General features: G+C 44.8%; 4 protein-coding genes, 1 non-coding gene and 1 pseudogene across 17 annotated transcripts; 5 read left to right on the plus strand and 1 right to left on the minus strand.

Annotated features, from left to right (window-relative positions):
- The first annotated feature begins 810 nt into the window (after window positions 1-810).
- Rnf4 (ring finger protein 4) lies at window positions 811-17,295 on the plus strand. 2 transcript variants are annotated; one of them, XM_057772926.1, is made up of 8 exons: window positions 818-937; window positions 4,931-5,103; window positions 8,348-8,474; window positions 10,491-10,570; window positions 13,602-13,611; window positions 13,942-14,101; window positions 14,591-14,639; window positions 14,976-17,295. In XM_057772926.1, the coding sequence occupies exons 2-8, from the start codon at window positions 5,095-5,097 to the stop codon at window positions 15,123-15,125; spliced, it is 585 nt and encodes a 194-aa protein (XP_057628909.1). In that variant the 5' UTR covers window positions 818-937; window positions 4,931-5,094; the 3' UTR covers window positions 15,126-17,295. The 2 variants fall into 2 exon arrangements, 1 of the variants encoding a protein (XP_057628909.1); XR_009057283.1 differs by lacking the exons at window positions 13,942-14,101; window positions 14,591-14,639; window positions 14,976-17,295 and having other exon boundaries at window positions 811-937; window positions 4,947-5,103; window positions 10,491-13,870.
- A 12,388-nt stretch (window positions 17,296-29,683) lies between these two features.
- Window positions 29,684-151,722, plus strand: Fam193a (family with sequence similarity 193 member A). Of its 5 annotated transcripts, none has more exons than XM_057772547.1 (21): window positions 29,684-29,987; window positions 69,375-69,617; window positions 86,020-86,177; window positions 86,839-87,006; window positions 90,939-91,173; window positions 93,919-94,043; window positions 98,627-98,774; window positions 102,111-102,188; window positions 102,987-103,102; window positions 103,217-103,459; window positions 106,458-106,611; window positions 106,735-106,914; window positions 111,585-111,836; window positions 125,126-125,324; window positions 126,203-126,493; window positions 128,365-128,647; window positions 129,358-129,541; window positions 131,065-131,295; window positions 133,020-133,890; window positions 143,397-143,478; window positions 150,939-151,722. In XM_057772547.1, exons 1-21 carry the CDS (start codon window positions 29,772-29,774, stop codon window positions 151,030-151,032), a joined length of 4,551 nt encoding a protein of 1,516 aa, XP_057628530.1. In that variant the 5' UTR covers window positions 29,684-29,771; the 3' UTR covers window positions 151,033-151,722. The 5 variants fall into 5 exon arrangements, with proteins under 5 accessions (XP_057628530.1, XP_057628532.1, XP_057628531.1 ...); XM_057772549.1 differs by having other exon boundaries at window positions 106,744-106,914; XM_057772548.1 differs by having other exon boundaries at window positions 86,023-86,177.
- Window positions 151,723-162,439: 10,717 nt separating this feature from the next.
- Window positions 162,440-180,535, minus strand: Tnip2 (TNFAIP3 interacting protein 2). 2 transcript variants are annotated; one of them, XM_057772545.1, is made up of 6 exons: window positions 180,267-180,535; window positions 169,660-169,950; window positions 166,911-167,000; window positions 165,627-165,875; window positions 165,335-165,454; window positions 162,440-163,228 (listed from the first exon to the last, which is right to left on the minus strand). In XM_057772545.1, the coding sequence occupies exons 1-6, from the start codon at window positions 180,522-180,524 to the stop codon at window positions 162,965-162,967; spliced, it is 1,272 nt and encodes a 423-aa protein (XP_057628528.1). In that variant the 5' UTR covers window positions 180,525-180,535; the 3' UTR covers window positions 162,440-162,964. The 2 variants fall into 2 exon arrangements, with proteins under 2 accessions (XP_057628528.1, XP_057628527.1); XM_057772544.1 differs by having other exon boundaries at window positions 162,440-163,231.
- An 11,460-nt stretch (window positions 180,536-191,995) lies between these two features.
- On the plus strand, window positions 191,996-192,109 carry LOC130876632 (small nucleolar RNA SNORA70; annotated as a pseudogene).
- A 4,541-nt stretch (window positions 192,110-196,650) lies between these two features.
- Window positions 196,651-232,984, plus strand: Sh3bp2 (SH3 domain binding protein 2). Of its 7 annotated transcripts, none has more exons than XM_057771818.1 (13): window positions 196,651-196,714; window positions 222,005-222,144; window positions 223,199-223,301; window positions 224,366-224,483; window positions 224,854-224,924; window positions 226,042-226,130; window positions 226,451-226,519; window positions 229,120-229,771; window positions 230,300-230,408; window positions 230,647-230,702; window positions 230,989-231,070; window positions 231,243-231,302; window positions 231,810-232,984. In XM_057771818.1, the coding sequence occupies exons 2-13, from the start codon at window positions 222,009-222,011 to the stop codon at window positions 231,945-231,947; spliced, it is 1,683 nt and encodes a 560-aa protein (XP_057627801.1). In that variant the 5' UTR covers window positions 196,651-196,714; window positions 222,005-222,008; the 3' UTR covers window positions 231,948-232,984. The 7 variants fall into 7 exon arrangements, with proteins under 7 accessions (XP_057627801.1, XP_057627800.1, XP_057627802.1 ...); XM_057771817.1 differs by lacking the exon at window positions 196,651-196,714 and adding an exon at window positions 203,648-203,739; XM_057771819.1 differs by lacking the exon at window positions 196,651-196,714 and adding an exon at window positions 203,648-203,730.
- LOC130876662 (U1 spliceosomal RNA) lies at window positions 202,079-202,237 on the plus strand. The gene has a single exon (XR_009057319.1). It is a non-coding gene; the product is annotated as a U1 spliceosomal RNA (small nuclear RNA).
- Window positions 232,985-233,385: the final 401 nt, after the last annotated feature.

The following is a 233,385-nucleotide window of genomic DNA, read 5'->3' on the forward strand; positions in this document are numbered from 1 at the left end:
ACAGGAGGGACTCTAGCATTGAGATGTGCTAAGACCTTTCCCGAGGCCGGTTCTTCTCAAGCCATTCTTCTGTAGGACAGACAGTACGGTCCCAGTGATTACGCTTGTTCTCTTTGGAGTTTTGCCTTCTGAGCTCACCCCTCGCCTCTGCTCCAGACACACTGGGCAGCTAGCCTGCAGTTTCCTGGGCATGTACGTCTCTCCTTTGCCCCGCCTCTGGCACACAAAATGTCTAATTTTTCCCTACCTAGCCTGCTGGTAGACCTTCCAGAAGCCCTGGCTGAGCCCCCGGGACTCCCGATGGGACCCGTGTGAACAGTCCCGGGCGGATACGCCCAGTCAAGAGCCTGGCATTTGGGGTACGGATCCCGACGAGGTTGGTTATGGATCACAAAGAAATTGGGCCCTTAGGCCAGTCTCCCGTGGGTCTCATCAACGACCGAGGAAACTGAGATGGGGATGGAATGAATGGTGGGGATTACTGTTTAGTGTTAGCCGTGGCAGAGAGCGCTTGTTAACCATATTAAAAGTCAAGGGTCGATACCTAGAAGCCAGTAGGCAGTCTCGCGCGACGCCCCAGCAACGACTCCGCCAAATTCTCGTGGGAGGAGCGCGACCGGCGGTGCTCTCGCGAGAAGTGGGAACAGGCGAGCAAGTGGGGGCGTGGCCGGAAGAAGGTTTATTTCAAAGCGGTAATAGATAGTTTTCTTACCCAATAGAATTGCAAACGAGCCTCCGAAACCGGTAGAGCTCGGGAGTAAGGGCGGTAGAAGCCAATAGGGACTGGGAAGGGCGGGCCAGGGCCGGCCGAGCGGAAGTGGGTCTCCGTGAGGCGGTGGAGTCCTGCCTGAGCGGGTCTCCTTAGCGGCTGGTGGCGGTGGTACGTCCTTGCTCGAGCGCTTCGACTGTGGCGTCTGCCTGATCGCACCAACTCCAGGTAAGACCAGGCTTCGCGGAATGGAGGCAGCAAGTCAGGGCAGTGTGGGATTGGGGCACGGGCGGCTTCTCGGCCTACAGCCGAGTTGGGGGCCGCCAGTCGCGGCTCATTCGGGCCGCACGGAACAGCGCCTCTCGGGGTCGGGTCCGCTCAGCCTCCTCGGCCCCGGAGAGCGCGCGGGTGTCGGAGCCCGACGCAGAGACTTCCCTCGCGTCGGATTTAGGGAAGTCTCTATCTACGGCGCCGCTCGCCCACTCGCGGCTTGGCTGGCTGAACCTTTTTTGCAAACTGGAAAGGGAAACTGAGATTCAAAGAGGGGAGGACCCCTTCCAAGGTCACTTTTTTTGACTGAGCGAGCCGATCGGAGAGGACTAGAGCAAGGTTTTTGTTCCTCGTTGACGACGCAGCCATTGTGTGCTGGCGCCGCCGCCGCCGCCCCGCCTTCTTGGGGCCTGCGAGTTTGCTGGGGCACCCAAGCCGCGTGGCGGGCCCTGTCTAAGCCGGGAGAGTGTTGAGGACGCTTGCGGGCCTTGGAACTGAATGGGTTTGACCTTCCAGGAGCCGTTTTCTGCCTTACCTATGGTTGGTGAAGCGTGCGATTGAGATTTGGTCCAGCCCTGCACCCTCTGGGGTCCTTCCCTCCCTGGCACATCTGTATACAGGAATAGGAAACCCAACCTGATCCTTAACCCTAAACACTGTTTCCGTGGACGCCATTAGACACCCTTTGCCTCGATAAGTACGTGTCCAGATCTGGGCGTTTCTGCTTTTGGTTTTTTTTTTTTTTTACTTGTCTGTGCCCTGGGGCGCTTCAGACTTTCATTTCTGCAGTCTGGTGCCTCAGTTTAGGTTGCCCAAGTGGTTGCGGGAGACAGGTTGGACGCAGATTGACTGTATTTCCTAACAGTGGTGAGAGGGAAAACACCCCACCCCACCCCGTACTTTTTTTCTTTTTTTTTTTTTAATGGATGGAGAAACAATTGGGTTCGGGTTTACCTGTGAGTTCGATATGAAATGATTGGGAAAATGTCTTGCTGGCCTTTCTGTTACCTAATGTGAAGCTTCCAACTATAATTTTCTGAAAAGCTTCCTTTTTTAACACAGTGTTCACCACCATTGGGGAGTGGCGGGATTGGTTTTTTTTTGTTTTGAGACAGGGTTTCTCTGTGTAGTCTTGGCTGTCCTGGAACTCGTTTTGTAGACCAGATTGTCCATGAACTCACAGAGATCTGCCTGCCTCTGCTTCTCGAATTCTGGGGTTAAAGATGTATCCTAGCAGCCGGGAGGCGGTAACTCTCATGCCTTTAGTCCCAGCACTCGAGAACAGAGGCAGGTGGATCTCGGATCTCTGTGAGTTTGAAGCGAACCTGGTGTACCAAGTGACTTCCAGGACAGGCTCCAAAGCTACAGAGATACCCTGTCTTTAAAAAAAAAAAAATACGTTGCCGGGCGGTGGTGGTGCACGCCTTTAATCCCAGCACAGGGAGCCTGTCCTGTAGACCAGGCTGGCCTTGAACTCACAGAGATCCTCCTGCCTTTGCCTCCTGAGTGCTGGGATTAAAGGCATGTGCCACTCCTGCCCTGGTATCACATTCTTAAAGTTACTTCCTGCTGTCTGGGGGTTGATGGTATCTTTAGAGTATCCTGAAAAGAAAAATTTGGGTTGATTGTCAAGTCCTGGGAGAGGTAACTATCATTTGTTGTCCAGTCTCTGCGTAATGGGAAAGTACAGGGCTTGTCTCAAAGTCTGGTTAGACTGGAAGAACCATTACAATAAAGGGATTTGGGTCTCTGATAATATGCTAGACATTTTGAAAATGGGATGATTAAATGAAGGGTATCTAATTTAGATGGGATTTATGTAATGTCAGTTGTAAACATCAGCTTTATCATTTTTGTCTTATTACTAAAAATGTAGGTTAAGCTGAGTGCTAAGATACAAGCCTTAGATAAGTCTTATAAAAACAGGTCAGAGATACTCAAATCCAATCAAAGGATATCATGGAGAACCAATTTTAGCATTGCATTATAAGAATAGAGAAGAATCTCCTAAGATTTTCAGACAACCAACTTAATATATCCAGTAACCTTACAAGAGAGACTAATAGAACCATCAAAATATGCCTGTCACATTTCTTAGCACTCAGCAGACAAGTCTTTCTCCCCTTTTTCACGTGTGGGGTATGTCTTTGCCCATGTAGAGGCCAGAGAAGGACATCAAGTGTCTTCCTATATTGCTATCTACCTTATTTTTTAAAACTGAGTCTAACTAAATCTAAAGCTGTCTCTAAGCTGAGCTGAGCCAGCCAGATGCTTAGGTTCCTGGCCTGCCTTGTCTGGCTTTTCTGTGGGTGCTGTCGAGGTTTAACTCAGGTCCTCTTGCTTTCACAACAGGCTCTAATCCAAAGATACATGTGGAGCTGGGTTTGTTTTTGTGGTTTTGTTTTGTTTTTTGAGACATGGTTTCTCTGTGTATGTATCCCTGACTCCTGAAACTTGCTCTATAGACCAGGCTGGCCTCAAACTCACAGAGGTCCACTTAACTTTGCCTCCTGAGTCCAGGATTAAAGGCATGTGCCACCACTGCCTGGCAAGATATTTTTGTTATATTCTTCTGAATTAAGATGTGCCCTTGAGGGATGGGGAGTGTCACACATTTCATAGATGTGTGCTCATATATAAGATACTAACTAGCTGGTTCTTAGTGGCGCAAGCCTTTAATTCCAACACTCGGGAAGCAGAGGCAGGCAGATCTCTGTGAGTTTGAGGCCAGCCTGGTCTTCAAGAGCTAGTTCCAGAACAGGCTCCAAAGCTACAGCAAAACCTTGTCTCAAAATACACACACACACACACACACACACACACACACACGAGACTTCCTAAAACCAGAAGTGTAAAGGCATGGGAATCCAGCAATTACAGTGGGTCTGGGACTCTTCTGTGGTTTAAACCGAATGTTGGGAAGCTTGCAAAAGATGGCTATCGCTGGGCGGTGGTGGCGCACGCCTTTAATCCCAGCACTCGGGAGGCAGAGGCAGGCGGATCTCTGTGAGTTCGAGACCAGCCTGGTCTACAAGAGCTAGTTCCAGGACAGGCTCCAAAACCACAGAGAAACCCTGTCTCGAAAAACAAAACAAAACAAAAAAGATGGCTATCATCTCCTTAGTCCCTCAGATCCTTGGAAGGGTAGTGAAGTAACAGGACAAGAAGAAAACTGCTTGGCTTAAGAAACGTTCCTTTTGCCGGGCGATGGTGGCGCACGCCTTTAATCCCAGCACTCGGGAGGCAGAGGCAGGCGGATCTCTGTGAGTTCGAGACCAGCCTGGTCTACAGAGCTAGTTCCAGGACAGGCTCCAAAGCCACAGAGAAACCCTGTCTCGAAAAACCAAAAAAAAAAAAAAAAGAAAAAGAAACGTTCCTTTCCTCCTGCTAAGGAGTGGTGTATGTATTCCAATTAAGCAACTAAAACTTGTCTTTCTCCTAGAGTTAATCACTTTTACTACTTTTGAAGCAACCAAAAAGGTCAGAGAGCCGGGCGGTGGTGACGCACGCCTTTAATCCCAGCACTCGGGAGACAGAGGCAGGCGGATCTCTGTAAGTTCGAGGCCAGCCTGGTCTACAAAGGGAGTTTCAGGACAGGCTCCAAAGCTACAGAGAAACCCTGTCTCGGGAAAAAAAAAAAAAAAGGTCAGAGAAAGCTGTAGTAGTATAGCCCACTCATAGATTATAGTAAGCCTTCCATTTGATCCCAAGCACCAAAAAGGAGCACGGGCAGAAGATGGTATAATAGTTTGGGTAGTAGATTTTGGAATTACATAGTCAGTTCTATATTCAACAAGATTCCTAAAATGAATGTAGGGTAAGGGTACAAATTACATAAAATATTCAGCAAAACATCCAGGTGACAGAAAAGACTGGTAAATTTTCTGTGTATGTGGTATATGTACATTTGTGAGTTTTGTCTTCAACAATGCAAATAGCAACGTTTATTAGTTTCTTTGTTTTTCAGGACTTGGAAATATTGGACATCTAATTGACTCCAGATTGTAAGCCACAGATGAGTACTCGGCGGGCGTGAGAGATTGAGAACATTCCACCTCCCCATAAACCTTGGTGTATATCACTTGATTTTCTGTGGATTGAAGCCAGAGAGCACAATGAGTACAGTAAGTTTTCTTAGCTTGTAAATTTTTTTACCAATATGAGTTAGCTACTCTTTCTCTTAGAGGACTGTAAGCCGCATGTTATATAGCACTGGGCTCTAATTCCAGATATTAGAAGTTAAAATACAAAGACTGAAAATTGAGGTTAGTCTGGGTTATACAGATACTGTCTCTAAAATAAATGGAAACAGCTGAGGATGTGCCTCTTGTTTATGCAAAAGACTATTTGTTACATTTCCAGCAGAACTGAAAAAAATCTGTGTTGTTGCATATGCCTACATATAATCCAAGTAAATAGTAAATGTATCTATAATCCATTGGTAAATGGAGGTAGGAAGATCAGAAATTTAAGTTCAGTGCCATACTCAACTATATAGTGAGATCAAATTCTAAGACTGGAGAGATGGCTCAGTTCTGTGGAATGGATTCAGTTGATAAAGGCCCTTTCTGACAAGTTTGAATCCCAGAACCACGTGGTAAAAGAGACCTCCACTCATGTTATGGCAAAAAGATTTAAACATAATTTTAAAACTAGATCTAGGGCTAGGTGGTGTTGGTGCATGCCTTTAATTCCAGCACTCAGAAGCAGAGGCAGATGGATCTCTTGAGTTTGAGGCTAGCCTGGTCTACAGAGTGAGTTCTACGATAGCCAGAGGTACACAGAGAAACCCTATTTCCAGAAAAACAACAACAACAAAAAAAAAAACGGGGTATAGTGAGGTGGCTCAGAAACAGCACTTGCTGTTCCTTCAGGGGACTGGGTTCCAATTCCCAGCACTTATTTGCAGCTCAGAATTGTTTGTGACTCCAATTTGGAAGAACTTGTGCCCTCTTCTGGTCTTCACAGGAAGTGGTACATAGACATACATGCTGGCAAACTATTTGTATATGTAAAATGTGCTGGCAAAATATTCCTATATGTAAAATGAAAAAAAATAACCATTTTCACTTTTGCTCTTGTCTGGGAGTCGGCTCTGGTTCAGTGCAAAACACGCAGGTTGGACTCTAGAGTAAGGTATCCTAAACTTTCTGCTTATAACTTTTCTGTGGGGAAATTTTTATGACCTTGGGTAGTAATGTAGATGTATGTGCAGATTAAGTATTTGTTGATAATTCATGTTTACTTTTTTTTTTTTTTTTTTTTTTTTTTTCTTTTTGGTTTTTCGAGACAGGGTTTCTCTGTGGTTTTGGAGCCTGTCCTGGAACTAGCTCTTGTAGACCAGGCTGGTCTCGAACTCACAGAGATCCGCCTGCCTCTGCCTCCCAAGTGCTGGGATTAAAGGCGTGCGCCACCACGCCCGGCTCATGTTTACTTTTAAAAGAATTATTTGGCATAGGAATGTAATTTTACTGTTTATGAAGATGAAAGTAAATTATGTTAATGAAATAGATACACTTTTTATGTAAAGAGTTAATCTTAGTCAGGTTAGGTGCTTACCAACAAGCCTAACAGCCCAAGCTAGATCCTGGGACCCTACAGGGTTGAAGGAGAGAATCAGTTGCCGAAAGCTGTCCTCTGACTTCATGTAAGCACAGAAGCACAAGTACATGCATGCACACAATAAATGTTTAAAGAAAAAAAATTAATGAATTAGCTGGGCATGTTGGTGCATATCTTTAGTCACAGAACTTGGTAGATAGACGCAGGCTTATCTCTGAGTTTGAAGCCAGCCTACTCTACAGAACAAATGACAAAATAGCTAGGGCTACACAGAAAAACCCTTTCTCAAAAACCAAAGAAAAAAAGTAAAAATTGACAGAATGATGTGTGTTTGTGAGTGTGTTATAACATCTTTGATATTCTTTTAGCTCTGCTTTCTCAGTACCTGTGATTAAAGGCATGTGTTAGCATGCCCAGCTAAGTATTTTGATTTTATGATCTTTTGCTAATAATGCCGCTTAAAATAAATGTGTAATATTTAAGGCCATTTCAGAAACATTGGAAATTCTATCCTAATCCCAAACCAAAATTGATTGTATCTTTTTTCTGAAACTCAGATTAATTTACACAGACTTTATTTTTTTTTTTAATTTTTTTATTTTTGAGGCAAGGTCTTCTGTGTATCCTTGGCTAGCCTGGAATTCAAAGATCCACCTGGCTCTGGAATTTTAAAGGTGTGTGCTACTATACCCGGAAAACAACAATTTTAAAAAATGAAACATGCTGGTGGTAGTGCACACCTTTTAGTCCCAGCACTCAGGAGGAAGAAGCAGGAGGATCTCTGAGTTCAAGGCCAACCTGGTCTACAAAGCAAGTTCCTGGGATGCTAGGACTGTAATCTAAGGATGTGCCAGTTTGATAATTATATGCTGAAGAATAATGGTAGGAAGATGCTACAAGTCTTGTTTATAATTAATGATTCTGTTTCTGTAAGAATAAAAAATACATGTGCAGTAAAAACACTAATTCTGCCGGGCTGTAGTGGCGCATGCCTTTAATCTCAGCAGATTAAAGGCAGAGGTAGGCAGATGTTTGTGAGTTCGAGGTCAGCCTGGTCTACAAGAGCTAGTTCCAGGACAGGCTCCAAAGCTACAGAGAAACCCTGCCTCAAAAAACAAAAACAACTCTGTGAGTTCGAGACCAGCCTGGTCTACAAGAGCTAGTTCCAGGATAGGCTCCAAAACCACAGAGAAACCCTGTCTCGAAAAACCAAAAAAAAAAAAAAAAAACAAAACACTAATTCCTATATAACAGTAATCTTGAATCTTAATGAAGGTATTGTAGACAGTGTTGGCATTGTGTGGTGTTACATCGTGTTGAGTGTTCAGAAGCAAAACTATTAATTTTTGGTCTTTGTAGGTTCAGAAAACATTTTGCTATTGCAAATATTTCTTGCACAGCCTACCCTCCCCCATTCAGTTATATGACCATGCATGGGATTGTAAACCATAGTTGGATTGTTTGGTGATACAAACAGCTGATATGGTGATAAAGATCTATATCCTAGCACCCTCATGGCGGATATAAGCAGATCTCTTGAGTTCTGGGATAGCCAAGGCTACACAGCAAAAGACCTTTTATCAGGTGAAACAACAAAAAGTACTGAATTTTTCACCCTATGCTTCATAGGTGCTACAAGTTTTATAGTGGGTGGGTGCACATGGTGTGTGTGGGTGTGTGTGTGGTGTTAGACACAAGAGGACAACCAAGTTAAACCATTTCCGTTTGTTGGCTTTTTACTCTTCCTGAAACCCTGTCAAATCTGGAACTCATGTAACTGCTTCTTTTCCCCCTTGATGACCTTAGAGAAATCCTCAAAGAAAGCGGCGTGGTGGAACAGTAAGTTCTAGGCAAGCCCAGAAGCGAACTCGGGAAACAACTTCAACCCCTGAGATTTCCTTGGAAACAGAACCCATAGAACTCGTGGAAACTGGTAAGAGCCAGGAATACTGGACTGTAATGCATGACAGTATGATATCGTGGGTAAATAAGTGAATTGGACCCAGTTTGTATCTGTTAATGTCCACTGTGATGCCTCATGAAGTCATACTCCCCCCCATTTTATGTGTATAATTGTTTTGCTTGCATGTATGTCTGTGTACTACATGTGTGCCTGGTGCCCACAGAGGCCAGAAGAAGTCATTGTATTCCCTAGAGCTTGAGTTACAAATGGTTGTGAGCTGCCCTGTATGTGTTGGGAATTTAATTTGAGTCTTTTACAAGAGCAGTGAGTATTCATAGCCCCTGAACTATCTTTAACCCCAGGTCACAGCTGAGCTTCTGTGTCTTCCTCTGTGGTGAGGAATAATGTTAGTATATAGGGCAGGTTGAATTTATGACATAAAACCCTTGGGACCATGTGTGGCAGGTAGTACCAAACAAATGTTAGCTGTTGGAAGCTCTTGCACTTGCTTTATATGTATGTATAATCTTAGACTTACCTATACAGCTTATAGCTACAATGAGTAAAGCTACAGAGAAACCCTGTCTCGAAAAACCTAAATAAATAATTAAATGGTTTTTGTTTGTTTTTGTTTTTTGTTTTTCAAGACAGAGTTTCTTTGTGTAACAAGCCTGGCTGTCCCGAAACTGTAAACTAGGCCATCCTCAAACTCTAGAAATCCACCTGCCTCTGCCTCCCGAGTGCTGAGATTAAAGGTATGTGCCACCACTGCTCGGGTCTAAGAACTGATATTTTAAAGAAAAGTGCAGTGGGCTATGGACGTAGCTCGGTGTGGTAGAGCACTTGTTTAATGTACAAGACCCTTGTTCAACCCTTAACACTACCGCAAAGAAAAAAATTATTAAGATGTTATACAATATGTGTATACCACAGAATAGGAACTTTTTAGCCATCTTAGAGTTAAAGAGAAGCTACTTTGTGTCAGATGAGTTTCTTGGACTTCCCAGATAGTGTCCATTCTCTGCTTGGTCTCAGTTTGACTTCTCTCAGTGAATTCCTTAGAACCTTAGGACTTTGGAATTCTATACCCAAAGAAGGTCCTTTTCTTCAGTGTAACACTCAACACACACATGGACTTGTTCTCAGGGTTTAGACAGATCCAGCTGCTTCCAATGAGGCACTTGTCAAACTATTGGAATTTATATCACCTTTGCAAGGTGGTAAATACAAGCAGCCCATACATACATATACATACATACATACATACATACATACATACATACATACATACATACAAGCAGTGTGTTTCTTTTGGCAGAGCCAATTTTATCTGCCAAAAGATAATTGACTCATAAATTATGGTTTATAGATTATTAAGTAGCAGCCATTCTTTTTCATGAAGAATGAGAGGCAATTGGTATATTATATATTTGTGTGTGTGTATAAGTGTGGGGAAGAGGTAGGCAGATAGTTTTTGGGTGTTTTTGGCTTTTCAAGTCCCTATGTGTAGCCCCAGCCATCCTAGAACTCACTCTGTAAACCCGGCTGGCTTTGAACTCACAGAGATCCGTCTGCCTCTGCCTACCAAGGGCTAGTCTTACAGGTGTGTGCTACCACACCTAGCACTGGGAAATAAAAGAAGGTAAAACAAGTTAGAATATGTTATTCATACTGTTTATAAAATCTAACCCTCATTTTTTAATACTAATAGCAATCAGGAAAAAAATAGTTGTAAGTGGTTTTTGCATGCCTTCCCTAATTAATGAAATTGTGCTGCCTAAGCATGATCGTGTGGGTGGGGTGAAGCCACTCAGACATTTGTCCCCACATGTACACCTCTGGGACCTCAAGAAATTCATGTAGCCCACTTAACAAAATGCTGGAGGGGCACTTGGTTGTTATTTTGAAAAGGTAGTCTTGCTGGTTTTTATATTGTGTGTGTAGGGTTTCACACTTTGACACAAGTTTATACCATGTTTATAATATCAACCAAGCCTTAGGAGTGTAGCCCTATCCTAATACTTGTGGAATTGCTTTATTTTGAAGCTGGTGATGAAATTGTGGACCTCACCTGTGAATCCCTGGAGCCTGTGGTTGTGGACCTCACTCACAATGACTCTGTTGTGGTAAGCATTTGAGTAAGAGTTGGCTGGCTTGGGTAGGAATCCCTGGCCCATATCTGCATCTAAAGTCTGGGTTACTAACCAGGGTTAGAAAGATTGAAAGGGGCTAGAGAGATGGCTCAGAGGTTAAGGGCACTGGCTGCTTTTCCAGGGGACCTGTACCTACATGGTAGCTCACAGCCAGCTGTAACTCCAGTTCCAAGATACCAGTGCCCTCTTCTGGGCTCTGTTGGCATCAGATACACTGCATGCAAACCACACATACACATCAAATAATTGTGAAGGGAAAGGAACCTATATTGAGTAACTGGAACCCCTAATGAGAAATGTGTCAGGAAGAGCCACCTGTTGTCGCTTTTGTCTCCTGTGGACTATATCTGCCTGATTTTTGACCTTTCCATAGCAGCAGTCCTGATTTCATAGTTTCAGATGTGTAAGCTGGGCATAGCCCTTTGAAATGGGATACTAGCTTTGCCAGGGTTGGTACTACATTGTATTAAGAGACACCTATTTAGGTGCCTTGCCTTGCATGAAGTGTAGTGCTTTGCAGTGCTTTACACCTCTGACCTGAAGGGAATTGGGAATATTGACTGTGCTGCCATTAGGTTTCCGAAATAGTTGCCAGTAAACATGGCTCCAGGGAAAGCAGCTATCTAGTCTGCACCTGCTGCCACAGCTCTTTCCTGACTCCAGGGAGGGTAGAACTTGAGAGGCTGTGACTTCATGTGTAGCCTGCCAGAACTAAAACCTAGTCTGGTCAGGAGTATTAGAAAGTAATTCTGAAAGACATATTCCATGGTATTGGAACACCCCTACACACACATACACCCCATTTCCATGTGTCTTTTGGGATCTGATGAACTCATTGATGAGCATCTTAAGGACAAGTTTGCTACTCACTTGTAAAACCTTTTGATGACAGTATGCCAGGACTGAAGCTGTGGAATAGAGGTGTTGCCACCTTGGGTAGCATTAGACATGTGTTAGCAGTTGGAATGCAGAAAGGACTGTAGACATGGAACCGAGGTGTTAGTAATCTAGTCTTCCACTTGTCTCAAAGGTTTGAAATTCTGAGTGACTAGTAACAAGCTGCCACAACCAAGACATATCAGTGTTTTTTAATTTGTTTAAAACTTTGAGAGTAAGATTTTATTGAGAAGCAAGACAAGCTGGGTATGGCACACACCTTTAATCCCAGCACTCCTGGAGGCAGAGGCAGGCTAATCTTGTGAGTTCAAGGTCAGCCTGATCTACAAAAAACAAAACAGTTCCAGAATAGCTAGAGCTACACAACAACAAAAACAAGATGAAGGGATGGGTAACCAGGTATTGTGGTGCATGCCTGTGATCTTTTTTGGTTTTTTTTTTGTTTTGTTTTTTTGTTTTTTTGTTTTTTCGAGACAGGGTTTCTCTGTGGTTTTGGAGCCTGTCCTGGAACTAGCTCTTGTAGACCAGGCTGGTCTCGAACTCACAGAGATCCGCCTGTATCTGCCTCCCAAAGCATGCGCCACTACCGCCCGGCCCATGCCTGTGATCTTGAGCACTTGAAAGGCAGTGTTTCTGGGTTATATAGTTAAGCTTAGTCTCAAGGAGGGAAAATGAAATCATGATGGCATGAAGCTGCCAGGGAATATCTACTCAGAGGCTTAATATTCCTTACAAATGCTCAACTGATAGCTCAGGCTTGTTACTAGCTCTTACACTTAACCCATATTTCTGTTTATGCTTTACCTCATTTTCTACATGTCCTGCTTGCCCCCTGGCTGACTGGCATCTCCAGCTCCACCCTTCTTCCTCCGGCTTTCTAGTTTGGCTCTCCTAACTTAATCCTGCTCAGCTATTAGCCAGTCAGCTTGTTTATTAAACCAATCACAGTGGCAAATCTTGACAGTCTACAAAGGGATTTTCCCACAGCAGTATGGTTTTAGTTAGAAATCACCAGATTGTCCTGATGTCATCTCTGGTATCCTCTCAAAGACTATGGTGAATTCAGGCACATTGCCTCCCGTATAACCAATGGTGTTTCTGGAAATGGGCCAGAACTGTTTGAGAATTGTAAGTGGTCTCCTCTGCATAAGTTGACTCTTGCTGTTAATTCCTGTCAATTTCATGGAGTTCTATAAAGAGGGTAATTTAGTCCCTTAGCTAAAGTTACATTCCAGTTTTTGACTAATTCTGGAAATTGGCACCAAATGCTTTTTCTTCCTCTTTCCCCTATCTCAAAGTAATAGGAATAGTTTATTGAGGGAAAGCATTCCTGAGGAAGGAAGTGGGTTAGCAAACAGGGAAAGGGCTCAGAAAGCCCCAAATCCCTTTTCTTTATTTTTTTATTTTGGTTTTTCGGGATAGGGTTTCTCTGTAGCTTTGGAGCCTGTCCTGGAATTAGCTCTTTTTTTTGGTTTTGGTTTTTCGAGGCAGGAAATTAGCTCTTATAGACCAGGCTGGCCTCAAACTCACAGAAATCCTCCTGCCTCTCCAAATCCCTTTTTTTGAGAACTCAACATCTACCCATAATGGACATGACCAGGTCCTGACAAAGGAGCTGGAAGTCTGCCTCCAAGAAGACCCTGTTCTTCTGCTGGGTGGCAAGTCAAACCATGCCTTTATTCACGCGGCAGTGAGTAGAGTCCTTGAATGAGCCTAGAATAAGAATCGTGGGAATGAGGGAACTGTCCTGATAGTGACTGAATGAGCAGGAATCCGTTAGATAAAAGTCCAGTGATAGTATTGTGGAGACAGGAGGCTTGGGTTCTCGTGTCAGAATTGCTATTTGAATTTTTGCTATTACAGAAATTACCTCATGCTTGACCTAGCTATTAAAAAGAATTGTCTGAATTTGGTAACTCCCAATCACTCTCCATGTGTTGTTGATTGTAATGAATCATCAAAGGCCATTAAATTATTGGTATTAACTAAAGACATGAACAAGCAGTATTTTTGAGAGTCATACAATATTGAAAGCAAGATGTGTGCATTATAGCAGTTAAAAGGTCAGAATGTTTATAACACTCCTCTCTCTTTCCCCCTTTTTCAGATTGTTGAAGGTGAGTAGTTTCATTTCCTTTTCTCCTGGGTTTAAAGGAAGTTATGGTGAATGAATGCCATAGCCCGCAGGCTTTGTCAGTCTGCCCTTCCAAGATCTCTAGGCAGGAGGTTGCCTTTGGTCAAACCTGTTGGTTTTACTGAAAATCTCTGCCCATGATTTCAGGGACTGAGCTTTCTCCTGAGAAGGCAAATGAATGGCCTCTGCCTCTGGGCAGGACCTTCTGAGGGTATGGGGTAGAACTAGTATGGTGATGGTTTCTCTCTCGAAGTCTGAAGGGGAGGGAGGGTGGGTCTTGATACTAGGGCTGAAAATGGGACTTTTTTCTTAGAAAGGGGAAGGCCAAGAAGAAATGGGAGGAGGTTACGCCAAGACCATACTGACAGCTGTGTGGTGAGCAGTGATGATGAGGAACTGTCTAGGGACAGGGATGTGTACGTGACTACCCATACTCCTCGAAGCACCAGGGATGAAGGAGCTACAGGACTCAGGTAATGTGCTCTGCTGCTGTTGTGTTGGGTGGAGGCCAGGGTATACAGATGCCAAGCTTGTCAGCTTTAGAACAAGGGTCTGCAAAACAGCTAGGCATGTTTGGAATGCAGGGCTCAGCTGTCTGCTCAGGATAGACCAATTAACAGACAGTTGTATCAGGAGACCGATATGCACTGTGATCAGGGTTGGGTGTAAGTGGGTTTTATTACGGGCACCACTAGCAGTAATGCTGGAGGTGAAGCAGATGGGTAAGCCTAGTTGTCTGCATCTTTTCTTCTAGACCTGTTCTCTACCATCTCTCTTTTCATGCCCATTCCAGCCCAATACTTCAGATAATTTGTTTTCGAGTTTTTTGTATGCCTGTCCTAACTCAGCAGAAGTGAGAGATTTGATAGAGGATAGGGCCTGCATATATGAAGCTACTTTATAAGGTATAATCAAGTATTTGAGCTCACTTAGAAACTGATTTGAAGTATTTGTGATTTTAGGCCCCTGGGTACTGTCAGTTGTCCGATCTGCATGGATGGATACTTTGAGGTAAGTAACCTAGTTGTATCTCCTTTGGTTTTAACCTATTTCACTAAAAAGAACTTGGAGGATCTGTGCCTCATGTGGGATTTGACACCTAGCTATCACAAAGACTAATTACAAAAGAGATTGTTCCCGTTGGTCATGGTCCCTGTGTATTTCATCTTTAGCCTCTTCAAATTCAGGTTTCCTGCTGTGAAAATCCTGTCCTGTCTACAGTTTGTTCCATTTGCTTCTGAGATTGTTGTACAGACTCTACCCCTTTGTTTTCACTGGTCTCAGTGATGCATTAGGGTTCTTGGTGGCAAGGGATATTTTAAGGCTGTTCTTTTTAATGTCTTCTAGATTGTGCAGAGTGGACGCCGCATTGTTTCTACAGAATGTGGCCACGTCTTCTGTAGCCAGTGCCTCAATGATTCCCTTAAGAATGCTAACACTTGCCCAACTTGTAGGAAAAAGATCAACCATAAACGCTGCCACCCCATTTATATATGAAATGTTCAGAACTGCTCAGGATAAACCAATGGACAGACAGCCAGGCTAGGCTTTCTGCGTGGTATCTGCCTCCAGTTTCCTGAGCTAAAAAAGACTTTCAAAAATCAATGTCTGATGTAAACTGCTCTTTTGTTTTCCAACCCCTTAGATGTTTTGTTTTCTCCAGTTTGATGCTATGGAGCAGGATCCAGAGATCCTCCCATGTCAGCTTAGCATCTTTTCTCCTGGGTATTCTGAGCCGGGAGTAGGAGAAAAGGAGTCAGGCACATTGGAGTTTGAGTATTGTGGCTCCAGCCTCTTTATGGAGCTGACATGTTGGCCAAGAAGTTTCCCTATTGGGAAAGTTTGCCCCAACTCTTCTGGGTACAGAACCTTCCCAAGGTATCTGCCAGTTAGCTATTCTGCCTGCCACACAGTGACCTGGCCAGACACAGTCCATCCAACCCAAGGATCCCAGTACAGAAGCCGCCCCTGAAAAGCCCTGCCGGTGGACTTTTATTTTTCTTTGGAGAGCAGAGGTGATCTGTGATTCTACCTGTACCTTATCATTGATGTGCGGTGTTTTCTGCAAATCAAGAGACCTTCTGCGGGGCAGCCATGTTTCCTAAGAATGAGAAAGTGCAATAAAGCCCGTTCTTCACCTGCTCTTCAGCAATCCGGAAGATGTAGCACTGCTAGTGTCCTCAGCCCAGTGTTGCCTGTGGGAGCAGTGCCCATCGCACCCCATCTCTGTTCGCCAACTGTTCTCAGGAACCCTACCCATGCTCCAAAGTTCTTTGCCTGGCACAGAGCATTCAAGGCCAGTAGGACAAGCAAGTTTTTGAGTGTCCTCTCTTTTCTGCTGTGCCTGTGTTGTCCACAGTGCTCTCCAGCCCTCAGTTTTTCACTTCCCACTGCCTAATGTCTGCCCAAGCATAGATACCAGGAGGTGGTAGCAGTAACAGTGGCCTTATCAGCTGTTCACTTCCACGCGTTTACCCAAGTCACTGTTGCCCGTGTTCTCAGCCTGCCGCTACCCTGGCTTTCCCACAGCCCTAGAGTAGATCAATATTTCCGAAGCTGTTCTTCTGGCCGATTGGGCTTCGATCCTCTGGACTTTTGACTGCTTTGTAGGATTTGATCAGCAAAGCATGGTGCCTCTTCCTTCCCGTGGGACCACATAACAATCCCTGCTCCACTCCATATGTGTGGGAGCCTCTGGTGCCCTCTCGGAGGCAGTGAAGTGGTAAATTGTCCCTGGGGACACAAGGCACAGGGTGGCTCATAGAGGATAGGCCTTCAGTGCCAGCCTGCCTCCACCTCCACGCTATTTCCTCAGAGGGCTTCAAGCCAAACCAATAGCCTTTTTGTGTGAAACATCTCTGAGGTGGGAAAGGGACCACTGGAGCTTTGCTAGCAATAACTGACTTTCAGTTTACTGTTCTGATGGAGCAGGGACTCAGCACAGAACTCACTTTAAATGGAGCTGAAGGAGTGTCCCTCCTCTGTGTGAAAAGAAAATAGTTTTATTCTTTACTCTGACTTTTTAAACTGTTTGACTTCCAGTTAGTTTGAATGAGAGTAGTAATTTTTTTACATGGACTCAGAGGGTAGGAGCATTAGCTCTCATCATTGTGATGTGTGGAGTATGCCCTCCCCTTGGATGTCACAGCCATTGAGTTCCCTGTGGGCCTCATGGACTTGCTCTTGTTAGTTCCTATGATAGCCAGACTTAAAGGAGCCAAGGTGACCATGCAGCCAGTTCACCGGTAAATATGGTGACACCCACTTAAAAATTCGTTTTCTCCTTAAAGACAGTTTATGAAGTTGATCATAAAAGTTCTATTACTTCATCCTAAATTAAATTGAGAAAAATATGTGTTTAGTTTTACTAATCAGAAGCTGAATTAATAGGAAAAGGTTGGTATTGAAAAATCCCTTTCCTTTTTCCTTAATGTATATAGTTTAACTCTTTCTTTGTTACATTTAAACTATGCTCATGGATATCAGTCTGTTTTGGACTCCTGCTAGTGTTAAAGATGGAAATAAAGCAATTGGAACCAAGTATCTCTCATTCATTAATTTGCTCTTTGAAACCTAGAGTGTGCGGTGTTCATTCAGTGTGGTTTATACCTAATGTGGGCAGGGGAATTTGTGCTTATCCAGAAGATGACATTCATATTGCTACATCCCAGGCCTGGGAATGTCCAAAAGTAGTCTTTTGTGAAGTATTGCTCGGTGGAAATAAAAGTTCCAGAGACTTTGTTATGAACATCACTGGCTAAGATTGGTACACTGCTCCTGACTACTTGCACAGAATTTGTGCTGCCTGTGAGAGTCAGCCCCAAAGTGCATGAACATACGCTGCCATAGGAAAGCCCTGCCAGAGAAGGGCTTGGGTGTGACTTGTATTGCAGGCTAAACACCTGTCATATAAAATCTTAAAATGTTTTAGGTTTCTTTTGTTTTATGTGTGTGAGTTTTTTGCCTCTGTGTGTGTGTGTGTGTGTGCGTGCGTGCGAGCGTGCCTAGTGTATGTCTGGTATCCATTGGATCCTTAGAACTTGAGTTATGGGTGGTTGTGGACCATTGTGCAGTGCTGGGGTTGAACTCGGGCCTTTTGGAAAAGTAACAAGTGCTCTTAAATGCTGAGTGTACTCAGCAGCCTCTGTTTATCTTTTTTTTTTTTTTGTTTGTTTGTTTTTTTGTTTTTCGAGACAGGGTTTCTCTGTGGTTTTGGAACCTGTTCTGGAACTAGCTCTGTAGACCAGGCTGGTCTCGAACTCACAGAGATCCGCCTGCCTCTGCCTCCCAAGTGCTGGGATTAAAGGCGTGTGCCACCACCACCCGGCAGCAGCCTCTGTTTAAAGCATTTTATCAAGAAACATGCCACACACATGCAGACATACTTTTTTTTTTAATGTTGTTGGGCTGTAGTGGTGCATTCCTTTAATTGCAACACTCAGTAGGCAGAAGCAGGTGGATCTCTTGAATTCGAGGCCAACCTGGTCTACAGAGCAGGTTCCAGGACAGCCAAGGCTACGCAGAGAAACCCTGTCATGAAAAGCAAGAATGTGTGTGTGTGTGTGTAAACCATGAGCATGTGGGTGCGCACAGATGAAAGAGGGCGTGAAATCTGCTGGAACTCCAGCCTGGGTTTTTTGTAAGATTCTTTGACCCATTTCTCCACTATATCGCCCTTTTATTTAAATATATTTGGTGGATGGGTGAGATTCCTCAGTGGATAAAGGCACTTACCTCTAATACATCCTAACTGGACTTTCTTCAGGAGGATCACCTGAACGAGTTGCCCTTTCATTTTCATGAGCATGTCGCCCACACACTATATTAACAATTAAAAGAATGTTTGGTACAAGTTCTTGTCAAAAATAACACAATGGAATGTTTTCCTGTTCTGAGTGTCTTCTCCATCAACAGTTCTTTTTCTGGTTCTAGTAAGGCAGGGCTTCTCACAAAGTCGGTTTAATGTTGGTAACCCAGAAGAGATACCCCCAATACTGAAATAGAAGTTAACAAAAACAATTTGGTTGGGGATCACCACAATGTAAGAAACTATTAAAACGTTGCAGCCTTAGGAAAGTTGAAGTGTGCTAGGGGAACAGTGACCAGATTAGCCTAACTGGTGAGCTGTGCTGTTACCTCCCTGTCAGTGTGGATAGTGTGCTTAAGGATGACACTGGTGGTGTTGACCTCTGGCTTCCATATACATACGATGTGTACTAGCCAACAGAGTTCAAAGCTACAAAGTGGGACACTGCCCCCCCCCCCAGTGGATCCTGCAGAAAATAAAATAGTGACTTCCTGAGCGTATGAGCTTGTGATACATGTTAATGAGTGTGTGTATGTGTGACATAGGGTGCCCTAGAGGGATGAAGTATATTGATTGTTTTTCTCTAACACAAGCCACCTTAACTGCCTTGAGACAAGGTGTTTCAGAAGTTTGGGATTTGTCTAGGCTGACTGAACAGCAAGCTGAATCTTGTCTGTTGCCCCAAATCCCATCCCAATGCTAGGATTACAAGCATATGTACAGCCATGCCAATGGCTATTGGATCTCAGGTCCTTGTGCTTACATAGCAACTTCTCTGACTTACTGGGCTATTTCTTAGTCCTGAATCAGATTCTATAAAATTCCTAGAAGGGGAAACAAGTGGGAGATATTCGTGATCGTGGATTTAGTGGTTGTTTCTTAAGTGTGGATAGGAAGTGCTCAGACAGCAAATGGAAAAATGGGTAAATTATTAAGATTAAAACCTGTATCGACCAGGTATGGTTAGTGCAAGTCTTTAATCCGAAGCGCTGGGAGATGAGGGAGGGTGGTGGACAGAGGCAGGCAGATGGTCTACAAAGGGAGTTCCAGAGAGCCAGGGCTGTTAACAGAGAAACCCTGTCTCAAGGGGAAAAAACAAAATTAAAGCCTGTATCAAAAGATACTGCCAAGTATGAAAAATGTGCTGAGTGTTGGCACAGCAGTTAAGATTGATACCTGCCGTTTCAGAGAGCCTGGATTCAACGTGGCAGGTCACATCTGTATTTCAGTTCTAGGGGATTTGACATTTCTCACCTCCTCAGCCATCAGTACGTGTGTATCTGCAGTAAATACATGCAAACATACACATAATTTAGTGAAAAGGCCGCTAAAAAATGTTTGTTTAGTGTGTTGGTACACACCTGTAAACCTAGCTTCGGGTGGGATAACCACCATAAGCTGAAGGTCAGCCTGGTCTACAGAATAAGTTCCAGGCCAGTTTGAACTACAGTAAGATCTTGTCCCAAAATAAATAAAAGGGCAAATCTATTTTAAAAACACCTGTGCCTGCAGCTGCTCTAAGCATGAGGCCTTGATGGCAGGCTGATGAGGCCTACAGCTGAAAGATCCCGAGAGCTGGATGTGGCTAAGGATCCTTATATGAGCTGCCCCTGAGCACAAATAAACGGCATTATTGGTATTCTTTTTTTTTTTTTTTTACGAGACAGGGTTTCTCTGTGGTTTTGGAGTCTGTCCTGGAACTAGCTCTTGTAGACCAGGCTGGTCTCGAACTCACAGAGATCCACCTGCCTCTGCCTCCCGAGTGCTGGGATTAAAGGCGTGCGCCACCACCGCCCGGCCATTATTGGTATTCTTGTATCAAGGATGACCCATGTCTCTGTCTCTGTCTGTTTGCTTTTAACTCTTCAGCTTAGTTCCTGACTCACGAACAGTCTTGTAGTGGCACGGGACTACAGGACTCTCAGTTTTTACAGGACAGGAACAGGACCTTTTGGCTTTTACAGTGGTTGAGGAAGAACAGTCTTCCAGCCTCCTGTAAAGGAGCACAAAGGGGCTTAGGCCTGTAGGAGAGTGTGAGGTGGCCAGGAGGGTAGTTAAGGGCAATGGGGAGGGAGGATCAAGATAACCGGAGTTCAGTGGAGAACTTGGTGAGTTGTTTGATGAGTCCGTTGACCCTTTCGGCATTTCCTGAGAATTGTGAGCAGTAGGAGATGGAGTTTCCAGATGTTGAGGTCTTCGGACACAAGCATGATGACCTTCGAAGTGAAAGCTGGGTCATTGTCCATTTGGGTGGTCTGTAGCACGCCAAACTGAGGGATGATGTGTTCAAGGAGGGCCTGAGCCACAACATCTGCTGTTTCTCTGGAGGTGGGGAATGCTTCTATCCATTCTGTAAAGGTGTCAACAGGAGTTAGGAGATAGTGGGGGTTGGAGAGATGGCTCAGCAGTTAAGAGCACTGTCTGGGCCGGGCGGTGGTGGCGCACGCCTTTGATCCCAGCACTTGGGAGGCAGAGACAGGCGGATCTCTGTGAGTTCGAGACCAGCCTGGTCTACAAGAGCTAGTTCCAGGACAGGCTCCAAAACCACAGAGAAACCCTGTCTCAAAAAACCAAAAAAAAAAAAAAAAAAAACACTGTCTGCTTTTCCAGAGTACCTGGGTTCAACTTCTGGTGTCCACATGGCAGCTCATAACTGTTTGTATCTCCAGTTCCAGGGGATTTGGCACCCTTACACAAGTATACAACAAGACCAATGCACATTACCCCCCCCCCCAAAAAAAAAAAAAGACAGCAGAGCTTTGTATGAGTGGGCATGTGAAGTCAACCTGCCAGTCCTCATCGGGCTGGTGTGCTTCGAGCTGGTGCAAGGAGGGCCCCTGTGGGTTGGACTCTGCATGTGACTAGCAAGAGGAATGGACCTGTAAAATATGGGCTCAAAGACTGGTGAGATCAAAGAGGGGCTCTAAGAAATGGAACAAAGCTTTGGGGCCTATATGTAAGGTTTGGTGGAATTCTTTTTTTTTTTTTTTTTTTTTTTTTGGTTTTTCGAGACAGGGTTTCTCTGTGGCTTTGGAGCCTGTCCTGGAACTAGCTCTGTAGACCAGGCTGGTCTTGAACTCACAGAGATCCGCCTGCCTCTGCCTCCCGAGTGCTGGGATTAAAGGCGTGCGCCACCATCGCCCGGCTGGAATTCTGAAATAATAGAGAATGCCTGGTTCTGGGGAAGGATGAGGCAGTTATGTAAGTAGAACCATTTCTTTGTGTGGCCCTTTTTTCAGGAGTTTGTCCCTCTCCTCTGGTTGATAGCAGGGCTGATAGGAGGGTGTCAAAAAAATATGTCCTGTAGATCTAGTAAAGCTGGAGGCCATTCCCCAGGCTACTGAGTCAGCCCTGGCACTGCCACAGGCCACCACGTCCTTGGAGGACTGATGTCCTAGCAGTGGATTATGGCTACTTCTGCAGGGAGCTGGAAGGCCTCCAAGAGCTTGGCTATAAGGGGTCCATTAACTATGGGTGTACCCTTGGTAGTGAGGAAGCCCCTTTCCTTCCAAGGACAGAATGGGTATGGGCTATTAAAAAGGCATATTTATAGTCAGTGTACATGTTAACCTGTTGACCCTTAGCTATTTGGAGTGCTCTAGTCAAGGCAATTCAGCCTTTTGTGAAGAAGTCCCCACTGGCAGGCAGATCGCTTCAGCCTGTTTTAGTGGAAGTGACCATTGCATAAATCACCTGGCAGTTTCATGATGTCTATAAGAGAATTTCCATCAGCAGAGGGTGAGTTGGGGGATCAGTGGGGGATTGGTCTAGGAGACCAGGTCAGGGTGAGTATAATGCCCACCTTCACAACCTCTGGGTAGGAGTGGGAAGGGGTATCAGAGGTGGGAGGGACAGGGAGCAGGATGCACGGTTAGAGGCCAAGGTAATTCAGGGTAGATATTAAAATGAACAGCTGTTTTTAGAAGTACGTTGACCTTGAAGAATCCTTGTGGAAAATAGTGACTGTTTTGCTTTAGGGGGGCCTTGCAGCCATCCCATGACTTTGATTACAAGACACCCCAGGCACAGCTGGGACTCCTGTATTACTGTATATTGCATATGGTCCGAGTAAAGGACTAGACATGGAGGCATGTGATGCTCCCCTTCAGTAAGACATGGAAATTAGACTAGGTACCTTGGTATGTGTTAGGAATATTTTTTAATACGAGCTCCCCGACAACGCAAAAATTCCCAATCAGGCCAAATCAAAACAAGCCAAATTAAGAAATATCCAGGTTTAATGGGAGATCTGCGCTCTCGGGTGGCCCCAGGGGGAAATCTGGAAGCTGCAGAATGCAACCCTTGGGAGGAAGAAAGGGAGACCACGTGTTCTTCTTTTGGCGGATCACTTAAGTACCCTGGGAGTGGTCCTGACCCCTGGCCTGCTGGGATTTGAAGTCCAGACCAGGCCTGGGGGTGGGGATAGATGTGAGGGACTGGGACCTACGCTCCCAACCTAACATTGTGAGGAAATCTTTTGTGTAACAATCAATAAATATGCCTTTGTATAGCTGTTAGGGGTCCAGTCTAGTCCAGGCCCAGTCCATCAGAAGAGGCTGGATCTTCCTGCTGTCACATAGACCTTAAAGAATACAGAAGAATAAAGAAGGAAACCATCAAAGTGTGTGGTGTCTTTTCCCTAACTCCCTCAGACAGAAAAGTCTTAGTTTACACCAGGCAGCAATACTTCTTGGAAGAGGTGTGTCACTAGGGGTGTAGCTTGAGGCTTTAAAAGCCCAACCCTTTTCTTTCTTTCTTTTTTTTTCCCCGAGACAGGGTTTCTCTGTGGTTTTGGAGCCTGTCCTGGACCTAGCACTTGTAGACCATGCTGGTCTTGAACTCACAGAGATCCGCCTGCCTCTGCCTCCCGAGTGCTGGGATTAAAGGCGTGCCCCACCACCGCCCAGCAAGCCCAACCCTTTTCTTGTTAGCTCTCTGCTTCATGCTTTTGGGTCAGGATGTAAGATCTTAGCTGCTGCTCCAGCACTTTACCTGTTTGTCTGCTTCTATGCTCTCAGTCAAGATAATCATGGACTCAAACCTTCTGCAACTAGGTTTTTGTTATTTTTTGTTTTGTTATTCTTTTTTTTGTCATGGTATTTTGTCCTTGCGGGGGGGGGGGGGAGTATCAAAGACACGACTATTGCTGAGGACCTGGGTTTGATTCCCATTACTCACATGGTATCTCACAACTGTCTGTAACTGCAGTCCCAGGAGATCCATGACCTCCTGTTACCTCCATGAGCACTGCATACATATTATACACAGACTTACATGCAAGCAAAACACACACACACAAGCAAATACTTTCTTTTTTAAGAAAGCTAAAATGGTCAAGGATGGTGGTCCTATAATACCCCCAGCATAAAATAATGGCAGTGTCTAGGTTATTTTGCGCTTCTTAGAAATTCCAAGTGAGCCAGGCAGTGGTTTTCCACTCCTTTAATTCCAGTACTTGGGATGCAAAGGTAGGTGAATCTTTGTGAGTTTGAGGCCAGTGTGCTCTACAGAGCTAGTTCCAGGACAGCCAGAGCTGTACACAGAGAAACCCTATTTCAGTAAGAAAAAAGAAAAATTCCAGGTGGTGGCGCATGCCTTTAATCCCAGCACTCGGAGGCAGAAGCAGGCAGATCCTTGAGTTTGAGGCCAGGCTGGTCTACAGAATGAGTTCCAGGACAGCCAGAACCATTACACAAACTGCCTGCATCTCAAAAGAACAAAACAAAACAGAACCAAAAAGTAAATAGTTCATGAACCTCAAAACTCAAAACTAAAGATTTTGCTCCTTAGTCGGGCGGTGGCGCACGCCTTTAATCCCAGCACTTGGGAGGCAGAGGCAGGTGGATCTCTGTGAGTTCGAGGCCAACCTGGTCTACAAGAGCTAGTTCCAGGACAGGCACCAAAACCACAGAGAAACCCTGTCTCGAAAAACCAAAAAAAAAAAAAAAATTTTGCTTCTTTTATTGTGACTTTGCCTGGGTACGTGCTTATGCACCGCAGGCATGCATGCTGCCCCCAAAGACCAAAAAAGATATTTGATCCCCTGGAACTAGAGTTACAAACAGTTATGAGCCACTCTGTGGGTTCTGGGAACCAAACCTGGGTCCTCTGCAAGAGCAAGTGCTTTTAACTGCTGAGCCATCTCTCTAGCCTCTCATTACTGTTTAGATGTCACTGTTTCCAATTTGTTCTGCATGTTACATACATTGTTGGGTTTGGTATAGCTGATATGCTGATTATAAAATCACATGAAGTACACAGGATCTAGAATAGTCAAAACTTTACTTATTTAGTTTTTAAGAAATCAGACACAAGCCAGGTGGTGGTGGCACACGCCTTTAATCCCAGCACTCGGGAGGTAGAGGCAGGCGGATCTCTGTGAGTTCGAGACCAGCCTGGTCTACAAGAGCTAGTTCCAGGACAGGCTCCAAGATTAGATCCCCGAATTGGAATTGGGGTCCTCTGGAAACGCATCAAGCACTCGAAAGTGCTGCGCTATCACTGCAGTCTCTAATTACACCAACTTCTGGCCTTGTGACTTTCCTGTTTCACCTTCTTGGGTAGCTGGGACTACAGATGTTGTCTGAGTCACTGTTCTGTTGCTGTGAAGAGGCATCTCGACCAAGGCAACTCTTAAATTGGGGGTTTGCTTTCGATTTCAGAAGTCCATTAGCATGACGGTGGGAAGCATGGTGATATGCAGGCAGGTGTTAGAACACTAGCTAATAAAAAGCTACATCCTGATCCTTAGGCAGATACACTCTGGCTTTTTTTTTTTTTAATATTTATTTATTATGTATATAATATTCTGTCTGTGTGTATGCCTGCAGGCCAGAAGAGGGCACCAGACCCCTCTACAGATGGTTGTGAGCCAACATGTGGTTGCTGGGAATTGAACTCAGGACCTTTGGAAGAGCAGGCAATGCTCTTAACCTCTGAGCCATTTCTCCAGCCCCCACTCTGGCTTTTGAAGTGTGTCACTGCCTCCAAGAAAAGCACACCTCCTAATCCTTCTATTCCTATCAGAGTTCCAACTCCCTGGTGACTACGCTTTAAAATATATGAGCCTATGGGGGCCATTCTTATTCAAACCATTGCTGATGTGCACCTAGTTCTACAAATTCTTGAGTTCTGGATACTGTGCATGAAAAACTACAGGTGCTAGGGAAGGATCTCAGTTGGTAGTGTTTGTAGAGAGCCCCAAGTTTACACACATAAATGAGGTGTATTGGCACAAATCTGTAATCCCAGCACTCCAAAGATGGAGTTAGGGGCTCACAAATTTAGGTCACCCTTGTTAAGAAGTTCCAGGCTAGCCTGAGGCTAGGGAGATAAAAGGGGCTGAGGGCAAGAAAATTTTAAGATGGAGGGGAATAGCCTCACCGTACAACATATACTGATATAAAATTCTGAACAATAAAAAAATGGAAACCTCCAAAAGAGAACAATTTCACAGGTTATCACTGTGCAAACTAAGTGGATGCGGATTACAAATTATGTGGAAGTCCTAGCTTTTTGCCACTGGGAAATGCCCGAAGGAAGTCCTCAGGAGCTAAGACAGATCTTTTGGATCACAGTTGTAGAGGCTGCAGTCCGCTATTAGTTTGTCCTCTTGTTGTGTGGCTGTGGTGAAGCAGAACATCATGGTGGCAAGAGCATGTGTCAGGGTCTGGGGATATGAATCAATGGTAGAGTGCTTGCCTAGCAAGTGTAAAGCCTTGTTCAGCTCCAGTACCCACCCACACCCCAACACACACACACACACACACACACACACACACACACACACACACACAGAGTACATGTTGAATAAAATTGCTCTATCTTGTCCCTAAGTCTACTGGTCAGTCCCATCCACATTCTGGGTAGGTTTTCCTTTAGCTGCCTTGGGATTGCCCTCACAGACACCTAGAACTATGTTTTACTAATGTAGGTTTCATTCATTCCAATCAGATTGACAGAATTAAACAACATAACTGAATTTAGGCTGTCTCTTTCCCACCAAAAGCTACGGAGAAACCCTGTCTCGAAAATCCAAAATAAATAAATAAGAATAGAATATAGCATAATATTTTACAAACAATACAAACTTTTTGTAGTTCTGCAGGCTGGGAGTCAAAATCCAAGTACAGGCAATTTCAGTATTTGGTGATGGTCACTTTTGGGTTCATAGCTGGAATTTTCTAAGTCATTTGATGGTAGAGACAAGACAGCTCCTTAAGGCTCTTTTCATTAGGGCAGATTCTCATGACCTTTTGACCTCCATTCTTTGCATCATTATTTTATTTTATTTTATTTTTTTCAAGAGAGGGTTTCTCTGTGTAGCTTTGGAACCTGTCCTGGAACTTGCTCTGTAGACCAGGCTGGCCTCGAACTCACAGAAGTCCATCTGCCTCTGCCCCTGCCTCCCAAGTGGTGGGATTAAAGGCACGTGCCACCACTACCCGGACTATCTTTTGCCATCATTCTATATACAGTAACCATGGTTTTCTCAGACATATGCATCTTAAGTCTGGAGAGCTGGCTCATGGGTTAAGAGTATTTGTTGTTCTTGAAGAGGAAGTAGGTTTGGTTTCCAGCACCCGTATAGCAGCTCAAACTGTAATTCCAGTTCCAGCGTATCCTCTTATGGTTTCTTTTGGTATCAGGTACACACCTGGTGCATATGCATACAGGCAAGCAAACACTCATTCACATAAAATTAAAAATATCAAAAGAATGTATCTCACCATGGTATTCCCTGCTCAAAGCCTTCCATGGCTCTCCCAGATGTTTGAATTAAACTGAAGCCAGTGTGGTGGCACACACTTTCAGTCCCAGCACTTGGACGGCAGAGAGGCAAGAGGACGTCTGTGAGTTCAAGACTAGCTAGTTTGGTCTACATATCAAGTTCAAGACCGTCCAGAATGATGTGATGAGATGTTGTCTGAAAAAAACAAAACAAGGGCTGGAGAGATGGCTCAGTGGCTAAGAGCATTGCCTGCTCTTGCAAAGGTCCTGAGTTCAATTCCAGCAACCACATGGTGGCTCACAACCATCTGTAATAAGGTCTGGTGCCCTCTTATGGCCTTCAGGCATACACGTAGACAGAATATTGTATACATAATAAATAAATAAATTAAAAAAACAAAAACAAAAGCTGGGCATGGTGTCATGCTTTTCATCCCAGCACTTGGGATGCAGAGGCAGGCCAGCCTGGTCTACAGAGTTTCAGGACTGTTAACACAGAGAACCCTGTCCAAAACAAAACAACAACAGAAAACAATAATTTTATAAAAATCCCAAACAAAACAAAAACCCCAAACAAACAAACAAACAAACAAAAAAACCCCAACCTACCAAGTGACCAAACAAACAAACAAACAAAAAATCCTAAAACCCCTTAGCCTCCTTATGGAGACTTAAGATTTTGTAAATTTATTTGCTCTAGAAACACGGTGGCTTTGTGCACACACTCAGCTGGTATCCAAAATCATACCTGAGCTGGAAGCTAGGCCCTGTCTTTGAAAACTGGAGTGGCTTTGGGCAGCTTCCTTTGCATATATGAACCTGTTTCTTACCCACCGAATATGGTAAATGCCACCCATCTGGAGAGTGCACGTGTGAACTGAGATATGACAGTAGGGTGACTGGTGCACTGCTGGACAAATGGCATTATTATGTCATTCATTCTCCTAGCAAATAGTGGAGTGCTGCATGCCCAGCCCCTTGCCTGGAAGGAGTAGGAATTGTGGTGTAGGAGGCAAGCACTTCTGTATCCTAGTGTCCTCCGGGATACTAGTGACAACCAAAAATTTCAAACACATGCCAATGTGCCAAAAAGAAGAAGGCAAAGGGATTAGGGGAGAAGGGAGGCATCCAACTGAGCTCTTTAGGTGGAACTAACAGGGAAGTGGCAGTCCATGACACTGCCACCTACGGAGTACTGAAGGAGGTCCAGGCTGGCATCCTATCCACATTAACATTAGGGTCATCCAAAACCTGTTGGGACAAGGGACCTTCATTCTAGTGGGAAGGTAGTTACTGAAACAGGGTTGATCACATTGGGCTGCTCAGGTTTGGGGTGAAGAATGGTTTAGGGTTGGCAGCTCCAGTTGGGGCAGGGATGAATAGGAGGCAATAGGAAATGAACAGGTTTAAGAGTGCATGTCTATACGTCGCAATGCTAAGCTCCACAGATAGCATTTGGTTCCACTATGGAACCGAAAACGTGCAAGTCTGGTTTCTTGATGTGTCTGCAGTGAGAAGCTCAGGGAAAGTCCCTTTGATCTGGATCCTCAAGGACAGCTGTACCTGAGGCTTGCGGGAGATCCGCAGGGTGCCAAACAGCAAGCTCTATGCAGTGGCCCAGAGCTCCCGCCTGGATTGAGGTGCCCTGCCATGTGGGTGAATGGGAAGAGGTGAAAAGCCCGGGCAGATGCCTTGAGGAAGCACTCCTCTAAGTATCGAGACTTTAAAGAGAACCGACAAGGGAGTGAGGTAGGCTCCGGCTTACTGCAGGCTTTGTCACCGCGGATGCAGCGAATTACCCAGTCCACGGAGGCCGGATGCCGGCCTTCTTCGCACTGGCCCGAGCATAGGCCAAGGTCACACAGCGGCAGGTGAAAGGGGCACGCTCGAACCTGGACTGGGTTAAAGTCAGCGGAGCCCACTACGAACAGGACGAGAACCTGGCTCTGAGACAGGAGGCCGTAGTCAAGGAGCCAAGATACCCGCCAGTACCGGAACTGCGCGACCCCCTTGGACCCCACCCGCCTCCAGCTCCGCCCGCGCACAGACTACAGAGTCCACAGGACCGTGCGGTGTCTGACGTCACTCTTTGCCCCGCCCTCCGCATGCCTTGCTGCGCGTGGCCCTACGGGAGTCGTGGTCCCACCCCGCCCGCCCGCGCGGAGCCGCTGGCGGCTAGAACTACAGCTCCCGGCGTGCCCCGCGCGGGGCGTCGGGGGCGGGGTCCCAGGCCAGGGGCGCGCCGCCCGGGAGGGCGGAGTGCGGGGGGCGGCCGCCCGCGCCCCTCCCCCTGCCGCCGCTTCCCCCTCCCCCGACGTAAACTGGGATCCCTTTCCCCTTGTGTCCGCCATATTGGACTCTAACTCTGGTCAGCGGCGGCGCCGGGCCCGGTAGACTCGCGTCGCTCCCGCCAGCAGCCGCCCCTCAGCTCCCGCCCGCCCCGCCCTCCCCGCCTGGGAGGAGACCCCGCGCCGCGCCCCCCGCCCGGCCGGCCGCAGCGCCCGCCGCCGCCTCCGCCCGCCCGCCGCCGCCGCTGCCGCCGCCCGCGGCCCGGCGCCCGCCCGCGCCCCTTCCCCGCCCGCCGTCCTCCGTCCCTCCCTCCCGCCATGAGCCCGGCCGACGCCAAGCGCGGGGCCAAGCGCCGGAAGAACAAGCGCGGCGGCGGCGGTGGCTCGGGCGGTAGCGGCTCGGGCGGCAAGGCCGGCTCGGCGGCGGCGCTTCGCGGCCCCCAGGCCCCGGGCCCCGGCGCGGCGGGCCTGCTGGGCGGCGCGGCGGCCCACGGGCCCCTGGGCGCGGGCGGCGCCGCCGGAGGCTACTTCGAGGTAAGCAGCGAGGGTCCGCGGGCGGGAGCAGCCACCGCCCCCTCACGAGCGGCTGGGCGGGCGGGCGCGGCCGGCGGATAACGGGCCGGCGGCTGCCTGGCTGACAGCTCTTCCCGAGCGCGAGCGGCTCAGAGGGCGGCGCCGGAGGGACCCCCGGGGCACCCCGGCGCGGCCTCGGGGCTGACTGAAAAGTGCCCCCTAGAAGTTTCTGTGTGACGCCTGGCGCGCTGCGGGCGCGGCTGCCTTGTCCTCTCCAGCTGCTCCGGTCGGCTCTCGGGAGTCGCCGGGGGTCTCGTTCCTCAGAACTGTCGGCCGTGTGTAGTCGCGAGGGCTGGGGTAACTATTTTCAGTTTTACTTATGCAGGCATGCCGTCGATGGACGGCTGCCGCTTTTTTTCTGCTTCAGAAGATAGTGCTTGTACGTGGGATGCAGTTGGCATGGTCGTTTCCACTGCTTGGATTGGCCACTGAATGATTTTGGGTTTCTCTCAAGTTAAGTTCTTGTAAGGTTGTTAAAACAAGTTACCTTGTTTTCGAGGTAGTCACAATGAAGAAACCAAAAGCTTGAGGAGTATTTGGGTGTCAGATCATGAGACAGATTTTTTTCCTTTTTGCTAGAGATTCGAAATATTGTGTTGGCACAGTGTATGTTGAGAGCAGATAAAGCATTGCGTGTGGCATGATTTTTGATGCTCATGTTGTTGTAGGAAAGTGTAGCAATACGTGAGTACTTAAATTTTTCCCGGGTGTTCTCTGCAGTTTTGGTGCAACTGTTGGAGCTTTCTTCCCCTCGCATTGTTAAATTTGTTTAGCATCTGGGATTCGGTCTTGGGCTTGAGTTTCCAGTTTGTCCTTTTCCACGACTCTGGACAGTAAAGCGAGCTCTAGTTTTAGATGAAGTTGTGCCTTTTGGTTTTAGGACGTTGAGGGCCGGTTTTTGTTTCTGTTGGGAGGTCGGCCTATGCAAACCCTTTAGAGGAATGTTATTAGTGATTGCTGGAGCTGAAGTGAAGCACACCCGTTTCTGTACATTCAATGAACACCAGTGAAGGAGTAGAAGCCTTACTCCTTACACCTCATTCTAGGACTTAGTAATAACAACTTGTATTGGAATATTTACCTTAAATAACCTGATTTTTGGAGCTCTTCAAACTCAGATAACCTTATACATAGTATTAATTTTGACAGATTGTGTTGAACTATTATGCATCAAGAGTTTGGGCCATAACCCACCATTTAAAAAAAAACCATACACATAAAAGGTTTATAGAGTGCTATTCCAGTATCTTCTGTTTTACTCTGTTAGTTTATTAAGATACTTGTTCACAGATTTCTCTGTGCACTATTGAATTTTGACCTACATCATGAAAACGTTGGCTTTTACTGTATTTTAAATTCAAAGTATCTTGACGGGTGTGGTGGCACACACTTTTAATCTCAGCACTCAGAAGGCGAGGCAGGTGAATCTCTAGTTCCAGGCCTACCTGGTCTACAGAGTGAGTTCCAGTACAGCCAGGGCTACACAGAGAAACCCTGTCTGGAAAAACAGGACAAAACAAAATTTAAAGTATCTGTAGTTTAAACGTTTTTTGAAAGTGTTCTAATCATCTAGAAAACTAGTCTTCATGGTAAGAGGGATGAAAATGTCCTTGCAACCCCAGAAAAAAATCTTGCAACCTGTTTTGTTTTGTTTTTTTAGACTAGGTCTCTAGCTGTGGCTGACACGGAACTCACAATGTGGAGCAGGTTGACCTCAAACTCAACAGAGATCCTCTTGCCTCTGCCTCCCGAGTGCTTTGATTAAAGGTATCAACTCAAGTTTCATAGAGGTCTTAATGCCACTCTGAAAACCCAGTTTCCCTACAGATGGTAAACTCTTTGAGTGCCTTATCTGGCACAGCACTGGCATGCACAACAATGTCAGCAGGTAACAATGTCTGTCTTGGTCCTGTGTTTCTCAGAAGTCCTGAGGAGCATCCTCTGTTCCCTGCAGGTCACCAAACCAGAAGGTGACTAAGAGAGAAGACAGTGAAAGGGCTGTTTTTATTCTTAGTGGGGAGTTCCAACCACATTGCTGTATGTTCAGGACACAGAATTGTAGGTTATACTACCTTCACTGAGGTGACTCCTGAGCCATTTAGGGCATTTGTGGGTATGGGGAGCTTCTATAAAAAAAAGGGGCAATGGGAGAAGGAAACCAGCAATCATTGGTCTTGAAGTCAATTCTCCTGTACAAATTCTGTGTGTGCGTATACAAATTTAAGTTTCTATTCTCTTGGGTATGATGTCAGACCTGTACTCCTTACAGGGCACACAGATCCTAGAATTAAGAATTAAACAAGTAGCACTCGGGAGGCAGAGGCAGGCGGATCTCTGTGAGTTCGAGACCAGCCTGGTCTACAGAGTAGTTCCAGGACAGGCTCCAAAGCCACAGAGAAACCCTGTCTCGAAAAACAAAAACAAAAAGAAAAACAAAAACAAAAAAGAAACAAGTAAATGCAGGCAAGATTCTAAACAGTGCTTGGTGACAGTCTGTAGATGAAGTGTGATTCTGGCCATTTTATTTCAGAATGGTGAGCTGGGCTTTATCAGAGATCTGGCTTCAGGATAACTATTTATGTTTTTTCTAATTGTGAATGAAGAAATTGTCATTAAAAATGTTGGACTTGGGTCTTGGACTCTAATGAGCTCGTGTAGTAGTTAGATGGCTCACTTAGTGAACATTTAGAAGCATATCAAGGGTAAATCTAAGGCGGTTGTGTTGTTGCATGCCTTTAATCCCCACACTTGGGAGGCAGAGACAGGTGGATCTTTGTGAGTTCGAGGCCAGCCTGGTCTACAGAGTGAGTTCTAGGACAGCCAAAGATACACAGAGAAACCCTTTCTCAGAAAAAACAAAAATTAAATAAAATAAATCTAATTATTTTGCATTTTTATTTTGAGATATGATTTCCATAATGCTCATGATATAGTAAATGAAAAGGATTGCAGGTATTTATAACATAGAACTGTTTTTGTAAAATTATGCATGCATATGAATTTACATAGGAAAGTCTCATAGAGTGTCCATAAAGACTTCGTGGTGGGCATTCTGAAGCTTATTTTCCCACATGTTTCAAGCTTTCAAACTTTTCTGTAGTGAGTCTTATTTATAGACCAGGAAGTTGAATGGTACTACTATTTGCAAATAAAAATAATGGAGACTTTTCCTGTCACCCTTTGACACTTAAATGTTTTGATATTAGGTACAGAAATAAAAGTTGTCTACATAATGAGAATTATATTTTTTCCTAAGATTTATTTATTATATATAGTGTTATGCCTGCATGTATGCCTGCAGGCCAGAAGAGGGCACCAGATCTCATTACAGATGATTGTGAACCACCATATGGTTGCTGGGAATTGAACCCAGGACCTTCGTAAGAGTGGCCAGTGCTCTTAACTGCTGAAACATCTCCCTTATATCTTCAAAATAAGTAACATTAAGTCATGTACACTTACAGAACCCAGAATTCTTCTGTTATGGAAATCAACCTGTGTTATTAGCTGTTGGAATATCAGATTACATGTGATTTATTCTCACACAGGGCTGGAATGGGGATTTAAGGCTATTTTTGTAATGCTGTGTGAGATTTATAAAAGGATGCCACTTAGGGTAGGAGTCAAAGGAAGTTTTCAAATTGATTTTAAAAATTTAAATGAGAGTCTACAAGAGCTAGTTCCAGGACAGGCTCCAAAACCACAGAGAAACCCTGTCTCGAAAAACCAAAAAAAAAAAAAAAATTTAAATGAGAAAACTCACGGAATTATGGACATTTGTAATAATGTGAGTTTCTTCTCTTTCTGATTGATGCTAGGAGTCTTAACTAACAATGGATTAAGGCCATCGTGCAAGTGCATCCTGAGCTTAGAGGGTGTACAAGGCCTGGTATGTATTTGGATTTTTGAAGTAGGTGAAGGTATACTTGTTAGAGTTCACATTGCTGTAGCGGTCTGAGGAAGTAGGTTGAAGAAAAATCTAGCACTTGAGGTGCTTTAGAATTACTGGTTTAACCTAGAACAGCTTACTTTACTACTATCCGGCCTTTAGAAAAGGTGTCACCACAAAAAGCCCTGTCGTGAAAGAGTCTTAAGAGTGCTTCATGACATTGTGGGTGTCCCCAGTGCTCTGTGCTCCTCATCATTCACTCCAAGGTGTGCTACCTGTCCTTGCCATGCCTTCCACTTGTTTCTGAGTTTTATACAAAAGGGTCTTTTTGTGCTGGAGTGTTTTGGCTTGACATTACATTTGAGGTTACTCCAGGGTAATACTTGCATTTGATTGTTGTTTTATATGTGGCATGTACACTTTGCACTGTGAAGGTTCCTCAGTCTGTCTGATCTAATGCAGATGGACGTTGAGATTGCTTTATGGCTGATGTAAATGAGCTCATATTTTTGTGTCTTTTGGTGTGCATTGACGCTGTTTAAATTGGACATTTTCCTGGGAATAGGGTTGCCATGTATGTAGAAGTGTGACTTGAGATTCAATTGGTCAGCTTTCTTAAGTGATATTGCTGTTGGCTAGTTTTTATAAGTTAATATATAGCAAAATTATTTTTTTGTCGGGAAACAGATCTTGTGTTGTTTCCCAGATTGGTCTCAAAATCCTGAACTCACATGAGCATTTACTTCAGCCTCCCTGAGAAGTTAGGACTGTGGACCAGTTTTGTGTTCCTAAGGATTGAACCTGGGGCTTGTGTATGCTTAGTGTTCTACCACTCAGTCATGCCTCCAATCTTGTTCTTCGTATTTTAATACATATGGAGTCTCTGTGTAGGTTATTGTGTCAGTCAAGGCACAGGGCAGAAAAATACTAATGTTATCCCTTTATATTTGTACTCTTTCTCCCATTCTTGTTCTTTTGTTTTGGTTTGGTTTTGGTTTTTTGAGACAGGGTTTCTCTGTGTAAAACCACCCTGGCTGTCCTTGAGCGAGCTCTTGTAGACCAGGCTGGCCTCAAATTCAGAGATCCGCCTGTCAGAGATCCTCCTGAGTGCTAGAACTAAAGGTGTGCACCAATTTTTTAAAAAGATTTATTTATTGCCGGGCGATGGTGGCGCACGCCTTTGATCCCAGCACTCGGTAGGCAGAGGCAGGCGGATCTCTGTGAGTTCGAGACCAGCCTGGTCTACAGAGCTAGTTCCAGGACAGGCTCCAAAGCCACAGAGAAACCCTGTCTCGAAAAACCAAAAATAAAAAAAAAAATAAATAAAAAAAATAAAATAAGATTTATTTATTTATTTATTTATTTATTTATTTAGTGTGTATGAGTGCTGTATCTGTTTGTATACTTTTATGCCAGAAGATGGCATCAGATCCCACTACACATGGCTGTGAGCCACCAATTGGTTGCTGGGAATTGAACTCAGGACCTCTGAAAGAGCAGCCAGTGCTCTTAACTGCTGAGCCATCTCTCCAGCCCCTCACTCTTTATTCTTGACAGCACTGTTACTTACTTCAGAAAGTCAAAGTATCATTATATTAGTCCTGGCTGTCCTGAACTCATTGGGTAGAACAGTTAGAATTGAATTTGTGACAATCCTTCTGTCTTTGTCTCTCAAATACTGAGATTTCAGGCATGCCCCTATAATTTTATGTCCTGAAGAAGTTATGTAGATGCTATCTTACAGTATGGAACCTTTTGAGGTGGCTTATTTTCCTAAACGTGATCACTAAGACTTTTCTAAATTGCATGTGTCTGTAGTTTGTTTCTTTTCACTGCTGACTTCTTTTTATTGTATGTATGGACATTGGGGTTTTTTCTAAGGTTTATTGGTTATAGAATTGCTGTCAACCTTTGGGTGCATATTCTTGTGTAAAAATAAATTTTCTCTAAGGCTCTACAGAGTGGGAACTGAGTTGTATAGTAACATTTTGAGAACCTACCAACTATTTTCTGGCAATGCATGAAAGTTCCAGTTGCTCTGCATCTTTTCTAGCATTTACTATTTTCAATAGTTTTTCTTTTAATCATTTTTCTATTTTTAAAAAAGTTTTTATTTATTTTATGTGTGTTTAGGTGTTTTGCCTTCATGTATGTCTGTGTACCACATATATCCTGAGTATCCATAGCAGCCAGAAAAAGGTGTTGGAGCTCCTGGAATTGGAGTTACCAACTGTTGTGAGCTGCCATCTCTCCAGCCTCATCTTTATTTTAGTAAATAGCATATAGTAGTATCATGGTTTTTTTATCTGTATTTTTCTTATTGACTAATATTAACAATTTTTAAAGATTTATTTATTATGCATACAGTGTTCTGCCTGCATGTATGCCTGTAGGCATGAAGAGAGCACCAGTTCTCATTATGGATGGTTGTGAGCCTCATTATGTGGTTGCTGGGATTTGAACTCAGGAACTTTGGAAGAGCAGCCAGTGTTCTTAACCACTGAGCCGTCTCTCCAGTCCCAGTATTAACAATTTTCATGTATTGTTTCCATCCAGTTTCTGTATCTTCTTGGAAAAAGTATTATTTATAACTGCCTTTTTGTGTGTGTGTGTGTGTGTGTGTGTGTGTGTGTGTGTGTGGTCCTGGCTGTCCTGGAATTTACTCTGTAAACCAACCTAGCTGGGCTCGAACTCAGAGATGCCTCTGCCTCCTGAGTGTTGGAATTAAAGGTGTTCATTACCATACCACCGCCCAGGTCAGAACTGCCCATTTCTGGTTGAATTGTTACCTTTTTGAGTTTAGAAAGTTTTTTATAATTCTGAATTCAAGTCTTTTGATATATGTGATTTGTGGACATTTCCTTTTAGTCTAAATCTAGTCTCTTATTTTGTTTACTGTTATTGACACTTTTTAAGTTTTTTGAGACAGGGTTTCTCTGTGTAACAGTTGTGACTGTCCTGAAACTTGCTTTGTAGACCAGCCTGGGCTCGAACTCACAGAGACCCATTTGCCTCTGCCTCCTGAGTGCTGGAATTAAGGCATTTGCCATCACTGCCCAGCAACAGTTATTATTTTGAATCTTTCAAAAGTTGAAAATGGTAGCATTGGCTTTCTGCTTATTTGGTTGTCTTTATTTCCTTTCATTAATATTTTCTGCATGTAACATAAAGACCATACAGCTTATGTTGTTCCAGATGAATGTATATTTCGTTATTTCAAATCTTACTTTTCTCAGCTAGTTCAAGTAACTTCCTTATTTTTATTCTAGAGGTAGAACCCAGGGCCTCTTCTGCATGCCACACACTCTGACACAATACTCCTTTTACCTCTTATTCTACCTCTTGGTGCCCCACTCCCACCCCTTCTAAATATTGCAAATATATTTTTTTAAGTATAATTTGCCCTTTCTGCATGTTTGACTTCATGCCAGAAGAGTGCATTAGATCCCACTATAGGTGGTTGTGAACCACCATGTGGTTGCTGGGGATTAAACTCAGAACCTCTGGAAGTGCTCTTAATCACTGAGCCCTTTCTCTAGCCTGATGTTTTTCAAATTTTTAATTTTCAGTTACTCATTGCTAACATATAGAACTATGATTAGAACCTAGTACATGATGTGCTGGCACTAAAGGCCTGCACCACAACTCCCAGCTGATTTACTTATTTACTTACCTTTTTTTTTGGTTTTTCGAGACAGGGTTTCTCTGTGGTTTTGGAGCCTGTCCTGGAACTAGCTCTTGTAGACCAGGCTGGCCTCAAACTCCCAGAGATCTGCCTGCCTCTGCCTCCCGAGTGCTGGGATTAAAGGCGTGCGCCACCACTGCCCGGCCTTATTTACTTATTTATTTATTTATTGGGTTTTTCTAGACAGGGTTCCTTCAGGTATCCCTGGCTGTACTTGAATTCAGTCTGTAGATCAGGTTATCCTTGAACTCAAAGGTTCAAAGGTGTGCTCTACCACTGCCGAGCTAACTCATTTATTCTTGTTTGTTTTTTTGTTTTTCTTTTTGTTTTGTTTTTGGTTGTTTGTTTGGCCTTTCGAGACAGGGTTTCTCTGTGTGTAGCTCTGACTGTCCTGGAACTCACTTTATAGAACAGGCTGACCCTGAACTCACAGAGACCTGCCTGCCTCTGCCTCCCCAGTGCTGGGATTAAAGGCACGTGCTAATACCACCTGGCTAGTACTGATATTTCAATGAGTGTTGCTGCATTATGAAGTATGTTATTAATTTTCTAAAAATTTATATTGCTCCTGCCTGAGTTGGAATTAGTATATAATATTGACTTCATAAATAAGGAAGGTTGGCGTTCGTTTGTCTGTCCCTTCCTTCCTTCCTTCCTTCCTTCCTTCCTTCCTTCCTTCCTTCCTTCCTTCCTTCCTTCCCTTATCTATCTATCTATCTATCTATCTATCTATCTATCTATCTATCTATCTATCTATCTATCTATCTATCTATGTTTTATTTATGTTTTATTTTGGTTTCTTGAGACCGGGTATCTCTGTGCAAAAGCCCTGGAACTCTATTAGTAGACCATGCTGGCCTCGAACCTACAGAGATCTGTCTGCCTCTTGTCTCCACTCCTGGAGTACTGGGATCAAAGGTGTATGCCACCATGTCTGGCTTTTGAAGTTGTTTCTTTCTTGTCTGTTTCAGTAGTTTAGTGGTGTGATGGCTAATCTTGGTTGTCAACTTGATATACTTGGGAAAACTGAACCTCAGGTGAATTTCCTCCATCAGATTGGCCTGTGGGGCATTTTCTTAATTGATGTAGGAGGGCTCAGCCCACTTTGGGTAGTGCCATCCCTAAGCAGTTGGATCTGGACTGAATAAGAACTAGGGAGCAAGCTAATAAGCATAATTCCTCCATGATCTCTGTTTCTGTTCCTGTCTCCAGGTTCCTGCCTTGGGCTCTTACTTGGCTTCCCTTGATCATGGACTGTAACCTGGAAGCTAAAATAAACCCTTTCCTTCCCTAAACTCTGGTACTTGGTGTTTATCACAGCAACAGCTGACTAGTACAATGGTCTTCAAGAAATTGGTCTATTTCATCTAAATGTTTGAGTCTGTGTGTGTAGTACTCCTTTATTATCCTTATGTGTTTGCCTCATGTAAATAAACATGGTTGTTTGTTGGTATCCGTACTGTTTGAAATTTGGGTTTTTAGTAAATATGCTGAGTTGCTGGACATGAGCTGCTCCAGAAAGTACTCTTCTTCTTTCCATTCTTCTGTGGCCCATCTTGGTAGAGAAGCCCTGGATGGGCAGCTTTTCTTTATGTTGAGCTTTATCTTGGTCATCCTGGCCATCCGCTGTTTATCAGTGATGTGTGGGATGAGGCCATTGACATTAGTGCTCCTCTCACATCAGAACAAGAGCAGAGATGCCAATAGGGCCTGGACATGCCCACCATTATTTTCTACTCACTGGTGCTCCTGTTATCTGAGTAAAGCTCTTGTTAAACTGGATGCTTTATAACTGATTTCTTATCCTTGGTCAGATAACTTCAGACAGTCTCCTTTAGTGCCTTCTGGTTTGACATGGCCATATCAGGAAAGAGATACTGGGGATTGAACCTAGAGTCTTCTGAGGCAAGTTGTTGGCTTCTGAGATAACTATATTCTTAGTGCCCCACCCCTTTATTTTTATTTATTTATTTTACTTTTTAAAAACTGTGTTATTTAGTTGGGCGGTGGTAGCGCATGCCATCCCAGCACTCAGGAGGCAGAGACAGGCAGATTTTTGAGTTTGAGGCCAGCCTGGTCTAAGAGCAAGTTCCAGGACAGGCTCTAAAATTACAGAGAAACCCTGTCTTGAAACCCCCCCCACCAAAGTGTTATTTTGTGTGCCTTATATATGTGTGCCTGTGTACCATGTTTGTGCCTGGAGCCCACAGAGGAAAGAAAAGCATGTCAGACCCTCTGGAACGAGTTGTGGGATGTGGGTGCTGGGAATTGACCTCTGGAAGAGCAGCCAGTGCTCTTAACCTCTGAGCCATCTCTCCAGCCTTGTTGTAATATGGAGTGGCGGGGCTGCGTCCCTGGCACCCGGCCGCCCGCTTGGCTTTACCCGAAATAATTACACGGAAACTGTATTCTTTTAATCACTGCCTGGCCCATTAGTTTCAGCCTCTTACTGGCTAGCTCTTACATATTGATCTAACCCATTTCTAATATTCTGTGTAGTACCACGAGCTGGCTTACCAGGAAAGATCTTAACCTGCGTCTGTCTGGAGTGGGAGAATCATGGCGACTCCCTGACTCAGCTTCTTTCTCCCAGCATTCTATTTTGTTTACTCCACCCACCTAAGGGTTGGCCTATCAAATGGGCCTAGGCAGTTTCTTTATTAATTAACCAATGAAAACAACAGATTAATACAAGACCCACCTCCATCACAGCCTCCTCTCTTGAATATTTTGACTCATGATTTGCTGTATGATTTGGTTTATTTTGACTTTGAGTTGTGTTTTTGAAACAGGATTACTCTGTAGTTCAAACTGACCTTGAACCTTCCATATAATACTGTAATCAAATGTACATATACAAATTAAGATTTGTACACACATATATGTAAGAATAAGTGAAAGACATGGAATGTCTTCTTCCTCTGATACTTCCACCTTATTTATTCAAGTATTTAGAAAATTGTTTATTATAATACTTGTGGGCACACATATGCCACAGCATGTGTGGGATCAGGGACCACAGCTTTCCTTCCACTGAGGAATCTGAAAACGGGACTCAACTCATCAGGATTGCTCGTCAGGCGCTATTTACTCACTGAATCATCTTGCTGACTCAGTCCATGTTATTTGTTGAGACAGTGTCTCAATGAACCTGAAATTAGCTAGGATGACCGGCTAGTGAGTTCCTGGGATCCATCTTTCTCTTATCTCAGTGTTTAGTGCTAGGATTACAGGCATATTTAGCTGTTCCCAGCTTTTTACCTGTGTGCTGGGAATTTGAACTCAGGTCTTCTTGCTTGAACAGCAAGTGATTTTACTCATTGGGCCATTTCCCTAGCCTGAGTTTTAATTTTATTTTCAAACTTAAAAAATTTTAATTTAAATAAAATTTTAATTATATTTTATATGCATGAGTATTTTGTATGTATACCATGTGCATGCATGGTGCCTATGAAAATTAGAAGAGAGCACTGGCTCCTCTGGAACTGAAGTTACTAGCAAATGGCTGGGAATCACCATATAGTACTGGTAACTGAACCCAGGTCTTCTACTCGAGCAACAAGTGCTTTTAACTACCTAGTCATCTCTCCAGCCCGTTTTTTTAAAAAATATTTATTTATTTATTTATTATGTATACAATATGTTTGTGTGTATACCTGCAGGCCAGAAGAGGGCACCAGACCCCTTTACAGATGGTTGTGAGCCACCATGTGGTTGCTGGGAATTGAACTCAGGACCTTTTAAAGAGCAGGCAATGCTCTTAACCTCTGAGCCGTCTCTCCAGCCCCCCAGTTTTGTTTTTATTCCCCCCTTGATGATGGCACATACCCCTTAATCCTGGAACTTGAAGGTAGAGGCAGGGAAACTGGGTTTCAGACTTGCTTAGCTATATATTGAATTTTGGTCTAGGTCTCCTTGAGCAGTTGTGAGCTGCCCTGAGTAGGCTCTGAAAATCAAACTTGAGTCATCTGCAAAGAAACTGCTGAGCCATTTCTCCAGCCCCTAGGTTTGTTTGTTTGTTTTCTCTGTGTTTTTGGTTTTATGAGACAGTTTTCTCTGTGTAGCACTGGTGTCTTAGAACTAGCTCTGTCTACAGTTCCAAGCTGTTCTCAAAGAGATCTACCTGCCTCTGTCTCCTGAGGGCTGGGATTAAAGGTATATACCATCACCACCCAGCCATCTCTGTTTTTGAGACAGAATTTCTTTTTTTTTTTTTAAAAAAAAATATTTATTTATTTATTTATTTATTAATTATGTATACAATATTTTGTCTGTATGCCTGCAGGCCAGAAGAGGGCACCAGACTCCATTACAGATGGTTGTGAGCCACCATGTGGTTGCTGGGAATTGAACTCAGGACCTCCGGAAGATCAGCCAGTGCTCTTAACCTCTGAGTCATCTCTCCAGCCTAGTTGGTTACTTTTTGCACCATGTTGGTTCCTGATGTTGTTGTTATTATCATGTGTATGTATGATGTGTGTGCATGGATGCTTACATACTCTAGTGCACTGGAGTCACTTGTTCTGTTTCACTTTTATATGGGTTCTGGGACTGGAATTCAGGTCATTAGATTTGCACAGTAAGCTCTTTACAGACTGAGTCATCTCAGTGGCTCCAAATTTAACTGTTAATAGTTTGCTGAATTAAAAAATTCTCTCTTGAAATATTTGGAAGTTCTGCTGTTGGAAGTGGCCTAACAGAGCAGACTGTCCTCAATGATTGCTGCCCAGAGCTTAGCCCTCTTCACAATTTATTAGGGGTTGATTATTAAGGGACTGACTGACTTGCCAGTAGTGGGCGCCTCTAGTCATTGGTTGATATAGAGGAAAATATTAAAAGACCCTAGCAAAAGCTAATTGTCTTCAATGTGAAAAAATTCCATATGTAGAAATTTAAACTAAAAATTATTTTTAAAAATTTATATGTATGGGTATATGTATGGTATTATATCTGTGCACTACTGGTGTGCCTGGTATATTCAAGAAGGCCAGAAGAGGGCACTGGATCCTTGGAAGTGGAGTTATAGTTAGTTGTTAGTGGCCAGGTGGGTACTGGGAATTGACCTTGGGTCCTCTGGAAGAGCAGCCAGTGCTCTTAACTACTGAGCCATTTCTTTATACCGTACGTGGATTTTTGACTGTGTATGTTTTCTCTTAATAGCCTAGAAGTAGCTGGGCGTGGTAGCAGTCTCAGCACTCAAGGCAGAAGCAGGTGGATTTCTGAGTTTGAGGCCAGCCTGGTCTACGAGTGAGTTCAGCACAGCCAGAATGACACAGAGAAAGTTCTAATAGTCTGTTTTTGTGTTCTGTTATTGTGGAAAGACACCATGACCAAGGCATTGGAAGCTTGCTTGCATTTTAGAGGGTTTAGTCTGTGATCATCATGGTGGGAAGCAGACAGGCATACTGCTGGAGCTGAGAGATACCTTGCATCTTGATCTGCAAGATAGACAAGACATGGGGTTGGGGGAGACCAAGGCCTGCCATGAGCCTATGGGGGCCATTTTCATTCAGACCGTCATGGTGTTTTTTCCATATAACCCTAGGTTTTGTTGTCTGCTTTTAGATAAATTGATTCTCAGGATAAAAGCCATGGGTTGAAGACACTGCTGCTAGTAGTTAAAAACACTGGCTCATTGTGACAGAAACCACACTTTTTTCACAAGCTGCTCACTAGCTATGTGAAATTATGAAAACAATTGAAGTAAAACCGAGAATCTGTTTTCAAGGATGATTTGAAATGTAGGTTTACATGGACTTGTTTTTTTTTTTGTTGTTTTGTTTTGTTTTGAAGACAGGGTTTCTCTGTAGCTTTGGAGCCTGTCCTGGAACTAGCTCTTGTAGACCAGGCTGGCCTTGAACTCAACAGAGATTCGCCTGCCTCTGCCTCCCAAGTGCTGGGATCAAAGGCTTGCACCACCACCACCCGGCTGGACTTTTCTTTTTTTAAGATTTATTTTTTATATGTATTGTTGTTTTGTCCACTTGTATGTTTATATGTCTTTTTAAAAAATATTTATTTATTTATTATGTATACAATATTCTGTCTGTATGTCTGCAGTCTAGAAGAGGGTACCAGACCTCATTACAGATGGTTGTGAGCCACCATGTGGTTGCCGGGAATTGAACTCAGGACCTTTGGAAGAGCAGGCAATGCTCTTAACCACTGAGCCATCTCTCCAGCCCCTGTTTATATGTCTTGCACTATGTGCATGCAGTAGTCATGGAGGCTGGAAGAGGGTGTCAGATCCCTTTTGAACTGTAGTTACAGATGGTTGTGAGTTTCCATGTAGATGCTGGGAATCCAGCCTAGGTCCTCTGTAAGTTTTCTGGGTTTTTTTGTTTGTTTGGTTTTGGTTTTTCGAGACAGGATTTCTCTGTGTAGCTTTGGTTGTCCTGGAACTCACTGTATAGACCAGGCTGGCCTTGAACTCATGGAACTCTGCCTGTGCCTCTCATTAAATGGCGTGGACCACCACAGCTCAGCTCACCCAGCACTCTTAACTGCTGAGTCCAACTCTGCCTAACACCCTTGAGGGTTAGAGAAGGAAAGTGTAGCGCTTACAGTTGGTAAAACATACACCCAGAAGTGAAATACCACCCATAACTTCACAGCAGTTCTAAAGTTATGTGTTACTCAGTCTAGTTACTAGACTCTAGTGTTTTACAACATTTTGTTAAAAAGTCTCAGTTTCTAGCCTGTATTTCTGTGTTTGGTGGGGTTTGGTTGTAGAAGCAGCTCTGACTGGTGAGCATAGGCAGAGAGCTGGGTGTCTGCAACAGTTTTGAAAAGATCTGCTGGACTTCAAGAAAGGCCTCCAGTACAGAAGTGTAGCTCTCTGCTATAGGATATGCAACCTTTCCAGAACTGTGTGACACAGTAGCCATTTATCATTGGGGACAACTTTTCCAGCAAGGGCAAGAGTGTGCAAAGTGGCAGAAATAATGCATAGAAACCATGTGGCAGCAACATAAGTACATTATTTTGTCAGCAAACACTTTGTGAATACTCATAGAAACATTGGCAGAAGATTTGAAAACAAATGATTGAGAGGAAATCTTGGAAGAATTTCTTTGAAATGGTTGTAAGATAGGTGTTTACAGTAAGAGCCAGCCTGTGCTTTTTGCTTGATTCTGATTCATTTGTGTGTGAGAGATAGAATATATAGATAGATTTTGAAGTTTCTTAGATAAACCGGATTTTATGGCTCAAACTGGATATTTGTGGTGTTGGAACAGCCATTTTCCTGTGTAGTTTCAGGAGGAGCAACTGGAAAGCTTATTCTCTATGTAGGGAGGTGCCTATAGCAGCGGGTTGGATTTGGAGAGAGAGCTGGAGGAAGTCTTAGTCTTGGTATTGTCTTATAATGAGAGGAATGGGGACTGTTATTTGGTAAGACATGAGTTTGATGGTCATCTTGTGACCAAGTAAAAAGCATTGCCTATTTTGAAGATGAGGTATTCTTTTGCCTAAAGATAACTCATCTAAAATTGCTTACTTTTTCTAAGTCGTTGTTACCAGAAAGCTACCTAGCAAGTTCAGTGTATTTTCAAAAAAATAAATCCTTAAGCCCGCTCAAGGTGAAAGTACCATTTTAGCAATGAGTAGAAAATTACTGAGAAACCTTGCTGTATAGAGTTTTTTTTTTTTTTTTTTTTTTGTTTTGTTTTTTTGTTTTTCGAGACAGGGTTTCTCTGTAGCTTTGGAGCCTGTCCTGGAACTCCCTTTGTAGACCAGGCTGGCCTCGAACTCACAGAGATCCGCCTGCCTCTGCCTCCCGAGTGCTGGGATTAAAGGCGTGCGCCACCACCGCCCGGCTGTATAGAGTATTTTGAAATGGATTTTTAGAATGGTCTCATTGTGTGTATGTGTGTTTGCTAAGAATAATGTAAATAGTTACTATGCTGCACACTTATTCTGGGAAATGAGTTTTTCTGCCTGTTTAAAAGATTCTGTTGTACAGTACAGTTTTGAGTTTTTTTGTTAAAATGCTAAAATGTGACGCCTTCAGGTTACTGTGTAAGAAAGAACAAGGATCTCTTGTGAAGATGTAAGCTCATTTTGCTGAATTTTAACAAAAACCCTTGCATAATGGAGGGATGGTGTAGAAGAGCAATCAATTGTCCTGAGTTGTAAATGCAGCCAGTGATAGATACCTTCGATTTAGCTTTATGTGTTTTGAGAGGGACTGTTGTTTTCAGCAGATGCTGCCAGTAAAAGCTGACTAATTGGATTTGATCTGCTCCCAATATCTGTTTCCCTTCTTCTCTCTTCTTTAAATTCTTCTTAGTGTATGGAAAGGGGAGCACATGTGTGCCACAGCACACATGGAAGACTGCTTAAAGGACTTGGTTCTCTATTTCAACTGTGTGAATCCTGATTGAACTCAGGTTGTCGGGCTTGGCAACAAGCACCTTCCCTCTCTTGTACTGAGCATGTGCTCTACCATTGACTATAGCACCAAATTTATTTTGTATACATTTTTTGTTTTGTTTTGTTTTTTTTTTCGAGACAGGGTTTCTCTGTGGCTTTGGAGCCTGTCCTGGAACTAGCTCTGTAGACCAGGCTGGTCTCGAACTCACAGAGATCCGCCTGCCTCTGCCTCCCGAGTGCTGGGATTAAAGGCGTGCGCCACCACGCCCGGCTTGTATACATTTTTAATCATGTTCTGTATTAGTGTAGGAAATACAGGTACTCTTAAGGATTCTCTTTTGCTTCATCTTAGTGCACAGTCTGTTTTGTGCACAGTCTGTTAGGTGGCCTGTATTTGTGTGAGCTAAGTCCTCCTGACAGGTCCTTGTAGAATTCTTTTGTCTGGGTGCCTCTGTACCTTTCTGTTCAGTCTCATTTGTCCTTGGGCCTGGACTTCCTCACAGTGGCATAGAGGCCGACTTCCAGGAACATTTGTTGTCCATTCCCACCCTTGTCTACTCTGTCTCCTGAATCCTTAGCATCTTCATGGCCTAGCTTGATGCTGTCTGTTCTGATCCTCTTCACCAACGTGAATGTCATCTCCTTACTCTCTTCAGGCAAGTTATGTGTATGTGTTGCTCTGTGACATACATATGTGTGTACTGGTGCATTTACGCTCCCCCATGTACGTGTAATGTATCTGTAGATAGAGCAGATCCTTGATGTTTGCTGGCAGCCAGTCTATCTGAATCAGTAAAGTCTAAGTTCAGTGAGAGACTCAAAAGAATAAGGTGGAGAACAACTGACATTGACCTCTAGTCTCTACACAAATACATACACATGGTTTGTGTTTCCCTCCCCCCATTGAAAGCAGTGATTGGTTGGAAAGGAAGTAAACAGCCCTCAGAACATTATATAAGCTCCAGAGTGGTGAGTGGGTGGTGGGAAAAGTCCCTAGAGAGGTAAGAAGAGGAAGAAGTCATCAGAGTGGTGCTTGAAGCATCAAATTTCTTGAACTGCATTGTCTCAGCTCATAGTCTTGGTTTATGTATGTTTGCCAGCTTGATGGTTTCATGTCTCTGAACTTACTTTAGGGAGTCTGATGAAGATACCTTTAAGTGTCTCTAGAAATAAGCCATTGATATAATCTTGCCTAAGTGCATGGAGGATGTAAGCTCAAAAGCTTCATGTCACAGTAAATGGAACCCAGGTTCAGGGACTCCAAGATGGTGTTAGCCTGCTTAAAGCAGTCAAAGTGGTGCTGAAGTGGGTCCAGTTATTAGAGAAAGCATAAAACAGTCTCATGCCGGCAGTGTTCAGCCTGAACTGACACTCCAATGTCATATGTGTAGGATGTCTTGATGCTAAGACATTTAGCCTTCAGCTTATCTAGTGAAAGCTTTCTTGATGCTTTGGGACACTATATTTCTTTAAGATGGCTACTCATTAATTCTAGCCTGAAAATTCTGATAGCCTTTGGTCTAGGTTTTATTTTGCTTTCTGAATCAAGTTTCAGACTTGCTAATAATCTACTTAATTAAAAAGTTTTGTTGGTTAGGCCTGGAAAGATGGTTCAGTGGTTAAGAGCACTTATTGCTCTTGGAGAGTACTGGGGCTTGATTCCCAGTCCCCACCTAGTGGCTCACAGTCATCTGTAATTCTGGTTCCAACAGATCTGATACCTTCTGGTCTCTGTGGGCACCACACACACGGGGTACATAAATACATTCAGGTAAAATATACATATATTTCATATATGAAATAAAATAAATCTAAAAAAAATTTAAAGACATTTTTGTTGTTGAGTTTGGGGTTTTGAGATGAGAACTTATTTGTAGCCCTGGCTGGCCTACAACTCACTGTATAAATATATAAGCAATTCTCCTGCCTCCTGAGTGCTAGGGTTACAAGAATATACCACCATGCCCAATAAATTTTGTTTTGCTTTAAATAAAAACTTCATTAGTGGAACTACCATGCCATCCAATAGTCTCACTGCTGTCTATAGTAGCAAAGATAAAGAAACCTTTTGCTTTTTAAATCTTATTGCATAGCCCAAGTTGTTGTTATTCACTGTAATCCTCTTGTTTCAGCCTCCCAAATGCTGAGATGATTGGTATATGCCACCACGCTCAGAGAAAATAGTGTTTTGAAGAGACACCTTGCTCCAATGTGATATAGCTAGAATATAGTCTACCTAAATGCCAGTCAGCAAACTGACTGGCATAAAGGAAATATGAAGCATAGGCACTGGGTTCTATTCAACCACCCTCCCCCTAAGATAAGATCTGTTATTTACTGTAGTTCTAGGCAGAGAAAGGCATGTTCCAAATGATCTCAGTCTTTTTTTTTTTTTTTTTTTAAATCTTATTTCCTTCTTTGGTTAAGTTTGTTTTATTTATTTATGTTTTATATATGAGTATTCTGCATATATACCTACATGCCAGAAGAGGGCACCAGATCTCATTACAGATGGTTGTGAGCCACCATGTGGTTGTCGGGAATTGAACTCAGGACCTCTGGAAGAGCAGTCAGTGCTCTTAACTGCTGAGCCACCTCTCCAGCCCTTTCAGTCTTTGTTTGTTTGTTTTGTTTTCTTTGAGACAAGATTTCTCTGTATAGCCTTGACCCTCCTGGAATTCGCTTTGTAGACCAAGCTGGCCTCAAACTCAGAAATCCATATTGTCTCTGCCTCCTGAGTGCTGGTTATTAAAGGCGTGTGCCACCACCACCATCACCACCATGACCCCAGTCTTATATGAAACCCAATGCAGACATTGAAAACAGACTGGGGAGAGGAGGTTGAAAGTGGCTGCTAAGTAGTAGGAATAAGTTTTGGGGTTCTGTTGCACAAAAAGATAGCTATAGAGAGCAGTAATATACTGTATATTTCAAGAAAGTCAGAAAAGTGTCCTTTTTGTATCTTATTTTTCAGGCTGGCTTCAAACTCTATGTCAGTGGTTCTCAACCTGTGGATTGGGACCCCTTTGGGGTAAACAACACTTTCACCTGGGTCACCTAAGACTATCCTGAATATCAGATATTTGCATTACTGTTCATAACAGTTGCAAAATTATAGTTAAAAAATAGCAACAACAATAATTTTATGGTTGGGGTCACCGTAGGAGCTGTATTAAAGGCTTCACAGCATTAGGAAGGTTGGGAATGTAGTTGACTCTGGACTTGAACCCTGGTTCTCTCACTGACAAGTGCTGGAATTACAAACTTGTAGCACTATACCACACTCTAAAGACAGGATTTCCCCAGTCTTTTTTGTTTTATATTATATTTTTGAGACAGGGTTTCTTTGTGTAGCTCTGGGTGTCCTAAAACTAACTCTCTAGATCAGGTTGGACTCAAACTCACAGAGATCTATCTACCTGCCCTTACCTCCTGAGTGCTGGGATTAAAGGCGTGTGCCACCATCACCTGGCCTTTTTCTTTTTTTCACTCCTTTTTTCCATCCTCTTTTTCTTGGATGTTTTTAGGATCTTGGGATCAAAAGAGCCTTTTGCATACTAAGCAAGAACTATATCTCCAGTCCTAGAAGGATTTGAGATAAAGTAAACAATATATATTTGATACACCATCTACTGAAACATCATAGTGTATACTCCTGAACCACAGTGTATATCATTACTCCTGAACATCAGTGTATGTCATCTACTGAAATATCACACGGTGTTTACTTTCTATTAAAAGATCACGTGGTGTGTACAGTAAATGTATAGTGTTTTTGAGGATTGAGCATGTAGTCAATTGTAGAGTACTTGCAGATGGGAACCTTGGGTTGGGTTCACAGCACAGGAAAAAATATTAAAAACAATAATTCTAACTGGTTGTGGTGATGCATACCTATAAATCCAGCATGCAGGTGACTGAGGCAGGATAGTTGCTGCAAGTTTGAGACCCCAGGCTTGGCTTCATGGTAAGGTATGCTCTGAAATAGTTTCATTCACTTCATTTTTGTTTTCATCATACTGATCCTACATGGCATGTGCTCCTGGACTTGTTCTGTGAGTGCTAGGGATCTGAACTTGGGTTCTCATGTTTGTGTGGAAAGTACTTTACCAACTTGAGTTGTTTTCCCAATGTCATTTTTTAAATGTCATTTTGTTATTTAAAAAAACGATTTATTGTTTATCATTTAAAAATCAATTTTTTTAAAAGATTTTATTTATTTATTTGTATACAGTGTTTGTCTGTATGCTTGCTAGCCAGAAGAGGGCACCAGATCTTATTACAGATGGCTGTGAGCCACCATGTGGTTGCTGGGAATTGAACTCAGGACCTCTGGAAGTGCAGTCAGTGCTCTTAACCTCTGAGCCATCTCTCCAGCCCTAAAAATCAATTTTTTTGGCAGGCAGTGGTGGTACATGACTTTAGTTCCAGCCCTAGAGAGGCAGAGGCCGGAGGATCTTTGTGAGTTGGAGGCCAACCTGAGATAGATAGTGAATTCCAGGACAGCCTGGATTGTTACACAGAGAAACCCTCTCTCAGAAAACCTGTACACGCACGCACACACAGGCATGCACGTGTGTGCGTTTCACTCGCATGTATGTCTTGCACCACATGTATGCATTGCACACAGAGGCTAGAGTATCCCTGAGAACTTGTAGTTTCAGTTGACTGTAAACCATCATTGAATGCTGGGAACAAAACCCATGTCCTCTTCAAGAGTGGCTAATGCTGTTAACAACTGAACCATCTATCCAGCCTCCATGTTTTGTAATTTTCATGGTAATAAGTAGCAGCCTTTTTCCTCCATGTGAGATGGAAAATAGAATGTCAGTAATGAGGGTTGAAGGAGGTGTGTGTTGCATAATGATATAAACACCCAATAATCACACTTAAGAACCAAAAAGGGATGGCGACACAACAGAGTGGTGCTCAGTGTGATTAACTAATGCCTCGTAAAACCTGAGGGGGCTTAAAAAGGAGAGAGAGAGAATTTAAGACAGCTTTTTGCTGTTTGTGGGTTGCGTGCCGCAGAGAGAAATTGTCCTGACTCAGCAGCAGGAAAAAACTGGCTGTTTTAAAATGCCAGCTTTCTGGGCTGTGCCGCCATCGCGATCTCTGTCTGGCTCCTGCGGGAGACAGAGCTTTTGAATGGAGCATTGGAGTAAAGTGCTACAGCTTGCTTGATGGCATTGTGGACTGCTGTGTGCCTGGAACTGTGTGTGGCTCAGGGGCACCAAATGGCTCTGAGGCAGGAGCAGCTCAGCTCTGCTATGCTGAACTGTGCTAGTCTCAGGCAGGAACTACCGTAAATTACCATAATAACAGTGCAGTTAAGGTTTAGACTGGGCAGTACACAGGCGGTACCATATTACTTGTACATGGTGCAACTTAAGTTTTTAAGAAGTGCTTAACATTTTAAGAAATGCTCCTGAATATTAAAAAATTACAGATTCACAATAAAACAGATTTCAGACATAGAAGATCTATAAATGGATCACAGTGTTAGATGAATGTACGTAGGCTTGAGAGAGAGAAGAAAAAGAATATAGAGAATAAAGTTAATGGTTTAAAAAAAAGTAACGTCTTTAAAGAGACAGAGTACAGATAGTTATAGATTAAGAGAAATAAAGAAAAATAAGCCACGTAAAAATGGAAAATTCACAGAGAGTCTGGATTCTTTGTATTATTGTGTTTTCTTTAAAATTTTTGACTGTGAAGAAGCTAAGTATAGAGAGGCATTTCATTATATGGGCTGCCAAGTGGAACCAGAACGGATATCATGAGGGTATGACTTCAGAATTTGGGTCTAAGGATATGATGCTTTGGAAAGGGTCTTCTTTTGTTTTCACAGAGGATGAGACCCTGTGGATTGCATCTATCCCAGTATGGTATGATAGACCACGCCCTCCTGAAAGGTTGCTGTGAACATCCTCAAAAAATTACTTCACTCAACTGCCAACTGAGATGACCCTGGCACACAGGTTATACCATGAAAGACCTGAATAACGACACCCCCATTCAGCAGGAAGCAGTTTGCAGAGAAAAAACTGCGCCCATATTCCCAGATATTGTTTATAAATGTTCTTTTACATTTAAAGGGGGATATGATATAGATATGAATAATTTGCATTGGTATGGATTATAAGGTCAATTTTGTTATATGCATATGTATTTCTGATATTAATTAAGGTATTGTGATTGTGTAGTTCATTTAAAAATGTAACGTATATAGGTTGCTAATGGATAATCATCAATAATAGTCAAGCTTGTAGTCATGTTAGTTAGATTTTCTAGATGTGTATAGATATATTTTAGATAGGCATTCTTCATATCTTTCAAAGACTGCAGAATATGGCATTTAAAATATTTTAATAACTTAGGGTTTTTCATGACAATGAGACACGTCTGCTCCTGGCAGAACCAATCTACTTCAAGAAGAAGATGGGCATCCGAGAGGCTCCTCATGGAGTTGGTTAGCCATTTGGGCAAGAAACTGCTCTTGCCTGGACTATTGCATAAACTGGACATAGAGAACCCGCAGAGATGGTCTTTCGGGGTTCCTGATTCATGAAAGAGTCTGCGAGACATTCTGCAGGACACAGCAGAAAGTGACTGAACTGTCTTTGAATTTTCCTGCTTCATGGAAATGTCTGCTGGATACTATGGGCCTGTAGGCTGAAGATGGATGCCCCAACGGTACAAAAGAACTTTGAGTGACTGTCCAGGCAGCGAGATGTCTCTGTCATTTCTAGAGTTTGAAGTTTCTTATTTCTTGTTTACTTAGGTAATATTATATCCTTCTGGAGTCTTTGATGGAGTTGAAGAATGGATAGATAGTTATAGTTTTCCTTAGTTATGATAAGAGATAAAATAGATATAAATATTGTAACTATAATTCTTACTTGATAACTGTTTTGCTATATGTAATTTTACTATGTTAAAATGAAAGCCTTCTTTTTTGTTCAAACAGAAAAAGGGGAAATGATGTGGGAGTGATTTTCTAATCTGTTGCTTTCATTGGTTAATTAATAAAGAAACTGCCTTGGCCCATTTGATAGGCCAACCCTTAGGTGGGTGGAGTAAACAGAACAGAATGCTGGGAGAAAGAAGCCGAGTCAGTGAGTCACCATGATTCTCCCACTCCAGACAGACGCAGGTTAAGATCTTTCCTGGTAAGCCAGCTCATGGTGCTACACAGAATATTAGAAATGGGTTAGATCAATATGTAAGAGCTAGCCAGTAAGAGGTTAAAACTAATGGGCCAAGCAGTGTTTAAAAGAATACAGTTTCCATGTAATTATTCCAGGTAAAGCTAACCGGGTGGCGGGATGCAGCCCCGCCGCTCCACCAACAGGTGATCACTATACTCTAGAGTCTAGACTTCAGACTGCATTTAAGCTCATAACCTATAGTATCTCAGCATCATCTTTGGTTCTTTGGCAAGCCCGAGTAGATTTTTTTTTAATATTTTTATGGTTTATTTAACTTTTTATTTTATTTTTTTTATGTGCATTGGTGTCAGATCCCCTAGAACTGGATCTTCAGACAGTTGTGAGCTGCCATGTGGGTTCTGGGAATTGAACCCAGGTCCTCTGGAAGAGCAGTCAGTACTCTTAACCACTGAGCCATCTCTTCAGCCCCGCCTGAGTAGATTTTTAAGAATACATTCATAAATGAATGAAGAAACAGGCCAAGAAGGGCTAAGCACTGTCTGGAGGGTGAAGAATGGATAGTGTCAACCAATGTTGTACTCTTTTATTCCAAGGGTTTGTTCTTTGAGCACCCATAATTTTCAGTATTGATATTAAAACAGTGTTTTCAGAGCTTATGACATGTCTGTTTCTCAAAAGAATGCATTCTACAAGGGAAAAGAGGCTTTTCAAGGTTGCACATGGCCAGTTGGGAGACAGAGTTAGAATTGAAATTCAGCTGAGTTCCAGGTTCTATTTGGAGCTGTTGTACAGTTTCCTCTTTGACTACTTCTAATGTTCAGACTGTTAGTTTCCCCTCAGTGGTGACTTACACTGACATATGAGAAGCATTCTGCTAGTCTGCGGTTGTTTATTTATTCCAATACAGTCTTGATTTTGTAGGCATTATATTTAGAAACATGTAGGTACAAATACAGAACTCATGCTGACTAAATTTTGTTGGGCAAGGGACATATGGTTCTGGGGGTAATGTTTTGTTATTTTTTCTTCATTCTGTTTTATAACAAATTCAGATGATTCAGACGGTTGGAACATTTATCAGCACCAGTGTTACTAATCTGGGAAGACACACCAACATTATGGAAAGGAGCTTAGTTTAGAAAAGACATTTTTAAACAATCTACTTTTTAGGATTCTACCTGTTTCGTGTTCTTCTCCCCCTTTACTGTTGCCTTAGTTGATAATTTTTTTCTTGCTATTTTCCTTTGTGTGTACACTTCAGAGTTTTATTCCTAGACATGTAGTTCTTAATGATACAGTCTGTAACTTCAGCTATTCTGGTTAACACATTGCAACTTTGATTTTTAGCTGTTGGTGAAGAAGCATGAATCCACATAGTCAGGCCCATTGTCCACTGCTTGATATAGCTATTCTCTTATTGGAAATAAAGACTTCTAAACTATCAGAACCCCAAATTGTGGGCCTAGGAAGATTTTCTTCTGGAATCTTCATTAAGCTTAGCAGTGAGAGATGATACTTTAACTTAAAGTTTAAATTTTAAATCCTTTTTCAAATTTTTTTTATCTGACCATTGGGAAAAAGGTAACATGTATTGGACATTTATATAGACTACTCGGCTATATCTAGTGGGACTGTTCTTCTAGACCAGAAGTTTCCCATCCAGTGCTGTGGGTCTTCAGCAGGCCATCGCACAAATTTTTCCTTTCTTTCTTTCTTTCTTTCTTTCTTTCTTTCTTTCTTTCTTTCTTTCTTTCTTTGTTTCTGTCTGTCTGTCTATCTATCTATCTATCTATCTATCTATCTATCTATCTATCTATCTATCTATCTATCTATCTATCTGTCAATCATCTATCTGAGACAGGGCTTCTTTGTGTATTCTTGGCTGTTCTGGTACTCTCTTTAAAACTCACAGAGATCCACCTGTCTCTGCCTCCCAAATGCTGGAATTAAAGGTGTGTGCTACCACCACTAGCTTCTTTTTTTCAATGACTTTATTTTTTTTTTTTTAAAGATTTATTTATTATGTATACAGTATTCTCAGTATTCTGTCTGCATGTATGCCTGCAAGCCAGAAGAGGGCACCAGACCCCTTTATAGATGGTTGTAAGCCACCATGTGGTTGCTGGGAATTGAACTCAGGACCTTTGGAAGAACAGGCAGTGCTCTTAACCACTGAGCCATCTCTCCAGCCCCCAATGACTTTATTTTTATTATTTTAATTATGTATAGGCTGTGTGTCTGCATGTGGGTGTGTGCACATGAGCGCAAGTGTCCATAGAGACCAGGTGCATCAGTCCCCCAGAATTGGAGTTAACAAACATTTGTAAACCACCTAATGTGGGTGCTGGGAACTGAACTCAAGTCCTCTGGAAGAGCAGCAAGTGTTCTTACCTGCTGAGCCATCTCTGAACCCCTACAATTTTCTTTTTTGATGTGTACCTTTTTTTCTTTTCTACCTTAACTTCCTTTCCCTCCCTCCCTCCCCCCCCTCCCTCCCTCCCCCCCTCCCTCCCCTCCCCCCTCCCCTCCCCCCCTCCCTCCCCTCTCTTCCTTCCTTTCTCTCCTTCTTTCTTGAGATAGGGTCTCAGAGTGGATTAAGCAATCCACTTCAACTTCCTGAGCCTCTCAGCTCTACAGGGATTACACACACATGCATGCCTGCACACTACCGTGTCAGGTCGTTCCACCATTTTCTAGATCCAGTTGGCTTCTGGGATGGACTTGTGATAAAATAAGGGGCTCTCCTCATTAAAAGCCATTCACTTCACTTTGACAATAAAACAGACCCTTTGGTCATTAAAACCATCCAGGAAGTCTGTAGATCATGATACTTAGGAACAAATAGTGCACAGTGAGGACCATTAAAGCAGTTAAGAGAGTAAGAAAGGTACATGGTCATCTTAAGCAAGGGAGCTGTTATACATTGAGGAATTGCTGTGTGTGTTTGGTTAGCGTCTTGCTATTGTTTGCCTATGTTGCTTTGCTGAATTTGCTGTCTTTCTACCTCCCAAATTACTGGAATTGCAGGTAAATAGCTGTGATTATAGACACGTGTCACCTTACTTAATTATTATTATATTAAAGAATTAATAAACCATAATAGAGTAGCTGTAAACAAGAAAGGGAATGCTCAAGGTTTCTTTGAGCTAAGGAATTGTACCTGTGAGCCAGATGTGGTGTGACCTACTTTTAATCTCAACACTAACACTTGGGAGTTTGAGACCAGTTTGTGTGTGTTTGTTTGTTTGTTTTTTCAAAGTAGAGTTTCTCTGTAGCTTTGGTGCATGTCCTGGAACTAGCTCTTGTAGACCAGGCTGGCCTCGAACTCACAGAGATTCTCCTGCCTCTGCCTCCCAAGTGTTGGGATTAAAGGCGTGTGCTAAATACTTTTTTTTTTTTGAGACAGGGTTTCTTTGTGTATGTAGCCCTGGTGTCCTGGAACTCAGAGATTTGCCTGCCTCTGCTTCCTGAGTGCTGGGATTACAAGCATGCACCCACTATCATGCCTGGTTAAAAACTATCTTTAATACAAATTCCAAGGGACGTAATTGAAAGGAGCCTTTTCCCCAAGGCTGGAGGTCATATCTATGGAGAAGATAGAATTATAGCCAGTAGGTTGGTTAGGGTTCCTGGTCCAGATCTGGTCCTCAGTCAGCGGTAAGTGAAAACAATCTGGAGTGGAGTGCAAGAAAGCTGAATGTGGTGGGTGGGTAGGTATGCAGTAGAAAAGCGGGTTCCCAGAACTAGCCAGGGCACAGCTTCTGGTTCAGCAGACCCTTTGGGCAAGGACTTCCTTTTATATATGGTGTGGCCTGGGCAACTCCACGCCACTATGTGGAATGAAAGTTACCTAATCTGTCAGTGCTAAGGAACCTTAGTAGGTATAGGCATGGGCAGGGTTTAGGAGAAGGTAGAATACAGATTGGGATATAGATTCATGTTCAAAAACTCTAGCTATGCTGCTACTACCCAAGTCCAGAGCTAGAAAAAGCTCATATTGTTAAATGCTACAGAGGCTGTGTCCTTCACAGACCTAGCTCTAGAGAAAATGCAGTTTAAGCTCATCTATGGAGACAATACAAGTGTGTTTTCCAGGAGCCTGCCAGCACTGTCTTGCAGACCCCGAGAGAAGCCTTTCCTTCCTATTCTATTTATGTAGCTCCCTCTACTGACAAGTCTTTATTATTATTATTATTATTATTATTATTATTATTATTATTATTATTTACTGGTAACAGAATTATAGAGGGGCTTTGTTTTTACCATGGTACAAAAGTCAGAGCCGAGCCGGGCGATGGTGGCGCACGCCTTTAATCCCAGCACTCGGGAGGCAGAGGCAGGCGGATCTCTGTGAGTTCGAGACCAGCCTGGTCTACAGAGCTAGTTCCAGGATAGGCTCCAAAGCCACAGAGAAACCCTGTCTCGAAAAACCAAAAAAAAAAAAAAAAAAAAGTCAGAGCCGTGCTTTTATTTATTTTGATGTGTGTGTGTGTGTGTGTGTGTATGTGTTTAATACAGAGTTTCTCTGTAGCCCTGGATATCCTGGAAATCATTTTTTAGATCAGGCTGTTCTGGAACTCAGATGGCTTTGCTTTTGTTTCCTGAGTCCTAGGATTAAAGGTTTGTGTCTCTATGCCCGATATTTGCTTGCTTTTTAAGAATAATTTATAGAGCTGAGCAGTGGTGGCACACATTTTTAATCCCAGCATTTGGGAGGCAGAGGCAGGTAGATCTCAGTGAGCTTGAGGCCAGCCTGGTCTACAAAGTGAGTTCCAGGACAGCCACCAACCAGGACTGTTACACAGAGAAACTCTGTCTCAAAACCAAAACAATAGTTTTATAGAGTACCCTGTAAGAGGGTAGCGGGCTTGGCGATAATGAGAGTAGGATATTATCTGCTTACTCCATGGAAGTTTATTGGGATGTAAGCTCAGGAACGTCATTATTTATGAGTCCTGACTTCACTGAGTAAGCCCAAAGAGTAGCCGAAGCCAAGACCCATTATGCCTGCAGCCAGCATGGAAAAATGTCAGCAGGGAGGTGTGCTAATTAGCAGTTCATTGCCTCTTGGCTCCATACTTACTCATTGTCCTATATGTGACATTTGGAATGCACTCTACTGATGTCTCCTTTTTTTCAGTAGTGGGTTTGTAGTACTTGGACATAGGGCTTCTTCTGATCCCAATTCCGCTGTGCCTTCTGGATTTCATTAGAATTACTCTGGCAGCTTTATGGCAAAATCTTTGGCTGCTGGCTTCCCAGAAGAGCACTTTACACAGTTACTGGGTTCCACTAGCGTCATAGAAGGTGGCCTAAAGTTTTTGAGACATGAGTGACTGGGGAGGTGGCTCAGTGTATAAAGTGCTTGCTGTGTAAGCATGAGGACCTGTGTTCACATAAAATAACAGCAAAAACATGTGCAGTAGTGTGTACCTGTAACCCCAGTGCTAGGAGAGTAGAAACAGGCAGATCTCAGAAGCTTCCTGGCCAGATAGTCTAGCTGAAATAATGAGTTCTAGGCTCAGTAATAAAGTCTGTCTCAGGGCTAGCAGGACGACTTAGTGGGTACAAGTGCTTGCTGCCAAGTATTAAAACCTTAATTGTAAGGAGCCACGTGGTAGAAAGATGAAACCTTATAAGTTGTACTTTTGTAGAAGTTAGCTCGATTTGGGAAATAACCAGGCTAGCTAAAAGATAAGCAATTATATTTTTTATTTATTATAAGGGGAAAAACTCATGAAACAGGAACAAGAAGTCTAAGCTCAACTGTGTTGTGAGGGAACCTCGGAGAGAGAGAGCACCTGGGCCATGTGCCTGTTTTTCTCTGGTCCCAGAAAGCTACACCCTAACTTGGTCCCACCTCTTGAAGATAATTGGTTAACAAAGTACTCTGACCCCCACACTTGTGCCATCTCACGCTCACACAGAGAACATAATAAGAATAAACCAACACACAACAACAACAACAACAAAAATCTCAAAAACAGTAGATTCTGATATAGGAAAACATCTAGCTTCTGGCCTCTGTGTGAGCACACAAAGGTGAGTGCACCCTCATGTGCATGTGTGTGCATAGGTACACATTTATCACATACACAGAATACTAATGTGAATAATAAGCACCAAATTTATCCTTGAACATTCTGCCTCAGGTCTACAGGTAGTGGCTGGTCCTGTATTTACTCCTGTATCTTCTGATTCTCTTCTTTACTAAGTATCAGCTAACACTTTTTAATAATACTGGGTGGCCTCTGCTCAGACTCTTTTTGTTTTGTTTTGTTATTTTGAGACAAAATTTTTCTATGTAACCCTGGATGTCCTGAAACTCTCTATGTACACTAGGCTGGCTTGGAAACTCACAGAGATCCACTTGCCTTTGCTTCCTGAGTGCTAGGATTAAAGGTGTGTGCTACCATGCCTAGCCACCTGCTCAGATTTTTGATGCAGTCTGTTTTTTTTGTTTTTTTTTTTTTGTTTTTTTTTGGTTTTTCGAGACAGGGTTTCTCCGTGGCTTTGGAGCCTGTCCTGAAACTAGCTCTGTAGAGCAGGCTGGTCTTGAACTCACAGAGATCCGCCTGCCTCTGCCTTCCGAGTGCTGGGATTAAAGGCGTGCGCCACCATCGCCCGGCGGATGCAGTCTGTTTTTGACTGGACCCTCAACGTACTAAAGTAAATCCTTGTCAAGAATTATTTCTCAGCTGAGTGGTGGCACATGCCTTTAATATCTGCATTTAAGAGGCAGATGGATCTCTGCAAGTTGGAAATCAACCTCACTACTTAGAAAGTTGCAGGGCAGGTAGAGCTGCACAGAGACACCCTGCATCTAAAACTAAGTAAGTAAATACATTTATCTTCTAGTAAGGATAAATTGCCATTTCCACCATGATGAAAGGGTCCAATGTTGTCAGCCTGTCAGCGACAGCTATCCCCTTCCTTAGATATGGTGCAGATCAGCCATCAACAGTGGCAGGATCAGCTCCTCTGTGATGGATATGCATGCTGTTGAGCCTGTTCTGTCCTTCATTCTTGTTTCAGTTTTTGTTTATTCATAAACATAATCATTGAATAAGCATTAAGGGAAAAAACCAAGAGGTACTTGAATTATTCTGACCATACAGAAACTCCTTCTGTAGAGAATATCATATGAATACTCACATAAAACATTGATTCCTTAGCCATCCACAGCCCTTTTCTAGATTTTTTTGCCACTGGTTAATTCCATTGAATTAAATATGATTGTGGGACATCATGTGGGTGCTGGAAATTGAACTTCTATAAGAGCAACCAGTCCTTTTAACTGCTTAGCTATCTTTCCAGCCCTAGTTTTATTTTTAGTTATGTGTCTGTATGTATGTACACATGAGACACATGAGTGCAGATACCCAGGGAAACCAGAGGAGAAAAACATTATTTTAGTAGACTTTATTTTTAGGTTTTTGCAAAAGTAAACAGAAAGTAGGAAGCCAGTCTCTCCCTCCCCACAACTCCTGGTATCCACTCACCTGCCCTGTAGTTGGAATTATCCAGTGTGTAGCCTCTTTGGATTGATTTCTTTAGTTTAGTAATACATATTTACAATTCTGCCTGTCCTTTCATGGCTTGATAGCTCATTTCTTCTTATCATTTAATGTTTCTTCTGTGTACCAATCTTTGTATCCATTTACTTGCTGAAGTACATCTTGATTGCTTCAGGTTTTAGCATTATCAAAGCTGTTATAAATGTATGTGAATGGGGACAAAGAAAATGTCTCAGTGGTTAAGAGCACTGGCTGCTGCTGGGTAGTGGCGCACGCCTTTAATCCCAGCACCCAGGAGGCAGAAACAGGTGGATCTTTGTGAGTTTGAGGCCAGCCTGTTCTACAGAGCGAGTTCTAGGGCAGGCTCCAAAGCTACAGAGAAACCCTGTCACGAATGCCACCCCCCTTGCAAAAAAAATTTTAAAAAGCCCTGGCTGCTTTTGAAGATGACATAAATGGCAGATGACAACCACCTGCAAATCTAATTCCAAGGGATCTGATCTGATGCCTTCTTTTGGCTTTCTTGGACACTAGGAATATACATAGTACATAGCTATCCATGCAGGCAAAGTACCCCAACACATAAAGAAAAATAAATTTATGAATAGGTTTTATGTACATGTAAAGTTTCAGTTTATTTGATAAATAATAAAGAGCATATTTGTTGGATCTAATGGTTAGTTAGGGTTTGGTTTATTTTGTAAGAAATTTCAAAACTGTCTTCCTAAATGGTTGTGCCACTCTGCATGCTTACTAGCATTTGGTGGTATTCAGGATTTTCTTCATTATAGAAGGTTTGTATGTGTGTGTGTTTGTAGAAGAGATGAAGTGGCTTCATGTTTGTGGTTTGTGTGGAGGTGGAGTAAACATCTCTGGAAAACTGTTGAAGAGGAAGAAGACAGGTAGTAAGAGGTGGGTGAAAATGCAGTCTAGATGAGGATGAAAGTCGTGAAGAGATGACTCAGCAATTAAGAGGACCTTGCAGAGGACCCAACTCAGCAACCACATCAGACTGTTCGCAACTGACCTGTAATCAGCTCCAAGGCTATAGGATGCCTCTGATCTCTTTGGGCTTCTGCAGTTACATGCACCTATCTCCACGCAAACATAAGACACATTTAAATAATATAAATAAATCCTTAGAAGAGAAAAGAGAGTCGGGTAGTGGTGGCGCATGCCTTTAATCCCAGCATTTGATGGAGGAAGGTCATTGGCTAATAAAGAAACTGCCTTGGCCCATTTGATTGGCCAGCCTTTAGGTGGGTGGAGTAAACAGAATAGAATGCTGGGAGGAAGAGGAAGTGAGCTCAGACGCCATGCTCTCCTCTCCAGAGCAGATGCGATGAAGCTCTGACCCAGGATGGACGTAGGCTAGAATCTTCCCGGTAAGCGCACCTTGGGGTGCTACACAGATGAATAGAAATGGGCCAAGCAGTGTTTAAAAGAATACAGTTTGTGTGTCATTATTTTGGGGCATAAGCTAGCCAGGCAGTCATGAGCCGGGCTGTGGGAAGAGGCCCACAGCTCCTACTACAAGCATTGGGGAGTCAGAGGCAAACGGATCTCTGTGAGTTTGAGGCCAGCCTGGTCTACAAAGTGAGTTCCAGGACAGCCAGAATGACACAGAGAAACCTTGTCTCAAAAAGGCACAACAACAAAAAAAAGTGGTAGAAGGGTAGAATTAAGAGTCCTTGGGTGATAATGGGGATGCCTCTGACACATACCTTGGTGAGTGAGGAAGTAGTTTGATTGGTAGTAGCCAGAGAACAGCAGATAAAAGAGAGTGGACTGGGATCCTGGTTAAAAAACAAACAAACAAAAACAGTGCCAAATAGTTTCCCAAACAGAATGTTGGTCTTTTATGTACTCGTCAGCAGTCTACAGTGCACTCATGCATCTATTCTCCTCTAAGTGTCTGCTGTGTGAACTCTCAGGCTACTTACTTCACTGCCTTCCTTCCTTGGTTCTCTTTATGCACTTAGAGCCTTGGCCCTTACCTGTGCCCTGCTGTGAAGGTTCCTGGATCGTCTTGCATTTTTAATTTATGGACCATAATGCTTCCCAACAACCAAGTGCTATCTGTGGTCACCATTTTTGGAAGGCTTGGGCAAGCCTCTGGTGTGGCTGTTCTTGGACCAAATGCTGCCCTCTGACCAGGAGAATGATGGTGGTGGAAATAGTGTCCATGAGTGACTTGGGACTTGTAGGTTTCCAGGCAGCAGAGACCTTAAGTATTTTCAGATGTTTGCTGTGCTATCAGATGACAGTAGAGATACTGGACCATTCCCAAGGCTACTAAGATGATTTTCTTCTGGATAAGTTCCATCAGGTCAAATAGTAATGAATTCAAATGAAGCAGTGCGTTTATAGAGGAAACCATGTTAGTAATAATTACATACATAGAAACTTTTTAAACTACTTGTTCTGGCTCATATTATTCCCCCCTCCCCATAAAGCTGAAAGTCAGAAGTAGTAACAGAGCCTGTATTCTAGCTATTTGGAAAGGTGAGATCTGGAGGATCACAAGTTTGAGCCAACTTAGTGAGACCTTATTAAAAAAGAAAAGGGATGGGTGTGATGCGTTTAATCCCAGCTTTGGGGAGGTGAATTTAAGACTAGCCTGATCTACACAGCTACTTCCAGGGCAGTTCTATGGGATACATAGAGAATCCCTGTCTCAAAGAAAGGAGATGGGGAGGAGAAGGAGGGAGGGAGGCAAGAAGGAAGAAAGGAAAAGAAAGAATACATTTGCCCAGCTAACATGTCAAATCTGAGTTTGATTGCTAGTACCTCAAAAGAGAGGGAGAGAGGGAAACCAGGGATGGTGGCCTATGCCTATTATCATATGCCTATTATTCCAGTATTTGGGAGGTAGTGACAGAGGGACCAGGTATTTGAAGACAGCCTTGGCTCTGTGAGACACTGTTTCAAAAGTAAAACAAAACAACACAGAGAAAGATAAAGAAGTACTAAAATAATACATTTTGGAATCAGTAATCAGTAACTTAACTTTTATTGTGTTTCTAGAGAACAACCTTGAAATCTACACATTGTGGTATATTCTGTAATATTGTAGGAATTACTGTTACAAAACTTTACAATTTTAAGCTAAATTCTTGATTCTATTACCGGTTTTTTTTTTTTTTTAAGTATGGGATGGTTCTTTTTTTTTTTTTAAGTAATTATTTCCCAAGCAGTGCTTCTTGTTTGCAGAAATTACTTGTGCTTGAATTGTGGGAAAGAAGTGAGGAAGGTATAGGCAGGCAGATGTTGTGTGTGTGAGATGGTGCAGAAGGTGGGACAAGCTGGAAGACAAGACTACTCATTCTGATACTACTCCACATTTTAGTCCCTTCAGCGAATATTGGGTTCATTGTGATTCTAAAAACATTGAACGTCCAGTGAGAAGATAAATGTGCAAAGGATACTTTGTATGATGATACATTAGTCAAGGGAAACATGTATTAGGAATAAGGAGCAAAAAACTTAGAGGAGAAAGGAAACCACAGTGGGATGAAGAGGATTGCCCATTGTGTCTGATAAAGAAGGGGAGACTGGTAATACTAAAGCAATGTAGTGGGAGCTGCGGCCTGTGTTCCTGCCACCCCAGCTCCTGGTTACCTGGCTAGCTTATGCCCTGAAATAACACACAAACTGTATTCATTTAAACACTGCCTGGCCCATTATATCTAGCCTCTTCCAGGCTAATTCTCACGTATTAATTTAGCCCATTTCTAATAATCTGTAGCACCGCTTACTGGGAAAGATTCAGCATGTCTGACCTGGTGGTTTGCTTCATCGCATCTGGCCCTGAGAGGAGCTGCCCTGCATCTGAGCTCACTTCCTCTTCCTCCCAGCATTCTGTTCTGTTTACTCCACCCACCTATGTTCTAACCTATGAGGGCCAAGCAGTTTCTTTTTTAATTAACCAGTGACCTTCCTCCATCAAAGCAAGACAAGGACCAACGAAAGAACTGAGCCAGTAAAGGGGCTGACTTAGATGACAGGGTGTCCTCTGGCCTCAACACATGCTATGACATACATGTGGTGCACCTCCCTCCCAAACACAACAAATAAATGTTAAAATTTTCTTTAAGTAAAGAGAGAAAACCACAGTCCTGAATGGAGTAGAAATGTGGAACTGTCCATTTCAACTAGATAATTAACTGTGTTTTAAAAGGGAACTCCCAACTGTCTGAGAGCCTTATTAAGTCTTGCATGATGCCTCGCTGAGGACTCATCTATTTTAGAAAATGGAGTCACAGAAGGGATTTGAAGTAGCAGCTGTTATGGTTACATGCACTGTGAGCCATTTCTGTGCAGTTGGAGGTGAAGTAGAAGAAGAAATCTGAGGATTAGTGTGGATGGTTGTATGGAGTAGCTATTCTAACCCAGGGTTATGTATGTTGATCTAGACCTTTCCAAGGCCTCATAGTTGGCCACTCTCATCTAGGAAGATGCTGACTTTTACAGTGAACATCCACCAATCTGGATCATGTTTTGTATCACTAAAAAAGTCTCAGTAGTCAAGTGTTGAAGATTTTAATTTAACATTAAGGGTCTTTTCTGATGATAACAGAATTATATTAGGACTCAGTATCAGATATATAGAAACCCCCAAATACTGACAAATTAGCCATACTTAAGTATTTGTCAAAGAAGAAACCAAAAGTGAAATTTGGCCAGGTGCTGTGGTACATGCCTTTCCCCCAGCCCTCAGGAGGAATAGGTAAGTGGATGGATCTCTGTAGTTTTGAGGCCAACTTGGTCTAACATAGAAAGGCCCAGCCAAAAACAAACAAAAAAGATGAAATTTAAAATTATTTTTAACTAAAGGAGAATTAAAAACATATCAAAAATAGTTAAATATAACTAAAGTAGAGCACAGATGGAAATATATATGACTAATAACCTGGGTTATACAAGACGAAGGGCTTAATGACCTAATTTTCCACCTTAACAAAGTAGAAAATGCTTATAGTCATTAATGTCGGAAGTTATCAGAAAGTGAAAATAACACAGAAGTAACCATAATAAAAATGGAAGCATCCTACAGAAACTCATTGAATCAAAGTTAATTCTTTTTGGAATAATCAGACTGATAAACTTAATCCAGGTCAAAGATTTGAATAGATACTGGAACATAGACAAAGCAAGAACATACACAAGCACAATGAGACATATGTGCAATTACATGTTTGTGGACCCTTGTATGTGGGTACTTATGTGCATGGGCATGTGGAAGACATAGTTGATATTAGGAATCATTCTCAATAAGTATTCTACCTTATTTGATACAGTCAAACACAGATCCCCCATTTTTTCCTTCCCATGCTAGAATTACAGGTGGGCCACCACACCCACCCAACATTTACATGGGTTTCTGGGATCCAAACTGGTCTCTATGCTTGCACAGCAAGTGCTTAAATACTTTAGCCTCTAGTTCTGTAACTTTCAAATCATTTGTACTTGTGATACCTAGTTATATATGCAACTGCACCCCATCTTCCTTAGTATCTTATTCATGAACACCAAATACAAACTCTACATTGTATGTTGCAGCTTATGAGAGCAGCATCTAAGCTGACCTTTGGTTGTTGCCATTGGTCTAGCCTGAACTATCCTTTAGGATTCCCCTATGGTTTTTAGTCATTGACCTGTTAGGCACCTGTGGGTCTTACCTTGCTCTTCTGTATTGTATATATAATCTGTATTCTCGTAAGTATAAGCTACCTTTTCTCTTAGAACTGCCGGTAGCAGCATTGCTTATGTCACTGTCCTATAGAGTTCATTTTTCATACAGTAAAATTTCTTTTTAAGATGGATAATGGGTCATGTCTTCTCTTGTGTGAGAACCAGAAGCTTGGCTGGCATATCCTTTCTGACAGCGCCCACTTGCTGCAGAAGCTTTAGCTCCTTGGCTGTGTTTATGGTAGCCATAGCATATTCAGATGTGTATGCTGCTTTGCTCCTTTCTTGGGTCTGTAAGTAATTTCCTTTGGGTTTCTGGTTTGCTTTTTTTCCCCCCTCCCTTCTCTCACATCAGTCTTGGTAGTTCAAACCTGTTCTTATCTGCTTGGGATACTGAGGTAGGAGGATTGTCAGAGCCCAGGATTTTGCAGCCAGTTTGAGTAATACAGAAAGATACCATCCCCAAAACAAAACAAAGACTAAGAAATCACCACCCGCGTAGCTCTGAGTTTGCTTGTTCAATGTCCTTTAGAAGAACAGTGCCTCTGCTCTCTGCTTTTCAATCTTGTCTCTCCTAAAAGATGGTCCAGAGTAGAGATTTCAGATATGTATAGATGTGTCTTTTTCAGAACTGTTCTGACCCATCTTGTCTCAGGCCTCTCTCTTTGGCTCAGTACTAGTCCTGTAAGCTCTCTTTTCTGCGTCCTGGGGCTGGTGCTCTCTCTGACTCTTCTCTCTTCATCCCCTGCTATCTTTGTGCTTCTACATTTAAGTGCGGGTGACATCTCTGTAGGTATTTCCTGATGGAGGCCTTCATTGCAACCTAAATGAAAGAGCCTTCTTCCCAACACTGGCACTCTGAGTTGCTCCTAAAATACATTTTTACTTATATCTTTTTTATTTGCTTGTTTGTTTTTAAGAAAGGTTCTACGCTAGACTGGCCTAAAACACTTCTGCTTTAGCCTTAGAGTGTTAGAATTGTAGCTAGCATTCCAAGCCCTGATCTTTGGTTTTGCTTTGGTGAGGACATTAGCTCCGCTAGACAGATATCTCTGCTTACTCAGTACAGTGCCTTGGTGCCCAGGTACATGGTGGACTTCTGGTGAGTACTGGTTGAGCATCCCTGATATCTGAAGTACTGCCAAGTCCAAACTATTTTAAGTATCAGTATGTCACTGATAAATTTCCCTTACCTGACCTCACCTAATGGTTGCAGTCACAATGTAGATGCACTTAAAAATATGAATGGAATGACACTGGCTTCTGTCTTTGTAAGGTATATCTGAATCAAAATCTTCATAGTCATAAATTTTGGGCCTACCCCCAGATATATTTTAACATATATGCAAATATTCTAGAGTCTGAATAAAGCTGAAATCTTTTTTAAAAAGATTTATTTGTGTGTGTGTTCTGCCTGTGTGTATGCCTGCACGCCATAATAGGGCACCAGATCTCATAGATGATTGTGAGCCACCATGTGATTGCTGGGAATTGAACTCAGGGCCTCTGGAAGAGCAGCCATGCTCTTAACCTCTGAGCCATCTCTCTAGCCCTAAAGCTGAAATCTTAAAACACTTTTGGATCCTTGCATTGGTGATGAACGAGTTGGTGTCTTTTGTCAGTTCTGGCTGTCACATTGCATTTCTGGCCTGTTCTGTGGTACACTTGAACCTAGCATGTACATGGACAGCCTGTGATCTCTGGTGGTTGTGGTTACTCTGTGACAGGAAACAGACAGGTTTGAGTGAGGTGAGTTTTGAAATTCTCATAATGTAGACATCTCAGGTCTTTTGATATAGGAAAAAGATGTTATTCTTGTACTGTTTTTTGGGTGGTTTGCAGGCCCTAACTGGAGAATTGCCTCACCCTGTCACCCACTGAAATAACTGCTAAACTCAGACTAGGAAAGCCTTTCAAACCTTGTGGGTACAATGGATACATATTGTTTCAACCACTGATTTATCAGAGCATGTAAAATTGAAAGACTTTCCCTCAGTCAATAATTCATTTACTCAGCTCCAATGACTCTATGTAGCCTAAGGTCCACTTGGGAGCTCTGGGTTCTCGTGGGTTAGTTGTGCTGTTAATGCACACTCATAGTCAGGTTGAATATTGATGATAGTGCAGGGAGAGCCATGGGATTAAGGGAAGATCTGAGGAGCTGGCTTGGCAAGGCCAGCTGAGCACTAGAGAAGAATGAGATTTTCTTCCTTCCTATTTGATGCCAATGACAGGAGAGGCTTAAGAGAGATCTGCTGTATGCCATTGCAATGTGCCAGGCCAGCTCCTGCAAGGCGCTTTCTGCCTTCTGGGGCTGCCCTCTGCCTGCAGGTGTCCCTCAGCTGTTAGACAGTAATGCTATGTAATATAGGAGGAGGATCCATCTCAGTTTTCTGCTTTGATTTAAAATCTTGCTCCCTGTTTGGTGGCCTTGGCACTTACTATTTTCAAACCTATGAGCCTTAGCTTCTTTGTGTATTCCAAGGGCAGAGGATCCTTTGCCTCAGGCCCCTTCTCCTACATTTACCCCATAGTCTTGGAATTGAGCTATAAATTCAGCATCATGATCACATAGCTTGAAAGTTTGGGTCTTGGGGATACAGCTGCCTTGAGATTCTTTGTTCTCTGGAGTCTAGATCAGGGATGGCCTTCTTCAGAGATGCTCTCAAGCCAAGCTGCCTTGGTGCAAGCCCTTGTGTGCAAATACTTCTTGTAGTGATTTTATGCCTGGTTGAGGTCTGAAGATCTGTGCTGATGGTTTTCCTGGTAGAATTAATGCAGACTTAGTCTAAGTGGAGGGTGAAGTGCTTCTTTATAGTGTTCCTATTTTATTTGAAATGTCACCAGTTTCTAGAATACGTCTCCTATTTTGTTTTTCGATATAAGTATACATATGTGTATATATACATATATATATATATATATATATGCACATACACATATGCATACATACAAACAAACAAACAACAATCTTGGCTTCCTGGTTCAGGTTTTGAACATAGAATTTTTTTTCTATTCCAGACTCCTTTTAGTTTTGGCATGAATCATAGGACACCACCCTACCCCGCTGGGGATTATTGTCTTCTATGCAGAAGTGAACGGAAAGACTCTTCATTCTTAGAGAGTGGAGTTAAGACTGCGAGCAAATTGGCCCTTTCCATGGCTCCCAAGGGCAACAGCGTGCTGCACCTGCCGCTGTGGGTATGCCCAGACTGCCGGAGGACTGTGGAGAAGGAGGAGAGGCACAGCGGTCTTGACCAGCCGGTGAGTGGCTGCAGCTTCAATGGGCTTCCTGCTCCTCTCTTGTGGGTGGTGGGCTAACTGGCAATGAAAGGAAAGGATTTCCGCCTGTCTCCGGAATGCTTCCTTCTACACTATCTTTTGGCCCATGCTCACTCTCTGGAATGTGTCTAAAGAGCATCTGCTTCCTTATCTGCAGTCAGCAAGCTGTTTGGTGCTTTTGGCTTTTGCATCTGGCCTTAGGGGTTTTTTGACAATAAAGTTTCCTGAAAAGCTAGAAGAATTTTCATTTGTTGAGTTCTAGACAGTTCCATGTACTGGTAAATGGCTGAAAATTTTTGTCCTGTACTTCTGAATCCTGGCCTTCCTCCTTCCTTGATTTCAGGCTTATCTTACTAGAGTCTTTGAGTCCATTAGGCTTGATCTAATCTCTGATATAAGTTAAGGTTTAGTGGCTGCTGTTCCCATTAGGCTTTGATATCTCTTTGTGTTCTAGGAGATGACTTTTTCAACCATTCCCGTATTCAAGACTCTTCTTTCCTTTTATTATTTTATTTTTCTTCTTCTTTCCTTTTGGTTACTGAATGTAAGAAGCTCTCTTCTGAGTGATTTTTCTTCTGATCCCTTGCTTCTTGTGGTGAGCAGCAAACAGCAGTTCCTGCCTTTTGTTTTCAGGTTAGTCCCAGTGGCAGTTTGAGAAGCATTTGTGGATCAGGCTCTCCACCTCCTAGGTCTACTCCTCTTTCTCATTGACTATTCATCTGGCTGCCCAGCCAGGGGCTCCTTGAAGACACCTCACCCCCAGTTTCAATGCCAGTTTTGGTGGCAGAGTTTTAGTAACTAATCCTGGAATCAATGCTGATCAAACTAGAAGTTAGTGTTTCTCTCGGCCCTGCTTTGGGAAGTTTCCTGCTTTGTCTTTCTCCCTTAGCTCTTTTCCTTCCTTCCTTCCTTCCTTCCTTCCTTCCTTCCTTCCTTCCTTCCTTCCTTCCTTCCTTCCCTCCCTCCCTCCCTCCCTCCCTCCCTCCCTCCCTCCCTCCCTCCCTCCCTCCTTCCAGATTTATTTATTTATTATATATACAGTTCTGCCTGCATATTTGTCTGTATGCCAGAAGAGGGCACCAGATCTCAGTATAGAAACCACCATGTAGTTTCTCAGAATTGAACTGTCAGGACCTCTGAAATCCTCTGCAATCTCTTCACCAGAGATTCAGAACATAATCAGTCTGAAATTTTCATCTCAGATTTTTTTTCAGTTTCATACAAGTTTATATTAAAATTTGACTCTTTCCCTTTCTTCCAGTACCTTTCCTTATCCTTTTCCCTCTCCCTCCTAAAACCTTCACAAGTGCTTTCCGACTTTCATGTTTGTTTGTTTGTTTATGACCCAGGGAGTTTGATTAGGGTTATTGATATGAGTATTGGAAGTGAGGCTTATTTACTGTAGTATGGACAACTTAACAGTGGCTATGCCGGTGAAGAAAATGACAATTCTCCCCAGCAACCATTAGCTAACTACTATTAGTTCTTTGGGGACAAATGGAAGCCTTATGAGCAACTTCCCAATCTATGATGGAATGTTGATGGGGCCCATATTGTTCAGGTAAGCACAGATGCTGTGACCACCTAAGTATGACAATCGTGTCATGTCCAGAAAACAATAACTTCTCCCCATCCTGTGGCTCTTAACATTCTTTCTACTCTCTCTTCTGTGATGTTTGCTGAGCCTTGAAGGAGGTGATACAGATGTCATTTTTAGTGTTCAACTTTCAGCTGTCACTTATTTTTAGCATTTTGATTAGTGTGAGTGTATTCATTGACTGCTGCCCACTGCAAAAGAAGCTTCTCTTATTGGCTAGGAGCATCATTGCTATGTGAATGTGCATGTAGGTATTTAGAAAGTAGTTTGATAATGTGTTAATTTAGCAAAACAGTAATAGGTTCCCCACCAGGGCATATGACTTCACTAGTCATAGGCCAGGTTTAGAGACCAGACATGGATTCCCTCCTATGGGGTAGGCCTTATACCCAATCAGGAGGCAGTTGATTACTCACAAAATATCAATGCCATTATGGTTAAAGTGGATATATCTTGTCTGGCGGTAATTAATTATAACTCATAGGGTTTATATCTGGACACTGATGACATTTCTGCTTCAGTGATTTACAGAGTACAGGACCTTCCATCATTATGAAAGCTAGCTAGCAGGAAGGAAGCTGGAAGCTTAGTTCTGGCTTGATTTCTCTATGTCCTACAATCAAGATACATAATACCTTCAACAATAGGGTCTTACATCTAGCTTGGTGGATGATCAAAAGTAGTGACAATAATCTGTATGGTTTGGGGAGACTTTGGGGGTCATATCCCACAACTACTACTGAGATTTTTATTTAATAACCCCTGACTTCTAGGAGAAGCATTATTCATCCATGTAGGTACCTCTTTTCATAGTCTTCCCCCCATTATATCTATATTTCTTCATTTAAAATTGTGTGCATGTGTATGTACGTATTGGGGAGCTACAGAATGTTGTATGGAGGTCAGAGGATAGCGTCAGAGTTGGTTATTTTCCACCATATAGGTTCCAGGAATTCAACTCAGGTTAATCAGGCTTTAGTATATTTTGGACCTAATATTATCCCTACAGTTCTCCATTTTCCATAGTGCCCATAAACTTGTGCCATTTAGCACAGTGCTTTTGAGAGCATCCTTGTTGCTGTAGGATTAGTCATTTCTTCCTGTTATTGAGAAACTGCACAAGACTGTACTTGTATGTATGTGTTAGTGCTGCATGTGTGTGTGTGTGTTTATAGGCTTTTGGGTTGTTTTCAGATTTGGATTGTTTTGGAAAAGCCATGGGTTTTTTTTTTCAGATCTGCTTGGACATCCTTTCTCCACTTTGCTGCACTAGTTTGACATCTGTGATCAGGAAGAATGTCTTCTTGGAGCCTTCTTGGCTTGTCCTTTAGACCTCATAAAATGAGTTGTGTCTCTTTTTATTTGGGGGGGTGATTTGTGTAGAACTAGTGTTGTAAGGAGACCCGCTTGTTTGTTCCTGACTTCTCAGCTCCTAAATAATCACACAGAAACTGTATTAATTAAATCTCTGCTTGGCCAATTACTTAAACATATTGCTAGCTATCTCTTACATCTAGAATTAACCCATCTCCATTATTTTATATTTTACCATGAGGCTCGTGGCCTACTGACAGGGTTTGATCATGTCTGTCTCTGGTGACAGCTCCATGGCTTCTCTCAACTCTGCCCTTCTTTCTCCCAGCATTCACTTTAGTTTTCTCTGCCTAGCTCTACTCCACCCTATCAGGCCAAGCCAGTTTCTTTATTAACCAATGGTATTCACAGCATACAGAGGGGAATCCCACATCAAGCTAATATATTCGTTTCTTTCTTAAGCATTGTTCTTGCTTTTGCTTCTTCTGTTCTGTTTGGTTAAATGCCAGGCAGTGAATAGAGAACACTTGTCTGATTCTATTACCTGTCAGTGACTTTGGCAAGTTAACTACATATATTCTCTTATTTTGGGTAGTCAAATAGTACCTTGTCTCAGACTGGAAAGGCTGAGAAATCCAATAGTTGGTCTGTCCACAAGGCTGGATAGATGTCTTGGCAGTCTCAATTTGGTACTGTAATCCTAAAGGATTGCTGAAGAGCTGCTGATATTCAGTCAGTGCCGGAATCCTGAAGAAATTGGTTCTAATATTGGATGGAAAATTTGTTTGTTTGTTTGTTTGTTTGTTTGTTTGTTTGTTTTTCCCTGAGTTTGTTCTCATTGGTGAGTTAGCCCTGGTTGCTTCCCGTAGTTGTAGATGTGTTTGGTGTTGACTGTTCCACAGAGGTTGAGAAGTCAAGTGATAGTCCTCAGCTCAGGTTCTTCTGTTACTTTGATCTTAGGTTTGCCTTCCTGCTGAACTGTTGATCACCTTCTGGTCTTCCACTATCACTTGTTAGTGATAGCACTTGAGCATCTAAATCTAGTTTGATTTTTCCAAATGTTTTGATTTTATAGTCACAATCGTATAGTATTCATTCATTGTAATTGAGATTTGTTGCTGTGTACTAGTCATCTTTATAAATATAATACATTTTAGCTTCCATATTTTGCTGTTAAAGATTATTCTCTTGGAGCACACAGTCACAAACTTCTTTCTGTAGATAGATGGAAGGAGTTCCTGAAGTGTATTTAGAAAAATAGTTTGATTGTCTCTAAAGTCAAGTATCATATTTTCTTTTGTTGTTATTTTCTTTATTGCTTTTTGATACAGGGTTTTTCTGTGTGGCCCCAGTTGTCCTGGAACTTGTTCTGTAGACCAGGCTGATCTTGAACCTACAAAGATGTGTCTCTCAGTGTTAGGATTAAAGGCATATGCCACCATACTCAGCTTGAGAATCTTCCCCCCCCCCCCCCGAGACAGGGTTTCTCAGTAGCTTTTGGTTCCTGTCCTGGAACTAGCTCTTGTAGACCAGGCTGACCTCGAACTCCCAGAGATCCGCCTGCCTCTGCCTCCCGAGTGCTGGGATTAAAGGCGTGCGCCACCACTGCCCGGCCTCAGCTTGAGAATCTTAAAAGTTACTGTGTTCTCTAGTCCACAAGTGTTAATATGATTCTTTGAACTTTTTTTCTTTAAATTTATTATTTTTATGTATATGTGTGTTTTGCCTACACATGTATATCGATGTACCACTTTCCTCCCTGGTGTCAGCTGAGGCCAGAAAGACAATTGTAGGCCACCATCTAGGTGCTGAGTAAATGCTCTTGCTGCTTTGGCTCCAGTGTGCTAATGTTTTGTTAAGAATTATTATGTCTGTGTTTGTGAAGAATATTATTAGTCTGTAAATTTGCTTTGTATTGTTTTGGTGTCTTAGAATAAGTTAGGAAATAAATTTTAAATGCTTTTAAAAAAAGAATAAACTTGGAGCTGTGTGGTGGTAGCACATGCCTTTAATCCCAGCCCTCAGGAGGCAAAAAGCAGGCGGTTCTCTGTGAGTTCAAGGTCAGCCTGGTCTACAGAGCCAGTTTCAGGACAGGCTCAAAAGCTACAGAAAAACCCTGTCTCGAAAAATAAAACAGAGAGAGAGACACACACACGGGGTGGGGGGGAGGGGATAAACAAGGAAATGTTTCTTGTTAATTTTCAGGAAGTTCGGATAGAATTTGTATTATTTTTTCTATAAGTAGTTAGAATTCTGTTGTGAAGCTGTGTTGATGTGAAGTTGCCTTTTTGTGACTGGTTTGTAACAGTTAATTTATTTGTTAGATGTTATTTATTCTTTTGCTAGAGATGCTAGGTTCTGTCTATAACAAAATTTGCCTATATTTTGTTAAACGTATTGACATTAGTTACCCAGACTATCCTTTTATTTTTATTTTGTAAGATCTGTTGTATGTTTTGTCTCAGTTTCTTTTTCTGTTGCTATAATTAAATATTCTGACAAACGCAACTTAAGGGAGAAAGGATTTATTTTAGCTCACTATTCAAGGCACAGTCGTCCATCATGGGGAAGTCAAGGCATCAGGAGTTTGAAGCAGCTGGTCACATGACACCCACAATAAAGAGACATGGTGGGGAGTTGGAGAGATGGCTCAGTGGTTAAGGGTACTGGCTGCTCTCCCAGAGGACTCAATTCTTAGCACTCGGCATGATAGCTCACAGCTGTCTGTAATACCAGTTCTAGGGTATCTGACACCCTCAGACATGAATGCAGGCAAAACACCAGTGCTCATTAAATTAAATTACATTTAAAGAAAGAAGAAACAGAGGGATATATACATCCTAGTGTTTAGCTTACTTTGTCTGTTTTCTATAGTTAAGAAGCACATTTAAGTAGTAGTGCCATCCACTGTGGTCAGGTCTTCCTACCTTAGTTCTTTAAATCAAGATATTCCTGCACAGTCTTTCCCAGAACTGCCTCCCAGGTGATTCTAAATCTTATAAAAGTGACAGTTGAGATTAACCATCAGTTCTCCTCCCCTTCTCCTCCCCCTCCCTCCCTTCCGTCTTTGCTCCCTTTCTTAGATTATATTTACTTTTTTTTTTATTAATGTATGAAATCAAAAGCCCTTTTTTTATTTTTTTATTTTTTATTTTGGTTTTTCGAGACAGGGTTTCTCTATAGCTTTGGAGCCTGTCCTGGAACTCCCTTTGTAGACCAGGCTGGCCTTGAACTCACAGAGATCCGCCTGCCTCTGCCTCCCGAGTGCTGGGATTAAAGGCGTGCGCCACCACCGCCCGGCTATATTTACTTTTTAAATTACATGTCTGTGTTGGTGTGTGTGTGTACACACATACATGTACATACCTGTAGAGGCTGGAGGCATCAGATTCCCTAGAGTGGTTATAAGCTGACTGATGTCAGTGCTGGGATCCTGTCTTTAGGCAAACAAATTAAACACACTTCTGAATGATCCATGAGTCACAATAAGGCTACTTCTAAAACATTTTCAGGGCTGGGACTAGAGAAATGGCTCAAGAGTTAAGAGTACTAGCTACGTTTCCAGAGTACCCAGGTCCAGTTCCTAATAAGCATCTCTAACTCTAGTTCGAGGGGATCCTCTACTCTCTGTTGAGCTCCAGTGACTATCAGGCACATATGTGATGTGCAGAAATACATGCAGACAAAACACTCATACACATAAAATTGCACACATACATTTTGAGGAGTGGAGGAGATAATTCAGTGGGTAAAGGTGTTTGCCTCTGCCTGTCTTCATTTGCTTGTCTCTGGCAGCTTGCTTCCTTCCTTCCTTCCTTCCTTCCTTCCTTCCTTCCTTCCTTCCTTCCTTCCTTCCTTCCTTCCTTCCTTCCTTCCTTCCTTCCTTCCCTCCCTCCCTCCCTCCTTCCTTCCCTCCTTCCCTCCTTCCCTCCTTCCTTTCTTTTTCCTTCCCTCCTTCCCTTCTCTCTCTCTCTCTCTCTCTCTCTCTCTCTCTCTCTCTCTCTCTCTCTCTCTTTCTTTTTTGTGCTTGGCATCAGCAAAGGTTAGCAGTAAGCAAGTGGAAGCTCCAAGAAAACTTTTCCCTCTAGTGTTAACAATATTTGTTCAGGCCTGACATATTGTTATTTCTCAGCCCTTGTTAGCTACCATTGTTACTACCTGTGGTCTCAAAAAACTTGACATCTCAAGCTTTTCACTCATTCTTTTTCTCTGTCTCTGTTGCTCTTCTTGTCCTGGCTCTTGAACTGTTTAGCTGCTACCTGTTGACTGAGTTTTCTGTCTCGCCCAGTCCCCCAGCCCGGTTCCCGCAATTGTTAAGCCCAAAGAAATCACACACAGGTCTACATTAATTATAAACTGGTTGGCCCATTAGCTCAGGCTTCTTATTAACTCTTATAACTTATATAACCCATTGTTCTTATCTGTGTTAGCTACATGGCTCAGTATCTTTTACAGCGAGACAGTCACATCTTGCTGCTTCTGTGGCTGGGTAAGGACTGCAGAGGAATGGGCTTCCTTCTTCCCAGAATTCTCCTGTTCTTATTGACCCACTTCTACTTCCTGTCTGGTTGTCCTGCCTATACTTCCTGCCAGCGTTTAAAATACAATTGACAGAGTACAGACCATGGTCCCACACCAGCTACCTCTTCACCTTTCAGGCAGGGGTCTGTCTGACCTCTTCCACAACTTATCCATTATTCTACCACCATTGTTATACCTATGTCTGAGTATATGTATATATTATATAGCCCAGGAAAGGGTGTTTGGACCAGTCACACTATTGTCTCATAGCCCCATCACAGTAGTTCCTCTGAAGTCCACCAAAGGAAGTGGTGGAAAGAATAATCTAGAGTTCATAGAGATTTGTGAGAACAAATAGTCTCATGCAGCCTATTTCAAACAGCACTGGCTAAGACTGTGTCTTCAGACTGCACAGACAGGCAGTCAGCTGCAGTCCGTTTAGTTGTCTGAAAACCTCTTTGGAGTGTTCAGAACAGCTAGTGTAAAGTTAGTCTAGCTGGCTGACTGACAGTCTTTTTGCTAAAGGTAGCCTGGGCAGCATGGGAGAGTCCGACAGCTATGAATTTAGGAAGTCAAATTGTTACATTCCCTAGCATCTCTTTTCATTTATGGGAAAACATGCGTCAGGATTGTTTACAATCCAGGGATCAATGCACACCCCTCTAATTCTAGCACTCAGGAGACAGAAACAGGTAAATCTCTGAGTTTGAGGCCAGCCTTTCTACATAGTGAATTCCAGGACAGCCACAGCTATATAGTGAGACCCTGTCTCAAACATACACAGACATACACACTAAGATTGCTTACAAATGCAATTTCATTATATTATTTATATATTTAGATTATTATTTTGAGACATGATCTTACTTTGTAGCTCTGATTGATCTGGAACTTATTGTGTAGATGAGGATGACCTTAAACTCAGAGAACTGCCTGCTTCTGGGATTAAAGGAATGTGCCATCATACCCAGCCACAAATACAGTTTTAAAGAATTTATCATTAGCACTAAGTGATTTTAAAAAATATTTTTGTTAAACACAATGTCCATCAAAATCCCAGCAAAATTCTTCAAAGACCTTGAAAGAACGGTACTCAACTTCACATGGAAAAGCAAAAAACCCAGGATAGCCAAAACAATCATATGCAATAAAAGAACTTCTGGAGGCATCACAATCCCTGACTTCAAACTCTACTACAGAGCTACAGTACTGAAAACAGCCTGGTATTGGCATAAGAACAGACAGGAGGACCCATGGAACCGAATAGAAGACCTAGATATTAATCCACACATTTTCGAACACCTGATTTTTCATAAAGAAGCAAAAAATATCAAATGGACAAAAGAAAGCATATTTAACAAGTGGTGCTAGCATAATTGGTTATCAACATGTAAAAGAATGAAAATAGACCCATATCTATCACCATGCACAAAACTCAAGTCCAAATGGATCAAAGACCTCAACATAAAGTTTTATAGAAGAAAAAGTGGGAAATACACTTGAATGCATTGGCACAGGGAACCACTTCCTAAATATAACCCCAGCAGCACAGACACTGAGAGAAACAATAAATGGGACCTCCTGAAACTGAAAAGCTACTGTAAAACAAAGAACACAGTCAACAAGACAAAATGACAGCCTATGGAATGGGAAAAGATCTTCACTAACCCCACGTCAGACAGAGGTCTGATCTCCAACATATACAAAGAACTCAAGTATTGGTCACCGAAAGAACACATAATCCAATAAAAAAAATGGAGTACAAACCTCAACAGAGAACTCTCAACAGAGGAATCTAAAATGGCTGAAAGGCACTTAAGGAAATGTTCAACATCCTTAGTCATCAGAGAAATGCAAATCAAAACAACTCTGAGATTCCATCTTTCACCTGTTAGAATGGCCAAAATCAAAAACACTGATGACAATTTATGCTGGAGAGATTGTGGGGAAAAGGAAGCACTTCTGCATTGCTGGTGGGAATGCAAGCTGGTACAACCCCTTTGGATGTCAGTGTGGAGATTTCTCAGAAAATTAGGAAACAACCTCCCTCAAGACCCAGTAATACCACTTGTGGGTATATATCCAAAGGATGCTCAATCGTGCCACAAGGACATGTGCTCAACTATGTTCATAGCAGCTTTGTCATAGCCAGAACCTGGAAACAACCTAAATGCCCCTTGACCAAAGAATGGATAAGGAAAATGTGGTACATTTACACAATGGAGTACTACACAGCAGAAAAAAAAAATAATGACAGCTTGAATTTTGCAGGAAAATGGATGGAGCTAGAAAACATTATTTTGAGTGAGGTAATCCAGACACAGAACGACAGTTATCATATGTACTCACTCATAGGTGGTTTTTAAACATAAAGCAAAGAAAACCAGCTTACAAACCACAATCCCAGAGAACCTAGACAACAACGAGGACACTAAAGAGAGACTTACGTAGATCTAATGTACATGGGAAGTAGAAAAAGACAAGATCTCCTGAGTAAATTGGGAACATGGGGACCTTGGGTGAGGGTTAAATGGGGTAGGCTGGAGAGGCAGGGAGGGGAGCAGAGAAAAATTTAGAGCTCAATAAAAATCAACAAAAAATATTTTTAAACAAAAAGTATTTTTAGGGAGGATACATGTTTAAGAATTTTATTGGAGTCAGGTGGTGGCGGCACACACCTTTATTCCCAGCAGCACTCTGGAATCAGAGACAGGCAGATCTCTGAGTTCAAGTTCAGCCTGGTCTACAGAGTAAGCTCCAGGACAGCCAGGGCTGCCCAGAGAAACCCAGTCTTAAAAATTTTTTTTATTGGGACATTGTTTACAGTGTGGAAAAATGATGTGCTGAAATACTAAAAGATTACCTCAAATGTTCATTACTAAGAAAATTGTTACATCTATTACAGATCATTAGCATCATGCAATTATATTCTGTACTTTAATTCAATTTTTTTGAAGTGAGGAGATCTCTATAATGTAAAGAATGAGAAAAATCTTATTATTTGTTTTAGTTTTTGTACTTTGAGACAGGGTTTCTCTGTACAATAGTCCTGGCTGTCCTGAAACTCGTGCTGTAGACCAGGCTGGCCTCCACTCACTGAGATTCACTTGCCAAGTGCTGGGATTAAAAGCGTGTGCCACCACCATCCAGCATTGAGAGAGTTTTATTAAAATTGAAAATAAGGTTGAGGAGAACTGTATTGAGCATATAACCATTTATTAGTGTAGCCAAAATCTTCATATATGTGTATATATATGTTTGTATATGTGTTTCATCAAAAGAGTATTTATTGTGTCTATAGTGTATAGCCTATGGCAATGTTGTTCTAAGTATTTCATATAATATTTTATCCAAAACCTTACTTCTACCTGTACATGGGCAGTACTTTTGTTCTCCCAGTTTTATAAAGAAATCAAGCCAGGAAGATTACTTTCCTCGGATCACGCAGGTAGTAAGAGGTACTGTCAGGTTTCAAACCACAGTATTTTGGTTTTATAATCTGTGTCTTTAGACACTGTGTGCCTTCTTTTTATGTTGTTTGTAATGACTGGATACCATTAGTAAAATATTTGAAGGGTCTGTACCAGAGAGTGATTGTACATTAGCTTTTTGGCAGGGTATGTATAGGAAAGAAGCAAAAAAAAGAATAAGTTAGTGGATGAAAGTACCAGAATACCCTTGGAATAAAGTTAAAAATCTTTAGAATTTTATATCTCATATTGCAATAAAAATACAAAAATGGAGCTGGGCAGTAGTGGCACATACCTTTAATCCCAGCACTTGGAAGGCAGGGACAGGTGGATCTCTCTGAGTTTGAGGCCAGCCCAGTCTACAGAGTTAGTTTCAGGATAGCCAAGACTATACAAAAAAAACCATGTCTCAAAAAAAAGAAAAAACCAAAAAATTGGGGGATAGATGGATACACACACACACACACATATATATATATATACACCATATATGTGTGTACACTATATATATATATATTTTAAAAGTTGCAGAGACAAAAGAGGTAAGCACAAATGAGGTTATGATTAATATGAGAATTTTTATCTCACTTTTTTAAATGTATATGCACATACATGTTCCTGTGTGCATGCTTACGTGCATGCACAGGCTACAGGTTGACATTGTGTGTCTTCTCCAATTTACTCAAAACTTAAGGGTCTCTCACTGAAGTTGAAGCTCACTCATTTGGCTAAGTTGGTTAGTGAGTGTACTTCAGGGTCTTCCTGATTCTAACTCTCCAGTGCTAGGATTAAGGCATGTGCCACTGGTCTTGGCTTCTTACTTTGGGGCTCTGGGCACAGGGTAGAACTCAGGATCTCATGCTTACATAGTGATCACTTTACTGACTGAGCCATTTCCCCTTTTGTCAGAATTCATAATCATTAATGTTAGCACTTAATAATCTTTAATGTGATCACTAAAATTCTGTTTGTATGAATATATGTATGTATGTGTGTGTGTATATGTATATGTTTGTCTGTTTTCTATGTACCCATTCACCTCAAAGTGGAGGAGGATACATAAATCTCTCTTGTTGTTTCAATTATTGTGTAAAGTAAATGTTTAAATTCACCCTAAATTACTTGGGGAAGTTACCTGATTTTGAAAAGGAAAGAACTTTCTCAACATGGAGAGAATGGAAGTCTTGACCTTCACTCCTGCTTCAAGCCAACTGCAGTCTTGATTTTGGTCTCTTTTTGCCAAGATAATAGTTTTGCTGTCTCAGAATTTGCTTTGTTGAATTTATGTTTTGTTCTTGACATTTTAGTCCATGATCAGCATGGTGGCAGGCAGGCAGGCATGGTGCTGGAACAGTAACAGAGAATTACATTCTTTTCTTTAAGATGAGTCAGAAAGACTCATCTTAGTTTTTTCTTTTGTTTGTTTGTTTTTTAAATATTTTATTTATACAATATTCTGTCTGTGTGTATGTCTGCATGTCAGAAGAGGGCACCAGACCTCATTACAAATGGTTGTGAGCCACCATGTGGTTGCCGGGAATTGAACTCAGGACCTTTGGAAGAGCAGACAATGCTCTTAACCACAGAGCCACCTCTCCAGCCCTGTTTGTTTGTTTTTTAAGCAGTGCTTAACACCTGCCATCTTCCCACAGAGAGGTAGGTCCTGCTTATCTCCCTCATTTGTTTCTCTTGGTTTCTACTGTCCTCATTAATTTGGCATTTTGATTGTCTAAACTCTCATCAAAATACATCCTAAGGCTTATCTAGCCCAAAAGCTCAAAACTCCTACATTCCTCACACAAAGGCACATCGAAGGCCTTTGAATCACAGAGTCAGGTTTATCATAGCAGTGACCCTTGCTTTTCTTGTTAATCACTCTAATAAAATACCTAACAGAAGCAGCTTGATGTAGGGGATTGTTTGAACCCACAGCTTGAAGATGCAATCTATGATTGTAGAGAAAATACAGTGACAGAAGCAGTAGTCTATGTTGGTGGGAGCTTACCATGCATCTTGTTCACAGCTTTGTAGAAGCAGGAAGATGGATATTGCAAATTGCACATTGCCCATTGGATTTTGTCTCATTTTTAAAATTGTGTTCAGTTTGGACAGAACCTGAGATTCAGCCTAAATAAGTACTGTAAGGTGCTATATTCAGGGATTTAATATATAGTTACTCTTAGCCTTATCCCTTCTCAGTAAGAAAAGTCACTTTAGGGGCTGGAGAGATGGCTCAGAGGTTAAGAGCACTGACTGCTCTTCCAGAGGTCCTGAGTTCAATTCCCAGCAACCACATGGTGGCTCACAACCATCTGTAATGAGATCTGGTGCCCTCTTCTGGCCTGCAAGCATACATGGAAAGAATGTTGTATACGTAATAAATAAATCTTTAAAAAGAAAAAAAAAAAGAAAAGTCACTTTAGTTTGTGGTTGTTGTGCTACCTGTCACAGTAAGTGCTCATGCACAGTGTGAGCAGGTACACACACACACACACACACCTACCTTCTGTTGCAGTGTTGAAGACAAAAACATGAGAAAGTAAGAAAAGGCAAGATTTCATATAGCAGTTTGTGAGAGAAGAGATTAACCATGGTGGTTAGGTTGGTGTGCCAAGCAGAACTTTACCAGCAGTCAGTAAATACATCTTAATGTACATCTTAACACAAGAAACTACCCAGTGGTGGGAGATCATCACATACTCAGATCTGTGAAGTGAGCCCTGAAGACCCGTCATGGTAATTCTCAAAAGCAGCCAAATCTTTGCAGCTGAAGAAACAGACTCCAGAAGAAACCAACTTAGAGGATTTGATTATTACCTGCTAGAGAACAGAGGCACCTCAGGGTGCTATAGGCCCAGTTGGGTGCTATTAAAACTCCTCTCACTGGAGAGAGCATGTTGTTCAGTCTCTTGTCTCTTTAAGGACAAAGCTGTCTGGTTATATGAACAGGGGAGGAAATACCCAAGAAGCCTGGGAGTTCTTTCACTGTCCTACCGTCCTCTGCCCATTCTTGAACATTGTATATGTTACTTAACAGGTGACATGTGTCTGTTCATCATAGAGTATGGCAGAGTTGGATGTTGAATTGAGTGGCCAAAAATATTTAAGTAAACAAACAGAAATACCAAAAATGACTTACTGACTTGTCTTCTGTGGGTAGGGCATCTTTTTGTTTGAGCCCTGAGTTATAGAACTCTATCAGACCATCAGAAGGCATACCAAGATTAGTTGATGAGCACTATAGACAGGAACAGGTACAGTAGTGACACAGAAGCAGAACTTTTTCCCAGATAACATGGAAGGCTTTGGTAAGAAACAAGGAATGCATTCCCAAGTAATTCAGAAGTGAACAGAAGGTTTTATGCAGGGGAGCTCCATGGACACTCTCTGCTGCTGTTTGAGAATGGGTAAAGGCAAGTGGAGACTAGTAGAGAGCCTGGCAGTCACCAGGTGAGAGATGACAGAGGCTTCTACAGGGTGTGAATGTGCTAGTTTGAGGTGAGGGTGGAAGTGGGCATAAGCTAGGAGGGAATAGTCAGCCTTGTACACTGAGTGGCTGACCTGCTGCTGTTGAGGAACAGCCATGTGGTTCATCACCAGTGTCAAGCTGTGCTGCCCTCTTATCTCTATACACTTCCATGATGGCAATCATACTTTGTTGGAATCATCTCATTTTCAGGTTTCAAATCTAGTGTACATAAAAACCTGACTGTCTTCACCTAATTCAAAGTTTCTCCTACAGCTTTTGTGGACATGGTAGGGATCACTGTGATAGAAACTATGTCCCATACCCTTCTCTATTCTATCAGGGTGGAGAAGGGGGCCTGGGGAAGAGACATACAGGGTCTTGGTTCTTGTCAGACTATCTATGGCTTTTTGGCTACAAGGTTCTTGCTCTAGGTTAAGTATGGCTGGACTGCAATAGCAGGAATAATATACACTTGATGTCTGACCTATGCCAGGTATTTTCCCCTGGTCTGGAGGCTAGACTGAAGGATGCTTAATTGTGCCTTCTCATTGTGCAGCACCACTTTGTGTGGGTTCTTTGCGGATGAATGCTCCTTCTCTTGTGGTAGTGACAGTGCAATTCCCTGTTCTATCTGCTAGACAGAAAGCTCTTGTGCTTTTCCACTTCAGAATCTGATATGTGCCGGACTTTGGAGCACTTTAGCCTTGAGGTGTCTGCTCCTTGTTCAGCAGTAGCCTAAGATGGTATAAAGTTGTATGTGTATGTGTGCGTGCACACTCAACCCCTTTTGACTTTCTCAGTACTTTGCACCTGATCAGGTTGAGGAACACCTTAGTGTATAGGAGGTACATTTCTTATGTCTGGCCCTCTCCCTTCAAGAACTTATGCCATGCCTCAGTTCTTTTTTCTCAATGTTAGAATGTTGTCACAGCAGGCTGCCTTCTGCTCTGGACTCTGAGTAGCGTATTCCAGTGCTCTAACCTACTTTGTCTGTTCTAGACTGTTCTCAGGCGTCCTTGTTGGTGGTCAGAGCAGACAGCATAGGTTCTGGGACCACTGCCACTGTTTGTCAGGCAGTTGCGGGCATATCACACCTTGCCTGCTGGGATCATCATATGCTGATTAGGGCACTGGAAGTCAAGATTATTTATTTGCCATCTCTCTTTCTCTCTAATAAAATCTGGCTGAGCAGTGCTGGCACCTTTAATCCCAACTCTTGGGAGGCAGGCAGATCTCTGTGAATTTGAGGCTAGCCTGGTCTACAAAGTGAGTTTAAGGACAACCAGGTTTACACAGAGAAACTCTTTCTCAAAAAACCATAAATAAATAAGCAAATAAATAAAATTAATTAAAAAAATAAAATCTATTGGATGCTTTTATGTAATAGTAAAAACCATTGGAAGTAAGAAAAACATTGATCCAGACAAAACCTGGAGTTTATTGCCTATCCAGTGTGCAGCACACTGAGGCAAGAAAATCTGGACTGGGCTGGGCGGTGGTGGCGCACGCCTTTAATCCCAGCACTTGGGAGGCAGAGGCAGGCGGATCTCTGTGAGTTCGAGACCAGCCTGGTCTACAAGAGCTAGTTCCAGGACAGGCTCCAAAAACCACAGAGAAACCCTGTCTCGGAAAAAAAAAAAAAAAAAAAAAAAAGAAAGAAAGAAAAGAAAATCTGGACTGTATAACGTGCTCAAGGCCAGCCTGTGCTGCTGTGTAGTAGACTTTGTCACCTGTTAGTCCCCTTTGACTCCCCAAAAAAGTTCTCTATAGATTTCAGTGTCTGTTGTAACATTTTTTTAGTAGGCATTTTGTTTTGGAGACAGCGTCTCTGTATGTAGTTCTGACTGTTAAAGAAGACCAGACTGGCCTCAAACTAGCAGATCCAACTGCCTCTAACCTCCTGAGTACTGGGATAAAGGTCATTACACCTAGTTCTATAAGGGATTTTTTTAAAAAGTCAATAAACATCTGATATCATAAGCATAACTGGTCTGTTGTATTCTATTTTTAAAGCAGAGTCAAGATTTTCTTCTTCACTCAACACTTGGGAGCTCCCAGCCTGAAGCCAGTGGTGCTGGGAGGCTGGCCCTAGGCACACAGACAATGACCTCATCAGGGCTAGGCACCACGCCCTCAGATGCCTGCTCATGTGAAGCCTGCAGTGAGCGCAGGTATGTATTGAGTTGGTTGTGCTGCTTGTACTGGCGTGACGGGGTATCTAGGAAATATAGGAAAGCGCCTTAGACATGGGGTTCTTTTAACAAATAACAGTACCTTTTTGGCATACCCCTGAAAGTAGGACATGGTCTTGCTATTATGAGGAAAGGTATACAGAAATACAAAATCCCTGCCTTGCGGGACTAAACAGAAGGAAGCTGGACCTCAGAAAGAGGAAAGTGGGAGAACTCTTAGAATTTAAAGAAAAATCAACTCTTATTTCATGCCATAATCCCAGCACTTGGGAGGTGAGAGGAATCTATGTTCCAGTGCAGTGCAGACAGGGCTACATAGCAAGATTTTATCTCAAGATAAAGAATATTAATTAAAAAAGAAAAATGAGTCTAAGGTGAGAATAAATAAATGGGTATGGAGGTGGTGGAACTCATGATGGAAGCTGCTAGGGGTTGAAGGAAGAAGAGGCCAGGACTTGATAGAAAAAAGCTGTACTGCTGGTCTGGAACAGCCAGACTGATAGAATCAAGTGAGCACCAAAGAGTGGAAAGCAAGGGCTCTCTGTGTGCCATCTGGGGTCATAGTATGGAAATGGGGTATACCTTGTGGCAAGTAGGTAGACTGCCTCTCTTAACTCCACTGGTTTCTATGTTATCACAGAGACATCTCAGCAGAGACAGACCGGGAACCGCAGCAGCTTCAAAACTATTGGTCAGAAGTACGCTACATGGTCCGATGCATATACCGCCAGGCGGGTACCCCACTGGCAGAAGACCAGGACCAGTCTCTGGTTCCCGACAAAGAAGGAGTGAAGGAGCTTGTGGATAGGTACAGGTTACCCCTTCATGTTACAGCCCCATTTCATCCCTGCCCTCCCATCTGCCCATGGAGCCTCAGTGCTTGTCCTGAGTAAAGCTCAGTTAAACTATTTGAGCTCTTGGTACAGCTCAGGTCTTCAGCAGACAACTGACCAGCATGAGCCTTCTGGGTAAATTGTTGCAGGTTCTTCTGTTTCTAAGTTGAGATGTTTCTGTCATGTATTAAGACTGACAGTAACAGGCAGGATTCCAGAGTCCTGGTTGTGCCAGGTGATGCTAGATACTTTCATAATCACTGTTGGATTTGTAGCTCAGGGAGAAAGGCAGAGTATTCCTGTCCACTGAAGCACTGTGAGATAGGATTGCTTGTGAAGGCACTTACCTTATGAGGTTCGCAGCAGCTGCCCTCATAGGGAATGGCTCCTGCCTAGCATCTGTTCTTCAGCAGGCTCCTTCCCAGTGACTGACAGAAAGTGGGGTGGGTGTCACTTTCGTTTTTCTTTACAACTTAAGTGTGCCTTTTTTTCTCCCTGATTTTTGAAATGTTCCAAATAAAGGCAATAGATATAAGCCTGATACTTCATGGATTGGTTCTCATTTTGTTTTTTTCATATGTGTTGATTGCATACTTTTGGAATCTTACAAAGCCACAGTTGCCATACATTAGATTATATCAAAGAAGCAGGGGCATTGACTGGTAAAAGCATTGTGTTCAGGATTGCACCTCTTGTTTTAGTGCTATATGAGACAGTTTCAAGTGGTAAGTGCCTTTAAAAGTTTCCTAGTTAAGGACACATGAAACCTATGACATCTCAGATCCTTCATGCTACATCTGTGATGTTTTAGAACAGTATCAGCACAGGTTTAATCCAGGTGAAGCAGCATCTATGAACATGTGTGAATGATTGGTTGGTTGAACTACTTGCAATGTCTTTTTCCCATAAGAAATCAGTTTGCATGAGCTGGAGAGAGATTACTTAGTGATTAGAAGCCCTGACTGCTCTTGCAAAGGACTTGGGTTTGTTTCCTAACACTCACGTAGTGGTTCATAGCTGTCTATAACTCCAGGTCCAGGAATCCAATATCTTTTTCCTTGGGCACCAGACACACATGTGGCATATATACATGCAAGCAAAACTCAATACATATTTAAAAAAATAAACCTTATTATAAATAAAAAAATCTGTTCTCAAAAGTATCATATGATTTTTTCCTTAAATTTATAAGATATGAAAATGAACAAAGAATCAAAATGCTTCTAATTTTACTGCACTGAGAAAACTCTAAGGAGGTGTCTGCAGGCTTCCTTTTCTAAGAGTTTGTATGTGTTTGGTATATGCACGTGAGTGTGTAGATGTGTATATGTTCAGGGAGGGCAGGGTGTCTTCTGTTGCTTTCCTTCTTGTTGCCTTGAGATAGGGCTTTTCACTGAATTAGAAGAGCTCACTGTTTTGACTGTCCTGGTCGGCCACCATGCTTTGGATAGCCACCCCTTTTCAGCTAGGCTGGGTGTCAGCAAGTTCTCAGAAACTACTTGGCTCCACCTTCCAATGCTGAAGTGACAGACATGCTCAGGGACACCTGGCCTTTTACTGGGTTACTGGGCTTTGAATTCAGGTCCTGTGTTTGCAAAGCAAGTGCTCTTACCCACTAAGCCTTTTCCTCAGCCCTGTGGTATTTTGAGTTCAATTACTCCATGCTCATTTGAATTTTGTTTCACTGTCCTTTAAACATAGGGAACACATTTTCTTAAAATTATTGCCAGACTTAGTGATATATACCTTTAATCCCAGCACAGAGAAACTAAGGCAGGATTATAAATTTGAGGGTAGTCTGTGCTTTGTAGCAAGTTCAGGGCTGTCTAAGCTGCATAGTAAGATCCTGTCTCCACAAAACAAAGGCTTGGGTAGCCCAATGGTAGAGCTGTTGCATAGCATGTGAAAAACCTGGGTTTGATCTCTAGTAATGGGGCAAAACCCCCACTATATTTTAATGTTACAAAAGTTAATACATCTTTTTGAAATGTAGCAGTCATAGTGAGAATCCTGTCAGTTTATTTTCTCTGAACACGTTGTATCCATGGCTCTTCATATTTATCACCTTGTACATTGTACACGAGGGTTTACCTTGCAGATTATATACATAGCTTTACATCCTACCTTGCACAGTTTTGCTTGACTCTTTATCTTTTACAGCTTAAGTGATATGCAACCTTAGGAAACAGGAGGGAATGAAGAAGTGGCTTAACAGTTAAGAGTGCTTGCTGCTTTTGTAGGGGACCTGGGTTTGTTTCCCAGAACCTACATGACAGCTCATAACTGCCTATATCTCTCAATCTGAATCCAGGAGGAAACAGTGCCCTTTTCTGGTTACCCTGGGCTCAGGCATACACAAGGTGCACATAAACTCAGACACACATACATACTCATATAAAAATAATAAATACACCTATTTATTTATTTGTTTATCTATTTATTTATTTATTTTGGCTTTTCGGAACAGGGTCTCTGTAGCTTTGGAGCCTGTCCTGGAACTAGCTCTTGTAGACCAGGCTGGCCTCAAACTCACAGAGATCTGCCTGCCTCTCCTTCCCGAGGTGTGAGCCACCATCGTCTAGCTTAATTTTTTTTTATTTACTGTTTTATTTTGAGACAAGATTTCATCACGTAACTCTGGCTAGCCTGGAAATTGCTGTGTAAACCGGGCTTGTCTTGAACTCACAGAGACTTCTGGCCTCAAGTACTGGGATTAAAAATGATCCACAACACCTAATTTTTTTTTTCATGGAACAGATAACAACTATGCTTTTCTCTTTAGATTTAATGTGGCAGCCAAAGATGGAAGAATTTGTTGTTTAAAACTTACTTAATATATTCTACAACAGCCACAGAGCTCAGCTGGTTCTTCATAGTGACATGTTCCAGTAGATGTTTTGGTTATTGCTTCAGTGGTCCTAGGCTTCCATCTAGAACAGTGGTTCTCAACCTTTCCAATGCTGCGACCCTTCAATATAGTTCTTCATGTTATGGTGACTCCCCCAACCATAAAATTATTTTTGTTGCTGCTTCGTAACTGTAATTTTGTTACTTTTATGAATCATACTATAAATATCTATGTTTTCTAATGGTCTTAGGTGACCCCTGTGAAAGAGTCATTTGACACCCCAAAGAGGTCACTATCCACAGGTTAAGAACCACTAATCTAGAGGCGTCTCAGAAATGTACCTTTGAAAGGAGCAGCAACTTTAACCATAGTAATGACAAATACTATAGAGCAAGTTTTAAAAATTGCATCACCTTGTTGCATGATCCTATAATCCAGCATTAGGAGGCTGAGGAAGAAAGGTCATCTTTCTCAAAACTGTAAAAAGTATCACCTGTAAGTTTGGACAGAAATTCATTACTACTGTGACTAGTTAACAAGGATGCATTTCATTGCTTTGTTGGTAATCTAAAAATAGAATGACCTTTGTTTAAAACGTGTTCTAATTGTGAAAATAACACGAGCTCATTTGTATGGTATACTGAGTTCATAGAAAGAAGAAAGGTAAACTTGACCCCATCCTCCAAACAGGTGTCACATCTGCTAAGATTGCAGCATGTCACTTTTTAAGTTCCACTCATTGTGTTGGCACCTGAGGCCAGCTCTCAGACACAGTAGAAGGGAGGCTTTTTACCTCTTGGTTGTAAGTTATAATACCTTAGGCTTAGGTCTTCTCTTGTGGACATGAAGTGAAGCAGAGTCCCATATATAGGTTGCATAAACAGTGCAATCAAAGGAAGCATTTGGGGGATGTCAGTTTTCCTTGAATTACCTTGTACTCCTACAGGTTGTCACAAGAAAGGTGTTTAATAAAAAGTGAGTACTGACATAAAAACTGTCTGTCAACTGACATGTGTAGACAACCATGGCTGAGTAGTGACTTTTTCTTTGTCTCTGTAGGCTCTGTGAGCGGGATCCCTATCAGCTCTACCAGCGGTTGGAGCAGCAAGCCCGGGAATATGTGCTAGAAATGAAGGTCCGCCTTCTCCGGCAGCTATCTGCTGCAGCGAAAGCCAAGGCACCATCTGGCCTGCAGGGCCCACCACAGGCACACCACTTTGTCTCTCTACTCTTGGAAGAGTATGGTGCCCTCTGCCAGGCTGCACGATCCATCAGTACATTTCTTGGCACTCTGGTGAGAGACCATGCCTGCTTCTTTTTTTGCTGTTGAGGTGAACTAAAGAACAAAATCATGTGATAGGGGAGGTGTATGCAGCCAGGGGACTGATTGTATGGTTAAGTTCTCCTTCCATGGTCATATACTCCTTTCTGCACAAGGTAGAGTGGGATTAATCTTAGTGCAGTGGATTTTGCTGGCAGGTAGAAGCATTGAGAGAATTAATGTCCAGGAGCCACAGCATGGAAATCTTTTTGGGAAGACCTAAGCACTAGGAAGTAAGGTATTAGGATATGGAGGTGAAAACCATGGTGCATTGATAGGAAGTCCAAAACATTTTTGTTGTCTTGTGTTGGTGTTGATGTACTGCCACTGACTTGTGTTGCAGTTGATGCAAGGCACACGTAAAGACCTCTTGCTTGAATTTCTTCATGTGTGCACCTAGCAGCAGTGCAGGAATGGGATGGGTTTACTGAAGCTGCCTTGCCTTTTCCTTACAGGGTTCTCACAGTTCTAGCAGGGCACATAAGTGAATCTCTGACCACCCCATTTCTGGATTGACAGAAAGAGGCATCCTAGTGACAACCACAGAAGCTGCCTAGGCTGCTTCCCCAACCCATCAAGTGTGGTCCCTCCCCATCTTCCCCATAGTCTTCAAGTCTTCATCATTATTTCATCTGATTATTAAGTGACGATTCAGTGGGTGGGTTTTAATGCTTTCTTAGTGGTGGCCATGTTTTGAAGGAAAAGTTGCAGTAACCATTGGTTCTTCATCTGGTTCTGATGTTAATGGGGCTCTCCAGAAAGGTTCATGCAATACTTGGCAAGACATTGCAACAGTCTCAGACTATCCAGTTTCCCTGCCACAGTCTAACACTGTGCCAGGTAAGTACTTCCAAGAAGAGGCTTGTGAGACACATGTTTAGGGAAAATTGAGTGAGGTGAGTAAAGCAAGCTGGACGTGAGGACCCTGGTAGTGGCAGTTGTCCTGTGCACTCTCTTGTACATCTTGTACCTTTCAGCCCTCCTCTACCTCAACTTAGGACTCTGCCTATTCTAGACTTGGTCCAGAGCTGCTGCTCTAGAGAATCATGTGCCTGCCCATATCCTTAGAGAGCTATCTTCCCTCATATGAGATGTTTGCTGGTCCTTCTTTGTTTTTAAACGTAGTTTATTTTTAAGTGTATGGGTGTTCTGCCTCATGTATGTCTATGCACCATCTTCATGTTTGGTCCAGGGTGGGGCACTGGCTCCCCTGTGACTGGAGTTATTAATTGAACTGTCATATGGGTGCTGAGAATCAAACTCAGGTCCTCTGGAAGAGCAGCCAGTGTCTTACCCATTGAGCCATCACTCCAGCCCCCATTTATTTGTTTGTTTTAAAATCAGAAAGTAAAGGTTGAAGACAGTACACCTGAGTGCAAGCAGAGATAACAAGCGACACACTGAAGATAGTGAATTTTCAGAACGTATAAAGTAACTGTGATTATTGTGTCTAAGGAAATAAAATATATTTAAATTTATGGATCAAGAATTGATATGGTCACAGAGGATCATCTAGGTTTGGCAGAAAATAAACTCAGAAACAATCACACATACACACACTTCTAATAAACTCAGGAACACAATCTCTCTCACTCTTTCACATGTACACAAATATACCACCTTTAATCCCAGAATTTAGAATGCAGAGGCAAGAGGATTATAAGTTAGATGCCAGCAGAGGTACATAGTGAAACCTTATCTCAAACAAAGGAAGGTCTGGGGATGTAGCTCAGTATAATGGGCTTGTTCAGCATGTTCAAGGTCTAGAGTTAAATCTTTGGTAGTACAGAAGCAATGAGAAAGGAGACAAATAATAATAAAACAAATTAATAAAAAAAAACCCAAAAATAGTCAGATTGAAAAGAGAATTGGTAAATTAAAAAGAAGTAAAGGAGCCCTGAGCTTTGTGTATGTGCTTCAAAAGGACACAGAAGTGGGGCACATCAGAGCAACATGAAAGATGTAGTGAGGAGCCTCTCTCACTACTGACATTTCTAGGAAAAACTAGACTGAGAATACATGCAAAGGCTAAAACATCAGCGAGTAATCTATTCCAGAGAAGCTAGAGAACACTGATGGGCTTTGGTGGCACTGCTGTGGGCTCCCAGCATGTCTTCAGTAGCACTTGATAAGTTTGCTCCTGTTTCTTAGGAAATCAAAGCTCTTTCCTTGCCAGAGCGTTGTCAGTGAAGAATTTATTTGCAAGTATTAGAATGAGCTTTGACAAAGACAGGCCAGAAAAGCATTGTTCTGACTCAAATAATTTTTTTTCTTTTTAAAAATGTTTTACGTATTTGTGTGTGCATGCTTGTGTAGTCAAGGGGACAAATTGTAGGAATGATTCTCACCATGCGTGTTCCAGAGTTTGAACTTAGTTCATCAGGGTACCACCCAAGCACTGTTACCGGCTGTGCCATCTTGACAGTCCTAGGTTTTAGGGTCCTCCCACCCCCTGTTCCATTTTCCTTTCTGAGCCCACCTACAACCGTTATCTAGGGTTGGGGTAGGTAGGGGTTACCTAGAATGTACTAAGGTGGCAACCCATATTGCTGAAATTAGAGATTTGGTTTGATATGTTTTGACACAAGCAGGGAACAGTGACTCTTTACAAACAAGGTCTGTGCAGAAGGTGGTAGGGCAGGGGGCATCCTTCAAGGAAGCTTTATATTTCCACCCACTCACTGCATCTTTTGTTACCTTTTTTTTCTTTTAAACTAGGAAAATGAACATTTGAAAAAGTTCCAGGTGACATGGGAACTGCATAACAAACACCTGTTTGAAAATCTGGTCTTCTCAGAGCCGCTTCTCCAGAGCAACTTGCCAGCACTGGTGTCTCAGATCAGGTATTTTGTCTTGACTTGGATTCTCTTTTCCTATGGTCTTGTGTGTGTGTTCATGCCTGTAGACCACTATACGTGGAAGTCCTTACAGGAAAAATAACAAGGTATAGAGAAAAAAGATAGTTAGATAGAAAGCTCTAGACCTAAGATATAATACTTTTATATGTAATTTATATTTTATGTGTATGAGTGTTTTGTCTACATGAATGTCTGCATCACATGCTACGGTGCCTAAGGAGGCCAGAAGAGGGCATTGAGTTCTGAAACTGGAGTCACAGACAGTTGTAAGCCGCCATGTTGGTGATGGAGCCCAAACTCAGGTCTTCTTGATGAGCAGCCTGCTGAGCCATCTCTTCAGCCCCCAGTTAAACTTTTAAATGATAAACCAGTGAAAGTGCTATTCAGGTGTAACACCATAATGCCTCCTCATAAAATATATAAAAGCTCCTGCAAGCAGTGCTTTACCTTGACAGGTCTTGGTTCAGCCAGGGATCCTGTCAGGGTTCTTGCATTGTGGTGAAGGGAGGTGAAAGAGGAGGAAGAACGTGGGATTCAGAGTACCTTTGACTCTCCTAGGCTTAGATGTGCTTTTCCATCTATGTTTGTAGAGTGCCTATGTCACTTTTCACCAGGATAACTGGTGGGTGATTCTCTGGTGTCACCAAGATAAGTGCACAAGTACAGAACTCTCTAATGGGCATTTGTTGGGGTGAAGTATGCTAAATAGAGGCATACAGTATGGGCATATGTTTGTTCTCCAGCCAGTCCCTCCTTCATCAGCCATTACTTAGTAGGTCATCTCAGAATCATCTCTTCTTGATTTTGTTTCTTGTCTGTTAACCACATAGAAGCATAGGCCCACAGCGTAGGCACACACTAATAGCAGCCACCTTTATTTGTCCTATTCAACCTTACTTTTAGAGAAAGAACCACCTCAGAAGTAGCTGGTCAGCTCAAGGTGCTACGCAAACCTGGTATGGTTTTTGCAGATTTTTATCAGTTTCACTCAGCCTTGATTTGCTTTCCAGCCCACTCTTTTTTTTTTTTTTTTTTTTTGATTTTCGAGACAGAGTTTCTTCGTAGCTTTTGGGTCCTGTCCTGGAACTAGCTCTTGTAGACCAGGCTGGCCTTGAACTCACAGAGATCCGCCTGCCTCTGCCTCCCAAGTGCTGGGATTAAAGGCGTGCGCCACCACCGCCTGTGCCCACTCTTAAAAAGCATTCAATACAGGACAGTCAAGATGTTTCAGTGGGTAAAGGCATTTGCCACCATGCCTTAATGACCTGAGTTTGATTTGCAGAACTCACAGGGTGAAAAGAAAGAAGACTCCTACATGTTTGTCCTTTGATTTTCATGTGCTACCTATGGCACATGCACATGTGTTCACACCCATGCCTGTATATACACACACACACACACACAGACACACACACACACACACACACAATTTAAAAAGTCAATAGCATCCAGATATTCTTAGAGAGTACACTACAATGGGACTATCTGACTGCAACTCTGGTGGAAGGAAAGGAAGCCAAACTTAACATGAAGAATGTTTTTGTCCAAGTTGTGAGGTTCCCTTGAATTCAGTCGTGCCTCCCTTGTAGCTAGAACAAGCCTCAGTACCTGCCCTTTGTTTCTTTTCCTGGTGAATATTGGATTTGATGCATCTGTCATCCAGTTGATTTCCAGAGACTGACAGAAACCATTTCTTTTCTGGGCACAAGTTTCAAATATTTTTATTTCTCACTGGGAATTACAGTCAGATTTCAAAGATGAATAGTATCCTAGTTTTAAATGTTCACTTTGGGGTTCACTCCCTCTTTCTCTAAGAGGAAATGAGGTGCAGGAAAGAGGGAAAGCAGCATGCCCTCTAAGGAGACCTAGTCATTCCAGAAAATGCTGTCCTTTAAAAAGGTGTGTCCCACCACAGACTCACTTGTCAACCCCCAAAATTGTTTATACTTGAATTTCTAATGTATAAATATATATTTAATAACTCACATTTTTTTTCACAAATTACTAATGAAATACGTAGTTATGTAGGCCTATTTAACTTGTAGAAAAATTATGGAGTGGGCCAGACCCAGTGGCTCATACCTGTAATCTCAGTACTTGGAAGGCAAAAGTAACTGGATCTCTGTGAATTCAAGGACAGTCAGCCAGGGCTGTGTAGAGAGACCCTGTCTCAAAATGAGGAGGGACAAATAGTTAATAATGTATAATACGGATATGAATTGTGCGAGCACAAATGTAGCTTAATAGATTATGAGACAACAAACAGGCTATGGCCAGTATTTAAGTTTATTTAATGTATCTTTTTGTATTACTTTGTTAACATATATTATTTTAGATGCCAGTATGATCTGCATAAGGAGTTTCAGGGCAGTCAGGGTTTTTATGGTAATACCTGTCACAAAAATATACAGCAAATGAGGGTGGGAGGGTGTTAGTGGATAAGCTTGAGGACCTGAATTTGATACCCTAGCACCCACATAAAAGTCAGCTAAGTATGTAGCTATAACCTCCATTATTGAGTAGGAGACAAGTGAATTCTGTGTTTGCTGACCAATAGGTATAACTGAATTGTTAAACTCCAGGTTCAGTGAGAGATCTTATCTCAAACCAAAAAGACAGAAGTAACAGACTAAGACAGCAGGTCTCCTACTCTTCCTGCCCTATTCAGCAAATGGTCTGACACACACAAAATAAGTAAACAGTCTGCTTAAAGGTTATCATTATTCATAGAAACTTAGTTCTTTCTGATAACTTTCTAACACTGACAGAATTATAGACTGCTGCAGGTATCAACTTCTAAGGAGGAAGGTTTATTTGGACTCACAGTCCATCACAGAAGTTCTTGGCAAAGCAAAGCTGCTCACCTTGTGGAACTGCCAGAGAAAGGATTCAGGAATAAAGTACATCAAGTTTCCACCAGTTCCTGATATGTAGCCCAGTAAACTCTGAACCCATATGTGGATTAGTCCGTTGGTGAAGTAAGAGCCCACATGATCCAGCCACCCCCAAAAGCCCTATGCTGTAGGAACTAAGTCTTCAACACAAGAACCTTTGGGAGATATTTCATATCCAAACCATAACATTTAAAAACAAAACGTGAGAAAGCTACTTGTTTTATTGGCCATTTTATGGGGATTATTTATATACCGTGTAATTTGTCCACTTAAAATTACAATTCAGTACCATTTTATTTAGTTAAAAAATTTTCTGATTAATACAAGTTTTACTATTTTATGTTTTAAAAACATTAATTTTATTCACAGTATTTGTAGCTAACGATGTATTTAAAAAAAATATTTTTCATGTCCCCAAACAGAAGTTCTCTGTTCCCCTTATCCTCTAAGAGTCTTTTCTCTGAGTTCAACTGCTGTTTCTCCGTGTATCCTGGCTGTCCTTGGACTCACCCTGTAGACCAGGCTTTCTTTGAGCTCAGAGATTTACCTTACCTGACTCTGTCTCCTGAGTGCTGGAATTAAAGGCATATGCCACCACTGCCCAGCTTGTGAATTGGGTTTAATATTGAAAACTGGAATCAGTTCAATGAAGGACAAGGCTGGCAGCAGTAGGAATCAGGAGAAAACCTATTTCAGGGCTGCATCATAAAACTGTTCTTGGGACCTTAGGTGGTGCCAGGCATTGGTGCAGAGCCTAGATGGACACCTGTGCAGGTGACCTTGCAACCAGTAGATTTTCTGTGAGTCCTGTTTTTACAGTGTTCACAAATGTGGTACACCCTGACAAAGAAAGTAAAAGGAAAAGATTTTGGCAATGACTTCTGTCTATTTCTACCTGTGAAAATTTTTTGATTAAAAGTGACTTTGTTATTTCTTTTTATTATTAAACCACTGGGGGGATGTCATGGTGGAAGAGATGGCTCATTGGTTAAGAGTGCTGACTACTCTTCCATGGGATCCGGATTCAATTCCCAACACCCACGCCACGACTCACAACTGTTTGTAACTCCAGTTCCAGGTGACCCGACATCCTCACACAGACATACATGCAGGCAAAACACTCATGCACATAAAATAAAAATAAATTTACAAGAAGAAAAACCCACTAGGTTATTACAGATAAAATCATGAAGTGGTAGGCACTGTAAACAGCTCTGTGTTTGTTACACATATTTTTCTTGTGTTAATACGCAACATATTTTTATTAACACATGCTTCAGTCATACCTTTCCTTGACATGAATGTATTTTCACTTCAAAACATGCATTTTTTTAATTGTAACATTTCTATGTTTTATATTTGTCATTAAATATTTTGTTTTTTTCTGGGTCATTGTATGTTAATAAGAAATGTGTATACAGCTCCATGTTATACCTTTTTAGAATTCTTGTTAGTTTCTTTTCGGGAGCTATCACTTCTCTGTGCAACTCCTTTATATGTGGTTCTGTTCAGAGTGCTTTGTGTATATAATCTTTTAAGCCCAGGAAGCAGCTCTGCAGCGTGGTTTTGTAAAAAGGGATGATAAAGATAAACAATAGCAACAGGCAGTAAGGTTCTTTTGTCTGGCCAGGAGCTTCTGGGCTCTTCCTTTGTGATAGGTCTTTTCTCTCCTAGGCTGGGAACCACGACGCATGACACTTGCAATGAAGACACGTACAGCACCTTGCTGCAGAGGTACCAGCGTTCTGAGGAAGAATTGCGCAAAGTTGCTGAAGAGTGGCTGGAGTGTCAGAAGAGGATTGATGCCTATGTGGATGAACAGGTAATCGTTGCTCCCAAGGCACAACCTGCACTCTGAGGCTTTTGTGCCAAGTTGCTAGCTACAGTTTGAGTTGCTGAGCTCCCAACATAGGCCTTTGGTGTACCCTGGTAGAAACCTTGCAATATCACAGACCTCTGACCTGGGTGTTGTATGGCAGGAGCAATTAGATCTTCAGAAAGGTTGTATCTACTGTCTCTGTGTCCTAATGAAGGACATTAGGAAGTTACCAGGCGTTTTGGGCCCAGAAGCCATTTATCAATCACGGTTCTGTTGAGAGCTCATTCTTTCTTCATTCAGAACTGCCAGACAGAGCAGACATAAGGGCAGAGGATAGCAGGACAAGTGGGATGTGTCTGTTGGAGATGGCTCTAAAAGGACTGTGTCAAGTGACCACTACATCTCAGAGGAGACACCAGGCATGTTGTTAAGATGGTATTTCTGCCATTCATCCTGGCCCCCTGCCTTTGTAGACCTTCTGGTTAAACAGAAAAAAAAAAGGCTTTAGGTTTTAAAGTTTATTTTAAAGGTGCTGGTATGAGGAGAAAAAGAAAAAAAGGAAGGTAGAAAGAAATGGCAGCCCAGTGTTGTGCATGCAAGATAATTTATAAACAGACACGATGGCTATTTTGGGTTGAGATATAAGCTGGTTCGACATGAATTCCAAGATCATTGTGCCATTCATATAGTGATTGAACCCTTATTCCTTTCCCTGTTTGCTTCTGAGTGGTTAAGAAGGGGGTTCTTTTTCAGAATTTGAGAAAACTCTCCCTGTTTACTGACTTTGGCTCTCATGGTATCAGTGCACTAGTTCCACTTTTTTTTTTCTTTTCTTTTTTTTTGGTTTTTCGAGACAGGCACGTGAGAATGACCAGGCTGACAGGCATAGTAAAGGTGGGGCCACAGCTGCAGCTGTCCTCCTACAGCCTCAAGAATCAGGTCCTGACCCTATAGGTAGCTGGCAACCCCAGAAAAGGGGCAAGCAACTGTCCTCTCTTTGAGCCCTGTATGCATACCAGTCTACTTTCTGAGCCCTGCTGTTCTGGCAGCAGAGAGATCTGGGTCCAGGAATGGGAGGAGCCAGAGTGGAGGATAACTCTTCCTTGAGAATCTGCCTCCTAAGATCCTGTGAAGGACCCTAACAGTTAACTTCTGGGTTAGCTTCTTACCATGACAATGAGAGAGTCACATAAATGATACTTAGTTTTACATGAGTTTTTCTATTTTATACAAAATCATAAAGTTTGTTTTCTTTTTAAATATGTAGATTTGAAAAGGCAGACTGCTGACAATGTGAACTCTGTAGAGAACATCCATGACATCAGAACATGACTGCTTAGTTGAAGTTATTAAAGTTGGGGAGAAGCAGTGAGGGTTTGAGCCATGAGTACTCTGAAACAACGAAGCAAAAAAACATTGCTCAGTTTCCAATCTCTGTGAGAGAATACAAGTTTGTCATTTGTTAGTAAGGGGTTTTACTCTATAGTCCGTACAAGCCTCAGACTTGTGATCTTCTTGCCTCTGCCTCCTGAGTACTGGTTAATAGCCCATGTGCCACCACGCCTGACTTGAATCACCAGCTTTTTTTAGAGGAAGATTCCTTGACTTGTGCTGTGTTCTTGTGATGGCACAGCACATGGCTGAAGGTCATGATGGAGGATGTCCTTAAGACTCCAGGAAGGAGAGAGGAAGGCTCTGGGGTCCTAATATGCACTTCAAGGTTATTCTCCGGTAACCTAGCTTCCACTGGGAGCTACCTCCTAAAGGTTTTTTTTACCTTTCAATGGTACTGAATGCTAAGGAACAAGCCTTTGGCATGTGAACCTTGTGTGGAGAGTCAAGAACCAGATTGTAGGTGGCTAGAGAGATGGCTCAGTAATTGATAGCACCAGCTGCTTTTTCAGAGGACCCAGATTCGATTCCCATACCCACATGACAGCCTATAGGCATCTGTAACTCTAGTACCAGGCAATCTAACACATTCTTCTTGCATCTCTGGGCATCAGGCATGCACATGGCATACAGCAATACATGCTGGCAAAACACTCATACACATAAAATAATAAATCATTAAAAAAGAAAGAAGCCGGGCAGTAGTGGTGCACACTTTTAATCCCAGTACTCGGGAAGCAAAGGTAGGTGGATCTTTGAGTTTGAGACCAGCCTGATCTACAGAGTGAGTGCCAGGTCGGGCTCCAAAGTTACACAAAGAAACCCTGTCTCAAAAAGAAAAACCAAAAAAAAAAAAGAAAGAAAGAAAGAAAAAGAAAGAGAAAAAGAGAAAGAAAGAAAGAGAAGAACCAAACCAAAGCACCAAACACCAGCCTGTGCCTGGCTAACTCTTGTCATCATGATGAAAGATACATAGAAGGGGGATGAGGAGCTGGAGAGCCACAAAGTGCCACTCACTGCATTGAGAGCAATTATAGGAGAGTTTGCTTCTGTCCCCAGGGAAGATTCGTTTAAGTCAGCTAAGGTTATAGGATGACTCGTGTCTCCTGTAAAGAGCTACCACTTACACTAATCTGGGTTTGCTACTGGACACAATAGTATGAGGAATCCAGTATTATGTAGGCACTCTATACTTCACCTAAATATGTGCACCACCTAAAACTTTCTGTAGTGGGGATAGTAAACTTTCTATGGTGACAGCTGGTAACAAAGCCCATACAACAGTAGCTAGTGTCTGCTTTGGTCCCCACAGTCCTGCTGGTAATCTTAGCATTGACTGAGAAGCTGCTGCTCTTGGGGGTTTGGGAGAGAGGGGTATGAGCTGGGGTATATATGCCTTAGTTCTTGGAATAGAGAATGTGCCTAAGTGGATTGGCAGACATTTGTGGGTTCTTTGATTAGTCTGTTTCAGATTTTCTTCTGAATTCTCAAGTTGCATTGCTTATATTTCATTTTTTAATTTTCTAATTTATTTTATGTTATTATTGGAATTACACATAGATAAAGGTTAATAATAGAGTTAATGTTCTCAGAACTAGAAAGGTCATATATATGGGTAGAACAGACCAGCTCCAGGAGTCCTCAACCAGGCTTGTCTGTCAGGTGCCTGAGAGCAAGCACTTACTTCCTCAGCACAGGAAATGTATCCTGCTCTCTGAGGTTGTTTTCCGTGTGAGAAAAGTACTTGTAGTATTATGAGTGTCAAGCAAGAGGCTGAAATAAAATAGCTGGTGACTCATTCTTTTATATTGCACCTCTGTTTTGTTCCTAGGTAATCTTTCTTGTCTATACATTTCTTTAAAATCATTTAAAAGAATCTTCCTTGAGAATGTTTTGTGTAGCTGTTACTAAGGTTTTTTTTATATATTTTTTATATCTTCTTTCTAGATGACAATGAAAACCAAACAGCGCATGTTAACAGAAGACTGGGAGATTTTTAAGCAAAGGAGATTAATTGAAGAACAGGTAAGGTTGTTGAACAGGCAAATTACTGCACAGAAAAGTGACACCTTAATATGTAAGAATGCTCTGTGTTACAGGATACCAGTGAAGACCATTGACAGTTCCTGCCGGTGTTAAAGTCATTATACAAAGTGATTTTAACTTTTAGATAAACTGGCTGCATTTACTTGTTTCTTGGTCTTCCATATACTTGCTTGAAAAGAATAATCTTGGTGGGAGTTGGTGAAAAATGGTACAAAGATCATATTCCCTGAACTCCCCCTTCCCCTTTGCACCAATTAGCCAATTGCGTCAGATTGAAGTTTAGCTCCCACCAGTGGGATGAAACAGAGGCCCTTTCACCTGAATGTGCTGATAGGCTCGATTAAGTTCTGGCACACACTTCCCCTTTGAAATCGAGATTCCTGATTATTGGTGCTACTACCTAGACATCTCTTGGGTCCAGTCTACTCCACATATGAGTCTCAATTTCTGGTGTCTTAACAAGTCCTGAGTATCTAGAGCAGACTGAGTAAACCTGGTGTCTACAATAGTTCTACCTTATGACTATCTGCAAAAATGCATATGGTATATGTTTTCTGGAGACCAGAACATTAAAAGGTTTCTGATGCTTCACTCTTGATTTGACTGACCCTGCCTGCATACTCCAAGGCTACTGTCCTGTTCTTTTGTTTTTTTCCATCTGCAAAAGGTGGGCCTCGGGTTATAAATGAGCATGATTACTGTCATAGTTGAAATATGGTGCAGGAAATGGGGGAAGTATCTTGTAAATTTAAGCTATTGTTTGATAATTTCTTCTAGTTAACTAATAAGAAAGTAGTTACTGGTGAGAACAACTTCACGGATACCAGGAGACACATGTTGTCATCATCTCGGTTGAGCATGCCAGACTGCCCTAACTGCAACTACAGGCGAAGGTGAGCTAGGCTCTCTAGGTGCTATTGACCTTCAGCCCACACTGAAACAAGCAGAGGTTTGAACCCAACCTTGAGAGTTGGCTTTCTTGGTAACTGTCCTTAATTCCCGATCAGATGTGCTTGTGATGACTGCAGCCTCTCACACATCCTCACTTGTGGTATCATGGACCCCCCCGTCACTGATGACATCCACATTCACCAGCTACCACTCCAAGTGGATTCTGCTCCCGACTATCTCTCTGAGATGCGCCCACCTAGTGTGTCATCAGCAAGCTCAGGGTCAGGTTCCAGCTCTCCCATCACAATTCAGCAACATCCCAGACTCATCCTCACAGACAATGGCTCTGCACCAACTTTGTAAGTTGTGACTTTATAATAGAGTTTCAGAAATTTATCCAGTAATGATAAATACATACATCAGAAATATGATCACCATTATAGTGCTTTTTATAAAAAAGAAAAAAAAAGGATCTTTCAGTGTGTTAAACACCTGTTAAAACATGAAATCAATAAACCCAAACTATTTTATTACCTGAAAAAATATGGTGAATTTATAATTACCAGTTGGTATGCAGGGAAATGTCTCACAGTTCTGGTCTCATTTTCTCATTCTTCCTGGGGTGGACAGTGGCTGTTCATCCTCTTCATTGTCAGCTCAGTGTTCATGCTTGTTCCATGTCTTGCTAAGAACTCAGATCACTTTAGCAAGCAATTGAAAGTTTGTGTTTTCTGTATTCTTACATTATAAGAAGTACATTTAATACTAGCAAGGGGCTGTAAACTCAGTAGTGACCCTGTCATTTGCAGAGGCTTCATAAGTTTATTTGCACATGGGTATATATAATTTCTTTTTTCTTTCTTTCTTTCTTTTTTTTTTGTTTATTTGTTTGGATGGATGGTTGGTTGGTTTTTTTGAGATAGAATTTCCTCTAAGTAATCCTGGCTGTCCTAGAACTCACTCTGTAGACCAGACTAGCCTCAAACTCAGAGATCCACCTGCCTCTGCTTCCTGAGTATTGGGATTAAAGTCATGTGCCACCACACCTGGCATTTTCTTTTTCATTTTTCTCGGTGTTTCCCTCTCTCTCTCTCTCTGTCTCTCTCATTCTTTTTTTTTTTTTCCTTTTTTTTTTTTTGAGACAGTTTTACTATGTAGCTCTGACTATCCTGGAGGTCTCTATGTAAACCAGGCTGGCCTCATACTCTGAGATCCACCTGCCTCTACCTCCTCAGTCCTGGAATTAAAGGGCATATGCCACCCCAGTGGGCTTTATATTGTTTCTTAAGTCAAGTAAGTTGAACATGAAACCATCACTAGCCCTGCAGAAGTGCTATTTTGAGGGATTGTTGACTATATCTGGCTGCACATGATCCTCAGAGTCTTCAAACTGATAGAAATGTTCATCATATACTTCATTTGAATTTGTCATGCTGGTGCTCATTTTTTTCTTCCTTTGATGTTTATCCTTGTCTTCCAGGTCTCAGTGAATTAATTTTATTGTTGCTAGGAGACTAGAACCCAGGACCTTATATGAACTCTGTATCACTGAGTCTTATCCCAGCCCCAAATACATAATAATTCTAAAAGCCTGAGCTGAAGCCCATAGTTTATTCTTCATTGAACAAAGTTCTGCTGATTATGCTCTCAGGTCTTAAGCATTTTGAGGATTTCTTTGCTAGCTGTTATACAGTTTCTAACCAGGCATATGGAAGTTTAACATGCAGGTGAATCTGTGGAAAATTGAAGTTAGGGAATTGCAATTAACTTTATCAAACTGTCCACTTATTGTCATAATTGCCATCATCAATAGTGGGCTCTGATGTGTGATCAGTAATGGAACATCAGCTACAGGAGCCTTTTACCTGAACTGGAACTGCCCTCATGTTGGTCTGGGCAACTCGTATCTTCCAATACTGAAGGCCCTAACAACTTGTGATTAGTGTCTTCCAACCTGTGTGATTGAAAATCCTTGTGATGTAGCTTTCTTGGTGCTGGGTTTTTTTGTTTTGTTTTGTTTTGGTTTTTGGTTTTTGGTTTTTCGAGACAGGGTTTCTCTGTAGCTTTGATGCCTGTCCCGGAACTAGCTCTTGTAGACCAGGCTGGCCTCGAACTCCCAGAGATCCGCCTGCCTCTGCCTCCCGAGTGCTGGGATTAAAGGTGTGCGCCACCACCACCCGGCTTGGTGCTGTTTTTTAAACTGATGAATCAGCAACATCATTTCAGTCATTGCAGTACAGTGCAGTGTGGGTCTTACTGAGGCAGAGAAGCCTCCACTTGTCATGTACATGCTAAGGATGAGTTGGCCACTTCATTTCAGAGCCAGTTTTCCCATGGTACACCATGGCAGTGGGAACACTGCAGGAACACTGTTAGCCAAGATACACACACTCCCTTGGTGGTGGGTGCTTTTTTCTTCTGTTGGTGAGCTTCAGATATTGGTGAAGTGTATTAGGTTCTTCGTTTTGAAAATAGAAAATACCCAGGAGGCAGAGGCAGTTGGATCTCTGTAAGATCAACACCTGGTCTACATAGTGAGTTCCAGGATAGCCAGGGTTATATAGAAAGACCCTGTCTTAAAACAAAAGAGAGAGTACCATGTGCTTTGTAATTCTGGACCTTTTCTTAGGAGGCAGAGCACTGATCCTTAGGATTTTTACCTTCTTAGAGATCATTGTGTGCCAAGATAGAGGACAGATTGGCATAAGTTTTAGCTAATACTGGGGTGGGCATGTCTGGTCATCCCTAATCTACAGTAGCTCTTCTCTTATATTAGGATGTTATATTTTAAAGTGATCTCCATAGGCTAAATCCAGAAGATTTTCTTAAGTTCTGGTTTTTTTTTTTTTCAGTGAACATGTCATTTTCTCATTGCATAGATGAAGTTGATTTTCAAAACTGACTTGAGTATAGCTAATTTAATTATCATGTTGTTACATAACCGTGCTTGGGAGATTTGGTCAGCTGGATATTATCTAACAATTTGGTGATTATAAAAGACCTGAGGTTACTTTTTGTATCTTAACATTTTCATAAAAATGATGTCTACTTGGGGGTGGCACTTTTACTCCAGGGCTTTTCAGGCCAAATGAAAATGTATTACCTATTCATCTTGGTCACGCCAGCGTTTCTACTGTGGGACATTTTTTCCCATCATTCTCCAAGTCACAGATGTTACTCATCCAGGCTTTTCTTTGTGTTCAGGTGACTAAGAGGTGTTAAGTAGTGTGAGTGACACTGAACACTCTTCGTGAACAGACCCATGACCTTAGAGGAGATGTCGTGTTCAGTGGGGGGTGCTCCTCACTGTCCTCCCCAAACGAAGGGCCTCATGGTGACCGTCTCTGCTTGCCTCAGTTGTAGTGATGATGAAGACGTCGCACCATTGTCAGCTAAGTTTGCTGACATTTATCCGTTGACTAACTACGATGATACCAATGTGGTGGCCAACATGAATGGAATCCACAGCGAACTGAATGGTGGTGGGGAAAACATGGCCCTGAAAGATGAGGTATGGGTGTAGCTTTTTTATGAGGAGGTGTGGGTGTCAGTAAATGCCAGATGTGGTGGTCTTACATTTCATTTATGTTACTATTGTTTTGAAAAATAAAGCTACAGAATGCTGCCTTTTAAGTCCCCTCAGGTAAGCAGCACCAGTCATAGTTCTTCAGAAGCTGATGATGAAGATGCTGATGGTGAAAGTAGTGGTGAGCCCCCAGGAGCACCCAAAGAAGATGAGGCTCTAGGAAATGGTAGCCCAAGGGCAGACGAGAGTAAAGTAGACACTCCACCTCCATCCTACCCAGCGCAGCAAGTAAGATCTTCTGTTTATGTTTTCTGTTTCTTCCTTTGTGTATTTCCTGTAAATAGAAGCAAATTATGCCAATTCCAGCAATTCCTGAAATTAGAACTGTAGAGAAACAAGTTTACTTATAAATTATATACAATTCATATTTTAGTCTCTTTTTGCTATTGCTCAGGTCTATAATTGTCATTAGTTTTATAACACTCTGTGCTTAGAGACAGGTTTTTGCTTTTCTTTCTTCCTTCTTTTTCTTTCTTTTCTTTTGTCTGTAGAAGAAAGATGGGTTTTATTGTTTGTGTTGGAGACAGTTCTCACTCTTGGTTGACCCTTCTACCTAAACTCAAATGCTGGGGTGTATGTTCTCACACCCAGCTTCAGAGTTTTATTAGTTCAGTAAGAGTTTTTTTAATGAAAGGAAGAACAAATGGAGGCCAAACGCTTGGCTAATTAATAATTGTAATAAGTAATGTATGTGATTAAAATAATAAAGGTGATATCAAAAGGAGTAAATTGGGAAATCTTGGCATCATTGTCCCCCATTTTGTGTCCCATCACCTGTGTACCTTCAGCCCTTATGCCCAGGAGATAACTAGTTTCATTATGTGCAAATGCAAACATTTACTCTTTCCTGTCTTATGAGAAAGGCTATGTTGCGTTTTACTTAACGTGTCTTTGAAGGATGTGCTTCTATATGTTTTTTATTTTTGTAACTTTAATTTTTAAAAGTTATTTTCATTATTTTTAATTACATGTATTTTTGTGGGCATGTACACATGAGTGACCAGGAAAGCCAGTGGTGTCTGATCCCCTTGGAGCTAGAGTTACAGGTAGTTGTGAGTCACTGGATATGGGTATGAGGAACTGAACTCAGGTCCTCTATTAAGACAAGTACATGAACTGATCCTCAGGCCTTGTTTTTTATGTTTGATTTTTTTGTTTGTTTGTATGACTATTATTGTATTTTAGTTTGCTTTAGATTTTGTTTGTTTAAGACAAAGTACCATACCATGTAGCTAAGTCTAGCCTTTTATAAACTCCTGATCATGTTGCCTCCCAAATGCTGGAATTACAGGTGTGGACACCATGCCTGGTTATAAATAATTTAGAATCTTGAGTAAAGTCTGAGAAATTATAAGGGTTTGAGTTCTAAGCCTCACCCATGGTAGGCAAGCTCCCTACCACTGAGCTGTATCCTCATTTAGCCCTGTCCTTCCTTTTCCCACCCTCTGTAGTACCATGGGCTGAAACTAAGGTCTCATCACTCTGATTCTACTGACTTCGCTGTGTTCTGCTATGGAGGTGGTGGGGTTTTTGTCTTTTTTTAACTCTATTGGCCAGCACTTGTGTTGTTTCTTGTTTTAAACAAAGTGGTTTTCTTCTAGATTTATAACTTTACCTCTGACTGATACTGTGATCTTTTTGACTCAGTATTTCTTATTTTGCTTTGTTTTAGATGGGGTTTCTCTGTGTAACCCTGGCTGTCCTAAAACTCTCTCTATAGAACAGTCTGGCCTTAAACTCAGAAATACGCCTGCCTCTATCTCCCAAGTGCTAGAACTAAACATGTGCACCACCACTGCCTCGTGACTCAATATTTCTTATGGTGTAAGGTTAGACTTAGAACTATATTTTTGGAAAGATCATATTTTCCCATATTAAAAATTCAGGCCTACATTCCGTTCTGTTTATTGGTCTCTATGTTGGTCTCTACCCCACAGCTCACTTGACTGTTGACTCTATGGTAAGTTTGAAATACAATAAGGCCTATCCCCTAGTCTGGTAGTGTGTGTCTTACTTTTCTTCTGATGACAAAGACAACTTACAGAAGATAGAGTTTATCGTTCAGAGGGTGAGTCCATGACCATTATGGTGGAGAGCATGGCAGCAGGCAGCCAGGCATGGTGCTGGAGCAATAGCTGAGAATTTAACACCTTGATCCCTAAGCCTCAGGCACAGTGAGATAGAAGAGGGAGAAAGCTAGCTGGTATTGATTTGAGCTTTTGAAACTTCAAAGACTACCCCCAGTGACACACCTCCTCCAACAAGGCCACAACCCCTAATCCTTCCTGGATAGTTTCACTAACTGGGGACTAAGCATTTAAATATATGAGCCTCCAGTGTGCTTCTTTATAAGTAGCCATCTTTCCACAGTAGCTTTAGATGGATGAAGAAAGGATGAGGATAGAGCCCCTAATACCACCTTCATGGAGGTTAGATTTGCAGTATATAGATTATCAATTGCTAAGAGATTTTTTTTTTTTTTTGTCCTTTCCAGTTCTGCTAGTTTTTGATACATTTTACACAGGGGTAATTTCTTTGTTTATTGGGATTCTCAGATTCTTTTTTCTGTCATCTTCAATTTGTTTTAGGATTTATCTTTTTTTCTCTTTATATTAAATTTTTGTTTTAACATTATCCTTAATTCTCTGAACAAGCTGTTCTTCCTGCTTAGACATCATTGTTTGTCAATCTGATGTGTGGACCAAGAACTGTTGTCCAGTGACTGTAAGAGAGGCAACACTTTCGTGTCCCCGTTGCATGGTCCTAAATAATCACACAGAGACTTACATTAATTACAAACCGTTTGGCCTATACTTCTGGCTTATTACTAACTAGCTCTTACATCTCAATTAACCCATTTCTGCTAATCTATGTATTGCCAAGTCTTTTAACAAAGGCATGTTTGCATGTTATTTCTTGGGCACTGCATCTCCCTCCCCCCCCCCCCCGCCCCATCTGAGTCTTCAGTTTAATAGTTCTGCCTAACCCTATCCTGCCTGGCTATTGGTCAAACAGTTTTTATTACTAACCAATTGGAACAATACATATTTACAGTGTGCAGAAGCATCTGACTGTTCTTTTCTGGCATGTCTCATATTTTTTTGTGAAAAATTGATTGGTTTAGATAATATTTATTATATATAATAACTTTATAGTCTGACTTTCTCCTTGGGATTGCTGTCCCCCCCCCAGGGGGTGTGCTTTTTATTTTCCATGATCATTACTTTATTGCTGTTAAATGCCTGCATCTATATCACTCACATTGTGAGAGAGCCGCTGATGTCTGTTTTTTGTTTTGTTTCATTTGTTCCTTTTTGTTTTGTTTTTGGCTTTTTGGGTGTTTTTTTTTTTGTGTGTGTGTGTTTGTTTGTTTTTTGAAACAGGGTTTCCCTGTGTGAACAGTCCTAACTCTCGTGGAACTCTCTTTGTACACCAGGCTGACCTCGAACTCACAGATATGCTGGTCTATGTCTCCAGAGTGCTGGGATTAAAGATGTGTGCCCATGCCCTGCTGCCCCTTTCTGCTTTTAGCCTGGCTGCTTGCTTTATTGGGTCAATCCCTGCTGCCTTATCTCTTCTGAAGGTTCCTCTGTGTTCCAGCACATCTCTGTGTAGATTAGGAAACAGTTCCCTTGCTCAGCTTGTACTCCAGTGAACTTTGGTGGTTTCTTCCTTTGTATGCTTCCTTTGAAGGTCATGACTATGTGTAGACTGTGGCTTCCTAGTCAACCACTGAGCTTTTGATAGTTTGAATATTTCACGGCCTTTTCACTTTTAAAGTTTCCCCAGTCTGTTTCTCTCTCATTCACTGGCCATTCCCGCTGAGTCCACTGAGTCCACTGAATAAGAAAAGGACTAAAAAGGAAGGACATTGCTGCTCTTAGGTATGAGGGAGGTTTATTATAGCTATGAGGGAGACTATAGCCAGAGGCAGGGACTTCTGGGAGAGTGGCTATGACCCTGATCCGGGCCATGTGAGGAGAATGGGGAGGGGAGAAAGGAGAGCCAGAAGAGTAAAAGGTAGCCTAAAGGGCCCAGCAACCAAAAATGGATGGATTATCTAGGGAAGTGTAACAACTGTGAGAAGAGTATGTTACCCTCTATCGGGTAGGGAGAGACTAAAGGATTCTGGGAGAATCTGCTAACCAGGTCTGTGTTGATAAGTTAAATAGGCACCTTAGTTAGGCTCTTTGTCCCAGGTTTGAGACCTGACATCTACTTTTTTTGACTCAGCTCACTGGACACTGAGCTGTTCTCCTTGGTAGCAAGGCTTTTTTGCTCATATTTCCTGTATGCTGCTCCCTGCACTAGAGCTAGATCAAGGGAAGGCTCTGACAGAAAGTTCAGATTCTTCCTGTTCTTCCCTGAAGATCTGGGTATTTTTAAATAAAGACTTCGCAGTCCCAGTGTATGACTATGGCTTAATTCTAGAGTCTGAAGTGTTATCTTTGTTACCTGTTTTCAATTTCACATTTGCTTTTGATAAGGAAGTTTCACTGGTCTCTTCCTTCTGCCCCAGCTAGCATGCTATCTCCCCTTCTTGGTGGAAGTTTCATTGCAGCTGTTGATTGAAAAGTAGGAGCCCAGCAGAGTCCAGCCACCCAGTGATCCTGTTGTCTTTGGTTCCAGTTCCCTCCTGGCTTTATCCTTCTAATATCTTTATGGAAATCCTTGTTGCTGCTCAGTTGGGTCCCTGGTCAGTGACTTCTGTCTCTGTAAATACCCTTCTGGAAAATGAGGCTGAGCTCTGCAGCCTTCCTTGTTTCCATCTGTGGCATTTGTACCTTTTCATGTGGAGGACTCTAGTTAGCCCAGACTGAGCCCTTAATCTTTATGTTTGCTCTGTAATTCTGACTGACTGTAGCTTAATTCGTGTACTTCTTTTTCTGTTGTTTTAGGCGGAACAAACTCCGAATACTTGTGAATGCCATGTTTGTAAACAAGAAGCTTCTGGGCTACCAGCATCAGCAATGACTGCTGGAGCCCTGCCTCCTGGCCATCAGTTCCTGAGCCCAGAGAAGCCAACACACCCTGCGCTGCACCTGTACCCCCACATCCACGGACATGTACCCTTGCACACTGTTCCACACCTGCCTCGACCGCTCATCCACCCCACTTTGTATACAGCACCCCCCTTCACACACAGTAAGGTAAGCCAGTTAGGAAAGGCCTTGAAGTCTCTCATGACTTAAATTCTGACAAGAGCACATACTTCAGCAAACAGGAGTGGGTATGCGGCCGGGCAGTGGTGGCGCACGCCTTTAATCCCAGCACTTGAGAGGCAGAGGCAGGCGGATCTCTGTGAGTTCGAGACCAGCCTGGTCTACAGAGATAGTTCCAGGAAAGGCTTCAAAGCTACAGAGAAACCCTATCTCGAAAAACCAAAAAAAAAAAAAAAAAAAAAAAAAAGGAGTGGGTATGCTGACCCATGCGGCTGCTCCTGATGCACTGCAGACATTTGCGTTGGCTATCGTCTCTAAAGTTCTTGTAATGTTGAACCTTTGCAGTGTATAGGAATACAAAAAAAAAAAAAAAAATCATGAATTAGAGCGTTTTCAGGGGATGTTGCTAACAGATTGAACTCCAGGATACTTGACAATAAATAGTCCATTAAATAGTCCATTTTTCTACCCCGGACCTGACTTTTGCCTTAACATAATAGATAAAGTGAGTTGAAAATAGCTTGAATCCTCTGATGTTTTCTGGCTTGCAAACTAGGACCTTATCAAATACACAAGCCTGAAGAAAAGCCCAGTGTGAAACACAGAGAAATCGTATTATCTATGAATATGGAAATATAGCTGTAGGGCAGAGAAGAGGTTCCTCAAAACCCAACCTGCAAAGAGCTCACTTAGGAAAAGCAGCAAAAGTCTAGAAGTGGTCAATTTTTAAGTGTCTCCTTAAAGAACCACATGTATATACGTAGTATCTTAGACTTTGAAATAAATTTAGAGAAATTGGCCTGAAATCCTATGTTGACCAGGCAGCCTTGAACATGCAATGATCCTTCTGCCTCTACATCTCTAGTGCTAGGATTATAGGTATGCACCATCCCTAGCTAGTTCACTTTTTAGGCTTCTTTGCCTTTTGAGCTGCTTTGCACTTGCCTTGTTGACCACCCATAATGCCGAAATTTTGTTATGTTAGTTATGTTATGGTTCCAAGTTAGCACCAATCAAGCAAAAATATTATTAGTTTATTTAACACAGTGATGCTCAAGTGGGACAGAAAGTGGGGCCATGACATGGGAAGGGCTTGGTCCTCTGGGGTCACACTATGGTACGTTATGGTACGTTATGCGTGGCTAGTAAATGGGTTCCCTGTGTGTTTGCTGGGGAGAGGCACAAGTGGTAGATTAATACCACACTTACAGAAGAATAAGGTTTAAGTTTAGTTTTTATAAGTACTCAGAATCCACCCAGACCCATGCTTTTCCTATCACCCATTTTGAATATGTAGCAATATCTTTATTAACAAATGTCTTCGAAGCATTTTCAAGTATGTCGTCAAAGCCACACTATGTTTGTGGGTTTTGTGGTTTTATATCCTCCTTTCATCTGGGTGAATGAATGTATAAGATGCTGCCCACTTATTTTTTTTTCTAAATAGAACTTTTACCTAATTCTGGAAAAAAGAAAGATTAGAAAATGTCCATTGTATATTTTTTGTTATTGAAGGTATTAATTAATTGTTCCCCAAGTTTACTGGGAACACTCTTCTCAGCTGTTTACAAGTTACCTTCCTTACTTTGTTTCCCCCTCCCACCTTCATTTATATGTCCTCGTGTGTGTGCATGTGCGTGTGTGTACACCATATGCATGCAGTACCCATTGAGGTCAGAAGTTACAGATAAATGTATGAATGTTTTGCCTACAAGGGTATCTGTGCCCCACCTGTATGCCTTGGAGGCCAGTAGAAGTTATTGGATCCCTTAGAACTGGAGTTTATAGATGTTTGTGAGCCAGGATGTGGGTTTTGGAATTCAAACCTAGATCCTCAGGAAGAACAGCCAGTGCTCTTAACCACTGAGCCATCTCTCCAGCACACCTAACCTTTTTAAAGATTTATTTTTATTTTTTGTGTGTGAATATTTTGTCTGTACACGTCTGTATGTGCCTGATGTCCATGGAGGTTAGAAGAGGGCATTGAATCCGTTGAAGTGGAGTTTAAGTGAGCTACTGTGTGGGTGTTTAGAACTGAAGCAGATCTCTGTGCCATCTCTCCAGCCTCTTTTTTAAGACTGGACTTTTTTTAAAAAGTTAGAGGTCTCATAAAAGGGTAAAAGAAGAAAAGCATTTTTAGTACCATTTCTGTATCTGATACATTTTCCTTTGACCCTGTTAAACTTAAGACCATAGGTAAATGCAAAAGATTCATGTGTAGGAAGGCAAATAGAGAGGACTAGCCACACATGGTTATGATCATATAGAAACTTTCAAATTTGTAATTAAGCCACACTTCAACCACATTACTTCTTGATATCGTGACTATACGCTGATATACATTTTAGTTTTATTTTACGTGTATCTGGTGCCTGCAGAGACCAGAAGGTAGTGCTGGATCCTCTGGAACTTGAGTTATAGGCAGATGAAAGCTGCCATGTAGGTGCTGGGATTCAAACTAGGATCCTCTGGAAGAGCAGCCAGTGCTCTTAATCACTCAACCATCTTTTTAGCCCCACAATGATCCATTTGAAATATACCTGTTGAAGGCCTTTTTTATTGTGGAAAATAAGTTGCTATTGATAGGCTTGTAGTTATAACTCAGTGGTAGTGTTTCCTGCCATTCAGGACACTCTGATTCCAGTATGGAGGGGAAAGTATGCAGTTTATGAAATACGTCGTGTATATCTGCTGTAAAAACATTGGTTTCTCTAAACAAGCTTGTATTTTCTCTTACCAGGCCTTGCAGAATTGGTTTGTATTATTTGAGTTAGGCAGACTTACTAGAATGTTCTGGCTATGACTGTTTAAATACACAGTATGTTAACAGCTCCACAAAGTTAGTAGAAGGACCTTCTAGAAACACAACAAGTTATTCTAGAATGGCCCAGGCTTGTCTTCAGTTCCCTTGGAGGTTTCTTGGAAGTGCTAAATGTGGTGTCTTAGTATAACCAAGAGTCAAAGAATAGGTGCTGTGTGTGGAAGTCAACCACACTCACTGAGGCTCCTGGGTCAACCTGTGTCTCTGTCCTTTGCTCCCTTGTTTGGAGTTTCTGCTCTGGTGGAGTCACAGTTGTTGCTTATAAGATTTAATGTCATGGTTTTAATTTTTGTTTTACTTGATACTGTGACCATTGGGGATAAATATTTTTTTCATAGAATGTTCAGGATGAATTCTGTGAAGATTTAATTTCCTTGAGATTAAAAAAAAAACTGATTTGTATACCAGTGATACATTTATTTGTTAATATAGATATATTATATAAAAGGTAAAAGAAAAGACAAAAAATAACTGCAGTGAAATATTAGAGAAAATAAAATATAGAGCTCTTGCCTAACTTCAGTTCAGTTGCCAGCACACAAATATAAATAAGTAAATAAATAAATAAGATTGCATTATGGTCTAGAGTTCTAGACACTGAACTATACCTTCCAGGCCTGGTCACTGCTCTTGAACTTAAAAAAGTGTAGGTGGGGGACTGGAGAAATGGCTCAGCAGTTAAAAGTACTGGGTGCTTCTCTAGAGGACCTGGGTTCAATTCCCAGCACCCACGTGGCAGCTCACTACTGTCTGTAACTCCAGTTCCAGGGGATCCATGACACCAGGGTTGCACATGGTGCACATAGATATGCATTCAGGCAAAATACCCATGTCCATAAATTAAATAAATAAATCTTTTTAAAAAAAAGAGTGTAGATGAATCAGAAGTGAATGTTCACTAGGTGTGGATGGCACACAACTTTAATCTCAGCAGAGACAGTTGGACCTGTGTGAGTTTAAAGCCAGCCTGGTCTATATAGTGAGCTCTAGGACAGCCAGGACTTCAAGGGAGACCCTATCTCAAAAAACCAAGAGGCAAATGTTCCCTGTGGGCAAGAGAAGATTGTTTGTTCTGTACAAGGCATTGTATCCATTTGCTGCTATTTGTTTCATCCTTCTTTCTGATTTTTGGCCTTCTTGATCTGTCTATTTTTAATAATAGGGATTGGAGACTCCAACTATGGTAGAGGGTTCTTTTATTTTCTCTTTTCAGTCTTCTCTATTTTTGCTTCACATACTGGTATACTTTTTTGTTATGGGTTCATGTATGCCTTTCTTTTATTTTTGGTGCTTTTACTTGATCTGAAATCTGTTCTTTAGAGACTAGTACAGTGCCTCCAGTTTGTTTGTTTGTTTATTTAAGATTTCTGCTTCCTCCCTGCTACCGCCTCCCATTTCCCTCCCCCTCCCCCATCAACTCCCCCTCCCTCAGCAGCCCAAAGAGCAGTCAGGGTTCCCTGCCCTGTGGGAAGTCCAAGGACCACCCACCTCCTTCCATGTCTAGCAAGGCGAGCATCTAAACAGCCTAGGCTCCCACAAAGCCAGTACATGCAGTAGGATCAAAACCCAGTGCCATTGTTCTTGACTTCTCAGCAGCCTTCATTGTCCGCTATGTTCAGCGAGTCCGGTTTTATCCCATGCTTTTTCAGACCTAGTCCTGCTGGCCTTGGTGAGTTCCCAATAGAACATCCCCATTGTCTCAGTATGTGGGTGCACCCCTCGTGGTCCTGAGTTCCTTACTCGTGCTCTCTCTCCTTCTGCTCCTCATTTGGACCTTGGGATTTCAGTCCGGTGCTCCAATGTGGGTCTCTGTCTCCTTTCATCGCCTGATGAAGGTTAATATCCAGGAGGATAACTATATGTTTTTCTTTGGGTTCACCTTCTTATTTAGCTTCTCTAGGATCACGAATTATAGGCTCAATGTCCTTTATTTATGGCTAGAAACCCATTATGAGTGAGTACATCCCGTGTTCCTCTTTTTGGGTCTGGCTTACCTCACTCAGGGTAGTGCTTTCTATTTCCGTCCATTTGCATGCAAAATTCAAGAAGTCATTGTTTTTTACTACTGAGTAGAACTCTTATATTCCATATTTTCTTCATCCATTCTTCCATTGAAGGGCATCTAGGTTGTTCCAGGTTCTGGCTATTACAAACAATGCTGCTATGAACATAGTTGAGCATATACTTTTGTTGTATGATAGGGCATCTCTTGGGTATATTCCCAAGAGTGGTATTGCTGGGTCCAGTGGTCGGTTGATCCCGAATTTCCTGAGAAACCGCCACACTGCTTTCCAAAGTGGTTGCACAAGTTTGCATTCCCATCAGCAATGGATGAGTGTACCCCTTACTCCACAACCTCTCCAGCAGAGGCTATCATTGGTGTTTTTGATTTTAGCCATTCAGACAGGTGTAAGATGGTATCTTAAAGTTGTCTTGATTTGCATTTTCCTGATCGCTAAGGAAGTTGAGCATGACCTTAAGTGTCTTTTGGCCATTTGAACTTCTGTTGAGAATTCTCTGTTCAGCTCGGTGCCCCATTTTATAATTGATTAGCATTTTACAGTCTAGTTTCTTGAGTTCTTTATATATTTTGGAGATCAGACCTTTGTCAGTTGCGGGATTGGTGAAGATCTTCTCCCAGTCAGTGGGTTCCCTTTTTGTCTTAGTGACAGTGTCCTTTGCTTTACAGAAGCTTCTCAGTTTCAGGAGGTCCCATTTATTCAATGTTGCCCTTAATGTCTGTGCTGCTGGGGTTATACGTAGTGCCTCCAGTTTTTTATTTAATGTTTTTCTTCATCTCTTTTTTCTTCTCTGTTGGTAAAATATGCATGACATAAAATCTACCCTTCTAACTACTTCTAAGGCTTCAGTCAAACTTCTAAGGTTTTAGTCAGTGGAATCAGAGGCATTTCTAACATTATGCAACTGGTGTTGCCATTTGTGGTTGTAACTCTTCATCTTGTAAAGGTGGAGCTTTTTTACTTATGAAGCAATAGCTCACCTCCACCCACCATTTGGAATCACCATTCTGCTTTCCGTTTCTATAGCTGACTACTCCAAGTTCTTCATTAATTGGAACTATGCAGTAATCCTGTTTTCTTGAGTGGCCTATTTCACTTAGTTTGATATCCTTAAGGTTCATTCACATTATAGTATATTATAGAATTTCCTTTCTTGAGTGATAATTTTATGTATGCATATACCACACTTTCTGGGTTGTTTCTACTTTTTGGCTATTGGGACAAACATTTCTGAACATAGATTAACAAGAATTTCTTTAAGACTATCTTCTTTTGGCTCTTCTAAACATACAATGTTAATTGTTGTATTGTATGATATCTGTACTGTCATAATGGTTTCCACCTAGACTGCCACTTTGCTATCTCTATGGTGCACAAGAATTCTTTCTCCTAGCTGGGCAGTGATGGCGCACGTCCTTAATCCTAATACTCAAGAGGCAGAGGCAGGTGGATCTCTGTTGAGTTTTAAGCCAGCCTGGTCTACAGAGTGTGTTCCAGTACTGGTTCCTTAGCTACTGGGAAACCCTGTATGGGGTGGGGGGAGAAAAGAATTATTTCTCCACATCTTTACCAACACCTGTTATTTATTTTGATAATAGCCATCTGATAGCTGTGAGGTAGTATGACATTTACTTTACATCTTCCTGCTGAGCAAGTTGTGTGTGGGGTTATATCCTCCTGGGCTTCTTCCTCCTTTCTGTGCTTGTCTATTATCTATTGTGCTTGTTCAGCTTGTCTATTTTGACTGTCACAGGTTTATGAACTTTACAGAACATTTATGCAAGGGTCCAGCTATGTTTTCTTTCAAGATAGTTTGGATTATTAGTCACTGTTACATTGCCATGAAGAGACACCATGACCAAGGCAAGCATTTAATTGGGGGCTTGTTTACAGTTCCAGAGGGTCAGTTCATTATCCTCAGGCAGGGAGTATGGCATCATACATGGCACTGGAGCATTTGCTTATAGTACTTCCTGATCCACAGTCAAGAGAGATACTGAGTTTGGCATTAGTTTTTGAAACCTTGCAGCCCACCCCCAGTGACATTCTTCCTTCGACAAGACCACACCTAATCCATTCAAATAATGTCACTCCCTAGTGACTAATCATTCAAATTTATGAGCTTATGGTGGCCATTCTTATTCTAACCACAGTTGTGGACTTTTTAAGCTACTATGTGATATTTAAGATAGCTTTTTTCTGTGTTGCAAAAAAATAAACATCATTGATATTGTGACAGATTGCATTTAATCTATAGAAGACATAGGGAGATAGGACATGTTGGCAGTAATCTTACTCAAGCGTCCTCTCACTTCTTTGGTTAATTCATAAATACTCTTTTTATGCTATTTTCTGATTGATTATTTTTGGCACATAAAATTGCAATTTTTTTAATCTTAACTTTCTGTCTTGTGGGGCTAACTTCATTTATTAGATCTAACCATTTTTGGTTTTGTTTACATCTGAAACTTTTAGGATTTTCCTATAAAATTGTATCATCTAAACAATTCCTTTCTTGCTTTTCCCCACCTAAGTATCCTTGCACTAGTCACTAATACTTTATAGAATGGTAGTGTTAGAAATACACCTAGCTCTTGAGGATTGACTGTAGGGCCTAATTGCCTGCATGCTAGGTAAGAACTGCACTTGAGTCCCATCTAGCCATGCACCTACTCTATAATTCGGTATCAATAACTTTCCACAAACATTTAGGTAATTTGAGTCTTTTTAAATTAATCTGTCACAATATAAATTTGTCAATTTGTCTTTTCAAAGAATGGTTGATCATCTCTATCTGTCTCTGTCTCTCTGTCTCTCTCTCTGTTTCTTATTTGGGACTGTAAAATGGCTCAGTAGTTCATAGTGCTGGCTGCTTTTCCACAGGAGCCAAGTTTGGTTTGTGCCACTAATGTCAGGTAGCTCACACCTACCTGAAACTCCAGACTGGGGGAAGGCGATGTCCTTTTTTGGCCTTTGATGGCAGGTTCACATGGGGACAAATTAAAGAAAAAAAAATTTTAAGGACTTATTTTTTATGAGTGTGTGAGTGCACGCATGCATTCTCTGAACCACTGAGCCATCTCTCTCTAGTCCCTGATCTTTTGATTTAATTTATTTTTCTCTATTTCATTTACTCCAACCCTAATGATGATGATGATTTGAACAAGGTCTATCTATCTATCTATCTATCTATCTATCTATCTATCTATCTCTATTTATTTTTGTGTGTTTTGAAGCAGGGTTTCTCTTTGTAGCTTTGGTGTCTGTCCTGGAACTCACTCTGTGTCTAGGCTGGCCTTGAACTCACGGAGGTCTGCCTTCCTCTGCCTCCTGAGTGCTGGGATTAAAGGCGTGCACCCCCACCATCTGACTGGACAAGGTCTTTATTGCTTGGATGTGTCACAAACCCAGAATCTTCCTTTCTTCTTATGTCTTTCAAATATGCCTAACTTTTTTTTTTCTTTTAAATAGAATATGTTGTTGCTGTAATGTAAATTTCGTCCTTCACTCTTGATTTCTTCCTATATTCCATACTTTTTTTGGTGGTGGGGGGAGTCTTTCATCCATTGGTTTCTAACTCTTTCAGATATTTTTATTGAACATTTATTTGTTGGGTGGGTAGGGGACTAGCACCATGGCATATGTGTGGAAGTCAGGACAAATTAATGTAGTCCATTCTCTGCTTTCACCATATGGGGTCCCAGTAATCAAAATTCAGGTTATCAAGCTTTCCGGCAACTACCTTTATCTACTGAGACATCTTCACAGACCTTTCTCTTACTTTTAACTTACTAGAGTATAAAGTAAGTTTCTGTGGCTAGACTGATAGCTCAAGTTTAAGAGTGTGTGCTGTTTTCCAAAGGACCCAAGTTCAGTTCACAGCACTTACATTGGGCAACACAGAACTTGTAACTCCAACTTCAGGGGGATCTTATGCCTCTGGCCTATATCGATATCTTTACTCCCATGCACATAACCATACCCACCCCACAACACATAATTTAAGGTAATAGAAATAAATCTTTTGTAATGGGTGTTCTAGATAGGTATAGTTGAGTTTCTTATACCTTGTACTTCTGTTTTTCATTGATGTTTTCATATTTTTATGGATCATAATGTTGATAAGAATGAATTTTTTAATATATTTTGATTATTATCAGCCATGTACCTGTTTTATATTCATTTTCAAAGGCTTCTGTTTATATTTTATACTTTAGAATACCTTATGATGTATCAGTAATACTTACATTTTAGCTGTCTTGCTATTGCCCTGAACTCTACAGTGTGCCTTAACTAAGTTCCCATTGAGATTGTACTGTCAAGCCCTGCTCGTGGCCCAAGTGGCTTCAGGAAAATACCTCCTCCTTTCTCCACCTTTCCCATATAGTATTGGATGCATTTCCTGTCCATAAGTTGATCTCCCAGATTTCACATGAAGATAGCAGTTGTCTTCAGGTCATGAAGAAATATGAGAAAATATTTTCCTGTTGCATTTAGTTATGATCTTTCTATATGTGGACCGTAGCCATCCGACCTATATAATTTCTTTCTGTCTGAAAAAAGTCAATTAGTTTCATGCAGAGTCAGTGAGATCCTTAGACATTTGAAGTTTTTATTTCTCCTTCACTTTTGAAGGATTAATTTACTGAGTGCATAATCCTAAGTGTGTGGGATTTTCTTTCAGTATTCTAAGTATACTTTATTGTTTCCATGTTTGCATGGTTTCTGCGATTCCCGTTTTAATGCTTTTCCTTCCGATTCAGGTTAGGCACTGTGGGGATATGCAGTGTGGAAAATAGCTCATGCTAGGGGATTTTGTTGTGATGTTGGGTGTGTTTTCTATAAGGGGTAGTGCTTATTTCCTCTAGCCTCAGAATAGTAATGCTAGGACAAAGGTTATTGCCTCTTTACTATCCCTGAAAAACCTAAACAAACAAACAAATAGAAATGGGGAACATTTGTGTTAACTTTCTAATTGGCTGGAATTCCTGTTGGTCTGACTGTATAGTGAAAGTTTCTTCAGTTAATAGTCTCATATCTTGATTGATGGCTTGGCATGCCATCCTTCAGTCTTGGTGTCTGAACTGGTGTGGGTAGGGAAGGCACACTAGATCACCCACTCCTAAATGATTACAGCTTTATGAAGGTGCATTTGTTTGCATTCTTGTCAGAGTTTTTACATACAGCAAAGAATATTTTTCCTTAAGAGTTACTTTTTGTCATAAAGTAGAGAACAATTCAAAATTACTGTTAATTGAAGCTTTGTGAATTTGTGTGAAGAACCTGACTTCATTGATTAATCACTTGTGTGCTCACAAAGCAAACCCCACAGTAGTCCACTTAGCAAACAGCTGTTCTTGGAAGGAACATTGATGCTTTTAAGGTCAGCAGGCATCATGTATAAAAGTATTGAAAACAATACAACTTTTTGGTTAGCTATCCTCTCACTTTTGCTTTCAGTCTTTACTGAAATTGCCCTTTACTCCTCTTTAAAAGTAGGTGGGCCTCTGACGAAATGTGTAAGTAAATTACGTAAGAGCATGGCCGTTGGGTCTTTATTCCCCCGAACTAAGCTGTGTTCAGCAGTCATTTATTGAACACCCGGTATGTGCCAGGCCCTGTGCTGCATTTTAGAAACACCCAGGTTAGTTATTCCTGGTGTTTTCAAAAGAAAAGGGAAAAACATAATCAGAATAAAATACCCAATTCTGTAGCAAGCCTGGAGACGTGGCTCAGTGGTAAAACACTTGCCTAGTATGCACAAGGCCCTTGTTTACATTCCCTGAGCCACAGCAGAAAGGACACTTTGTCATGCTTCAGATAACTTGTGGATAGACATAGGGTAGCAAAGTAATACTGGAGAGCAGACCTGAATGGAATACAAGCATCATCACAGAGTAGAGGGCACTGTAAAGAGTGAACAAGGGTCTAGACATGAATGTAGAGGCGAGGGACCAGAGGGTAAGCCAGATAGTGCACAGCTATGTCCAAGGAGAGTCTCGGGACACTCTTAAGTAGTTCAGAGTCCTGGAGGTGTTTCTGCTCAGATCTCATCCCACATCCTGGCTAATAAGCAGGCTGAGGTATGTTAGCAGGTGTTTCTGCCCCTTAGCCAAAGGTTCCCAAATTCCTTGTTGTTTTATCAGCATATCTCAGCAAGATATCTTAGCCTTTTTTTTACTTTGTGGAACCAAGTGTCTGTTAAAATGTAATATCGTTATTTTCCTTGCTTTTTGCCTCTTGGGGCTCCCATACCAAAACAGCTTGCTTAGAGCCTTGCTTTTAAGTGGTCCATCCAGGCCTTTTACCCCTGTCTATAATACTTTTGGACCCCGAATACTTGCTCTGCTTACCTGTTTCCCCTCTGTCAAAGTCTCCCAGAGCTCTCCAGGTTAGAGGACGTTATGCAGTGTGCCAGTGGACTGGGTAGAGTCAGTCCCCAAGTTTTTGCATGTTAGAGCAGGTCTAGCTGATGTAATTTGGCATGGTCCTAGTAAGTACCAATAATTCATCTTTGCCCTCACCAATGTTTCCTGCAGGCAAGGCACAGTATTTCTTTACCAAAACCTCTAGTGTAGGTATTTTCAGATTTCAGATGAGAAAACTAAAGCACAAAAGATTGAGTGATATGCCTGAGGTCACACAGCTACTAAAAGCGAGGCTGAGATTTACACCCAGTTTCTGTTTACCTCTCATTGGCCATGCTCTCATGATGGAGCCAAGGATGACTTCAAGGTTCACTCACAGACCCCTCCTTTCCTCACCATTTTCACCCATTATGTCATCATTTCTCATCACCTAACTAGCAACTTCAGCCTTGCTGATCATCACTGTCTTACCACAACTGACCTTTCTAATAAACTGATCAGATTGTCTTTTTCTGACCTGACACCCTTATGATTCCCTTATGATGACTCTTAAGGACAGTAATTAATCACATAGTTAATTCTGATGTAGCCTCTAGCTTCTACTGTCCATATCTAATGGACCATCCCCAAACTTTGTCATCGTCCCTTCTTCCGTCTGACCATCACCTGCAATTGGGAATTGCCCTGAAGCCCTCAAACTCGAATCTACAGAATCAACTGTTCATTTATACATCACAGAGAATGGGATCATCAGGCATCCTTCCTAATGCCAAGTCTGTGACTTTCCCAGGGCACGGGCCACTCACTCATCTCAGCAGTACTTGACCCTGCTAAAGGAACACAGTATGCCCAACATTGTCCAGGACTGGGGTATAGGATCAGGATCTCAGTGGCCCATCTTCTCATGAAGTGCATGTGATTTAGGAGAAGGCAGAGTTAGAATATCATTCTACAAGTCAGTCTTGAGTTCTGCTGTGGCAGGTGAAGGAGGAGGAGGCCAAATCACAAGGTGTTAAGTAGGAGACTCACCTTGGTATTGGGTTGGATCTTGAGTAGCCAAAGCAAAAACAACGGCAGCATTTCTGGGACAGTGTCATCTGGGCCGAGGCTTGGGAGTGAGTGTACGTGAAGATGTTTCAGAGCTTGGGCACAGGTGAGCAAATGAGAACAGAAGAGAAGTTAGAGAGATGGAGACCAGAAAGGAAGTTTGTGTGTGGCCAGGCTTACTAAGCAAGGAAGAGGAGGTATTTATTTCCCTAGGATGTCATGGGCCATGGAAAGACTTTGACTTTTATCTAAAAAGTAGCAAAAAACTACCTCAACATTCTAAGTAAAGATCACTTGAGGAAAAGGACTGGTAGGAGACCCAGATCCCTATGTGAAAGCCAGCATGGCAGTGCAACTGTGAATTGCACAGCCCTTCCAGGACTTTCTTAGGTATCAAGCAGGGAGAGCTCTAGGGTATATTCAGGGAGTTGCCAGCAGCTTGGCACTCAGTAAATATGCATTACCGACTGGCCCACTGACTGTTTCCCATTCCGTTTCCCTGACCTTTCAGGACCTGGGCCAGTATGCTGATGAGGTTGGAATGACTTTCTCCCTGGAATGGGAGTAAGTCAGCACCCCAGTTTCAGAGCACAACCAAAATTCCTCAGCTCTTGAGATCTGTGTTGCACAGCTCTAAGAGTTGAGAGCTAAAGACATTACCATTGTTATTAGTGCTTCCAAACTGATTTGACAGTGTTGATCAGTACGTCTAAGGAGACTTCAGCCACAGAATAGCTCTTATGTATAGGAACCAGATTTAAAGTGTGACTAGACAGGACTGTTAGAAGTGGCTGAGTTATCTGAAGGCATCAAGAACCTTTGGACTAAAAGTCGACCTACATGTATAGCCTTCCTAAGTAACCCTCCACTCCAGCATTTGTGAGATGTACTCCCCATGGACATGGGCTTGCGGGAAGCATAGCCCTCAAGGTTTCAGTCACAATTTGTCTGTTTGTAGTTGAACTACACAGGTATACAGAATATTAATTTTGATATGTGATTAGAACTTTTTTTTTGTAGGCTTTACCGCCAGCACCTGTTCAGAGTCACACAAATAAGCCTCAGGCATTCAATGCATCTCTTCAAGACCATATTTACCCGAGCTGTTTTGGGAACACTCCAGAGTGGAATAGTTCTAAATTTATAAGTCTTTGGGGATCAGAAGTGATGAATGATAAGAACTGGAATCCTGGCACTTTCTTGCCAGATACAATTTCTGGTAAGGAATTCATTAAAACTTTCTTAAGGTTTTAAATACCCTGAACCAATTAAGATGGTCATCATCACACTCCCCAGCGGGAGGTTCTGGGGCCTGGCATCCCATCCACCCTTCCACATCTGCACTCATGGGTCCACTGCATTGATTAACAAAGCTAACACTGGCTCCATGCTACCTGCCAGCACAGTGAGCGACATGGTGCTGTCCAGCCACAGAGCATCTGTTTCCAGGGGCTGTGTCTGACCTGTAGTTCTCAAATAGTGGTGACCACCAGACCTCAGCTCAGTGCATGGGAGCAGAAAGATAGTGACATACCTTCTTGAATTCTGTGACTCAAGTTCCTATTTGTTGGTTTCTGTATTAACCCTAAGGGGCTCTCTCCCCTATAACAAGCACCTTCTCCCCAACTGCCTCAGTTACTGAGGCTCAACCGTTACTTCAGTCTTAGGTCCAGGGTCACTTGGGAGGGGCGGGGGTCCCACCTTTCTCCCATCGGATGGCCAAAGCCCCACACCCAACCTTGAATGTGCTCAGAACAGAAGCTAGTCCTGACATTCTGATCTATGTTTGAAGGGATTTCTAGCTGTGTGACCTTAGGCAAGTTGCTTAGCCTTTCTGAGCCTCAGTTTCTTCATCTTTGGTATGGGAATAACATTTTCAACCTCAAGAGCTGGTTTTAAGGCATTCAGTGATACTGAAAAACACCTAGCACAGGAATTGGCACATAATAGGTGCTCAATAAACATTCCATAGTCTAAAAGCATCATTCCAGAGAAGTCCTGGCTTCAGTAGTGGCCCCAGTGTCTGCATATTCTTTTGGGGTTTTTACTAAGTGCTGTTTCTTTTAGGAGCCTTAATTTTCCCATTCTTCTCCAAAGGGAGTGATATATTAGGGCCAGTGCTCTCAGAAACAAGACCTGAAGCCCTTCCACCTCCACCCAGCAATGAAGCTCCTGCAGTTTCAGATATCAAAGAGAAGAAGAATGCTGCAAAAAAGAAGTGTTTATACAATTTCCAGGATGCTTTTATGGAAGCAAATGAAGTTGCCATGGCAAACACAGTCGCCATGGCCACCTCCTCAGCTACATCCTCTGTGTCATGCACAGCCACCACAGTGCAATCTAGCAGCAGTCAGTTCAAGGTGTCATCCAGAAGGCCGCCTTCCATAGGTAAGGACCCTGAGAGCCTTTCAGCTTCTCACTTTTTACACCACCCATGTTGTTACTGTTTATTTTGCCTTTCTAGAGGTGGAAATGAAAACACCTGAAGGTGCTTGTAAATAAAAAGATGGTCTATGGATTCTGGTTGGAATTATAGCTGCCATTCAAAATACCCTTGGGTTGCTGGGCTCTGTGTCTTGCCTCTGTCTTCTGTAATAGGCATAGTGCTTTCTGAGCACAGCTGCTGCTGAGCAAAAGAGGATCTGTGTAAGCCAACAAGATTATTAGCCTGCTAGCACTCACACTAACCATTTATTGACAGTTAGAAGGCACCTAAAAGCAAAGAAATGTTTATAGAGACTTAAAGTAGATGTCTGAGGACACAGGAGCTGGTTTGTACCTCATCAACCAATGTTGAAGCAGTTTGAGCATCAGAAAAAATCATGAAGGGCATGAAAAAGAATATGATGAACCTTGGCACTCAAAGTCAGGAATCCCTTGGGATATTCAGGGAGGCTCCTAAGGTTAAGAAACTTTGTAGAAGCATACAGTAGATACAAAGTTTCTGTGATGCAGTCAGCAGTCCATTAGATGACATAGGTCAGCCTAATCAGGGAGTATTTCTGTTTCTTTTCCTCTTGTGACAAAATACCCTGAAAAAAGCCACCCAAGAAAGAAGGGGTCATATCTATCCTGCAAGGCAAATGAAGGCTACTGGAGTTTGAAGCATCTGGTCACATTGCATCCATAATCAGGATGCTGAGAGCAATGAATGCATGCACATGCTCAGTTTACTATCTTCAAAGTATGTAGTCCAGTTCTGCATGTTCACGACACTCACAATTAAGATAGGTCTTTCCATATCAATTAAAGTAATCAGAATAATCCTCCAGAGGCATGCCCATTCACCCATCTAGAGGATTTCAGATTCTGTCAAGTTGATAGTTGACACCAGGTATCAAAAGGAGTGTTTCTTTTGTTTTGGGGAAGGTGGGAGATGAGACAAGGTCTCTCGGTGTTAAGTTTAGGCCAGTCTCAAACCCATAGCAATCCTTTCTTCAGCCTTCCAAGTCTTATACTATGGTAACCAGCTAAATAGCCCACACACCACCCTTTTATGCGTGTAAGAGATAAAGTACACGCTTGCACACAGTATAGTTCATCAACCAGATCTGCACACTTAATTGACAAACATGCTACCATTGGGCCACATCTCCAGTCCTTCAGGAAACATTAAGAATACTGACCATCAGTTTGGCAAACAACATTGCCATGGACGCTGACCCATTATGAGTGATGATGGGCACCCCCTGAGGAGGAAGCTGGCAACTATGAACCTGACAGTAACAAAGGTCATTTATTCTCTATGTAGTTTATGTAGTACGATTTGTCTAAAATGTTTCACCCAGATGTGATAAGATAAATCACATCAGTGGACAGCTGGCCTCTTGAAAAACGTATATCTTGTGAAACGTATATCTTGTTAGCAGCCACTGAACTAGTTAGAGAAGCTTTGATGACCTTGGTAAAGTTAGGAGCTTAGATTTAGGTTATATGTGCAATCTGACCGCCAGGCTTATGAATGCTGGTGCCCACTATGGAGAAATCTCAGGTTCTTTGTAAACTTGTAGACTCCCAAGAGCTCAGGCTGGAGCACAGCTTATTACAGATGTTAGAACCAGATCTGGTATGTGTGGGAAATAAAGTAAATGTGACCAGTCAGGATGAAGATGAGTGGATGTTTTTTGGTTTCTGTAGGTCTGAACATCCCCCAACCCCCACCCCCACCCCAGAAAATGGGGAAAGAAATGTAATTAAAGGCAACCTAAATATTTGTTTTCTTCAGCCAGTGTCAGTCTCTCTTGTATTTCTACCTGCAGGTGATGTTTTTCATGGCCTCAACAAAGAGGACCACAGACACTCAGCACCTGCTGCTCCAAGGAACAGCCCCACAGGCCTGGCCCCACTCCCAGCTTTGTCTCCTGCCGCACTTTCTCCAGCCTCCACACCTCACCTTCCAAATCTTGCTGCCCCATCATTCCCCAAAACTGCAACCACAGCCCCTGGGTTCGTGGATACACGAAAGAGCTTCTGTCCTACCCCTGTGGCTCCCCCGCCCTCCACAACAGATGGCTCCATCAGTGCCCCTCCCAGTGTCTGCAGGTGAGTCACAGAGCCCTGGTCCCTGTGAGGAGGGCTGGGAGCCATGCTGCACTAACATAGCTACAGACTGTGCTCTGGGTCCAGGCAGGTAACAAGTCCAGTGCAGAAGAAAGAGACCTCACCAACAGAGGCCAAGGCCGTGGAGTTGGAGAGGCTCCAGTCTCAATCTCAGCCTCTAGTTCTTCAGAGGAAAGAACAATGGCCCGGCTGCCAAGACCAGGGTCAGGGATGCTGACTATCTCCACTGGTGGCATTAAGGGTGTGGTGTGCCTTGCTTGTTTTTTTAAGTTGTTTTTGCTATTCATTGGGTAGAATCTGCAGACAATTTACAAGATTTATGTACTGAAACTAATACCACACACAGTGATTTTTATAAAAGATCATTTCTGTTACCTTTGACTTTCTTTGCCTGTTAGAAGCACGTCCTTCATAACCCCCATTATGAAACCAGTGGTCTCAGGGAAGTCAGAAAAGTCATGTGTCCATCCGGTGACACTAGGTGTGCTATGACTACTGACCACATGTCTGCCATATCTTCTAACTGAGTCATCACACTGTCTTGGCTGATGGCACATGATTCTCTGACCCCAGAGCCATGAGCCCTCTTTGCTGCCTTGGTCTGAAAATTAAGCTGAACAGTGGGTGGGCATGAGAAGTAATTAGTGCCTCTGGAGTAGCTACTTGCTAATTTTCTGTATGTGGTTTTGCAGTGACCCTGACTGTGAAGGGCACCGCTGTGAGAATGGTGTCTATGACCCGCAGCAGGATGATGGGGATGAGAGTGCAGATGAGGACAGCTGCTCCGAGCACAGCTCTAGCACCTCAACTTCCACCAACCAGAAGGAGGGCAAGTACTGTGACTGCTGCTACTGTGAGTTCTTCGGACATGGCGGGGTAAGTGCATGTAGTTAGTGTACTGTGACTTGACAGTTGTGTGACTTGCAGCCTTTGGCAAGAATTGTGTGTTAGATTTGTTTTTATTATTTTGAATTATGTGTTGTCATGAGTAACTGTATGTGAGTATGTTCATGTGACTACAGATACCTATGGTTACCAGAGGCGTCTGATCTCCTGGAACTGGAGTTACAGATAATTGTGAGCTGAGTGCTGGGAACTGAACTTGGGTCCTCTTGAAGAGCAGTGTATGCTCTTAGCCACTGAGCTATCCCTCCAGCTCCTTAGTAGGCCATTTATTTAAAAAGACATAAAGTAGGATAGGAAGGGGACTCTTGGGGAATAAAGGGTCCAGAGGGAGTTTAAGGAGCATAAGAGAGGATAGCAGAAGATGAATATTATCAAAGTATATCAATGTCTGAGATTTTATACGCACTTCCAGATTGTACTTACCCAAAGAAACAGGATTTCATCACAGCAGGTTTTCTCTTATCACTGTGTTTTTGTTGGTGGTATTTGTTTCTGTTTTTTCAGACAGGATGTCTCTCCATGTTCTAGGCTGACCTGGAACTCATTACGTATCCAGGCCGGTCCTAAGTTTGCAGGAGTTCTTATGCTTTGGGCTTCTCAGTGCTATGGTTACAGAATTAAGCCACCTGCGTTTTTGTATTTATTTGTGAGATTTTTAGGTAGTCAGTGAAGTAGGTTGTTAACTAAACCCCACCATAGTTTGGCTCATGCAGTCTGTGGATAATGGTAACCTTGTTGGGTGAGTGCAAGGTATTAGCACACTACATGTTTATACAACGCTGAAGAGCCGGAGCTGTACTTATGCAACCAGGGTTCCCCAAGGTTCCCCAAGGAGGGAGAAATAAGAAATGTAGGTGCATGTACATTTTGTTTTGTTTTTGCTTTGTTCTATCTCCATTTCCTAAGATGTGTGATTTTAAACAGTAAGAAATTGGTAGTAGGACTGAGAATGAGGTGTTTTTCCCCTTTATTTCCCTTTTAACACTAAAAAGAAAAGTAAATATTGAAGAGATTTATTAACATCAAAAGATAATTCCAGAGCTGGGGCTTTAGCTCACTAGTTCAGTGGTAGAGCTCTTGCTTAGCCAGTGCAAATCCCTTGGTTTGGTCCTCAACTCTGGTGGTGGGGAAGATAATAATCTCACTATACTAAGTAAAAGTAGACATATAAATATATGTGTGTGTGGCTTTTTAGCTTTAAAAAATCATTTTGTATTTTGCTGGATTTTCACAAATGTTTATAACAAGTTAAAAGGTAGCTGCCAAAACTCAACTTTTAGGTTACATGGTAAAATAAATACATATCTTTTCATTAATAAATAGGCCTTTCATATTATTGCCTATATTTTTGTTTTGCAATGATTATATACTATTTATTTAAGTAATTTTTAAAATTAAATTTAAACAGGTTATTTTTGGAGAGAAGTTTTGAAATTTCTTATATTCAGAGTTGTTAAAACTTGAGGTCTAATTTAGTTATATTCTAACCTTAGCCTCCAGCTGCACCAACAAGTAGAAATTATGCAGAAATGAGGGAAAAACTTCGTTTACGGCTGACCAAGAGGAAGGAAGAACAACCCAAGAAAATGGAGCAGATATCAGAACGAGAGGGTGTAGTTGACCATCGGAGAGTGGAGGATTTGCTACAGTTTATAAACAGCTCAGAGGCCAAGCCAGTTAGTAGTAGTCGTGCAGCCAAACGAGCAAGGCACAAGCAGAGGAAGGTAAGTGACAACTCTCCATTTCCGGGCATACAGATACACATTTCAGAAAGCAGGACTGTTTGACTTGCCTGCCCTGGCCCTGGCGCTCTGAGAATGTGATTGTCTGTCTCAGACAGCCTCATCTAGAAGCTATATCACTTTATGTTTTCTTTTCTTTTTTTTTTTTTTTAAAGACTTATTTATTTATTGTGTATACAACATTCTGCCTCCATGTATGCCCAAACGCCAGATGAGGGCACCAGATCTCATTATAGATGGTTGTGAGCCACCATGTGGTTGCTGGGAATTGAACTCATGACCTCTGGTAGAGCAGTTGGTGCTCTTAACCACTGAGCCATCTCTCCAGCCCCCACTTTATGTTTTCTTAACAGTGAGTTTGTAGTAGTCTACATGGAGGCTTCCCTGTCCAGTGGGACAGCAAGCGTCTCCACCTTTGTGGGAACCTTCCTTCCAAAGAGATAGAAGGAATAGCTTTTGCCGTGGGGAGTAGATAGGACTCTCTGAGGTTTAGAAGCTGAGAATGAGGAGATGCCTTGGTATGAAACTGAGTCTTGGCCCGCAGTGCCTGCATGTGCCTTTCCTAACAGACCTCCTACATTCTTGTTGTGACTACTGGCCCATCTAGTTAAAGGACAGTTAATAACATCAACATTATAAAGGGTAAAGTTAGCCAGCTGCCCTTGGTGGAAACCTGAGCAATTTTCACCTCTGCCCAGGTTCCAGTCTGTGACAAGACCTGACCCATTTTGTCTTGTATCATTAATAAAATGAAATTTTCAGTTGGTGAAACTTCTTTCCATCAAGCTGGAAAGCAGAAATGCACATTTGCTGTGTGATGGTAAATATTTCTGAAAACCCTTGCCCTTGTGAAAGTCTGCATATTTTGAGACTATCTTCCAGCATGGGAAAGGTTTTTGTTTGTTTTTACTGTTTAGTTTTTTTTTTAATATTTATTTATTTATTATGTATACAATATTCTGTCTGTGTGTATGTCTGCAGACCAGAAGAGGGCAGCAGACTTTGTTACAGATGGTTGTGAGCCACCATGTGGTTGCCGGGAATTGAACTCATGACCTTTGGAAGAGCAGGCAATGCTCATAACCACTGAGCCATCTCTCCAGCCCCCTACTGTTTAGTTTTTGAACACATTTTGGTTTTGTCTTATTTTTGCAGATCCCCATGTTAACTTCAGCCCTCACCTGGACAGCTAAGTTTGTCAGGAGCTTATATAGTCAGTAAGCTGATTCCTTGCCTTCCACATAAAGAAGTGGTCAGCTCTCTGGGTGCTGCACACACAGCGCAACAGCTGCCTTGACTGCTCCCAGTATCTAGCTCTTGGTCAGATGCTGTTAGCTGCCCTGTTTCCAGTAAAATATGTGTCTGCTTCAGTAGATAGAGGAGATCCAAGAGTTCTCTAGGGTGAAATAATTGCAAGTAGGTATATTTAAGTTTTTAGTTGTTATTGTCTCTTTCAAAATTATGTGATTGATATCTCAAGGTTTTTTTTTTTTAATTAGTCTTATGTGGAGGGGAGGAAGCATCATGATATGTATATAAGTCAGAGGACAACTATTGCAGGATGAGTCTCCACCATGTGGATCTGGGTCAAATTCAAATTCGTCAGGCAAGTGCCTTTACCTGCTGAACCACCTTGGCAACCCTGCCAAGTTTTAGAGTTCTTATCATGGTCTTAAGCCATCTTCTCTTTTTTTTTTCATTGACAGCTGGAAGAGAAGGCACGCCTGGAAGCTGAGGCCAGGGCACGGGAGCATCTGCATCATCAGGAAGAACAAAAGCAGCGGGAGGATGAGGAGGAAGAAGAAGAGGAAGATGAGGAACAGCGTTTCAAGGAGGAATTTCAGCGGCTTCAGGAGCTTCAAAAATTAAGAGCGGCAAAAAAGAAGAAAAAGGAGCGGCCAAGTAAAGACTGTTCCAAGTTGGAAATGCTTGCTAGAAATTTCCAGGCAGCAGCAGAGTCTATCTCTAACTCTGAAAACATCCACAATGGCTCAGTAGAACAAATTGAAGAACCAGAAACCTCATCTCACTCCCCTTCCAGACATATGAACCACTCAGAGCCTAGGCCAGGGCCTGGAGCCAATGGGGATGCCACAGATCCCATGGACCCCAGAGACTCTAAGCTTCTGCTACCTAAGGAAGTCAATGGGAAGCAGCACGAGCCTCTTGCGTTTCTCTTGGACATGATGCATCATCACAAGGAGGGAAACAGCAAACAAAAGTTAAAACAGACCAGCAAGACTAGCAATGAGCCAGCCAGGAAGCCCATGGATCCTCCCAAAACCACAGAGGTACAGCCCAAGACCCGGGCCCAGCCTGAGTTAAAGCCTAAAGTAGTTGACCTTGCTCTCCTCACAGAGCAGAAGAGAGAGGAGAGGAAGGCCAACAGCAACAACAACAACAAAAAGCAGCTGAGCCACATCAAAGAGGAGAAACTGAACACTGTCACTCCTGAGCCACCCTCCCCTAGTCAGCTCCTGCAGAATGGCAGGCTGATTCTGGCAAGTTCTCCTCAGCCCAAGGGCAAGAATAAGAAAAATAAAAAGAAGAAAGGAGACAGAACCAGCAGTTCAATTGGTAAATAAAGATCATAAGGGAACTATTCCCAGCTTTGGCTGGTACTATTTTGTGTGTGTGAGCTCTCTGCAGGCCCCTGCAGGTGGGATGTTGCTTATCTATAGCTTTTCACAATAATAATTGTAGCTGTTACATTATTATTATTATTTTGAAATAATTTTAGACATAAAAAGCTATAAAAGTGCAAAATATTTTTTCAATGTATTTTTGATCTGTGGTTAGTTGAATCCACATGTACAAACGTGGAGGGTAAGGAAGGCAGCAGCTATAACATCCATCCCATCCTGGGTCTTTTTGGGTTGAGGTTATATTTGCCAATTTCTACTGCATTTGTATTGATGGTTCCCATCTTAAAGTTAGTAAGTTTTGTTTTCTCTGTCACAGTGAGTTCCCATGACGCTCCAGTGCATGGTGTGTGTTTTCAGATGTCATTGGATAGTGAGAACTTGATCTATTCACATGGGTACTGTCTTACATGGGTCTAGAACATTCTTGAAGCAGTTGCAGAATTTTCTGTCCTTACACTCTGGTGAAGTATGCACTTCCTGTTTGGTACATAAAAGTAACATGCTCCATATTCTTTTGCCTTTTGCTGGTTTTCCTTAATTTTTTTTCTGGGGAGCACTTTCATAACTGTTCAAAGAACTCTTCCTTGCTTTTTACAAATGTTTTGAATGTGCTGCATTCTTTTTGTGGAAAAGTTAATTGGGTTGTTCCCAGAGCTTTATAATTTCACGCGGTGCTGGGTATTATGCTGTCCACGTTTGTCTTCCTGACTGCAGGTTTATCTTTAGAGTGCTTGCTCAGAAAAGGGAGTTCTGCTCAGATAGCAAGTGTACAGTTATTTTATGGGATGCCTCCACATTCCTCCAGCCATTCAGGAGGCCCTCTTGCAAGCCACCTGTGTTCTCCTGACCCACCACAGCCCAGCCTGAAGTTTCATGCGAGGCTATTTAGCTTTTACCAACCCATTAGCTGGAATCACTCCTAGGAGTGGTTTTCATGGCCATTTCCATCTAATTTGCAGTAAGGTTAGTAAACTTTTATAGAAAGTTTGCTTGTGTGCCTTTTTGTAAATTTTCTATTCATATCTTGTTTTAATTAAGAGTTTCTGTTGTTGTGATAGAACATCATGACTAAAGCAGCTTGTGGAGAAAGGATTTATTTCATCTTAGAGCTTGATGTCTGTCATCCAGAAAAATCAGGACAGAACTCAAGGCAGGAACTTGGAGGCAGGAACTGAGGCAAGATGCCATAAAGGAGTGCTTCTTACTGGCTTGCTCCTCATGGCTTGCTGAACCTGCTTTCTTATAACACCCAGTACCACCATCCCAGGAGTAGCAGCAACCACACAATGAACTAGGCCCTCACACATCAATCAAGAAAAATGCACCACAGACTTGCTCACAGGCCAGCCTAGTGGAGTCATTTTCTCAAGTTTCCCTCATCCAAAATGACTCTAACCTGTGTAAAGCTGATAAAAAAACTTTCAAACACAAAAGTTTTTCCTGTTTTGTTTTTCAACTAGAATTTTGTTATTTAAGAAATCTTTACAAATTAGGGATATGAGTTTCCACCTGTATCCAGTGCTGCCAAGATTTTCTCCTAGTTCTTAAGTTTCTTGTGGACTTGATTTACTGGGAGGAAGATACACGTTTCTCTCTAGAGTTTGTGTGGTTTCTTTCCCTCCCCCTCATAGAGATCTTGAATACAGTTGGGGTTTATTCTTGGGTATGAGGTAAGGTATGGGCTCATTATTCTCTTTTTCTAAATGGTTACACAGTTGACTTGAAGCATTTATGAAGAAGCTCATCCTGTTCCCATTGCCTATAGTGCTGCCCTTCTGCAGCAGGTCTGTGTATGTGCTTAGTGATCTATCCTGTGTTTATTGCTCTGAACTGTTATTTTTAGAGTCTCTGTATTTTACTGGCTCTTCTCACCTCTTCGTGCTTTTTGTTTTGTTTTGGTATTTTGCTGTTCTTCTATATGAGTTATAATGTGAGTATAACTATAAAGTACGTATTGCATTTTGGAACTTAATTTTAAGATGGATGAAATATCTCCATGTATTTATTTTTCAGTGCTAAGACTGAAACTCATAGCCTGTGCATGTTAGAAAAGCACTGTACCCCTGAGCTACATACTTTACCATAATACAATTTCACATTAATTATAATGTAATATAATGTTTCTTTTTAAATTTTAAAATATGACTCTTAAAAACATATGTGGCTCAAATTGTATTTCTATTAGCCAGTGCAGCTTAACTGGTTGGTTATGTGAGGCTGTGTTGTTGTTGTTTGTGTGTGTGTGTATGTGTACACTTCACATCCTTTGCTTTACTAAATTGCCTCACTGTTCAGGTCTTATTATTCACTGTAGTTTACGGGTGTAGGCACATCGTGAATCTGTAGGCAGGGATGACTGATGTGTACTCCCCTACACACACTGGACTCGTTCTCTCTCAGTCTGTGTGTGTGGTTGCTGCTGCTGTGTGGTTTGTGTTTTTTGTTTTTTTCTTTTTTGTTTTTTTAAGATAATGTCTTATGTAATTCAAGATGCCTCCAACTCCCTTTGTGTAGCTTAGAGTGACCTTGCACTTCTGACTCTTGATTTGACCTCCTAAATACTAGAATTATTGATATGTTCTACTGCTCCCTTTTTATGCAGTAGTGAGAATTGAACCTGGGGCTTTGTGACAAGTCCTCTACCAACTAGCTACCTACTGGTCCCACTCTTACAGTTCTTTCTTTTGATCTGCTTGTTTTGGTTTGGGTTTTGTTTGTTTTCAAGACGCGATTATCTGGGAACTCTCCAGACTGGCCTTGAACTCAGAGATCCCCTGTTTCTCTGCCTCCCAAGTGCTGGGACTAAAGGTGTGAGCCACCATACCCAGCTCTTCTACTATTGTTGTTATGTCTTTATTTGGTCTTGGCATCAAAATACTGGACTCAGAAGAGTTTGGAAGCCTTAATTTCCTATTTTATAGAACAATTTAAATAGTATTGACATTAGTTCTTTGAAGTTTAGATAAAATTCTGTTACAATTCCATCTAGTCTTGGGCTTTTTCTAATGTGGGAAACTTTATTACTATTTCAATGTTGTGGCTGGTTATAGATATATTTGAATTATTTATTTGTCTCTTTGATTTAAGAATGTTGTATGCATCTGGTAATCTGTCCATTTCTTTTATATTGCCCATTTAGTGGAATAGAGATTAAAAATAGATCCTTAAGACTTTCTGTATATCATTCATTTATGTTACAATGTCATCTCCCTTTCATTTCTTTTTTTTTTCCCTGTTTTTTTGTTTTGTTTTGTTTTTTTGAGACAGAGTTTTTCTCTGTGTAACTGCCCTGGCTGTCCTGGAATCACTCTGTGAACCAGGCTGGCCCCTAACTTACAGAGATCCACCTGTCTCTGCCTCCTGAGTGCTGGGATTAAAGGCGTGCACCACTACCACCCAACTTTCTATTTATTTCTAAATTTTAGTCATTTGTGTCTTTTTCCAGGCTGGCCTCAGAGATTTGCCTGCCTCTGCCTTCTCTCCTACGTGCTAGAATTAAAGGCATGTATAACCATGCTCAGCTTGATTTTAACTTTTTATGTGTATGGGTGTTTTACCTATATGACTGTCTATCTACCATGTGCATGCCTGGTACCTGTTAGGTCCAGAGGAGTGTCAGGTTTCCCTGGAACTCAAGTTACAGATGGTAATGAGCTGCTGTATGGGCACTGGGAAGCAAACCTGGATCTTCGGGAAGATTAGCTAATGCTTCTAACCACCTAGCTATATTTCCAGTCTTTGAGGTTCTTGCTTGGTGTGTGGGGGGGGAGTTCTTTTGTTACTGTTTGTTTCTTTGTTTCTTGAGACAAGGTCTCATTATGTAGTTCTGGCTAGTCTGGAGAGGTCTGTCTGCTTCTTTGTACCCAGCACTGATTGAAGGTGTGCACCATGACACAAAACCTCTTCCAAGCCTTGGACCGAGTCACATTCTTCCTGAAGTGATTGAAATGTTTCCACATTGACTGAGATGCTGGCCTTCGGACTGAGGCTTAGATATTCCGCCTAATGCTAGGACAGAAGCCAGTGACTCTTTTTTGAATGTTTTCATGAGGAAAATATGTTGAAGTTTTTCAAAGTTTTTCTTGCACCTGCTGCGGTAATTATGATTTTTCTTCTCTGGCCTATTCATGAGTGTTATTATTCTAGTTTCCTAACATTAAACAAACCTTAAGTTCCTGTAATAATTACCACTTGCATGTGATAATTATATTCTTTGGTTGAGATACTATTTGTGTTACTTTATTGTCTTGATAGTCATGGGCCTGTAACTTTCCCTTTTGTTGCTGTTTTTAATTACTTCTGTATTTGCACATGGTGGGAGTGTCAATCATTATACTTTCTTTAAAGGAATTAGAGAGCTTTGAGTTTATTTCAGCTCTGGAACACCTTCAGGCTGCATTGGAATGAAGTGATAAGAGTTTTTAGAAACTCAACAGCATTCTGTCTCTCCCCGTGGAAATCTTATATTTCTTCATGTGATGAGGTTAATTTTGAAAGACTTTTTAGTTTTTAAATTTCCCTTTTCAGATAAAATTTCAAATTTTGTATGCAATCTACAAAGTATATTAAGATTTGTTTGCTTGCTCAGGACAGGCTCTTCTGATGATTAATTGTATCCAAAAAAATCTTTTTAAGACAAGGTCTTATTAGGGAGCTCAAGCTTGCTGCACACTTGTATGTTGCCCGGCTGGCTTTTATCTCTGCTGTCACCACCTCCTCCTGAATGCTGGGATCACAGTCTAGTGTCGCCATACTTGGCTCTGTGGTCTTACAGATAAGTTTTCACGAAGTTGTTTGAAAGTCTATAGTTTCCATGTTGTTAGCTTTGTGTGTGTGTATGATTTCTGTCTCCATTCACCTGGTAGCATGTTAGCAGCTTGAGTTTCTAGGTGCGAGGGCCTATTCATTTCTAGGTGTTCTTTCCCCTTGCTGCGTTATGGTTACAGTGTTTGGACTTTTCTATATCCTGAATTGTATAGATCACTCCATTTGCAACCTTATTATAGCTTTCTATTATTAAAACAGAATATTTGAGATAATCAACTTCTAAAGAGGGAAAGTTTATTTTGCTCTCAGTTTTGAAGATTTTAGTCTCTAGTCAGTTAGCCTTATTGCTTTGGTGCCTGTGGTGAGACAGCATGTGATGGCAGATAGAATCAGCACAACTTACAGTGACTGGGAGGCAGAGAGATGGAGGGAAGAGGTAAAAAGCCACTGACCTCTTCAAGAATGTTCCCCCCAATGATCGAACTTATTTCCTGTAAGTCCCCACATCCATAGTTTTCATTACTTCCCAATAGCCCATGGCCTTTGTGGACTATAGTCCTAACTAGAGCAGAATTCTTAGGTGTCAGCTTTTGTGGATGTCTCATGTGAACCTGAGATACAGATGTATTTCTGCTTATGGCATTTGTGATCCTTATACTAGAAGCACTCTGCCACTAAGGTGCATATCCACTTTTTTGGAGGAAGAATCTTGCTAAGTTGTCCAGATTAGCATCAACCTTGAAAGTCCTCCTGTCTTAACCCCCTGAGTATAACTAGATGTTTCTGTTCCACCCACCAGTTCTTGAATAACCACTCTGAGGCTTAATATTATTTAATTAATAATTAATAACACTGTTTGGCCTATTAGTTCAAGTTTATTATTAACTAGCTCTTACGACTTAAATTAATCCATTTCTATTATTATCATGGCTCATGGCTTGCTACCTCATATCTTGCTTCCCCAGCCGCTGCTAGCATCTGCCTGACTTTTGACCAAAGCATCTTCTTTATTAAGCATTGGTAGTAAAACATTCAAAGCATATAGAGAGACATCCCACATCACTGAGTAACTAATGTTACAAGGACATACTACCACACAACTCCCAAGGTTAGCCCAGACTATATAATGGGGACCCTGTCAGGGTTTGTTGGGGGGGAGAATTTTTTTTGGTAAGTTAACATCATTCACATTTGTTATAATAATTTTATAGTTGTCATCAATGTTATCACTATCTTGTAATTACTTTGAGTATTTTCTGTATGTGCTGTTTTCTTCTCTGATACTTTCTTCAACACTTATTTCTAAACATATTTGACGATTAGGGAAAATTGGGGATTTGTACTCATGTTTGTGTGGGCCTTGTGCTACTTCTAGAGAGAACAGGAAAGTCCTAAGGAAGGTAGGCTCTTAGGCCAATGGAGGGATGGCCTGCTTTAGAACATACACGCTTTTTTTTTCCAATTTGTTTTATTTATTTGTGTGCATCTGTGTGCATGTAACAGAGGCCAGAAGAGGGCATTGAGTTCCCTGAACCTGGAGTTACCTTTAAGCTATGAGCTACTTGATATGAATGATGGGATTTGAACTGGCATCTCCTGGAAAGGCAGTAAGAGCGACCTCTCCAGCCCCCAGAACATGTACTCTTCATAAATAATCTGGGTCCTGTAGAGAAGGAGGTGACTCCTCTGAGAGTCATTCATGAGGCTCTACCCTCTAGACCCCACCTTCTAGCACTGCTATACAAGGAGGTAAGCCTCAGTGTGGATTTGTGGGGTCAAACTATGTCCCAGTTGTGGTAGATTCTTTATACTTACTGCTTCAGTACCCTAGTGCCTAGTCCCCTACATCTCCTGCCTTATTTTACTTCAAGGCATTCACCACACCTCCTCCTTCCTCTGTAACTGTCAGTGAGCCAGAAATCTTATTATAGATTGTTGTGAGCCACCATGTGGTTGCTGGGAATTGAACTCTGGACCTCTGAAAGAGCAACCAGTGATCTTAACCTCTGAGCCATCTCCCCACCCCCAGTTCCACTCTTTCTACTGTGCTATTCCCATTCCTTCTCTTCATCTTGCTTATTTGCATTGCTTCTGCTTTGTCTGAATATAGCATCTTTAGGTTAATTCTTGGGACATCACTTCTAAGTGCCCTGGTCCTCTGATAAGTGGAGCACAGCCTCAACATGCCCCCTCCCATCTGAATTCCTCCTCATTGACAGTGATGGTAGGGTTCCATTGGATTTAAAATTCTTGAGTCACATCTGCATTTTAATATACTGTGGAAAAACTGTTCTCAAAACTAAACACAGCTTCTGGTACTAAGGTTTTATAAATACTTATATTTTTGAGACAGGGTCTCATGTAATACAAGCAGGTCTCCAACTTTTTATATATCTGACAATGACTTTGAACTTCTCATCTTCCTGCCTACACCTGAGTCCTGGGATTATAGGATTACATGGGATGTACCACCATGTCCAATTTATATGTAGTACTGGAGATTGAGCCCAGAGTTTCATGAATACTGTGCAAAAGCTCCTAAGCTAAGCTTACTTTCTCAGTCTGAGACTGCTAATTCTGCTTAGGAGAGTATGCACTAGACACTGGAATACTACACCTGCACCGCTGTGCTCAGTGTGTGGTGTGCTCACCCTTGTCCTGAGGCTGAGAAGAGGCTGCTGATCTGCATCCTCACACACCTACAGCATGTCTTCTCCAGACAGGCCAGAGCTTTTTTGTCACTTCATGGTTTGCATGATCGTTTTTGCTTTTGGTTATTTATTATTCTCCTTTTTACATTTATTAACTTGTTTTCGGGAGCACATTAACACATACTTGCTACAGAGCAAGTATGGAGGTCAGTAGGCAGCTCACAGAAGTTGGTTCACTCCTACAACATTATTGCAGTCAGAACTTGGCAACAAGTGCTTTTTCTCAATAAGCCATCTCATTGGCTATTTTGCCTTTTTCTTTTCTTAAGATAGGTTTTTATGTAGCCAGGCTATACTGACTAGAATAACGTCTTCACTGCCATGCCAGCTTCTCTCTGCTTTTTGTTACTACTGCTTAAATCTTTTTTTAAATTTTTTTATTTATTGAGCTATACGTTTTTCTCTGCTTCCCTCCCTGACTCTCCCCTCCCCTTCAACCCTCTCCCATGGTCCCCATGCTCCCAATTTACTCAGGAGATCTTGTCCTTTTCTACTTCCCATGTAGATTAGATCTGTGTAAGTCTCTCTTAGGGTCCTCATTGTTGTCTCGGTTCTCTGGGATTGTGGTTTGTAGGCTGGTTTTCTTTGTTTTATGTTTAAAAACCACCTATGAGTGAGTACATATGATAATTGTCTTTCTGTGTCTGGGTTACCTCACTCAAAAGAATGTTTTCTAGCTCCATCCATTTTCCTGCAAAATTCAAGATGTCATTATTTTTTTCTGCTGTGTAGTACTCCATTGTGTAAATGCACCACATCTTCCTTATCCATTCTTCGGTCGAGGGACATTTAGGTGTTTCTAGGTTCTGGCTATGACAAACAGCTGCTATGAACATAGTTGAGCATATGTCCTGGTGGCACGATTGAGCATCCTTTGGAGATATACCCAAAAGTGGTATTACTGGGTCTTGAGGAAGGTTGTTTCCTAATTTTCTGAGAAATCGCCACACTGACATCCAAAGGGGCTGTACCAGCTTGCATTCCCACCAGCAATGCAGAAGTGTTCCTTTTCCCAACAACCTCTCCAGCATAAGTTGTCATCAGTGTTTTTGATCTTGGCCATTCTTACAGGTGTAAGATGGAATCTCAGAGTTCTTTTGATTTGCATTTTTCTGATGACTAAAGATGTTGAATATTTCCTTAAGTGTCTTTCAGCCATGTTAGATTCCTTTGTTGAGAGTTCTCTGTTTAGGTCTGTACTCCATTTTTTTTTTTTATTGCCTTAAATCTTTACTGCTTAAATCTTTAGGGTCTATTTGGAATGCAGTTTTGTGCAGGTGTCCTTGTCTTTCCCTTCCTTCTGAGTTTAGATAACTAGAGTCTTCTTCTGGCCTTGTTCTTTTCAGAATGGACACTCCCAGTCCTTGGTACTCTAATCCTGTGAGTTATCACAATGGCGGCTGTTATTAAGCAAGTGAGATGTGCCTTAATAATGACACTGTGGAAAAGTCTGTGATGGAAGGAACTAGGGTGATGATCTGGGGTGACTGAAGCTCATTTTTAACAAAGAACTGTGAACTACCTCTAGCTTTCCATTTTCATTGATATTGCATACTTGGAACCTTGAGCTGAACTTGGGGAAGAGACTCAATGTCCAGTCCGACCTGGGCACAACAGGGGACAAATGTTGAAATTCTCAGACATGGCTGAGGCCTGGGAAGTAGAATGAATGTCCCTTAACTAATGACCCTCTGGTGCCTTGCAAAGGAAAGTAGGGCAGCACTCTTGATTTGGAAAGTCCTAAGTTCTTAGTCGGGGTTCCCTCAGGGAATCTTTTTGGTGGGTTTTTGAAACAGTAATGGCTAGTTTGGCAGATGGGTGAGTAGCTTTAGGTATTCACAAGAGCAATCTGCCCTTCTGGCCTTTTGCAGAATCTTGCCTTAAACGCTTTGTGCAGTGTTTATCCTGGTGAGATGGCCACTCTTGATAATGTGATGTGTCTCCTTTCCTTACTTTACAGATGATGTTTTCTTGCCTAAAGACATCGACCTGGACAGTGTGGATATGGATGAGACTGAGCGGGAGGTGGAGTATTTCAAAAGGTAACGCGAGGCTTGCATGTCAGGACATTGTTGGGTTCCTGGTTGCTGAGCTTATCTCGTTTTTCTGTTCCTGTGACATTTCTGTCACCCTGGATGAATATCATGAACAAGCCAAATAACAAACAGCCCAACTCTGTTCCCTACCCCATGCTGCCCATACACCCGCTCTTACATACACACTTGGTTTTCACTCTCCTCTTTCATTTTGTCTATGTTAATGGTGGTTCCCCTGGTTGAGCCTGATTCAGCAGACTCACTTAACTTCCAAAACTGCTACTTCTGATTCTAGCCTCCCGTGTTTTTAGACACCTTGCAGGTGAGTCTCAAAAGGGTCCCTTTGCCTGCTTGTTCTCACTCTTCACTGGCAAGTGCATTCCTTCACTAGCCTACAGAGTCTACTTCAGGATTCTGATGTATACTGAAGACCAGCTGAGACATCCAGCCTCGTGGACTGAACTGATTGGATTCTTGGACTTTCCATTTACTAATTGTTGACAGCCATTGTTGAACTAGCTGGACCGCAGCCTGTAAATTACTCTAATAAATAACATATATAAGTGTACACACACACACACACATTTGCATTCTATCAGTTCTGTTCCTTTAGAAAACCCTGACTAATACAAAGAGAAAGGACAAAAAAAAATATTACGGAGGAAACAGTTTTTTACTTGGAAAGGAAGAAGCATGTAAAAGATAAAAGCTGTGTTTTTCCACATTGCTCTCAGCTTTCAGCTGTGATTCCTAGGCAGTTCAGAAAAAAAAAAAACTTGAAGGCTAAGCAAGTTAAGAGGAGGGAGTAAAACAGTCTTATAGACTACCTTTTGTCTCGAGTAAATGTGAAAGAACAGATCACAGGGACCAGCTGTGTGGTTCAGTATAGAAGTTAACTTGTTTTTCTCTACACCATCAATAATTTGAAGTTGTTGTTTAAATAGATGTAGCATTTATCTCATTGGTAGAGACCTACTTAGCTGTGTGAGGTCTTAGGTTCCCTCCAAAAAACAAAAGGAAGACAGAAAGGAAGGGTGGGTCAGATAGCATTTACCATAGTACCCAAATCACTCCAGTACCCATGGTTGAAGTTATTGGAGGTTATAAAAGACTTATACACAGAAATCTAGGGGACTTTTTTTGTTTGTTTTTTGTTTTTTCAAGACAGGGTTTCTCTGTGTAGTCCTGACTGTCCTGGAATTCACTCTGTAGATCAGGCTGGCCTCGAACTAACAGAGATTCTCCTGCCTCGCTTCCTGAGTGCTGTGATTAAAGGCGTGTGCCACCACCGCCCAGCTTCTAGGAAGCTTTATAAAGAAAAACACTCTAAAGGGGGCCAGCTAGATGGCTAAACAGGTAAAAGCAGTACTGCCAAGCCTGACAACCTGAATTCGATCCCTAGAACCCAAATAGAAGGAGAGAACCAACTCCTGCAAGTCTTTCTCTGACTTCCACACTTGTACCTTGACAGACATACCAATAAAGAAGGAAGGAAAAAAAATGTCTAAAAAGGAAAACAAACCTCCCTGGAGCTGGAAAGATGGCTCAGCAGTTAAAAGCATTTGTTGCACTTGGAGAGGACCTGAGTTCATTTTCCAGCCCTCATATGATGGTTTACAACTGTCTATAACTCCATTTCCAGGAAATCCAGTGCCCTCTTGTGGCTTACTTGAGTACCTGGCATGCATGTGGCACACATGCAAACATGTAGTCAAAACACACATACACATAAACTTAAACCAAAATCAAAACCAATGGAGATCTTGTTTAAAAGACAGGAAGAGTTAACATCCATGAAGCTTTTGAATTTCCCAGATTTTATCTCTAGGCTTAAATTTCAAGAATAAGGCTTCTTTAGAGAAATGGAACTGATCGAATGAATATGGATATAAAGAAGGGATTTATAAGAGTGGCTTACAAGCTGTGGTGCTGCTAGTCTGTCTCTTCTCTCAACAGAAACACCACAAAAATGGACATTGCAGCAGTCCCAAACTAGAATAGGTACTAGAATCTCAGAGGATTCCTAGAAAGTTGCTAGTCTCCAGTCTACGTTGGAATCCTGAAGAATTGAGTTCTGTTACTCAATTCAAAAGGAATGCTTCAGCAACAGGATATGAACTTGCCAGCCAGAGCGAGAGCAAGCAGGCAAAAAACAGCTTTCCTCCTCTTATGTCCACTAAAAAGTGTAGCCTAGGCTTAGCATGCTGTTCCTACCTCAAATCAGCGAATTAAAATTTCTCACAGGAGTGCCCAGCTGCTTGGGTTTTAGTTGTTGTAGACATTGTCCACATTAGGCATCACAGTCATGAAACTTGTGTCTCTAACGCGTTAGAGTAAGTTGTGATTGAATCACAGAGGGGAGTTTGTGAGTAGCACCAAGGAGCAGAACTCAGCAGCTCCTGGTAGAAACAGACACAGATGGGGTATTTGAGAAATGCTACTTATTTCAAGGTTAAAAGCAAACAGAATAGGAGTGCTTAGTGTAATGTGCCACCAGAAACACAGCTCTGCTTCTAGGCCTGAGAAATGGTTGCCAGCCCATGTGGCTTCACACACATGCTGTCCTGTTCATTTTGTTTGTAATCACCAAAAGCTTTATGTCCTTCTAGAAGAATTCCACTGCCCATTAAGAGCAGCTGTCTGCAATACAGCACCAAGAAAGGTTTTTCCACAGCAGCGTACAAAGTGACTAGGCTAGCATAAGACACATGGTGCCAGATTACATGTGCATTCATCCACTGACAGACCTTCATCACTATTTCTTTGGTGCTGAGGCAAGGTAAGTCTTGGCAGTACATGGCAGGAAAAGGTGTGGCACTGTGTCCTGACTGAGGTGACCCACAAGGATAGAGCCATGTGTTGGTACTGATAAGTTCCATACTTGCTGGCCATGTGCTTTTCATGAATCATAGATCAATAAAGAAAGTTTTTTAATAGTTGGGTATAGGGAATGTAACTCATTTTGTAGAATACCCTGGATTCAGTTCCCAGCACTGCATAAAACCAGATGTGAAAGATATGCATACCTATAATCCCAGCACTTGAGATGTAGAGACAGAATGACCAGAATTCAAGGTCATTGTCAGGTACATGGTGAATTGAAGGCTAATATGTGACCCTCACTCAAGAAATAAAATGTTCGGTGCTGGAGAGATGGCTCAGTGGTTAAGAGCACTGGCTGCTCTTCCAGAGGTCATGAGTTCAATTCTCAGTAACCACATGGTAGCTCACAACCATCTATAATGAGATCTGGCGCCCTCTTCTGGCATGTGGGCATACCTGGAGGCCGGATGTTGTATACACAATAAAATAAATCTTAAAAAAAAAAGAAATAAAATGTTCACAGGACATGTATGCATGTAAAAAAGACACACAAGGAGGAAGTTACTGCTGTGAAAAGCGAAGATATTTCTGAGAGAAGAAGGAAGGACTGAGGCCAAAGAAATATTGGGGGTTGGTTGTCAGGACCGCAGGAACTGCATTGGGGCTGTGGGTAGGGCTTCTGCATCCTAGCATCATTATGTGTTTCAGTCATTCATTTTGCTACATTTCACAAAAAAAAAAAAAAAAGGTGTGGTTTGTTTATGCCTTTCCAGAAGAATAAGATCAAGGGAGCCTGCTTTCCCAGTGTAAAGTTATAGAAGCCTTCCATTGAGACATTTGATGGCCATACAGAAGAAGCCCAGAAACAGCTTCGTGGAAGCACTAGACTTAGGGTGTGACAGAAGATGGATTGGTAGATTACTTTAGAAATGAAGGTTTTTATAGATGGGGCTGTGAAGCTGTTCATCGAAAAGGAAAAGGAAAAAGGAAAATTGAATTGGATATCCATTCCATACCATTCTGTTGTTAGGTCTTTTTGTTTGTTTGTTATTTTTAATGAGACAGGGTTTCCCTGTGTAGCTCTGGCTATTCTATAACTCACTCTGTTGATTCTCAGAGATCCACCTGCCTCTGCCTCCTGAGTGCTAGGATTAAGGTATGTGCCACCACCACTCTTCCAATACACATTGTGTTGTGTAAATATGTATGTATATAAAACTTTATTTTATGTGCATTGGTATAAGGTATATTATATTGGTATAAGAATGTCTGGAATTACAGATACTTGTGAGCTGCCATGTGGATGCTGATAATAGAACCCGGGTTCTCTGGAAGAACAACCAATGCTCTTAAAACCACTGAGCCATCTCTCCAGCCCAGGAGTTAAGATTTTAATGTCAAAAGCCAGCTTTTGACCAAGATAACAGGTATAATAGAGAGAAACCTGGATTTGCTTCTCAGTACTAATTCCATGCAAAATAAAACCTTTTCATTTGGAAGAAAATAAATGTTTCTGAAATCAGAATAGGGAAAGGCTTCTTATATTTGAGCCATAACCTGGGTGCAGAGGTTTGTACCTGCAGTTCCTTCTTCTAGGAGATTGAGGCAGGGCACTCACTTGACTTAAGTCTGGGCAGCAAAGCTAGCTCCCATCTCAAAATAAGATAAAAATAAGAGTCTGGTAAAGGATACTACTTCAGTAGCAAGGATTTGTTTTAAAGAAAATGAGAGAAAATAATATTTGCCAGAACATTATGCAGGTTAGAGCCAGGATTTATGAAGAGTAATGAAACAATGTCATTTGAAGGAAGACAGAAGAAACTAAAGATGAGCAAAGTAGTTAATACACCCGTGAAGATTCCAGAGTAAAACCATTTGTATGCTGATTTAAAACAAACTTTAAAGGGAAGATTATAGAACATTGGAAAACAAACCAATTAGAAGCCAACACAATCCCACGGTGTATGTGTGGGCAGAAAACACAAGTCAGGCTCTGCAGGGGTTTAAGAGTTGAGGCAGGGCCACACAGCTCTTAACAGTTCCCAGGAGCAGTTTGATAGGACCTAGTATGAGTGAAGTACCTTCCATGTAGCAGAGAAGGTAGCAAGAAGCGCTTGTGTAATTCCATCTGCCTATTCTCTGTAAGACTTGACAGTCAGACAGCTGAACAGACTTGCCTTGAGGAGTAATCTCAGCAATAACATTGACCAGAACAAACAATAAGGTTAAAAAAAAATAACACACTCAGTATGATTCAGCGTGCAGATGCTCAAACAGTACAGCCAGACCACTGCTGAGTATGCATATGGAATTCCTAGAGCTGCCAGGTATGAAGAGGCCTCACTCTCAAATATCAAGGCATCAAGGGCTTCCTTGGTGCATTCACTGGGGCTTTCTGCATCCTGGTTTTCTGTGTGTGTTGTGCATGCAGAATGGGGTCCAGTGACAACAAACATGATTGGTCTAGATCTTGGATGTGGATGGAGGTATTCACTTGCTGTGCCTGGGGGTCTTTTGGGAAGCAGCTTGTGTTGTATGCTCCTGAGCCTCTGATAAGCTTTTGGTATTTTTTTTTAAGATTTATTTTAATCTTAAAAGAAGAAAAAGTTTAAATTCCAGAGCTGAGATGGCACAACCCTTCCCTGGCAGAGACTTGTTTTTTACTTATGTTAACAGAGGCCACAAAATGTGCAACACATAACTGGATAGCCAAGGTTATCTGGATGAGTGATTGGACCACAGTTTAAACATAAACATTCAAACCACCTGAAAACCATCATTTTAGGTTTCTTTATAATTTCTGCTCCCCAAATCAGAGTAATAGTGAGAGTGAGAAATTATGTAAGAGTCTTTAAACAAAGAAAATACTTTTTCCATCATTGATATACAGATTGACCATCTTTGCCTGAGAAACAGGGCAAAGGGTAATCTTTTTTAAAATATTTATTTTTAATATTTATAAATAAAAATTCTCAAAGGATTTATATCCTCTGAGGGCATCTGTGGGAATGACCTCAGAGGATAGAAGAGCATATCAGATGCCCTGGAGCTGGAGTTACAAGAAGTTGTGAACTATCCAGAATGGGTATTAAGAACCAAATGTTGGTCCTCTGGAAGAGTGGTTACACCTTAATCACTGGGCTGTCTTTTCATCCCCAGAGGGTGATCGTTTTCAGAAGCTATTTAGCTTCCAGTGTTTGTGGCTTAGAGCATAGAACTGGCAGGTGGTTCAAGCCTGAAGGCCTTCATGTCTAGAGGACATGCCACCTTAAATGGAGTAGAAGGCCAGAATATTGTAATCTGTCTCATAGTAGTTCTTATTTTATGAATATGGTTTTTGGGGTTTTTTTTTTTTCTTGAATTTTCGAGATAGGGTTTCTCCATATCTTTTTGGTTCCTGTATTGGAACTAGCTCTTGTAGACCAGGCTGTCCTTGAACTCAGAGATCTGCCTGCCTCTGCCACCCGAGTGCTGGGATTAAAGGCGTGCGCCACCACCGCCCGGCATGAATGTGTTTAAGACAGGCTAAAACCTCAACTTTACACATGGGTTTAGCTGTTGCCTTTGATTCAATACACTTGATGCAGACTATGGGTCATACTCAGCCTGCCCTTGGTCCTATATGACTAAAAGAATGTGCACACTAAAGCAGTTGGGGAACAAATGTTTCAGACACACAAAAATTATACAGACTTTGGATTTCATTCTAAATGTTATTTTACATGAACATCGAAGGAATCTGCTGAGTCTGTGTGGCCATGGTTCCCTGTGTGTCATTGAGGCATAGTGCCAGATTGCCATAGACTATAGGACCTACAAAGCTTGTAGCACTTTCTGCTCAGTTACAGATACAGAAGTTTTGTGTTGACTCCTGGCAACCTCATTTAAGCTTAGCAGCCTGCTCTTCCTAGCATCTCTAGTGGGCTTCTGCTAGTGACTCTCCTGCATGCCCAGCCACAGTGACCACAAAGTGCCTTACTTCCTGAAGCTCATGGCTGCTGTGGAGGCTGAGCCAGCTGGTGGCTTCTTACCTGGAACATATTTGTTGTTTTGAGTAAGTCATTGCTGTTAACCAAGATATGAGGTATATATCACAGGAAGACCTACTTGCAGGACTGCCTGCGGTCCTGCCTCCTGTGTGGTGTCTTCTGGCCTGATGGTGCCCAACAGTTCCAACCTCCTGCTGGGCAACAGGCTATGACTTAGGTAGTGGCTTAGAGCATCAGAATGTACAACAATCACTAAGAGCCTCTGGGTAGGGAAGTAGAAGCTTCTTAGCCCTTTTTTCAGGCAGAATAGTGACTGATGTCAGCTGCTCTTGTATGGTCACATCAGAAGAGCTTTCCTTGAGCCCTTCAGTGATGCTTGGTACACTCTGTCTTTCTACACTAAGTGTTGCTTTTCTTATGCTATCTTGCCTCTTCCCTGGACACAGTATCAAATAACAGAAAGCACCAGAAAATACACAAGCCATTTGGGCAGTGTCCTGAAGGTGGGACCACTCCTCCAAGCACAGAGACTTTTGACCTCAAATCTCACTGAACCTTTCCACTGAATTGCCACAAGAGTCAGAGGTTGGTGTGGTGGTTGCCAGACTGGGTGTAGGCTCTGTCTTGTGACAATTTGCCATTTTGTTTTGCCAGGTTCTGCTTGGACTCTGCTAGACAGAACCGACAACGACTGTCCATCAACTGGTCCAACTTTAGCTTGAAGAAAGCCACCTTTGCTGCCCACTGAATGAGGACTGCTTGGAGAGGGATATATGAGAGGCAGCTGGGCTGCGCCACTCAAGAGCCAAGCCCTTCAGTGGCTCCCCAGAGCTTCGGTGCCCACCCATGGTGTGTAGGGCGGGATGCCGTGGCCTGAGACCCCCAGACCGAGAACTTGCTGCTCGACCTGCGTTGTTAGCTTGTGTGCGTGTAGTCTGTGAGTGAGACTTCTTTGATTGTAGCTCTGTGCTGTCGGAATGGAACAGTAGTTCCCGCCAATTCCTCCACAACCACGGCTTCAGAGGCCTGAGCCGTGGCCAGAGACGAGTTTGCATCATCCACATGGCTCTGTTGCCTCTGCATCTCGCCCTGTCCTGTTATCTGTCCCCGCCAGGGTGTCAGCCATCCCTCAGTTCCCATGTGCCCTGTGTCCCACCCAAGGCGGGCTGGGCGGGCAGGCCTCCTTTGTACTCTTTCACAATCTACTGTTTCCGAGTGTACACGTTGCGCTGTTTGTGTTTGACCCCCTGACTTGTAGCCAGCTTGTGTAAGACCCCTTGCAGAATGAGAACGTTAAAAACAAGAAACCCACCCAGTACTCACACCATCAAGTCTGTTCTAGAGCGTACAACCGTATTAACACGGAGGCCTGCCTGGCTACTTTTTTAACATATTGTTAAGTAATATTAAAATCATGTCTTTCTTTTTGAAAGATGGAATACATTAGTACAGCAGGAGACCCAGTCTGGTTGCTTTCTGCTGGGGATGATGGGTGTGGTGGGAGGTAACAAATGGGTGATACTTGTTTCCAGAGAGCCAAGACCACCACCAAAGTCACTTTCTGATGTCCCTAGGTTTCAGGGTTCCTGGTGCCTTCAGTTGTCTTCTGAACACGAAGTTGTCACTGGTACCAGAACAGAGCAGTCATCAGGAAACAACAGCCAACCAAATGATTAGGCTTCATGAGCTCATGGCAAAAAGTACCAGGAAGCTTCAAGATGGGGTGGTGGGTTATACTCAGGTCACTGGGACTTAGTGGAAACAGCCTTTGTAGAACAGAGGGTTACCTATGGCCTTGTATGCAGGTGCCTGTCCACATTTGGGGAAGAGAAGGGATTGTGGTCTCTAGTAAAATAATGAATTAGGGACGCTTAATTGGCTTTAAATTAGGAACAAAGTAAATGGTATTGAAAACTGAAAGGCCTAGTTAGTCCCATCTTTGTCCCTTCAGGAGTTAACAGCTCACACAGTTGCCTCTGGGTTGTTGTCTAGCTTTTACTTACCTCAGCATAGTACATGGCTCATACTTTTCCAGTGCCCAGATGAATTACCTGAGGCCTAGGGTAACAATAACAAGCTGGTGGAAGCTAGTTGTGGGAGGGAGGGAACAGTAGGTCCTAGCCTTCTGGAGATTTTGCACCAGATAAGAGGAAAGAAATCAGTACTCAGAGGAGGTGTGGAATAGGTTGCCTTCTTTTCTTTTCCAGGTGAGAAAGCAGCACATCCCTCTGTTCCTGGGATAGTTCAACAAAGAAAAAGCATGCAGGGCAGTGACCTTGCATGAACAGTGTTCTTGAAAGGACAAAGATTCTGGTTCTATCCCCAGGGATACTGGCATTGTCTCCTGGTTGAAGAAGTGGCTAGAGAACTAGCATTGGGCTTGCCTTCAAGGGGAGACCAAACACTACCTCTGGCCCTCCACTTCTTCCATTGGAGCCAAACTACCTACCAAGAAGAACCCAGAGTTTCCGGTTATAGCATCATCAGCAGGAACTGTTGACACTATAATGGTGATGGGAAAACCTGGGTGTCCCAACTGCAGGTACCATGTTGGGGCCCAGAGACACTCAGAACTCAGCCCTCAGCTCTTGAGCACTTAAAGATCCACAGTGGTATGCTGCAAGCCAGTTCCCTACACTTCCTAGCCATATGCCATTCACCGCCAGGAATGAACTTCCTGTTTCCCTGGAAACTTCAAAGTTTCTTTGGCCCTGTCATCAAGGGTTTATAACTTGACAGTTTGAGTAACAAAAGGTAGAAGATAGAAGCTTCTGGACCCAGTTGATGGAGAAGGGAGAATAGGTAGTGAGGGAATCCTGAAGACAACTCTGGGTTTCTGCTGCTAGGATGCCTGTAACTCAGCAGAGTGGTCATTCCACTTCTAGATGGGGAACCAAAGCCCAAAGTGAGCATTGGCCCAGGGAGGCGGAAGACTTCCTGCCAGAGCCTGTGGGCAGGCTCCATGGGAGCTTCATGTTTCACTGTGTCCTTTTCTCAATATAAATCTGAAGGTAACAGCTGGAAAGAAACATTAACTGGGAGGGTTTTTTTTTTTTCAGTTAACTTTATATACTGTTAGCTGCTTTTCTATTGTCATAAGACACCATGACCAAGATAATTTGGCAAACAGTGTTTAACTCGGGGCTCTCAGTGTAAGAGGGTGAGAGCCTATGACTGTGATGGCAGGGAATATGGTAGGAGGCAGCTAAGGGAATAGTGCTAGTCTTTGAAACCTCAAAGCCCTCCTCCATAACATACCTATCCAACAAGGCTATACCTCCTAATCCTCCTGGAACGGTTCCACCAACTGGGGACCAAGTATTTAAACATGAACCTATTCGGAACCATTCTCATTCAAATCAACACATATACCCATGCCACTAAAGAGAATCAAACACCAAAATAGTGAAGTGAAAAGGCATGAATCATTTCCTTTCCCCATCAAGTCCATCATAACTTTTCTGTATCTGCTGAGTAGGTGTGTAAGGTTTGTACTTAGATGGCAAGTGTCGGTGTCTGCACCTCATGACTTGAAGCAGTGCATTCTGAATGCATCTCTGAGTAACAGTGTCATTGCTAACTCTTTTGGAGTAAGCAATTTTGGGTGATACCTGCTCTCTAAGACAAGGATTTTCTATGGTGAGCATGTGACAGGCCTCAAATCTAAGTAGCAACAAGCTCTTCAGCGGGCCCCCTCATTCCAAAAAAAAAAAAATGTCAGCAAATTTATTTTCTAAAGGGATTTTTGTTTCAAGACAGGGTTTCTCTGTGTGTAGCCCTGACTGTCCTGGAACTCACTCTGTATACCAGGCCTTGAAGTCACAGAGATCCTCCTGCCTCTGCCTTCGAGTGTTTATGCCACCACCACCTAGCTCAGTTTTTTTTAAAAACTCAAATGTGGGCAGGGGTGTATAACGACAGGACACACAATGAAATTAATATCCACCACACTATCACACCCTACAAGGTTTTTTTTTTTTTGGTTTTTCGAGACAGGGTTTCTCTGTCGTTTTGGAGCCTGTCCTGGAACTAGCTCTTGTAGACCAGGCTGGTCTCGAACTCACAGAGATCCGCCTGCCTCTGCCTCCCAAGTGCTGGAATTAAAGGCGTGCGCCACCACCGCCCGGCCCCTACAAGGTTTTTAATGTTCTTTTAAGATTGAATATATTTCCTATTCCTGGGCTCCTGGGTTAGCACTATAATAGGTTTTGATATCTGTGTATCTGTGCCAGTGGAGAGGAGAAGCAGTCATGCTCACTCAGTTTGTCTCTGTTTTAAATGCAGTCTTCTAAAATGTCCTCAGATGTCAACTGAAAATGCCTTGGTTCCATTGCAGTCCCAGACTAGCACTGATCTGGATCCACTTCCATAGTGAATGTGGTATTAGTTCAGAGATGAATGAGAAATTTGGCTACTTGCTGGCACATGCTCATATATACACTGAACAGGGTCTTTGAGAGGACCAACTTGCAGAAATTCCTCCTGCCATAGTGTTTTCATATGGGTAGCACAGGAGACTGGAAACCTGGTGAACCCTTGAGGGCATTGTGTTTGCCTGAAGGCAGTATCCAGATTTCAGCAGTATAGAAAAACCAACAAGGAATCCATAGATAGATGGCTAGAGGAAAAGAGGCTACTGTGCCTGAGGTTCTGGAGATGAGACAAGCTAAGAGCCACCAAGGCCTTTGGCTGAATCATTTGCACGTTACATGAGTCCAGGCAGCAGGTCACCTGAAGACAGCAAGACTTTCTCAGCATTTAAACAGGATGGGAAGACACTGCAATGTGAAGTTCAATGCCAAATGGTATATGGAAGACTGGTGACAAATGGTAAAACTGTTTTCAAAAGTCTGGACAGACAGAAAAAAAAAAGCAGCAGGCAAGTCCTTAGACCATTGGGAGGAAGTAGATGTTCCTTAGAGCATCCAACCAGGAAGTTACTTGGACTTCATAAGCTGGTTGCATGGAGTCCATATTTGGGTGCATAGGCAACCATCCCTTTGAGTAGTAAATATAAGTTGCTTTCTGGGACTGGCCATTGATTGTTTTGGTTTTTTGGAGACAAGGATTTTCTGTCTATCCCTGGCTGTTCTGGAACTCACTATGTAGACCAGGCTGGCCTCGAACTCAGAGAACCACCTACCTCTGCCTCCAAAGTGCAGGATTAAAGGCGTTCACCACCACTCCTAGCTTTTAGAGACTGGTCATTTGTGAAAGGCACCATGAGTTATTATATAAGAAAGCTCCAAATGTGGCCTGATTGTTAAAGTGTAGGAATTTTGCTTTTGTTTTTGCCTTTTGCCCTGCACTCGGTACCAATGTGTCCCCAGAAGTACATCACCCAATAGAGGGATGACAACTAGGAGAATCAGCTCTAAAACCAAAACACCTTAGAAGGATCAGATTAGCCTTACTACTTACACCCCCCTAACACTTCCCATCTTAGGTAAAATTCAGTGTTGGCACCCAGATTTTCTTAGTCTATGCCAAAAGCAAGAAAGATGGAACTTTAGGAGAAAATTTGAATCTGAAGAAACCCAGAAGGGGTAGATGAGTTTACAGGCAAGGAGCTTAAGATGTCATGTATAAGTGGCATACACCTTTAACCTCAGCACTCTGGAGGCAGAAACAGGTGGATCTCTAAGCCAAGGCCAGCCTGGCCTACATAATGAGTTGGAGGACAGCTAGGGTTTTTACAAAGGTTTGTGGGTTGGTTGGTTGGTTGGTTTTTTTAGATGTGTCTCACCACATAGTCCTGGCTGTCCAGGAGTTTACTACGTAGGCCAGGCTGACCATGGACTCAAGAGACCTGTCTGCCTCTGCCTCCCAAGTTCTGGGGTTAAAAGTAAGTTCTGACTATAAGCCTGTGACACCACACCCAACCATGTTTAGCTTTTTTAGATCTTTATATATTCTACACACTAAACCTCTATTGAATGAATAGCTGGCAAAGGTTTCCTCCCATTCTGTAGGCCATCTGTTTACCCTTCAGTTTCTTTAGTTTGATGAGATCTCATTTGTCAGTTGCTGGTTGTATTTCCTGTGAGATAGGAGTCTTATTCAATGCGTATAAAGCACGTGCTCTGTTTTTCCCTCGCACTTTCCGACTATCCGGTTGCATGCTGAGGTTTTTGATCCATTTGGAGTTGAGTTTTGTGTATGGTGAGAGAGAAGGATCTAGTTTCATTTCTGTCTTTGCCACTTTGCCTGGCATCATTTTTAAGGTGTTTTTTTCTGATGCATATTTTTTGTATCTTTGTAAAAATTCAGGTTAACTGTAGCTGCATGGACTTACATCTGGGTCCTTGACTCTATGTGTTTTTGTGCCAGCATCATGCTTTTTAATACTGCTCTATGGAATTTGAAATCAGGTGTGATACCTTCTGCACTGTTCTTTTCATTCAGGATTGTTTTGGCTATCTCTGGTTTGTTCCTCCATATAAATTTTTGAACCTTTAAGTAGAGTGGTCATTTTTCTGATCCATGAGTATGGGGGTGTATTTTTATCTTCTAGTGTATTTCTTTATTTCTTTTGTGTCTGAAAACTTTCATTATAAAGGTCTTCAGTTTCCTTGGTTAATTTATGCCCGGGTTGTGTGTGTCACTTTGCTGAACATAATTATCAACTCAAAGAGTTTGACAGATTCTTTAGAACCTCTTATGTATAATCATATCATCTACAAAAGGAGATTCTCCTTCTTATCCTAGTGGTATCCCCTCTCTTTTGTATTATTCTAAGTCTTCAACCACTGTATGGAATAGAAGTGGAAGGAAGATGGTAGGTAGGACTCTTGTTCTTGATGCTTTGAGTTTTTCTCTATTTAGTATGATGTTGGCTGTAAATATGTTGTATATTTATTATATTGAGATATGCTCCTGCCTTGTCTTATCTAGCCTTTTCATGACTCTGATCTCAAAAGGATGTTGGGTATTGTCAAAGGCTTTCTCTATGTTTATCATGTGACTTCTGGGTTTTTTGTTTGTTTTTGGTCTGCTTACGGTATGAATTACATTTATTGATTTGGGTATGCTGCATCATCCTTGCATGATTGGAATAGTCAAAATAGTTATGATAAATGCTTTTCAGTATGATGCTGAATTCAGTTGAATTCAATTTTATTGAGGATTTTGTATGTACATTCATTAGGGAGAACAGTCTAATTTTTTTAAAAGATTTATTATGTATAGTGTTCTGGCTGCATGTATGCCTATATGCCAGAAGAAGGCACCAGATCTCATTAAAGGTTGTGAGCCACCATGTGGTTGTTGGGAATTAAACTCAGAACCCGTGGAAGAACAGGCAGTGCTCTTAACCGCTGAGCCATCTCTCCAGCCCAAGAACAGTCTAATTTTTGTGTGTGTCTATTATATTTGCCTGATTTTAATGTTACCATAATACTGGATTCACAAAAGTTTGGAAGATGGCGGGCATGATGGCATAATCTCAGCACTCAGAAGGCAGAGGCAGGCAGATCTCTGTTGAGTTCAGGGCTACATAAAGAGATCCTATCTCAAAAAAGGGGGTGGGGAAGAAGAAAGAAAAAAGGAGTATAGACTTTTAGGGTATGTCCCCATGATTTTCTGAATTTCATTGGTATCTGTTCTAATACCTTCTTTTTCATCCTTTCAGGTATATTGGTTTGGATCTTCTCTTTGTTAAGTTTTAAAAGATTTTGTCCCTGATGTAGCTAGTTCCGGGACAGGCACCAAAGCTACAGAGAAACCCTGTCTCGAAAAACAAAAAAAAAAAACAAAAAAAAAAAAAAAAAGATTTTTGTCAATTTTATTTATCTTTTCAAAGAATCCCTCTCTTCATTTCATTGGCTTCTTGTATTTTTTAAAATTGTTTCTATTTTATTGATTTCTGCTCTGGCTTTTATTATTTCTTCCCCTCTATTCTTGGGGTTCTAAGGCTTTAAGCCTATCAGTTAACTTAAGAGTTCTCAAAGCATTTTGACGCTGACATTTACCACTGTGAACTCTCACCCTAGGAACTCTTTATGTCCCATAGATTTCGATAAGTTGTGTCTACATTTTCACTCTGAAGAAATTTTTTTTTAATTTCCTTCTTGATTTCATCAGTGATCCATTATCATTCAATAGTACATTATTTAGTTTCTATGAGAATTTGTACTTCCTATTGCTGTTGATACCTAGCTTTATCCCATTTCAGTCAGATAAAATACAGGATGTTATTTCAGTTTTCACACACTTGTTGAGATTTGCTTTGTGCCCCAATATGTGGTCAGTTTGGGGAAAATGTTCTGTAAACCTCCGTTACATCCATTCACTGCATTTATGATGGCACTTAACTCGTGTTTCTGTTTACTTTTTGTCCAAATGACCTGTCTGCTGGTGAGAGTGAGGTACTGAAGTCACCCACTGTCACTGTATTAGGATTACTCTGTGGCTTTACATCTAGTTGTATGTAGACACATATACGCACATAAATATGTGTGTGTGTACGTACATATATGCAGAGACATATAGAAAGAGACATAGACGGGGGACAGAATTTATAATGTTCTCTTTTTTGAGACAGAGTCTTTCTGTGTAGACCAAGTTAGCCTCCAACTCATACAAAACTGCTTGCCTCTGCCTCCTGAGTACTTGGATTTAAGGGGTGTGCCACTATGCCCAGCTATAGTGTCCTCTTGATGGACTGTTCTATTGACCAGTATGAAGAGCTCTTCTTATCTGTCTATTTTTGGTTTGGTCTATTTTGTCAGATATTAGGATAGCTATGCCTACTTGTTTCTTAGTTTCGTTTGCTTGGAATACTTTTTCCACCCATTTACACTACGGTGGTGGTTGTCTGTCTTTGGTGATAAGATATATTTGTTGGAGGCAACATAAAACTGAATCCTGTCTTCTAATCCAGTTTACTAATCCAATCTCTGTCTTTTTATTGAAGAATTAAGACTACTAATATTCAGCTATTATTGAAAGTATATTGACTTCTGTCATTCTGTTGATTTTAGTGTTTGTTTTTACTCTTGTGATTATTTATTTAGACCTATGGCACTTTTGTCATTTTTATACTTCTCTTGATACCAAGATATTCTTTCTATTATCTCTGTAGAGCTGCCTTAGTGGCCATAAACTTCTTTAGACTGCTTTTCACATGGAAAGTTTTTTTTATATCACCTTTAATTTTAATAGTTTTGCTGATATAATAGTCTCGTTTTACAGTTGTGTTCTTTTAGAACTGTATTTCATAATTTTTTTTAGGCCCTTCTGGCTTTAAAATGTCAACAAGATAATCGTGTTATTCTGATGGTCCTGCCTTTATAGGTGATTTGATCCTTGTCTTTGCAGCTTCCAATACCCTTTCTTTCGTCTGTGTTTTTGTGTTCTAACTAAAATATGTTGTTTGGAGCTTATTTTCTTACCCTATTTGATATTCTGTAGGTTTCTTGTATCTCTTGGCATCTCTTTCTCTAGATTAGAGAAATTCTATTTTATTGAAAATATTTTCTGTATGGAGCTGGAGATTTGGCTTAGACCTTAAGAGTCCTGGCTTCCTTTCTAGTTGGCCAGAATTTTATCTCCGGTATCCACATGGTGACTCAAACTCTCTGTAACTCCAGTTCCAGACCCAATGCCTTGTTCTGGGTTCTATGAGCAGCAGGCACACATGATACACGGATATACAGGGAAAATACCCACAGACATAAAACAATAAATTTGTAAAGAAAAAAATCTTTTAATGCTTTTGGTGTGGTATTTTGTTCATAATTCAGATTTGGTGTTTTCATGGTGTTCCAAAGCTTTCACATGTTCTGTCCGCATTTTGGAAAGTTCCTCGTTGATCTTAACTGTTTGATCCAATCCTGTATCTTCCAGCCCTCATGCTCTGCTTCCTACAAGGTCCATTCTCTTGGTGAAGATTTCCATGGGGCTTTAATTTGGCTTTTTGAGTTTGCCATTTCCAGCATCCTTGGCCTAGTTTTTCTTCAGTAGTTCTTTTTATTGGAGTTAGTGTTCATTCCTTAGAATGACTTAAATTATTCCATTTAGCTCTTTGTTTTAAAGTTCTCTTGAAGCGCACTCATGTATTCTTTAAGCTGTTTGGACATAGCTACAATTATTCTTTAAAATTCTTTTGTCTAGAAGTTCAAACAAATTATTTCCATTAAGAGCCAGTATGGAATTAGTAATCTTTAAGGAAGACATATTATCTTGGTTTTTTCATGTTGTTTTTGTTTTTGTGCTGGGACTTGCCCATTTGGAATTAATATGTTGGTTAAATTTTTCTTTCTTTTGTATTTTTGTTGTTTTTATATTCATATCCCCTATATTCTTCAGTGATGGAATTTACACTGTTTATGAGAGAACTAAGTTATAGTAAAGCTGAGATATCATTTCCTTTGTGGGGTTGGTATTTAGGGCTAGAGGCTTTATCTGAAATCTTCCTATTTGGATCAGATGTTGTCCTGTGTCAGCTGGTACCTCCTGTCTGGGTCTTCAGCTTTTGCTTTGAGTTCTGGAACTCCCCAGGTTCTAGTGGGCCTTACTCCAGATCAGCACCTACCCTGGGTCTGCATCTTGACTGAAGAAGCTATTGTAAGAAATAGGACTTCCAGAGAACCTGTGGGCCTAAACTGGAGTGAGATCTAGTCCCTTAACCTGAGTTTAAAGCTTCTGAGGCTGCTGGAAATCTCACAAGCAGCAATGAGCTTCAACCCTGATTCATGACTGGTTTCTTCCTAGTCTTTAACAGTCCCAATTCTGTTCCAAAGTCCAAGGTCTTTTCTGAGACTCAAGGTACTCTATGAACCCCTATGACCAAAAGACAGGTTATGTACTTCCAATATATAATGATATAGTGTAAGCATTCCCATTTCACACAGGAGTGGGAAGATAAGAAGAAAATAGCATTCCAAAGCAAAACCATTTGTGTCTCTATCTGGCATGTGGATGTCTAGGTGGCATCACCTGGGCTCCTTGGACATCCCTACCTCTCCAGCTCTGCTACCTGCAGCACATATAGACATGTTTTTGGGCCAACTCCATTCCATGCTTGGTTTCCAATATGAATTCTACCATTTAATCCTGTGATCTTGGTGAAGTGACTTAACCGCTTGGTGCCTCATCTTCACCTGTGACGAGAATGACCCTACCTTCTCAAACTGTTACAAGGAAGGAACTAGTACATGGCAAACCCTCAGCACGGTCTTCTTGTCATCTCACTTGGCACACTGTGACACAACTGCATGCCGTCCTGGTTTAGCAGTCCAATACATTCTCAGTATCTCAGTATGGCCTGCCTCCTACTTCATACCTACCCCTTTCCTTGTTATCCTGGGCCAGGACTGAAGTGGCACTTGGCTAGTACCAGTCACTTACGTGGCTCATACATCACCCTATCCAACAGCCTCTTGCCTGAATACTATAACAATCCTGACCTTTAAAAAAAAAAAAAAATGTGAGCATTAGTGGAGTTCAAAACTCAGCTTCTTACTACTGTCAAAGGATGACCTAAACTGGGCAGTGGTGGTGCACACCTTTAATCCCAGCCTCAGGGGAGGGCAGAAGCAAGGGAACTCTGTGAGATCAAGGCCAGGATGTTCTAGGACAGCTAAGACTTTTAAATGGAGAAACCCTGTCTCAAAAAAAAAAAAAAAAAAAAAAAAAAATGTCCCTTGTTCCTCACTTCCATCAAACATCAGGTTTCAAGTCACATACCCAAATTTTCTCCAAGTAATGTGGAACATAGGTCGGGGGTTACGGTATTTTACCTGGTTCTATGGAATTCCTAAGGATAAAAAGCCTAAATTGGTAGACTTCATTCCTCAAATCCTAAGGCAGCCTCTGTCCATGTAGGCAGGGCTATCTTTGACACCTCTGAATTGGGGGAAGATAGCATGCATGTTTCTTCTTAGTAGTGGTTGTAACACAATTAAGAAAAACCCAGAGACAGATATTGGGGTTCAACCTGAAGATTAGAAAAGCAAAACAGCCAACCACTGGCTCTTTCCTCTACCTCAGTCCGAAATGGAGATCCTGCCTCCAGGAATCCTCAGAATAAGACTTTCCTAAGCAGCTAAAAAGCAACGAATCATTCCTGCATACATCCCATTCCCACTCTCAGAGCAAAACAGTAGTAAGTCCATTTATTATAAAAATAAATGATTAGGAAATAAAGGTGCTTGTGGAAATACAAGTGCTATTGCAAGGCGATGGTACTGGGTGCATCTCTGTGACTGTTGTGTCTGGGAAGGCTCTGGTGTGCTGGCAACTAGTGCAGCAGACCAGTCTGGGAGTGAGGCACCCTTACTGTACAGCATGATGGAGTTCCCACCCTGGAGAGGACCCCCTGCTGCACACCCTCTTCCAGCAAGCAACACAACTCAAGATGCAAGCAGGCCTCGGGATACTCTCACACCAGATAGTTTGCAGCTCTGAATTGACAGTCCAAATTCCATAGGAGAGACAACATTGATATGCATGTGATGCCCCTGACCCCATCTCTTCTGCTCTGCCAACAGTTCACTCTGACCCAGTCTAAACCATGGCCAAACAAAACAAAATGGCCTACCAGTGCCCCTGCCCATGTGTGGACCCTAGATCCCATTAGAATGCAGCATACAAGTTGAGGGCTGAGTCTGAGGACACCTACCCAGACCCTTAGAGCAGCTATGCTGGTCAGGGGCCACAGTGGGCATGGTGGCTCTGGCTCATTGGCAGCACTCCCACAGGTGCCTGAAGAACGCCTCGCTTTGCTCATCACTGAAGCACTGCAGGCAGTGAGGACACTGAAGGTCGCCCTGGCCTCTGTGGGCTGTGCAGACATGCCCACCCTCTGCAGGCAGTTCCAGCTGTTGGGACCCAGGCCCGGGCCTCCAACCACCAGCTGCCACACGCTCCAGTGCATCCATCTCTAAGTACTTGGCAGTTTTGTTCCCCGTATGAATCCGACAGGGTCCTGGCTCCTGGGAGTCCTGCTGAGAAGTCAAAGGCAGTTTACTACAGGCTATGCTAGAAGGCACAAAGCCTGACACTAGGGTCTCACAACTGGAGACACTATATCTCAGAGTAGAACTGAAATCCCATTGCTTTGTTTCTTGCTATACCACAATGCCTCGCTTCCATCAGACCTCAGGTCTCGGTCCACATACCACAAGAGTTTCTCCAAGTAGTATGGAACAAAGGTCAGGAATCAAGGTATTTTACTTGGCTCTCTGGAGTTTCTAAAAGCTTAAATTGGAGACCTCATTCCTCAAATCTTAATGCTTCTTAATGTCTAGACGTACTGAATGAACAACTGAAGAGCTCCTACAGGTGCTTGGTCATTTGATGAAGGAACAGGCCTGAGTGATGTTTCCTCCCCTTCTATGAAGTGGAAAGCCTGACTAGAGCCCTCAGCCTCAGGATATTCACTGAAGGAAGTGACCGGGATGCCATGCCCCATACCACCAGAGTGAGAGAAACAAAGCTGGGGTGCTGTAGGTGGCAGGACATAGCCAGGGAACAGGCAGACTTAAGTCCCACAGTACCTCAATATAATTTGAAGTGCTAGACACTCAGAAACCTACCATGGTAGCCTTGAGTGCACCTTTGGCATGGCCTGGCACATGTGTTCTACACAAATGCCACAAAGCACTATGGGCAGTAGTACCCATTGCTTCTTGTATGGGAGTCTTAATTCTTTTACTTTACATTTGGATTTTTCTCAGAAGGATGCATACGTCAGCACCACTGTCATGTGGTTGTTCCCTTGGGTAGAGCAACAGTAGGAGCTTGAGGGGCCACAACTAATACAAAGGCCCTGGTTCCCACCAGAAATCTGGCCTTTGGGGCTGATCAGGAACCCCTCGGAGAGCCTGGCTTGGCGGGCATAGAACTGGTATGCTCATTCCTCTGGCACGTCCCTGAAAGGCTGCCTGAGAGGCCATCATGACTGTGCGTTTAGTGACCTTACAGCCACTAAACAAAGGAACCATGTTAGAAAATATCCCCTTCCTGCCCATAGCTTACAGCTGCCTATGGCCACACCACCTGAACAAGCCTGATCTAGAACGGGATGGGGAAACACCCACACTCCACCATGTGACATCAAAAGGACACCAGGGCTCTGGGGAGCGTCCTCTATGACTGCTGTAGTCCTCTGGCACATCCTGTTGGCCTGTGGACTTAGGAGGGACACAGGTTTCCAACAAAATCCCTCCATTCATTAGAACTGGTGCTTGCATCAACCCCCTGATGTGAATTTACCTCAAGGGAACTGCAGAAAGGTATCTACCAGGACCCTGTGCCCTGGTGCAGAGGAACGGAGGCAGAGGCTGATGAGGTCTGGCAGCTGCTCAGAGCAGAACAGTGTGGATGGCTTTCACAGATCCCCAGTTCCTCTTACATCTTATTGGGAAGGAGAGTTTCAAAATCAGTCCTGCCTTCTCGGCCTACTGATTTCCAGAGACGCCTCTCTTATTCAAGCTATGTCAGGACAGGAAGTTCTCTGAGGGAAGCCCAGTGTTTATCCCAGGACAGAAGAGGTATGGACACTAAGTGGCCAAAGTAACAAACCTTCCCTGGGAATTTGCAGAACATGAGTCTATCTGGGCACAGCTTCCATGCTTGAGAGACTTCCATTGACAACATACACCAGCACTAAAAACAGGTGGCGACAGGCCCACTGGCTGTCCTGGAGGATCTACCTCATTTAGTGCTTGGGGTCCGTGTTATACCTCTGCAACATCGTAACTAGGGTCTCTACCTCAAAGATGACAGACACTTAACAGAACTGCCCATAAAGCACCTGGGGCCTGGGATATACTTATGTCCCATGGCAACAATAAGCAGGGGGACAGGAAGGGCCCCGGAGACAAGGAGCCTTTATCAACACAGACCACCATGCCAACATCCACAGCTAAATAAAGTATCGCACAGTGGTTTTCTACAGTCACACCCTAGGCCCAGGACAGGTTACTCTGCCAGGAGCTGGGAAGGGCCCATCACTAACAGTAATACATCTTTGAAGACAAAGAGGTTCAAAATTCATAATAAAAAATACTAATTCTAATGGGGGAGAAATTCTCTTGTGCTCTTACCTGTCTCTGGGATGCTTGCGACATCAAAGACTTGACCTTTTCTTCCAGTTCTTGAATCCTACTATGAGCTCGTTCCCGATCTGCCCTTTCTGATTTGAAGTCATCTTTGTAAGCAAGAATCTGAGAAAAGACAGAATGCTCATTTCTGCTCAAGGAAGGAGAAATCCTTACCTGGCTTCTCCCGCTACTCCATGACTGTATCCCACCCAGTGCCACCAAGCCTTTAGCCGAGGCTGTCCCAAGACTACGACCACTGCCTGTGGTGTCAGTTCTGCCCAGAGCCTGAGGACACCTGCTGCTCTAGCATCTGCGCTCGCTCCAGCGCCGTGTCCCGGGCCATCTTCACAGTTGCCAGCTCCTGTTTTGCTTCTGCACAGTCATTTATTTTCTCCTCCAGCTGTCTGTTAAGCCTGGAAATCTCCTTCTTCAACAGCTCAGGCTCAGGAGGTACCTGCCGCCTCTTTAGCTGTGCGTGTAACCCTTTCACATACTCATCCCTACTGGCATCATAACGCTGCCACTTGGCATTGAGGTCTTCGACCTGAGAAGACAGAACCAGAAGACATGTTTGCTCAAGGCAACACGGACTGTGATTATCAGCAGTAATTTACGAAACTACTTCCCTTTCCCTTTCTCTTGGGTAGCAAGAGTTCTAAGCCTACCAGGGAATCCTGATACATTATAGTAGTATCCATATTAAGGGTCTTAAACAGATGTGAACTCAGTGTAATTTTCCTGCCTAAGAACTACTTCCCAGAAGCAGAATAAGAAAAGAAAACCCAACCAAGCGGTGGTGGCGCACGCCTTTAATCCCAGCACTCGGGAGGCAGAGGCAGGCGGATCTCTGTGAGTTCGAGGCCAGCCTGGTCTACAAGAGCTAGTTCTGGGACAGGCACCAAAGTTACAGAGAAACCCTGCCTCGAAAAAAACCAAAAAAAAAAAAAGAAAGAAAGAAAGAAAAGAAAAGAAAACCCAAAACTCCTGGGGGCAGGGGCTCAGTCAGTCAAGTACCTGCTGAGCAAGCATGAAGACCCCGATTTCAGATGGCCAGCATCCATGTAAAAGCTGGAAAACCCATGCATGTGTCTGTAATTTCAGTGCTGGGCTAGTACACACACACTCAAAACTACTTCTAGATGGTAAATATATATATATATATATATATATATATATATATATATATATAATATGTATACAATATTCTGTCTGTATGTATGCCTGCAGGCCAGAAGAAGGCACCAGACTCATTACAGATGGTTGTGAGCCACCATATGGTTGCTGGGAATTGAACTCAGGACCTTTGGAAGAGCAGGCAATGCTCTTAACCTCTGAGCCATCTCTCCAGCCCCCTAGATGGTAATTCTTACAGTTCTTTTATTGACTATTTAATCTGGAAGGACAAGAGGAAGTCGGGATCTATCCTCTGTGGCAGAAAGATCAGGTCCCTGGAGACCCTGTGTATCAAGTTAAAACAGCCAGGGGGCAGAAGCCACCTCCATGCACCAGCTAAAGAAAAACCTTCATTTGCGATTTTTTAGGGTTAATGTTCTTCTCCAGTGGGACGGCAGACACTCACATGAGTCACCTTCTGCTTTAACAGTCGATTTTCTTCCTGTAACTTCTCAATAACGCTCTTGCCAGAAGCATTCCTGCTTGTATGCCCTAGCTACATAAGAAAGAGACAAAGAGAAGACATGTCACTGTGTGTGTATCATGTACAGAAAAGGAGAAGAAGGTCAGAGGCTGAGGCCACAGCTGCAGCATAGGAGGGTGTGACTCTTCACTTGATGGAGAAGTAAAATAGATACAAAAACGGACTTGGAAGTCCAGCTCCTCTTGGACCCACTCCCGGCTGAGGGGTCTCTAGGCATGTCACTCTTGACACCGCCCTTGTTCCTTCCTACCTACCAACAGGAGCTATTTGTGTTTTAAATATTCTGGACCGCCAGGCGGTGGTGGAGCACGCCTTTAATCCCAGCACTTGGGAGGCAGAGGCAGGCGGATCTCTGTGAGTTCGAGACCAGCCTGGTCTACAAGAGTTAGTTCAGGACAGGCTCCAAAACCACAGAGAAACCCTATCTCGAAAAACAAAAAAAATAAAAAATAAATAAATAAATAAATATTCTGGACCTAAACATTCTGTTGTCGTTCAGTCTACAGCTGAGTACCCCAGCTGTAACAAAACTTCCTACTGCCAGAGCTTGCTTATTGTCACAGGCAATAGGGAGGACAGGGACAGAATTTTACTTTCTAAAAGAGACATACCTCTGCCAGCATCCAGGAGGCTTTCCAGGTCCCTGCAATGGGCTGGCCACAAATCCATCTTGCCTCCTTCAGACTCATCAAGACAGAAATCCTGCCTCGAGACAAGTGAACTAATCTGGATGAAGCAACCTAACTTGTGCTTCACGCAGGGCTGTTCACTCACAGAAGTCACACCCCAACCTAACCCTAATAGCTGCTGGCTGACCCAGCTGTAAAGTCTGATAAAACTTTTCTGGGGTATACTCTGTACCCCAGAAATTCCAGGCACCGAACAGTACAGAGGACTGTAAATCACTGACATTAGTTTTAAGAATTCCCCTTGAATGACAGGAAGTGCATGTCCTAACCCTGTCTGCTGGGAAGCCCCAGATGACTCAGCCAAGTCCAGGGCTGAGAAGTGATACTGACTTAAAAGACATGAGATGCCTGTCTGTCACAATCCAGCACCCACCTCAGGCTGATCACGGTGTGAAGCTACTTCAAGATCTTCAAAGGGAATAATATGGTGATACAAACTCAGACAAGAGACCCACCACCTCCTATGCAGCCACGAATACAGCTATGCTCCTCCCTGGGTGATCTTGTGAAATCCAACTGAGTTGGGTGCTTCATGACCAAGTTTATTTCTCTCATGTTAGAGAAGCAGTTGGTTATTGTTTGTCCCCTTTCCTGAGAACTCACACAGTTCCATGAGAACTGCCTAGAAAGGGGTGTGCCCAAGTGGCCCTGTGTGGGGCAGTGCACATGAGATGGAGACTCAGTCTGCCCCACTGTTGTGTTCTGAATGGGAAACGTTCCCCAAGGCGCATGGTTTGAAAGCTTGGTCCCCAGCGGATGGCGCCATCTGCAGAGGCTACAAAACCTTTAGGAAGTGTAGCCTAGCGGTCAGAAGAAAGCACTAAGGACAGGCCTTCCTTTGAAGCTGATACCCTGCCCCTGGTTCCAGAGTCTCTCTGCCTCTCTGTCTGTCTCTTTGTGTGCTTCCTGGCCTGTCGTGATGTGAGGATCCTCTGCCACGAGTTCTCATTGCCATGAATTTGGCCATGCCATCCCTGCCATGTTAGATTGAAACCCTCTCTCAAGTTGTTTCTGTTGGTGTCGCAGTCATAGGAACACAAAGGTCACAAATACATCCAGTGGTAACTGAGGCAAGGTGTGCCATATGTACCTGTTCTCTGTCAGCTCCACACTGGTCAGTACCACCTGGCAGCAGGAAACAGGTACCATGCCCAGTACCTGGCCTATACTGAGGCTTGGTCCCATGCTATTCCTGATCAGGAACACTCTGGCTTGCGAGATGCATCTCTTCCCCATGACTAACTTATGGGCACCAAAACCTTGGTCATGCTCCTCTCTTCCCCAAACCGTCCTGGCCTGGAGGCACAGAGGGCTCTTCCTGGGTCCCTACTGCAACCTGCCCCTCTGTCACCATTTGCTGTCCACCTCACATAGCGTCTACATGGAGACGCTTTTGAGGCATGAAGGTATTCTATGTTATGTGATAATGAAGACGTTGCAGCCCTGAGGGTGGCAGATCTCCTAGCTTATGCCAGGCCACGTTGCTGGCAATAGAAGTTCTGGCTCTTCCTAAGGCTTGTGGGTGGATCAACTCTTACCCCACAGATGCTTGGAGTCTGCAGAAGGCTGATGCTCGCGGCTCTTCTGTAGCTTTAGGCCAGGACTCTGCACATGTGGAGGCATTGCTCCTCCTTAGCAGTACCGCCTAGATCCACCTCAGTTTCTGTTTGTCGACTACACATGTGACACTTCCTGCGGGCAGCGCCTCTATCCCCAGCTCTTCCTTCCTATCCTCAGTGGCAGAAGAGACCGAAGTGCCATTGCCACGTGCATGCAGGATCAGCTGCAGACAATGCTGGAAGCTGGGGAGGCAGGCCACTCAAGCTTCCTGCCACGTCTCCCATCGGGTCTCTCCAGATAAGCTCTGAGAACAGAGTGGGCTCTGTGACACCCCTGATCTTGGCAATTGCACAGGACTAAAGAATGACAGGCAACAACTCTTAGCACACCAGAGTCTTCAACTTGCTTTAGTTACTGCCTACCTCGTCAGCGCTTTTCTCCCCCATGTCTCCCTGCGCGTGCTGTCGTTCATCCAGACACTTGGCCAGATGCTGGCACATGTGGGCAGTGGCAGCCAACGTCCTGCGCAGTTGGTGGGTCTCATCAGCCAAGGAGCGGCACAGGATGTCGCTGGCGGCCCTGGCTTGTTCCTTCTCTGCCACACTTCTCCGAAGCAGGACGACTTCCTTCTCTCGCTCATGCTGAGGCTGGCTCATCAGCTGCTGCATCTCCCTCTCTTTTTCTTCTAGTTTCTCAGTAAGTCTCTCAACTTCCTGACAGAAAGTAATTTCAAAGCACAGTTTAGGTGGGTGTGGTGACACACGCTTTTAATCCCAGCAGTGGGGAGGCTGAGGCAGGAGAATCAAGAATTTGAGGTCAGCCAGAGAGACCCTGTCTAAAACTGTAAAGGAAGACAGGCAGGTTCAATAGTTGTGAAAAGAAAGCACAGAGTGAATAATGAAACAGTGTTCAAAAGCAGGCAGGATAGAACACACCTCAGTCCCCGCACTTAGGAAGGAGGAGCACAAGAAGTTCTGGCCATCCTCAACTACGTAACAACTTTGAGGACAGTCTGGGCTATGTGAGGGGAAGAAAGCAAATGTGCTACAACAGGAAATCTGGCAAGGATAATGTATCACTAGGTACCACTTGCCCTTTGGGCAGGCTTTCCAGAAAATAATATAGTTAGCTGATGTGGACTATTAGTTTAACTATGTAAAGATTGTCACAGTTGTTTAACCAGGCAAAGACATGTTACGCTTGTTTACACCTGTAAAGATGTAGTACTTGGGCTGCCTAAGGCACCTGATAGGTCTAATAAAAAGGTGAACGGCCAATAGCTAGGCAGGAGAGAGATAGGCAGGATGGGAGGGCAGAGAGAATAAGTAGGAGGAGGAATCTAGGCTCAAGAGAGAATGAGGGAGAAAGAAAGGGAGATGCCCGGGGCCAGCCAGTCAGGCAGCTGCCAGCCAGCAAGACAGAGAGAAAGACTTACAGAAAGAAGGGTAAAAAGCCCTGAGGCAAAACATAGATAATGAAGAGAAACAGATTAAATTATAAGAGCTGGGCAGTGGTGGTGCACACCTTTAATCCCAGCACTCGGGAGGCAGAGGCAGGTGGATCTCTGAGTTCGAGGCCAGCCTGGTCTTCAAGAGCTCCATAGGTACAGAGAAACCCTGTCTCCAAAAACAGAACAAAAAAGAAAAAAAGAGAAAAAAAGCTAGTGGTGTAGGCATTCATAACTAACAATAAGTCTCCGTATCATGATTTGGGAGCTGGTTGGTAACCCAAGAGAAAACCTGCTACAGTCAACTCTGGAGTTTCCATCTTCTCATATCTTCAAACTTCACTTAAATTAGTCTCATTAGGTGGCAGCGCACACCCTTAATCCCAACACGTGGGGGCAGAGGCCGGCAGATCTCTCAGAGTGTGAGGCCAGCCCGGTCTACTGGGTGAGTTCCAGATCTAGGGCTACACAGAGAGATCCTGTCCCAAACAAAAATAATAATAATCAATAGAAATAGAGTATTTATAGCCAGACGGTGATGGTGCACACCTTTAATCCCAGCACTCAGAAGGCAGAGGCAGGTGCATTTCACGGTCTACAGAGTAAGCTCCAGGAGAGCTAAGGTTACACAGAGAAATCCTATCTTGCAAAACCAAACAGAAAGAAAAGAAAAGAAAAGAAAAGAAAAGAAAGGAGGGAGGGAGGGAGGGAGGGAGGGAGGGAGGGAGGGAGGGAGGGAGGGAGGGAGGGAAGGAAGGAAGGAAGGAAGGAAGGAAGGAAGGAAGGAAGGAAGGAAGGAAGGAAGGAAGGAAAGGGGGAAGGAAGGGGGGAAGGAAGGAAGGAGGGAGGGAGGGAGGGAAGGAAGGAAGGGGGGAAGGAAGAAGGAAGGAAGGAAGGAAGGAAGGAAGGAAGGAAGGAAGGAAGGAAGGAAGGAAGGAAGGAAGGAAGGAAGGGTTTGCAGATATCATTAGCTCACATGCGGTCAGACTGAGTTAGGAGCACTGTCCATCTGAGACGACTTTTGGCAGATGCACTCAGAAGAGAAGGCCGTGTGAAGACAGGCAGGAGGGCAGCACCTGTGCGCCACAGAACCCTAAGGACTGGCAGCCACTACCAGAAGCAGAGGAGGGAAAGAAGGACCTGGCCCCAGAACCTTCAGGGAGCAGACAACTTGATCTGCTGCTTCTAACCTCTAGGGCTGTGAAAAGATTACATTGCTGTTGCGTCAACTTCACCATTTGTGGTACTTAGTTTAGAAAACTAATATTGCCAGGCGGTGGTGGCCTTTCATCCCATTACTTGGAAGGAGAGGCAGGTGAGTTCAAGGTCAGCCTGGTTTACAGAGTGAGTTCCAGGACAGCCAGGAGAAACTTTTTCATGAAAAACAAAACAAACAAACAAACAAACAAAAAGCTGGATATAAAAGCTCATGTCTGTAAATCCTAGCACTTGGGGACCTGAGGCAGGAGGACTGCCAGGAGTTTGAGCCAGCCTGTTCTACCTAATGAATTCCAGGCCAGCCTAAAATATCATTATTTTTTTCACACATGGTCTTAGTCTGTTGCTCAGGCTAGCCTCAAACTCATGGCCTTGGGCTTCCAATGTACTGGGACTACAGGTCCTTAAGTGGCAATTGTGTTTAACTTTGTTTTGTTTAAGACTTTTTCTGGGGCGGAAGAGATGGCTCAGTGGTTAAGAGTGTTGAATGATCTTCTAGAGGACCCTGGTTCAATTCCCAGCACCCATATGGCCCCTCACCATGGTCTGTAACTTCAGTTCCCAGGAATCTGACACCCTCTTCTGGCCTTTGCAGACACCAGACATGCACAGACATCCATGCAGACAAAACACTCATACATATAAATGATTAAAAAAGAAAACCAATTATCTCTAGGTTACTCAGGAGTTGAATCTGGGCCCAAGCTTGCACTCCTGGGTGCTGGGATTACTTGCACATAGCAAGTAGCACAAAGTGCGAAGCCGAAAGGACCATCTTTAACTTTCTGGCCTTAAAGTTGTACTTTCCCACTTTCAAAGATTCCTCAAACATAAACAGCACATGATGCAGGGTGAAGCAGTCTCAACCAGTCCACTCTGCAGATGAAGAAACAGATTCACAAGAGCCAGGGATAAGCCTAAGCTATTTCCAGCAGGAGTCCATCTTGTAATCCTGGGACCTTGTCACCATGATAAATGAGACACCAACCATGTACAAAGACAGACTTGAGCGATTACTCTCGCCTTATAATTTTATTATTATTGTGCATGCATGTGTGTGGTGTGCGAGTCTATACAGGTAGGAACCCGAGGACAACTTTCAGGAGCTGGTTCTTTCCTGCCACCCTGGGTTCCAGGCTCGCACAACCAGAAAGCACTCGTGCCCACTGGGCCATCTCACCAGCCCCTGGATTTTTTAAATCAAAAAACATGTGTATTGCCGGGCTGTAGTGGCGCACGCCTTTAATCCCAGCACTTGGGAGGCAGAGGCAGGCGGATCTCTGTGAGTTCGAGACCAGCCTGGTCTACAAGAGCTAGTTCCAGGACAGGCTCCAAAACCACAGAGAAACCCTGTCTCGAAAAAGAAAAAAAAAAAAAAAAAAAACATGTGTATTGCTTGGTAGTTTTTTGTTTGTTGATTGTTTTGAGACAAAGTCTTTCACTCTACACCAGTGGCTCTCAACCTTCCTAATGCTGAGACCCTTTAGTACAGTTCCGCTTGCTGAGGTGACCCCAACCATAAAATGATTTTCACTGTTACTTCATAACTGTAATTTTGCCACTATTATGAATCGCAATGTAACTATTTTCGAAGATAGAAGTTTGCCAAAGTGGCTGCGACCCACAGGTTGAGAACCACTGTTCTATGCCGTGCCGCAGAACAGGCGGAGAGAAACTGAAAGGAGGCCGGTGTGCAGGAGCAGGCAGGGCCTGTGAGGCCCCTTCCAGGATAACAGCATACAGGCGCACAGTCGCAGGCCACGTGGTGAACAGCCCATCAACCCAAAAATCTTATCTGGAAGAAGTTTGAATAATCATCCATCCAGGCCTCAAGTTGCAGGTGGATACCATGAGGACAAGCTACGGCCTTCTCCAGACACACTGGGCACACAACCCTCAGTATTCTCTGTGGAAGCCCTCAGTGCCTTCCAGTCTAGTGTCCCTGGAGAGATGGCTGATGGTGGCCATCAGTGACAGCAATCTAACAGACCGTTCGCTTTCTACTGTAGTTGTTTGTTTGTTTAGACAGGGTCTCACTCTGTAGACCAGCCTGGCCTAGAACTCGCCTGCCTCTGCCTTTCCAGGGGATAAGAGGAGTCCACTTTAATGTCCAGCTGCTCTGTGGGTTTAAACCTGCCTTGTTACTTCGGTGAACAAAGGGCCTCTGGGGTGCGAGAGGTAATAAGCCTCTGTCCTCCCGCAGTCTGTGACTGGAAGGCCCTCCCTCACAAAACTGACTAAGCAAAACACATCCACTTTCATGAACTGCTAAGTCACCGAAAGGGTCCTTGAGAATGAAAATGGCAGGGGCTGGAGAGATGGCTCCGCAGTTGAGAGCCCACGCTGCTCTCACAGAAGATGAGTTCCGCTCACGTGGCACAGCTCATACAGCCTATAACTCCAGCTCCAGAGAATCTGAACCCTATTCTGGACTTTCCAGCGCCGACACTCACATGACACACACCAAGGCATACATACATACCTTAAAAATAAAAATGCATCAGGCTAGAGACGGCCCAGTGGTTAAGAGCACTTGCTGCTCTTGTACAGGACCCAGGTTTAGTTCCCAGAACACACACGCGATAGCTCACAACCACCTGTAACTCCAGCTCCTTGGGATCCGATGCCCTCATCTGGAGTCCGTGGGCATTACGCACGTATATTATACATGAAATGAAGTAAATCTTTTAAAGAAAAAATTTAAATCTTTTTTAAAAAATTAAAAATTACAGACACCTTCCTTCTACATTCCCTAGACCAACTTGGGGTCCTGACAAGGCCATTACCACATGTGGCCCGCTGACCTGGTACACCCCGAGACATTTCTACTCCTGACCCTCTTTCCAATCAGCTTCAACAGACATGCTGCTCAGTCTCAGTTTCAGCTTTTGTTATCCGTTTTGTGTCCACAGAAAAGTCATCAATGTCTTACTACTCTGTGTGTGTGTCTGTGTGTGTGTGTGTGTCTGTGTGTGTGTGTTTGAGACTGCCTTGCTATGTAGATCTGTCTGGTCGCAAACTCAGTTCCTCCTACCACAGCTTACTAAGTGCTGGCTGGGGTTAAATGGCTGTGCCGCCAGCCACCCTAGCTCAGAGCCTAATATTGTTAGCTTCGTGGTTGCTTATGCCCTACACATCCCATTGGCATATTTGAACCATTCAAGGTGCAGTTTTTACATATGGACTATGGTCTAGGACACATCTGGAATCTTCAAAAGGTTTCATATATAATGGAAAGGGGGTCCAGGAAAACCAACTCTTGGACTGAGTGGAGAAATCCCAGATATCACAAGGAAAGAAACTCCTTTTTCATTGCATCTTAACCGCTAAACGTTTACACAGCTGTACAGTTTTCTTTGGTGTTAGCATTTTAGGAAGAGACCTTATGGTAACTCCACTTTGAAAAATTTATCCTGGCTTTGACCTCCATCGGATTTTTTTCTTTTTTTAAGTATTTATTTATTTATTTGGATACAGTCTTGCCATGTAGTACAAGCTAATCTCAAATTGTGGTCCTCCTGCCTCAGCCTCCTGAATGGCTAGGACTATAGGCATACTGTGTATTATCCTGCTTCTCTTTGGAATTCATCTGAATCAAGCCCAAAGCAACCATGACAGAAGCTGTATGTTGTTCAATGTTTCCAGTGCTGTGCAGATTTGATTACATGTGGTCTCCTGTCCCTTGTCATCTCTTTGGGAGACTTTTTTCCACTTTGCTTTCTAGGAAGTATAAAGCATGCTCTCTTGGAACTCTAATTTGTATATACTCTTGTTAAATCAGTTCCCTATAATCACAATATATTCACCACATATGCATAGTTATAGCAACCATTTCTTTAGTGAAAGACACACGTAACTCATCATTTGTTTCACTTTGCCATTTTTTTCTCCTTTAAGAATTGTGTTTATGCCTGGTGGTGGTGGTCGTGGTGCAAGCCTTTATTCCCAGCACTCAGGAGGCAGAGGCAGGTGGATCTCTGTGATTTTGATGTCAGCCTGATCTACAGAGCAAGTTTCATGATAGCCAAGGCTGTTACAAAGTGAAACCCTGTCTCAAAAAACCAAAACCCAAAAATAAAAAGAATTGTGTTTATTTATTAATTAGTGTGTACACAAAAGCCTATTTGCCTTAGTATGAATGTGGAGACTATAAATAAACGAATAAGCAAATAAATAAATAAATAAAAAGTTGGGCATGTTGGCACATGTCTTTAATTCTAGCATCCCCACAGCAGAGGCAGGTGGATCTCTGTGGGTTTGGGGCAAGCCTGGACTCCACAGTGAGTTCTAGTCAGAGCTACATAGTGAGACATTGTCTCAAAAAACCAAAATAGAGTGCCAGGATAGCCAGAGGCACAACGAAACCCTGTCTTGAAAAACCAAACCCTCAAAAAAGCCAAAATAAATGAATAAATAAAGTCTAAAAGAAAAAAGGAAATAGGCTGGCCTCAAACTCACAGAGATCCACCTGCCTCTGCCTCCCAAATGCTGGCATCCAAGGTGTGCGCCGCCACCACCACCCAGAGCGGCTTTTTATTTTTATATTATGCATCTGTATGTGAGCATGCATGTGTGCATTTGGGTAACTATGGAGTCCAGAAGAGGATGTTGATCCCTTAGAGCTGGAGTTACAGGCTCTGGTGAGCCTCTTGACACTGTGATCCAATCTTGGGTCCTCTGCAAGAGCAGTGTGTACTCTTAATTGCTGAGCATCTTTCTAGACCCATACTATTTGATTTTACAGTTAAGGCCAGTTGCGGCTGCTTTCCTTTGTTACAGATGAAGAACAAATGATTTAAAACATAACCATGCTGCATTCACTGGTAGAATTCAATGACAATAAGAGGTAAGAAAAAGATAATACAAGGCCGGGCGGTGGTGGCGCACGCTTTTAATCCCAGCACTTGGGAGGCAGAGGCAGGCGGATCTCTGTGTGTTCGAGACCAGCCTGATCTACAAGAGCTAATTCCAGGACAGGCTCCAAAACCACAGAAAAACCCTGTCTCGAAAAACAAAACAAAAAAGAAAATACAGAATTTAAAGTGCTACTGTATCTGCTTTGATTTGACAAGCACATGGCCTTCTTGACATTTGCCAAAACTGTGGTCACACATATCTGTCACCACGGAATGTGTGATATTAGTTACTGTGGTGGTTTGAATGAGAACGGCCCCATAGGCTCATAGAGTTCAGTGCTTGGCCCCTCATTGGTGAAATTGTTCTGGGAAGAAATGTAAGCTGTACCAGTCACTGGGGGTGGGGGTGGGGTTCTTTATCCCCTTCACCAAGCCCAGTCTCTCTCTGTCACCTGCCTGTGGACCAGGTGTAAGCTCTCAGCACCACTCAGCACCATGCCTGCCTGCTGCCTCTCTCCCCACAATGGTCATGGACCCTTGAAACTGTAAGCAAGTCCCCAATTCAATTCTTTCTTTTATCAGTTGCCTTGGTCATGATATCACCATAGCAGAAAAGTAAGACAGTTACTAGTATGTAGCTATAGAATGTATTACATTAATAACTAGTGTATTATATTAGTTACATTAGCCTCACCCTGTGCATACCTCTGCAAACCACATAACCAAAGAATCTACATCACAGAAAAACTATGCTGAAATGAAAATGAACAGGATTGTTCAGAGTTTTTTGGAGGGTTTTGTTTTGTTTAGAGGGGTATTTTTTTGGTTTTTCAAGACAAGGATTTTCTGTGTAGCCCTGGCTGTCCTGGAACTCACTTTGTAGACCAGGCTGGCCTCGAACTCACAGAGATTCACCTGCCTCTGCCTCCCAAGTGCTGGGATTAAAGGCGTGCGCCACCATGGCCCGGCTTGTTCAAAGTTATTTTAACAGGGTAACTTTTGATACGTATGTCCACTGCTAATACATTAGTCAGTTGGTTCTGGCAGACTTAAGAAGCCATGCAGTAGCTCTGTAATATTTAAAGTCACCACAGTGTTAGCAAAATTTCCTAAATAAAATGGCAAGTAATTCTTAAAATCCCCGAACAAAACCTGTATGTCAGAAGACGTAGGACCACAGACTGGTTCTGTCTGGGGCCTCTAGAGAACTACAAATAAATCCCAGTTGTGGGTGCATCTGCACTGAACACCAATGGCCACCCGACTACAAACATAGTTCTGTTCTGATTGTGGGGAGCTCCCTTACCCTAACTGCTCCCACTGATATTCTGGTGACAAATTCTGGGGTGTCTTCAGATGTCCACTCTGTACCCATCTGTGGCTCCTGATGTCCACAACACTAAATTAGTGGCACAGTCCAGGTGAGCTCTACGCTCCCCTCTTGCTCTGTCTTACAACCCTCCTTCCAGAAAGAGGGAGAAGTGGGGTGGGGAGATGTCTGACTGCTCTTGGTACTTTAAATACAGACAGAAAACAAAGACAGCATAATATAAAGTAAATCTGTATAATAAGGATCAACTCAACAATACCAAGTATAAATAAATGTCTTTGCAAAGGAAGAACAGGCAAGGGCCATGCAAAAAGCATATGGGATTATTTTATTCTTTCCTTTATTTTTCAGATACTTTGAATTTTACCATCAAAAACTGCCTTCTTTTCTCCCTCTAAAATCTTGTGGCCAGGCCTGGTGGCAAAGGCCTGGAATACCATCTACTCAGGAGACTGAGGCAGGAGGATCCAAAGTCAAGTCCTAGCTGGGATTCACAGTGAGTTTAAGGTCAGTTTAGGTAACTTAGTGAGACCAGGTCTCAAAAGTAAAAAGAGAGCTGAAGATGCTGCTAAACAGTAGAGTACTTGCCTAGATGTGTGGGGCTCGAGACTCAGTCCCTAGCACCGAAGAGGGTGGGGACAAAAATAAATCTGGCTGTGGGGGTGAAATCATGGAAACAAACATTACCTTTGGGCAGCTACTTTCCTTTCAGGCCTACCTTCTTCCCTGGGAAAACCAGGATAGCCGTGGACCAAATGCAAAAGCATGCCAATTATCCCAAACATCGGGGAAGGGCGTCAGACTTACAGATAACACTTGCAGGGAAAACATTTCCCTTGCCCCCGTTTTGTGTGCTTACGTTATCTCACAGAAACCAAATAACACCAAATGACAAGGAGGACCAAAGAACGCACAGATTGTCAGACTCTTGGCAGGCTTTTCCTGACACTTCTCCCAATATAATACTAAAAGCCACCAATCAAAGACTTGGGTCTTCTCTCTGAGCTCCATCCCTTGAACCCTATGCATCTCTCAGGTCCCTGGCACCCCATACAAGGTTCAGAAACCCACATTCCACAGAAAACCGCCCTAACACAGAATACCCAAAACCTGCACTCATAACCCAAACACACACTGGAACATTCCCCAAAAAGCAACACCTGTATGCCCTTGAGAGCCTCTAGGCCCACGCCTCACCCATGTCCTCGAGAGCCTCTAGTGTCCCTCAGGACCCTGCACCCACCCCTGAACACCAGCCCTCCTCAGAACTCCACCTCCTTCAAACCTGGTACCCTACTGTGGTGGTCTGAATAAGAATGACCCCCACAGGCTCATGTGCCTGCATGCTTAGACACCAAGGAGTGGCACCATTTGAGAAGGATTAGGAGGTGTGGCTTTGTTGGAGGAACTGTGTCACTTAGGGTGGGCTTTCAGGTTTCAAAAGCCCACAGCAGGCCCAGCGTCTCTCTGCCTGGGGATCAGAATGTAGCTCTCAGCTACAACTCCACAACCATGCCTGCTTGCAAGCTGCCATACTCCTCACCATGATGATAACGGACTAACCTCTCTACAACTGTAAGCTCGCCCTCAGTGAAATACTCTCTTTTATTAGAATTGCCTTGGTCATGATGTCTCTTCAAAGAAACAGAGCAGTGAAAACAGTTACACACCCCTTTGGGGGTGGAGCACTGACTGGAGAAGCTCACTACCAACAGAACCATGTGTCCAAGACTACCTCAGTACCTCACACTCCACAGATCCCTGTACTCCGGGGTCCCTCCTGTTCCTCGGATCCACCACACAGACTTCATGAGCAAGTTTCACTCAGCTGTGCCCCTCAAAGTCGAGAGACCCGGGGGTCGGTCCCAAACTTACCCCCATTATATGTCCCTCAGAACTGCTCATAACCTGAGCCCCTGTGGACCTGGTCCTTCTCAAATGTCCGCACCCCTAACACCCTGGTGCTCACCAGAACCCCGTGCCCCAGAGACGCCTGGTCACCTCAGTGCGTGACATCCCTCGGGAGCCTGGACCCTCCAGACTCTCGCCCTTCAGACCCCAACCCCTCAAGGTTCCTTGCGCCTCAGATGCCCGCACCAGATGCCTCACATCCTCGCGCCAGGACTCGGTGCCGCCCGAGGCCGCTGGGGCAGCAGCGCCCGCCCACACGCCCCGCACCTGGCGCAGCTGGGCCTCAGAAGCTCCTTCCTCCCGCCGCCGCAGCTGCTCACGGAAGCGCTCCACCTGATCCAGAAGCGCGTCCACGAGTGACGGCGCCGTGTCCCCTGCCAGAGCCGCTAGGCGGGTGCGGAGGCTCGCGATCAGGGCGTCGCGCGCGGCCAGCTGATCCTGCAGGCGCTGCAGCTGCTGGCCGGCCTCGTGGTACAGGCTACAGAGCGCGGCGGCCGCGGGCGGGGTGCCGTCCCCAGATGACATGGCGGTGGACTTTCCTGGGGACTCGGGCACCAGCAACTTGTGAGCGTTGCAGGAGCGACAGCCTGCCTTCCCGGAACTTTTCCCGCCTCGCCCCGCCCACTCCCAGGAGCCTAATCCGCCCCCACCCACAGCTGGCTCCGCCCCGCCCACTGCTGGGAGTCTGACTCCGCCCCCGCGCGCAGCTGGCACCGCCTCCTCCCACTCTGAGGCCCTACCCTGTCTTGACGCACCAGCTCCGTGCGAGAGGCTGTCTGCCCACAGTTCTAGGCTCATCACGGCGGCCCAGTTCCCTCCGTCTGAGGAATTTTCTCGGAGTCAAAACCAGTTGGCGACCAGGGTTTAGGGTTCGGTTTCCTTTGGTACAGCTGCTGAAGGAGAGCAAAGAAATCTAATGACTTCAAACATCGGACGTGGAGTGTGGTCAGGTTTCAGTGCTGGGCTCCTTCCTCTTCAGGAACTTGGCATGTGTTTCGTCACGTAGGGACTTCCCATCCAGGATGCATGGTGGGTGCCAGAGCCAGCCACCAGACCCCAGGGTGCGCCTAAATTCGAGTTACGACGGCCTTAATGCTAGAAGCTGTTCTTAGAGCAGAAGACAGGAGGGTGCTGGCCCCTTCCTTCCCGCAGCCTCCATACAAACTGTGTTTTTCCCACTGGGAAATGTCTCCTCCCCAAAGATCTGCAGGGAGGATCTTTCAAAGGCCCTTTGCTAAGATCTCATTGGGGACATTGGGGTCCCTCATGTGCGGATGCATTTCTCCTTCTTTGCTCGGTCTCCTGCGCTCATCCTGTCTGTTCCCGCGGTGTGATCCACAGAAGCTCTGGCTGAGCCTGTGGAAACTCACCCACGTGCAGCATCAAACTCAAAGCAAAGTCAGACCTCGACAGGCATTTATGGAATGAACACTTGGCTAGGAAGACCCGGCTCACCTACGGTCTGCTCTTAGCCCTCAGAGCCAAGACCCCTGTTCAGAAAAGAGAAGTCCCAGCTGCTGCCTTCCCTACCTGGTAGGGGTGTTGTAGCACTAGAGAATGAGTGTGTCTCAGTTTCTTTTCCATTGCTGTGACAAACTGCCACCACCAAGCAGTTTATAAAGGAAAGCATTTAATGCCCACAATCGTCAGATGGTTAAAGCTGAGAGCTCACATCTTGATCCCCAAGCAGGAGGTGAAGAGCATGCTGAAATCTCAAAATCCCTCTGCTTTTAGTGTCCCACCTCTTCCAACAAGCCCACACTCCTCTGAATCCTTCCCAGATAGTCCCTGGGGAGCAAGTATTCACACACGAGCCCATGGGAGTCATTCTCATTCAAACTGCCACAAGGCAGGTGTTACATGATTGTCTAGCACAGTCAGTGTTAAGGAGCATCTTGATTGACAGAGGCAGTGGTAGGATAAAGGGGAAGTGGGGAGGGGGTACCACACCAAAGAACCCTGGCCCAGGGCTGATTTGTGCTTTTAAGTTCTTCACTGTTACTGCGTGTACAGCCTGGGGTGGACCACTCAAGTGCTTTTGAACCTGATGTGAACAGCAGAATAGATGTCAAAAAATCCAGACTCTTCCAACACACTCTGGGCCACACAGGTTTGGAGTATGAAAGCTTTGATTTCTTTGATTTTAGGTAGGTACACAAAACTGAGGTGACCAACCTCTACAAAGCGGTCCTCTTCCCAGTATCTATGCATATGGGGCAGGTTCCCAGACAATAAGCTGGACTTGACCTCCTTAACTGAGCGGACCCTGGGGAAATGGTGGCGGGTGACCTCCACAGCAAAGTTGTGAGATACAATGTGTCTATTGACTTGCCCAGCTCTACACTTCACTGAAGGACCCAGTTTAGAACTAGATCCTCTGACCCCATCGAAGGATCAGAAAGACTACAGTCCCAGCTCATCTGTGGCTTCAGAGAAGCCGTTGTACCACATTTCCCAGGTACACTGCTCCAAGGCTCCTGACAAACTGCAAAGCAACAAACATAATATCATTTCAAACTGCTAACACTTGGGAGGCTTCTTAAAAATGTGTGAGGGGGCTGTAGAGATGGCTCAGAGGTTAAGAGCACCGACTGCTCTTCCAGAGGACCTGGGTTCAATTCCTAGCATCCACATGACAAGTCACAACTGTCTATACTCCAGTTCCAGGGGACCTGGTACCCATGGCAAAACACCAATGCACATAAATTAAAATAATTAAATAAAAATGCAAGTGAATAAGTGTGTATGAGTGTATGTGTATATATACATATATAAGTATTATATATGTATATATATAATGTATGTGTGTGTATGGAGGTCAGAGGTTGATGCTGAGTGTCTTCCACTCTCTCTTCACCTTATCTTCTGAGACAAGGTCTCTCACTGAACCCAAAGCTCACAGATTAGCTACATTGATTGGCCAGCAAATTCCAGAGATCCACCTATCTCCACCCCCTAACCCTAATCCCCATGCTAGGGTCACAGTTGTGTGTGACTGTGCTTGGCTTTTCATGGGTGCTTTGAATCCAAAATCAGATTCTCACGCTCTCTGCTGAACATCCCTGGGCTGTCTCTCCAGTCCCCTTGAAGATCTTTTTGGTTTTGTTCTTCATTTTTTTTCTCTTCTATTTTTATTTTGAAACAGAGTTTCACATTGTAGCCCTGGCTAGCCTGGAACTCTATGTAAACCAGGCTGGCCTGGAACTCATGGAGATCCTCCTGCCTCTGCCTCCCTAGTGCTGGGATTAAAGGCGTGCGCCATCACTGACCGTAATTTTTTCCTTGTTCTTTGTTTTTGACACAGGGTCTCACTCTGTAGTCCAAACTGGAACTCACTTTGTAACCAGGCTAGCCTCAAACTCATGACAATCTTTCTGCCTCAGCCTCCTGAGTTCTGGATTACAGGTAGAGCAGCCATCCCCAGCTATATGTGAAACCCTTTGTCAACAGAACACTAGCAATTGACATTCAACATAGGACTCCTCTGGGGTATCTCTCAGCCCCACAGAACAAGTCAGTTTCTAGAAATACAGAGGGAATGGCCATTCAAATTAAGTATGACAAAGTTCACCAAATTTAAGGGAAAAACTTTGGGTTTCTGAGATCTTGGGAACTTTAGAACTGTAAATGAAGATTGCAGAACTCTAGGAACAATTTCCATGGTTAAGAGTCTCCAACTTAACACAGGAAGTTCTCAGCACACGCATGCCTTTAACTGAAACTCAGCTATCGAGCCTAGGCCACAGAAATTCATAGGTAAATGTTATTGTTGTTGCTTGCTTTGGAAGGTTTATGGGTTTTTGGTTGTTGTTTGTTTTGTTTTTGTTTTGGGGTGGTTTTTGTTTTCTTTTTCTTTTTTTTTTTTTTTTTTTTTTTTTTTTTTGGTTTTTCGAGACAGGGTTTCTCTGTGGTTTTGGAGCCTGTCCTGGAACTAGCTCTTGTAGACCAGGCTGGTCTCGAACTCACAGAGATCCGCCTGCCTCTGCCTCCCGAGTGTTGGGATTAAAGGCGTGCGCCACCACCGCCCGGCATTTTTGTTTTTGAAACAGGATTTCTCTGTGTAACAGCCCTAGCTGTCCTGGAATTCATAGACCAGGCTGGCCTTGAACTCACAGAGATCCACCTGCCTCTTCCCCCTCCTACACATGCCAGTGCCAGGATTAAAGGCATGCACCACCACCACCTGGCATTATAGGTTAATGTTCTAATAGTGGAGACAGATGTCCAGTCCAAGAAGTAGGGAAAGTATATTGTATATAAAGTATATTGTATACAATATAATATATACATATAATAAAGTATGTTTGTGTGAGTATATTGGTTAATAATCACCGTCGGCTTAACTGGAACACACCTGGGGGCATGTCTGTAGGTTTCCAGGAAGGATTAATTGAAGAGAGAAGATCCGTGCTAAGTATAGGCGGCACCATCCCCTGTGCCAGGATCTGGGCTGAATAAAGAGAGAAAGCGAGCCAAGTGCCACCATCATCTCCTTGGCTTCCTGGAATGTGGCCTCGCACTCCAGCTGCCATACCTCCCCCTTATGATGGACTGTGTCCCCTCAAACCAGGAGTCAAAATAAGCCCTTCCTCCCTTGAGTTGTTTGTCGTTGGGCATTTCCATGGTAAGAAAAGTAACTGATACAGTAAGGAAAAGAAGGGGGATAATGTATGGGGACCAAGAAGGGAAGTGGGGGAACCCACCTTTAAAAGGGAGATTAGATGAGCCAGAATACAGGCCTAGAACCCCAGCATTCAAGAGACCAAGGCAGGAGGATCATAAGTTTGGGAACAGCCTGGGCCAGTAGTAAGTGTGTGTGTGGAGGTGGGACTTAGAGAAGGTGGGTATCTATTGTGAAGGATGAAGAGGCTGGCACTTGGGTTCCCATGAAAGGGAAACAGTGCCAAAGGGAGGGTTCCCAGGGTACCCATGTGTAGGACAGGAGAAGACTGGCGGCCTCTGGGCCCTCGGAGAGATTGCATCTCATTCCAAGTCCCGAGAAGCCGCAGGTTTCCGGTGATGCAATGGAGCAGGTGGGCAGGCCTCTCATCTGACACTGCTTGATTGCTGGCAGGCAGTTGTCAGTCTGAAGCCTCAGAGCTCTCTTCCTGTGGCTCTTACACAGGTCTCTTTGGGACCTGCGACTTTTCCTACTTCTCCCCTGCTTAATTTTAAATGCTAGGACTTCAGCCCTGTCCTTGTGACCTCAAGAGTCAGCTGTGCCCAGAAGGAGACTATGTGGGAAGCAAAGGCCTCCCAGGGCCAGGATTTGTGGCCAGTAAAGTTGTGGTTGGCCTAACTGATGCCAACACACGTCAACACTCAAGCTCGCGCGCATGCGCGCGCGCACACACACGCACGCACGTGTATACACACACACACACACACACACACACACACACGCGGCTCTTAACATTTCCAACAGAAGCAGCCAACAGAGGTTCAACGGACCTTCAAGGAAAGTGTCCACAAGGGGGCAGTGTGGCCACAAAGGCTTGAGGACCAGAACCTCAGACACCAATCTCATCTACTCTAGGCATGAGCAACCTCTGATTAGACATTAGGGTGGGTGTCTCTTCCCTGAAACCTCAGTCCTGAGTCTCTGGTTGCTGGATGATAAATACCTGTGCATCCCGATGAACGCCTGGTGATTTCTGGGGTGAGCTATGGCTGCTGTTGTCCCCAGTGCCTTCTCAGAATCAGAGCCCCGGCTCTTCTGAATGGACTCCGGAGCATTAAGGGAACACCCCCTTCAGTCTTGCGGGTGGGAAGTGCTAGAAAGTATAAGAAAACATTGGCACTCCAATGCGGGTACACATGGTGGGGAGCTCAGCACATACACACTGCTAATGGTCAGTTTGTTCTCAGTCTTCAATCTAGACATCGTTCAAATGGGAGGAGCGTAAAACTCCGCAGTGTTTGGTGTGCGTGAACCCTCATTTTCGCTTTACAGGAAGAGCATAACAAAGAAAGCAATCAGGAAGACAAGGTCCAGCTGCCCAGAGGAAGGACCCTGAACTTCAGATCGCCTTTGTTCTGGTTCTCCAGAAAATACGCTGAGAAGGCTTGGCGACAACAGACTTGTTCTCCTTTTCCCAGGCTGCACTGAATAAGACACAGTGTGAAGATTCAATTCCTGTTTGTGAATGATTTTTTCTCCTTTGTGACTGGCAGCGTGAACTGTTTTCCTGTTTCACCTACCTACACACAGCCTCACTCGCCTACTCAGCTAATGCACCGTATATGGGAACAGGGTGGGTGCTGTTCATGGGTCCCGAGCTGCAGCATCATCCTTGGTAGCTCTGCCCTTGGCTTCCTCAGGGGAAGAACACATGCACGCATGCACACGCACGCGCGCACACACACACATGCATACATGCTTGCACGCACATACGCACGCACACACTCTTCTAGCAGTGGAGGTGTGTATACCCAGAGGCTGTGTTTAACTTCTAGACCATTCTTTAAGGTGAGGTCTGCGGCTGTGTCCCACTGAGGGCAGCAACAGACTGTGTGCAGCCCTGGTGGGGAGCATAAGGCGCTCAGCAGAGAACTGGAGCAGACTCCTGTATTCAGGGCCTCAGGCTGAGAACAGAGACCAGAGCTGAGCCCCAGTCATGTTCTACTCCAGGCAAAGAGCTCAGGGGGGGGTTAAGACACATCCAAGCTGGGCCTTCCTGGGTGCTGCAAAAGGTTGAAACGCTGTTTAGTTTGTAGTTTACCGTGCAAACAGTGGCTCTGGCATATCCGGGCACGGTCTTGCGTTATAACCCTCTTCTTTCAGAGGGACTGAAATACGCTTGTTCGGGCAAAGCACAACTCCCACTGCAAAGGACATAAGAAGAGATAGTTCGTCCTAGAGCCGAGTATGAATAACAGTGACCCAGAAACATGACTTCAAGTTGCTCCAGAAAACATTCCACCGTGAAAACAGCTACATGCAGCATGAGATTTTGTGATAGAACAGAAAAAGTCTCAATCCAAGATGTTTACTAAATATATTGGTGGAGACAACAGGTAGGTGGGTCACAGTGAAAGTCTGCTAAGAACACGTCTTAAAAGCCGTTCCTGGGGTCAGTGAAGTGGACCTAAGCAATCCTTTCACCTCAGCCTCCTGATTGGTTAGGTCTACAAGTGTGTGTACTATTCATACCTGGCTTAGAAAAACATAATTTCTAGCTTCAAGAAACAAAGAGAAAAGTTTGTACATACTCATGAAAGATAGAACTGGATGTTAGGGGAAAAGAATATTTAGAAAATATGAAGAACTCTTGAGATTTAAAATATGATCACGGGAGTTTCAGATATAGCTCAGTTAGCAGAGTGCTTGCCTGGCATGCGTGAAGCCCTGGGTTGGATCCTCAACACTGCATAACCTGGGTGTGGTGTCACGTGACTTCAATCCCTTCACTCTGGGAGTGAAGGCAGGACGATCTGGAGTTCAAGGTCAGCTTGGGCTACGTGAACCCTCTCTGTCTCTGTCTCTCTCTCTCCACATAGAGAACGACAGACATGCACAAACGTGATCATAGAAGTTCGATATTTTATGTGTGTGCATATATATGTGTATATCTTAAAATATATATATATGATCATAGAAAAATATGTATTTATATATGTACATGAGTAAAGAAACTCAATAGAAGAGCCAGAAGATTAAGGAAATCATTATTAGATTAATTAATATTTTCTTATTTATTGAGAGAGAGTGCAGGGAGGGGCATGAGATGGAGGTCAGAGAACAGTTTGCAGGAATTGATCCTCTCATTCCTCCTCATGGGCCCTGGGCTTGGCAGGTTGGACAGCAAGAACCTTTGTCTTCCAATACCAGCCCAGGACAAGGAAATCCTACAGTAAAGCTAAACACTGGAAAACAGGGGTGTGTGAGAAAGAAAGAGATACCAAAGGAAGAGTCTAGGAGTTATAACATTAAATAAAAGGTCTAGAAAGGGAACAAGGGGAGAAATCAAGTTTCCAGGTTGTACTAGTCTGTACTAGTTGGGTTGTTATTGTTTTTTTTTTTTTTTTGCTTTTTTCTTTCTTTTCTTTTCTTTTTTTTGGGGGGGAGGGTGGTTTTTCAAGACAGACTTTCTCTGTAGCTTTGGAGCCTGTTCTGGAACTAGCTCTTGTCCAGGCTGGCCTCGAACACACAGAGATCTGCCTGACTCAGCCTCCCGAGTGCTGGGATTAAAGAGCATGCGCCATCACCACCCAACAACTTTATTGGTTTGTTTGTTTGTTTGTTACTTTTTGTCAATTTGCTGGAGTTATCTGGGAAGAGGTCAGTTGAGAAAAGGTCTCCATCAATTAGCCTGTGGGGGAATTTTCTTGATTAATGATTGATGTAGAAAGGCCCAGCCCACTGTGGGTGGTGCCACCCTAGCAGGTGGTCCTGAGTTATATAAGAAAGCAGGCTGAGCAAGCCATGAGGAACAGGGTAATAAGCAACCTTTCTCCATTGCCTCTGTGGTTCTTATCTCCAGGTTCCTGTCGTGAGTTCCTGCTCTGGCTTCTTTTCACGATGGACTATAAACTCTAAGATGAAATAAGCCATTTCCTCGCCAGGTTGCTTTTGGTCATGGTATTTAATCACAGAAACAGAAAGCGAGCTAAGCGAGAGGTTAAAAAGATAGGCTGAGGGTTCAGATACAAGAAGGCAAATAGACGTGGCTTCAGACAATGTCTACAGGACTCTCAGAATCGTGAGTTAGAGACCTTATAAGTGTACAGAGAGAAAGGACCGGAATTCGAACCGTGACAGCCAGCAGAACACAAGGGTCAGGGATACTGGATCAGCCAAGGCACAAGCCACCAGCAGCAGCAAGTCCTCAGAAAATGTGCTCCGTCCTAGGGAACCACTTGAGGGTGTGCTTCTCCAAAGAGATGGAGGAAACTGAGAAAGAGGAAGTGGGAACCCCGCAGTAGGGGATTCCACAGAAGCAAAATGGTGAAGGGAGATTGGGGGTGGGAGTCGGTGGCGACCATGACAAACTCGGCAGAGTCCTTGGGGGCTGATGGAACGTCTATTGTACTGGAACGCCTTTGCGGAGATTTGGGCGTTTGTCAGGATCTCAGTAACTTATTTCAAGAGGGTGAGCGAAACTAAAATGATGACATTTATTAGCTCCAGGAGAAGCAAGCTGGGGAGAGGAAACTGGCTGCTTCAAGGCTACTGAGTGGAGGCTGCTCATTTAGCCAGGCAAGCGCTGAGAAAGTGATGTTGGGGATAGGAAGTAGCAAGGAGAGTGTCCTTTAGGAGCAGGGAAATGAAATAAACAAAAGAAGGGCAGAGTTGAGCTGTGGCTCCTGGACCAGAGAGCAGGGTAACTGCTGTGTTTGTGAGCCTTATCAACTGTGGGGCTTCTCAAATTCTGGCTCAGACTGCCTTGGAACTCACTATGTAGCCCAGGCTGGCCTCAAACTTTGGTAGTCCTCCTGCCTCAGCATCTCAAGCATTGTGATTACACCATCAGGCCTGGGTAAACAATAGAACTTGATACGAAACTGTGCCTCAGGCTAATTCATTTTTGTGCTTCTGCAGAGTGTGTCCCTGGAATCACAGTGGCCACTTCTTAAGAGTTTAAAATAAGCCGGACGGTGGTGGTGCACGCCTTTAATCCCAGCACTGGGGAGGCAGAGGCAGGCGGATGTCTGTGAGTTTGAGGCCAGCCTGATCTACAAGAGCTAGTTCCAGGAAAGGCTCCAAAGCTACAGAGAAACCCTGTCTCAAAAAACAAACAAACAAACAAACAAACAAAAAATCAAAGAGTTTAAAATAAGGAAAACGGATTTTAGTAGCTTAAGTTTATGTCCACTGGAGAGGGAGCATCACTGGGAACATGCTATTACAGGACAGGACCGGTTCAGCCCCACCTCCAGTGAGCACCTCTCACTCTCTCTTAGCCTTCTGTGGAAACTTCCTTTTGAGATGGAAAAGCCACACCCTGGGGTAGGGTGTTCCTTTTCAGGCAAATGTCAAAGCAGAGCCTGAGTCTAGGGGTCTTATTTATTTATTTATTTATTTATTTATTTATTTATTTATACAATATTCTGTCTATGTGTATTTCTGCGTGCATGTCTGCACGCCAGCAGAGGGCAGAGGGCACCAGACCTCATTACAGATGGTTGTGAGCCACCCTGTGGTTGTCGGGAATTGAACTCAGGACCTTTGGAAGAGCAGACAATGCTCTTAACCACTGAGCCATCTCTCCAGCCCTCTGGGGGTCCTTTTCAAGTTGACTCCAAGGCTGAGCCTGAGTCTATTTGTCACAGCTGCCACTCTTCCAGTCCTGCCACTCTGGAGGTCAGGGGAAGGGGCAGGGCCAGCAGAGACCTTGGCCTCCTCTGTGTGTTGGGGCTGGTCTGTGGCATAGGAGGATTCCAGGGCAGCTTGACAGGAATGGGCACAGTAGGAACCATGGCATTGACGGTTCAGCCGTATGTCCCAAGGTTGGTAGATGGGGCGAGGGGTGTGCTCAGGGTAGTATCTAGAGGCCTTGGGTCTGGCCAGCATGGCCTGAGGCCCCTTGAGTGTTGGAATGGAGACCAAAGTCTAAGGATAAAAGAGCAGAATGGGAAAAGAAATGAGTCTCTAGCAGCCCACGCTGGGTTGGTGCTGAAGAACCCATGCCAGGTCTGGAGGGGCAGGGGATTGGGTGAGCCCCACGTTCATTTCCGTTAGGCAGAACCAGGGAGGCAGCCCTAGAGGATGGACAGGACAGCCCTCAAGTCTCCTGGGCCAGGCTCATCTATTTCCCCTTTCCTTCCACTTCTGGTCAAGGAGGACCTTACAGTCACATGTGCCACTTTCACCCCATGTCTCAGTGACCAGTGTTGAGAAAGGCTGGCCACCCCTCCTGACACTGGCTTAGGTGACTGGTGACCCTTTCTGGGGATAATGGGGAACCACACACTGTGGAAAGCCACAACTTCCCTACCCAAGCCTGTGGTCTTCCCCTTCCAGACCCCTTCGTTTTCCTGAAGGTCATGTGGATAAAAGAGGGCTGGAGGAGACCAGAGGTGGGGTGCGGGGAGGGCAGAGGGCAGAGCAGTGTCTGTGTGGACAAACACCGCCTCCATCACCCTACCAAGCCCGGAAGTGGAACCCAGAATAGCACAGGCTGCTTTCAAGTTCCAAATCGGGCTCCGGGGGCTGAGAGCATGTTTGGAGAGTAAAAATAGAAGCATCAGTACGCATGAGGCCAGGGTCTGCCGCTCACGGGGTTTGTGTTTTTAAATAGGGTTTTCAACTAGGTGAGGTTTTACGGTGTTCTAGATCGAAAACTGATTCAGATAAACTTTTCAGCGGGCAAAGCCAGAACCACGCTGGTCTTGTCACCAAAGTCAGGCAGCCGTGAGCAGGTAGGTCCGTGAAAGGAAAGGAGACTCCGGGGTGCTCACAGGCTCTTCCACCTGGCTGTGGCCCTGGCCCCATCCTCTGTCCAACACTGCATCTTCACCAAGAAAGCCCTCCCAGGTCTGGTCCAGCTGGGTCCTGCTATCTTCAAGAAGCCTCCTCCAACTTCATCTGCTCTCTGACTGGCCAAGAAGCCTGGCCTGGCCGGCAGGCAGAAAAGATAGCGGATGCTTGGTCAGATGCTCACAGGTTGGGGCCAGGTGAGCAGGACCCTGTGTTGACTGGCAGAGCCCTACCCTGCAGGGTGTGGTAAAAGCTGAAAGGGACGTACGCATGTGGGCGTGGCATGGCAGCCTGGAGAGACCTCCTGTGCAGGGATGCTTAGCTGGCTCTCCCAGGGCACACAGAAGACTGGCACAATAGAGAAGAGCCTGTAAGAACCGTAGCTTGGAGTATGTCCCAGACCTGTATCAAGGCCCTGCATGTGCCCACACCATCTACAAGTTAGCATGTAAAAGTCCCTTCAGCCACTCACTACCCACCCTCTGCCCCTACCTCTACCTTGATGCTTTTCTCATGCCAGCAAAGGAGAACACATCCTGTCTCCTTGAGCCAGGCCAGTGTGAGAGAGCCACAGGCTCTGGCCCTAGATAAGACGAGACCCAGTATGCAGTGGTTGCAAACAGCAGCCTCATTGGTAGTGTACGGAGCCTGTTACCTATATGGGTTGCCCTAAGGGACCTTGCAGACAACGTTCTGGCACTTATTCAAGTCTCTGATCTCAATGCTGCTACCAATGTAGGTTCCAGACAGGTATGCGTGGTGCCTTTAAGAAGCCCCAGGGCACAGTGGCCAGAGTTCACCTTGGCCAGGTCATCATGTCCTTCTGCACCAAGCTGCAGAATAAGGAACATGTTATTGAGGCTCTTCATAGAGCCAAGTTCAAGTTCCCTGGCCGCCAGAAGATCCACATCTCAAAGAAATGGGGCTTTACTAAGTTTAATGCAGATGAACCTGAAGACATGGTTGCTGAGAAGCGACTCATTCCTGATGGCTGAGGGGTCAAATACATCCCTAATTGTGGTCCCCTGGACAAGTGGCGAGCCCTACACTCCTGAGGGCTTTCACAGTGTTCTCCTGTACCTTGCCAAATCATGTTCAGTAGTAAATGTCACATCCAGTCTAAAAAAAAAAAAAAAGACGAGACCCAGAACCCAGTAAGACTGCTCCTACCCTGCCTGCTTTCCTGCCAGGTGTGCTCTTAGGCCAGTCTCCCAGCAGCCTCAGCCTTGCCCTCAGGGTCTGCCTGATGTCTCCAAGTCTGTTTGAGACCAACCCTCCCTCCCATACACCTCTTCCCAGTGAGATTCTAGCCTGAGTTGACTCCATCCCAAGGTTCCCAGGTCCTGAGAATCCCTTCCATGCCCACCCTCAATGCTTTGGTCTGTGGATTGCCCTGCCTTCTGCTGTCACCCAGAACCAGGCCTGCCAAGGGGAAGCAGCCTTGCTGTGAGGTGCTTGTTAAAATCAACAGTGACATTCCTAGGGATAGAAATGAGAAAGTTGGCCTAATGTTTCCTCAGACACAGGAACCTGATTGGTCAAGCAGGCCTAATGTTTCCTCGGAACATGATTGGTCAAGTGGGCCCTTCCCTGGAACACGTTCTCCGCCGGCTTTGTCTACTTGTTCACCAGACATTTATTAAGCATCTACTTTAATCCAGGAAGAGGATGAGCACCTGGGAACACAGCAGTGACCGAGGCGAGCAAGGTCTCGCCCTAGTAAGACGACATCCTAAAGGAAGTCTGGTCATGTCACATGTTGGAGTTCACAGGACCTGGGAAGAGAAAGGGACGTGAGGGGATGGACAAATTTTGGAGGAGTCAAGGAGGGCCAGGGAGATGGCCCAGCCATGCCAGCATGAGGACTTCAGTTCAGATCCTGTGTTGTGTGCAGTGGCAGATACCTGTAATCCCAGTTTTGGGGGACAGGTGGGAACAGGGGATCCCTATAATTTGTTGGCTACTAGATTAACTGAACTGGTAAGCTATATATTCACTGAGAGACCCCCGTCTCATAAAATACGGCAAACTTCTGAGGAAGGCACTTGACATTGACCTGTGGCCTCTCCATGCATGCAAGTGCCCCCCCCCCCAGAGAGAGAGAGAAGTAAGGAAAGAACTTTCTTGTTTTCAGCTAAAGAATTATTTTTTTACTACTATTATTATTATTATTCCATGTGTGTGGAGAAAGAGTGAGCTTAGAGGAACTAGCAGGGGCAAAGGCTCTGAGCTGGGAGTGTGCCTGGAATGTTGGAAGAACAGCAAGAGTGTGTGACCACTCGGAGTGGGAGCAGTGAACGGAGGCTCCCAGGAGGGCCAGTGGGGCTGGGGAGGCTTGGGCTCACCTAAGGACAGGGTCTCAGCTCTGGGAAGATGACAGGCTATGGGGAACTCTGAGGAGAGAGCATAACAGATTCCCCTAGGGAAGAGCAGGTCGGTGGAGAGAGGAAGAAGTAAGCTGAGGGTTGGCAAGGGCCGTGTACTGGGAACAAGCAAGTCGGACCACCAGATAGACAGAAGTACAGACAGGATGTGGGGTGTGAGGACAGGGAACAAAAGGGACCCTTGCCTGGCTGGGGAAAGAAGTTCTGGGATAAGGGGTTGCCAGGTGAGCTGCTAAGGTGGTCTCCAGTGGCCAGGAAGAGGATGGCCCGGCAACTTTGCTTTAGAGCAGGTGTTCTCAACCTTCCTAGCGCTGCGACCCTTTAATACAGTTCCTCATGTATGGGGGACCCCGACCATAAAATCGTTTTGTTGTTACTTTACAACCTTAGCTTTGTTACTGTCACGAATTGTAATGTAAATATCTGATATGTGATCTCAAAGAGTCGTGATCCACAGGTTGAGAACCTTAGAGGACAGTCTATGACCCACCCTGACCTCCAGCCTGGTCTCGGCCCTTGCATGATCCTGCACCTTTGCCAGACTGCAGTTGTCCGTGCATATTCTGGGTCCTAGAAGAGCCCACCAGACCAGCAGCATGGCCCTCAGCAGGCGAGGGATAGGCACGCAGGAGGATGGCTCACTACGCATGGGCTTTGCAGAGCCTGCTTCCCCCTCTTTATGGCTGGTGAGGAGGCTTTGCCTCCCTTCTGCTCACGGAAGCCTGGGGTCTGTCCTGCACACCCTCCCATCTTTTCAGCTCTGGTTGGGAATTCTGTGTGCCCAGCTCCTCAGGCCTCCCCTGAACTACATTTCTATGGCTATTCTCTGTGCGCCTGGGTCTGTCTTTTCTGAACTCGGTATCTGGAAGCCAATCCTGCCTCTGCCTTCAGTCAGGTTCCTGCAGGTGGCACCAATGTCTGTCTTTGCTCTACTTCCTTACTGATCTCTGTCCCTTCTTCAGCTCTGGAGATAAGAGCTACACTGTGACCCAATGACATCGATGTCCATTTTCCTATTAGCTATGTGGGTCAGGATTTGCTGTGAATCATTTCAGTGCCAAGCAGGGTCCTTTATGGACTCATGCATCTGATTAACTGAACTTGACACCAGGGATGGATGTGTCTAGCCACGTCTAAGCCTGAGCCAAGTCTTAGGAGTGAGGCAACTGTGTGAGATTGGGACATCAGAGGACAGAGACAGGGCTGAAAGTGCAGAATTCGGGGCCAAACAGCCCAGTGCTCTGCCCATAGCCTTCTCTACAGGAGGTGAAGCAACCCAGGGTGAGCAGAGGGTCACAGGCAGCTTCAGCTACTCAGAAGTGATACCTGGGCATCCAGAGATGGGGGCATGATGGGTACCCCAGAGGGTGGGCGTCTTAGCCAGTCAGCACCTGGCCTGCCTCCTTACCACTCGGATCCATGAGCACTAAGCTGTGGGTAAGCAGTGTGAGCCCTGGGGCCAGAGACAGGAGTAATGAGTGTGTATCTGAGGGCCGAAGGGCCAGGATTCTGGGCACAGTTCCTGCTCCTCTCTCAGTTACCTGGCGGGTGGACCGCATCCCATCACCAGTGGAAAACTCAGCGCCCTGTTGGCTGAAACTTCTCCAGGTTTTCTGGCATTTTCCTATTGGGCACCAGCCTCTCTATATTTGGTCTCGATGCTCAGCCATCTAATTTTATGGCCTCTGCCACTTCCCCTACACCCAGTAACCTCTCTGCCTGCAAGGATGCCTCACATCGAAGAGCTAAGTGGAGGGGCTAAGCATAGGCCCTTTGGACCTGAGCAGCCCTGGAACAGGTGGACAGAGGGGTGACCCACATTTGTGCAGCCACAACCCCCCCTCCAAGGTCTGACTGTTCCCCAAGTCCCCCACAGCTCAGGGTGAATGACTCATACACAGCTCCTCCAGCCTCAGCCTGGTCTGGAGCAGCCAGCGGAGCCCCTGTCTCTGCAGCTGCTGGGTCCCCCACACCTGGGCAGCTCCCTTTGGCCCCCAGTTAGAGGCTGTCCTCCCTTGGCCCGTAGCTTCTGAATCTAGGACCTTGAGTCAGTTCCCTTGGGGATAATTCCCTCTCTGACCCCCAAGCAGTGAGCCTTCTCTTTGGAAGGTTCCACTTTTCTCAAGCCTGGCTCCACTCCAGGTTCACATTCCAGCCTGGTCTCAGGGCTCCCTCAGGAAGTCATCTCCTCCGAGGAAACCACCCCTCTCCAGGTCCCTGCCCCTTAAATGGGGTCCTTCAGGTCTACAGATGGGCCAAATGGGCTGAGTCAAAGTCCTTAGTGACTGTGCACAGGGGATCTTGTGTCCTTGACTTCAGCACTGGAACCCAGCACCGGCCATAGCTGAAAAGTCCCCAGTAAGACTCCAGAGGTTCCCAGCAAACCCTCCATGACTCTGAGGGGTTAATGACCAGGTGGCCAGGTGACCAGGTGTCCTTCCCTGGTGCCTGGATTTGAGTCAGACCCACCCAGCAAGTTTGCAGCCAGAAGACAGATTCTGAAGGAGGCCACCAGATAGAAGGGGTGTGTGTGTGTGTGGTCATTTACCTAGATCTAGCGAGCATCTACAGTTTGCTGGTTACAAACCCCGCATCTTAGTACACCAACCAATCTCTTGCGCTGCCATAGCCTGCACTGTACTGTACTACGTTGCCAGAGAAGGGGAGGGAACAAGTTGAGAAGCAAGAGAAACAAGTCCAGGGTGGGGCGAAGTGAAAGGGCGTGGGCGGGACCTGAACCTGGGAGGGGACTGGCAGCGCGGGGAGGAGGGTTGTGTGTCGGGGGGGGGGGGCAACTAGGAGGCGGGGCCTATGCCGGAGCGCCTGACTGCCGGGTCAGCCCGCCGCAAAGCTGGGCAGCAGAGCAGGGATCCGCCTCCCGGACGCAGAGCCCGTGGGCTGGGAACCGGCGGGTAAGGCACTGCATGGGTCTCGGGACGGGACATGGACATGGGCGGCGCAGTTGTGTCTCAGAGACCTTCCTGGCTCCTTTGAACCTGTGTCCCGCCGTGGGGTGGGAGTGGGGTAAACAGCGGCGGCGTCTTGGTCCTAGATCTGGGAGGTTCAGTCCAGGAGGTGAAGTGGTGTCCTGTGTCCCTTCGGCTCCTCTGGCACCCGCTACAGGGCCCATCTAGAGGGGCTTCCAAGACTCAAAAGGCTAATTTTCTTCCATTCCCTCCCGGTACTACAAACTTTTCTTCCGTCAGAGAAGTTTGAGAGAAAAGCCACCTGTTAGAGCTGATTCACGCTGACAGAAGCATGAGTGGTGGGGTGTGGGGAGTTTTCAGATCTTGAGGAAGAGTGACTCTCTGAGAGAATGGAAGAGTGGTCGAGAGTTGTAGGTTAGCCGACATGTGGGTCTCCACCTCCGCCCTGCAGCCCACCCTTCCTGCAGCCCTGCGCCTTGGCTGTTAATCGGTTGAAACCCCTGTTGGAGCCAATTCCTTCTGTCCCCTCTCGTGACCCTGAGCGCCTGCTGCTCCCTGTTTGCCCATCTGTTTGTTCTTTGCTTGACACTGGTGGCTCTGTACCGCCTAGACATGTGACCCCAGTAAGCCGTCCTGAGACACCACCCTGGCTGGGGCACTGTGTGGGACCTCTGGCATGAAATCCCACTTGAAGCTGCTCTGGAACTGTCACCTGCTGGATCAATGGGGAGAAGCACAGAATTGTTTCACAACAGAATGGGTCCAGGGGTTAGGTCCTGGGCTGGGAGCAGGAACATGGGTTCAGGTCCCTGTGCCAACTCTGTATGGCCTAGCTGAGTGCCAGACCTCACTCAGTGGCTTAGGTCCTTCTGGACCAGAGGAGGAGCTGAACTGTGTTCTTTTCCTGGCAGGGAAGCCCAGTCCAGGGCCTCAGATCCAGCTCTTCACTCCTGGGTCCCAGCAGTGGCCTCAAGAAGATGAGAACCACAGACCTGTCCACCTCCTTCCCATGCCCTGTCTCTCAGGGACCTGGTCCTGGGTTCTGGATGGAAACAGACCCTGGCAGAGGGGACAAACTAAAAGGGTAGTTTCTGATGGGCAAAGCCATCTGGCAAAAGAGGAACACAAAGAGTCTAGCCCTTTGGGGGTATCCCCCATAGAGTTATACAGAAGCCCCCCACTCAGGAGGCTGGGCTAAGAGAGACAGAGGGAAGACAGGTAGACCCCTTCTATTCACATGGATAGAGGAAGTGGAGGGCTGAGTCAGCCCCCAGAGTCTCGTTACCCCCGTATGGATGCGTGTGCCCACGGATAGGAAGCCCAGGCGATTCAGAGAGTCAAAATTACCTGCTTTAGTCATACAGGGGCAGAAGGAAGAGCATAAACTCAGGCTGAGGTCCTGGGTTCAAATCCAGCTACATGATACTTGTCAGGCGTTTCCTGTTGCTGAACCTCCACGACATCTGTAACAGGACTGGGAACACTTTCTACCCAAGGGTGGTTATGAGTGCCCGTTGTCTGCTAGTGGTGTGTAGCTGATATTCAGATCCTGGGAGTGCTTCCTCTGTGTGTGCTTGTGGTTGAGGTTGGGCGAGGTCAGGCCTGGAGAGGCCTGGGGCAAAGGACAGGTTTCCAGGTTCCTGCCTGCATTGGTCTTGCGGGCAAACACCTGTGTCTACAAGGACTGGCCAGTGTGGGTTCTGTCCTCAAAGCTCCATTATGAGGGGACCAAGGGTCAGAGATTCTGACAGGCCTTCCTGTCATCGCCTGGCTGGTTCATGTCCTCCGTATTCCCTGGGCAGAGAAATGTAGGGTTCTATTCTAACCCTGCTTGGCAGGGGAAGTGGGCAGCCCGGGCAGAGAAGATGGGGAACTTAAGGCCAGGAAGGCAAGGCTTATGGGCTGGACACGTAACTGTTAGGTAGGGACAGACACGCCAGGGAGGTCATTGACCTAAGTGCCCTGTGTGTGCCAGGCATGGTGAGAGCAGGGAGAAGTCTGGAGAGCAAGAAAGCACGCTCTCCAACCCTGAGAGACTGCCTCTGAGAGTTAGGAGATAAGTACCCGCTGGGCCTCAGGAGTCCTCCATGGTGCTGTCTGGGCACTCAAGGAATGCACTGGAGATGGTTCCATGAGTGGGGTGCCTAGGAGCTGTGGGAACCTTCCAGGCTCTCCTTCCACCTCCCTCACTGCCCGTCAGCCAGTGCCTAGGGGGCAATGAAGCTGAAGCCCAGAGAAATACTGCTGCCTGCTGCCATGACCAGGACCCTGGGCCTCCAGGCAAATTATACTTAGTTTTTTGTTTATTTGGGTTTTTTTTGTTTGTTTTGTTTTGAGACAGGATTTCTCTGTATAACAGGCCTGGCTCTCCAGGAACTAGCTCTGTAGACCAGGCTGACCTTGAACTCACAGAGATTCTCTGCCTCCCCACGCTGGGATTAAAGGCATGTACCACCACCACCCGGCTATAATTTTTTTTTAAGTTAATGATTTATTTGTTTTATGTACATTGATGTTTTGCCCGCACGTACCTCTGTGTGAGGTTGGATCCCCTGGAACTGAAGTTACAGACAGTTGTGAGCTACCATGCGGGTGCTGGGACTTGAACCTGAGTCCTCTGGAAGAACAGTCAGTGCTCTTAACCTCTAAGGCACCTCTCCAGCTCCAAAATATACTTCTCAACTCTCGCTTTTCTGTTCTGTAAAGCAACAAGCAGGTACAGAGTCACGTGACTGGGCCTGGGCTCAGTGTCAGTCCCCCACCCCCATCCCTACCCATGAACCACAGGGAAAATAGGAGCGAGACAGAAAACCACCTGGTCTTCAGGTTGAGGGTCATCATGGGAGCCCAGAAGCCTTCCCAGATACCTTTGTCTTCTTCACCCTGACTTCTGAGGTTCCAACACCAAATGTTTGGACTTCCTGTTGCTCCGTGTTGTAATCACTGGCCCCAGGATCCAGAGGCAACTCCTTGATCCCCATGAACTGGCCGCGGATGGTTCCAGGCATACCTGAGTGATTTTTGCTAGCTGGCTTCCAGGAACAGTGTTGGCTTGATTATTTGGGGCAGTCACCTGGAGAGGTCAGCTAACAGGCACCTACTGGCATACACTCCCGTGCTCAAGGGTCAAAATCCGATTCCGAGAACTGTTGCCTGCTTCCCTGTGAATCACGTTTACTGCACACACAGGCTAGGCTTGCCGGGGTGGCCCACAACCAAACATGCCTGCTTTAGGTGGCTGAGTTGGGTGCAGGGTGTCTGCCTGCTTGAGCCTGCAGAAGGGGGTGTGGTTGTTGGCCTGGGATCTACCAGGTTGGTGCTATGCATGCCATGACCAGAGCTGGGCTCCCTCATGGCCCAGGGCTGAGCCAGCTCAGGCTGGTTTCCTGGGGTTCTCAGAGCAGAGGCTGAGCACCAAAGGCGTGGAGTTGTCACGAGAACCGAGACAGAACCGTGACAGAACCTTGTCCAGCTTGCGTTTTTGGGCTTCGGCACCTTCCCTGTGAAATGGGATTACATCAGGATTGGCTCAGGGGATATTTAAATGAGAATTCCCTCAAACTTCAAGTGTTACAGGCCTCCGAGATGCCCTTTCAAGGCAACGTCCTCAGGCCTGAGGTGGGGATTCATGCTCTTGTCCCTGAACAGTCAACAGGTCTATTTTGGGGGTTTCTCTAGTCTGGACCTCAGGGTATTATAATCTGTTCTGTGGTATTGGAAGGACAGCTGTCTCTGGCTGGGTAGTGATGGTGCACACCTTTGATCCCAGCACTCGGGAGGCAGAGGCAGATGAGTCTCTTAGTTTGAGGCCAACCTGGTCTACAGAGTGGAGACAGGACACAGAGGAACCCTGTCATGAAAAAAACAAAACAAAACAAAAAGGTATATAAAAAAAGTATATCAAAAAGAAGCAATACACTTGTCCCCATACCTGGGCTTTCGCTATGACCCTACCCACCATGCTGAGGCAGGTAAGGAGATGGCCAAGCCCTTACAGCTGCCTACTACACAGGATGGGAGGAGGCCAGGGCTAGTCTGGGGGCCTAGAATGCTGGGCTGGGTTTCAGCTTTGCCTCATAGCTTTGAAAGCCTAGAGCAGCACTCACACTTCATTTGATACCTGAATGGAGGGGAGGGACCTGGGAATTGCCACTCCATCCTGTTCCCTGCCTCTGTGACATTGGCAGACTCCTTTTCAGAGGGCTGCTTATCTGAACTAATGTCCTTCCCTCACGTGCTGTGTGCTCTCCATACTGGACCCAAAGCCAAGCCTGGGCCATAGGAATGGTCAGGCCCACAGGTGTGAGGACAAGTATTGCAGGGAGAAGCAGTACCTCAGTGTCTGGCCCATCCCACCATGCTCTCTGAGAAGGAACTGTTGTTAAAGACATAATTAACAATGATCAGGCTGGGCGGTGGTGGCGCACGCCTTTAATCCCAGCACTTGGGAGGCAGAGGCAGGCGGATCTCTGTGAGTTCGAGACCAGCCTGGTCTACAGAGCTAGTTCCAGGACAGTCTCCAAAACCACAGAGAAACCCTGTCTCGAAAAACCAAAAAAAAAAAAAAAAAAAAAAAAATGATCAAGGGGTCCTCTTGCCTGCCCTGCTCCTGAGCCATGTGCCTCCTCATAACTGTGTCGCCATGACCTATCTGTCCACCCCCTGATCAGGAACTCATGCAATAGGGGACTCTGTGTGTTGGCCTCAAAGTGAGAGGTACAGGGCCTTCCTGAGCAGGGCAGTTCCTGCAGGCTGGCTGGGTTGGGCAGCTGCTGGCAGTGGTGGTGCAGGATTCTGCCAGGTTCTTTGAAGTTAGTCTGCACCTCCTCTCACCTACACTCAACTCTCCATTGAGCGCTGAAGACAAACACAGCCCTGTCATCCTGGAAGCTGTGCCACCTAGGCTGGCAGAGTTTCCACCCAGACAGCAGTGGGTTCTTGTGCTGGGGCCTCTCACAAAGCTCTCTGGTTTCTGCCACAACCCCTCCTATGGCCACTATCTGACATTCAGCCTCAGGGACCCAGCCACTCCTAAGCCTGGTCTCAGTCAGTAGCAGGACAGGTTGGGAGACAAGGGGCTTTTTTTTTTTTTTTTAAGACGGGTTTTCTCTGTGCATCCCTGGCTGTCTGGAATTCACTCTGTAGTTCAGGCTGACTTTGAACTTACAGAGGTCCACCTGTCTCTGCCTCTAAGTGCTGGGACTAAAGGTGTGCACCACCACCGCCTGGCTCGGCAGGGACTTCTTTCTGGTATAAAGAACAGTTGCCAAGCTCCGAACAACCATGTGGCCCTACCCTAAACTTAAACAGTGCCCTTCTCTGTGCCGGCGCCTGCTCAGAAACACACATTGACTGTCCCTGGTAGGGGAGGTACCGTGATCACGAAGGTGGTTTTCCCGGGGCAAGGCTTATCCATTGTCCTTTAGATGTGCTGACCCTTGCAGCTTCCCCAAATGTAGGGACTTCATAATTTGTGGTAGTGGGTGATAGATCATGTTCATGCTCTCGTCTTAAAAAAATAAAAAGAAGAAAAAGATATACATTGAGGCCAAAATTGAAGTCTCCCATAAGCTGCTTGCCAGAGGCTTCTTAGGTGCTGACCCCAAGAACTGGGACCTGTAAGAGACCCCGGGGGAAGGTGGGATTTGCAGCCATTAGGAGAGTGGGGTGAGCTGGCATCTGGAAAAGCTAGCCTGGAATCCTGAGCTGGCAGATTTGGGGAGCTCAGCCCTAGAAAGCACAGTGTCAGACACTGAGCAGGAAGAGGCACAGCAGAAGCAGCCCTTTGACCCTGTCTGCTCCCCCACACACACACCCATTTGAATCCAGGAAAGGGAGCTCCTTTCTGGAAGAGGGAAGTGATTGACATTGACCCCAAACAGTGTTGGGGCCTGACCCGGACAGGCAGATCCGAGGCCAACTGCCTGGGTCTGACCATGGTGGAGTAAGGGATTCAGCTCCTTGTTGCCATTACCTTCTTTTATCAGAAATCTCTAGAAACCTATTAATGGCCTCCTGGGGTTGGGTTGGTTCAGATAGCTTCTATCAGACCATGCTGTGTGAGCTGGGGTCCTTCGTGCTCTGTATAGCGCAGGCGTAAAAGGTCTAGCCTCATGGCGTGTATGATGGGTTGGGATACATAGCAGTGACCCAATGGGAACCTGATCTGTGCAGGACCTGAGGACCTCTATAGTTGGTGTCAGGCTCTCCAGGGTTCCCACTCACTAGAGATAATGGTGCTGAGAGTCAGGCCTTGGCCTGAAACTAGAGCTCCCACTACCTTGTGACTTGCACCCGCCCTGTCTCAGGACTTCATGTTGTGCTTCCGGCTGGCCACCTTCCCTGGGAATTCCTGCCCAATCTTATTGCTTGTCTGTCCAATTCTACCAGTGGGGTGAGTACGCAGCTCCAGGGAACCCCATTCCAGCTTTTGAGCCTAGCACATGCCAGAGCTGGGACTTCTACAGAGAGGGTGCTTCTCTGGGGTGGAACCCCAGGGCAGGAGTCATCTGGAACAAACCGGCCTTCCAGGCTTCTCTAGAACTGAGCCCTTCCCTCTCAGACCCAAGGCTATGGCTGCTCAAGGAAGTGGGGCCTGGCCTGAGGCAGGTGCTCTGACTAGAGGGCCTGGCCCTGGTTTTGCCTGCTGTAAAGTCTGCCATTGCGTCCACTGGACAGAGCTCAGTCCTGAGACCCCCAGCTTCAGGAAAGTTCAATCTCTGACACCAATCTTCTCATTTTCTCAAAGATGTCACCAGGAGGGTGAAGTGCTGTGGTTGGCGGTGGCTGTGCCCACTCTGGAGACAGGAAGTTGCCTGAAGAGGAAGAGGGTTGAGAAAGGCCATTCCCCTGTCCCCACCTCTGGGCCCTGCCTCAGACATCCCTTCCACAATCAAGGTTCTTTCTGCTGGGCATTAAGGGAGCAGCCTGGGTTGGGGTCCAGAGACACAGGAAGAGATCCACTCCAGGCCCAGGCCTCAGCCCACTCAGGACCGCCAATGGTACATGAGGTACCCTTGTGGAGTGGGGGCAGGAAATGATTGCTGGTCAGAAGTGGGAGAAAGGAATGGTACTGGCCAGTGTGGGTCCTGGGAGCACTGAGGTGTGTGTATTCTTGTATGTATGTTTGCTTGTGTCTTTATATTTTTGTAGGGAAACCCATGTGTACATTTGTGTACATGGATGTGGAGGCCAAGGTTGGCGCTGGGTGTCTTTCTCTGTCATTTTCTACCTTATTTCTTGAGACAGAGTCTCTCACTGGGCTGGAGCTTGGCAAGTCAGGCCTTGTAATCCCCCTGTCTCTGTCCGCCCTCCAGTGCGGGATCACAGTTGTGCACCACCTCACCTAGTTTTTCACGTGGGTGGCTGAGGATCTGAATTCATGCCTTCATGCTTGTGTGGACAGTGCTTGGCTGACTGAGCCATCTCCTCAGGGAGTCCTTTGGTTTGTGTTTTTAAGGATCGCGTTGAGATGGGCATGATGCTACGTCCCTAGCACTTGGAAGTCAGAAGCAGGAGGATGGCTACAACCTTGCAACCAATATGGCTTACAGAGCAAGTTGTAGGTTAGCTGAGGCTACATAGTGAGACCCTGTCTCAAAGACTGGGAAAACAAAACTCACTTTGGGGTCTGGAGACCATCTCAATCTCCCCACCCTACGGCAGTAGCCTCTGAGGAAACTGGGGAGCAATGTGACTGTGGGTGAAAAAGCAGGCTTGTGGGGGGACAGAGGTAAAGTAACTAGGGAGGGGGTAAGGTGCCACAGAGGGACCCTTGGACAGGGAGCAAACTTGGTGAGGACTGGGGCTAGTGGCTCAGGCTCTGCCCAGCCCAGCTTGCTCCGCACACAGCCCAGGCTGGAGTTCTTTTTGCTGATGATGGCAGCTAGGTCTCTCTCAGGAGGAAGGAGACAGACTTAACTTCCTGACGCTGTGTCCACAGCACTGACAGAGCTGTGCCTCAGCCCCTACGGACAGTCTGTACCCAGGAAGAGAGACTGCCACGTGGACGCTTAGACCTGAGCTCTGCTGACCACTAGAAGCCACCTTACTTCTGGGAGCTTCCGGAGCGGGGTGAGGGTAATATGGGGGACAGGTAACAAGGCCAGGCACTGCCACACTGGGAACAGGGAGACTGTGCACAGGAGAGCACAGGACTTGGGGTTAACATGGATCTGAGGCTGTGGTGGTCAAGGACTCAGACTGCAGGAGGGCTTGAAGAATCAGGCTCAGGGAACGATGGATGGGACATAAACGCCATTAGAGGCCCTCTGTCTTCAGAAGCCTCCCCACCTGAGGATCCTGAAGGCACTGTCACCAGCCTGAACATGGGGCATCTGACCTGGGTTGGGAGGCCAGGTGAAAGTGTTTTAGAAAGGATGGATGAGGAGGTCAAGGGTCAGAGGGAAAGTGGCTAGGATGTCAGGGTGCTGGGTGAAGACCTTGAACCCTGAGGCCAAGCTCAGTCACCTTTAACAGCTGCCTGCTGCTGATGCTGAGGCAGGGTGTCTCAAGGCAGGAGAGCGTGGGGCGTAGGAAGCCTGGTCTCATAACGAGACAGGTAGGGCCTTAGGTGGGTAGAGAGGAGACCCTCCCTTCCCCCTGACTGGCCTCTTCTGACTGCCAAAGACTAGACCAAAGTGCTGAGAAGAAGCCAGGTCTGGGTTCCTCTCCTGCCCACAAAGGCCTCTGAACAATGGGGTAGTGTGAGGGTGTCTGGGAATGGCTAGGACAGCTGGGCCCACACTGGAGGGTGAGACAGGAGCCAGCAATAGGCTGTGAGTCATGGTGTCCACCACCAGGCCTTTGAGGCCTTGGGTTCCCAGATGAGGAGGAACAAGCAGTTCTCAGTTCCGCAAGCCAGGGTCTGGCCTCCACCTCCTTCCTGCTTTTGGTCCCTCTCCACAGCCATTCCTGTGTGTCCCCTAGTCCCTTCCCTCTGTCCTGTCCCTGTCTCTCTCTCTCTTTCCTCTGACTATCCATCTTGAGACCTAGATCTGATTACCGCAGCTCCCCATGGCCTCTTCCTACTGAGACCCCAATAGAGGCTCTGGGCTATCACCTATGCTACCTTTGATGTGTTGTTGACTCCAAGAGGAACCCAATGAGAGAGCAAAGTGTTACCTTAAAAGGAGACCTAAAAATTTCCTAAGGGGTAGCTTGCTGCAGAGGGTGCCACTAAGGAGGGTTGAGTCCAGGGCCGTCTGGACACCATAGCAAGACTTTGCACTACAGAAACGGGGTTTGGAGGTAGATCTGAGTGGTAGAGTTCTTGTCGTGCATGTGTGTGTGTCTGTGAGGAACCACACTATCATAGAGGACAAACAGCAAAAGCCAAGGAATAAAAAGTGATAAAATCCAAGAGACTAAGGAATAAAATAAACTAAGAGAATAAAAATTAAGCAGCAACATCAAACAATTCGGACCAGCTTAAAAATAGTGATGTCTGGGGATGGGGAAGAGATCTGTGGATTAAGACAGACCCGAAGGTCCCATGTGGAGAGTGTGCAGGCGGTGTGGGGGGAGGGGGTTCTGCTGACTCAGCCTGAATGGGCCCTACCAGAATAACCTCAGGAACCCATAGGGTACAAAGAAGCTAAGAATGAGGGCCTTGGTGGCCCTGGGCACTGAAACTCACTGGGATAGAGGACTGGAAAGCATCCAGGCTGAGCAGATCCAGGGAGCCTGTTGATTCTGTGTTGCCCGAGGAGGCCGATGTGATATGAGAAATACCAGAGTGTTGAGCAACAGATGCTGGAGCAGGCCACGGCCACTCGCGACCGCAGAGATCAGGGCTGGTGTCTCTGGAGACCTATCCTGGGAGTCCTCAACAGATAGGCCAGACTGTGGGAGGTCTGGTACGGTGGCTCCAGACCAGGACACATCAGGTGCTCATTCAGAGTGCCAGGGCTGACCTTTGACCTCTGCACATGGCTCTGGCATGAAGCCATGGGGGTGGATCTCTGACTGCCTTCCTCACTTCACCCCTGCCCAAGCCCCCAGATGAATTTCGTGGCCACACACAATATGCCCACTGTGTTCCCTTATTGTCTCTGTGCCCTAGTGCTGGGAATAAGAGCTCAGCAGGGTGCCCTCACCCCAAGGATTTGGCACTAGTATTGGGCCAAGCGCCTGTGACGGAGTCCTTGTGTGCCCTTTGGTTTGGTCCTCAGAGTCCTGTTCTCAGTAAGTGACTTGCATTAGCACCAAGGGACAAAGATGGGACTGGAGCGTAGGCCTGCTTGGTGCCTCGGCCCCAGTGCTTAGACCTTGTCTACCTCAGCCGGGTAAGGTGCCCTGAGCATGGCCCTTCAGTCTTGTATGTCTGAAGGCGTGTGCGCCGTCTCTCGTCCTGACCCCAAGGCCTTTGCATAAGCTTTCCTCTCTCTGAGACACTGTGCGATCCTCAGATTGCTTCCTGATGCTGGGTTGTGTGTCACTGTGTCTGGTGGAATGGGTGTCACAAGGATGTGACTCAGAGGAGGTGACTTCCACAGGTTATTAATAGGCAGACCCAGATAGAGGGTGATGCCGGCTTGGATCCTGGGGTTCAGGTGTGGGATTTGCCCATAGACAGGGGTGCTCTGAATGCCTCCCTTAGGAGCGGGAGTAACACTGAGCATGAGAGATGGGAACTCCGTCTCTTTGGGATCACCCATCTTTGCTTCATTGCGACTGTGGTGAAGCCTGTACCCTCCGTGCCGAGCCAGACAGCTCGTGGGACTTCTCAGTTCTCGAGGAGGAAACTGAGGCCCGGAGTTCTGCTTTCTTGCCAGAGTCTTCTGGTGTGACCACCAGGCCCCTGACCTCCTACTCAGAGCCCGCCTTGTCTACAGAGACTGGGATCCGGCACTGCTGTCCTCACGGTGGGTGGACTTTCTGTCTAGGGGTGGGCCCTGGGGCTTCTCTGAACAAAGCTTGGCAGCCTTGCCTTCTAGGGCCCTGGAACTGTGAGACTTTCAGGCTACCCCAGTGCCTCCATGAAGAGGATAGAATATTAACTGTGGCACAGGCATCTGTGAGCCACCAAGTTAATAGTCTCGGCACACAGAAAGATTCCCGGGTCTCTCCCATCCAGGCGTGAGCAGAATCCTCTCTGCCTTCCTCATCCCATACTTTGGCTTCATTGTGGGCTATGATATAGATTTCCCCGGGAGGGGCTGGTGGGGCTAGTGGGGCTGGTGGCTGGGAGCTCTGTCTTCTCACCTGCTGGGAGTTGGAGAGGTAGAGCAGGCTGAACCTGGGAAGGCCCTACCTTTGGTTGCATTCTTTGTCCAACCAGTGGTCAGTTTGACTCTGATCTCAGAGGATATTTTGGCTGACAAGTTATTGGTAGATTTGTCCCTGGCTCTATTCTGCGGCCTTCAGAGGATCGGCAGAAAGCTCAGGAGCAAGGTATGAGCACCTGCTGTCCCAGCAAGATGTTCTCCTTGTTTTATCAACACAGATACTGTGAGGGAAAGCTCTCCCAGGGAAGAATTAGTGCCTGCTCCACGATGCATAGCTTCAAGGACATCGTTCATTTGATGAGAACCTCTTCCCCCTCCTAAGATGGAGAAGGTGGGTACTTGGGTCAAGATCAGTGGCTTTCAACATTCCTACTGCTGTGACCCTTTAATGCAGCTCCTCATGTTATAAGGTGACCCCCCCAATCATAAAATTATTTTCATTGCTACTTCGTGACTATAATTTTGCTACTGTTATGAGTTGCAATGTAAATACCTGATATACAGGAGATCTGACATGCAACCCCTGTGAGAGGGTCATGTGACACCCCCCCAAAGGTTGAGAATTACTGGTCTAGATGGTTTCATTTGGCAAGTGAACACCATGAACTGAGTGCCATGCAGTTTTGGAGCACCAGCTACTGGGACATAGACAAGGCCTCTGAGGAAAATCTGATAGCGACATCATCCTGGACAAACATTAGACAGACAATGGCCATGCAGAGGATGAACTTAGAGAGATCCCTGCACCCAAGAGCACTGAGGGGAGGAATCCAAAGGAAACCAGACTGTGAGGAACTGGAAGATGTCCTTCAGAAGGGACAGTGGTCTGGGCATGGGACCTTGGGAAGTTTGGCGGGCAGCATTGCTCTGTGTGGAGATAGGACGGAATCCGGTTTGGATCAGATTCTGTCACTGTGGGGATGCAGTTCAGCTGGGAATGATGGACCATCTACCAGACCTGTGAGAATGCGATGGGAAAGCCTTGCCTGGTGTCGAGCAGGGCCTTTTCCAAAGCACTCCTCTGACACTTCCCCAATTCCAGTGTGACTGATCAAGGTGTTACCAGGGGAGTCCTAGCATCCCGGAGTAAGCCTGTCTATCACCTCATCGTATGGCCCACACAGGATCTCTGGGACCCATTCCCCAGGCAAGGAAACTGAGGTTCAGAGTGAGTACAAGTCTCGGAGGAGGGGATGGAACCAGAGCTGCCCCTCATGAATCTGCTGCCTAACTACTGAACCAGCCTGTTCACAGTGGTCACTTAGGCAGAGAGATGCTCTCTAGGTGGCGTACTCAGAACTGGGTTCCAGTCTCAGGGGGCAGCTCCCAATGTTTATTGCAAGGCCTAGGCCATTGGAATGCCCAGGCTGGCTGCATTGGGTGGGGAGTAACGAGCTTCTCTGAGCCATGGACCATGACCATCTTCTGGGCACAGTTGTGGGTGAGGTGCCAGGAACCCGGGGGTGGACCTGGCCTCTACGTCAGCACTCTAGAAAGTTTTTTTCTCAAGCAATTAAAAGGTGGAAACTTGTCAGTATTTGTGATGAACTGAAGTGTGAATCCTGAAACGCCTCTGCTGGCTTGTGGTTTGAGGCAAGAGAGCAGGCTTGCTGCAGGCATCACGCCAGCCTGCGTTTCCTGGAGCCTTTGCCCCTGTCATTCTCCCCAACCCCACCCACCCTCACCACATTGGGCCTGGTTGTCATCATCATCATGGAACTCTTCCCCAGGCATCCTCCTTGAAGCCAGTGTGCTGCCCCCTTCTGGTCAGAGCAGACGCTGCATCAAGTTTGGGGACCTCCCAGAGCCCTGGACCTCATCACTCCCAGCTTGCCCTCAGCACAGGAGACATGCCACCACCCAGCTCAGGCACCTTTATTAGGAGCAATGATCCTGGGAAAGGAAGGCCCTGGACGGACATCCTAGGACATAAAGACATAGTGAGCCTCCTTTAGTGCTCTGCTGTGGGCTAGAGGCCTAGCTCCCTGGCCCAGTCTTGCAGCTGGTCTCACCCAGTCAAGGCCCAAGACATCAGTGATCCTTGGCTACAGCCAAGATGGATATCAGTTCTATGAAAGCTCTTGTGTCCATCAGTTTAGTTCTGAGTCACATTCTGGGCTCAGGGATGTGCTAGTTATAGCTACACGAGAGATGTGCCCTTGTGTATGGCCTAAGCCCATTTCCTAACTGTTTGTCCTCCATCTCCTAAGCCCCTGGGGATTTAGTGAGACCCAAGTCATGAGGAGTGCTGGAGTCACACTTGGTGACACTGGTAGGGAGGGCTGAGCTGATGATGTGATTCCAGAGCAAGGGCGAGATCCTAAGTAGTTCTAGCCTCAAAGAAAGTGGCTTTCAACTTTAAAATGTAGGTGTTGGGAAGAGCTGGCCCTAGGGCAGGAAATGGTGGTCTCACCACATCCCCTTGGCCAGGTAGCTGGCTTAGCCTTTGTTCTGTGGTTGAAACAACTTGACTTAGTCAAAGAAGAGCAGGTCTGGGGGTGGGAGAGATGCCAACAGTTTTGGTGCGTCTGGGCAAGTATGGTGTCCCATTCACGAGAGCTGCGAATGGCTTCCAGAGAGATATGGCAACCAGGGAAGCGAGCTTCGGGTCATCACTCTGAGACAGATGCAGCATTGCAGCTCTCGCCTCTTCCTGGCATGGCATATCAGGAAGTGGGTCAGACCGAAGTACAAGGCTGCTGGGCATCCCATCAAGAACTTTGGCAAGGCTCCATTTGGGCCCACTTCCTGAGGCAGCACTAACGGAGTCCTCCACACTAGAGAGCTGGAAACAATAGACGGTTACCCCTCACAGTTCTGGCAGTCGCGGGTCCAAAGCCAAGGTAAAAGTCTTCACAAGGCTGATAGAGGGAGCCTGCCTCGTTTGCTTCAGTTTCTTGTGTTTATGTGGTCTCCGGTGTCATTCTTTTTTTTTTTTTTAATATTTATTTATTTATTTATTATGTATACAATGTTCTGTCTGTGTGTATAGAAGGCTGGAAGAGGGCACCAGATCTCATTACAGATGGTTGTGAGCCACCATGTGGTTGCTGGGAACTGAACTCAGAACCTTTGGAAGAGCAGGCAATGCTCTTAACCACTGAGCCATCTCTCCAGCCTCCCCCCCCCTTTTTAAAGGCAGGTCTCTCTATGTAACCCTGGCTTGATTCAAACTCTCTCTGTAGACCAGACTGGCCTCAAACTCATAGAGCCCCACCTGCCTCTGCCTCCCAAATGCTAGGATTAGAGGCATGCACCATCACATCCTGCTCCACGGTCACCTTTAAGGAGGTTTGCCATTGGCTAATCCAGAATGGGAACCTTAAATTACATGTAACAGCCTCTTCCAACGTAGGTTATGTTTACAGGTTGTGGGAATATGGATGCGTCCTTTCGCGGGTTGCCATTTAGATTGTTGTATCACATGACCCAGAAGAGCTCTTTGCCCTCTAGGCCACCTATTTGATTACCAAGGACAGATTTCCCAGGAATCCTCAAAGCCCTTCATTGTACAGTGGGCAGAATGGGACTTGGAAGGGGGCAAGAACTCCATGTCATGGAAGGCTGATTGCGGGGGCCTTAGACTGGCAGGAGAGTGGACATAAACCCTATAGGAGAAGCAGATATGAAACATCTTATTTTGAGAGGTTGAGGTTTCCCATTAGAGGTGCTACCAGCCTTCCCTGGGCTCAGCATCCATCCCAAGCCTGGAAAGTTCTCCTCCTTGCCCTTGGCACACTCAATGCCTGAGCTGTCTAAACAGGTGAGCAGCAGAAACCAGACTGGGCACAAGAGTGCTGGGTGCTAGGAGTGGGTTCCAGTCCACTACCACTGATTTCCTGGCTGTGAGTCAAGTTTGCGTCATCCTACCTGAATCTCAGTAGAGTACTGATGTCTGCAGGGGCAGCCTCCTGTGAGGCTTGAGGTGCCGGAGTGGGGCCAGCTTAGATCCTGCCACTGTCTCTTAGTTAAGGTTTTTGTTGCCACATGTGAAAAGACACCATGGCCGTGGCAACTCTTGTAAAGAAAATGCTTAATTGGGGTGGCTCACTTAACAGTTTCAGAGAGTCCGTTATCATCAAGACGGGGAGCATGGTGGCATGCAGGCAGATGTAATGCTGGAGAAGTAGCTGGGAGTCCTACATCTTGCAGGCAACAGGAAGTTGACTGACAGTCAAAAGGAGGGAAGCTTGAGCAAAAGAGACCTCAAAGCCCACCTCCACAGTGACACATTTCCTTCAACACGGCCTAATTACGCCACTCCTCTTGGGGGCCATTTTCTTCCAAACCCCCACACACTGTGTTAGTACTTTGAGCAGGCAGACGTATGCCAGGGTCCTGAGTGAAATTCTTTATCATTTTTATTCTGGTTAGCCCTGGGCCCCTGCTTAGCTTTGCCTTGAGTCTGGCTTGAAGGGGAGGGGAATCCCCAAGTTTGGGAACTTAAGGCCCCAGCCCAGGGTAGGAGGATAGAGTGGAAGCCAAGGCAGCCTCACCCCAGCCTCATGCATCTTCCTGCTTGGGTTCTGGTGTGGGGTTGCCCCACAGTACAGCACAAGGCAAAGGTTATACAGTGACCCTCATGGGAGGTTCTTAAATGTCTTCAGTTTTCAGGAGCATGACTGGCAGTGCTGCTTACTATCTGGGGAGATGAGAAGGCACTTGGAGAAACTGCTGCCCCATGAAGTTCCCCCTGAGCCCTTCGTACTAGGAAGGGCTGCCTCTGTTCTAGCAAACTCTTCCTCAGACCTAGGGCTCTCCTCCAGGAAACGTCCCCCGGCCTGGCATGTCTTCTGGAGCCACAGCTCCCGGATACTTTTGTGCTCTCTGGGAACCGGCCATTGTGCTCATCACTGCTCCAGGGCTCCTCATCCGGTCCTTTAGCTCAGCCTTGCTGGAAAGGGGAAGGGCAGGGAGAAGAGGACTGTATTCCCATATCTCACTCACTCTCTGCCCCAGCTTTCTGCAGCAGGCACTGCCTTTGAACACCTCAGAGGGTAGAACTTGGTGTAGGCTTAGGGAGGTCGGGGAGCTGTGTCCACCTTAAGGAGACTCAGAGAACCAAGCTGAAGCTAGTCTCCTCAGGCGACAGCCGGTGCTCTTTAGCCAGCTGACCCCTTGGTGGCTTGGAGATCTTGGCAGCAGAGCTGGGGCTGCAGACATAGGGAAGACAGGAGCTCCTCACCAGCAAGCTGCTCTTTTTGCATGGTTGACACACAGGCCTGTGCCTAGGAATGTTTATGTACTTGCATAACCAATCATAGGCTTGGTGTTCAGGGGTATTTGAGTCAGAGCCACAGGGAGAGAAGTGAAAACTGGCTAGGAGGGTGTCCCATGAAACCTCTTGGGCAAAGCAGAGACTCTACCACCCCTGAGAACCCTGTAGTATGTGGACTCAGTCCTGCCAGGAGGTTGGCGCTCAGTCCTAGAAAACCCTCTTTTCTATCCGCCACATCCTATCCTGAGGTTGAGACTCAAATGAGGAGAAACAGGTGCCCGGTGGCTGGGTTGGAACAGCTGGCTGGGGGTGAGGGACTAGGGCAGATAAAGAAGCTGGACTTGTGGGAGCAGAGATGCCTAGGAGGGGCTTATTCTAACTGGCACACTGGGCACAATAGACATGTGCTGAAGCTGATAAGTGCTTTTCAGAAAGCCAGATGTTAGCTGAGCTGAGGTGAAGAGGTGACTCAAGAGTTCTCGTCGGGAGGAGATTGGTATCTGGTCCATAAGCTCTGTCCTTGTCCCTCATTTCCTTGATGTTAAAGGATGCAGAAACTTCTATCTTGAAAGCCATAGGTACCAGGTATAAGGCACAGCTCTGAGTATTACCTCATGGGGAGGAGCCTCTTGATGAGCGAGTGAGCTCTCATTGGGAGGTGTCAGCTCTGACTTCCTCAGAGCAGACACCCTAGGCTGTGAATGGCCTCACAGACTGTTAGCATGAGATGAGGTGGCCATGGGACTCCCAGCAGGATGCTCTGCTGTAGGAACACAGCTGGCCCTAGAGTTGCATAAGCGCTAGGTGAGTTAGGGTCAAAACCCAGTAGGCTGGTGGGATACTGCTTGGGCCCTAGGTGGATTTTAGGACCTTGCTATGTGGAAGTCATGAAATGTCTTCTCCTTGGGACTGCCCAGCAACAGGAAGTCCCAGACAAGGAGGAAGCCCTTGGGCCCCAGCTCCCCACCCCCATTCAGTGGACTGAGCTGCTCTGCAGCTGGGCAGTGCTGGGAGCAGCCAGGGGCCTTGGCGCTCACATGCTTTGGAAGATGCAGGTTCCAGTCCCTCCTCACAGCCCCTGGGATGAGTAGCCTTTCTGGACTCAAGGATTCCTGTCCCCAGCAGGTCACAGGAAGGAGTAGTGCCATGTGTTGGGTCAGCGCCGTGAGGTAAGTTGAACAGCTGGACTTGGGTTCTGGAGGTGGCACTGGCCTAGCTGATACAAGACTTGGGTGGGGGGAAGGGAAGACCACAGCCCGAATCAGGGTTATGGTAGACACTAATGGGACTTGGTTCTGTGAGAAGCAATAGTCTTTAAGGAGATTGGCTTCTGTCAACTTAGCTCTTAGATCTGAATGGTCCAAACAGGGCCCAGAGATGGAACTGGCCATGAGAAGACTCTTAAGACTTTGTCATGTGTCACCCAACAGCAGCTGCGGGGAGGTAGAAGCCAGCCTGGCAGAGTGGAAGTCCAGGCCTATGAGCCCTTCCTACTGTGAGCCCAGTCTAAGGTGGCCTTGGTGTTGGGTTCAGTGTCTACATATGTTACATGAGTGTGTGTGTGTGTGTGTGTGTGTGTGTGTGTGTGCGCGCACACACACTTGAGGGCACAGAGGGAGCTATGTGGGGTCCTGGATGCCTGTATGGGAGTACTGTGCTCAGGGACCTGACATAGTGGATAATCCCAAGGCTTCAGAAGCCTGATGACAGGGGCTGTTCTTGTGCCGCTGACAGCGCTGCAGCCCTTGTGACTGCCTCCTGAGTTTCCTGGTACAAATGGTCACTAGGCCTTTCTAGCATTTTGGTTTTGATTCTCTTACAGAGAAAGATTCTGGGAAGAGGAAGGAAGGGAGAAAAGGAAACTAAAACGGTAGAACTTATGAGCCAGTGTGAGCTGGGGCAGCCAAAGGGGTGTCAAGCTGTGGCAGTGTGCTGGGCGGGAGGGTATAACGAGAGCTCCTGACCTACCAGATAAATACAGCACAGGCGACTTTGGATGAGTTACCAGCTTCTTCAACCCTTGATATCCTCATTGGTGGTGTGGGGATGACACTGGTTGGAAATTCAGGGTGTTGAGATAATGATGTGCAGTGGTCCCTGAGGAGTACAGAGTCTGGCCCATGAGGAATGCCCGGTGCAAGTCCTGAGCCTTTCTGGGCCTCAATGTCCTGGTCTGTAAAGTGTAAAGTAAAGCACTGATTTCATATGTGCCCTGCGAAGGCTGCTTAGTTGTTAGATAGTGGGCTGCCAGCCTCTAGGGACCACTCATGAAGGGTCTTAGACTGTGACTGTGTCTTTGTGTGTGTTGCTTGCATATATATGAGTGTGAATAAATAAGTGATTTACATATGTGTATAGTACAAATGTGTCTATTATCATACATGTGTGAGCAAGCACGTGTGTAAGTATGTGTGAGTGTGAGCACATGAGTTTATGCTTTTAGAAAACATATCATTTTTAATTATGTGTGTATGTGTGTCTATGTAGTGATATGTGCACACAAGTGAAGCCGCCCACAGAGTCTAGAATAGGACATCAGATCCCCTGGATCTTGAGTTATAGGCAATTGTGAGCCACCTAATAGGGGTGCTGGGAACCAAACTTGGGTCCTCTGCAAAGGCAGCACCCACTTTTAACTACTGAAGCATCTCTACAGCCCCTAGAGCATGTTCTTGAGCATGTGAATAAGTGTGTTCACATGTGACTGTGTCTGGATGTGTGGGTCAGTTCCTATGAGAACAAAAGTGAGCACAACAACTTTGAGTTGCTGTGATGAAGCACCTTGACCAAGGCAGCCTATGAAAGAAGTTCCAGAATCCGTGACCTTCACAGCAAGGAACGTGGTAGCAGGAGGGAGGCATGGCACTGGAGCAGGAGCTGAGAGCTCACATCTGGTCTACAAGCACAAGGCAGAGAGGGCTAACTGGGAATGGCACGGGGCTTTTGAAAACCTCAAAGCCCACACCCAATGGCATATCTCCTCCAACAAAGCCATAGCTCATAATCCTTCTCAAACAGTTCCACTAACTGGGGACCAAGTGTTCAAATCTTTGAGCCTTTGGGCACCATTCTCATTCAAATCACCACAATGACTATATATATGTACATGTATATATGTAACATGAGGGGTATTTACAAGATCATGTGTTCCTTTGTATACCTGAGTGAGAACATATGTATGTACAAATACCCCGATGGTACCTGGTCTCCTTTCCTTTGGGTTGGGAGCCCCCAGTCCTGCCTTGCCCTGCAGCTTCACAAAGAGCAGTTGGGTTTGGTCACACTTTACCGTAAGCCCTTGATGTTGTGGTCACCAGAGGAATTGATTCTTTCACACAGATATAGTTGTAGGTGTCAAGGGCTGTCAGAGTCCAGACCTTCACAGGTCACATCCTGTATTCATGTATAGGCTCATACATGTATGTATATACACACATGTACTAATGTGCACACATGTACATTGTGTGAGTATGATGCTTGTGATGTTAACCAGGTGTGCCATGCAGGACCACAGCTTATGTATGGACCCTTGTGGGTGATGACTGCTCACCCCTGCAGGGTGGCAGAGCCCCAGGGCAGGTACAAAGCCACAGCACTTACATCTAGCGGAACTTGTTAACTTGTGGCACAGTGTGGTTTTTTCTTTTTCTTTTATTTTATTTTGGTTTTTCGAGACAGGGTTTCTTTGTGTAACAGCTCTGGCTGTTCTGGAACTCACTTTGTAAACCCGAAGGGCCCCAAACTCACATAGCTCTGCCTACCTCTGCCTCCCCAATGCTCGGATTAAAGGCATAGGCCACCACCACCGGGCATGAGTGGTTCTTATTTGTTTTGTTCGTATCCTCCAGCAGCCTCTGGCAGCAGGGTCACCTGAATCAAGATCAGCTATGAGAGCAGGAGTAGAGAGACTCGACCTGGAGAATGCGCGGCAGGAGTCCAGCCTTCCTGGTGTGCATACGAGCACATTGACAGGCTTAAATGCATGTTCGCGTGTGTGCATACAAACAACAATCACACACCTACAAGGTCTCAGGGACTCAAGCCACAACCACTGACCTTGACCCACACATACCCAAAGCCCTGGTGCAGATGGGGGCCTGCAGCTACAAGCTACAGGGCCCATGAAGCCCAGTGAACCTGGCAAGTGAGTCCTGATCCTGCTGCCTCAACCTCCCACTTAGGGTGGGGATTTGTGGCTAGGCTATCAGAGGAGTTTGAGGGGTGGAGTCTTCCATGGCTCCTCTGCCTGTGGAGACTCGGCGAAGGATGAGGGCCGAGTGAGATTTGCACTTTCGTCTCCGTTCTCTCTCAAAGCTCCCATCCACAGTGAGTCAGCCTCCTGAGGCTGGTGTTCCTACAGCACTGAGCTCTCTTTCCCCGTGAACTGTCCGTTCCCCAGCATGAATGAACTGAACTTAGCTATCAGGCCCCGGGGTTGGGGCGGTGCTATGGGTACTGAGGTGGTTAGCTAGGAAGTCAGTCAGGGGCCAACTACGAGCCTTCATCCCACCCACAGGCAAGCCAGGACCTTGGTTTCCCTTCAGCTTTTCCAGTCACAGGTGGTGCTGTAGTCTGCAAGCCGGGCTCAGATCCTCTAAGAGCAGCATGATACCATCAGGGGCCACATCCTCTTTCTGCTCACAGCCTGGTCTGGCATTGGGCTGCTGAGCGGGAGGCCCTGGCTAACCCACCCGGTGTCAGGCAGGGCTCGTCCTCTGTAGAGGGCTTGTGATGTCACTTCTGTCTCTGACGTGAGGATGTTCCTAGGAGAGGAGAAGGTGGCACACGACTTGGCTTTCCCACAAGGTTAGTCAGTGGCCACTTCCGAGATTTCAGTCTGCCCACAGTAGGGTGGTAGCCCGCCCTCGTTCTGCCGGTCACTGAGATGAAATAAGATGGGGCTGAAGCTGCCCAACCCCTGTGCCCAGCCCCACCTAAGAAGGGAGGCAGGAGGAGATAGGCCGCACCTTTCCTCACAGCAGCTCCAGACAGAGTGGGGCTCTGTACCAGGGGCCTTCAGCAGTTCAGTTACGCACCAGGAGGAACAGTGTCTTACTTGAGGCACTCCGGGTTCCCACTCTGGGCCTGAAAGCTATGTATGGGGGAATGATAACCTACTATGTCAGGGTCATGTAGAGGGAAGTCTGTATCACATGCCCCAGCTGGGGACACAGGGCCTTCTCCCAGTTGTGGGGAACTGCTTGGGAGAGGGAATACTGAAATTTGTTCTTGGCCTTGTTTGCTGCTAATGCATGCAACAGAATGCATTTTATATATTTATCTCACATCCTTCCACCTTGAAAACTCACTTACTAATCCTGATAACTTCTTAGTTTCTTAGAATTTATGCTACATAAATTCATCTAATCAGCTGGGCGGTGGTGGTGCACCGCTTTAATCCCAGCACTCGGGAGGCAGAGGCAGGTGGATCTCTGTGAGTTCGAGATCAGCCTGGTCTATAGAGCAAGGAGTAAGCGACCGAGTTCCAGGACACGATCCAAAGCTACACAGAGAAACCCTGTTTCAAAAAAACCAAAAGAAAGAAAAATGAGAGAAAGAAAAGAAAGTTCCCTTCTGTTCCTAGTTTATTGAATATTGTTCTTATGAAGATCTAGATTTCAGCAAATGCTGTATCTTTTGAGGTAATCTTGTGGTTTTGTTCTTTATCAGTATGGTGTGTTATATCGATTGCCTTCAACACTGCACACACCAGGCAGGGTAATCCTAGCATGGGGTTGAGGCAGGGAAAGCAGAAGTTCAGAGTCATCCTCGGTTACCCAGATAGTTCATGGCTAGCTTGAGCTACATGAGATTCTGTCATAAAAGAGCAACCCAAACAAAACAAAACAAAACAAAAAAACTCAGAGAGTATTTTCCTTCAGTTTCTATGTCTTGTGATCTCTTTACCCGGCTTTGGTATGGTGATGATGCTGGCCTCAGGGCTTTGCTCTCATATTTTCTGGGAGAGTTTGCATATGGTTAGTGTTCTTGGAATCTAATATTTAAAGGCTAAATTACTTTAGTTGCAACAGGAGGCAGTGGAAACAGCTTGGACTAAGGTGAATTCTTGGGTGTGGGTTACTGGAGTCTGCACAGAGACAGACATGGAAGGTGGAGGGCAGAAGAAAGCACACTAGAAAGGTTGAGGGTAGGAGCAGGACTGGATCAAGAGGGGCTTAAGTGTTGCCAGGTGAGAGAGTGTACAGCAGTAATACCAGTACTTGGGAGGCTAAGTCAGGAGGATCACAAAGGTAGAGGCCAGCCTGGGCTACAGCGTGAGACCCTCTCAACCCCCAAAAGGCAGAATTGTGCCCATGACATTTAGAATAAAGAAATGACTGGAAGGCAATGAAAGGAAACTGGTGGAGGCAGAAGACAGGCGTGAGGAGGGCAGAGACACAACCTGCGCAGAGGCAGTGGAGGGGGGGATCCACAGCGTGGCTGGAAGAAGGAGGCAGCCTAGTGTTCTGGGTAAGATGCCAGGCAGTCCTCTGGAAACAAACACACCAGGCAGTCAGACCCTTTGGATGAGGAAGCTGTAGGGACATCAAGGCAGCCTGCAGTGGCAAGTTTGCCTTACAGGCTCGGAAACCAGGGAGAATGTGCCTGGTATGGAGCCCGAGGAATATATCAGAGCTGTCACTGAAGGGCAAGTGTGCTGCTCTGTCACAGATGTCCCATCCTGGGGGCAGCCTGTATTATGGTAGGAGATGGAGGAGGTCAACAAGGAATTTACCAGCCTTGGGCAGTCAGGAACACTCTTCTGGAACTGATACCTAGAAGAAGCCAAGTAGGTGAAAGCTACCAAGGGCTGGACCCCTGACTTCTTAGGGGAATTCTCTACAGAGGAAGACCCACGGATTGTTATTGGCATGGTAACATGATGGGGTGCTAGAAGAAGTAGGGTAGGTACCATTTTACAGAAGTTCATACCCAAGGGGTGAGCTGGATGGAGATCCACAGGCAAGAATTTCAAGATCCTCAGGTGTTGGGGCTAAGAGAGGGACTTTCTCTTTGCATGGGTGGCTTCCTTGTTTGTCTAGATGGCCCTTGATTCCGGACTGTATAGGAACAAGTTTCCAATACTTGTAGCCCACCACCCTCAGGGCGGTGGGTGGAGAAACTGACGTGTGGAGGGGAGGGTCGGTTTCCTCACCTGGCCGCTAGCCCTTACCCCCGCCGCCCACAAGGGGAGGAGCCAGTGGCGGCCCCGGCCTTGGGGCTCTACAAGCATGGCGGGCCCGGGGTCGCGGCCACGGAGCTGGGGCTGGCGGGAGACGGGCTCTGGGGACGAGGCTGCGGCCGGTGGACCCGGCCCGGGACTATGTCGCTGCGCACAGGGGAGGCGGGCGCTGGCCGCCCCCCGGAAGCCGGCTGTGCCCGCCGCGTGGACATCGTGAGTACTGATCCCAGAGCTTGGGATCTGGGACCCAGCCCTGCGTTTGAGCACCCGGACTCACCTCAGATCCCCAGTCCACAGACCTAGGCCCCCAGCCTTTGCACCACGACCTGGGACCGCAAATCCCTGGGGCCCCAGGAGCTACTCCAGCTTCCACCCAGAACAAAGGCGAACGTGGGCCAGCCACAGTCGGCCGGTCCGGGGCTCCAAGTCTGACGCCGGGTTTGTCCCTCTGCCAGCACCTCCGCTGGATGGGCGCGTGTGTGTTCATGGGCACTCTCCTCGCACCTCGTTGCTGAGTTGGAACCCAGGGTCCCCTCAAGGCTCTGCTCGGGGGGTGTGGTCGCGCCATTGTTCCAAACCTCCGCCTCCGTTTCGGGACTAAGGGCCCCCGACCTTGCCCCTTCTCCTGCTGGTGTGGACCACGGACTGATGCGTTTGGGTGTTTGTGGTTCTGGTGTGTGTGTGTGGGGGGGGGGGGCACAGCCAACTGACCCTTTCAGAGGCCAAGCTGAGGCAGCCTGTGAACTTAATTTCCTAACACAAATGTGATGGAGTGAGCCTGACAGTTGACAGGGGCTTGATTGATTCCCTTTCTCTTTCATTTTCTAACGCTCTGGATGTCCCTGCCTCAGCTTTCCTAATGCTGAGCTTACGGGCTTGAGCCACCCTGGGCCTGGAGTGTTTTCTGTGTATGTATTTGGAGGTTGGCACTATAGTAATAGAGTCCCAGCCGCCTGCCCATTTGAGTCTGTCCCTAACCACCCCACCTTCTTCAAGCAGGCCACTGACCTTGTCCCCGCTGCAGCTGGCTCCTCAGGAGTCCCAAGATAGACCCGATGGGGTGGGTAGTAGCACTGACAAAACAGTGCCAGTTTAGGGGTTCGATGTGACTGGTACCTGGGGTTCCTCACAGAAAGTAGCCTTTGGGTCCTAATTTGCTGGGTTGATGAAGTGGAGACTAGCAAACCTGCTAAATGGTCCTCATGGCCCTGGCGACAAGGGTGTGCTGAGACCACTCTGTCCTCCCATTTTAAAACTCTCACAGCTGAGGCTGGAGATCCTCCAGAAAGCCAAATTGGGAACCTTGGGTAGCAATGGCATGAGGTCTGATGTACCCGAGTTAGGGTTTTCTGAGTTCAGTCATTACTACCCCAGCCTTTATGGGGCCATCGGCTCAATGCACTCATAGTACTAAGAGGACAGTGCGCAGCAGCCTGGAGTTAAGATGTGGCCAAGAGGATTGGGAACTGACTGGATCACCCCCAGCTTCTCACCCAGAAGTCTGGGGACTTGAGAGTTTCCTCCTCCACTGACCTGACCTTCCACTCTGCCTTCTAGATCTTAGAAATGTCCTCCCAGGATCCCCTTCCAAGCTGTTCCCTGCTGCCTACCTCAGCTGAGTCCTGTCTCTTTTGCTTCAATTGCAGCTTCATGGCGGCGGAGGAAATGCATTGGCCTGTCCCCATGAAGGCCATTGGTGCCCAGAATCTGTTGACCATGCCTGGTGGCGTGGCCAAGGCTGGCTACCTGCACAAGAAGGGTGGCACCCAGCTGCAAATGCTCAAATGTGAGTCTCTGAATCATGGGACCCTCAAAGGGAGGACAGAGGCCTGCTTCTCCGGGGCTCTCGTGGGTCTTCTGGGGTTTCTTTTCCTTCTCTGACAACTGGCACACCTGATGAAACTGATGGCAATCTCCTTAGCCTGGACCTGTCACAAGATCCAACATAGTATAGCTAGGCAGAGAGAAGATGAGTATTTGGTGTACAGTTCTGACCATTAGAAAAACTTCAGTCTGCAGTCAAGGCTGGGGGACCTCAGGGCGGCCTGATAGATAGGACCCCTTCAATGCTGTTCTTGCCTTGTGTGTTAAGTTGTGGGCGAGTTGACTGGTCATGTGGCCCAAAATGAACCCATGTGCCAGGTCAGGAGCCAGCTGAGCGAGTTGTAAGGATGCAGAAGGCAAACAGCACTAGAACCTTGCCCGACTTTCCCTGATCAACCATGGACAGTCCATGCCTTTGCCCCCGCAGTTCCCTGCGCTGGGGACTCCCTGTTCCTGTTGCGATGCTCTAGGTTGAACTGCTGGACTCTGTACACATCAGTTATACTATGTACGGCCTCCAAGAAAGAGCCACAACTAACCTTCCCCCAGGCCTGAATGGGTGCTGTTCTGGGCAGAACAGTAGAGCTGGAAGAGCTCTGTACCTGGTTCTCGTCGGCCAGCTCTGGGGGCCTCAGCACTGCTCTCCTTGCCTGCCAGTTCCTCGCCTCCCCCGGCAGCCCTATCGCACTAAGCAAGGCTGCTGTGGCCTCCTTAGGCTTCTGGTCTGGGTTCCACCCTTTCTTACTGTCCTCAATCTACCCCCACAGAGGTCTCAATCTTTGTATGGCCAGGCCCCCTGGAGTGGTGCCCCAAGACTGGCCAGTGTGCCAGTGAACTTGTCTGTATTTGACCCCACAGAAAACCCTAGGGAGGGGCAGCACACCAGTCCAACTTCCTGCTATACCCCTCTGTAGTCTCAGGTCTGGTCCCAAGTTGTGCAGGGCCTCTGGGGCTCGCCCCAGAGTGGAGCTGACTGGTGGCTTTGTGGCTGACCTCTGCTGCTGCATTGTCCCCAGGGCCCCTTCGCTTCGTCATTATCCACAAGCGCTGCATCTACTACTTCAAGAGCAGCACCTCTGCCTCCCCTCAGGGTGCCTTCTCCCTGAATGGCTACAACCGGTGAGTGTCCATCTGTCTGCTGGCCAACCCCCATGTCAATTGCTTTTCCTCTCACCCTACACCACAGGACCGATCCCTGGCTTTCCTGAGATGACTTTCACCTGCTTGCTGGCTGTCACCTCATATTCTGGCCTTTGCTGAGGGATGGGGTGTGTGGGGGTGTATGTATGGGGTGAAGCCTTTATTATGGCTTCTAGGCTAATGGGCAAATATAACTTGAGCTAATGCCTACACGTTGGCCTATTGGTCATCCTGAGTTTATCCTGTGGCCTTGAGGGCTGTGGGGATCCAGGCTCTATGCCCTGTAGCATTAGTCTGAGCCTTTCACGCACCTCCCAGCCCCTTCTGCTTATTCTAAGATTGCCCTGGGCCCCTGCTTTACCCCTGACTATAGCCTTGAGGAGCCAGCCTTGCCAACGTAGCCAGGCCAGGTCCCTAGTGCAATCCTAGGCACTAGCTCATCAAAGCTCCCTCCCTGGTCACTTTCCCCACACTGGTGGTCTTCTTGCTGTGCCAGCCAAGCCATGAACTCAGTTCATTGACAGATGTGACTGGGCCCTAAGGATCATTCAACCCATTTGGTAGGTTAGGCTTGAAAGGCCCTGGCCAGGACCTGTGATAGGCCAGGCTGGTACCCTGCCCAAGCTCCCAGCCAGCAGTACGCCCCCAGGTAGACTGATGTGTCTGAGAAAGGCCTGCATCAGGGAGAAAGCCACAGACCAGAGAGGCGGTCCAGGGGCTGCATGGGACCAAGCGGGGGAGTGATATCTATATGAAATGACACTATGAGCAACAGGAGTGATGGACCATGTCTCTGAGCTCTGCACTGTTCCCCTGGGAGTCCTCACAGATCCAGTCCCTTCCTGTGCTCATACCCTGCTGGTCCCCTGAAGCATCTAGATATCCTACCGAGAGAAGATAAGCAGGTGGAGACTGTCCAGGTCTAGGTCTGCCCGTCATCCCCACAGCATGGTGCTGAGTGCTGAAATCAATTCAGGGGTGGGATTGATGAGCCCGTTTCTTGAGCGTGGACAAGCTGGTGACTTTTAGCAATGTGCCCTCAGAGTGATGCGGGCAGCCGAGGAGACAACATCCAACAATGTCTTCCCATTCAAGATCATTCACATCAGCAAGAAGCACCGCACGTGGTTCTTCTCAGCCTCCTCTGAGGATGAGCGCAAGGTGATTGATCAGCAGGTAGCAGGGCCTCAGTAGCCTGGCAGGATCTGGTCTCCTACCACCTCTAGGCAGGAGGCTACAGCCTGGAGGAGAAAGACATGGTGTATGGGTAGCCGGGTGGATTAGGCCCGCAGCCTGTACATATCGTGAGAATGTGCTGGCAGGGTACAGCCCTGAAAGGACTGGGGGGTACCTTGCAGTCCCAGGAGGGTGATTTCAACTCTGAGCCACATAGACTAGGCTAGACCTAGCTAGCTTCCTGTCCCTGCACCTTGGTGGTTCCTGCATAGCAGCTAGACAGTGGTCAGAGGAGGGTGAAGTGGGACCCCATTCTGGGCAGTGTTAAACTAACTATGGCTGTCCTGACCCACAGAGCTGGATGGCCTTGCTACGCAAGGAAATCGGCCACTTCCATGAGAAGAAGGAGATCTCTCTAGACACCAGGTACTCCGAGGGATGTGGTGGGTGGGCTGCAGTCCCTCCGAGGGATGTGGTGGATGGGCTTCTGGGCTCCTAGGGCTCCTTCCGGTCCCTGAGGACTTGGCCATAAAGGCTTTTGTGGAGGTGCTGGGCAGGCTTCATTAGTCGTGTGCATGGGTGAACACGCCATCTGTGTTCTTGTCGGTCTTCCTGCTGTCTCTGTCTCACTCTTTTGTGCTTTTTTGTACCCCCTATCTGGGGTTCATACGTGATTTCTTTAAATATTTATTTATTTTTTTATGTATACAATATTCTGCTTGCATGTATGCCTGTAGTCCAGAAGAGGGCACCAGACCTCATTACAGATGGCTGATAGCCACCATGTGGTTGCTGGGACTTGAACTCAGGACCTTTGGAAGAGCAGGCAATGCTCTTAACCGCTGAGCCATCTCTCCAGCCCTCATCCGTGCTTTTTCTCCCTCCCATACTTTGTAGGCCCAGCTTTTACAGCTCAGAGCTTTGAGTTCCCTACTCTCCGGGTCTACTCTGTCCCTTGAGAGCTCAGTCAGTCCTGTCTCTGCATTCACCCATGAGATGGCAGACAAACATCAGAACATGTGCCAATCCTATCACAGTCTGTGAAACTGGGATCCAGAGAGGGCTGGGCACCTCCAAGGCTGTCCTGAGGTTCTCGACAGAATCTAGAGTTCCTGGCCGTAGGTCTAGCCTGGCGTCTTGCAACATCTCAGCCCAGGGTTGACTAAGCCTCCTTGGACAGGAAGTAGACATATGGACCCAGCTCTGAGACATCTAGCTGGTCAAGGTTGCAAAAAGCCACAGTGACCAGGAAGGTGGCACCCATAGATGGTCCCAAGCCTCCAGTCCCTCTGTCTATCCTTGAACCACGTGTATACATATGTACAAATGTCTTTCTATATGATATTTGTGTTCTTTGTCTATATACATGTGTGACGGGTTGCTGTATGTGTTCATATCTGTGTGTGCCCTTGGGTCCCCAAGTGGATGTCAACATCTGTGGTGTCTGTCGGGAGTGTGTGTGTGCACAGATCACTTACTACGTGTGAGTGCAAGGGGACCCCAAGTCCAGTGCTCACTGCCTGTTCCCTGCTCCGGGTTTCAGTGACTCTAGCTCAGACACGGACAGCTTCTACGGTGCAGTTGAGCGACCTATAGATATCAGCCTCTCTCCATACCCCACAGACAACGAAGGTAAGGCCATCTCTGCCCCTGCCATGTATCCTCTTGACTGCTGACAGTGAGCTCAGTCGGGCTGCCTAGAAGAGAGAAATGGCATGTTTAGCTTTGCTCCCTGCTCTGCCCTCTGGCAGAGGGATGCCGTTTCTCTGCCTCTGACTTCCAGCAACGTGAGTTCAGGTTTCAAATCCTACCCCCTCATCTTTAACCCCATGTCCCCTGAGTGCCCTGTTCCCATGAGTGGAGCGCTGTGCCAAAGCACAGTGGGCCATGCCATCTTGTGCGTGCAGCACCCTGGGCTGTGTTGAGTCTCATCTTCCATTCACTACCCGTAGACTATGAACACGAAGATGACGACGACTCGTATTTAGAGCCTGACTCCCCAGGGCCCATGAAGCTTGAGGGTAAGTAGGGTCACTGGGTCTTGGGGTCTCTTGGTGGGTAGGGACTGGAGACTGGGACCAAGAATAGAGCCTCTTCTATGCCAGTGGGTCTTTTTTGTTTGTTTGTTTGTTTGTTTGTTTGTTTTGAGACGGGGTCTCTCTATAGTCCTGGCTGTCCTAATCTCTCCTCACCAGGCTGACTTTAAACCCAGAGATCTGACTGTCTCTGCCTCCTAAGAATGGAATTAAAAACATGTACCACCATGCCTAAAAGGCTGCGGGCCTTGCTCTGGGCGATCTCAGTTTCCTTTCTGTGATCCAAGTGTTCAGAGGTTCAGGGCTGATTGACTGCTCATCTACTCGTGCCACCTCCCACGTTGACTTTGTATGGATGGAGGGTCAGGTGATGCCATGGGTGGTCCTGGAGGCTGAGACTGAAGACAGAGGGACATTGAGAAGGGAGCTGTTCTGAGGCAGGTCCATTGCCCATGGCAACAAGATTTCTGAGAACCAAGCTGTAGACCAGGCTGACAGCTGTGGCCTCAGTGTCCACCACACCGCGTGAAGCACAGCCTCTGGGGCAGACGAGCATACGGACAGTTGTGTGTGTGTGTGTGTGTGTGTGTGTGTGTGACAGGGCCGGCCGGGACTGGGTAGGAAGAGCCAGGCAGTCTCTGTCCTGCCCTCAGACCTTTTCCTCTTCACACCTCGTACTTTCCCTGCTGCTCCTCAGAACACTCCAGCTTTGTCTTCTCTATCATGTCTCAGGAGTGATCTTCCATCTTCTGTTTCCCGTCCTCCGGGGCCTTGGCCTTTGCCTCCCCATGCCTCTTTTCACCATTGTTCCCGCTAGTTGTGGGCACTGCTGTCCTTACTCCCTTCCTTGGGGCTGGCTCTCGTGACAACCGTGCCTTTTATTTCCTCTTCCCACACCTTCTTGTACCAGGCCTCAACTTGACCACCCAGCTCCAAAGAGAGGGGAAGTGAAGAGTCTCTGCCCTGAGCTGTAGGTAGACATGGGCACAGTACCTGCAGCCTCCACTGAACCCCCTCCACCATTCCCCCTGCACTGAACCCTCTCTGCCACTCCCCTGCACTGAACCCTCTTCGCCACTCCCCTGCACTGAACCCTCTTCGCCACTCCCCTGCACTGAACCCTCGCCACCACTCCCCCTCTCCTCTCTAGCCCTCACTACTCACCACCGACCTCATGCCTCCATGTTCCTGGCACTCTGGTGCTTCTTGCTTTTCTGTCTCCTGTGTTTACCTCTTGAGGGACAATCTCACCCCTCCCCGTGACTGAGGGACACCTGGGCCTCAGGCCTCACTCCTGTCATTCCCACAGTTCCTGGACCTGCTGTCCTGCTGGCCCATATGACACCTGGGCTAAATGTCACACAGTGCCTTCAGTTGGTTATAAACAGACTTTCAGCTTTCTCTCAGTGGGTTCTGGCCCTTCCTGCTCACCTCTTCCTTGCTCAGGCCTGGGAATCCTCACTCTGCTTACTTCACCCTGTGTGAGAGAAGAGCCTTGATTGCTCTTCAGGTGACATCTAGGCTGTAGGAACTTCATCTGGACAGCCTTCATGGGAATGGATGGGGAGGGCCAGGTAGTGTTGGCAGAGGCCGCTCATTCATTTCCCAGCTGCCCAGACCCAAAATAATCACACAGAAACTGTATTAATTAAAATACTGCTTGGCCTATTATCTTATGCATATTTCTAGCTAGCTCTTATATATTAAATTAACATAACATATTAATTAAATTAAATTAATTAAAATAACATATTCTATTAATCTGTGTATCGCCACATGGTTGTGGCCTACGGTAAGGTTCCATCTGGTGTCTAGCGTCTGTCTCCTGTGGTGGCTACATGGCATCTCATTGACTCCACCTACTCTCTCTTCCTCTGACTGCTTAGAATTCTCACCTTGCCCTATTCTGCACTGCAAAGAAGCTTCTTTATTAACCAATGATATTCACAGCATACAGAGGGGAATCCCACATCACCTCCCCTTTTCTGTCTAAATAAAAAGGAAGGTTTTAACTTTAACATAGCAAGATTACATACAATAAAACAGTTATCAAGGAAGAATTATAGTTACAATATTTATATCTATTTTATCTTTTATCACAACTAAGGAAAACTATATCTATTCTTCAACTCCATCAAAGACTCCAGAAGGATATAATATTACCTAAGTAAACAGGAAGTGCATTATAAGCAACTTCCAAAACTTTAGAATTGACAGAGACATCTCACTGCTTGGACACTCACTCAAAGTTCTTCTGTAACGTTGGGGCACCCATCTTCAGCCTACAGGCTCATAGTATCTGGCAGACTTTTCCATGAAGCAGGAAATTTCAAGTGCTATACCTATATTGGCAAGGTAGAACTGATGGTCTGGGCTCAGGAAAAGTTGGATGGTGGTCTAGATATTGGCCATTAGGTAGGGCAAGGGTGAGACCATGAAGGATGCATACTGAATCAGCTGCTGCTGGCCGGCTGCAGGTAGGGCCATGAGGGATGCAGACATGGTTGGCCTTTGCTGCCTGTTGTAGTAGAGGGTGGTGGTGGTCCAGCCTCTATGTGATGCCATTTCTTTATTCAATTCTGCAGATACCCTGACACATCCACCAGCCTACCCACCACCCCCTGTGCCTGTACCTCGGAAGCCAGCCTTCTCTGATTTGCCCCGTGCCCACTCTTTTACCTCCAAAAGCCCAAGCCCCTTACTTCCACCCCCACCCCCTAAGCGAGGCCTTCCAGATACTGGCCCTGCTCCCGAAGATGCTAAGAAGGACCCACTGGGCCTGAGGCGAGCAGATCCTGGCCTCAGGGTGCCTGCTACCCCTCGGAGAATGAGTGACCCTCCACTGAGCAATGTTCCCACCATGCCCAACCTCCGGAAACCTTGCTTCCGAGACAGTATGACCCCCAGCCCGGAACCCTGGACCCCTGGTCACGGGACTAGCTCTGTCTCCAGCTCCACTGCCATGGCCATTGCCACCTCTAGGAACTGTGACAAACTCAAGTCCTTCCACCTGTCTTCCCGAGGGCCGCCCACATCTGAGCCCCCACCCGTACCCGCCAATAAGCCCAAGTTCCTGAAGATAACTGAAGAAGCTCCTCCAAGGGAGGCAGCCAAACCCGGACTCTCTGTGCCCCCTGTGGCTCCCAGGCCTCCTGTGCAGAAGATGCCCATCCCAGAGGCTACAGTTCGGCCTGCAGTGCTGCCTAGACCAGAAAAGACACCTCTCCCCCACCTCCAGTGAGTCTGGCTGGGGCAGTGCCTCTGTGGGCTAACCATGTGTGGCTTCCTTTCATCCTCCCTCAAAGGCCTGGAGCTTAGGCTCCAGAGGACCACTGCCGCGTGCAGGAGGCTTGGCTCTTCCATAGGTGTCCCTTTGGTCAGAGTGCACTGTTTAGCCTCTTCCCATCTGTCCACGCCCTCAGCTTTGAGAGCTGGGACTGCCAGAGTCCCAAAGACAATCAGTAGTAGATCTTGGGCCCTGGCAGTGCCCAGTGCACTTGTCCACTCTGATAACTTCTGAGCTCAGGGGCCTTCAGCTGTATTGATGGCAGGCCTGATTTCCTAGTTGGGTTTTCAGATCTATGATAACTCCTTCCTCTGGGCAGTGAGTTCGAGTCTCAGTGCTCTGCTGTCCTGAGCAGTTACAGCCACAGAGAAGCTGACACCAAGATTCTGATGCTAAGCTATGACTTGTGTGGAGGAGAGGAAGGGGTGACCTATCTGTGTCTGAGGATGATGTTCTGGTCTTCCTCCTTATTGCCCCAGGCGATCACCCCCTGATGGGCAGAGTTTCAGGAGCTTCTCCTTTGAGAAGGTCCGGCAGCCCTCCCAGGCTGACACTGGCGAGGAGGACTCGGACGAGGACTATGAGAAGGTGAGACAGAGTGGGGGGCTCAGGTCACAGCCAGTCAGCAAGTGGGCAGACATTGAGAGCTGGGGGCTGGGGGCCTTCGCTGGCTGTCCTGAGCAAGGGGCTCCACAACTCTGGCTTTGTGGGAGATGATACCACGCAAAGCCCTGCATTCTGATGCAGGGGGCAGCCAGCTGGGGGAGCAGTGATATTTGGAGGGTTCGCTCATGCTCTGACAGTGACCACTGCTGGCCTGTTTCAGGTGCCGCTGCCTAACTCAGTGTTTGTCAACACCACAGAATCCTGCGAGGTAGAAAGGTTAGTGCACAGTGCTTCTGGTCCTTGCTGTGACAGTGTGAGGTCCCTTGTCTCCCTTACTCACTTCGGTGTTGGGCAAGCCCAGGCTCCGGCCTGTGGCCTGGGCGAGGAGATGTGGTAGCAATGGGTCCGAATGGGGTTTTGTTGTCGTTGCTGCTTTCCTAAGTCTCTCTGCTTTATAGCCTCTGTTAGACCCTGAAACCCAGAGTGGGCAGAAAGCCACACGGTAGAGTGGGGTTGGAGGCTGTCCAGGGAGGTTCGCCCACCGACGGCTGTTCTGTTTTAGGTTGTTCAAAGCTACGAATCCCCGGGGAGAGCCTCTGGACGGGCTGTATTGCATTCGGAACTCCTCCACCAAGTCCGGGAAGGTAGGCTGGTGTTACAAGACAGGTGTGCCACCGAGCCTGCCGCTCTTCCTCGGGTCCTCGCCCAGCCACACCCTCTCTCTTCTCATAACTAAATAAATAGGGAGGCCATGTGGGGCGTGGCCAGCCCTGTGGCTGCCTCTAATCCTTCTGCTCCGCATTTCCCTCGCTGTAGGTCTTGGTCGTGTGGGACGAAACCTCTAACAAAGTGAGGAACTATCGCATCTTTGAGAAGGTGAGGGACTGGGCCCTGCTCTGAGGGTGGGGTGGGGACACTGTCCTCCAAGCTTAGCAAGAGCCAAGTGAGTCCCCCTTGCAGGAAGTGGCAGTGGGGAACCGGACTGGTACCTCTGTACCATCAGCCCTGCCCTGTCCTTTGCTCTGTCTCTTCCCCATGGCCTTAGGCTCCCTCCTCTCCTAACCCTGCTGTGTCCTTGGCTTACTCTAGAAGTGCTGGGTAGCTCTCCTTGGCCCTTGGTTTTATTCATAGATCTTGCTCTGAGAGCAGGTTTCACGTTGAACCCTAGGGGCCAGTGTGAGGGGACTGACGGCCGAGCTCAGGAACGCAGGCCTGTTGTGTGGGCAGACAGGGAGGGGACATGGGCAGCTGGGAGCGAGCCTGCTCGGTGCCATTGTTACCGCTGTCCTTCCCTTTGAGAAAATGGGGGTAGAGAAAGGGGACATAGGCTTGAGGCAACAGGCTAGGCAGGCCCTGCTGAGCGTGATGTCTTCTGTCCTGCAGGATTCTAAGTTCTACCTGGAAGGGGAGGTTCTGTTTACAAGTGTGGGCAGCTTGGTGGAGCACTACCACACTCACGTGCTGCCCAGCCATCAAAGCCTGTTGCTGCGCCACCCATATGGCTACACTGGGCCCAGGTGACATCCATATTCCACACAGCTGTTGGGTGGAAGCAGCCGCGGGGCCACAGCCCGGCCACATAGATGGAGACCTGCTTACATGGGAAGATGAGCAGGAGTGGGCTTGACGGCAGACCTCATCAAGACTCCTAGCTTCAGTGGATAGGCTGGGTCCCAAGCTGGAGCAGACCACAACCATGAGAGGACTGACTGGCTGGTCCATCCAGCCCCTCCACGTACCACCTCTCGATGACTAAGTTCTGCCTGGCCTTTCGACGACACAAAATCCAGTCCACATAGCATACCCACCCTGTAGTGGGCTGGGACCAAGCCAGATGAGGTAGTTGGATGGGGCCTAAGGCTGGTCCTAGGACCCGTAGAAATGCGAAGACACAGTCTCAAGGAGGAATGACTGCCTCTTAATAAATCAGAGGTAACCCCTGTCTCGATAGCCAGGGTTTGCTTGGCACTGAGGAGACAGCAGGCTCCACTGAGTGTCACCAGTGTCCAGGTAGAGAGCTACTGACAGCAGCCATGATGGGTGATCTTTAGTCTTCCAGGGCACAGGCTGCTAAGTGAACTGACTGGGGGACATGACTAAATAATAGCACGATCCATCGCGATCAGTCAGTCCTGTCTGGAGCTTGCAGAACTGAGTGTCTCCTGTGTGCTGGAGCTGCTGCTGGAGCTGGCTGTGGGCTGTGTGTAGCCCCTGGTCTGGCTTGGCCGAGCTTAGTCTAGAGCAGGTCAGCGAGTGTGAGATGCTCATGACGGCGCAGTGTCCTGCGAGGCTGTGCATGGAGGAGCCAGGAGCTTGGAATCCAGCTGGAGGTTCTAGGAAGACGTCTAACAGGAAGTGTTGATTAGAGTGAGGGGGGAAAGTAGGGCCTGGATATGCCAAGGAGGGGTGGAGATAGTCACATCTGGGTGCCCAAGTAGTTTGGGTGGTTCCAATTGGTCCCCTCAGTTTCTGCCATGAAATTCTGCCAGGCCACACCCTGGCAAACCATCTCACCTGGATGTTTTTGTGATAATAAATGTGTCTGGTGGTCAGGGCTGGCAGAGACCTTGGCATCATCTGGCCTTCACTGTACTTCCTGTTGGAGAAGGTTTTTTTAATCTTTATTTATTATTTTATGTGTATGAGTGTTTTGCCTACACGTATGTGTGTATCGTGTGTGCCTGGTGCCCCGGGGGACCAGAAGAACATGTCACATCCCCTGGAACTGGAGTCATGAGTGGTTGTGAAGCTGCCACATGGATACTGGGAATTGAATCAGGGTCCTCTGGAAGAGCAGCTAGAGCTGTTTACTGTTAAGCCATCTCTCCAGTCCTAGCAGAGAAGGTTTCTTACCTAGAACCCAGATCAAGGACTGTATTTGTGCACAGTAGCCAGGAACTGCCATCTAGTGAGAAAAGCTTTTGTTTGGAATCCCAAATTCCAGCTGTAGTTTGGAGGC

This window comes from Chionomys nivalis, chromosome 6 (genome assembly GCF_950005125.1).
Source record: "Chionomys nivalis chromosome 6, mChiNiv1.1, whole genome shotgun sequence".
In the NCBI taxonomy this organism is placed as follows: domain Eukaryota; kingdom Metazoa; phylum Chordata; class Mammalia; order Rodentia; family Cricetidae; genus Chionomys; species Chionomys nivalis.

Excerpts from the sequence above, each read along its gene's own strand:
- Rnf4 (XM_057772926.1), top strand. Across the intron at positions 14,102-14,590 it reads GAAGGAGCTACAGGACTCAG|GCCCCTGGGTACTGTCAGTT; the intron begins GTAATGTGCTCT and ends TTGTGATTTTAG. Across the intron at positions 14,640-14,975 it reads GCATGGATGGATACTTTGAG|ATTGTGCAGAGTGGACGCCG; the intron begins GTAAGTAACCTA and ends AATGTCTTCTAG.
- Fam193a (XM_057772547.1), top strand. The coding sequence starts at position 29,772 with ATGAGCCCGGCCGACGCCAAGCGCGGGGCCAAGCGCCGGAAGAACAAG. Across the intron at positions 129,542-131,064 it reads AGTTCTTCGGACATGGCGGG|CCTCCAGCTGCACCAACAAG; the intron begins GTAAGTGCATGT and ends TTCTAACCTTAG. Across the intron at positions 133,891-143,396 it reads CAGAACCAGCAGTTCAATTG|ATGATGTTTTCTTGCCTAAA; the intron begins GTAAATAAAGAT and ends CTTACTTTACAG.
- Tnip2 (XM_057772544.1), bottom strand. The coding sequence starts at position 180,524 with ATGTCATCTGGGGACGGCACCCCGCCCGCGGCCGCCGCGCTCTGTAGC. Across the intron at positions 169,951-180,266 it reads CTGAGGCCCAGCTGCGCCAG|GAAGTTGAGAGACTTACTGA; the intron begins GTGCGGGGCGTG and ends ACTTTCTGTCAG. Across the intron at positions 163,232-165,334 it reads CGCAAGCATCCCAGAGACAG|CAGGACTCCCAGGAGCCAGG; the intron begins GTAAGAGCACAA and ends TTGACTTCTCAG.
- Sh3bp2 (XM_057771816.1), top strand. The coding sequence starts at position 220,408 with ATGGCGGGCCCGGGGTCGCGGCCACGGAGCTGGGGCTGGCGGGAGACG. Across the intron at positions 230,409-230,646 it reads CGGACGAGGACTATGAGAAG|GTGCCGCTGCCTAACTCAGT; the intron begins GTGAGACAGAGT and ends GGCCTGTTTCAG. Across the intron at positions 230,703-230,988 it reads GAATCCTGCGAGGTAGAAAG|GTTGTTCAAAGCTACGAATC; the intron begins GTTAGTGCACAG and ends GTTCTGTTTTAG.